At 49.4% G+C, this 282,849-nt stretch overlaps 8 protein-coding genes and 2 long non-coding RNA genes across 21 annotated transcripts; 3 read left to right on the forward strand and 7 right to left on the reverse strand.

The window, feature by feature from the left end:
• Positions 1 to 7,850: 7,850 nt before the first annotated feature.
• FBXL18 (F-box and leucine rich repeat protein 18) lies at positions 7,851 to 27,354 on the reverse strand. Of its 2 annotated transcripts, none has more exons than XM_061345853.1 (5): positions 27,090 to 27,354; positions 25,759 to 25,959; positions 22,974 to 24,514; positions 20,050 to 20,268; positions 7,851 to 8,180 (listed from the first exon to the last, which is right to left on the reverse strand). In XM_061345853.1, exons 1-5 carry the CDS (start codon positions 27,225 to 27,227, stop codon positions 8,024 to 8,026), a joined length of 2,256 nt encoding a protein of 751 aa, XP_061201837.1. In that variant the 5' UTR covers positions 27,228 to 27,354; the 3' UTR covers positions 7,851 to 8,023. The 2 variants fall into 2 exon arrangements, with proteins under 2 accessions (XP_061201837.1, XP_061201847.1); XM_061345863.1 differs by lacking the exon at positions 27,090 to 27,354 and adding an exon at positions 26,764 to 27,066.
• A 4,503-nt stretch (positions 27,355 to 31,857) lies between these two features.
• On the reverse strand, positions 31,858 to 36,451 carry ACTB (actin beta). The gene is made up of 6 exons (XM_061345871.1): positions 36,289 to 36,451; positions 34,977 to 35,105; positions 34,407 to 34,646; positions 33,474 to 33,912; positions 32,987 to 33,168; positions 31,858 to 32,623 (listed from the first exon to the last, which is right to left on the reverse strand). The coding sequence occupies exons 2-6, from the start codon at positions 35,097 to 35,099 to the stop codon at positions 32,480 to 32,482; spliced, it is 1,128 nt and encodes a 375-aa protein (XP_061201855.1). The 5' UTR covers positions 35,100 to 35,105; positions 36,289 to 36,451; the 3' UTR covers positions 31,858 to 32,479.
• Positions 36,452 to 60,714: 24,263 nt separating this feature from the next.
• FSCN1 (fascin actin-bundling protein 1) lies at positions 60,715 to 68,212 on the forward strand. The gene is made up of 5 exons (XM_061345882.1): positions 60,715 to 61,586; positions 66,675 to 66,831; positions 67,244 to 67,365; positions 67,612 to 67,779; positions 67,874 to 68,212. Exons 1-5 carry the CDS (start codon positions 60,764 to 60,766, stop codon positions 68,074 to 68,076), a joined length of 1,473 nt encoding a protein of 490 aa, XP_061201866.1. The 5' UTR covers positions 60,715 to 60,763; the 3' UTR covers positions 68,077 to 68,212.
• Positions 68,213 to 74,249: 6,037 nt separating this feature from the next.
• On the reverse strand, positions 74,250 to 150,972 carry RNF216 (ring finger protein 216). 3 transcript variants are annotated; one of them, XM_061346163.1, is made up of 17 exons: positions 150,895 to 150,972; positions 136,576 to 136,701; positions 134,905 to 135,035; positions 133,001 to 133,837; positions 131,195 to 131,271; positions 127,692 to 127,794; positions 126,712 to 126,876; positions 125,272 to 125,386; positions 124,881 to 125,020; positions 123,931 to 123,981; positions 122,817 to 122,954; positions 121,244 to 121,392; positions 120,722 to 120,800; positions 86,290 to 86,387; positions 83,705 to 83,927; positions 75,517 to 75,586; positions 74,250 to 74,992 (listed from the first exon to the last, which is right to left on the reverse strand). In XM_061346163.1, the coding sequence occupies exons 2-17, from the start codon at positions 136,640 to 136,642 to the stop codon at positions 74,673 to 74,675; spliced, it is 2,763 nt and encodes a 920-aa protein (XP_061202147.1). In that variant the 5' UTR covers positions 136,643 to 136,701; positions 150,895 to 150,972; the 3' UTR covers positions 74,250 to 74,672. The 3 variants fall into 3 exon arrangements, with proteins under 3 accessions (XP_061202147.1, XP_061202130.1, XP_061202138.1); XM_061346146.1 differs by having other exon boundaries at positions 150,888 to 150,968; XM_061346154.1 differs by lacking the exon at positions 150,895 to 150,972 and adding an exon at positions 145,255 to 145,275.
• Positions 150,973 to 153,991: 3,019 nt separating this feature from the next.
• On the reverse strand, positions 153,992 to 199,648 carry SMURF1 (SMAD specific E3 ubiquitin protein ligase 1). 5 transcript variants are annotated; one of them, XM_061346183.1, is made up of 18 exons: positions 199,468 to 199,648; positions 173,189 to 173,227; positions 172,444 to 172,552; positions 171,724 to 171,857; positions 171,537 to 171,602; positions 170,611 to 170,686; positions 170,026 to 170,279; positions 168,633 to 168,717; positions 166,226 to 166,372; positions 164,581 to 164,785; positions 163,797 to 163,900; positions 162,042 to 162,156; positions 161,179 to 161,357; positions 160,274 to 160,411; positions 159,944 to 160,064; positions 158,430 to 158,631; positions 157,537 to 157,612; positions 153,992 to 156,603 (listed from the first exon to the last, which is right to left on the reverse strand). In XM_061346183.1, the coding sequence occupies exons 1-18, from the start codon at positions 199,520 to 199,522 to the stop codon at positions 156,504 to 156,506; spliced, it is 2,205 nt and encodes a 734-aa protein (XP_061202167.1). In that variant the 5' UTR covers positions 199,523 to 199,648; the 3' UTR covers positions 153,992 to 156,503. The 5 variants fall into 5 exon arrangements, with proteins under 5 accessions (XP_061202167.1, XP_061202161.1, XP_061202183.1 ...); XM_061346177.1 differs by having other exon boundaries at positions 157,537 to 157,621; positions 199,468 to 199,647; XM_061346199.1 differs by having other exon boundaries at positions 170,026 to 170,264; positions 199,468 to 199,646.
• Positions 199,649 to 203,620: 3,972 nt separating this feature from the next.
• Positions 203,621 to 209,654, reverse strand: KPNA7 (karyopherin subunit alpha 7). Its single transcript, XM_061345895.1, has 9 exons — positions 209,582 to 209,654; positions 208,849 to 208,992; positions 208,265 to 208,350; positions 206,926 to 207,194; positions 206,395 to 206,477; positions 205,507 to 205,770; positions 204,960 to 205,193; positions 204,467 to 204,649; positions 203,621 to 203,821 (listed from the first exon to the last, which is right to left on the reverse strand). Exons 1-9 carry the CDS (start codon positions 209,645 to 209,647, stop codon positions 203,636 to 203,638), a joined length of 1,515 nt encoding a protein of 504 aa, XP_061201879.1. The 5' UTR covers positions 209,648 to 209,654; the 3' UTR covers positions 203,621 to 203,635.
• Positions 209,655 to 216,358: 6,704 nt separating this feature from the next.
• Positions 216,359 to 218,155, reverse strand: LOC133208055 (uncharacterized). Its single transcript, XR_009724224.1, has 3 exons — positions 218,046 to 218,155; positions 217,032 to 217,932; positions 216,359 to 216,601 (listed from the first exon to the last, which is right to left on the reverse strand). It is a non-coding gene; the product is annotated as an uncharacterized LOC133208055 (long non-coding RNA).
• Positions 218,156 to 229,475: 11,320 nt separating this feature from the next.
• Positions 229,476 to 250,490, reverse strand: LOC133208194 (uncharacterized). 5 transcript variants are annotated; one of them, XR_009724290.1, is made up of 4 exons: positions 250,339 to 250,490; positions 231,765 to 231,867; positions 230,719 to 231,230; positions 229,476 to 229,823 (listed from the first exon to the last, which is right to left on the reverse strand). It is a non-coding gene; the product is annotated as an uncharacterized LOC133208194 (long non-coding RNA). The 5 variants fall into 5 exon arrangements; XR_009724292.1 differs by lacking the exon at positions 250,339 to 250,490 and having other exon boundaries at positions 230,719 to 230,854; positions 231,156 to 231,230; positions 231,765 to 232,512; XR_009724287.1 differs by lacking the exon at positions 250,339 to 250,490 and having other exon boundaries at positions 231,765 to 232,512.
• Positions 250,491 to 253,847: 3,357 nt separating this feature from the next.
• ARPC1A (actin related protein 2/3 complex subunit 1A) lies at positions 253,848 to 270,463 on the forward strand. Its single transcript, XM_061346266.1, has 10 exons — positions 253,848 to 254,011; positions 257,006 to 257,087; positions 257,643 to 257,747; positions 260,281 to 260,503; positions 261,923 to 262,030; positions 265,905 to 266,117; positions 267,961 to 268,036; positions 268,260 to 268,453; positions 269,133 to 269,223; positions 270,066 to 270,463. Exons 2-10 carry the CDS (start codon positions 257,024 to 257,026, stop codon positions 270,102 to 270,104), a joined length of 1,113 nt encoding a protein of 370 aa, XP_061202250.1. The 5' UTR covers positions 253,848 to 254,011; positions 257,006 to 257,023; the 3' UTR covers positions 270,105 to 270,463.
• Positions 270,464 to 276,418: 5,955 nt separating this feature from the next.
• ARPC1B (actin related protein 2/3 complex subunit 1B) lies at positions 276,419 to 282,283 on the forward strand. Its single transcript, XM_061345695.1, has 9 exons — positions 276,419 to 276,577; positions 277,149 to 277,253; positions 278,216 to 278,438; positions 279,898 to 280,005; positions 280,194 to 280,400; positions 280,513 to 280,588; positions 280,656 to 280,852; positions 281,551 to 281,641; positions 282,067 to 282,283. The coding sequence occupies exons 1-9, from the start codon at positions 276,514 to 276,516 to the stop codon at positions 282,103 to 282,105; spliced, it is 1,110 nt and encodes a 369-aa protein (XP_061201679.1). The 5' UTR covers positions 276,419 to 276,513; the 3' UTR covers positions 282,106 to 282,283.
• The last annotated feature ends 566 nt before the right edge of the window (positions 282,284 to 282,849 follow it).

A 282,849-nucleotide genomic window follows, 5' to 3' on the forward strand; every position in this document is an offset into this window, starting at 1 on the left:
TTGCCAACAAAAATGAAACGAAATAAAGAAGAAAGACACAACCCGAGCCTGCTACAATGAGTAATTATCCCGCTCCTGCCTCGTCCCCTGTAAACAAATGTATTTGTAACCAATTTGCAAGCACTTTGCATAAGGGGCCCAGAACACTCATGCCTGTTTGATGCATTTTGACATTAATTTGATAATAGCAGCTTAACAAGGAATCCAGGCTCCCTGGCTATAAATATGCTGCTTTTCCACTTCCTTTTATCTGCGCAGTGCAATAATGTTTTTCCCCCTGCTGCAATAACCACCATCCAAAGCCTTTCATGAATGCCCTTTATGTCCTTTAGCATTTCAAGGCTTTCTTTCTCTGGTGGTTTTCCCCCCCCTCTCTCCTCCTGGAGAAGGTAAAAAAGGGTTTATTGGTTGTATTGTTCATTGCTGTTCATCAGGGGAAGGAGAAGAGAGGACAGCGATGGTGCTCTGATAATGCAGCTTCCAAGAGACTTGTTGGGACAGAAATACTTCTCCATCCGTTTGCAATTCATCTACAAGAGGAAGCTCATCCTCTCCCTCCTCTTCCTCACTTGCTATGGCTCTCCCTCGCCACGCAAGCCTTCATTGGCACACCAGAAAGCAAACTCAAGCATGGTGAAATGGGAATGGGACACTGGAGTCCACTCCGATGCCAACCAGGAAGCCACCATGCATCCCAAGGTGGCTTTGGACCACTCCAAATCTGTGCTTGATGGGACAGCGCACACCACCATGAGGAGCATCACACATCCCACAGGGACAGCACAGAAAGGGCTGCATCCTGAGGAATGAACCAGGGTTATGGCTTGGTCATGCCCTGACAACACCGTTTCTCCTCATTCTGGTCCCTCTCAAGACTTTCCACCTAACCCCATGGTTCGAACCTCGCTGGTTATCGCTCATGCACACATCCTGCACCCCTGCCTTGCCTGTCAGCCCCAGGGAGAAGCTGCCTCTGGGGCCTGGGAGGCACCAAGCACACAGTGAGCACCTTGGGAATTGTTGCCTCCATCCTGCAGCCAGAAGTGAAGCCCCTGAGAGATGGAGCAGTTTGGCCTCTCTCCTCCATGCTCCCTTCTCCTCCACCTTGGAGCCAGCGAGGCACCATTGGTCCAGGGGGTGAGAAGTTGCACTCAGAGCACAGAACCAGGGGGCTTCTCCTGCCACCCCAGGCCTTTAGACCTCCCAGACAAGGTCCCAACACACACAGGAACAAGCCCTTTCACCCCTCCGTTCCCATTCCCACCCCTGGAATCCGAGTTGTGTCCCTCTTTGTCAACAGATAAGAGGGCACAAGATCAGTGCTGAACGGGAAGAGGGTTTGTTCCACACGGGCCCCCCAGCACATCACATCACATCAGCCACAGCCCTTCCAGCCATTCCCCCTTCAGTGCTCCCCTGGGATCATTCATACCAGAACCCCATGGCCAGCCCCAGCGATAGCTGGAGGCTTAGCAGAATCCGACAGCGCATTCCTTCCTCAGCCCCCTCCCTCCTTATCTTTCCCCAAACCCACATTTAGATAAAAGTTATTGGAACAATAAAACCCATAAGTTAAACACGGGTGCAGGAGGGATGGAGGGAGGGTCTCTGCTCCGTGCCCTGGGGAGCAGCCTCAGCTGAGCCCATGCTCCCCTCTGGACCAAAACCTGGTGCAGGACCTTGGAGCATTGTATGGAGAGACCACAGCACACATGCTCTCCTGCAGCCCCACACGAGTCCTGCATGGCCTTACCCACCTTTTGAGGGATCTCCTGCTGCTTCACCTACCTGGGATGGGCTGATTTAAGTACATGGGCTGCATTGTTTTCCACCAAGCTGTTCCTCTTGCATGCCTGGTTTGTGGATTTCTTCAATCAGAAGTAGGTGCTGCAGGTACCTGAAGTCGTTTCTCCGTGCAGCACTATCCTGCACCCTACAAACACCAACACAGGGGACAGTAGGATCCATGTTTTCCTCAGCATTCCCATGCAGGGAAGCCCAACGGCTGGTGCTGCCTCAAGTGCAGAGCTGTGGTCCAGCACATCCATCCCGCTTCCGTGGATGCTCCTCAAGATCTGGTGGCAATAGCATCCTGCTGCCCTCCATCCCTTCAATATGTGGTGCTTTCAAGCACTACCACAAGCACCCAGGATCCAGGGACCACGCTCCTGCTGTGGCTGGAGCACATCACCATCACTTTCCCCTTCCCGCAGCCTCATCCATCCCAACTCAACGGCATCCATGCTTCGGTTCACTTACCCAGGGCTAAGAGCTGTTCTGTCCCACAGCAACACAGCTCAGCAGTTGAGTACATGGAGATCCATGGAGGAAAAGCTCCCTTAACGTGCTGCTGAGCCCACAACCATGGGGGTTCACAGAGCAGCACCCGCAGACCTCAGCATTGGCATCCTTTGCCCCAGCACTCCCAGTCTGGACTGGGGCTTACCCTTCACTGCAGCAACCCACTTGGGCTTCAAGTGTGACACCAAAGCAGACGTGTGAGGCTTTGGGCTGTGCTTTGAAAGGGAAATGAGAGGCAGGAGGCAATGAGGAGACCTGGTTCCAGCTGGGTTTCACTCTTTATTTGAAGTTTCACATGCCACCAGCGTACATGAAAGTTGCACATTCAGTACTCGACTCACTACAAGAACTAAGGGCCAGATGAGAAAACCAAGTGTCAAATGAGGGCACGGATGGAGGAGCCTGAACCCAGGAGCTTGTTGGTACTCATGACCAGGCTGTGCCAATGGCACCTGAGGCATTGGAGAACCTGCTTTTGATGGGCATCTCCCTTTGCCATGTCCAGGGTGCTGGCTGTGACCTGGCTCTTCTCTCCCAAAGCAGCACTGTTCCCTTGCAATGAGCAGTTCTGGTACCATCACCCCCAGAACAGAGGGTGTTTGGAGACCCAAACTGGATGCTTTCCTGCCTTCCCCTTTCCATCAATGCCAGTAGGTTTTACAAGGAGAAACGATTCCCACCCGCTGTTGATAGGGAAAGACAGGAACAGGGACTCTTACACTGACATCTTCTGTTCAAACAAAGTTTCTGATAGAAGCCCATTTTCCCCCAGCAGCCTTGGGCAGGGAGTTGCAGCTTCTACTTCAAAGGGCCAACTTCAAAACCAAACGCAGTGTCCTAATGGTTTTGTGCTACATTACTTAATTGTCACACAGCTAATTAGCAATGCCTGATTCCCCATTCTCTGTACGTAAGATGAAGAGCACAAAAGAAGGGGGCTACTTGAAAGAATAAATAAACCAAGGCACCAGGCCGCCAGGCTCCAACAACATTAACATAAAACGTTACACTTTACCATGTAAAACACTGAAATACCCCCCCCATCATGATTAAACCTGTATTGATCTGCCTCCCTTCAGATCTCAGGGCTTTGGATCTCTGTGAGGATGGGGGTTAGGGGGCTTAGCGTGTGCCTGCGTGTCTCGCACCACCCCATGCAGCAGAGATCTTTAAGATTCTAATGATTTCCCTATCACCAAGTCACACAGGGATCAATAGATGGCACAAACCCACCCCTTTCCTCCAGTGTTGGGGTTTGGGGGGGGGATGAAAGAGCCAAGAGAAAGGGAAAGGCGAAAGGAGAGCGTCAGAGGTCAGTGCCACAAAACAATACATATTGATGTCTCCATTCATTTCAACCAGCGGAAAGGTCAATGCCTCCCCTGCTTCATGTTTTATGGCTGAAATCCTGCTGCTAACAGCAACAATGTTAGTAGGCAGCCTTCATCCATCCTGTTTTATTCTTACCATTATTTCTAACCAGGTTAGCCATTTTGGAAATTGGGAAGCAGCAGTGAGGAGGAAAAGAAGGGATGCTGCCCTGGAAATTAATGGAAGAGATGGTTTCCATTAGGTTTTGAGCCTGCCTGTCCCCCCACAACCTGTGCTCCAGCTTGCCCCTCAGTGCCCCCTAAAAAATGAGAAGGGCCTGAGGCAACATCCCTTCACTATTAATCATTATTCCCTGTACAACATCCCAATTGGTTTCTATGGAAATGATTCTCCTGCTGGAGTACCCCGGCTGCCTGTGCATCTGATCGGAGAGGCAGGAGAGCCGCAATGAAGATGTGCCTCCGCAGTACCCGACGTGGCTCCCTGCTCCGGGCTCTGCTGCCATCAGCCAAGGGGGATTGCATCTCCTTTAAGCAGACAAAACAACTCCTCTGCACTGGTTAATTCCCAAAAGGAAAAGCCCCACGTTCCTGTGGCCACAGGGAATACCCCATCCTGAAAAAGGGATGCTGAAATACAGCACCCAGCACCAATGCACAGTCCCATTCCCGTACATCATCCCAGGCCTGTCGTGCCTCTGAAGATCAGCAAGAGGAAGTGACAGATCCTGCTCTGCTCCCCTGGGAGCAGGCCTGGGCAGAGGAGGAAGGAGGTAGTCATGGGGATTGAAGAGAGCAGGGTCACTGCTCTGCCACCCATCAGCCTGCATCAGCAGCCTCAGCCCTGCAAGAGGAGAAACTGAGGCCCAGGTCTCATGGTGTGTGCCTGGCTTCCAGCTTGAGGTCCATGACACTGTTCTGCCCTGTCTCCTTCACTCCCACCTCTCCTCTGCCTCCTTGACTGCAGTCCAAGCTCTCCTGAAGGGAGAGGCCGTTGCCACACAGCCCTGTTCCAAACCGAGCAATGGGTACACTGCCATTCCTTAAAGGATCCATGAAATCAGCTTTGGAGAACAGTGAGGAGCAATCCTTTAACCTACAGACCTAAGGAACACACGGACACCTCAGCCCCACCAAACCCACCGCCACCCTTCAGGTCTGGCTCCCCCCATCCTGCAGGAACCCAATGCCACTTTGCTGAAGGAGACTTTGGATGTAAGCAGAGCAGCAAACAACAAGTGATTTTCCACACTAATGCCACTTGACCCAGAATATCCCCCTCCCAATGAAGCGTGGGTACCTCGCTTGTGGGCAAAGCAGAGATTTCTTCTGCATTCCCCAAAGATCAGAGGGCTGACTGGGGAGCACAGTGAGGAATATGAGTGGGAATCCTGCAGAGGCGCTCCCTGGGAGAAGGGCACCTTCTGTAATTGAATTCATTTATTTCAGAGTATGGCCAGTGGCATCAGCAGGCTCGGAGGTCACCTCATTAGATGCCTACAGAGAGCAGGGAGGGAGATTTCTAGAGAGATGGGGACAGAGACCAGAGAAAAGGAGGGGGAATTTGATGTTACTAAGAGCTAGGAACAAACCACCCTCCTCTCCTCTGATGCTGCACACCGGAGCCTCAGCGCTGAGTGGGCTCCGATCCCCATATATCGCTCTGCTCAGAACATATGGTGTGATGTTTAATAGCCCGGCTCTGCCAATTGGGGACTATTAGGGTGGGTTCTTTTCCCAGTGTAAATGTTGCAGAATATAAATTGTAATTAACACCGATGCCAAAATAGCACTTAGAGAAAATAAGCACATTATTAACATCTGGTGAATCCTGCCTCGAGTGCAGAAGCAGCGGAAATCCTCACTCACCAGAAGAGGATTTGGAGGAGAGGTATCGAGCACTGGCCCGGAATTGGGGAGTCGGGGCTGGAAAGGAGTTTTTAGCTCTTTAGCATTATATGTGGAGCTGTCTTTACTACCTGTGGGTGACCTTTCCTAGCCTGGATTATAACTGGTAGCATTTGCATGGGGACTTCTGACCTGCTTGTATGAATACAGATGTCTAAGCATCCCACTGCAGGCAACAGAATGATGGTGTTATAAAACATGCCTGATTGCAAGGCACGAGGCAGATGGGTACCGCTTTGCCAAGCAAAAGACAGAGCATGTTTCATCAGGTTGCTCTAACCCCCAGGACCAAAGGGTTAACACCACCATGGAGCAGCAAGTGTTTTCTGCATTCCACTGTCCCCCAACCCAGGTTTCCCAATGGGATAGGAACAGGCAAGCCCCTGGTTCTGCCAAACTCTTGCTGATGCCACAGTATGTTGATGGGAAATCCCTGCTGAGGGTGGGAATGGCTCCTGTAGCATGTACCAGACCTTGAGATTCCTCAAAACAGGTCCCATTAGGCTTCAGAGCTCCATACCCTCAGCCTTCCCGCTACTCTCCCCCAAGGCTAGAGGCACAGGGAGAGGAAAGCAGCTCTGCTAATGCTTCCAACAAGGAGAAAGCAGCTTTGCAAACACTCACTGCCTATCCCTCGCTATTTATTCTAGGAAAGAAACAGAAGCCAGGCAGAGCTGAAGAGGACTCAACTGGACACAGCAGCGCCTCCTGTTCCTGCCAAAAAGCACATCTGAGTTGCTGAAGAGAGGGAGGAGGAGACACAAAAGCAGTTGGAGAGGGAGAGAGGGATTCGAACGGGCAAGGAATATGACAAGAGGTAGGAAGAACGACCTCGTTGGGAGAGAAAACAGTGGGAGGATGCCAAGAGCAGGGCACCAGCTCCTCGCCCTCACCAGCAGCCATTCCCAGGAGCACAGAGCCAGCTTCATCACCTTGCTACCAGCTGCAAACCAGAGACCGCTGTGGCACCCTGTGCTGAGTGGGGAAGGGAGAGCAGCCACACGCAGGGGTTAGTTTTAGCCTTGTGCTAGTAGAAGGCTAACTAACATTAACCTGCTTGTTAACAGCCTAACCTAGCCAAGCACAAGGGTTACCGCAGCCTGGCTCAGGATTGACACCCACAAGACACATCACCAGGCAGGTTCACACCTGAGTGATGGGAAAGCAAGGAGAGAAAGTCCTCCAAAGCTGCGAGGGGCATTTTGCTCTCGTATCAATCCCAACAGGTCAGGCTTCTTATGAACCACTGATGGAAGAACATGGATTGGGAGATGGCATCTTTGTGTAGAAAATGCCAACAAGGAGATGGGGACACCATCATCTTTGGATGGTGCATCTGGGCTTCCCCAGAAAAGCAGCGCTCATCAGCACATTAGGGGATGTTTAGGTGGAGAAGCTGCTGTAGGTGTTTTGCAGAAGACAGACCCAGTGCACTACCATAAAATACTCCAGCAGAAGGGAAATCCAAGTGCCACCCAGAAAAGTAGCTCCAGGAATTCCTAACTTGCCTTTTGGTACAGCTGTCTGATGCTTTCAAAAGTGCTCAGTAAATAAGGCAATATGAAAGTGATCCAGACCACTACTGGTGCCTGAGGAAGTTCTGTGGAGCAGAGAAGCTGACTGGAATCACGCTGTGAAAACACTTCCTAACGTCTCTAAAATTAGCATGAGCTCAAGGCATGGGATCTAAGGAGAGGACTGAAACACTACATTCCATCTACACTGCAAGACAGACCATGTTTAAAACCAGATCCAAGCCGCAACTTACTGTAGGCACCATCTACCCCTAGGACATGGGTTTCCAAAAGAGCTGAGAGCTGCTTCCACCAGATGGATGGAAACAGCACCAGCAAGAACACACCATGGTCGAGGAACTAAAGACCTTTAATTTGCTATTCAAAACAAAAAGAGAGTCCTTGTGGCACTTCTCCATCAGAAATAACCCTCTTTCAATAGCTGTGATTGCATGTGTGTGACCACAAATGTGTACTTGTAACACAGAAAAGATGTGATGCACTTCAATTGAGCAACACGGGTTTGGGCCTTTTAGCTGGCTTAGGCTTTCTACTTTGCCAAAAAGAGACTGAAGCAAAGAATGATTTCCACCAACACCACACAGCACGCTGCTGAAGTACACAGGGGCCCTTTGGGAAATACACCAGGCAACACAGAAAGAGCATCATGAAGTCAGTTTCTCTTACCTTTAACTTCAATACAATAACAAAACAATTCCTATTAACCGCAAGGAAATACTCATCAGATTCCAGGAGCCTCGGAGAGGGGATTTTCAGATGCAAGCAATATCCAATAGATGGTTTCCCCACTGCAAAGGACCGGGTTTTGTTTCAGTTTGCGATTGCACCTATTTCAAGTGATTGTACAGCATCCAGGGAGGTGGCCAGGAGCTGAAAGATGGGCAACCCAGGCCAACAAGAAGCGATTTCACCGTGTGCACGCTGACTGTCCTTGCCATGCTGTGAGAGTCACCACCACAAGTTGGGAGGTTCCTCGGCCACTCTGCTTTTAAACAAGGTAATTTCATCCAAGTGCCGCATGGGGACATCTCTGATGACCTCTGTCAAGTCCTCGTGAAGCAGAGGGAAAATGACGACGTTTAACGCAGGGCGATCCGCCTGGAAACTAAATCAGACACAGGTTATTAGCTGAGGAAAAAGAGGAATTCTCCAGTGCAAGAGAAGGGGATTGCATGGATGTAGATCATGTAGATCATGGATGTAGATCCCCATGGCGAGGGGAAGGAAGGGTTGTTCAGAGGAGGCAGCTGGAAGTCAAGGCCTGCTCTCAATGTGTCAGCAAGGGCTTGCACCCCTTCTCTGTAGAGCTAACACAAACCCTAACATGGGGAAGGAGGAAGACGTTTTGGGCAAGGTGCTCACACATAACAATTTCAACCACCTACAGACCAGAGGCAAGCTGCAGAGCCATTAAGATCAGGCCAGAGCAGTGCCAGGCATTCCCTGGGGGCTGAGCCTGGGATTATCACTCCAGGCTGGGTTGCTCTGCATGCAGAGTTTATACTCTGCAATTAGAGCATGGGCAGGTTTAGAAAGCTCAGATCTGCAGATAAGCACTGAAGTGTGTGCTCACACACACACACATACATGCACTGCAGCCTCCTTTCTGATCCAAGTTGCAGGAAACCTGTTTTGGCCTCCCAGGAATTTGCCCTAACAGAAACACAGGTCACGTAGCCCTGTTTGCCACTTCAATTTTGGGTTCCACTTTCTTAATCCACAGCCTCAGTCCTTCTGGTTCCCTCTTAGAGAGATCTGCGTTCTCCTCCTGCCCTCCCAGCTCTTCTTGCCACCACCAACTGGGTCTGCCTTTCAGCAAGCAAGAAGCCCAATACAACATGAGAGAGGGTTATAACTACAGAGCAGGGTTATAACTAGAGAGCAGGGTTATAACTACAGAGCAGGGTTGTAACTACAGAGCAAAAGAAGAGAACAGCAAAACTTAAAGCCACTTATACAACGTAATAAGAAGCATACAAAAAAGAAAGCCCATCAGCAAGTCCTCTCCATGATAGCAACCTGGTGAGTAAGAGAACATGGAAGGGAAACAGTATTACTCAGCGTAGCACAACAATGGGTTAGTCTTTTAAAGCTGGGGGGTAAAGGGAAGTTATGCTAGGGTTTAAGAGCTACACCCTTAAGATTAAAAAGCCTCGTGACTCTCAGCCCCATGCCACCAAGATGCTTCCTCCAAAGCGTGTGACAAGGGCTAGGTCATTCTCACTGTAAAGGAGGCAGAGTCAGACTGGCAGCATCAGTCCCTTGAGGCTGTACCAAGTTGTGTCGGGTCAAAAGAGAAGTTCACTGCTCACACCAACTTCTTTTAGACAGATGTGTGCTGGGAAGATTCCCAGCTCATCTCCAGCTCTGAAACAGCCAGACTGCTGTCAAACAGAGAGGGGAACAGCTGGAGATGTTCTTTCTCTTGGAAAGACACATGGAAATCCCAGGTAGCAACACAGCCGGCTGAAGAAAAGGCCCTTTGCAGGAGTCAGAAAGGATATTCCCATCCACAAATGATTTGGAGTAGAGCTGCCAAAAACGAAGCAGAGAAACTCCCATTCCAAGGCTGCTCGCTCAGTCCTGGTGGGTTAAATTAATTTGCCTGAACCTAAGTAGCTGCAGGGATAAGGATTCCCAGCAGCAAAACTACCCGGGGCAATGTTACAGGGTTCTGCATCACAGACCTGCCCTTCATGCCTCAGGGCTGGCAGAAGAGGACACCTCTCCTTGAGGGGATGTGGGGGCTTGTGTAAGAGCTGCAGTTTCTTCCTTCCACAGCACTGCCTCCAAGGAATCAACCAGCAAACAAGCACTGATCTGCGAGGCAGTTGGTAAAGTCTGCAGTGAAATTACATAAAACACAGCAAAATGCCTCTTTGATAGTGCCTCCTCTGCCTCAGCTCTTCATGGTTCTTATCCAACACCACAGTCCTGCAGAGAAAATCATGTTAATAGACCGAGTGTACTGAAGTTCAGCTCGGAAGAAACAGCGCAGAGAAACCTCTGCTCCTTTCTTTGGCTATCGACTCTCCCAAATTGGATCTGCATGCTGCCTTCTCACCATAGACAAAACTGCAGTTTATGAGCAGCCTTTATACACAGCCATAAAAACGAGCACCTAGACAAGTTTACATGGACAATCTGCCACCAAGACGACTGAATCCCCCCCCACCAGTGCAGTAAATCCACCTTCCAAAGAGGCTGGATCGATGGGAGAGGGTTGAATTTGAGCTTAAAAAGGGAAAAAGAAAAGAAAGCTTTGTAATTTTCTCTCCCCCCCCCAACAGGAAACTGTATGTTACTGCAAACCTTGTAAATTCCATACCCAGCAAGTTGACGCCGGCGAATTCTTTCCATGTACAACTTGCGTGATTTAAGGGGAAAAGAGAAAGGAATCAAATGCACATGGGTTCCCTATTATTCGAGGCTAAATGTGCGTGCAAAGCCTCTCCTTTAACCGCCTGTTAAAAAACACCCTGGTTTTAACAAGCAGCTGTCATAATGTTAAACTGGGATTAGCAGTTCCCAAAGGCAGCTTCCCTCGGCGATCTCTGCTCCTTTAGTCCTCCCCTGGAAGGCAATTCCTTTCTTGGTACACCTGTCCAGGTGGGCTAGATTAAGTGAGAAGCACTTAGAGCACTAGTTCCAAAGGCCTCAGGCATGGGGAGGAGATAACAAGAAGGGGAAGAGATTGAGTTAATGAGTTGCAGAATAGCTCCTGTAATCTTCTTTCCTCATTCCACACCTGGATGGACTTCAAACTCCATCTACCTCTGCAAGAGCATGGCTTGTAAAATGAAAACCCGAAGGACAGAGAAGGATGTTGACCTGGGGAGACAAAAGAGCTGCAGTTTCAGACATGAAGGCCTGGGTTGTTTTTTTCCCCTCCAAGGGAGAAATGCCAAGGACATGCTTGCTTGCTCTCTCCTACAAAACCTCCAGACTAAACTCATCATGATTAATTAGATGAAAGCAAGTTTTCTAGGCAACTGACTAGCAGCCCCTTCAAAACAGAGCCTTTAATCAGAAACAACCACTGGGATAACAAAGAAAAGACACCCCCAACACACATATTTTCCAGTGGAGCTTCTAGGCCAGCAGACTCAACACCAAACCAACAGCCACCCAGTGGGAACTTTTACAAGGATGTGTCTGAAGTGTCTTCATTTGGATGTGGGCAGCTGGTTGGAATCAGCCATAGGGCCGGGAAACCAGCAGCGAAGCGCAGCCTGGGTCACATATTCCTCTTGGCATCAGCAGAGGTCTCGCCTCAGCCTCCAGTTAGATCATGAGCAGGTTGCATGGGGCTGAAAGGGCTGTAATTTGTCTCCAAAATGATCCCAGAGCAGGTGTGGACCGGACACAATAAGGTTATTTTCAAGTGAACAGCTTGGTAAATAGCCTAACGCTGGGTTCTCAATTACTTCCAAGCAGTGTGGCAGGATCCGATATGTAGGTCAGGGACAAAGTCAAAAAGGAGGAGGAAAAAGTCTAAAGCAAAGGCTGCACTTTGATCAGATTTCCTCGATTTTAGCAAGACAAAGGAGTCACTCCCTGGAATGTGGTTATCTCCTGGCAAACACTCTCAGCACGGTGTCAGGCATACCTCTCTAGCGAGGCCAGTGTCCCCAGGACTCCATCTACTGATGGAGCTAAAGGGTATCCCAAAGCCATAGGACAATCTCACCTCGAAGGATGGATTCTGCCCCCCCCTGCAACTCTGCACCCCAAAAGACAACAGCTCTGCTGTGTTAGGTGCTGCTCAAACTTACCTTCTCTTGCTTGTAAGGAAAGGATAAGGCAATAGTTGGGACTGGAGAATGTTATTTCCCCTTGAGGTTTTCCAGAGAAACCTAAGAAAAGCTGCAGACATTGCAGCATATCCCGCTTCACAAAAGCTGGCAAGCAGGAGTAAGGACACACAAGGTGGTATAATTAAGCACTGGCAACAAAAGCAGCACACACCAGCTAAAACAAGGAACTACAGTGTTATCAGGAGTGGATCAAGGCCAGATTCTTCAGCTCCACAATGAGATGAGCTTATAGAAGAGGCTCTAGAGAAGGAAAATAAGGAAGGAAACCAGGGGAGGCTTGATCTGGGGGGGAAGAGAGCACAGTGGGGCAGAGCAGATGTGGGCTCTGTTTGCATGACTCTCCCAAAAGCAAACCAATCTCTGCTGCAGTCACACACTTTCTCCTCTCTCCATTTAACTCCCCAACAGGCTGGTGATCCACTCCTGGAGAGGCACAAGGTCTGGAGGGAATTGAGACCAGCTCACTTTTCCCCTCTTCCACCTCCATGCCCAAACCCCCTGCTAATCCTCTGCCAGCCCAGTGTACCTCTGTTCCCACTGAAAGACTTCCATCTGAAAGCTCAAATCTGCCTTGAAAGCTGGAGCCAGCACACCTGAGGCAGGCCGGAAACTCCCATCCCTGCAGCATGGCACGGTGGAAGGGAGGAAATGCCAGGGCAAGCTGGAGCAGCAGACAAGTGGCATGACCCAACAGATAGACATCTTTGCAGGGAAGGATACACACACACTTACAATTTGTTCCACTGGCCATGCCCTGACCTCATTGCAGGGAACTGCAAAAGCTCTCCTTGCTTAGTGACTGCCAATAGCATAAAATGAAGCTTCTCCAAAGCATCTTCCAAAGGAACTGCAGGTAGAATTCCCCTAGGCCCCTTCCTTCGTGAGCAGCAAGGACCATTGCCCCCCACTCATCCCCCAGAAGGGGCCCAAAGCCTCCATGCACTGACTCTAAAGCAGACCCATTCTTTAGTGCCATTCACACTCCCAGCCCTCCTGGAGGACCAGCACATCATTTTCAGACCTTAGGAATGGACTTCAGCAGTTCCTGAGGAAAACTGTTGTGATTCCTCATGTTGCTCTTAGCTCTACACGATATTCCCTCCATCAAGTGCTTTCTTTTAAGGGTGTCTTCCACCCCCTCATGTCTATGTGGACAAACTGGCCTTCTCCCAAAGCTTGTGATCTCCTTTCACTCCAAATCCCATCACTACAGCCTCCAACCTGAGATGAAGGGGTGTAGATGGGTCTCTGGAAGTCATTCACACGCAGCACTGCCAACTCTCCCATTATCTTCCATGCAGCATCCTCTGCCACTGCATCAAGTCGTGGGGTAAGAGCAACATAAATCAGACTCATCCCAAGTAGAGGCAAATTCCACCTCTCTGCTGTGGTTTCTCTCTGTAAGGCGTGAGTGACACCATCCTGTGAACTGAGGTTTACATCAAACACGCTCACAGACTGAGGTTCCTGCAGCAGTTTGCCATCAGTCAAACGGGACTGGACAATTAGAAAGGGAGGGCATAAGAACCCAAAGAGCGATGCCAGAGCGCCCAGGACATGTCCTAGGGGAGTGCTCTGCCAGAGCAAGCTGGAAGTTATTTCCTAATCTCTTCCACAAATTAAAAAGCTACTGCACTAACGGCTCAATTAGATTTATTTTACTATGGAAATGCTTTAAAGCTGCAGTTAATGCTTCCGTTCAGCCTTTTACACCCTCATGAAGAGAAAGCACGACAGTACTATTCCAATATTATTTCTCAGCCAAGATAGAGAGAGAGAGAGAGAGAGGACAATCCTTGAAACCTATTTCATGCACAAACCAATCCATCCACTAAGGAAAGGTTCAGGACTGAATTCCCTTCAAAACACATGAGCCAGCAGTTAGAAGAAGCCATTTGGGTCAACCACAGGAATGCATTTAAGAAGGGGGTATGTTAGGACCCCCAAAAGAAGACATACGAATGTGACAAGTTTGGGATGGCCCCACTGTAAAGTCTTTAAACCCACTGACGTGTAAAGTATTTGAACCCACCCCTAAACAACACCCCTGATAGAAGGAAAGGTGTCGGGGCCACACCTCGAGCAGTCAGCCCTTGCCAAGGAATTCTTGGGTAACACAAGCTGACAAGGATGCAGTTTGTTATTCAGTCTGTGACAGAGTGATTCAGGGGTTTCCAAGAGCAGGAAATGAAACAGACAATGAAAGCTGGAACAGGATGCTAATGATTCACTACACCAGCCTAGTGATACATTAAGTCTTCTGCAATCAGATGCAGGGCCTGAGCCCACAACATGCTTAGGCTGGCGAGAGTGGGATTGGCAGCTACCACGCTGGCTCTGGGCTCCAGGAAAGCCAGCGGTATCCAGGGACTTGTTCAAGGTCAGGAGGAAAAGGTGGTGGTGAAGGGATGCAAAACCAGCTCGAAAGTCACCAAGAAGCCCTAGGTGCTAATAGCAGCTTTCTGCAGCGTCAATGCAATTGCAGCAGGCAGGTGGGCAGTGCAGGAAGGACGCTGGAGGACTCTGCTGAATTCAGAGATGATCTTGCACTCACTTACTGCCCTAATATCCCCTTCTCACCCAATCTAACAGTGAAAACAATTACCCAAAGGGGCTTTTCTGAGGCAGGAACACTGCAGGGGTACCTAAGGCAATAGCAATAAGGGAGGGGAGAACGCTTAGCTCTGAGGTGAGCAATTCATCTGTGATAGTTCAGTCCCGTGCTAAATGCCAGGAGAGGGACGGGCTCACTCAGCACTTTCCAAATACCTTCTCCCCCATGCTCCCACCTGGAAGCCCTATTTCTGCAACTGAATCCCAGGAGGGAGCTTTATCCCTCCAGCGAGCATCACAGCTCTCACAGCTACATAGGGCCACTGGAATCAGCAGTTTAAGAAAAGGTAAGATCCAGCCAAGAGTTTCATGTTCAAAAAGGATAATAGCAAGCAGGGGAAAATTTAGGCAATGCTACAGGAACTTGAATAGTAAAATCTAATTTAGACTGAGACAGCTATTCCTGGAAAGTGGCAGGAGTCCTGTTGTGGAAGGCACTTCAAACTAAGCGGTGTTCATGCTTGCCACAAGCAGAAGGAAAGTTAAGGTAGTGTTTCTCTTGGTCTTGGATCCTCAGAATGGGCAGATTGTCCTAAACCAGTAAAATTCCCTGTGCCTTCTAGCACTGGTTCACCCTCAGTCATCGAATCACAGAACTGTTTAGGTTGGAAAAGATCTTTAAGATCATCGAGTCCAATCATGAACCCAGCACTGCCGAGTCCACCACTAAAGCATGTCCCCAAGCACCACATCCACATGTCTGTTACATACCTGCAGGGATGGTGCCTCTACCCACCGCCCTGGGCACCCCGTTCCAATGCTTGACAACCCTTTCAGTGAAGAAATAGTTCCTAATCTCCAATCTAACCCTCTCCTGGTGCATCTTGAGGCCATTTCCTCTTATCCAACCACGAAGAAACCAACACCCACCTTGCTACAGCCTCCTTTCAGGTAGCTGTAGAGAGCCATAAGCTCTCCCTTGAGCCTCCTTTTCTCCAGGCTAAACCACTTCAGCTGTACCCCATCACATTTGTGCTCCAAGCCCTTCACCAGCTCCCTTGCCCTTTTCTGTCCCCTGCTCCAGTGTCCAGACCTCAGTGTCTCCCTTGTAGTGAGTGGCCCAGAACTGAACAAGGGTTCAAGGTGCAGCCTCACCAGTTGCACACTGGCCTTACAAAGCCATTTGCTGAAGGCAGGTATCCAGAGTGGCTCAGAGGGGCAGGGCAGAGAGCTTGAGCCCGGGCTGCCAACTCCCCACTCCAACCCCACAGCACTCAGGGGGTGCTGCACCAGGACCCAGCCAACCTCAGCCCTTCTCCCAACAGCTCTGAGACCCCAGGAGATGCTAACAGTGCCTTTGGGAGATGTGAGCAGCTGAGCCCAGCTAACCACCATTCCCCAAAGCACACCACCATTGCTGGCTTCCTGACCACACTCTCTACTGTGGGTTACCTTGGATTGCATCTCTATAAATGACAACTCACCTCTATGCCTTGACACCTTCCCCCTATGAATGAAGAATCCCTAATGATGCTCTCAGGGATTTTTTAGGGGTTGGTTGGTTGGGGGCTTTTGGATTGTTGCTTTCTTGATCTTTTGCTAGGTGTTTTTCTCAAGGTCTTTTCACAGGCTTCTATTGTGTGGTGCTGTAGAGTCCTTGAAATCATTATAGGGATAGGAGCTACCTAAACGCTTAAGCTAAAACTGATCAAATTCTCAAGGAATACACTGGAAAATAAAATCCATCACTGAGGCCAAGGGGATATTTGCCAAAGCATTTCCCATCCCCTTTTCCAGCCTGTTTTCTGCTGGCAAAGCAACTCCTACACGTTTGTGAAGTGCCTGCTGACCGTGCCATGTAGCTGTGCAAGCCTCCAGTTATCCAGATTCCTTGCCCGCAAGATTTCCAGGGCAGAGAAATCCAGGCGTGTAAACACGAATGGTTAGCATGCAACACATGAGTAAGCAGTGGGACACCTTCCATAGGTCACAGCTCCATCTATTGACTCCTTCACTAAATAACAGCGTGGAAGCCCTCAGGGAAAGCTGCTGCAAGCAAGTTCCATCCCCTCGGACCGGGCTTTGGCCACAGGGCAGTTTGCAAGCATTCGGAATCCCAGCACAGCACCGCAGCCCTAAAGGGAGAAGCCAAATGTCCCTTTTCTGCAAAGAAGCCTCTCTGTCCAGCAACAGGTCTTGAAACGACAACAGTGGGTGCTCAAGTTGCGGTGTTTTAGTGTTTCTGGTTAAAAGCACTGCAGTGGTTTTAAGGGCAGAGTTATTTAAACAAAGACAACACATGCTTGGAGTTAAGCACTTTGGCACAGTTAAGGCCCAAGCATAAAAGGGAAAACATTGTGTTTGTTAGATCTGCTGCTATCTGGAGTGTGGCAGCAGCTGAGCACCATGTGATAGGGAAAAAAGATGTCATTCAGCAGAGAAACCGAGAGCAGACCGCTGTCACATGCGAAGCTGAGGAAGATCAGGGAGATGGATATAGATTGCTCAAGCCACATCTCCCACTCTAACCACTAGGCCCTTCTTATGTGCACAGGGTTTCTCCCTGAACCCATAAAGGAGATCACCCCTCCCATTCACACAGAAGAAACAAGAATGAAGAAAAACACTGCAATGATTTATCTGCCCAGAGGGAAACAGCCTTCTCTAAAGCTCAGAGGAGACCTTGCCCTTGCAAGCCTCTTGCTTGTTGATGAGGGCTCCAGATGAGTGCTGTTCTGCTTACTGGTTTCATTGCAAAAGAGGCAGAACTGAATCAGAGGTTTTTAATGACTTAAATATGCAAACTAATTTGTCCCAAAAATCAGCAAACTTCAAGCAGAAAACTGCCCACAAGAAAGCTCGACACCACAGGGCCTGGTTTAGAGCTGTCACAAGACTAACAGACATGAGAACTCTCTTCTCCAGCCAGTAGAACACTAATACATAATACTAACCTTATTTTACAGTCAAAGGGAAGAGCTTAAGATCAGGCTTGAAGCCACTGGTGTGATGTAGATTTAATACCCAAGCTCCCATCACCACACCCTGTAACCACACCAGCTTCCAGTACAACTCCACAGCTGGAACCAGTCTGTTCTCCCCAGATCAGTCCCAGATCTGCGATCCAAACCCTCCTGTGCATCCACGTCTGAACAAGGATTGCTCTGCCCTAGATGGCATTTTCAAGCCCCCCTCAGCAAACTACTGGTGCATTCCCAGCCTTAGACCCTTCCAATTTGCATTTCTTCTCTTTTTAGATGCATTTGGAGAATGGGAGCCACTTTGACCCCATCTCCCTGTTCAAAACCAGCAATCACTTGGCTGCTCTGAGCCTAAACAGGACCATCTCCATCAAGAGATGTCCATCTCCATCTAAATAAGGAACTCTAACCCTTAATGAGGCCTACGGAATAGGGATTAATTCCCTTATCTCAAGAAGAGGAGCAAACAAAGACAGGCTCGGAGCCTTCCTTGCTTTCCCTCCTCTCACCTCCTCCTTCCCACCCACTCTCCATGCCTTCCCCGCACACGCAGCATCTGCACACATTCCAAACAGGCAAACAACAGCAAAAAGGATAAATCACCTTATTTTATTCTGGGACAAGGATATATAACTTACTGCCCAATAGACTCTTCCAATTTGAAACCTGGATTAAGGAGACACTAGTGGCATATTCTTAGAGGAAGCCAAGCTGTGTGAATTGGAGCCTTATCCACAGGTTTAAGCTATGAACTAGCTCACACATGGATTTTACTGCACATCTCTTTGCCTTTGGAGTAGCAGACAAATGCAGTCTGGAGAGAGTCAATTCCCGACCCCATGTGAAGGATGAGAATGGGATCACTGGGAAAGCCACGTGGCTAAAGACTCGGATGGCTCGTGGAAGACTCCAGGCTTTGCTTACACATCATTTTCTGTATTTCGTTCCTTCCATTTTATTGCTAGAGACAGTTGCATGAGAAGGGGATCTTTGTTGCTTAGGAGAGCATCTGCTCCCACCGCTTATCCTCCTCCTGAAGTCATAATCTTACGTGACATCAAAATCGTTTCCAGAGCCACCAATTACAATGTCACAGAGGATTATGACTTCAGGTGTGCAATCTGCACGGGGAGCAGATGCTCTCTTCAGGGGAAAAAAGACCAAAAAACCCCCTCAAAACCTCCTGTTTTCATGCAAATGTCTCTATTAATAAAACACAAAAGAAGAAAAATAATATGACAGAACTGTTGCTAAATATAAAAATAGCTTCTAACGTCTCCACAAGGCATCAGCTGCTCTTTGGAATGCTCCCAGGGCTTAAATTATGAAGAGGTACAGAATGTAGTGACAATCTGTCCACCACAGAGAAAAAGAGGGAGAAAAACCCTGCAGAACAGTGTATTTCTGCTCAGGAAGTGGACATTAAGACTTGTGGCACCTCAAATGGGGGCACAAACTAAATGCTGGGGCCTGTGGATCTGTGCTTCCTGCCAAGGATCCCCAAAGCACGACTGAAATGAACCAAGGAGCGTTTTTACAGTGAAAAAAACCCAACCCTTGTCCTAGCACAGGGAATTTACTGGGATGTTTCCAACAATTCCCATTGCAGAAGGACACGGAGGCTTTTAGGGGCAGTAACAAACGATCGTGTGTGCGGTTTGCTAGGTAGCTAATATAGTCACAGGCTCTTCTGGATTTGATCCGTGGAAACAAGCCAAATGTAATAAGTCACTTGGAAGCGGGAGGAAGGCTGGGGGGGAGGAGGAGGAGGAGCAGCCTTTAGGATGCAGTCATAATGCTGTGTGATTTGAAATGGGTATGAGAGCTTAACAGGGCCCAGCAGCAGTAGGTGACAAAGAAAACAGAGGGAAGGCGGGGAAGGAAAAAAAAGCCTTCCAGGAGGAGGAAGAAAAGAACTCATCCTAATGGGAAGTGCGTTGCACGGGCAATATTTTGTAAGATGACTGCCACTATGAGGAGCTTTCGCAATGCCAAGCGTAATTAAAAGCTCTCTTTTCAAATGCAGCTCACAGCTCACACACAAACGCTTCCCCACCACGTGAGCCTCAGAACACTGCAAGGGGCCACGCAAAAATGCTTTTAAGAACTGCCAAAGGTGCAAAGGGAGTTTGTACCACTTCTTCCCCCCCCCTTTCCCCAAGAAAAACCCTTCACAACAACCCTTTAAAGGCTTTGAATTGCGCTGCCAGGGGACTGTCAGTAAGCGACATTTACAAGTGATTAGAGGCCAGAGAATTATCTTAGTCACTTGTGGGAAAGGAGGAAAGCTTCAAGGTCAGAGCTCTTCAGTACTTAAAACGTGGGCAGATGTTTTGTTTACCCAAAAAAGTGTCATTTGATTTATAAAGGTTCACATCCGGAACCTCAACTGCAAAGAAGAAGGGTGGGAATGGAATCAAAAATTCATATAATACCTTCAAATCCTTCACTGATTCACTCTTATTAAAGTAAGAGGCAAGTTCGTGTGCCAAGTGGTTACACAGTACCTATTAGCTTCTTGGAACAAGCGCTCCAAGCCATATAAACCTTGGCAAGCAAAGGAAATGGGAGATAAATCTTCCCCAGCTCCAGAAATCCCACCCCAACCTCTTTCCGTACTTACCTCCGGACAATGGATTGCTGGAGACTTCTGCAAACGGTAAGAGATTCTCCCATAAACATGTGGCACATGATGACCTCAAGGCAGTTGGCCATGAATGACATCACTGCGTCAGACTGCAGAGTCCCACTCCGGGAGACGATGCAAAGCCGCTGGAGAGAGGAGCAGTGACTCAGTGCCTGGAAGAACTGGGCACCCGCACAGAAGTAAGGCTGTTCCAGCCTGCAGGAATAAACAACAACAAGTCAATGGGGAATTCAAGCTTAGGGCTGCTTGTAGACAAGAGGGGAGACAGCACGGTCATGGGGGGGCTGGCAAATGTAGGGCGATCTGCGTCCCTCGGAGCCTGTTTCACTTACACACACAATAACCTAGCAGTGCTTGCGCCAGTGCTATGGCATAACAAACCTGACACTGCAAGCTCAGACCTCCTGCTTGCTGGTTAGTCTTGAATGGTGCATGCTAAAGGACAAGGACACAAATAGGTAGAAAGGTCCTAAACTGCAGAATTCCAAGAGTAAACCCTGGTTCTGCAAGTTTTCCACAAAGCATGTTGGGTAAGATGCTAGGTCTGAGCAGCAGATCCATTCTGGTCATAAGATGAGCCTGGCTTTTGCTACCTGACATCCACCAAGCAGTCGATGTGGATTTAAGGACTTGATGCTCCAGTGCACCAACACTGATCAAACTGGTCATATCTTCAGTTTACTGCCTAGAGACAAACAGGCATGGAAAATGCACACACTGTCACGCAGAATGTGGGCCTCTGAGCCAATGAGTAACCACAACCAGCGCTCCATGGTCAGAGGATGGCAAAGGATCAAAGCTACTGCTCTTCTACAGTAAGAATAACCATCATCAAGTCAACCTTTATGTCAAACACTTGGCCCAGAGAAGAGAGACAGGCTCCTCTATCATGGCCATCACAATCCAATGTCACAGCCCAGAGGACAACAAAAGGACACAGTGAAACCACAGCTGACCAACAAGGGGTCTATGCTTTAACTAGCAGCATAACTGGATGATGCCCTTACAGAAACCAGTCTGCAGAGCTGATGACACCAGAAGAGTACATTTGCCTAGTGCAGACTTACTACAGGCCCTCAGAGCACTTGGGAATCCCAGTCACTGGGTCAGCAAGGCCAAGAGCTCCGAGAAGGTTAATCCATTAGGTGATAACAAGATGCTGGTCCCAACCTGAACTGGATCATTTCTGCATAGGCTGTTGTAGTATGCAGGGGTATCTCAGCAACTTAATCCTGTTAGTTGATATATTCTGGTTTAGAGTCTCAACCTGTGAGTTAGCATTACCTGATGAGATCCTAACAGATTGTGAACATTTTGGGGAATAACTTAAAATCACTTCAGCCACTTCAAGGTTTCAACAGCGTTATTTGTTCCATCATAAGGTTAGGACAAAGAGCACAGAATCTCTTGTAACCTCCCTGCAGGTTAATCTCTGGGATGTGCCAGCCATGCTTGCAATACTGCCTTTCACTCGCTAGATGACAATGTTGCTTTGGAATAGCCCCTTAAATGAGTTTCTCAGCCTGGAAAATGGGGAGGGCAAAAAGAGTAGAAGCAGCAGAGAATTAAGTCAAATGAAAAGGAAGGACGACATTATCAGGAGGAAGTGCTAAACATTAAAATCCTCTTAAACCTATATAAAACCTCAGACTTTACTCGGGAAAGAACAATGACAGCTTACATGGAAACGCCTGGATGTTACAAGGAAACACCCTTGCTGGTCTTTTATTCAGGGCTCTGTGCTGCCTCCCATCTTTGTCGCTCTTGGCCTCCATTTCAAAGTCTCTGGGAACTGCAGGGTTTAGACTGGATGAAGCAACACTGCACACCCAAACCTCCTTCCCCAGATCTTAGTTCTTCCATGGCCATTTAGTGTCCTGATGGTTAAAGAGACGTTCACCTGACCCAAACCATTAAGCAACTGAATTTCCATCTCTTGAATGAGAGATCAGCACATTCCCTGCTTGTTATAAATGGAAAGTGGTGGAAAATGAAACACCTCCTGAGGTGTTTTAGCCACCCTGGCTCCCTTCACTACTGCAATGGATCAGGGACACATATATAAACACCAGTTTCAGATGATGAGCAATGATTTTAGTCACCCTGGCTCTGTAATCACAGGAGTGACTTTGCTGTTCCTACTGTTATTTTAGACCCATTTGTGAACAGAGGATGACAACAGGACTGACAGGTCTAGCAGTTTCACCAATAGGAGCTTGTTTAGGGGAAAAAAGAAGGAAAAACCATCTTCCTAATGCAGCAACATTTGTGTTCATACAGACTGGTGCAAGGAAGCCATCGCAGTTCACACATGTGTTGGCTGAGAAGCTCCTTTCTGCACCCTTTAGGAGCAGATCCTTGGTAAGATCCTTTAAATCCTACCAGGAGAGGAACACCAAGAGGATAAACTCTAGATCTGGAATGTTTTCAACACATTAATGAGTAATAAAAAAACAAAGAGGAAAGATTTTAACACAAACCAAGGGAAAAAAAGTCTCTTGTTGGGAAACCTAAGGAGAAGTCTACATTATCTAGACACTGTAGGAGACTTGATGCACGTTTACACAAGTCAGCAAAGGCGTGTGGTATTTAACCTAGTCCTGACAGGCTGCTAGCACCCAAATATGCAGCATCCACTCTTCCTTATCTAAAAGGAAGGCAGTTGCAGCATAGAGACTTTTTTTGCTCATAAAACTCAGGTTAAAGGGCATATCCTCAATCCTCAAGGACAGCATGTGATGCTTTCATGTCCTCCACAAGTCAGGAAGGAAAACACCAAGTTTTCAAGCCATTGCAGCTACTTCTGACCAGAACAGGGACACTCACAGTTCTAACAAAGCAGGCACTACATTTCTGGAGATCCACAACCAAAATGGACAGGTTCAACAGCAGCCCCTCACCTGAGATCTCTCAAACACTTGCAGTGTTTCAGCATGTCCATGAGAGCAGACATATAGACCACTTTCCCCATCATGCCCAGGTTGGCCAAGGAAAGAGTCCGCAAATGCTGGCACTGCAATCCAATGTGAATAAGCCCAGAGCCAGTGAGGATATTTGGCAGTTGTGCTAAGGTGAGGCTCTGCAAGTAAGTCAATTGGCTAATGGCAGCCACCTCTGAATCCCCGACACTTTGTGCCCGGACACAAGGAGGCAAGGAGTTCCTAATTGCCGGTTCATTGCGGGGCATGGCAGAGGAAAAACTGGACCCAATGATTTCCAAGGTCTCCAAGTACCGGAGGCTTCCCATCAGAGCCCAGAATACTGAGGACTCAATCTTCTGATGTGCCTGGTCCGCTAAGTTCCGTGGGTATGTCTGTATCCCAATCCGAACTTTCCTTCCAAACGTTTGGGGCACCAAATTAGACACTGTGGGGGGCTTTTCCACATTTGCAGCAACATCTGTGATGGAGCAAACCGGCAGTGCTAATGACAGCAGGTGCTTTAGCCTGGACAGAAGCTGGCACAAGTGATTGCCTATGCTTTCTGAGCTGTGATGGTGAGCTGCTGACAGGTTGAGGTGTCTCAGGTTGCAGCAAGACACCACCAGGCTTTCCAGAATGCTGCTGTCAATGTCATCTTCTGCTTTTCGGAACAAGGACTCTGGAGCCAGACAGTGAACGCAGCCACTGAGATTCAAACTGGTCAAGCTTTTAAGATCCTTCCCACCATTAATAACTCTCTGGATGAGGTGGCCACCCGATAAGGTGCATCTGCTAAAGCTGAAGTAGAAAGGGTTGTTGAACTTCAAGTGTTGCAGGAGCCCAGAGCCATTAATCCAGGCCTTGGGCAATTGTAAAGCATCCAGACGTACATTTCGAGCCATAGAGTCCAGGAGGTTTTTAGTGGCTCCCGTCTCTGCAAAGCTACCGGGAGCAGAAATAAGGAAGGCGTGAAGGTTCTCAGGTGTCCGATCACTCAGCACCGCCAAGTACAGCCTCACCACCTCCTGGTTAACGTAGCCAGGAGCCAGCCTGGCGTAGAAGACCCGCAGGTTCTGGTAATGGGGCACATTGCTCTCACCCACCATCAGCTGGCCAGAGAGCATAAAGCCTTCCCGCGAGCGATCCAGGATCTCAAAGTAAAGCAGCAGTTTCTCGAGGCTAGTGCAGCACGGGACAACACCATACGACGGCGTGTAAAGCGTTTGCTTCAGTTCCGAGACACGGCTCAGGGTGGCCTTACACTCACTGCTTAGCTGGCTGGCATCGAAACCCGGGTTGACATCTATGGCCAGGGAGTGCAGGTGCTGGAGCGTGGAGAGCATCTTGGAGAGGCGGAGGGAGGTGATGTGGCACCCAGATAAGTTCAGTTTTACCAGGTTCTTGCATCGTGTTACGTGGTCAATAGTGGAGCTTGGCAGCCAGTAGCACCCAGCCATGTTCAGCTGGTAAATCTCCTTTCCGATATCCCTCATCAGTTGCTTCACTTTGTCTTTGTTTACCTGTGCTCAAACAAAACCATAGTCAATGAGATATAGAATCATAGAATCACAGAATGGTTTGGGCTGGAAAGGACCTTAAGGTCATCCAGTTCCAACCCCCCCCCTAAACCATGGCACCCAAGGCTTTGTTCAACCTGGCCTTGAACACCACCAGGGATGGAGCATTCACAGCTTCGCTGGGCAACCCATTCCAGTGCCTCACCACCATCACTGTAAAGAACTTCTTCCTTATATCCAATCTAAACTTCCCCTCTAAGTTTGAACCCGTTACCCCTTGTTCTGTCACTACAGTCCCTAATGAAGAGTCCATCCCCAGCATCCCTATAGCCCCCTTCAGATACTGGAAGGCTGCTCTGAGGTCTCCACGCAGCCTTCTCTTCTCCAGGCTGAACAGCCCCAACTTTCTCAGCCTGTCTCCATGCAGGAGGTGCTCCAGCCCCTGAGCATCCTCGTGGCCTCCTCTGGACTTGTTCCAACAGTCCCATGTCCTTTTTATGTTGAGGACACCAGAACTGCACACAATGCTCCAGGTGAGGTCTCACGAGAGCAGAATAAAGGGGCAGGATCACCTCCTTTGACCTGCTGGTCACGCTCCTTTTGATGCAGCCCAGGATACGGTTGCTTTCTGGGCTGCAGCCGCACACTGAAGCCGGCTCATGTTCATTTTCTCATCGACCAACACCCCCAAGTCCTTCTCCACAAGGCTGCTCTGAATCTGTTCTCTATATACATGGCAATGGTGTGCACTGACTCAGTTTCCCATGTGAAGATAGGGATAAGAGCACTTAGCACTTAAGATTATGTGGCTCATCCAAGTTTTGGGACTCTAGCAGAGTCTAAGAATCATTATATTGCTGGTAGCTGGCTCAGCCTGCCATGCTTTGGGCTCTTGAGATTACACTGCCTTCAGCTTCTTAGTCTGTGCAGTTCTGCATTACTGTGAGGCCAAATTTGTTCAGCAGCTGATAGAGGACTGAAAAACCATCTCCCTTTTCTAACAGCAGCGCTATTTCAGCAGAACTAGCCATCTATGGCAACTCAAACTGAAAGAAGGTTTCCATTCTCCTTCATACAGCTTCCTCTTTCAGAAATGACTAAGAGAGGCTTCCCCCCGCCTGCACTTGGTGATACAGTCCTTATAAAATGTATCGCCCTTCATTCCCAAGCCCTGTTCCTGGTATAGTACCTATGCCATTTCTGGTTTATCTTCATAGCTAAGAGAAGCAGCAAGCTGCTCTCCCCACCTTATAGTCTTTCTGAAGTAAAACCGTATGGGTTAGGCTCTTGTCAAGGCAAAGCGTTGCGAGTTTCCTGCAGGTTCTCCTGACGTTCAGGACCAGGTCAGTGCAAGGGACGTAGCTGAGGATGTGCAAAAGGATCTCATCCGAGAACTCCATCAAGTTGACACCGTTACTCTCCTCCTCGCTCTCCCCACTTGCAACCTCCTGTGAGGGCAAGAGAAAAGGAAGGAAAAGAGAAAAATAAAAGCTATTAGCTCAGAAACCTCAGCAAAGCTTGTGAGAAAACACCACCTCCCCCCCCATCACATAAGGATATATTAAGTAAGACAAAACAGAAAGGCCAGAATCTTCAAGTCCTTCCATCTGCATGGAGAAGCCAAGAGCTTTCCCTTAGAAGACGTTATGGAAGTGGTGCAAAGCTTCACGTAAAGCCATGGTACCTTCACTCGCTCTTTCGCTGCTTTAAAATGAGGAGAAAACACATTCACATTCATTCCACTTTTGCCACTTCCTTTGCAACTGGAAAAGCGACTGTCCCCGATTCCTTTCTAAATATAACACAGCAGTCCCTTCCTACATCATTCCTCCAAGTACCATCCATTCCAATAACCTTAAGAGCCATAAAACCATATATACACATATATATATGCATACAAAACTGCAATCCAGCATCAGATCACTCATCGCTCCTCTGATTACACCTTAGCCATACAAAACCACACATCTGGGCTCCGAAGGGGACACGAGAGCCCCTCTGCTCCCCCATACACCCCATGCCCCTTTCCCTCAACACCGGGGTGCCCAAGAGGCATCCCAACAGCAGCACCCCAAACCCATCACCACTTGATGAGGTGATGGGGTGCTCGCTGCCTTGTGCAGGGGCTGGCCAACCCCACCGTGATGACAGCGGTTCTGGGGCATCTGGGACTTAACTAAAGCATTAAATGGAATTAAAGCACAAAGCAGCATTAAGGCTTCCCTTAACGGGAAAGGGGGATCTGGGCCCACCTCACAGCCCCTCTAAAAAGCCCTCAGAGGCACCCAGCGGAGGGGGATAACGGGAACCCATCCCCAGCCCCGTTAGCAACCGGCTTCCTGGGGCCTCCCCACGCCGCCGGGGCCGGGCCCAGCGGGGAGACAGGAGCCGGCGGCACCTCCGGGCCCCACCGCCGCCATCTCAGCCGCTCCTCGGCTCCAGCCTCGCCGCCATCCCTGAGGCAGCAGCGGCTCCCTCAGCCCCAGCCCAAGGGAGGTCGAGCCCCGGTTAACGGCCCCTCGGGAGGTGAAAGGGGAAGCGGAAGGCAAGGAGCGCTGCCCCCCCACCCCAGGCTCACCTCTTCGGAGCGGAACATGGCGGCGGCCGCACGGTCCCGCCGCCGCCGCTGCCTCCCCGCGGCACCGCTCAAAGCGGCCGCGTCCCGGCCTGGCTCCCCGCCGGCCCGGCCGCCGCACGGCTCTTCCGGCGCTGTCATGACCCGACTTCCGGGGCGCGCCTCACCCGCGCCGCCATCTTGAGTGTGGAGGAGGAAGGAGGGAGGTGCCAGCCGCTGTTGGGCGCCATTTTGAGAGCGGCGGCGGCGCCATGATGGGAGCGGCGGGGCTGTGTTGGGGTTCGGTTGTGCTGTCCCCTCAGCTCCGGTGTTCCTGAGGGCGCTGTGTGGATGCGAAACCCCGGCTGCAGCCGGCTGGCTCCTTCCCCTCCGCCCCGAGGCCACCGGTGCTCATCGAGGACAGCAGGGGCCCTGAGTCGGCTCCCACAGTGTAAATGCCCGCTGTGGGGAGCCGCGGGCACTGCAGAGGCGATCGCACCCCGGTTTTCCATGGAGATTAACAGTATTTGGGAGAATAATCCTCTCCTGGATCATGCTGTGGTGGGAAGGAGCCGGGGCATGGCTGTCCGGACACCCATGGGCACTGCATGGATTGATGCTAACAAAGGAGCTGCAGGTACCACCTTTTCCTCACGGGAAAAGCCTAAATATAAACGTGGCTTCAGATTCACTGGTCATGTCAAGTCAGGGTTCTAACCCGGTTAAATGTTGTACCTTGGGCACCCCTGATGCACAAACGGCCATGCAGAAGTCACCCGGGGCTGCTGTGAGCACACCCGGCAATGACCAAAGGGCAGCAGCTGGCTCAGCACTGCTGCTGTTTGCTCCCCATCCCGTGTCTCCAGTACAGACAGGACCGGAGCACTGGAATTCCCAGTTACGTGCAGGCTTCAGGAATCCTGTTCATAAAAGATGTGCTTTAAAGATGACCCGCTGTGGGAGATGAACGCGGTGCTGCTTTTCTGCACGAGTGATGGTTGCCATTTAAGGCTGAGAATTAGAGGAAGGAGATAGATTGGGGGGTTCCACTTAGAAATAGCAGGTTTTGATTGCCTGTTTTGCCTATGGGAAGGCTCTGGCGTTGAAGAGGAAACCTCTCTTAGCCTTTAGATGAAGGAGAGCCTCAGTAAGACAATCTGTACCTGCTTTGTTTGTCATGTGTTCCACTCCATAATGACAAGAGCAGCTTGTCTGACGTCTAGGAAAACACCAAGCTACCATATTCGCAGTCGTCAGAGGGACCAGGGTGGAGGAGATCTGCATTTCCAGTACAGATGGTACCTAAAATCATCAGCAAGGCCCATAAGCAGAGTAAAAGCCCTGCCCAGAAAGCCAGATCTGGCTGTTTTAGGACCAGCCATGGGGCATCCATGGACCAGCAGCGCTTGGCAACCCTGAATAGGACCTGGGAGCAGAGATAGGTGTAAGAAGCTCCTGAGGAGAGCCCAGGCTCGCAGCAGTTTGTAAGAGGAGCAGCACTTGGGCTCATGACCCGCCAGTGTGGTGGTGTTGATAAGACAGGGAGGTTGAACACAAGGCAGGCAGGACATCAGATGGGCGGTAAAGGAGGAATTAAATCAACACCAAACTGTGGCGCTTCTCTTGATGGTCGCTGGGAGGTGGATGAATGGTGAGAGGAGAAAGCCTCCCTGTCATACCATGCTCCAGGAACACTTCTCAGTGTGGGTACCCAGGAAGGTGCGTTCAGTTTGCCCAAAGAAGACAGGTACACTCCATGCTGTCCCATTTCAGGAGGGCAAACAAAGAAAGTAATGCTACTATCAAGGTGTTTTGCTCTAAGATGAAATCTCCTCTGTTCAAGGCCAAAATGAACTGAGGGGGTTTGTATTTTTCACCCTGGAATGTCTTGGGTAATTTCTCTCCTCTGATTCTTCTTAAGCCTGACGCATCCTGGACATCTCATCTTGTCAGCATGACTAAAGCCCAGCTGGACCACAGCAGCCAGAGCCCTTGGTATGCTTGGGTGAACTGCTAGCTCCACTGCTCTAAGTGATTTTCAATACTTGATATGGTTTAATACCCTAAGGCCTGCTAAAGCAGATTAGAGATGGGTATAACACAAGTCAGAGGAGGCTCCAGGACAGCAATCCTTCTGCAAGGACTAACTTCAAAGACCAGCACTCCTTCTGCACCAAGCACACCTGATAGCCACGGTCTCAGCCCTGAACTGGTACCTAGGAAAGCCCGTTTGTGCCCTCCAAGGGGAATTCTGCAAGGAGACCAATTTTGTTTGAATGCTCTGGGATCTCCTGGGGCTTTTCCATGCTGGCCCCTCTCCTGCAGCAGCACACAGGTAATGGGAGAACAGGACCCCCCCCCCTCAGCTGGGCACCCTTTCTGCTGAGGCCCTCCCTGACATGTCCAAGAGACAATGAGGCCCTTTAGGGCTAAATCCCAAGAGCCACAAGCGTCTCCTTTGCCAAGGACATTACTAATTCCTGGCGGTGGCTTGATTCCATAAGCGGCTCAGCAAGGTGACTTTCCAGGTCACCAGCTAATTACAGGTGAAGTGCCAGGGACCGTCTCCAGCAGAAGCGAAAGTTGGGAGCTCTGGGGGGAAGAAAGGGCATAAAACATGTTTACTCAGCTCCTTTGGGCTGAGCCAGCTCCCTCCAAGCAGCTACAGGGCAGTGAGAAAGGCCTGCGGTGGCTTTGGAGCACCTACAGCCCAGTCCCGCCGTCTGCAGCCTGAGAAATCCCAGTCCATCACCACTGCTGCCCCAGACAGCCTGGCCCATGGGTGGCTGGTTTAAGCCTCCCAGTCTCCCCACAACCCCCGGCTATTTGTGTGCTGGAGAGGAGGAGGAGGAAGTAGCCAGGGGACTGATTATTCCCTACTCGTCTTCCTTTGAGTCTTGCCTACGGTTGGTGTCTTCAAGAGCCAGGACACAGCTAAAGCATTTCCCCACCTCTGTGACACAGCAAGGGACAAACCAAGCCCTCCAAAGCACAGAGAAACTGGGGTCACAAACATCCCCTCTCTCCCAGTGCCTGGTGATCCTGAAAGGAAACCACCCCAGGCTCCCCCCTGCTCGCTGGAGTTGGGAGCAGTGAGTAATGCTCGCAGGCTCCCCTGCCCGGCACCGCATTCTTTTCTCCAGCATGTAATGGCCCAGAGGAGGAATAAACCGAGCCTTGCTGGAGCAGCCTGCAGAGTAGCTGTGCACACCACGGCCTTGTGCTGGAGAAGCATCAGGAAGGGCTGGGAAAGGCTCAGCCTCCTTTTACTGGGGTCTGGTTGCCTGGAACAGCAACTGGAATGGGAATAGAGGAGAAACAACGTCCCACAAAGTGTTAACTCCCAGAGAGCCTCATCCGCTGCTGCACTCCGGAGCTTGAAAATCACCCCAAATCCCCTGTGCCCAGTGCTCTGCACCAGCGCATCACCCATCCTCTCCCCACACTTCTGCCCCTCTGAGCTGCTCTGTGGTTTCTCCTCACCACTACCATCACCTCTTCTGTTGTGTGTCCCAAAAGGGTTTTCCAAGTGGAGCAGTGACCATCTCAGGGAGGGCTGAAGGAAGGTGCCCCATTTCCCTACTGCCGTCATCTCTTCTTGCCTCCTGGCCTTTTCCCTGCCCCGCTCTCCATCCTCAAGAGCTGCCATTGCCTCCTCCTCACTCCATCTCCCCAGGACCTCAGGTTATAAACCCAGTTTGGGCCTTGCTTCAACCCGTTTCATCTTCCTTCTTGCAAACTGGTGCTTCCAGTAACTCATCCACCCAGCCCAGTGTCTGCTCCTCCAGCCCTGCCAGGCTCCTGCTGCACCCAGGGGGGAGGCTGGGGAGATGAAGGGCAGAAACCAGCAGGTCCACCCTGAATACAGCACGATGCTGGAGCAGGATCAGGCCAGGCAGAGGATTAAAGGGCCAATGGAGCCTTTCATGTGCTGGGAGCATGACACAATCCCAGCCATTAGCTCTTCAAAGACAGGCAGGTTGGAGGAGCCTTGGGAAGCCAGCGTGCCTGCGAGCGAGGCTCCAAGGTCTGGTCTGCCTGAGCTGGCAGTGCACGGTGTCATCTGCCTCTGGTCTCGCTGGTCTGTGACCTGGTTCTCTTTGGTCCTGTGTCTCCTTCCTTCCACAGCACCAGCTCCAGCTCCCAGGACACACAGGAATTGCTGGTGTTCCTCTGGGCTTCTGAACCTTCCACAAAGCTTCACCGCCCGTGGTGGTTGGATCCAGTTCTGGAGCTGCAGGTGGCACTTGCCCTGCAAGAGCTTCCTCTCCCCACACCCTATTCCCAGCCTCACCCTGTGGCCCTGACTCTCATTTTCCACTTGACTGAAGACTTTCTCTTGCTCTCACCTGAAAGCTGCTCCACCCAGCAAGGCAGTGTAGGAAGGTGCCTCCCAGCCCAAACCCCAGCCTCCCTCCAGGAGCAGAGCAGGACACACACAGCACCAGCTGCATGAAGAGGGGAATACTGCCCACTAAGAGCTATAGCCACCCCCCCATCGGCTTTCACCAGGCCAAACCACCCTGCTGTAAGCACAGAGGGCATCAGCTGGACCCCCACTAAACCCACCTCCTCCAGCAGCTCCCTACCTCCCAGCAAGCATTCCAGAGCACTTTGGCAGGCTCAGCTCTCCCCACCTCTATCACCACAACCCATGTGGCTTGTGCACCAGCCATCCCCCAGGCTCCCACCCCATCAGATAGCCACCCCCTGGAGCCTGGCAAAGCGAGATCAGCACACGCAGTAACCGTCACGCAGCAGCATGCAATGAAGAACCAACAACCAACACGGGTCGAGCCTCTATGGTGTGCACTTTTATTTGAACTGGTCTTAAGTCAGTGTACAGGTAGCCCCTCCCTCCCCCGCGTACTGGCACCGCTTCTCCTAGACCCTGCGGGGGACTGTAAAGCCTTCATTCACATCTATCACTGGGGAACACAGCCTGCTTTGCTTGACAAATCGAAGAGAGAAAAAAAAGGATCAAGTGTGTTTTGTTTTTAAGGCGGAAAGATACAAAAAGACACTTGTTGGGTTACATAATTTACAGACAAGCAATTATAACCTAACACCAGTAACTGGCATCGGCTCCCTCCGAGCTGGGCTGCTGCCTTCACAGAGGCGAGTTAACTTCCTGTAACAATGCATTTAGAACAATATTTGGAATGACTATTAAAAAAAGAAACAAATGTACAATCAAAGTCCTCGGATGCATTGTAGAACTTTGGGGGCGTTCGCTCCAACGTGTTGTTTTGTTTTTAAAGACTGCTGCTGACACCTTCCACCGTTCCAGTTTTTTAATCCTGAGTCAAGCGCCAAAAAAAAAACAAATAAAGCCATGCCAATCTCGTCTGGTTTTATGCGCATTTATGGGTTTCATTTCATCACAAGGGTGTGGGTGTTGGTAACAGTCCGGTTTAGAAGCATTTGCGGTGGACAATGGAGGGTCCGGATTCATCGTACTCCTGCTTGCTGATCCACATCTGCTGGAAGGTGGACAGGGAGGCCAGGATGGAGCCTCCGATCCAGACAGAGTACTTGCGCTCAGGTGGGGCAATGATCTGGAGGAAGAGGAGGGATCGGTCAGACACACAGGGTCAGGCTGCACCCACTGCCCACACGTTGCCAGGTGAGACAGAGGTGCCCAATTCCCACATCCAGCCCTGGCCAAGATCCCATGAAGCACCAACAGGCTTAAACACAACCTCACACACCCTCCCCTCCTTCTTCGCAGGCTGTATTTACATTAATCCCATTACTCATGTGGTTGGGTGCATGCCACCTTGTCCAGGGCAAGGCCACTAAGGGTGCACCAGACACAGAAGCACACTTTCTGCTCCAGCAGCAGTTCAGCTTTCCTCCCTCTACCCACACTCTGCATTTCAGCATCAAGGTTCAGAGCCGTTCCCCTCACTCCATCCTACCTTGATTTTCATTGTGCTGGGTGCCAGGGCTGTGATCTCCTTCTGCATCCTGTCAGCAATGCCAGGGTACATTGTGGTACCACCAGACAGCACTGTGTTGGCATACAGATCCTTACGGATATCCACATCACACTTCATGATAGAGTTGAAGGTAGTTTCATGGATACCACAGGACTCCATACCTGCGAGGAAAACAAGTGGCCTCCAGTCAGCAACAGCTCAGACACAGCCAAGTACTACACTAAGGGTAACCAAGAGCCCCTCTGATGGGAAGGCACTAGAGCCATGCTCTTGACAGGCCCAACCTCCTGTTCTGCTGTCCCACATACCTCAGCCAAACAGCTTCTGACTGTGTAGAAAGCTGGTGAGCCAGCACAGACCTTAATATGGACCAGCAGCAAAAAGGGCAGCACTGCCATAGACTCTGGGTCACCCTTTACAGAGGGAACATTAAAGGGCACAGGTATTGTAGGAGAGCTTGACTTACCCAAGAAAGATGGCTGGAAGAGGGCCTCAGGGCACCTGAACCTCTCATTGCCAATGGTGATAACCTGGCCATCAGGGAGTTCGTAGCTCTTCTCCAGAGAAGAGCTAGAGGCAGCTGTGGCCATCTCCTGCTCGAAATCCAGAGCAACGTAGCACAGCTTCTCCTTGATGTCACGCACGATTTCTCTCTCAGCTGTGGTGGTGAAGCTGTAGCCTCTCTCTGTCAGGATCTTCATGAGGTAGTCCGTCAGGTCACGGCCAGCCAGATCCAGACGGAGGATAGCATGGGGGAGGGCATAGCCTTCGTAGATGGGCACAGTGTGGGTAACACCATCACCAGAGTCCATCACAATACCAGTGGTACGACCAGAGGCATACAGGGACAACACAGCCTGGATGGCTACATACATGGCTGGGGTGTTGAAGGTCTCAAACATGATCTAGGAAGAGGAAAGAAGAGATTGAACCAACAGCAAGAATAAAACCATGGGTTTCCTGCTACAGGTCTACGCCAAGTCCATGCAAGTGGCTTTTAAATCTGTCCCTGAGTCTTCACTCCCACTTGAAGTCCATGCTCATCTTGCCTGCTCTCCACCCACGCCACCACCCAGACCCATCCACATGTCACAGCAAAGAACAGAATGAATGCCAAGTAACTACAGTACAGTCACTCAAGGTTGGTAAATAGATTAGTGTCTAGTCAGAAACAGCAGTTAGACAAGTTGCTAGTTCAGTCTCAGAGAAAGCCAGCTTAGAAGAGCAAACAAAACCTGTCAAGGTCCAGCAAAGAGGAGACTCAGGTCAGGAAAGGAAAACCCTGTAAAGATGGCAAAAAGGGAGAAGAGTGGTGAAGGAGGACAGAGAACAACATGTAAGAGGAGAGCTGGCCTGCAGCAACACCTGCTGTAGCTCCAAGCTCCAGAGCTGTACACACCTGTGTCATCTTCTCTCTGTTGGCTTTGGGGTTCAGGGGAGCCTCTGTGAGCAGCACAGGGTGCTCTTCAGGGGCTACTCTCAGCTCGTTGTAGAAAGTGTGGTGCCAGATCTTTTCCATATCGTCCCAGTTGGTGACAATGCCGTGTTCAATGGGGTACTTCAGGGTCAGGATACCTCTTTTGCTCTGGGCTTCGTCACCAACATAGCTGTCTTTCTGACCCATACCAACCATCACACCCTGCAGAAGGATAAGTGGTGAGAAAACTGAAGTTAGGTAAGCCCCACTGGGGGATAACTTCTTAAAGTTCAGTCCCCAATTACCATCCCTCTTCTGCCCTACTCCAGCAATAATGAAGGTATTCAGCCAACATACAGCTCTATAGGAAGCTGTATTCCCCACAAGCTCTGCTGCAGCACAGAAACCGCTTGTGTTACAAAGCCAAATAAAAAGGCTTCTTGAAACTCAATCATAGAATAGTTAGGGTTGGAAAGGACCTTAAGATCATTGAAACCACCCCTATCAAACCTTCATCGCTTTTATCTACTAACATGCACCCAAGCCACCTACCTGATGTCTGGGGCGACCCACGATGGATGGGAAAACAGCACGGGGAGCATCGTCCCCGGCGAAACCGGCCTTGCACATACCGGAACCATTGTCAACAACGAGTGCGGCAATATCATCATCCATGGCTGGCTGCGGGAGGAGAGGAGAGGAGAACGGTAGGTGAGCATCGCGGCTCACACAGCACCGGGGGGAGGCAGCGGCAGGCGATGCCGCCAAGGCCTTCCCCACCCATTTCCTTCCTGGCGGCGCGGCACCGCTTCACCCTCCGCCCGCTAGAGGGGGCGCGGCCTCCCCGGCTGCGGCGCTGCGCGGGAGCGGGACAAAGGAAGTCCCCGCGCCCGCTCGCGTTATTACCATAAAAGGCAATGGATGCAGCGCGCCGCGCCGCGCCCGCCACCAGCGCTCGGGGGAGGGGGGGGGGAACGGACGGACGCCGGCGGCTGCCGCTGCCCCGCCCCAGCGCCCCGCCCCGGCCAGCGGCGCCTCCGCACGCACAGCCCCGGGGCACAGCGGCTCTGCGCGGCCACCCCGCACCGGCGGCACGGGGTGCTGGGGGGGGGGGTTACACAACCCGTTTAATCCGCCGGTAACGACAGCGGGGTGAGGAGCGGGCACCGCATGTGCCAGCCCCGCACGGGGCAGCCTGGGAAGTGTAGTCACCGCACAAGGGCACAGCCGCGGCACACGGCGCCCGTTTCCTTCCCTCACACACCCCTCCCGTCCCGCAACCCCTCCGCACGCAGCTTTTGTTCCGCTCCACCGCCTCGCCCTCCGCAGGGGGAGCCGCCCCCCACCCCCGCAACAAACCCCACCGCGGCCGTCTCCATGTGCCCGGGAGGGAGAACCGCGCCCCTTCCCAGCAGGGGGGCCGCCGCCCCCCGGCCCAGCCGCGCTTTAACCCCCCCCTTACTGCCGGCTGGGGGAAGGGGTTAGCGCAGAGCAGACAAAGCCCCGCGCCCCGTTCTCCCCCCCTCCACCGCCGCTCCCCGCACACAATAGCCGCGCTGCCCGCTCCTGCGCTTGGCCGCCATCAATCCTCTTAGGAGGCGGATTAACACCATGGGCAGCAGGGGGGCACCCCCCGCCCCTCAAGCATCGCCCCGCAGCCATTATCGAACGGTAAAATCCTTTCATATCCCTCAAAACGCAGCACCGCACAGCAGGCCGGGCTCCCCCACCACCCCTTTCAGCAAACAAAGGGCGCCCTCAGAGCGGGCACAGCACCTTCCAACCGAGCCTTAATTGCAATTAACACCAATAATAGCACCGTTGAACGGCGCAGCACAGAGAGAACCCCCCCGGTCCCGCTCACCTTCGGGGTGTTGCGCGGTCGGGGCGAGGCGGCGGCAGTAGCGGGAGGAGCGGGCGGCTCACTCGGAGGGCACACAGAGCTCGCAGCGGCTCCCGCCCGCCGCCCAGACCCGGCCTTTTATAGGGCCGCCGCCGCCGCCGCCTCGCCATAAAAGGAAACTTTCGGAGCGCGCCGCTCTGATTGGGTTTCGGCCGCCCCGCCCCGCCTCGTGCCGCCCCGCCTCTCCCCGCCCTGCATCGAGAATAATGGCGGGGGGGGGGGTGTTTAATAGGGGGGTACGTCTGTAAAGCTATCGGGGTGTGTGTGCGGGGGGCACCCCGCTTTCGATCCGCTTTACCAACGGCACTGGTACCTCCATCGTGGCCACCCTTCAAACCCGCGGGTTGCGGCGGTGCGATCGCCACCGTGTAGTTGTGCCCGTGTTTCCCCCCCCCCTTTACCAGGAGTGGAATGGCCGCAGCCCTCACACACACAAAGCCGGGCTGTATGGGTGGCAGGGCACGGGGGTACCCGGCTATGGGTGCCTGGGTATAGGGAGGGCCCGTCGGCTGCAAGCCCCGGTGTGCCCCATGGCCGCGGGGTGCTGTCAGCGGTGACCCGGCTCCTGCCGCCCCACTGCGGGGCCTTTGCCCCTTAGACTGGGCGAAGGAAGCGCTCCACGGCCCTCGCTTGTGCATTGAGGCGAGCGGGATGCCGCTCCCCATGCAGGAGCTCGGATAGGGGTAATATTGATTGCTGCCCGCTTGCGATCCCAGCCTTGGAGACGTGGCTGCTCCTGCCCTAAGCTGCCTGCCTGCAGTTCCCTCTTTGGCTGTGACCGTCAGGCTGGGGTTGGGGATAAAGGCGAAGGCAGGGGCCGTGGAGCAGCAGCGAGGAGAGGGCTTTGCGTCCCCGGAGCGCCGTGCGAACACGGGCTGATTAATCAAGTTAATTAAGCAGCCCTGTAAGTAAAGTACAGCAGCCCCCCGCAATCTGTTGCCGGTTGGAAGCACGCAGGCTTTGGTGGGCAGACCTCGAAGGTTGAATCTCAGCTGTTTAAAACCAGCAATAAAAGGGGAAAATGGTTAAAAATGCCTGGGTTTTATGGGGTACGCCTCACCCAGCATCACCGTGGGGGCCCTGCCCTGCCGTCGGGGTCTTGCATCTCGCACTGGCAAGCTCTTTGTCACCAGGGAGCTGGGCATGTGAGGATGAGGATGGGGTCTGGCCGAGGGGGGACTCAGGTGTTATATTCCAGTGCCCAGCACTGCTCCCTGCTGTGGGACACACAAAAGGAGGAGAGCAGCGGGAGGAACCTGCAGGCGCCTGTTGGGATGGAGGGTTGCGATTACCTACAGGGGATGGAAGGAAACGGACACTGGGCATGGATGGGAATAGCGGCTGAGCGGCGCTTTTCCATGGGACAGCATCACCTCGTGTGGGAGCTGGTGGAGGTCAAAAGCCCAAAGCCCAGCACTATGCTGCTCCAGAGGGGATGGCATGGGATGGGCATGGTGATGGACCTGCCCTGCCAAGCCACACCATGGCCATTCCCTATTCCCTTCGTGCTGGAGATGGAGCAGAGATACCCCAGCACACAGGGCGGCAGGACACCCAGCCTGGATGAACCGGGAGGTCTGCGGGGTCATTCTGCAGCAAAGCTGCCTTTGCACGGTCATTTCCCTGCCTCCTCGGGTGGATCCTGCAGGATCTCTGTATCTCAGCTTCCCTTGCAATAAAATGGGAGTCATTGCCGTTAATTACCTACCTCACAGGGAATTAATTAATGTTTGCGCTCCACTTTGAAAAGGCTGATTATTAATTAGAAGATTATACGTCAAATAAGGGGAGCCACAAGGCATGGGTACAGCTGATGGCCCTTCCCAGTGTCAAATGTGGTCCACCGACGTGCTGATAAGGGATCTGCAGCAAACAGCAGTGGGAAAAGCCCTACAATAGCACTGGGGTGATGGGTTTGGGATGGGGGACGTCAGCAGGCGGTCAGGAGCAGGTTGGGAGGCCACCGCGGGGTGTGCATCAGAGGGATGGGATGCTCTGCTCCGCTGCAAGCCGGTTGGGGAGCCACAGATGGAGACAGCCCATTAGGCAGGAAGGGGAATGACTGGGCAATTAGCTCCTCTTGATTATTGGGCTGAATCAGAAAGCAATCAACCCCCCAGCATCCGGCCCTGTGTCTCCTGGCTTTTGGGGGCTGTGAGATGTGGCCTCGGTAGGGATGGCAGGATGTGGGCCGCAGCACAAGCCCAGGCACCACCGCTTCCTCCCAGCCTGGAGCTGCTTTCATAGCAAAGCCACTGTGTTCACTGCCCCACTGTGTGACCAACCAAGCCGGATCCGCTGGCCATGGCTCAGGGCTCTGCTCCTGGGATGTTGCAAGAGCCAAGAGAAAGGGGAACCGAGCCCACGTGTGCCCTTGGACGGGCATCACAGCCTCCCCAATCACCCTGTTTTGCTGCGCTTCTCCCTGCTTGTCCTTGGCGCCCGGCTCCCGACTAAACTATCTGTGGGAGGATGCTCCTGCCCTTCGCTGCCTCATAGGGTTAGCTTTGCCTTGCTGCACTTGGGGGACAATATGTGAGCTCTCCTTTCCACCCGCTTCTTCCACCCCCCTTAGAACAGAAGCCCTTTGCCCGCATAGGGATGGCGTCTGCACGCTGTGGGGAGAGGAGGCAAATAAGCCTCATGGCTTTTGGGGGTTGAGTTTCTGCACATCCCCTCCATCGCTGCTCCAGCCGTGCTCTCAGGCCTCTCTGTCGTGACAGTGAGAAAAGAGGTGGAAACTCCTGAAACACATTGCTTTAAATCACCACCCTGCACAAGTGCAGAGGTTTCTCAGAGCTCCCTTCCTGCTCCCCAAGGGGGAAGAGGGAAAGGCGCCGGCCACATCCCCTATTTCGCAGGCCTGGGGACCATCCCAGCACCTTCCTCTTTTCGGTTCACTCCTTGCAGCATCCGCTGCAATGGGAATGTGCAGGAGGTAGAATCCAAGCAGGAGATCCAAGCCCATCGGCCCCTTTGGAGATGTGTGGGGGCCTCATGCAGTCCCCACCTCTCCCTTTACAGGGACACGTTCAGCATTAAAACCTGCAGCAAAGCAGCCCCTGACATTTTCCTCTCTCATTGTGTTGCATCCCTGGTGCTAGCTCATCTCCAGCGAGCTGCAGGCTCTCCTCTCCCCCTTTAAGCATCACTCCCCACTCTCATACATCCCTCCCTGAGGTTCCCGCTCCTTCGTATTGATCCTCAGCTCTCTGATTTATCAGTGCCTTTTGCAGAGAGATGAAAGTCTTTCCCTCTGCAGGCCCCCACGTGTAAGGGACCGTTCTCCCCTGATGTGCTGCATCCGCATGGATGGGCTGACAGTGCATCAAGCATCTCTCCCACCTACAACAAAGGTAAATCATTCTATTGTAGCGTGCTGGAAAACTGTACAAAGTCACCACTTTGCACCTTTGGGGCATCAATAGACAACCTGGGCCAGGTTGGGCTGAGGCTGTTGGAAAGGGCCCAGCCCTGCCCAGGTAGCAGAGGTGGTAGAAGGGGACACATGCCTGGTTTACAACCTGCTGCCCCTTAAAACAGGACTTTGCTGGAGGGGGTGAAGCCCAGAGGAGTGATTTTTGTTCACCCATTCCCCCATCAGTGCCTGTCCTCGCTGCCCAGCTCCATCCCTCTGTGCTCCCATGCCTTCCATAGCCCCTTCTTTGCATACCCCTGAGCTCATCCCTCTGCCAACGCTTCCAGATCAGGATGCTGGCCCCAGGGTCCCCCAGCCCTTGCAGGCAGTAGGAGACCAAGCCTTCATTCCCAACCGTGCAGGTGGCCAGATAAGGAGCTGCTATCCAGTGCGTGTGCTAAGAGCATCCTCTATCCCAGCCCCAGCAGCCATCCCACCTTCCCTGGGCTGAGCTGGCTGCTCAGGAGCAGAGCAAAGCCTTCCCTTCCCCCTCGGTTCAACGTGCTGCTGGTGCTGGCTTGGTTGACCTTGATCACAAGAGCCGGTGAGGCCCAAGCCTTGCCTTGTTTTGTGCCCAAGGTCATTCTCCATCACAGCGCGATTACAGCCAGACCCCGGGGGGGGGGATGCTGCTGGGCTCCCTGGGGCCACCCTGTGCTGCTATAAGCTAAACCCCTATTGAAGATACAAACCTCTGCCCCTATTGAAGAGCTTCCCTGCAGATCCCTGCCCCTCCAGCCAGGCCTGGTGTCAGCTTCAGGGGATATTTCCTCCAGCCAAAAACAGAAGGGGAACAGAAAAAGCTGATTCTCCCTGGGCTTTCTCTGCAAGCCTCAGCCCTCTGGCCCTGCTCACCCCCTGAATCACCCCTCCACTGGGATGCAGGAAGGATGCTCCACAGGGTTTGGTTACCTGTGCTGACAAAAGGCTCCAGCACAGTGTTCCGTGGTGCTGTGCCGAGCTGGATGGGGTATTTCCAACTGCTCCTTAATGACTTGGACAATTGATTTTGCTCAGTCGCTGGCAATAAAGGCAGGAGGCAGCTGGATGGAGTTTTCTGCTCATACCGTGCCTAGGAAATGAAACAGATCCTGGGCTGCCCAAGCATGCTGGGAAGTTTGCTTTGATCTCTGCTGGGATAATGGCATTTTCCATCTGGGGGCTCAAGCCTTTGGGAGGGAAACTTCTCCCACCTCAGAGATGGAGGGAAGAGCACTGCCTTTGTTTTCATTGGGGAATGGAGGAGCAGAGAGCAGGATGCCCGCTGGTCAGGTTGGGTCTCCCACCCCTGCCAGGTAATATAAAGCACTTCTGACACTGCAAAACTGCTCTGGGTTTGGGGCTGTAATTCCCATTTTACGGTTAAATGGAAGAGAGGGGGCTGAGACTGCATCCCGGAGCACCCCTCCATCAGCCCCAGACCTGCACCCAGCTCCTCTGCCTGCAGGCACAGGGATGCTCAGGGTGGGTGAGGCAGGGCTTGCCCATTCCTAGAAGGAGGGATGCGGATGGCTCTGGACTCCATCCCAGCCCCATACCTGCCAGGGCTGGCCCTGGGCTCTGTTTGCACAGCCAGGGCTGAGCCCTGACGCAAGCGGCTCACCCCAAGCAGGGAGTTGGCAATGGAAGAGTGGGACCTGCTCTAGTCAATGCTCCATCCACTCCCCGTGCTCCTGTGGGTTAAATAAACCCTCAGGGGTGATTCAGCGTGCACCCATACAGAGCACTCAGCCCGTCTGCAAGAGTCACTGCCAATGAAACCCTGCTCCCATCCATCTCTTCCCTACCTTGGCTGGGAGTGGGTGCAGCAGAGGAGGACCAGGAGGCTGTCACCCACCACCAGGCACAGTGGGCTTGTTTCTGGTCCCCATGATGGGGATAACGGTGGGGTGATGCCGCTCGTGATGCGCAGTTAGCAGGGGCAGGAGATGGGGTGATGCTGATCCCAACCAGTCCCTCTGGTCCCACTCTCACCGAGATCCACAGCAAACCTGGGGGCAAACGGGCGAGTTTACACCAATATCACTCCTCTGATACCATCCAGAGGCCACTCCACACATGGGGGATAAAAGGAAACCGCCACCACCAAGCCTGCGTGCAGATGCACTGATCCCCATTGGATTGTATTACCCTCTCAGCCCATTGCCCCTAAAGTTTCCATCCCTCGCTCCAGACACTATTTCCACGTGTGCTTTGTTTGGCTCATTTCACACATTCCTGACAGCGGGAGATAAGATCTCAGGAGAAAGGCAAACAACAGCAGTGGGTGCAATGTGCTGACTATCCCTGCCTGGCACACTAAGGCACCGTGCCCCCTCCTTGCCAGCTCTGACCTGGGACTATCGAGGACACCCCGATGTTCATCTTCATCCCACCACAGGCTGCTTTGTGGGATGGAGATCTGCAAGGAGAAAGCCTGATGGGACTCGGGTGGTATTGAGTCATCAGGTCCCAAGGAGGACAGCAGAGCTCTGGTGTCCAGGGTCCCTTTGCCACCCTTGGGTGCCCACTCTGCTGTCCCAGGTGGGTGACATGGCCTGGGCAGACACAGGGCCCTGCTGGGGTGCTGGAGGTGTTATCAGCTCTGAGAGTATGGGAAAAATGCACTTGAAACCCATTAAAACCTTGAGGACTTGCAGGTGACACCACAGCAACGGCACTGCCTTAGGAACTCCCTGGCTGCCCTCGCATCCCCCAAGGGACCCTGTGCTGGCACATGCAGGGCGATGCAGGAACACATCTCTCCCTCCTCCGGCCCTTAATGGCAAATGGGGTTGAGAGTTAAACCTTCCTGCTCTCTTTCCTTCCCCAGGCTGGGGCTGGAGCCATGCGGGGTTGCAGAGGTGGCTTCCAGACCTCCTCTGGTGCCGGAGCACCACGGGCAGCAGAAGAAACCAAGCAGATACAGGGCAATGATGGGGCTCAGAGAGAAAAGGGGCTGAGACATTAAGGTTTTCTACACCTTCTAAGCCCTTGGAACAGGTCAACCAGCAAGCAGAACCCCCTTGGCCCCATGGCTGTGAGATGGCTGCACAGCACCTTTCACTCTGGGAGCCCTTGTTCTTGTGCAAGAGCTCAACAGGGGGCACAAGCAAGAGGAAGAACCCAGCAACCAGCTGGGAACAAGGAAGCCCTGAGCATGGGGCAGCTCCAGCCCCACACAACCTGGCTCTGGTACTGGCAGCAGCCTGGCAGTACCCCAGCATCACCCCAGCATCACTCAGCTGGGTCCCTTGCTCAGGGCTGGCTTGATGGGCAGGGGGCTTGTGGTCCCATGGGCCCCTGTCTGTCCAACATAGAGCACATCACATCCAAACCCAAATCCCTTCCCTCAGCTGTCAGTGAAAGGAGGGATGTTGGGATGGCACAGGACCCCCACTCCTCACTCTGGGCACATCTTTTAACCAATGCAGAGTGGGGGGGGCACCAACCCACCCAGCAGCTCCCAGTACAGCACCAGCCTGGGGAAGTGAACCTTAAATGGCAAAACCTGGCCCTGTCTCTGCGGAACCAGCCGGAGAAAGGCAGCGGAAACAGGAAACCAGAGAGCAGCTGAACCCAGCACCCTGCATCACTTCACAGACCTGAACGCACCAGGAAACTCCCCAGCAATGGTACTGTCCCTCCTCTGCCTCGTCTGAGTGGTGGGGTGCCCTCTCGTGAGGTGGGTACCACGGATCATCCGGCATCCCGCATCATCCAGCACCCCTAGATCATCCTGTACCTCCAGGTTGTCCTGCATCCTAGGTCATCCTGTACCTCCAGATCGTCCCGCATCCTAGGTCATCCTGTACCTCCAGATCGTCCTGCATCCTAGGTCATCCTGTACCTCCAGATTGTCCTGCATCCTAGGTCATCCTGTACCCCCAGATTGTCCTGCATCCTAGGTCATCCTGTACCCCCAGATTGTCCTGCATCCTAGGTCATCCTGTACCCCCAGATCATCCTGCATCCTAGGTCATCCTGTACCCCCAGATCATCCTGCATCCTAGGTCATCCTGTACCCCCAGATCGTCCTGTATCTTAGGTCATCCTGTACCTCCAGATCATCCTGCATCCTGGATCTTCCTGCACACCTAGCCCCAGGACAGGATCAGGGAGAGGAAAGGTCTCTGTATTTCCCCTCCCTTGTGCACCAGCTCAAGCAATAAGGATGGACAAACCCCCCTGGCTCCCCACTGTTAGTTTTGCAGATGCCAGGGCAGGAGTTGCTGAAGTGCTGCAGGCCTGTGCTTGCTTCCAAGATAACTCCATGCTCAGCAGTGAAAATGCTTCCGATCCAAAACCTTCATGTATTGGGATGGGAAGGAGCTTGGATCTTCACCCATTTCCTTGGGTTTTTGAGGAGCCCCCTTGAATCCAGTTTGCCATTAAGGGGAGCCACCAACCTACCACCAAACCGAGCCTCTCTGCAAGATGTTCCCCATTGGGTTATGTGCAAAGGAGGTCCCACAGGGCAGGACAAGCCCACCAGCATCATGGGTTTCCTCCCATAAATCACTACTTCCCCCCAGTGAACCCTGTGCTGGTTGGGAGCTCCCTCTCTTTGCTTTGGCTGGTTTATTGCCCATCCCAATAAATAAGCACATTGCTTACACTTGGGTCTAATCACATCCTGCTAGCGAGCGGGCAGCAGGTCCTTCACCCAGCTGCTCCCCATGGATTCGTGTCTGTGGGATGGGAAAGAGCCTGGAAATCTGTGCGATCCCAATGCCAGGATTCGCTGTGCTCCATTTCCCAGCTCCATAAGCTTGCTCCCAGCAGTGTGACATCCCATCAAAGCATCCATCCTTGGGGAAACCGGCTTTGCAGACATGCTTTGGGCCTTGCCCTCTTCCTCCCCACCTGTAAGCAGAGGACTGAGCGGTGGGAGCTGGGATACTGACACCATTGGGATGCGCGCAGCAGCTCCCTTTGCTGCGAGGGAAAAGCTGCAAAGGGAAAGGCAGAGGGGGAAGCCTGCACACATCAAAAAGGAATCACGTTGGCAAAGTCACGACTATTTAAAACCAGGCAGACAGCTGCCTCCCTCCAGCTTACAGGGGAGATGGGCTCCTCCTGTGCCAGGACCGGTTCCCGAGCTCGCCAGCCCGGTGGGGATGGAGCTGCTCCCACAACCATGGACTGGGAACTGGAGGAGAAGTATGGAAACCAGCTGGAAACTGGCTCTGGGTGGATTTAATCCCGTCTGATTTCCTCTTCTGTGAGCTTCAACCAAGCCTTTTCAAAGCGTTTCCACTCCTAAATGAAAGCGACGTTTCCAGCATGGGATGCTCTCTTCATCAAACAGGGAAGCACCGGTCCCTTCATCTTCCTCTGCTACAGAAGTCCTGAGGCTTCATTAAATAGGACACAACCATCCCTGTTGGACACACACCTTAATCCTGTCATTCCAACCCTGGTTTTGAGCAGCAGAAAGAATGGGGCAGAGCAGTCACCGCAGCCACCCAGGGTGGTTGACTTGCACCATTAAAGGCAATGCCACCACCAGCAGTTGCCTGTTGTCCTGCATCACTGGGTCACCTCCGAGCTGCTTCCCGTTGCTCAATCCTGCAGGATAAGCGCATAAAACCAGGCTCTTGAGGATGGAGACCCCACAGGTCCCACATGGGAAGGGTTTCCTCACCCCTACCCCATGTCTCTGCTGTTGGAAGTTCAGATGAGGATTTCTCTATCAGTCACTGTGGCCACGGTGGTCCCTTCCTCCCCACCTTGCCCAGTAGTACCACCTCTAACTTGTATTCTCCAGGCAGATAAGGGGAAGGGAGGGATCCCTGCAGCCCATTCACTGCAGATGCTCAGCACATTAAGGCAAATGAGGCTTTTTCCAGCCCATCACTGCTGGTTCTGGAGCTCAGGTCCCTCAGCCCACTTCCACCCTGCTTTACCTCCAGTATGTCACACACTGGAGGGGTCGAGCATCACAAAACAAAGGTGAAGAACTTCCTTAAACCCCTTAACCATATCCCTTCTGAGCCTCAGAGCTTGAGAAGAGCATGAGCTCCTGGTCCTGAGAGAACCTCACTCTCCCTCCTATGCAGGCAGCAGAACCAAGCCATAAAACAAGGACCTGAGCCCCTTCCCCATGGTTTTACCTCTCCCCAGCAGCAATCACTGCTCAGGGAGGTTGGATGCTGGTTTTTTCCCTATGGGTTATCCTGACCCGGGGTTGAGCTGGCTGTTCCCTCCAGCCAAACCCCATTGCAGCAGCAGCCAGGCTGGGTGCCCACAGGTACCAGGCTCCATCACCCCATTCCCACAGTCCCAGCTCCTCGGAGGCGGAGCGGAGCCTAATGACAAGCAAGGGATGGTGCCACACCTGCAGAAAGCCATTTTTGGAAGGACACCTGGGGAAGAAGCGATTCCCATGGTGCTGCTCTGTAATTAGCATTAATGACTGGGGCTTGGGAAACCTCTTCCCCAGTTACTCCAGGCAGCACCTGACGGAAACTGTGGGAATCCCATCCAGCTGAGTCAGCCACTGAGGTGATGGGGCCCTGGGGTCCCTCCCTCTGCCCCCTTCCCCACCAGCCCATAGGGATGGGTGTTGGCTGGGGGGTTAATACACCTAAGGATAACCAAGCCTCATCCATCTCCCCCTTCCCAATGAGGTGCCAAGGTCCTTTTGGGGGGGACATCCCAGGGCTGGAGGGGGCTCCCATCTGCTGCCCCTTCAAGCATCCTTGCTCGCATGGCAAAGCAAGAGCGCATTTCCTTGGGTATTTACCCCAGCTCGTTGCCATCAGCAGCACCCCGAGGTGTTATTATAGACCAAGGGAAAATCCACCCCAAAAGCCTAACCCCAAGCAGCCGCCCCGTCACCACCAAATGGCAGGGTACCACTGCCTGAGTCACTTCAGCCTTTTCTGTATATCTGTATGTATAAATATACTCATTAGTTGAATGAATCAGGACATTTCATCATCCAGAGCCGATTCGGAGTCATCTCGCCCTGCCCCAGTGACTCCTCGGTGGACCGGGGACACATCCAGCCTCCTTCCTGTAAGGGGAAAGCTGCTGCATCCTCACCCCCAAACCAGCACTGTTGGCTTCAGAATGAAGGGATAAAACCAGAAGGAAAAGCACCCTCCACACACACAGGGGCTGTTTTCTCCTTGGCTGTTTGCAGTGGAACCCTCCAGCATCTTACATGGGTGCTGGGGTGACCCCAACCACCACCACCCAGTGGCACAGAGCATCCCAATGGGGGTCCCAAGGGCAATGCCCGGATATCCCATAACATTCCACACACTGCGACTCCCAGGGGTGGTCACAGCCCTCTGCCTATGCTCCACATGGGATCCCTGTCCCTCCCCAGGGACTCCAGCATCCCCTCTCACCCTCCCACTTGACCTAACCTCCTGTCCATAAATGGAGAGGTTTGAGACGGTCCCGGGGTGGAGGAGGAGGAGAAAAACAGGAGAATAATGTCAAGAATGCAGGACACAACGTGAGGAACCCGGTCCCGGCCCCACTGCGGGCTGGGGGCTATGGGAGCAGCCGCCGGGGGAGCCTGGCCGAGCCCCCATCCTCACCCCATATAAACCACCCCGGAACTGGAAGGAAAGGTGCTGCTTTTGCTTCTCTTTCTGTGCATTTCTCACCACCGGGGACTTTCCGATGTGGGGCTGCCCCGTTTCCACTTTACCCCCCACTCCCCTCCGGGGTATCCCATTGCAGCGATGTGTCCCCCTGCAACGCCATCACCTTCATCCCTGCCACACTGGGATGGATGCGGGTGGCACCAAGGGCTGAGCCTCCGCTCGGGGCCAACGTCCAGCTCCTAGGATAGAAAGCGACAACACTCTGGTGCCCATTGAGGGGAGCCCATCCCTGCCTCCCCCGTCCAACACGCACAGCCCCGGCTCCCCATCACCCTGTCCCCAAGCCGGCAGTGCCCATCCCTAAGGTCAGGGTGCGTCCCTTCGGGTTCTCCCGGCTCATTGCTCCAGCGGCTCGCTGGAATCCTCCATAAAAGGAAAACCAGGCGCAGGTAGCGCTGCCAAACTGAGTCATTCCCAGCCCGGCTCTCGGCTCCGTCAGCAGCGATTTCCTCCCTGCGCTCCCCTTCGCACGCTGGGAGCGGTGGGGGGGGACAGGGAGGAGCGGCACCGCCTCGGTTAACGCCGTGCGGAACGCACCGCAAGCGCCGCTGCTGGGCTTGGGGTGATTGATGCCGCCGTGGGTCTGCACTGGAGCCAGGGGGGGAATGCACCCCCTGGGGCTCGGCACTCGGGGCAGTGGTACCCGGTTGGGCAGGCACCGACATCGCTCCTGCTGTACAGAACCTGGGATGGAGGCATCTGGGAGCACCGGGGGTTTGGTGGGGGAAGCTTGTTTGGTGCCCCTGAACAAGCATCACAGAGTCCGTTATTAATAAAGGACCTCCAGAGCATTAGGGACTGGACCCTGATCCCTCAGACTGGTCCAGCCTTCCCCAGCCGTGCTCATAGTAGGGCATGGGGCATCTCTGGGTCCTCCTTATGCCACCTGCATGGAGGAAGCAGGGCTGATGGCTCATCCCCACCCCAGGTGGTTTAATAAGCCCTGAAGAAACGACCGGAGCTCAGCACCGCTCATCCCTAACGGGGATTGCCCGCATGAGGCATTCACCAGGATTACGGTCACTGGAGCCAGTGCCCCGGGGCCAAGGGAGGAAACAGCGTTTTCCCCTCTCAACCCAACCGGGAGACATCCTGGGTGTTGGTCCCGGTGGCTGCATCACCCACACATCCCTTGTCCCATGGGGACACGGTAGTGCCCTGTGCCTCACAGCCTTCCCCAACCAAGGGGCTGGGAAGGGATCCGGTGGTGCCATCCCTGCCTGCACAACAGGGCAAGCACCCCAAAACACACATAGGGACACTAAAGGGGCAACAGCCAACCCTGCTGGATTTCAGCTGGGCCCTCACTCCAGAGCAATCCCAAATCTTGGCTAAATAAACCCACCCTGGATGGGCAGCCCCAGCCAGCAGCAACCCCAGTAACACACTGAGCATCCATCCTGCTCCCTGAATGCCCCTTTTTGCAGCTGATTCTCCACGTGGGGCAGAGGAACCACGGAGCTTCACTCAGGAGCATCACCCTGACCTGACCAGTGGGGTTCACATGAGGTAAATGATTCACCCCAGCCATAAAGGAGCAGGGAAATGCTCTGGTGATGCCTGGCAGTATTGAAAGTGCATGCAGGGCCACAGGGTGCAGTGTGCTGAGGTGAAGGGAGCCCCACAGGATGGCCAGGGCTGCTTTGGGGGAGTCTGTGCTTTGCTGGTGCAATTCTCCTGCATGCTGTGGGGAAGAGCAGCTGGGGCTGCTCCATCCCCATGTCCCACCAGTGGGAATGATGCTGAGAGCGTTGTGTTGGGTCGGGGGACCCGCAGCCTCACTGGGTACCACAGTGTGGATCAGGCTGCGCTGGAACAAGCAGCTACACCATCACTCCGTGAAATCACAGCACAAGACAAACCAGACCAGGTCGGATCCCGCTGTCAGCAACACGGAGGGGCTCAGCCAGCACTGAGCACCCCGTTCCTTTTGCTGTGATGCTCGCTCCCACCCTGCCCTCAGATCCCTCAGCACCAGCCCCCAAACCTCTGTTCGTGTTTGATGCGCAAGTGATGCACAAGACACGAGGCCTGCTCCCGGAGCCACGCCGCATCCCACAGCGCACCAAGCACCCTCCTGCGCTCGCTCCCTCCGCTGCTTTGCCCGTCTCCATGCTGTCCCCCCCCCGTACCCGGGGCCAACGGGGGCTGCAGAGCGCGGCCGGGCTGCTGGGTGGCACTGTTGGGATGCGCAGCGCTGCAGCGGCGCGCCCGGGACACCGCATGCGGGGCGTGGGGTGCAGGCTGCAGCTCGGTGCATGATCCCCGCACATGTGTGCCCATGGGCACCCTGCGCATGGCACTGCACGGGGAACAGTGCATGCTGTGCATGGGACTGCACGGGGAACAGTGCATGCTGTACATGGGACTGCACGGGGAACAGTGCATGCTGCCATGGGACTGCACGGGGAACAGTGCATGCTGTACATGGGACTGCACGGGGAACAGTGCATGCTGTACATGGGACTGCACGGGGAACAGTGCATGCTGTACATGGGACTGCACGGGGAACAGTGCATGCTGTGCATGGGACTGCACGGGGAACAGTGCATGCTGTGCATGGGACTGCACGGGGAACAGTGCGTGCTGCACATGGGACTGCACGGGGAACAGTGCATGCTGTACATGGGACTGCACGGGGAACAGTGCATGCTGTGCATGGGACTGCACGGGGAACACACGGGGAACAGTGCATGCTGTCATGGGACTGCACGGGGAACAGTGCATGCTGGCATGGGACTGCACGGGGAACAGTGCATGCTGACATGGGACTGCACGGGGAACAGTGCATGCTGCATGGGACTGCACGGAACACACCAACCCACACCCAACCCAACACCCAACCACAACACCCCAACCCGGGAACAGTGCACCAACCCAACAACCAACCACGGGGAACAGTGCATGCTGTACATGGGACTGCACGGGGAACAGTGCATGCTGTACATGGGACTGCACGGGGAACAGTGCATGCTGTGCATGGGACTGCACGGGGAACAGTGCATGCTGCGCATGGGACTGCACGGGGAACAGTGCATGCTGTCCATGGCACTGCACGGGGAACAGTGCATGCTGTACATGGGACTGCACGGGGAACAGTGCATGCTGTGCATGGGACTGCACGGGGAACAGTGCATGCTGCGCATGGGACTGCACGGGGAACAGTGCATGCTGTCATGGACTGCACGGGGAACAGTGCATGCTGTCATGGGACGCACGGGGAACAGTGCATGCTGCATGGACTGCACGGGGAACAGTGCATGCTGACATGGGACTGCACGGGGAACAGTGCATGCTGTACATGGACTGCACGGGGAACAGTGCATGCTGTCATGGGACTCACGGGAACAGTGCATGCTGTGCATGGACTGCACGGGGAACAGTGCATGCTGCATGGGACTGCACGGGGAACAGTGCATGCTGTACATGGGACTGCACGGGGAACAGTGCATGCTGTACATGGCACTGCACGGGGAACAGTGCATGCTGTACATGGGACTGCACGGGGAACAGTGCATGCTGTACATGGGACTGCAAGGGGAACAGTGCATGCTGCACATGGCACTGCACCGGGAACAGTGCATGCTGCACATGGCACTGCACAACACACACACACCACCAACACACCACACACCACAACACACCACAACCACAGGGAACAGTGCATGCTGTGCATGGGACTGCACGGGGAACAGTGCATGCTGTACATGGGACTGCACGGGGAACAGTGCATGCTGTACATGGCACTGCACGGGGAACAGTGCATGCTGACAACCAAACACACACCACAACACACACAACCACGGGAACAGTGCATGCTGTACATGGGACTGCACGGGGAACAGTGCATGCTGTACATGGACTGCACGGAACAGTGCATGCTGCATGAACACACCAGGACTGCACGGGGAACAGTGCATGCTGTACATGGACTGCACGGGGAACAGTGCATGCTGCACATGGGACTGCACGGGGAACAGTGCATGCTGACATGGGACTGCACGGGGAACAGTGCATGCTGCATGGGACTGCACGGGGAACAGTGCATGCTGCATGGACTGCACGGGGAACAGTGCATGCTGTCATGGGACTGCACGGGGAACAGTGCATGCTGTGCATGGCACTGCACGGGGAACAGTGCATGCTGTCATGGGACTGCACGGGGAACAGTGCATGCTGTCATGGACTGCACGGGGAACAGTGCATGCTGACATGGGACCACAACACACCAACCAAACACACCAACCACAACACCCAACCACGGGAACAGTGCATGCTGTACATGGGACTGCACGGGGAACAGTGCATGCTGACATGGACTGCACGGGGAACAGTGCATGCTGCATGGACTGCACCGGGAACAGTGCATGCTGCACATGGACTGCACGGGGAACAGTGCATGCTGTACATGGGACTGCACGGGGAACAGTGCATGCTGCACATGGGACTGCACGGGGAACAGTGCATGCTGCACATGGGACTGCACGGGGAACAGTGCATGCTGTACATGGGACTGCACGGGGAACAGTGCATGCTGTACATGGGACTGCACGGGGAACAGTGCATGCTGTGCATGGCACTGCACGGGGAACAGTGCATGCTGTGCATGGGACTGCACGGGGAACAGTGCATGCTGTGCATGGCACTGCACGGGGAACAGTGCATGCTGTACATGGGACTGCACGGGGAACAGTGCATGCTGCGCATGGGACTGCACGGGGAACAGTGCATGCTGCGCATGGGACTGCACGGGGAACAGTGCATGCTGTACATGGGACTGCACGGGGAACAGTGCATGCTGTGCATGGGACTGCACGGGGAACAGTGCATGCTGTGCATGGGACTGCACGGGGAACAGTGCTGCTGCACATGGGACTGCAAGGGGAACAGTGCATGCTGTACATGGGACTGCACGGGGAACAGTGCATGCTGTGCATGGGACTGCACGGGGAACAGTGCATGCTGTGCATGGGACTGCACGGGGAACAGTGCATGCTGTGCATGGGACTGCACGGGGAACAGTGCGTGCTGCACATGGGACTGCACGGGGAACAGTGCATGCTGTACATGGCACTGCACGGGGAACAGTGCATGCTGCGCATGGGACTGCACGGGGGGGGGGGTCACAGGTACCAAGGCATATGCTGCGTGTGGGAATCCTGTGTACCGGCATGCGTGTTGCGCATGGGGCTGCATGCACCAACAGGCACATTGCACAAGGACTGAACGTGGCTAAGAGCACGTGAAGGCACAGGTGTGTGCGCACACTGCACACAGGGTTACATACACCAACATGCATGCTTCACGTGGGATTGCATGTACATGCCACATGGGATTACGTACACCGACATGCATGTTTCACGTGGGATTGCATGTACAAACTATATGGGATTGTGTGTACAATCCATATGGGATTGCATACACCAACATGCATGTTTCACATGGGATTGCATGTACATGCCACATGGGATTGCATACACTGACACACATGTTTCATGTGGGATTGCAAGTACAAGCCACATGGGATTACATACACCGACATGCATGTTTCACATAGGATTGCATGTACAAACCACATGGGATTGCATGTACAAGCTATATGGGGTTGCATACACCGACATGCATGTTTCACATGGGATTGCATGTACAAGCCACATGGGATTACATACACCAACATGCATGTTTCACATAGGATTGCATGTACAAGCCACATGGGATTACATACACCAACATGCATTTTTCATGTAGGATGGCATGTACATGCCACATGGGTTTACATACACTGACATGCATGTTTCACGTAGGATTGCATGTACAAGCCACATGGGATTACATACACCGACATGCATGTTTCACATAGGATTGCATGTACAAGCCATATGGGATTACATACACCAACATGCATTTTTCACATAGGATTGCATATACAAACCACATGGGATTACATACACTGACATGCATGTTTCACATAGGATTGCATATACAAGCCACATGGGATTACATACACCAACATGCATGTTTCACCTAGGATTGCATGTACAAGCCACATGAGATTACATACACCAACAAGCATGTTTCACATAGGATTGCATATACAAACCACATGGGATTACATACACCGACATGCATGTTTCACATAGGATTGCATATACAAGCCACATGGGATTACATACACCAACGTGCATGTGTCACTTAGGATTGCATATACAAACCACATGGGATTACATACACCGACATGCATGTTTCACATAGGATTGCATGTACAAGCCATATGGGATTACATACACCAACATGCATGTTGCACAAGAAACCGCATACTGCACATGGGATTGAACATGGCAAAATGCACGCAGCACATGCACCAAGGCACAAACTGCACATGGGATCACATGTACCAACACGCACATTGCACGTGGGATTGCATATGATCCCATATGGGAATCACACACACCAACATGCATATTGCCCACTGCACATAGGATTGCACATACCAACATGCACATTACACACATGGGGTAACGTGCTCACTCTGCACATAGGATCACATGTACCAAGGTGCACACTGCACATAGGATCACATGTACCAAGGTGCACTCTGCACATAGGATCACATGCAGGAGGAGCTGCACACAAGTTTCATGCTGTAGATGTGCCTTAGTACCAACCCAGGACCCCATCCTGCTCCAGTTCCCCACACACACCATTTGGTCCCTGTTTCCCACCAAAGGCCTTTGCTTTGTCCTGCACATCCACCCTCTCCCTTCAGGGCAGCTCTGCACAGTGCAAGAAACCCCATCTCCAGCCCAGCTTTGGGGCGCAGTCCATGCCCATGGACCCACTCTGCTCCCCATGGACCCCAGTGCCACAAACACCGGGGTTCATTCCCCTCCTCTCCTCCATCCCAGCCGGGAAGCTCCCATTGGGCTGATCCCTCTCTGGGGAGGGGGTCACCATCCCCTTCACTAAGGGGTTCTCCCCCCTTTATCCCCTATACGGGTGAGCATCCCCCCCTTCACCCCGCAGCCGAGGGGCCCCCGCTCTGCAGCCGGATGCCGAGACCCGGGGCCCCTGCGCTGAGGTTTTGGGTTTCAGTGCTCCCCCCCCATCCGCATCCCGCTCGGCATTCCCGCATTCCCACATTCCTGCCTTCCCAACGGCCTCCCGAGGGCGGACACAGCCCCTGCGCTGGGATGCAGGGATGGGAGAGCTGAGTTTCCAACCCCTCCAGCTCCCATTGCCAGCCGTTTCACAACAGGAACCCCCCCAGGTTTCCAAGCCTGCAGTCGGATCCTGCAAACGGGCTCCACAGTTGGGGTGCCCTCCCCTCCCTTTTCATTGCGTGCCCCACAGGAAGGGGGAGAGCCTCTGCTTTCAATCCAGATGTGGTTTCCCACGTGGCACGCACAGCTGGGCTCCCCCTGCCTCGGTTTCCCCATGGGCATCACCGGGGCCCTGTGTGGATGCAGGGAATGGGGCACGGATGCAGCTAAGGGGAGAAATGAGGGGCTGCGAGGACTCATGGCTGTCCAAGAGGGACACATCCTGGCCTGGGACAATCCCCCCTTTCCCTTCTGCAGCCCTCCCATACAAAACCATAGCCCCAGACAAGTGCAGGGAGGTTTCTGCTCACCCCAACGGGTGCTGCTGTAGGATGCTCACAAACACATGAGAGGGCACAATGGGGAAAGGGGATATCGACCCCATTCACCCCTTCCCACCAGCTCCCCCATTGCTCTACAGGAGCCCCATTCCTTCCTGCATCCAAGACCAGGGGGCACGGTGCCCCAAGGAGGCAGAGATGGCCCAGCCTAGCCCAGCATCCCGGGAAGCAGGGGAGGGCCGGGTGGGAGGTGCAGGGCTAATCCCCCAAGGCCCCATTCCTAATCCTGGCTAATGGGCTGTTTTCACCGTGGACAATGGAGTTACCCATCTGGAAGGGCCCGGGAAGGCACAGCTGGTGTGGGCCATGCCTGAGTAGGGAGGTCCCTTCCTCCAGCCTCAAAGCACTGCTTCCAGCCCATTCCCTAGGCCAAAACCCCAGTTCCCCCCCACCCCAGTGCTCCCCACTATGGGTGCATGTGCTGCTGCTGCTGCCCTGCATCCCACCCCAGGATGCCCCTATCCCCCCACTAACAACTCCCTCACCTCCTCTCCAAGCCACAGCCTGCTAAAGCCCCCTCCCTTCCCCTTTCAACCCTTTATAGGGTCCCCTGGGGCTTCCCAGCTGGCTGCTGTTACTGCTCCTATTGCTGCTGAAGAGATGGGCCCCTTGCTCTGGGGGTGTCAGGGTGGAACCTGTTGGGATTTGGGTTTGGAGTTCTCTCCAGGCTGATCCTCAGCCCTCACCCTATGGGAGGGGTTTGCACACAAACGTGGGTACCAATGGGTGCAGCCCCGAGGGGATGCTGCAACAGCATCCTGCAAGGTGCCCATGCATCCGTTCCATGCCTTGTGTCTGATGGGAGTGGTGTTGCACCGGCGATGGAACCACCATCCCGGCCCCTTTTTGGCACGCTGTGGGTTTGGGGTTCAAGCAGTGCCATTCCTCACCCACCAACCCCTTCAGCAGCCCCATTGAAGCCGTGGGCAGAGGCAGCTCTGGGGCTGTGTATGGGGCACAGTGCACCCGCTGCAGTGGGAAGCACGGATGCGGGCACGGCCAAGCGAGGAGATGGGAGCAGAAGGGAGCTGCTGTCGCAAGCTGAGTCACCTGCTCCTCCTGGTGCTGGGTTATTTTGGAGCGCTGTGTGGGCAGATGCTGATCACTCACTTTCTGCTTCCCTGCGGATGCCTGGCTCCGGGATGCGGCGGGGATAGGAACAGGGATGTGCGCTGGGGCTGGGTCCTGCCCGGGGGGCTCTCATTGCACCTCTGGGCACTGTTGGTTCCATTGGCATCACCCTCCTGCTGCCACAGACTGACCCAGGCCTGGATCAAACCCCTCTCATCTGGGCGCTTCCATGGGGCTATGGATGCCTCATGGCCCAGCAGAGCCCCCAGGGACCAGGCAGGGCGCTGGGTCCGGGATGCAGAGCATCATCCCCACCACTGAGGTTCATCCCCACCACTAAAGGCCTTTTAAGCTTTCCCTACACAACCCATTCTCCTGCCGGATGAAGCAGGCTCCAGCCTCCTTCCCACCTCCGCAGTGTCCTCAGGGGGGAAGGTTTTCACTTTAGCCTCTGATGATGTAAAAACCACACCAGAAACAAACTGGAGCAGGAAGAGAGGGACAAAGCCTCAACATGGACCCAGACCCGGCCGTGTGTGTGCTTTCCTGTCCCCTTTCTTCCTTCATTTGTTTGAGCCTTGCCTGTGCCCAACACCTGAACTCCTTGCAAGGGGGTGTTCCAGCATCCCTATCCCTTATTGCTCTTGGGATGTAATCAAATCAGGCTAATGGGATAAACCCAGCTAATAAAGCACGGAGCAAGCACCACAACCTGCACCATCACCTCTCCTGATGGCCACAGGATACGGGGACACATCTGAGCCCCAGGGATGCTCCACCGCTATCCCTTGCTTCCATACCCTTGGTGCTAAACAAGCCCTCTCGAGGCAGCATCCCATGGGAAGGCTGCCCTGGGTTGTGATCCGCTGCTCCGAGCCCCTCTCTTGGGGCCGCCCTTTGTTCTCCCCTGTGCTGTGCTGCTGCTTCTCTGTTAAATGCAGCCTAATGCAATTTTAATGAGGCCGGGCGCCTGCCAACTGTCGGGATTGCTGCTGGAGAGCAATGCTCAGGGCCTGCTGGCATATGGCAGCAAGGCCGGGGTGTCCCCATGGCCCCCCATGGCAAGGGATGCATCCAGGCAGGATGCTGGGCCTGCGCTTGGGGTCCAGTGGTCCCCATCGCTGGGTGGTTTTGGTACCAAGCTCACCCCATCCTGCACAAGGGCTCCTGGTGTCACCAGACCCTGTCCTGCTTGGGGATGGAGGTGGCTGGAGCCACCCAGCAATGCAGTCCCCAATCTCTGCCGTGCCCTTCCATGGGGTGAAGGGAGTACCTATGAGTGCAAGGCAGCTGAAGGCAGAGGATACCCACCAGCTCCAAGGGGTGGCACCAGCTCCAAGTGCCTGTGTGTGAGGAGAAGGACGGGGACAGCCCAAAGCATCCCCTGGCTGCTGCACCTCATCTGGCCCCTCTGCCTCCACCTCCCCCTGCACCCAGGGATGTCCCCATTGGAGGACACAGGGATGGAACAACCCATTGCACCCCTGTATCTCTTCCCCATGCGCTGCTTCTGCCCCCTCCAAGCCCCCTGTGCCTGCACCAGCCCCGCTGCCAGCTCCGTGTCCAAACCCCATTTCATGAACTAAAAGCCCTGGGATCACTCTCAAATGAAGCCGAGCAGCATCCAAGGGCATCCAGGCGAGCATGACAATCCAAGGGCATTCCCAAGGCATGCACAACCAGGGACACCCCATGACCAAGGCTCCTCTCGTTTGGAGCCGGGGTTCATTTGAAGCCCCAGTGCATGACCCAGGCATCCCCTGCAGAGGGGGACGCATCCATGCTCCGGAGATCCCTTGTCATGGATGCTGTGCGCTGGGATTGGGTCTCCATGGGGAGCGGCGGTGGGAGGGGTGACCTCAAACGCATTCAATCCCAGCCGTTCAATGCAGAGAGGGAAACCCAGCGCCCTCCTCCCTGCTCCAGCGCTCCCGCACGCACGGATGCACTCGGGAGGCATCAATCTGGCCGCTGCATCCTTATCCCGTGGGGGGGGCACCGGTTACCCTTTGCCACCACAGTGATGTGAGGGGATGGCTTAGACAGGGTTTAGGGCCCTCCCGTGCCTGGCTGCATGGGGTGCAGGCAGGATGCCCACTCACACGAGGCAGGCAGTGCCAGCCTGGGGATGTGAGCGCAGCGCTGCGGGGCGATGGGGACAGGACGGGATGGGTTATTCTATCCCTGGATAATTGCTGGGTTATCTCTCTCCCACAGAAAAGCCGTTTCTTTCCCAGCCTCGCCACCATCTGCCTGCTGCAGCAGATCCCAGCAGCTGCTTGGCCTCGTGGCCCCGTCCAAGAGGAGCAGAAGGGGGTTTGTGAGGCCAACACGGATCTGCTGGACCTGGGGGGCTCATTTCCAGCCCAGCTCGGAGGCTGCGGGGTTGGGTTTGGTTGCTATTGGTGTGTCTGTGTTCGCAAGCCCGAGCACAGAGCAGGGATGGATGAGGCATCCAGGCAGACAAACCCCATCCGGAGCAGGCAGCTTTGCCCCAGGGTGGCTGTGCTGCACCAGGGGCTCCAACCAGTATGGCCAGTGCAGAACCAGTGGAGCATGAGGGCATCGGGAGGTGGGAGCAGCCTTTGTGCCAGCCGGCCCTGGGTGTGCGCTGTGGCACCCTCCAACCCACCCCGTGCTCCGGCTCTTCCCTTGTCCCACTTTGGTTGGGGCAGGTTCAGGTCCCTGATCCAGCTGGAAACCAGAGAATCATAGAATGGTTTGGGTTGGAAAGGACCTTAAGATCATCCAGTTCCAACCCCCTGCCATGGGCAGGGACACCTCACACTAAACCATGGTACCCAAGGGTCTCTCCAACCTGGCCTTGAACACTGCCAGGGATGGAGCATTCACAACCTCCCTGGGCAACCCATTCCAGTGCCTCACCACCCTCACAGTAAAGAACTTCCTCCTTATATCCAATCTAAACTTCCCCTCTTTAAGTTTTAACCCATCACCCCGTGTTCTGTCACTACAGTCCCTAATGAAGAGTCCATCCCCAGCATCCCTATAGGCCCACTTCAGACACTGGAAGGCTGCTCTGAGGTCTCCACGCAGCCTTCTCTTCTCCAGGCTGAACAGCCCCAACTTTCTCAGCCTGTCTCCATACAGGAGGTGCTCCAGCCCCTGATCATCCTCGTGGCCTCCTCTGGACTTGTTCCAACAGTTCCATGTCCTTTTTATGTTGAGGCCCATCCCCTGTGCCACCCCCTCATCCCTTTTCCTCCTGTTTCTCTGTTTCTTGCCCCTTTCTCCTGCTGCAAGAGCTTCACATCTGCTCCTGTTCCTCTGTGTTCCCATGTTAGGGACAGGAGAAGCAGCCCTGTCCCTAAGGAGCAGCACAGGCGGCTCTCCCCAGGCTGGTCCCCTCCCACCTCGGGGCCAGCCCCCCCATAGGTGCCATGGACTCACACGTACACAGCAGCGCTGCCCACCTACACCCTTGCACAGCAGTGCCCTGCTTTGCCTATGGCTTTGCCGCAGGATGCCCCAGGGCACGGATGCTCCAGCCTGGCTGGTGCCTGGCACAGGGCGCTGGGATGGCTCAGGGGTGATGGGGGCATCTCTCATCCTTATTCCCTCCTGCCCTAGAGCCCTCCTGCAGGCACGGAGGGGTGCAGGGGGTCTGACAGTGTGGGATGGGGATCTGAGATGCAGAGGGAGCTCTTGCAGTTCAAGGGGATGGGATTATAATGGGGAAGGGGGGGTCCTGCAATTCAAGGGGGGTCCTGCTGTGCCTGGAGGGGTCTTGTCATGCACTGGGGGGTTGTAATGTTGGGGGGGCCCTGCGGTTCAAGGGGGCTTTTGTAACACAGGGAAGGGTCTGGTGTAATGAGGACCTGCAGTAGGGGATGGTCCTGCAATTCAAGGGGGCTTTTGTAATGCGGGGAGGGGTCTTCCCATGCAGTGGGGTGCCCCAATGAGGTGTCCCAATGGGGTGTCCCATGAGGTGTCCCAATGGGGTGTCCCAATGGGGTGTCCCAATGGGGTGTCCCAATGGAGTGTCCCAATTGGGTGCCCCAATGGGGTGCCCCAATGAGGTGCCCCAATGAGGTGCCCCAATGGGGTGACCCAATGGGGTGTCCCAATAAGGTGTCACAATGGGGTGCCCCAATGGGGTGTCCCATTGGAGTGTCCCATTGGAGTGTCCCAATTGGGTGCCCCAATGGAGTGCCCCAATGAGGTGCCCCAATGAGGTGCCCCAATGGGGTGACCCAGTGGGGTGTCCCAATAAGGTGTCCCAGTGGGGTGCCCCAATGGGGTGTCCCATTGGAGTGTCCCAGTGGAGTGTCCCAATTGGGTGCCCCAATGGGGTGCCCCAATGAGGTGCCCCAATGGGGTGTCCCATGAGGTGCCCCAATGAGGTGCCTCAATGAGATGCCCCAATGGGATGCCCCAATAAGGTGCCCTAATGAGATGCCCCAATGAGGTGCCCCAATGGGGTGCCCCAACGAGATGCCCCAATGTGTTGTGCGTGTCCTGCAGCTGGAGGGGCTCCGGCTGCACGGGAAGGGTCTGGATGCTGCGGACTGGGGTCGCTGCGGGTGTGTGGGGGGGGGGGGGCGGCCCCGCCGTGCTGCGGGGGGTAGGAGGGAGGCGGTACCGAGGCGGCCGCGCTATAAAGGCGGCGTCGGGGCGGGCGCGGCGGCAGCGGCAGCGGTCGGTGGCGGCGGTCGGGGCAGGATGACGGCGAACGGGACGGCGGAGCCGGTGCAGATCCAGTTCGGGCTCATCAACTGCAGCAACAAGTACCTGACGGCGGAGGCGTTCGGCTTCAAGGTGAACGCCTCGGCCGCCAGCATGAAGAAGAAGCAGGTCTGGACGCTGGAGCAGGACGGGGAGGACTCGAGCGCCGTGCTGCTCAAGAGCCACCTCGGCCGGTACCTGGCGGCCGATAAGGACGGGCGGGTGAGCTGCGACAGCGAGGAGCCGGGCCCCGACTGTCGCTTCTTGGTGGTGGCTCACGGCGACGGGCGCTGGTCGCTGCAGTCCGAGCCCCACCGCCGCTTCTTCGGCGGCACCGAGGACCGGCTCTCCTGCTTCGCCCCCGCCGTCTCGGCTACCGAGAAGTGGAGCGTCCACTTGGCCATGCACCCCCAGGCCAACCTCTACAGCCTGGCCCGCAAGCGCTACGCTCACCTCGGGCCCCGCCGCGACGAGCTGGCCGTGGACCGCGATGTGCCGTGGGGAGTGGATGCCCTCATCACGCTGCTCTTCGTGGAGCAGCGCTACAGCCTGCAGAGCTGCGACCACCGCCTCCTGCGCTCCGACGGCCGCCTCGTCCCCGCCGCCGAGCCCGGCACCGCCTTCACCCTCGAGTTCCGCTGCGGCAAGGTGGCCTTTCGCGACGGGGAGGGCCGCTACCTGGCCCCCTCGGGACCCAGCGGCACCCTCAAGGCCGGCAAAAGCGCTAAGGTGGGCAAGGACGAGCTCTTCGCCCTCGAGCAGAGCTGCCCGCAAGTCGTGCTCCGAGCCGGCAACGACAGGAACGTCTCCACCCGGCAAGGTAGGAGGGGACGGGGGATGCTCACACACACACACAGGAACCTCGGCCGCCCCCCTGCATCCCTCGGGCATCGCCTCCTCCGCAGCCCCTGCGCTGAGCCGGGATCAGCGCCTCGCTGTGACCCCCATGGAGCCCCCCATCTCGGCAGCATCCCCTGCCTCCAACCCCGCGGAGTGCCCCCCCCCGCCATCGCCCCTTTAGGGCCAACCCTCTTTGATTGAACCCCTTCTTACAGACGTCCCTGCACCCGTCCTCTGAAGTCGTTGTCTTGCCCAGCACCCCTCCAGCATCGCCTGCCTGGGCCCCCCCTCCCTCCAGCACCCCCATCCCTGCAGCATCCCCTCTGCCCTGTGGGTTGGAATGGTGAGGGGCCTGGTTGGGGTGTAGAGATGGATGTGGGGGGGGGGGCTATAGGGCAGTGGATGGGGTCTTCCCTTGCCGCGAAGGAGGCAGAGCAGCCATCCCTAACTGCGGAGCCCATTGTTCACCCAACAAAGCCTCCTCCAAACTCCCCCTTTTCCCCTCCTTCCCCCAGCGTCGCTGACCTTTGTGCCCCGTAGATCAGGGCCTGGGGAGGCTGCGGTGCCCCCCATGGGGCTGTGTTCCCCGGTGGGAGGGGGCTGGATGCCCCCGGCCACATCCTGCATCCACCCGCACAAAGGCAGCCGATCCCCATCCCCTCCGCTCGCTGCCCCCCATGAGCATCCTCCCCCCTCCAGCCCCATGGGTGCTTGTGCAGGACCGGGGGGGTGGTGGTAGTGGGGGGGGTAGGGGTTGTTCCCCGCTCTGCGATGCTGGAGGTGCCCTGGGGCCCATCACCGGCGCGCCGGGTCAGGTCGGTGCACGCCGGGCTCGGGATGGGTGCGAGCACGTCCCGGAGCCTGGAGGGGGGGAAGGAGGAGCGGGGAATCTCCTTTGTGTCTATGGAGCACCCCAAGGTCGCTGCTTGACCCCCGCCTGTGCCCGGGCAGCGCCTCACAGGGACCCCAATGGGGGTTCTCGTTCCCTGGAGCCCCTTAGGGAGGGGAAGGAGCCCGCAGGGGTGAACCCTGGGGACCGATGGTGCAGGGGGATGGGGAAGGAGGAGGAGGAGGAGGATGGAGGAAGGGAAGGAGGAGGATGGCGATGGCGGGAGGCTGCCGCAGCGCCGTGGGGGGAAGGGCTGCTGCAGCCCTTTGTCACCGGAGATGGGGAAAGCAGATGTGGGGGGAGATGTGCGCGATGGGGCGGCGGTGGGGGGGGGGACGGGACGGACCCCATGGGTGGGAGCTGCTGCTGGCGGAGCCGCCGGCTTTGTGTGATGGGGAGGGATGGGGGGGATGGGATGGGAAGGAAAGGGGGGGGATCCAAATCTCCCCAGCAACAGGGGGCTCTGGGCTGTGCCCGGCCCCTTTCCAAGCCAAATAGCGCTGGGGCTGCACATCCTCCGCTTCGAGTCCGAGCTGGCTGCAGAAGCCGCTTCCACACGGTTCATCCCGGCCGGCAGCAGCGGGAGGCTGGGAGCCGCTGCCTTCCCTTCTCCCGCCGGGAATGAGCCTTGTCCCAAGGTTACGGAGCAGGCGGTGGAACAACAGCGGCCGGAGGAGGCGGCTGCAGGCAGCCCTTGCCGCCGCCGCGCTGATAAGCGCTGCTGGCAGCTGCGCCGATGGCCGCAGGGATGCGGGATGCGGGATGCGGGATGCGGGATGCAGGCAGGGAGCGGCTGCGGCTCGGCGCAGGCTTATGGGAAAAGGCAGCTTGTGGAGCCAGGGAGGGAGCAGGGATGCGCCTGTGTCCCCCATGGGGATGAGGCTGCTGTGGCTCCCCCCTGGCTGGGAGCTGGAGCTGGTCCAGCCTTGGGCCAGCGCTGTCCCATCGGTGCCGAGTCAGCTCCTGGCTTGGAGCCTGCTCCCTGTCCCTGGGATGCCGGCGTCAGCATCCCCTGCCCACGGGGCACCGGGGACCAGGACAGGGCCAATCCCAGGGTGTGGGGCACGGGGTGGGCGCCAGCCCCTTCCAGCGCAGCCTCCGCCCGGCTCAATGGCTCCTTTCTAGCCCCGGCTGCGGCAACAAAGGGCCCTTTGTGGGCACGAGGGTCCCGAGCCTGCCTCCCACCCCGGGAGGGAGAGGATGGGAGAGAGGCATCTCGGGAAGGGGGGCCTGGGAAAGGGGGAGCACGCCTGGGCAAGGCAGGCTGGCGATGGGAGCTCAGCTCCCAAGCCAAGAGCCCTCACGGCACGGTGATGCCCTCATGGCGGTGATGCCAATTGCTTGGGGGGTACCACGAAGCCAGATGGAATCCATCAGGAATTAGGGGTGGGTTTTGCAGGGAATCCGTGCGCCATCCCCTTTGTGACCCCTTTGCAATGGAGCTGCTTTTAGGTAAAGCCAGGCTTGGATTCAGAGCTGGATGCAGCAAAAGCCCATCCAGAGGGCAGGGAAGGGATGAGTGGGAGCACGTGCGAGGCAGCAGTGTGGGGTTGTGGGTGCCAGCACCCTGCAGGGAGGCCAGACCCAGCCTGTGCAGGCAGAGCTGGGTGCAGCATCCCCAGGGCCCACATCCTGCCCATGAGGGTGGTGGGGTGCTGCTGGTGCAGCGGGCTTGGGGTTTTGGGGGCATAACCATGGGGTTTTTGAAAGGGAGCCTCTTGGCCTATGGGGAGTTGGAATATGGGAAAGGTGCCCGCTCCCAGCCATGGAAAACCAGCTCCTGCTGTGTGGAATTGCCCTCCCCTGGGTCTGCTCCAGCTGGTTGTCCCATGGTTGCCCATGGTCCTCCAGGCTCTTGGCTTCCTCTCAGTGGAGCATCCCGCTGGGTCTCACCAGCATCCCGGGATTGCTCTAAGACACCTTAATGGAGAGGGTAAGACTTCTACAGGCCATAAATGCCCCCGCGCTGGGCCTGTGGCTCCTCATGGCATGGAGGTGGCACAACCGCTGCAGACAGCTCCTTTGCATGGACAAGCTTTGGGAAGTGCATGCTCCATAGCCCTCCATGTGCATCCCCCGTGCTGGCCTGGAGGGCAGGGAGGGCTGGGGGCAACCCAAGCAGTTGGCAGTGGCTGGAAAGCTCGGCTGAGGTTGGGAATCGCTTCCCTGCTCCAGCACGGGCTCCCCTCCCCATCCTCCATCCCCAGCTCCATAAGGACCTTGAGCCCAGGGGCTTTGTCTGGGGAAGCCAAGGGGACACAAGCACCTCTCCGCATCCTCCCCGAGGCCCCCATAGCAACCCAATGCTGGAGATGGGGTGCTCCCATTCCCATTCCACATCGGGAATTCCAGGGGGCTGGAGAGGGCACAGACATCCCTTCCCAAGCTGTAATTAGCAGCTTCATCAAGGTCAGGCTCCAGACTGTGCCTTCATCACCAGCAGTAATTAAAGTGATTGCAGCTGGGGGAGAGGACACGGCTCCATCCACAGCCCTGGGCTGCACAATGTGGGGGGGCACAGCCAATGTCCTGCACCATGGGGACCCCTCTCCTGCACCCACCATGCTCCCAGGGCAGTTTCTCCCACCCCACCGGCTCTATCCCCCCCTGCTCCAGCTCAGTTACAGCCCTTTGAAGCTGCTCCTGCCCTATAATTGCATTCCTTTCTGCTGACTCGGTGTAACCCAACCCAGGTTTGGGGGGGGGGGACCCTAAACCAGGCCCTGTGAGGCAAAGCCAAACCTCAGCCCCATGGTGAGAGCGTGGGCAACGGCCCAGCAATGGGGTTCATTGGAGGTTCATTGTGCTCCATGGTGGGGTCTTTGGGGTGAAGGGATGCTCCCAGCGCTCACCTCCAGCCAATCCCATCCTGCCCTCCTAGCACAAAGCATCACCCCCAGGCTCTCCCCATATCCCACCCCATGCCTCAGGGATACCTGCCCCAGGTACCCAGGGAGCAAAGCAGCACCACATCCATCGGGAGCTATAGAAGATGCTGGAAGATGCCTGTTGGAGAGGGGATGCTGTGCAGCAGCCAAAGGACAGTTTTGAGCGTGGGAGATAAGATTACAGCCAACAAAGCCAAGCCTTCAAAGCCCTGATCCCTTTGGGAAAGGTGGGAGACTGATAATGCAAAGCAGAGGCTGCTCCCTGAGGGATGCTTGTTTGGGAGATGCAGATGGGGCCATGGGAAGCTGCCAGGGATCTGAGTCTGCAGGACGTGGGGGAAGACATCTCCATTGCTAAGTGTCTGGAGGGAGATGGTCCCTCCCCTGATGGATGGGTGCAGCTGGGGGCTTCCCAGTGCAGAAGGGCCATGAAGGCTCCAGTCCCAAAGGCATCCCAGTGACCAGGATGTGCAATCTCAGCAGATGAGGGGGTTGAATGCATTGAGGAGGTTCCTGGTTATAGGAAAAGGCAGATTGGGGCAGAAAGCTGGTTCTGGGGCCCATCTCCACTCATCCCAGCTATAGGAAGACAAGGAGAACCAGGGCTGAGGACCATGCCCCCAGTTCCCTTCCAAAGCATCTTTGCTTTGCCTCCAGGCTTGTGATTCCCATCCCCAAAGCATTTCTAGGCAGAAATCCACCAAGCTGGAGCGCCCCAGAGAGGATTTGGCCCTGCAGGCCCTGACTAAGCAGGTTTGCTTGGGCTCAGTGCCTGCGGGTGGATGTGCCGGTGGCTCCAGGATGCGCCGCATCCACCTCTAGGGCAGATGCTGCCTCTGGTTCCGATGGGATGTTGGAAGTCAAGGAAAGGCTTGGCTGCTATGACAACGCACGGATGAAAACCAGTGCCACGGTCCTTAAACATGGCACGAATGGGGATTCATAGGTGGTGAGGTGGCCTCTGGTAATGGATTGGATAACCTGGCTGAACTATGGCTCTTTCCCGGGTGAATTATCTCCGTTGGGTTTAGCGTGGTGCTTCATCGTGATGGAGAGCCCCGTGGTTGCATCAGCTCAGCCCCAGTTTATGGCCTTAACACTTGAGTAACCAAATGAAACCTGGATTTGAAGCCCCAGTGCCAGGGGAGGATGCACGTGGGAGGATTTGGGAGTCACCAAACCCCCCACACACAAGGAGTAGGAGCCTGTTGTCAATTGGGGTTCATGGGATGCGGAGGTGGATGCGGTCCCCCCCCAGGACCCCCAACCTCCATCCGCCTCTGCCCCACAGGGATGGACCTCTCGGCCAACCAGGACGAGGAGGGTGACCAGGAGACCTACCAGCTGGAGATCAACAAGGACACCAAGAAATGCGCCTTCAGGACCTACACTGGGAAGTACTGGACCCTCACCTCCAACGGGGGCATCCAGTCCACCGCATCCACAAAGTGAGTCCCCCGTCCCGGGCGTCAGGGATCCCTTTGCATCTCCCAAGGGAATCCAAAGGGGATTTTCCAGCCTCGGTGCTCATCCCAAAACACTTCCCGGCAAAAGCAGTGAATTCCCTGCAGAGCTGGGGCTGGATTGGGGCTTTGCCACCCAAGAAGTCCCTCAGGCCACGTAATCCATCCCGGCCAGCTGGGGCTGTTGAAATGCTTTTCCCTGCAGCTCAACCCTCTACTGACCGAGGCTGAAACCCCAAAGTGCCTTTGGCTGCCTGCCTGCCATCGGGATGGCCACCATGACGTGGCAAAACTGAACTGAATCAGGGTCTCCCAATGCATCCGTGGCCCTTCCCAGGGTGGCATCGGCAGGGTCCCCATCCCTCGCATCCCGCTGACCACCCTCTGTACCCTGCAGGAACGCGAGCTGCTATTTCGACATCGAGTGGTGCGACAAGCGCATCACCCTCAAAGCTGCCAATGGGAAGTACGTGACAGCAAAGAAGAACGGGCAGCTGGCGGCCTCCATGGAGACAGCAGGTAAGGGACACCCTTGGGGGACCCCCATCCCGTATTGGGGTGGCGGAGGATGAATGAGGTCCCCCCCCTGAGCCAGCCTCCTCTTCCAAGTGATGCTGAGGGATGCAGGCAATGTCTTCACGTGCTGTGGGGTGGGTGGGAAATGGATGTGGGGCGCAGCTCCCCCTCCTCCCTGCTGCCAGCCATGGAATCCAGGCTCTGCACCCCTATGGGATGCTCTCACAGCCCCTTTCCCCCCTGACACAGGCGACACGGAGCATTTCGTGATGAAGCTGATCAACCGGCCCATCATCGTCCTCCGCGGCGAGCACGGCTTCATCGGCTGCCGCAAGGTCACCGGTACCCTGGACTCCAACCGCTCCTCCTACGACGTCTTCCAGCTCGAGTTCAACGATGGAGCCTACAACATCAAGGGTGAGTCCTTAGGGATGGGGATCCGGGTGGGAAGTGATGGCTGTTAGCACCCCGGTGGTGGTTCACGGGGCCACCTTGTCCCCTCTGCCTGCAGATGCCACTGGGAAGTACTGGATGGTGGGGAGCGAGTCGTCCGTCACCAGCAGCAGCGACAGCCCCGTGGACTTCTATTTTGAGTTCTGCGACTATAACAAAGTGGCCATCAAAATCAATGGCAAATACCTGAAGGGGGACCATGCCGGGGTCCTCAAGGCATCCGCCGACACCATCGACGCCTCCACCCTCTGGGAATATTAATGCACTTTAGCATCCCTCCCATTGCCAACTTTGGTTATTCCCCCTCCTCCGTCCTTGGTTTCCTTTTGGGTTTCGTTTTCCTCCTCTCTGTACAAGGATTTTCCGGCTGGCTTGTCCTCCCTTCCCACTTGGGGGGGGGGGCATGTGGGGCTCTGTGAATTGAGAACTGGAAAAGTGCTGGGGCAGCCTATAGCTTTGTATTGACCCCTTCCCTCCAGGTTTGCTGGGCTTGGAAAACAGCCATCCCCCTGCTCCCGGCCCCAAACACCACCTTAGGTAGTTTATTTTCCTCTCCTCAGTTGGAAAAAAGGGAATAAGATCACCTCTGTGCTTGCTTCTGCCATATCAGCACTGGCACGGCCTCAGTCTGTGCTGCCAATGTGTCCCCTGGAGCACTCACCCCATCCCACCCCATCCCAACCAGGGGCAGAGCCATGGGGCTGGGCTCAGCCAGCTTCCCCCCAGCAGCTTCTCTTTGCTCCTGGCTTTCGGGGTAGGGTTCATCCCCAGCTGAGCCATAAGAGGTGACCTTACATATCACAGCATCCCCAGGGCTGGCGCAGGGTGGCGTGTATCCCTGTGGAAGGGCCAGCAAGCCGATCCCCTTCTTCCCCATACACCTGGAAATGAGTTTTGAGGGTGATCCCGTCTGGAAAACCTCAGCTTTTCATCTCGTGGAGCCCCACACTCCTTGTGTCCCGCTGCCCCTCCTTGTGCTTCTGCCTCTGGAGGAGCATCATAGACCCCAGTGGTGGGTCCAGCCCGGCTGGTCCTGCTGCTGTGCTGGGGAGGGGATGCTGTAAGGGGGATGCAGAGCAAGCCTGTGCTGGGTAGGGAGCTTCATCCAGCCCATGGTGGGCTTTGGTCCCTGGCTGATGGAACCTCCCTTGGGTGATGGCTGGAAGCATAAACTGCAGCTTTTGGTTTACAGACTAGAGAAGTTCCTTAGCAAACTTTGCACAGTGATATTTGCTCAGTACCTTGTTTCCTTCCTCTCTCTCTCGTCATATACTGGAACAGTGAAGGGAATCACTGCACACCTGATGCCGAATTGGGAAGCGCCCGCTCCTGTGGGCTCCCCCAAGGTCCTGGGCTCTTGTGCCATCACAACTCAACTGGAAAAGAAAAGAGAAAGACCAAAACAGTATTTTTGTTAGTCTCTATTTATATATGCTCTCCATGGCACTGTGTTACCAGCTGTTCTCTGTACTAGGTCTGCATTAGAGTATAACGCTGTTTGTAACGGGTGATGCTGACGTGTCCGTTAGGGTGTTGAAAGGCACTTTATCCTTTGGGGCCTTCCCGGGGCCGGTATTTGCTCCCTGCAAACACACCAAGGAGCCTTTTTTCGTCCCCCCCTCCCCACACCAAGGGTGCTCGTGGCATCGCTGCCGTGCCAAAATCACCATCACCGGTCCCCATCGCCGGAGGCAAGGCAGGGGCTCCTCAGCCTTAAAGCCATGGGGAGGGTGGAAACCCCTCCCTAGGAGCTTGGTGCTATCCTCTCAGCTGGCAGAGCGAGGGGCCTGTCCCCTGCCATGGGGACAACCCCAGGCCGGGGTCCCTCTCCGGTGCAGGGGATCCCATTGGGATACTACCTCGGCTCTGCGCCCACCCGGGCACCGCTCTGCCCCTCGAAGGACCGAGTGTCTTGATGAAGCCCTATGACTTGGCACACACTTTCTGCTGGCCTTCACCCCCCCCTCTTTGCCCTATGTCACCTCCTCCCTGTCCCCTTGTTGCAGTTCGAACCGTGTAAATCCTGCTCTGGCTTCTTCTGTGTGACACTAGGTCAAGCATCTCTCCTGTCTCCTCGTAGCGGGTGTCGTGACTCTCTGACAAGCATCTCACTCTGAAAAGTTAAGGTTTGGGTTTTATCTTGGGGTTGTTTTGGTTTTTTTTTTTAATTATTATTTTTTTGTAAGTGCCATTTGTATAACTTAAAAAAAAATAATAAATAAATGAGCTTCAAATGGAGAAAGATGAGTAAAAATAAAACCTGCATTCGGATACAAACAGAGCTGCCTGGTGTGTCTGGTGGCTGTGCCTGCAGCTGCAATGGCCTTTGCATGGCATGGGCATGAGCGTGGAGTATCTGGGGGACAGATTGCCTTGCTGTGATTGAGCTGGCTCTAGAGGGAAGGGAATGGGGGCCAAAGGGCTCATCCCCACCAAGCAGCTCAAAGGGGATTCTTACCTGGCCAGGAAATGCACCACAACTAAGGGCTGACCATGGGCTATGTGATGGGTAAGCCAAGGGGGGGATGGCTTTAAGGTGAAAGGGAGAAGATTTACATTAGACATTAGGAGGTGCTGGCACAGGGTACCCAGAGAAGCTGTGGCTGCCCCATCCCTGGCAGTGCTCAAGGCCAGGTTGGACACAGGGCTTGGAGCAAGCTGCTCCAGTGGAAGGGGTCCCTGCTTGGAGCTGGAGGAGCTTTAAGGTCCCTTCAACCCAAACCATTCTGTGACAGCCAAAGCTGGCTGAGGCTGGGTCGCATCCCAAGATGCTCAGAGCAACCCCAAGCCATCAAGCCCCTGTGTGCCTTAGTGACCTCTGCCTGGCTTGGGGACAGACACCAGCGAACCAGCTGCCCCTGCAGCCAGCAGTGATGCTGAGACCCTTCAGCATGGCAGTGCTGGGAAGGAGCTGCTTTTTCTCCCTCTGGTTCAGGTATTTCCCCCCCACCATATGATGGCCCTAAGGGGGAGGCACCTGCTGGGAGGGAAGAGCAGTGGGATGCTGGTTTTGGATGCATGGCATGGTGGAGGAAGCGGTAAGACCTCTCCTCCTTTGCTTGGAGGGATGGAGAAGGGGGAGATAGAAAAAGATCTAAGAGATCTCAGGCTGGAAGGAGGTGGGAAGCCCATCCACTGCAGCCCAGGCTGAAACACAGCATCCAAATGGAGCTGGGATGGCCAGGATGCACCCCCAGCCCTCTTGGGACAGTCAAAACCAGCCCTAAAACTCAACCAGCCCTCTCAGGTTTGATGCTGGGGCCAAGCTCAGTTTTGGCTGTGAAGATGGGGTGCAGCACATGCTTATGGAGGGGCTGGGGATCAGCTCCATCACCTGTGCCATGAGCAGACAGCTCCTTTGCTGCCCTTCATCTCCTGCAGCAGGCTCAGGACCACTGATGGGCTCCTGTTTGGTTTGCACCCATCTAAAGCTGGTTTGGGAAAAGCAAGATTTGGGGAAGGAGGGGGTGCCCAGCTCCCCCCTAAACACACATCCCAATGGGCCCAGCGGGAAGGGCATTGCCTGCAGGGACCTTCAACTTCAGGCAGGGGTTCAAGCACCAGAGCAGGGGTGGAGCAGAGGAAGGATGTTCATTCCTTACCCTAAACAGGGTGGAATGAGAGCAGGAAACACGGAGCAGCTCCCATCACCACCTTCACCCCCAGGGACATCCACATGGGCACGAATGAACCTGGCTGGGACACCCATGGGCTGTGACACCCAGCCTGGGCAGGAGGCCCCTCAGCCTTCCCTTCTCCCTGCTCAACCAACACATTCCCCTTTGCTTCCAAGCATGGGGGGGAAAAGCCCCCCTGTTTCCTCCCCCCCACCCCAACACACACATCCTGGTTTCCATTTAAAGGAGTGCCTGGAAACCATTTTCTATCCCATGCACTTTTTCCTCGGGAGCATGTGGAATATATTAAGCTTTTCCTGGAGGGTCCAATGGGTTTTGCCTTGTGACTTAAGAGAGGTTTCAAGCACAACAGCCCTGCCTGCTCCGCTGCCTGCCATTAGCCCCAGCATCAAGCTGGCACAGTCGGGATGATGGTGATGATGATGATGATGATGATGAGGATGCTGGAATAAAAAGCACAGAGGGTAAAAGTCAGAGTGCACAAATTTATTTACAAAATAATTCAAATTACAATATAAGACAGGAACTTTTTACACACTGGATATTAGAATGGTTCTAACTACCAGAAGGTAAAGAAAAATACCCCTTGTTTGGGTTGGTTTCTTTAATAAAACACCTATTTCTTTTCAGCTATTGTTATACAAAGTGGCAGAACATGCACATCTTTACAGGGCTTCTTTCTGTCAACAGAACGTTTTGCTAAGTGCAAATACTAAAGTTTCTCTTCTCCCACCTTTAAGGCAAGTGAAACGGAACACTGCAGTTATAACCAGAAGTACCTGTTATGGGCACAGCGACCTCCCTGCCACCCTGGGGAGGATGGATGGCTTCAAGGACTGCAGGGCAGGAGGGAAATGGGGTGGAGGAGATGGAGACCAGATCAGGAGGGATGTGGGGGGGGTGCAGTAAGGTTTGGGGTTATTTCCCTTCCTGTTTGTATATAAACCAACACAAGCCCTATGAGAAAGCTCTGCAGCAGACACCAAACACTGAGTCATCTCTCAGACACAGACCAGCTCAAGGCTTCCTCCCTTTACATCCATCAACTCCAGGTCCATGATGCTTGTGCCACAGCAGCAGAGGACCCTCACGTCCCATCCACAAGGATGGACCACAGACACTTCCCACCTCTGCCCGATGCTTCTCCATCCCTGGGCCAAGGCTTTACTCCTGATGCCCACACATCCGCAGATACACCCCAAAGGATCCCCCCACTTTGCACGGGTGGGTATTACCGGACAACCCCAACCACCCTGCTGCAGGAGGGAACATGCTTTGGGAAGCCTGAAAGGCTCATGCAAGACTTGAGCACACAGAATCCCAGCTATGAGACAAGTCAGGATTTCCTTCCTGGAAGGGGAAAGCACCCATTCTTCTCCTGTCCTGGGTCCATCTTCTCACCACTTCTTAATGCTGTGAACACAGCCCTGCTGCCCCAAATCCAATGGGATGCTGCTCCTGGCTACCACAGGAATCACTCGGTGCAAAGCTGGCCAAACCCCAGCTGAGCAGTAAGATGAGAATGATAAGAAGAGCTGATAGCAGCAAGGGAACACCACCTGGTTCTTAATGCTAGAGAGACCATGGCACAAGAGCTGGAACAGAGCACCCCACAGGGTATGTCCAACCCATGGGCAATGCCCAAGAGGGGAAAAATTGCTGACTCAGCTCCAAAAGGCATGGGAATTCCCTTTGGGAGAGCCTGCTGGGGACAACTGTCTCCAGATGCTGTCCCAGGCGCTGCCTTAAGGCAGGAGCATCCCACTGACAGCCCTGAGCCCACCACTTGCTGCACTCCCCAAGGGGATGCTGTGCATGAAGCAGTTACATGGAGCTGCAAGCAAGGGGTGGGCAGAAGCTGCGGGATGGAGGAAGGGAGTTTTACCTAGGAAACCCAAATGAAACTGGAAGACAGATGCTCAAATACAGCAGGGAATAACGGGAAGGGCACCCAGAGGGTTCCCAGCAGGATGAAGCCCAGAGCAAACCACCCAGGCAATGGCAGCACCAATGGGATGCTGAAAGCTAGCCCAGCATTTCCAACCCTTTTCTGTCCTAGAGGGGACCCCTACCAGACAGAGCACCCAAAGAGAGGTGAGGAAAGGGCTTTGTGCCAAAGCTCCTCCTGCAGCCCAGCACCTACACCCCTTGCTCCTCATAGGGAAGCTTTGCTGCTCCTAACCCCAGCAATACTCACTGCTGTTCCCAAACTGATCAGGCTGAAGCACACCCTGCCAGGAGATCCCATGTGCCATGGAAGCAGCCAGCTTCCTGCAACACAGAGCTGCAGTGCATGCACCACTGCAAGGGTAATTCCCAGTTTTCCTGCATCTAACAGGGTCTTAACCCAAGCAGTTTTTGCTACGATGGGCACAGCTTGGCGCTGGGTGCTTTGAGAGCTGTTTGGGAACCATGGCCAGAAGCAGGGGGAGGTTTGGGCTCTCAGATGGGAACAGCAAAGCAAAGGCCACGTTTTGGAAGCTGAGCCACGCTCCCATGGGGATAAAAGTCCTTTCAAGGGAGCAAGTTCAGTTCAGCCAAAGATCAGGGCGCCTGAGTCTTGTGCTGCTTGCTAAAGCCCCAAGACAGAACATGGCTCTGGGCTTCCCAGTGAGACCTCAGCAGTGAGAGGGCTCCTGCATCCCATTACCCTGCTTAGAGAGTGAGAGTGCTAAAAACACTTCACTGACTTGGTATGGAGAAGTGTGTTTCTGTTGGGAGGTGCTGGCGGGTTACAGGGATGCTGGAGAACATGGGAACATCAGCCTTGTGCAGGCAGAAGGGCAGCCAGCTCCTGTAGGTCTTACTCAGATGCAGTCTCCCTCTTTACCCCCAGCCTCACTTTGCGCAGCAGCTGCTCCAGCCAGCAGGAAAGAAGGATATTTGGGAAGTCCCCAAGGAATGGCTGCATCCCTGCGCTCCACAAAGTGTCACTTCCCCTCCCAACAGCTGCCTGAAGAGGCTTTGTCAAATCACAATCACCCGGATGCCCAGCACAGGGAGAGATCCCTTGGGAAATGCAGCACCAAGGCCTGTTGCAGCACAGGTTGGAACTGCAAAGGTTCAGAGAAGCTCTAGAGAGGGATACAGTGCAAAGACAGGCGACTCAGGGGTCCCCTGGCAGCTGGATAATCCAAGAGGAGCTGGAGAAGGAAGGGGGGTGATGTTATAGGGCGGCTTTGCCCTGCAGTGACTATGTCAAGTGCTGTTTGAAGCAGGTCAGAACTGCTGGCGAGGCTGAGGGCCAAAGTGCATAGGCAAGTTGTGCTCCCGCCGAGCATTGATCTGGGGGAAGTCAAAGTTCACCCTCATGTTGGGTAATGGGGGCACGTAGGGAGCAGGGACAGGGCGGATGTGGAGCGGGATGTTATTGTACAGGGGGCGGACGGGAGGGAGCTGGAAAGGAGGGTGCATGAAGGGGTAGGGGCACATCCGGGGCTGATGGAGGTTCTGAGGAACGGGTCTGGGGATGACTTCAATCCTCTGGATTTTCTCCACGGGCTTTTCTACAGGAGGGCCGATCCGCTTGAAGCTCTTCTCTGCAGAGGGGAGAGAGACAAGAACCAGTCACACCACAAACAAGTCTTGCATTTGCAGTCAGCATCCTCCATCCCTGCACGCTCCTTAAGCACGCTCTACAGCATCACTGCTTGCCCCTTCCATGCTGCAGGCACAGCTTTCCAGTTTGGCTCCTTTCACCACACCACTAAGGTTGTGCTGCCCTTCAGCTACTTGCCCAAGTGGAGGGGAGACAAGGCTGTGCATCCATCACACCCAGCACCAAGGGAGCTGGACACAAGCCTTGTGCCTCCCCACTGGCACAGCAAAAGCCTGTAGGCAGCAGTGCTTTAAAGCCAGACAGGTTGCCAGGGTGATGGCTTGCACCCCTCTCTGGAGCAGTGTTTTGGGTGATGCTTGGCACAGCACAGAATGCATGGAGGAGCCTGCAGACAGCCAGGCTGTGGGGAGAACCCAGTGAAGGTCCAGACTTGTCAGGAGCTAGGATCTAGGCTCCCCCATTGCCCTCAGCTTGATGTCAAAGCACGGGTACAGACTGACTTACCTCCATTTTTCTTCCTCTGCTCCTCTTCGGCCTCTTTCTGAATCTCCTGGATTATCTTCTCATCGTCTTCCTAGGAATACAAGAGTCCGTGGGTTAATTCCTGCTGCAGGAACCTCTGTCCTCTCAACACTGCTTTTCTTTTCAGCACGTTTGCAGGAGGAAATAAAAGGTGAATTCAGCTGAATTGTCCCCATTTGGGGTTGACTTAGATTTAATCCAAAGCAAGGCTGTGAAGGGGGACTGCAGCAGAGCTAAGCCTCCTCTACAGAGTAGCACTAAGAGGCTTAAGATCAGTTTTCCTGGGAGATGGGTGCTAAAATCCATCTCCTGCATGGAACCAGAGGAGTGCAACCCAGCTCCTCCCATGTGAAGCATTGCTGAAGAGCTGTTAATCTTTTAAATGGCAATAGGCTATTAAATATTTACATTACCCTGGCACTTCCAGAGCTTTTGGCCCAACAGCTGGAATTAACACAACTTAAATCCTGGCTCTGGTAGCTAAACTACTGTGCCGAGGCCATTTAGATCTTATCTGTAACTCTGAGGAGGGCATAAATCCCAGTATGTTTCTTTAATGTCTATCTAGAGGTTATAAGAAGTATATTCAGACCCGCTGCTCACCAAGAACACAAGGACAAGCCAGAAGTGGAAAGCGTCATTCTGCTTCTTGTCACCTTTGGTTGTCCCAACCCAAAGGAGCAGCACAGAGATCAAATAATGCAGAGGAGCTTCAGGTAGCTAAGAAGGATGGCATTTATGCCACCATTGACTAGGTCAAGGGATGCACAGAGTCCTGGAAGAAGGCTGTGCAACTCCTGAGCTATTAACTCTCTGCTCCCAAGAAGAGGGGTGAAAAATGAGTTTCTTCACTGCACCACAGCATGCAACAGCTATCAAGGGTAACAAAGATCACACCCAACAACTCAAGAGACAACTCCCTTTCAGTGCCAGGCAGCAGATGCTTCTGCTGGCCATATGTGCAGCGATGGCAACAGAGGTCCCCCTGGTCTCTGCAGGGTTGCATCTGCTGCTGCTTCGTGTCCATTGGGATGAAACATTACCTGGCACTTTCAGGAAACAAATGGGAATAGCTAAGCTGCCTGGACAGTGTTTGTGCTCTTAATGTTAGTTATTAGGGAAGAAGGCCAAGAACAGGAGCTGCTGCTGACACACAGCACCCGCATCAGGCACTCAGATGCTCTGGTGCTAAGGAGCACTTAGCGCTTGCAAGCCATCAGTGGAGCAGGAGGGAAACCCAAACCCCAAGCACCCCACCACACACAAGACTCTGCCTCAGTCTATCCATCCTCATTTCAGCTCTGCCAAACCCCATACATTTCATCCTGAACACTCCTAATGTGGAAAATAGCCTCTATTTTAAAGAGTGCTGGAACTCAACTCGAAATCCGCTTCATGTGTGCAGCTACAATGAAGCTATTTTAAGTCTAGCCAGCTTCCCAGTTCCAATCTCACGGTCCTGCACGTGTCTAGCATGGGAAGCTTGCTAAGATGTGCCCTTCTCCAGCCTCCAGATAAGGTTTCCCTGGGAGACTGAAGTTATCTTAATCTGCAGAAAACCATCCAACTCCATACTTGCCTCCCTCTTATTCTTCTGTGAGTCAACAGTTAAAATGAAGACGTTCCAGGACATGCTTTTTTCTTTCCCAAGCAGGCTGCTTCCATGGACTGTTAATTACAGCCTATCTATCTCCATAAAAACTGCTGAAGAATGGCTCTTCTGAGCCTATACAGAACTTCTAATTACATCCCAAGCTTCAGACTGCGATGTTCCCTGGCTGGAAAAGAATGTGGGCATGCTCTGCAATAAGCACCAAACATCCTCTGCTCCTTTGCTGCCTGTTGTTCTCAGAACGTATTTTGCAATGCTGTTGACAATGGAGAGAGCCATGTCTCCCATTTCATTGCCACTTACTGGAAAAGACTTACCTGAATGGTTTTTGTTAGTTATAGGACAAGAAACATATGTTAAGCTCAACTGAACAAGACCACCGATCTCCATCCCTCACACAAAGGCATAAACCTCACCTTAAAGCTTAGAAACATGCAGAAGTCCCTCCTAACTTAAAAAGAAAAGCTTTTACTTCAAGCCTGTGATTCACCCTCTGAAATGGTGCTTTCCAGGGACACCCCATCCTGACACCACTCCCTGTGATGCTGCAGCTCCTGCAAACGCCGCTGTTGGTACCGGTGGGTCCCTGTTGACATCAGGGGAACAGGACACATCAAACACAACAAGATCCTCCTGCAGCGAGGGCTACTCAACCCTCCCTGTTTAAACTGCAGCTGACCTCCACACTAATGAGGATCCACAAAGCCATGTGCCCCCAGGGCTGGAGAGCCAGCTGCACGCACACCAAGGTGATGCAGGCTTCAATTACTGCAGCTCCCAGGGCAACAGGGAACTGCAGACCAGCAAAGCCCATCTGCCAGAGCTCCACAATGACGTCTACCTTGCAAGGACAACATAAACCACATCACTTCAAACACAGAGGCCAGAGATCCATATCCCTTCTTGGTCTTCAAGAGGGGGTACATCTTACAGCACACCCCCTAGATGCAAAAAAACGTGCCAAAACCAGACCCAAATCAGGATGACAAGCTGCTGACCACTTCCGTGACTGTAAATCCCAGCAGAGATAGAACAAACTAAATGGAATCATAGCATGGTTTGGGTTAGAAAGGACCTTAAAGCTCATCCAGCTCCAACCCCTGCCACAGGCAGGGTCGCCTTCCACTAGAGCAGCTTGCTCCAACCTGGCCTTGAGCACTGCCAGGGATGGGGCAGCCACAGCTTCTCTGGGCACCCTGTGCCAGCGCCTCAGCACCCTCACAGGGCAGAACTTCCTTATATCCAACCTATTTCTCCCCTGTTTTGATTGAACCCATTACCCCTTGTTCTATCATCACAGCCCCTGAATGAAGAGCTCCTCTCCAAGGACACCTTTGTTGCTTCTCTGCTGATAAAAGCATATTCTCACACTGGAAGGTGAAGGTATTTCCATTCAATCCCACACACTGAACCTTGGCTTTGAATTTTTCTTTGCCTCATGATTCCTGAAGCACCAGTATCCATTAATAGGGAAAGAGGAAAAACACCCTGCACAACATGCACCTTCCTACCCAAGCAGCTGACATTACACTTGGCAAGTCCTGGATACAGAGCTCAGTTCAATACGGGCAATATTGAGGAAAGATCCACATCCCGAACGGACCAACATTAAAAGCAATGTGCACAGCAAGACAGTTTTAGGGTATTTGTGAAGGAAAACCGGTGCCACAAGTTCTGCTTATTCCATCAAAGAGAATCTATGAGAAGCAAAAGCAGGGGTTTGATTGCACAGTAACCGGAGGGAGGTGACAGATTCATCTAGGGGTAAAGCATCCACACCAAAAAGTAAGCTTTCATTAGCACACTTAGGGATAGCTTTTGTGGTGAAAACCCCGTTTCATGTCACATGGGGTGGAGGCTGCAGCACAAGCTCAAAAAGCCTCTTGTGTCCATTTGCCTGAGTGGCTTCAAGTCCCTTAATAAAGGATTAGATTATGATTCTAATAGCCTGTTCACTGGCTGCATGGATTGAAGGGACTGATCTTGTCACGGTAACAGTCATCTTCCTGTCAGCTGCCCTGCCTACAGCAACAAAGGAAGATAAAAGACTAAAAGCAACCCCCAAGCCCTGCTGGGTCTCAGCCTGCATGGATTTGGAGCAAGGATGTTGCTTGCCTCTCCTCCTGAGAGAAAACACACAGGGCAATGCTATAACGTGGCCCTTCCCCATCCTCTGTTGCATCACGGGAGAAGGGAGGTGGCCAAGAGGAAAATGCAAAGGATCTGAGATGTATTCACCCTTCTTATCTGCAAACACCGCAGAAAGCAACCGTGGTTATGAAGAGCAGCTGCATTTTAAAGTGGCAAAACAGGACCCTGCTTTGCTCCAAAGCTGATGGTGGAATGCTCTTTGCAGGAACCAGCCCCAATCCTGCAGCCAAAACCACCAGTGTTCATCCCTGAGAGCCTGCCCTTACGATCCCAAAGCCGCAAAAGGGTCTCGGCCCGGAGAAGGCTTTTCCTTTCATCCCTCTCCCATTGAATCCAGGGAATGCAGTGAGCACGGAGCCAATCACAGCAGAAAGGGTGGCTCGGGTCTGTGGCTGGATTAACTAAAGAGCTGGGCTGGGTTGCTAAGCGAGGCACCTTTTCATGGCCTGTTTCAACAATGCCGCATCCAGCATCCACGCAGGGCCCTGCACGCACAGAGAAAAGAGCTGCTGGAGAAACAAACAGCCCACCAGAACAGGGAAATACAGCAGCAAAGGAGATAAAAGCTCTGCAGATCACACAGACACAACCTCCCCCAAACAAACCCTCCTCTGCCCTGAACAAAAGTGCCATCCGGGGAGCTTCTGAAAGCTCTCCTTATCTGTAATTATGAAGAGCCAGAGGAAAGCTGCTGCCCGCCTCCTGAACCAGGGAAAACAAGAGACCTGGGAGCTATTCCTGGGCTGCACAACCCCTCCCCTGTCTGCAGAGAGTGCCCCCACCACCATGTCTCCCCCTTTGTGGCTCTTTGCAGCTTGCTTTTTCCACGGATGTGTGGCTGCAGCCGTTCCTAATAAACGTGAACCGATTTCTTTCACGACGCAGGCTTCCAAAGGACTAAAGGGGTTTTACTGCAAATCATTCCCAGATCAGCTGCGGAGATCCTGAGCAAGAACAGGCATCGGCTGTCTCCGGCATGTTCCTCCATGCAGCAGGAAGCAGGGGATAAAAGCAGGCTGTGTTGTAACTGGAACAGGGCATCCGCAGTGCTGCAGGAAAAGGGGGGCCAGGATGGGGATGAAGCACACGCTGGCGTTTAAGACATGCAGAGTTATTTTAGCAACAGGCATTCCCTATTGATGGCTTTCTGTGAACAGCCTGAATTAACTGTAGGCTTATGATTAAGGCATTTTATAGGATGTTAAAAAAGAAGGGTTTAGGGGTGTTTTTTCCCCCCCTCCAAATCCTAAAGGCAGCGGTGTGTCCTTCATGCATTACCTTAATGCATTTGAAGTTTTACACAGTCTTCGCTCACCATCTTCTTTTTATAATGCTAGAAGGAGGAGTAATTGCAAACACCTTAGAATGATTAGTCTCCTGCTTTGAACTTTAACGATGGGCCTTTGGGAGCGTTTGAAGAGTTTACTGAAAACATCTTAAAGTTCAAAGCCAAAAGCAAGCTGCTATGTAATACACTGATAGCCCAAAGAGGAGTATGAAATGAACACACATGAGAGCAGCACCTGGTTTACCAAACCAGGCAGAACGCATTAGTCAAACGGCACCACAGGATTTGTACCTACCCGTGAAAACACACAAAGCTTTGCTATGGGGATTTTGAGAGGAGGGAAATCACAGCCCCGAGTCCCAGAGCCAATTCCCACTGCTCCATCCCGAGCTGTGTCTCTGGCAATATTGCATCAGCCCCTGCAGCAGCCAGCAACGTCTCAGAGTGAGCATGGGCTTTGCAAGAGAGGAACATGAGTTCTGGCCAAGTGAGAAGAGCTCCTGGCCCGTGTTCATATCCTACAGGGGTGCAGGGCATGGAGGAGCTCCAGAAGAAATGCAGTGATTAAGTGATTACTGCCTGCAACCCTGGAAGCTGCTGACCGCAGCCCGATTGCAGCTTGTCTCTGAGCAGGCAAATGTTGCACCACTGCTTTTAAATCAGACTCCAGCCTCATGGCAATGCAGGCACAAGGTTTTAACCAACCTTTTCTGATGGGAAATGCTGTCGGCTTTATTCTCTCCAGATCATTTGAGACAAAGACTTACAGATGCTGCAGTTCCTAGAGGGCTGTCTTTAATCTGGTTTTAGCCCGAGTTAATGAATAGGTTCACCTATACTTTCGCAAGAGTCATTTCAGCCTCAGAAAACGTTAAGCACTTGGAAAAGAACAAAGGTTCCCTACTTAAAAATGAATTTTGCTTTAAGTAATGGGGAGTGAGACCCAAACCAGATCCTTCACAAAGGTATGAAATCATCCAGGTGTGACAGAAGGCTCTTACACCAATGAAACGTGAACAGACAAGACCGTGTTACCGTGACCATGGCACCGGTCTGCTGTGAAGATGGTTCTAAGTTAAGGCTGTGCATAAGTCTATCAGAAATCAGAACAAAAACATCCTGTCACCCTCTGGAAGCCAGGCTTTGGTGCCCCACCTGTGTCCTCCCCATGCTGCAGCAGAACCTAGTCCCGGGACAGGAGTGGCTGCTCCTTAGTGACGGGCTGCAGCTTCACAGGCCATGAGACAACCCATCTTCTCTGTACTCACATGTGCGGCTGCAAACATGTGCAAGCTCACGGCAGATACTCTCCTCCTATATATACAGCATCAGCTGTCTACTGATTTCAACAGAATAGAAGAAATTGAGCCAAAAGAGGAAACAGAGGAGTTGAGAAAGGTGCAAGAAGATGCCAATGCAGCAGCCAGCAAAACATCGTCATCGTCCCTGACATAGGACAACCCATTCTCTCTATGGCCTCTTCCATATCCCCATGTCAAGATTCAAATTCATCCCCCCTCTTCACACCTACCACATTAATCCCAGTTCCCGTGTCCCATCTGAGCGCGCAGATCACCCAGGTGGGATTGGGTTAGTGTCAGTAAGCCCCTCACAAAGGGGGATAAACGCACACAGGTCTCCATCACTTGAACCTCAAAAGCCAATGCTTGAGTTTCACATTATACTTTGCAGCGAGGAGAATCACCCAACTTCACCTCCCCAACCTCCAGCACTCAATCAGCCAAAAGGAAAAGCAGTAACAATGACATAACAGCTCTTTGCTTACAGTGGGAAAGTTTCTTTGCCACAACATTGGTTCATTAGAGAGCTGGCAAGGGCCTGGTGACAGCGTCCTCTTTGTGCTGCCTATTTATTTATTTATTTTGAAGTACAGTAGGGGTCTTTGGAGAGGCCTCATGTTTTCTCTGGCTCTGAACAAGTGCCAGCACCCAGCACAATCAGCAGCCTGATGGGAACAAAGGATGCCAGCGTTGCCGAGCCCTGAATCACATCCCGGTGGAAAACGAGGAGGAGTGGGACAGGAATGTGAGGAGTGCATATCCAGGTGCCAGGAACGCTACAGGGCTGTCTAAGAAAGAGATGTCTGTGTTTGGTTTAACACCTCGCACTGATAGGATAAAGCAGGCGAGCAAAGGATTGGGAAGTTGGTTGTGACACTGCTGGGAAATCCCCAAGAGCCTGCGGATAGAAGGGAGAGATTTAGCGTGGCTTTTCCTTGCCTTTGTGCAAGCACGGGATTGTGCACATTCCCTGCAGAAAGAGGGGCTGGGAGCAGTCTGGCAGCTGCAGCAGCCCGAGACAAAGAAGTGTTGGGAACAACAAAGCTCAGATGAGCCCTGGGAAGGCAGATCCACAATTCACACCGCTCTACCGCTTTGTTGACACCAGGAAATTCAACTCCTGCCCCTACCTACACTCCTGGGCTTCTGCTATTGAAGACCTCTATTTACAGAGACACTGCACTAAGTTTTCCCATGCTCGTCACAGCCACAAGCTGTATTAAGTTACTGCAGCTTCCCTCAGAGCTCAGTCTGTGCTTCAGCTCTCTCTCTGCAGCTGTTGACAGCAGCCATGAGAACAGACCCAGCTCTAACTCCTCATTGTTGGCTTCCAGGCAGTTTTCTCTATGGGTCCATCTCTGCACAGGGATTTGCAGAGCCAGCAGCTGGATGATCTGGGCAGCAAAAAGACACAACCCCCTCCTTGCCTCCAGATGCAAAGCCGTACCAAACAGCATCTCAGCTGCAAAATGAGTTCAAATGATCCCGATGCCGGCTACTGTGCCTGGTGCCAGCACACAGCTCTTTCCACAAGCCCCTGAACAACGCTCAAAGCACTTCCAGCCAAACCCCTTGTCTAACAGGAGCTGTTTTTCCATAAAGCAGCAACACTCCCTTCCAAGTTGCGGTCAGATGTGCCTCTGTGCTGATGTAGGCTTCTCCAGTGTGTTTTTTAGCTGCCTTGGGAGAGGAAAAACGTTGGGCTGTCTAAAGCCAACCCTCTTCCTCTGGTGGAAAGCATGGACTTCAACACGCTGGCATGGAGCAGGAACTGGGATCGGGGTGAAAAAGCATTCACAAAAGTCCTCTGTTACTTACTGTGGGATCTGTCCAGAGCGAGCACTTGTCACAGTCATGGCAGGGAACGCCAGGAGAGCGGAGGTGTTGGCAGAAGTGGTCGTACCCGTTAATGGCAACCCGGCAGAGGTAGCACATCTGAGCACCGCAGCGGCAGGACATGCGGTTGCAACCCTCCGATTTAATGAGGCTGGTGCCACACTTGTGGCACTTTCGAATCCGGGCTGCTGTCATTTTCTCTTCTCTGCAATGCAAGAAGAGGGAGAAGAATGAGAGAAAGGGCGCTTGAAGCCATCAGCCTGTGTTAGAGCTGCTGTTATGCCATCCCAGCCATGCTTTAACCCCCATCTCCAACCCCCTCCTCTTGCCTCCTACGCCATCCCCATGGCCCACCCGCTGTTCCAGGGAGGTCTGGGCTCAGCTCCACTTGGAGCCGACCCATGACAACTCAAGAACAAATGAAGTGAAAGAACGTCCATCACTGGCTGCATGCTGCAGACCTGATCCTGGTTTCCATGTGAGCCAAAACACCGCAGCGCCGGGCTCTGGCTTGGGAGGAATTTAAGCTGTAAGTCAAAGGGCACATGGATGCTTGACTTGGCTGTGGAGAAATCGAGCCTGGGAGATAAAGCTCAGGAAAAGCAAACCCTTGGCTGTCATCTACGAGCTCGCTTTATGTTTGCCTGTTGCTCTGGCTACAAAGCTGCCACGACCATGGTTTTTCTTCCCCAAGCCTGGCTGCTACGCTCCAGATTTATTTGGTTTCTGTTAAATTCCAATCACTAACTGGAAAACAATCCCATCTTTCCCCACAGAGACTGGGCTTTCCCCCTTCCTCTTACAATTCCCTACGTGTGTATTCCAGAGGTTATTGCTTTAGGTTCAAGAGATGGGTTTTAACAGAGCACAAACAGGAATCCAGGACAAAGCACAGCCCTTGTCCCCAGGAGACGTCCTGGCAGCAGCACACGCTCCAGTGCAAGGGCTCAGCTTGTGGCAGTGCTATTTTGGCACAGAACTGGAGGAAGGCCTCAGTCCTTTAATTAAAAGACTTAAGACTATAAGCTGACATCCTAAGGGCCAATTTTCTGACCGCCGGAGATCACGTTACAGTTTAATTCACAACCTACAAGTGAAATCTGATGACAGAAGAGTAAAAGGGCTGTGTTTTCATTGAGGGAAGCACAGCTCTCTGACAGTGGGGAATGATCTTCCTTAGCCAGGCATCTCCACCCAACTCCTTTAGAGGACCTGCAAACTCCACATGTGTCTGGGGGATGACAGGGAGGTATTTTAGAGGAGGATCACAGCAGCAAACCAGGCACGGCCCCACAACCAGCTCCATCAGCACAGCCGGGGGAACATGGTGAAGTGGGAACATTAGCCTTGCAGCTACCCAAAGCTCCCATGCAGCTACACCTGGCATGACCTGCACCCAGGGATTTGGAGATGAGCTAAGAATAGAGATGGGGAGGGGGAGAACCCCCACTTGAGACTGATTTTGAGCTGCAGCTGCTCTTCCCTCCGCTCCTCAACAGGATGCTGCTGCTGCAGATACGCTTTGGGAAGCTTTGAGCAAGGCAGGAAGTTTGGCCTGAGCTCCAGCGGCGCTTCCCTTTCCTTACACAGCGCTTCAAAAGGAAGCTTTTATTGTATCAGGCAGTGAGACTCATCCCTCCCCAGCAACGTTCTGCTAAAGGTTTTCCAACTGGTGCTTCTCCTTATTAGGGACACGACAACTCGCTCCTCCTCACTCCTCTTTCCTACAGGGAAAGGAGTGGCAGGGAAAAGGAGTAGCATCAAATGTGTAAAGGTTTTGTTCTGAATTAGGGATTGCGGGATGAGCAAGCAAGAGTCATTCAGCCTCCCAGTGGTGAGGCTTTCCAACCCCTACTCATGCCAGACAGACTCTAAATCAGAAAGGATTAGGCAATGTGGGCAAGTCCCGTTTGACTGCTCCGTCCCTTATTCCCTAAAGGCAGAGGATTTTGTCGTTTCCTGTAGCAATGAGAGTGATCAAACTTCAAGAGACTCTAGGGAGGCACTCGGGATTGACACCTGAAAACATGGTTCCATTCTGTAACAATCCCTACCAACCAGCCCGAAACAGAGACAAGCTTCTGTAAGAAAACACATCTCCTCCCACAAAGGCAGAAAGCAGGAGCTGAGCAATCCACACATCATCTCCTCTCAGGAATCTCAAAGGGCAATCACAACTTACTGTGACTCAATATACTTCTCTGTCTCGGTGCAACATCTCCCTTCTCCCCCTGAAGCAACACTAATGGGGTTTTCTCACCTCTGAGGACTAAGAGACACTGGGCTAAGCCAGAGGAGCAGGCTGGTCTGGTGACAGCTCTCCCACGTTCTCTCATTACCTGCTGGATCCGCTGCCAAGTATATTCCACAGAAAGAAATCCTATCCTGGGAGCCTTCTGACTGCTTGGCTTTGACATCCCTAGGACCTCCCTGGTGGAAGGATACCCAGCAGGACTTGAGGGCCTCTGCCAGCTACAAGAACAGAGGGGCTCCTCACCCCCTCCGCACCAGAGTGTATTGGGGGTTCATCCACCCCCTGTTTTTGCTTGGTTGTGGAGTTTACTTACACAGATGTCCTGTATTTGATTTCATCCTTCTCAGCCAGCTGCTCGCAGGTGAGGTTCATGTGCTCCTTCCACAGCACTTGGCAATTCCGACATGTTTCCTGATGAGGATAACAAGCATTAAAGGAAGAGAAGACCCAGCACACCATTAACAGCATTAGGAACTGGGAAAACTCCACTCTCTTCTTCCACCAAGCTACAGGATATCAGGGGAGGATGGGGCTGACAGTTTGCTATAGAGGTCTATTCTCCACCAGGGACCAGAATAAGTCCATCAAATAATGGGAGCCAAGGGTTTTTCCTAGGCACAAACACACAGGTACAAAATAAGTCCATTCAGTTCACCTAAAACTCATGGAATTGCTACCAATTTCACCAGCTACTTCCAAAAGGAGACTGCAAAGATAAAAACGTGGTGCTAAAGGACATCAGATTCATTGTTTCCTGACCAAAATCCTTCACCTTCATTTAAAGGGCTTTAGTTGAGCAGGCGATGGAAACCCTTGCAGCTGCATCAAAACCTCTGCTTCACCATGCACACAAACAAAGTAGCCATATCATGCTTTGTAACCCCCCCCCCCCCCCCAAATAAAGCACTTTACAGAAGTAAATAGCTTTAAAAGGCAGGATGTGACAAATATCTATAAACAGAGGTGGAATATGAACCAATATTTACAAGTTTAACCCGAATTGCTGAACTAAGCTTACAGCAAGGGACTGAATTCCCCTGTTCTTGTAAACTCTTTCGCAACAAGGCTCTAATCCAGGACTGGTAAAGCTGTGTGGAGCAGGAGGGCTGGGGAGGCACTATTGGCAAGGGGACTTGGCCTAACACTGGGGAGAAGTTGGCTTGTTCAGTTGGTTGGCCAAAGAAAACATCATTTTGTTTTGGGTCAAACAAGAGATTTATTTTTCCCCTTTTAATTTGAGGAAGATTAAAAAACATCCAGATCAAACTTGGAAGAAAGTACACGCTTCACAATCCAACTGTTTCATCTCCAGCATGGCTGGGGCTCAGGCTTCCCAATCCAACTTGCTCTCCCCCTTGGCAGGAAAACCCAGCTGGTGGTGGAGCATCCTCTTCCCTTCCACACCAAAGAAGGTCCCAAAAGAGCTCTGCTCACACTATTACTGAAAGCTAATGTCTGCAGGAACAGATCTTACTTGATTGCATGACCTTCATTTTATTTTAATGAAGAAATTGGGCATTTGTATGAGGCAGAAGTAACTGCTTAAAGACACACGTAGGCAGCCACACTCTTTTGATCACAAATTGGACAAACAGGATGAAGACCAAAGCTTCCAAGGAAGCCACCCCTAGGAGATGGTGCACAATACTGCCTTGTTTGTAGTTGTGCTCGCTGGGAGATGGGTAAGAGCTCGTGCTTTCATTTGCAGAATTAAAGGCTCCTCATCCTGGCTGGTAAACTGCACATGGCTGCAGACTGCACGGTAAAGGCTACAGTAAGATGAGAGCCAAGTGTGTGACCGTGTCCTGAAAGCTCAGCAGAGGATTTTGGGATCACTCACTTTGCAAACACACCCTTTGGCAGGCCAGCACTGGCTTTAAGGGGCAGTAAACACCACAGTCCTATTGATCCTCATAAATCATACATCATACCCTGTGTTTTCCTGCTAAAGCTGTTAGAACAGGCACCATTTTGTGTGTGCTGTTGGCAGGTCACATCTGGCTGTTATCAGACCTGGAGCTGCTCACGTACCTCAATGAGGACCCACCTTCCCCTTTCACTCTCAACACATGGCCACACGCCATTCAAGATCAGAAGTGCTGTAAGGCTTTGGGTAAGTTGTAAGTCCATCAAGGGTTAAACCCAGTCCTTGGAGCCCTGCTACACAGACCCACGTTCACATGCCAGCAGCAAAGACTGAACAGCTTTTTGCCAGAAGGGTTGGCACACATTCCAGCCAGGAGCCTACTATTCCCAATTACTGAACTCCAGGAGCCACCTTTGCTGCTGAACTAGAAACGATGCCCTTTGGAAGCAGATGGTGCCACTTAAGACTTTCTTACCAAGCCATTCCCTTTTGCTACTGCCACCACCCTTGCTTTGCCCACTGCAGCATTAAGCACAATGCTCTCCCTTGAGCTAAGGCTGCTGTCAGTCGCCAAACAGTTGTCTCTTGCACTCAGGAAAAGGGATTTCAGTGCAGGCAAGGAGAAAGGGAAGAGGCACAGCAATGCAGATTCCCAGACGCGATGGGATGGTGTGGGATAGCAGGTATCCGGTTCTCCTCCTTACTGTGACTCCTGCACAGCAAGTGCCACAGCAGCTGTGCACATTCCTGGGATCCTTTCCAAGATATGTTGGCCACGAGGAGCTGCAAAGCCCACAGGCAGCTCTGCCTGTTCCAATGCACCCCATGGAGATGTCCCCGTGGCTTCCCGACTCCGAGCATCACTTGGTGCTGCCTCTGACCGAGCCACATCCTCTCCAGAGCAGAGGACCGGACAATACATGTGCCATGAGCAGAACAAAATGCCACTTCTCCCCTTGTTCTACCCCAGACAATGGCACATTGTTGGCACTTACAGGAAGCTGTGCTGGACCCCTTCACACAAAAGCAGGGAGGAAGCCCACGGATCAAAGGCTGCAGCGCTAGAACCAAGGTCACGGCTCTCCTCCACGAACAGCAGAGTGACTTTAGTTTTCACTCCCAGTCGAACCCACCCCACTTTGCCTGATGGGGGTTTTGCACATCTCACATGTGACCACTGTGATCTCTGCAATTTCCAAAGGGCTTCTTTTGTTTCAGAAACAGCTTTTCATTTGATAAAGAAACACACTCTGCCATTACCATATTCATTAACCTAACACACAGCAAGGACAGCGACTGCTTGCAAGCAGCTTGGATTATTTGCATTGTAAGAGCAGCACTTGGCATTAGGACTGGCTACTCCAGTATAAGGCAGTGCCTTAAACCAACACAAAGAGGGAATGAGCCCTGAAATCATCCACTCCAAGTGCAGCAGCCACAAAACAAGCCAACACACCAACACAAACCCCCTGCCCAACTTCAGCACCTTGTCCATTCACAGACCCTTGGGGAAAGCATGGTTTAGTTTTAACAGCTTTCCAGGTAAATCCACCATGTCTGGATGGTGGGAATTGCATGTGTTTCTCCTGCCTTTCCCCAGCCTCAGAGGCAGGTACAGCTGATGCAGCTCATGCTTTTGGGGCAAGGGCTCCAAACCAGGCACGGATGCAGGAGATGAAGCATCTGCTGCCTGTTACATCTGCCCAAGCTTGGCAGGCAGCCTGGGACAGTCCATCAATGGGCCGTGCTGGGACAGCAGAGAGGAGGATGTGATGGAGAGGGTGTTTAATCGCACACTGTAATCTCCTCACTGTACATCTGTTCGAGGTAGTGGCTCCGTTTCCTCTCGCTGGCCGCCAGGAAGCAGCCGGGATTAACACAAACATGTTTGGGTTCAGGAGGATCCTTTGTTTCCAGGGTCAGCAGTGCGGATACGCGGCTTTCTGTGCTCAGGGCCAGCCTGGCTAAGGGTGGCCAGTTTGCTTTTAGCAAGGACAGCACAATCCTTAAACATCCTTGTTCATTGTCCCAGCACCTCAGGAAGGTAGAAGGGAGGGTTTTATGTGAACCTACCACCTTCTTCGGCGCTTCCACTGTATCTGCAATGGATGCTACAGGTTTTAGAACACAGCTTGAACATCTTTCACTCTGCTATCTGATAAACAGCTCTCCAAGGTCCCCAAGGAGGGGAAACCAAATCAAACCCAAAACATAAGTTAACAACTGCTCCCTGCCAGTCTTCATGTCCTTTTGGCTGTTGTATGCACTGCCAGCAATGTACATCATAGAATCTCAGACTAGTTTGGGTTGGAAGTGACCTTAAGCTCGTCCAGTTCCGATCCCCTGCCACAGGCAGGGACACCTTCCACTAGAGCAGCTTGCTCCAAGCCCCTGTGTCCAACCTGGCCTTGAGCACTGCCAGGAATGGGGCAGCCACAGCTTCTCTGGGCACCCTGTGCCAGCGCATCAGCACCCTCATAGTGAAGAATTTCCTAATATCTAATCTAAATCAACCCTTTGTCAGTTTAAAGCCATCACCCCTTGTCCTTTCACTAGGTGCCACGTACAAAGCTCCTCTCCTGCTTCCTTGTAGGTCAGTTTTCCTGCTTTCAACCCAAAGAAACGCCACATGGACAAACCCACCAGACGATGCACACGGATCACAGCCTGCCTGCCCACCCCTTCTGCAGGAGCTCACACTCAGCCCTTTACTGACTGAGCAAAACGCAAAGGGAGGCAAAGGGAGCCGGTGGTGATGGTGATGGTGGTGGGGAAGCTCAACTTCAACAACAACAGGCAGCGGCTCAGGCTGTCGTCACCGCCCTCCAGCTCTCAGTGGTGGCTCTGAGCAGAGCCCAGCGCCTGCCTTAGCTCTCCATATGCTGCCTAATGAAATCCATGTGCCGTGCAACTCCCTGCATCCCCCAGGAAGGGGGATGCGCGCTCCAGCGGTCTGCGCCGATTGCACGCCCGGGGTTTGCTGCTGTGCTCCCTGCTAGGAGCGAGGGGAAGGTAAAACACACTGCACAGCCCTCCGATGCTGGATGGGGATGGAGCCCCAGTGATTGATTCTCTGCTTCTTCCCGCTTTTAGGCACACAATAGCGCAAGCTAACCTCAAAGAGGCCAAGTTTTACCCCAAAGCAGATGTGAGTGCAACGGTCTTAGAATAGCACCTCAGGGCCAGTCCGTACTGCACTGGTTTAATTAAAGGGCTGCAATTCCCAAGCAGATGAGTTAATGGGAAGACAAAGAACCACACAGCCTTCCTCCCCACAGAGCCTCCACTGTCCCTAAAGCTGCACTGACCTTCACTAAAAATGGATGCAGAAGTAGCTGAATGAATACAACCTTTAAGTACGAATAAGCTCTCATGGGCAAACCCCCTTCAGGGCTGCTTTTGGGATTTCCTATACATTATGCTGGGATAAAGAGGCTATAATCCAGCCCAAGGCGATTCATTTTGATGAGAGATCCCTCTTTGGAGATGTACAAACATCCATGCAGGGAAAAGGGACCCCAGTACACCTTCCAGCAGGAACTGCTGCAGCAGCTCTCTGATCCCAGAGCCACCAGCACTGCTCCATGCAACGGGTAAGACAGGCAGCAGATAGCAACTCCAAGCACATGGAAACCAATACAGCATGGAACACCAAACACTGTGCCTTGGATGGGTGCTGGGAGGACAGCCCTTGGAGCCACGGGGGTTTGATGCTCCCCTTGGAGCTGTGCTGGGTCCCCGGATGGGATGCTCCTGGGCAGGGCTGCCGCTCAGCGGCTGCTGGCCACAGCGCAGCTCCTGGCCCTGGGACAGAAAGGAGGAGACCATGATTTATTCTGGGAGGGGAGAGGCTGCAGGAAGACATAAAGCAAAGGGAGAGGCCTTGGATGAGGCTGTAAGAACGTGCCAGGGCGTAAACGTAGAGAACTGTGAGTGATGGAGAGTGAGAAGCTGGATGAGAAAAACACGCGTTTGTATCCAACAGCTGAGGGGAGGGTAAAGCTTTTATAGCCATATATTAAACCCCCGAAAACATGACTTCAACCAATGCTTCCTGTTTCACATGCTCTTATTAAATCAAGCACGTTGTACTCCCTTCCCCACTTTAAGATGCTCTTTTGCTTCCAGGAACACGCTGGCAGGCCGGCTCCACAGAGGTCTGGGTCATCTGCATTAGCATCTTAGAACCAGAAACACGTGGTAACTTGCACCCCATGCTTGCCTAGGTCAGTAGCACTATCCATAACCTGGCAGTTCCTGAAACACATCAACCCAAAGCAAGCTTTTCCCCTCCTCCCCAGAGCTTGACTTTAAAAGGTCAGATCAGCTGCTGGTTGGGCACAGTGGTTAGAGACCCATAGAGCAACAATATCTGCAGCTTCACACAAGCGCTGCTCAGCATCAGTATCACCCTAGGGCTGCTCAGAGGTGGAAACCACATCAGGCACATGAAACTGCTCACTGAGCTCATGCTCGTGTACTGCAGTGTCATTGGAGTAAGAGAACCAGTGCGAAGGAGCATGATTTCATTTGAACTTGCACAGAACTTTAAAGTTTGGGGTTCTTTCCCCCCATTATCTGGGATGTTTTCCAAGTACTTTTGTTTCAAAGCTACTTCCTCTCAAGCTCCAGAGGGGTGAGGAACGTACCACAAGCTGCAGGTTGGCTGCATAAAGAAGCAACTGGAGTATTTCCATCACACATTCACCACACCAGGACCCCTTCCTTAAGCTGAGGAACAAGTGTTTCTCATAAGAATAGGCATTTATCAGAAGCCAGTCCCCTGCCTCGAGGGGACTGATACCACACACAGCATCTCTCCAGCAAGTCTGGGTATGGCCAGGGTGAACTGCCTTTGTGACCTACGCAGAGGTGATCACCCCCCATCCTGCAGTGCAAGTAAAGGAAACCACATCTTGGTCCCTTTATAAAGGCAGGTTACATCCAGACACACTGAAGATGCCTAAATCTATACACCTGAGATCATATTGCTCCTTTCCAGGGCTGGAACTTAAAAGGAGCTCAGTCCATGCTACTGAAAACCTATCTGTAGTTGTTAACCACAGTTTTCAGCTCTATTGGACTGACTGCAGACAGCAGCTCCGTGCCTTCACAGCCAATGTAAATAACTGAATACCAACAGATGAGTTCAAAGCACTCAGCAGCTGACCCTCCTGCCTCTCCCCCCAGTGCAGATTGCCTTACCCCATTCAGCAGAGGAGATCCAAGGTTATCCATTTAATCCTACAATCTCACACAAAAAGGGGTGCTGGAACTCTAAGTGATGAAATCTAGCAGGGCTAAATAACAGGAGTAGTAATAGTGGAACCAGAAGGAGCAAAGAAGAAGAGATGCAGGTTTCAAGACAAGAAGCCTGATTCTTAAAGGATAACTCAGGAAGGTCAAAGGGTTGCACCCGACTACATCAGTGTTAAGGCATTAACAAAAGCAAGGTATCTCCTTTGCAGAGATACGTGCTAACAAGGCATTGTAAGACTGAGAGGAGGAACAATCACTGAAGTTCATTGTGAAACTTCCCTCTCAGCCCACCACATGACGAATAAATCACCCCAACCCAGCCACAAAGCCCTACCCAGGGTGGCAGGAACTGGAGGAAGCCTCCTTCAGTGCCATCACTCCTATGATACTCGTGGTTCTCTCTCCCCCTGCTGTCTCCCCGATCTTACTGTATGACAAAAGGATGGCATGAGGAACTCTTACAGACATCCTCTCCTCTGCCAAGAGCTGCGTGGAGACCCACATTTATATAACGTACCTACAACCGCTTTCAAGGAGCCTCTGCAATATGGCAATTTGGACGGTAATTTAGCAGCATTAACACACTTCATTTCCAATTTTAGAGCCTTTGAAACCCTACTCGCTACCTACAGCAGAAATTAGCACTGCAGGTCATTATAACACCAGCAAGGGATGAGAAATGCGAGCTGAGCACAGCAGCTATGCTGGTGAATAGCTGTGTTCTAGGTACAGATACACCCTCAGAAACTGGGAGAGTACAGCCTGCTTTGCCAGGGAAATTAAACCCAAAGGAGGAGACCCCCCTGAAGCAGGGTGCTCCTAGCTTTAAACTGGCCATAGGAAAAGGAAAGATGTTGGATAAAGAAAGGATAAAGAAAAATGAAAGCAAAGTGATACGTGGCCTTCCTGAAATCTCAGCAGTGCATCTGATTTAATGGTTTAATGCCTGCGTGGTACAGTTACCTCTTACCTGCTGCTCCCCATAAGATCTCTGTGCAGCCCCTGAACTGAGCTGCCTGGTTTAAAAGCCAGAGTCCAGCCCTGTGACAAGAGTATTAATAGCTATAGTATCTCCTGCAGCTAAATTGAGAGCAGTGCAGCTCTCTGCTCAACTCACCAATGTGACAGTCAGCTGCAGCTCATTTGCTGCACTAAAATAAGCCAGTGGTAAAACCAGTGCTGATGGCCAGGACCAGCAGCCTGCTGAAACTTCCCAGCAAGGAAGAGCAATGAGAGAGATGCTAAAACCCCTAAAGCACTGAGAAGTGCAGCATGATGGGATGTCACACCTGAAGTTTCAGTGCAAACGTGCACTGGATGCACCAATGAAGCTATTCAGGTACCTGTTCAAAACGCTAACAAACAACAACAGCAATAGATACAAAGCAAATGAGCATGCACCAAACTAAAGCAAAGCACTAGAAATAATAAGGGCATGTAGTGATGAGACAAGGGGGAATGGCTTTAAACTGAAAGAGCAGAGATTTAGGTTGGATATAAGGCAGAAGTTCTTCCCTATGAGGGTGCTGAGGCGCTGGCACAGGGTGCCCTGAGGAGCTGTGGCTGCCCCATCCCTGGCAGTGCTCAAGGCCAGGTTGGAGCAAGCTGCTCTAGGGGAAGGTGTCTCTGCCCATGGCAGGGGTTGGAGCTGGATGAGCTTTAAGGTCCCTTCCAACCCAAACCATTCTGTGATTCCATGATCCTATGATAAAGACATTTCAGCAACTCACCGATTCCTCTTCCACACCCCCAGATGATGTTTCCATCTCCTTCTGTATTTAAATCACCCACCAGCAAAGGCCTGGGGTTCTGTTTGGTGCAGAGGTGGCAGTGAAGCTTCAGAACTGCAATGTGGAGGTATTTTTTCCAGGCCCTGCTAAAGCTGTTTGGCTCCACAGCTTTGGTACACGCAACATGCCTGTCCAGGGCTGCAGAGAGCAGGGGGACACTAGGAAGGAGATGCAGCAAGACAAGCCACGTCTGAAACCATCAGGCACGGGCTGCAGTGAGCCAAAGGGTTTCTCACCCAAAGCACACCTTGCAGTGGGGGAAAGCACCAGCTTCAGCCCTTGCCATCCTTGAAGGGCATCACTACCATGTGAATGAACAGGGGTATTCTGCAGCAGGACCACACCAGCCATGAGGCTTTGCAATAACAGAGGAATACCCAGCACAAACCTTCCAGCCTGGACAAGGAGCATGGCTGAGGGGATACAGCAATCCAAAGCCATGGTGCAAAGTGCTTCCTTACCCCCAGACCAGCCTGATCTTGATCTTAACTTCTGAGGGACAGGGGGCAGGTTAATAACAGTGCAATATCCTGCCAAACAAGGGTAACTCAGGACATGTTTGTCTTTTAATTAGAAGAGTTGTTTAATCTGTAACTTGATTTTCCTCCAAGTCATTTAATCCCTTTCCATTCACCTTTCCTTTAGTTACAGACAAATGTGGAGCTTGGAAACGCTTTGAAATAAGAGGAAAGCTCTCTCAGATCTGCAGACATTGAAGCTAAACGGAGTTAGCACATCCATGGGGGGCCTCTCTACCTGCACCAGCTCCGAAACAACAGCTGATAATCCAGCAACAGGCTCACTTCTGCACAATCACGTGGGGCCGGGCAAGAGGCAGGGAAAATGAGACTGAAAACTCCTTGGATCCTGAAACTTTGGTGAGGTCCCAACGTGATGCAACAGAAGTGAGACGGGAAGAGAGCGCTGCAACCCTCAGTGTTGTGAAATGCCAAGGCAAGCAGTTCCCTTTCTGGCACACTTACAAACTGATCAGAAAGACTGGTTTCCTTTCTTCTCCCCTTGCTTCAATAGAGCCACCTCATCCCCAGGGATCCATTTGAGACCCAGCAAGTCATTCCCAAGTAGCTCCAGTCCATTTCGGCCACAATCCAACCACAACAGCAAACCAAACTGGGATATTTCACATTATATCACTGATGATAGGTCAGTTTTATCTTCTGGCTGGTCCAGAGGATGGAAAGCCATCATACCAACCCAGGCCATCAAGGAACACTGCTTCTGGTGCAAGACAAGGGTCCACTGGTCACCTTCACCACACACAGACCATCTCCCTCCTTCTACATCCATACAGGAAAAGGATGAAGAGAACTGCAAGTATGGAGTGCTTTGGTGTGGTTGAACTTAGGTTAGGATCAAGAGTGGTGCTTTGGGGGTTACCTTACCAAAAGGGTGGATTAAGTTACCCTGTCCATATTATTCCTCTTACAGGATTAAGTACAATACCCTCAGAACCACAGACATGCAGACTAGGGGATACTCAAAGATTAAACCAACAGTTTTGGCAGCACATGGTATTTTAGAAACAGGCCTGGCTTTGGCCATTTCCCCAGTGCAGCTTACAGGTCCTATGCTCATTTTCACAGATTCTCTATTGGAAAGACAAGGAGAGGAAGGAAAGAACTCAAAAGTGTGCTCCAAACACATTATCATCATTAAAACAGAGCTGAAGAATATGCGGATGCTACTGAAAACCACTTCCAAAGCGCTTCCCCAACACGTGAGGAAACAGTTAGCTGCTACTGACCAGTTGGTAACCCTGGGGAAGAGGCCTTCTGTGCCAGCAAACACCACTGCAGTCAACCACCAAGGGATGGAGCCTTCAGAACACCTCAACCACCAAAGGATGGAGTCTTTAGAACACCTTTCCCTAAAAGAGAAGCCTCAACCATACACCCACAACTGGGAAATGGTGACCTAGTGAGGGGTGGCTGGAATGAAACACAAGATAGGTAACACTGATATGGTTTCAGTGAGCCCCCATCCACTCTTGCTTCAAATGCCAGATTCAGTTGTTCAAAAGTGCAAGTAGGGTAATGACAACCAGTTGGACCAGGGTAGGAACAGCCTTTCAGCTTATGGCCTTTTCCAGCCCATAAATGAACCATTTTGTTTCAGTCAGCAGCTCTGGAAGGGAAGGATGCTCATGGACAGTCCCGAGGACATCATGACAGACTCTCCTAACCAGTTACTCTCTTTTTCCTCCTCATTTCAGAGCTCAAGTGCTGAATAAGAACTAAAGTGTCAGCCAACAGGTTCTGCAAGGAAGAAACATGAGCTCTACCACTTAAAAATGAGCAGTTTAACCGATTGCCAAGTAAGCCATTTGCATTAATGTCGTGAAACAGGATATAGAAGCACTTTGTAGCAAGAAACTGTAGATTCACTTTATTGGAAAAAGACTTTTAAGGTTCAAATTCATTGAACCATTTGCATCCACGGATGATTTGTAACAGACATTATTGGCTGACAAAACTGCTTTTGGCCCACCAACACCATCAGCAATTACCACCCAGAGGGACATTACCTGCTCTCAGCTAATGAGTGAGGCCAGTGCCAAGTGCTAGGCACCAAGGCTACATTAACTGCTGTAGGAAATGGCTTTTTAGGGTCCAGAAGAAAACCATTTTGAGATGTCCATAGGAGGCCAAGACGTTTCACTTGGTTTAAAGAACTGAAGGTGATTGTCAAAAAGAAGTGGGTATTGTCCTATGCTTATTATGTAGATTCAATCAGAATTATCTAGACCCAATCAGACTATCTGAAAACCATCTTGTGTTTGGACTAGATAAACTCCCCATGAAATTAAGGAAAGGCAGCAATCAGGAACTGTGACTCAAGCAACAAACCTAAGGCACCCCTCAAGCAAACAAACCCAGCACCTCTGGGTAGATGTTGAAACCTGGCTTATTTTAGCCTAGAATTTGCTATGTCGCAAATCACATCCTCACCCAGTGGGAGCTGGTAAAACCAGCGCCTTCCCCCTGCCCCACTTCTCACTTCCACTTCTGAGCCGGGATTTGATTGCAAAGGGAAACCAGCACTATTGGCCATAAAAGGAAAAGACCCATCTGTCACATTTGTGCCGACCGGAGTCACCAAGGAGGAACTTCAGCAACTTCCTTAAAACTCCGGAAGCACCAGAGGCTGCTGCTGCGGTCCCCCCCATAAGGATTAAAGGGTTTTTCTCCCTCTTCCATCAGGGATGCACATGGGATGTGACACCAAACAGTGGAAGAGTGCAGATGTGTTGTTTTTAAAGGAAGACAAAAGGGAAGGGAGCAAAAAGAGATGGCAGCAAACAAGCAGAGTTGGGAAGTGTTCATGGGCTCCCAAGGAAGCATCAGCAAGGGCTCTGCAGATGCCCTGCTTTACCAGGTGACCCAAAATGCTCCTTTCCACACCACCTGCTTATGCATCTGCTGAAAAAAAGATGCCTAACAAGCCAGGAATTTCATTTAAATCAGGAATGCACTCGGCCTTTTAGTTATGGCATGCTTATGTTTGCTTACCAAACCCCTACGTTTCTTCCATCAGATATTATTCTGCATTCCTGAGCTTCAACACAGATATGCTCAATCCATAAATAAGAGCAGCGAGGAGTGCTTTCATTCAGGAACAGTAACTTTGCTTCTATGTCCCTTCCCCTTAAACGAGAAAGTATTCTGTTACCTTTACACCTTTAAACACTTAATGTATTTAAACCCACTTCCACCAAGATGAAGGCCAAATGACCCTGCACTGATGCTGCACTGGCTGCCATCAGCCCTTTACTCCTTGCACTCACCAACAAAAGCTGACAGGACAGTTTCAGCTTTGTTTCGCTTTCAGAATCACACAGAACAATGCAGCAGCATGGGGTGGAACCCACAGAACTGACTGTGCCTCCAGGGGTAAAAATGAACCCAGTTTGTCTTAAGGGAAATGATGTCTGCACAGTGGCACTGGCGGAGAAAAAGCATCATGCTTCTAGTGCATGTTAAGACCCCAAGACATCATCTATTGCAGTTTTAGGGGGGGAGGCTGCTATTACTAAGGGAACCACACAATTGAAGCTTTAAAGGCATTTTAGAGAGCATCAAAGAATCACCTCTTTGTATTCACTACATCTCCAAGTTTCTTCCTTGCTGTGGTTGCCACATGCATGATGGGTGCATGCCCCCAAGCATCAGCCTCTCAACTAGGACAGTTCCAGACAACACTGAAGGATCTGTGTCCTTCCCCTTTATACCAAAGGGGGTATTGCTCTGCTCCACATCAGACCTTAGGTCAAGCTGCTTCACTCCAGGCATCTCCCAAATGGCTCCAATTGCTCTCCAGCAAAAGCTCTACCAGTAGAGCTGCCAAGACCACTTCCAGGTTTTACCTTGAGTTTTGTTCAGCCTTTTTCAGGTGCATAAGCTTCACCTTTGGTAATACACACACTACCACTGAGTACCTTTGTGAAATGGTTTGGTGTGATAGGTTAGATGCTGCCTGGCAGCCAGAGTGAGCAGCTATTGAGACCTGCAGCCCTCTCCCCCTTTAACATATGAACACCATGAACTGGCTTCCCCGGAGTGCAGAGAGGATACACTACAACAGAAACCCCACAACACCAGCCCCTTCTGCCTTTGGGTACCAATCTGGAACTTCTTTCTTGGAAGAGCATCTTTCCAGACCAAGGCTGGAAAACACCCTGTCTTACAGGAAAGTGTCATTACAGGACAAGCAAAGTTACCCTCCCCAAGACACAACAAACCACCCAAATTAAACACAGATCAGGCAGACATCACACAGCTTCAGGCTGCAAGGTTTCCTTGAGTGTACTGTTTGAACCATGTTGTTCTTAAATCAGTTCTTCACTAACCACTAAGTGTGTGCCTGGTTTTGGGTCCCATTGCTAAACCTGATGCTGATATCCCTTTTGCAGGGAAGCCAAAGGGCTGTGAGCTGCCCCAACAACTTCCAATGCCAATCTTTATGTGAAGCAAGACCCTCAGCACATATCATACTCAGAGAAAAGCAGGTATAACACCTCATTTTACTGTTTTCTGATGCAAAACCTCACGGTTCTTTTTGACAGGAGGCTGCTAAAAATAACCCATCCTTAAAAAGTCCTGTTATTTTTATACAGTCACAAGAATCACCGGATTGCATCTAATGATGCCATCCTTCCTTGGAATGTCTATTTGCGCTCAACAAGACACAACAGGCTGCGACACCAGTGCAATCATCACACATCTTGAATGACAAGCAACTGGATAAGTTTAGTTTCTCCTTGGGAGAATGACAGGAAGAAAAGTCCATTTTGCTGTGGTCTGTGGGGTCTATGTTAAAGAGGGATGAAAGCACAGCTTGGTGCCAGGCCAAAGGAGAAGCAGATCTTACAGTGGCCATGCTTGAAAACAAAACTGGACTTCAGTGTGGATTCACACCAGGATTGGAATGTTCTACCTAAGCAAGGTCATCAAGGAGACCCCTAAAAAGCCCCTAGAGCAGGATGAGGTCTACTGGACTTCACTCTCCTCTACATACATCCTTACTGCTTCTGGCTTCCTGGGGACATTTACTTCCCCGCAGACAGTGGTAACACAGAGGAATCTGCCCTAGGCACAACAACAGTATAAATAGCCATCTGCACCATGCCTGGCTGTTCCAGACTGGCAGCTGTATCCTCCCTGGTTGTGCTATCAGTCAGTGCACGGTCCCTGCTCGCCCAGCATCTCCCACAGCGCGAGTCAGCACTCAGCTATTACTGGAACTCATTACTGCAAGTGCAAGTATTTGCATGGAAAACTTGCTGGACACTTACTCACAGGATGCCTGGCTCCTGCATGATGATCTTAATGCTCCCTCAGCACCCCAAGGGGAAGAGCATCTCCTGAATCAGCACCTACAGCCCCATGTCTTTCGAGCAAGCTGCATCTTCCTGAAGCTAGAATCCACCCCATATTTCAACTGCTATTGTTTTACACTGCCTTTTTTTCCCCCTCTCCCTTGGAAAACATGATGCTTTTATCTGAAGAGTCATCCATCGCAATTTGTATTGTCATGGCAACACAACTCCCTCCCCTGCCCCAAACCTCATCGCTGAGTCTCGCTGTGTTCATCACCAGACAGGCACGCAGCACACTGCATACAGATGATCAGCAAGCTCTCAAAGTGGTCTTAGGCCTTCTCTCTGTACAAACACAGCTCCTGCTATGAGGGTAGAGTTGCAACAGGAGAAGGGAAGGAGTCTGACAACATCAGGTATCTCTATTCAAACAAGAAGTAAGCTTTATTAGTACAAGGGATGCTTGTAGTAAATACAGCTACACTGGTTAAAATGAAGAGGCCAGGTTCATAACCAGTCTGAGCAACACAAGAGAGAAAAGAACTATTGAGAGCAGCTGTAAGAGGGCTTTGCTAAGGCAGCTTAGACATACTGGTAAAGAAAAGGAGGAAGATCAGCCCACAAAGGAGCACAACTCAAGAACAGGGCTCTGGAGCCCTCTTATGGCAGCTTGCTCTCAGCTTCCTCGGAGCCAAATCCCACATACATACACCTCGTAGCATCTCTGTGTATCAAAGCTGCAATACCACTGAGATAGGGTGGAAAAGAGCATCACCTGGTTGGGACTGAAGTGCTGAGGTGCTGGCACAGGGTAGCCAGAGAAGCTGTGGCTGCCCCATCCCTGGCAGTGCTCAAGGCCAGGTTGGACACAGGGGTTTGGATCAAGCTGCTCCAGTGGAAGGTGTCTCTGTCCATGGCAGGGGTTGGAGCTGGATGAGCTTTAAGGTCCCTTCAACCCAAACCAGTCTGGGATTCTAAGAAATGTTAAAATCCCATGTTTTCAGCTACTTGACTGCTCCTGCTGAGTGCAAAGAGTGGGCAACCCCCATGCTTAAAGGGGGGGACAGAAGACAGTGAGGCCAACCTCACCTGAAGCTAACGTGCTGCTTTAGCAGCAGAAATGCACGAGGGGTGCTAAAGAAGTCACTAAATCACTGCTCCAGTGCTAACAGCCACTCCACAGGGATGTCAGGCTGCCTGGTGCCATGCACGAAGGCCAGACTGGTTTCATACCAACCCTTTCTCGACCCTACCAGGCTGGTGAGGTCCGACAGACCCCAGGGCTCAGCATCACAGCTCAGGATCTGCCCAGCAGACGGTGGGGAGGCAGCTCAGTAACAGCAAGGGACGAGCACAGCTGCTGGGCTCCGAAGGGGTTACAGAGATTTAGCAGCAGGGAAATATTTATGGAGGAAAGATGCTGAGCTGTGCATGTTTCCCAGGCTGGAGATGGTTTTAATTTACCTCTTGCAACGGCTGTGATTATCTGCTGCTGGTTTTGCTTGCAAGCAGCTATTTCAGGCTCACTTGCTCCCTCTGGTGTCCCAGCTCTGCACCTGATAAGGAATAAAACCTCCCAAACCCACCCGAACTACAAGGAATCTGGTTTTTCGCTCTAGGAAAGAGGGAGCAATACTTACAAGCACTGGCGATTACCACGGCCTTGCCAGGCACAAAGCACTCTTTGACTGTAGCACACTAACAGCATTACAGATGTCTCCTAGGGTTCAGAGCTGCAGCCAGGAACAGTGTCCTCCTTTTCCTGCTCTCCACCTTGGGAACTGGTCTCTGCCTGACTTTGGCTGAACTGCAGCACCCACCAAGCTCCTCACCTACTCATGCTCCTCCAGTGCATGCTCCTGGTCAGTGCTGGCATCCTCCTGTTAAAGTCTTACCTTAGACCTCTTCATGAGCACAGAAAACTATGGAAGCATCCTCACCATCAGCTAGAGTGGAGCCTGGTCTGTATCTCATTAGCCCTCTTGTCACTCCCCAGACTCCAGAAGCCTGCATAGTCCCACAGAGAAAATGGAACCAGCTTTCACCGTAATCAAAACTATCACCTCCAACCCAATGCTGCTTCCTCAGACAGTCACTAGATGCCACCTTGCTGTAGAGCTGTTTCCTCCAGCCTCAAGCTGCTCCTCCTCTGCTTTGCCTTTGTTTCTTCTCCTTTCTCCCAGTACCGAGTTGCTGTGTGATGCTGCTACAGCACCCAGGGCAACTGGGACACTGGTCCTTACCCCCCCTTTTCCCTTTGTGAGCTGCAGCTGCTTCCCTCCCCATCCTCATCTGGGGGATGCTACACACAAGGCTGCCCAGTCCCTGTGTCACAGAATGGTGTGGGTTGGAAGTGACCTTAAAGACCATTAACTTCCAACCCCCCTAGCCCACGTGAGCAAGGTTTCAAAGCTCTCCTCTGAAACCCTGCTTTATGTTCTCAGATTAATACATACCTTAAAGGGAACCATAAATATCTGTCTGGATTTTCTGTTAATCTTGCTCTGACACAGCTATTACTGCAGCTTGATAAGCAATGGGGTGGGTGCTGGAGTGTTTCAGGAGATGACAGTAACTGTCTCACTGTATTTTACTGAAGTGGATGCCTTGGTGACCTGTGCTGATTCACTTGGAAAGTTACTATGAGAGAATAAAGAGTCTTAAAATATGAAGAGGGAGGTGGAGTGCTGCAATTAGTTTATTTCCAGAGCAGCCTTTTCTAAGTATATGCATAAACATCTGTATTCAATGCTAAGTGGAGAGTCACTAACAGGAAGAACCCAGAGGACCTTCCCCCATGGCAACATCTACATGCATTGGTTCAGTAGTAGCAGCATAACCTCTCTCTCAGTACACACATATAGAAACTACCACTTTTAGCCTGGAACAGCCACCATTTAACAAGCCACCGTGCCAAAGTGAAGGCTGTTTTGCAGAGTCCAGGCCAAAAGTGGAGTCTGAGATGCAGGGATTACCTACAGCCCTTTCCATACTCTTACTCCTCAATATCAATACGGGGCTAGTTTTCTCCACCAGCATAACCAGTACAACCCAGTGTGGCATCACTAGAAGTCCATCTTGACCTAATGTTGTTTCCAGCACAGGAAGACAGAAGCCAAGTAGGAAGTACCTTATGGACAGGGCAGGAATGCTGCTCCTGCACGCTGCTCTCCGTGGGCCAGGGACTTTCCACACCACCAGTAATACTTTATCTAATAGCTCTCTATAAATTCCCCCTCTTTGAGTTTGTACTGTGGCCTTTGAATCCCACACGGTCCAAGGCTGTCTCTCTCTGTACTGGTAATTAACACACCACACGATCCCTGGGAGAGCATTACCTATTGAATCCAGGCTACTCCTGCTCACAGTGCTTTGGCTCCTTGGCTGTTGGCCAGCCCTGTCTGTTCACACCTAGTCTCGCTTAGTCTGGACAACCTAGCTGAATCATAGCTCGAAATGGTGGGGCCACAGATTGTACTGATGGTAAAGCAATAGACTTCATCCCAGAATGAAGCCAAAAGCAACCATTAAAGTAGGGAGTCCTAAGAAAAAGTGTCTATTCCTTATAGGAAAATTTCCGTTTACAGCTAGGTTTAAAATCTCCCCCTTCCTCCTTTTCCATCCAACCTGATCCAAAGGCTCCAAGCTGACTCAAAGCACTGGTTTTCCACCAGCTTTGCCTTTTAGACTTTAAATGCAATCTTCTTATTACCCATTAACATTTAGGATGTTACATACAACTCTAAGGTGTGCACTTACAGACTCACCAAGTGACCCCATCACATTTTGCCTTAAGAGTCAGCATTAACATCTTACCCTAAGGCAGATCTTTGCACTGCAGAGAAGACTCCTTAACTCTTTCTAAGGGTCTTCTCCCTTCCTGCCATTCTTGACTAAGAACCAGAACAAAACACTTGGTGTCACTAACACCCCAATAGACAGAAAATAGGCTCTTTAGCTGGCTCTACATGCCCCAGCACACAAGTCCAAAGACTACAGCAGCTTTCCTGGTAATTGCACTGCTTGCTTTCCCTTCTCCATGGCAATGGGAGGTACTTCAGAGGAACCATCCAGTCCAAAGTGTCACGATAGCATCTGTCATCAAGCCCACAGGACGCAGTAGGAAGGCCCACTGGTACAGCAAATAGAGAGCACAGCGAGCAGAAAGCAACCTAGAGTAACACACACAAACACATCACAGGGGTTTTGCATGTTCCTGACAAGCAGCTGTAACAAATCCACGTGGGAGACAAGCCAGAGGGCCTCGGTCTGCTTCAGTGCAGCTGTGCAGTTGCACAACTCAATACATTACAGTCCACCCAGTGTATTGAGTAAATCCCTTTCAGTTTTACACAGCCAAATGAGCCTTTCCCCCACACCCTCCAACTCCCCAGTGCCTTTGGGCTTCTCAGGGTTGGGGCTGTTCATCCAGTCTTGCGGGCAATGAGAAAACAGGGCATAGAGGAGCAGCAGGGGAGTGTGTATGTGCAGGTACACACACACTATCAGACACATTCTGGGCACTGGAGATGACAAACACCCACTTCTGTTCAATAAACCCTGAAGAACAACCCTCTATTGCAAAGTAACAACAAGTGATCGATGTCTCAGCCATGGCAACTCGCCACATAAAGGGATGCAAGCGAAGGATAACGTGTCTCATTCAGCAGCTACTTTATTCCCATTTAACTTTCAGAGCTCACAGGAGGGAACAGAGAAGCCAACAGCTACAGCTAACGCACAACAGCTTTTGCCTGCTTGGGTCATCCATTCCTCACCCTGCCTCTGCTCACAGGTGGACTTTAAGGCTGCCCTTGCAGAGGCAGAGATTTAAGCCAAGTGTTATTTGAGAGCACACAGAGTTTTACACTTGCCAGTCATTTTCCTCTGGTTCGGTTGGGACAGAGACAAGTGATTATATACTACCCATTTAAATTCATCTATTTATGGAGGTAAAGCAACTGCAAGTGTCACAGCAACACATTTCAGACAAGAAACCGAAGCCACACTTGATGAGTACTCAGGACTTGTACCTGGTTCACAGGGAATCACCTGCATTCCTCCCCGTGGTCATCACTTGCCCTCACTGGCAACCTTTGAGTTCATCACAGTGCTTGCATCAGGAAAAGGAAAGTAGATCTAATTATAACTGAGGCACTGGCTTTTGAAAGAGCAGTGCTTGTGGTTTTAGAGCAGGGGTCAGCTTTGACTGGGTAAAGGGTGCTCTGCTTTTAGGGGAGCAGCTCGAACCAGCTGTGTTAGGTCTCCTGTGCAGAACACGGTTTAGTCTGGCAGATGGAGATGCTGCAGTAAAACTCATTAATCTGCTATCACTTTCACTCACCCACAGGAATCCCAGTGGCCTGAAGTCATGGTTTTCTGACACAGAGCTAGAAATGTATAGCTTGTACAACAGCTGCAACCAGAGTAAAGGTCCAGGAAGCACAACATGCTTTGTTTCATGACAGGGGTAGGTCAGAATTTGTCAAAACAGGGATCTCAGTAAAAGGAATTGGTGTCTCAAAGTATCTGTGTGCTGGTTCATGGCACAAAACTGGAAGAGTTACCCAATGACTCCTGCAAAGCGCCTGTTCTTCACCCTGCACACCTGAAAAGCACCTCAAAGGGTTAAAGCCACAGGATAAAACCTGCTTTTTGGAGTGTTTGGTTATTTAAAGGTACCCCAGCTTTCACCTGCAGACAGAAGAGCTACAAACCCAACTCTTATGCATGTAACCTCATCTGGTTACCCTCTGCTAGCACGGGAAGGGCAAGGACCGAGGCTGAAAACAACAGCTAGAAAGCTGAGTAGTTGGCAAGCTGTTGTTCAGAGCTGGTTGGTGATGTGCCTATCTCCATATCTAGAAAGCTTCAATGCCTGCATTCTGGGAGGCCAAAAGAAACTAAATATAGTAAGAGGCTACCAGCAAACACACAAACTGGCAGGGCTTCCAGCTACCTGAGAGCTCCATCCCTCTCCTCGCAGGCCACTCCGATAGCTGCAATCCTTTCCCTTGTTTGGGGAGAACATGCCCTGGGAGCCACTTTCAGGTTTTACTTACATGGATAACTGCACACACAAACTTCAGGATGGAAGTGATGCAAGAACACCATCGATACTCCTCTCCTGCTGCACTCTGGGGATCATCTGGCTCTTTCAGATGGTTGCTTTCATTAAGCCTGCCATCCACTTGCACTAGGAGGTAGCATCCTTGCTTTGTGTACCAGAAGCCAAGGCCTCTTAGCAGAGAGCAGAGGCACCATCCAAGAGCATCTGTTTTGCTTTAACCTCTGCCTCTTAAGGAGGACCCAGAAAGGGGAAAAAAATACCCAAACCCCTTCTAGCTGCAGACTGGCTTTGTTGGGGGATAAGGCTGGGTTTTGTGGTGAGGCTTTTCAAGACACAAAAAGCCTTGGGGAGAGATGCTCACCTCTTGGCTTCTGAAAGGCATCTCTGCCACTAACAGCCCACGGATATTGTGTTTTAAGCAGAAAGCAGACCCCAATTCCAACCAGGCTCGGAGATGTAGCTTAAAGGCACACACACTCCCAACACAAAAAATGAGGTCAAAGCAGCTTCTTTTGAGAAAAGAAATAGAGCAATAAAGCATTCTTTCAGATTAGCCTCACAGGGGATAAATCACTGAGCAAACACAACCATGTTATCTTGTTGGCAAATGGTACGTTACAGGGTGCAGCTTTAGGGGGAATATGATGGCTGGTCTGGAGAGCAAATGGACTTTTCATTGTCTACAAAAATGCTGCTCTTTACTTTGTATAAGATCTGCTTGTTTTTAAAGCCCCCATATGATCCCTGAGCAGTGCCAAGCCTGCTTTGCCTCCTGGATGCCTCAGGACTTCCTAGCAACCTCGTGTGGCAACACGATCCATCTCCTTTCCCGAGAAGGCCATCCTGTTTAAAACAAGATCCTAAGTGCCCTCCTGCCGTTCCCCAAACAGGGATGCAGGAACCACGGGACCCACAAACAGCGGGCGGAAGGCAGCAAAGCAGACGGGGCTTTCCCAGCACGTAAAGCTTTTCCCAAACCCTCCATTTTCAGCCTCAATTTGTCCCTTCTAAAGCCCAACACTAAGAGCACCCAGCGAGGAAAGGAGGCACTGAAGAGCTAATAGGTGGTTACAGAAACATCGCAGCGGGATGATGCCTGCTCGCTGTTTTGGCACTGATTTATGACAAGTGGACTTGTGTTTCCATTAGCTGCGGCTCTCCCGCTTGACCCCTCGGCTCCGAGGAGCAGAGGCTCGACATTCAGCTCCCATCAGCTTTCAGCACCACTGACCTCATCCCCAAAACTCGCAGCCGTGTTTCACATCAGCCAGGGCAGACACATTCCATTAATGCTCCCCCTGGCTCGGGGAAGCATCTGCTCTGTTTACACTGGTAGCAGCATGAAGACCACTTAAAGCATCACCGCTGCTCCCCGTGCCCACAGGCCAGGCCCTGGACCTCCTGGCCCCCAGGCATGACAACCCAGGCATTAGTTACTCGATGGGGCAGAGGTTGCTTCAATCAAGGTAAAAGGGGACTGTGTAGCAGTAGTAAAGGGGACTGTGTAGCAGTAGTAAAGAAGGTGGCTTCCTTCAGGCCAGAAATCAAGTTTGGCAGGGGTATTTGTGCTGACTCCAGCTGAAGATCATAGAATCACTGTGTTTTCATAGAACCCCAGACTGGTTTGGGTTGGAAGGGACCTTAAAGCTCATCCAGCTCCAACCCCTGCCATGGGCAGGGACACATTCCAATAGAGCAGCTTGCTCCAACCTGGCCTTGAACACTGGCAGGGATGGGGCAGCCACAGCTTCTCTGGGCACCCTGTGCCAGCACCTCAGCACCCTCACAGGGAAGAGCTTCTTCCTTATATCCAACATAAATCTCCCCTCTGACAGTTTAAAGCCATTCCCCTTTGTTCTATCACCACATGCCCTTGAAAAAGCCCCTCTCCAGATTTCTTGTAGGCACCCTTTAGGTACTGGAAGACTTATAAGGTCTCCTGTGAGCCTTCTCTTCTCCAGATTGTTCACCCAAAACCATCACTCCAGCCACTGTCATACACACCACAGCTTACTAGCAGCCACCAGCTTCTCACATGAAAAGCCTGACAGCTCCCAAATACCTCCTCACGTAGGGGATATGCCTATCTATCAGTATAAAATACTGTCTGGTTATGGGACGTCTCTATCCAAGGGGATGCTACTACTTATTTTCCCAATGATTTCTGATAGCTAAGACCTCCAAAAGTCAAGCCCCTAAACCACTTGTTGCTCCTGTTGTTTCAATGTTAATTGTGCATGAAATTAACCCCCCAATGTCTTTGGTTGCTCCTGGAAGCTTTCTTTTCTATTATGCATCCAGTCAAGGCTATAGTGGCTAACAAGGCCATCAGGACACAAAAAACATACCTTGGAATACTCCATGCATCTGGCACAAAGAGAGATGGAGCACACCACATACAGTGGCACCCAGTGAGGGTTGTATGCTTTCCCTGTAACGAAGTCAGGGCCACCACTGGCTGTTTCCATCACTGGTCATTTCGCTGGTACTTAAATCTGCTGCATTTTAGATCCTTGTCCTTCTGCAGAGTCTGCACTATGAGGCTGTACAACCATTAACGTAAGAGGACCACCAAATGACCTTGTCGCTCACAGAAGTCTTAGGCACTAAATGCACTATTCAAATGCCCTGTAAACAAGCAAGAAATCCACCCCCAAAAGCACCCAACACCCTTTCTATTGCATACTAATGAAAGCTGGTTTGATTTGGGCTGTAGCATGCAATTCAGCTACCTGCCACAACATTCAGGAGCACTGGGGTTTAGTTATTGGGGTGGGAGAAGAATAAACCTCGTATTTGCTCTCCATCTTCTACACTACATTAGGGATGAGTGATGTGATGTGCACAAACACTCCCTGTTTCTCACCTTGTTCCCAGTGTCCAAGGCATTGGCAAATCCAGTTCTACCACAAAGCTAAACCCAACTTAAGGAAGCATTTGCATCGAATCCTCTTTCGATCAGAGATGAAAAAATCAATAGAAGAGGAAGAAGCTGGCACTGAAGGAGACGATTCAAATTGTGCCTTTCCAGTTCCTTGATTCACATGTTAAGGGACAACCACAGCTGGGAAATGAAATCTCTGGAGCAATTTAAGAAAATTCAATTCAGGGAATGAGGCTTTTCTGCACTCAAAGCTTCATTAACCCTGGTGCCTTTTAATTAAATACGTGCACATGGAATTTTGGACAGGGAAAGCATTGGCCTTGCTGATGATGCTCGAGTTTAAGGGCAAATCAGTAGTTGCCTTTGAGAAAGAAAAAGAATACTAGGGTCATAAACTTAGACCTCTCCAGCTCCACAATGGCTTTATTAAATAGGAATTACTGCCCATCATCAGCTCCCACTTCATGGTGATGTCTGCTCTTCCCCAGACACTCTAAGCTGCATTAGTAAAGCTCTGCTTTGGGCTCACTTGGAGGTAACAGGCAGCTCCACCAATGCCACGGATAAAACATGAGCCGGGATTTAAGAGCCCGACACTTCTTATGATCAGTTAGACAAATGAAGCTGGCTAGCTCCAGCAGGATAGGGCTTTAGAGCCCACGGAGCAGAGAGCACAGCAGCCAGCCAGCTCTTACCGAAGGGCTCCAGCAGGCACCAAAGGCAGTGTGCGACTAGGACGGTTTAAGGGATAATCCTTGAAAGGGGATATTGTCAAATCCTCCCAGCCTCAATCTCCAGCTCGCTTTGTGTGTGAGTTACCATCTGACTTGGGAGGCAGTCACGCTGCTCCTGTGCTGGCTCCAGCCTTGGTCTGGAATCAACGTAGCACATCACTGGTTCATCCGGATGCGCGGCTGCTCAGCAGGGACTGAGCACAAACTGCTCTGATGCTTCCCCATCTTCATCCCAATCTCAGCTGATGCACACACAGGTGGTCATGGGTACCAGGAGCAGCAACAGAGAGAGGGAAGGAGAACACAGTGCCCATCTCCAAGAGACTTCAAAGGAATCTGCCACCTTAAGCCAGCCAGAGACAGGCTCTTGTTCCCTCAACAAACACATGTACACCTCTGGGAGAGACAAGACTTCAGTTTGTCCTTTAAAGCATCTTTCAGGCAGACAGGCTTGTCTTTTGCCACCACACACGGGCCCAGTTTGTATTCTTTAGTGCTGACCTATGCATTTTAGCTGTTTTAGCTATTTTAAAGACAACAGCATGCATTTGAGGATATAACTTTCTCTAACTGTCACTTCCCATAGGAGCTGCTACATTTTACAGTAAATGACACTTCCCTTTTCACACTTGCCCCCTCTCAAGAAGCAAGCTAACATGACAGCACAACTGTTCACACAAGGCCTCCGAGGGATGCCAAATCCCCGAGCGGATGCTGTGTCCAACTGAGTGAAGAGGCACAGCTCCATTAACCAGAAACAGGCAATTCCTTATGCTTACAGCAGCCCAGGATTCACAGGTTAATTGCTGCACCCCCAAAATAACATCCTTGTTCTGATTCCGCAGCAGTCATACTTGCTTACATGGAGTGTGGAGAGCTGTTTGCTGCTATAGGATGCCCTTGGTACCACCAAGGACAATGTGAGCGCATCGAGTGCGATGGGTTCTCACTGAGTGCACAAGTAAATGCAGCCACTTCTGCTTCCTCAGCCTTTTGACACCAACAGGGGAAGGGGGTTCCTACTCCAGCACCAGCAATGAAGAGCCCATGAATTCTGTGATGCTCAAAGCTCTACCAGGCAGAACACAACCCATCACTCCATTCCTCTGCTCCTGGAAATTACAGGTCCGTTATTAACCTCTCTGTATGCGAGATGATCATCCCATCTGCAAGCAGCAAAGCAGTGCATGGTGGATGGGCTCAGGTATGCTAATGGGTGAAGGAGGCCATTTCCAATGCAAACCTGCTCACAGAGAGTTCTGCTCCCCAGTTCTGATGCTATCATTTTATGACAACATTTCCTGACCCAGTTTCTACCTTGCTCCTCGCTCCTCTGCTACCAGTAGTAATCGGGAATGTCAGTGTTCTGGCTGAACTGCTACAGTCCCATTAATAATGCAAGAGTCGTAACAGAAAGAGCAGGGAAAAAAGAGGCTTGAAGGTTAAAAGCAGAAAGAGAATGCTTTTGGGGGGGCACAGGAAGGGGAGGGAGGAGGAGGAGGAGAAGAAATGCTGGCCTACTGAGATTAGAAACCATAGGCTTCAAAAACATACCGTTCCTTTCAGGTGGAAGCAGTGGATGAGTGAGTCAGGGCTAATTAGAAGATAACATGCAAATAGGAATGACACACAGAGATGGTTTTGACTAAATTGGAAGAAAACTTGTGTTTCACCTTCCCTTTCCCCCCCCCATCCTGCTGCCTCACCACTTCATGTGCCCGTTTCTCTGTTACTCATGTTTCAGAGGTCAATGCTAACCTGGCATTCCACACATGACACATACTGAAGTTTCCCCTCTCCAGAGACCAGCCCATACCTGCCCATCTATAGCCAAACCTTTAATACCAGTAATCAGGCTGCTCGGGGTGCACCTTAACCTGAGGCTCTGCTCAAGCTGTTTATGACATGTATTCTGAACCTAAAGCAGTGCTGGATTTCAGTAGGTAACCCAGCATCTCCAAGGCCAGGGAGTCTTGTCCAGAGACAGCAGCTCCTGTGACACCCCATAAGGCACACAAGCCTCCTGATCACACAGAATAAAGCTTCATCCTCAACTGCATCACCTGGAAATGGTTTTTCCCCTTCCTTCTGCTAAGTCCAGCAGAGAAATAACGCAATAGAGACCTACAGGTCTGGTGTTGATTCCTCAGCTGTTCCTGCTGCTGAATGAAAACACACATTGACAGTGGAAGGGTTAAACTGCTTCCTGCACTCCAGGAAGGTGATTTGTTTGGGACTGACTGTGGTTCAGCATGGAAAAGCAGACCTCTTCCAGGGATTCAAGGATTCAAGGGATTCAACCTGTTCAAGGCCAGGTTGGAGCAAGCTGCTCTAGTGGAAGGTGTCCCTGCCTGTGGCAGGGGTTGGAACTGGGGGAGCTTTAAGGTCCCTTCCAGCCCAAACCATTCCATGACTTTGAAGACACAGGAGCTAACTTTTCAATGTCTTTCAGCAGAGCATGACATTGATGGCATTTACAGTTTCCTACATGCTACCAGGTTAATGATGATGTATGAACTGAAACCCAACACATTCTCTTTCCATTAGCTGAAATCACACACGTATCTACCTCCTGCAATACGTACACCAACAGATCCCCTTATCAATGTTACTCTTTAACAGCAGCACAGCTCACTCTGCCCCTGAAGAGAACTACTCCAAAGTCCTCCAGCACAAAGGGCTCGCTCAGGTGACCACCCAGAGGGATAAAAAGCCAAGTTCATTGGGATGAGCTCATGAGAGAGTGGCAAAGGAGGAAATCAGAATGGGAAGATGAGCTTCAGAACTGCACTGCTTTTCAAAGAGACCTTTCAAGTCTCACTTCCTCTGCAGGGAGGAAGTGAGAGGAGCTGGGGGCTCTCTGCTACACACAGCTTCCCCTCCAGGACAATGATATAAAGGGGATGGGTGCTTTAAAAGAGGAAAAGAAAAGGAGAGCAGCCCTGAGCACACTGTGACCAAATTAGGAAACAAACTCTACTGACAGCCTCCAAAATGGACATCATCTGCAGCAGCCTCCTGTTAGCTCAGGAAGTCTGATGACTGTGTCATCTGCTCCGCTCTGTTTATGTGCAAACAGAAAGGAGAAGCAAAACACCTCCTCGCATTGCACATGCCAGGTTAGGCCAGCTCAGGGCTCTGGCACAGAGAGCAGAGTCATCAGCTGCCCTGACACAATACAGCTCAAATCCTCTGCTGCTGACTCAGACCCCTGCAAAGACAAGGGCCCTGGAAGCACTAAGGTACAGCAAGAAGAGGTGCATGCAGAGCCAGGGGGGTTGAATTGCGTTTCTCAAGTGGTGAGCCTGTGGCAGATGAAGCTGAGGTTAGAGAGCAGTGATTACTACGCCAGGAATGTGAGGGGGAGGAAAGAGAGGGAAGAGGGAGCTTCTTAGTAAGGGCAGAACAATGTTTTTAATTTAGCTTGGGAACGGCCTTGTTTCCATCCTCTCCAAGCTCCATTCCCACTGCAGCAGCAGTGATAACCCCGCTCCGGTGCTCTGCAAACACAACTAGCACTGGGCAGGGGTTTAACCTTAAGCTCAGAGGGTTCCTGTACCAAGCTCCCATAACAGCTCAGTGGCATCACATCCTATTGTGAGGACAGACAAGTGACCCAGGGTAAGTTACCTCCCTGCTTAAAACCAATCACACAATCTGAGCACTCTGGTCCATAGAGAGATTTAGGATTTCTCCCTGATGTTGGCGTCGTCACGTTATATTACTTCCTCTTGTTTCCTGCATGAAATGGAAGAACAACCCTCCTCCTCCCTTGCTCTTTCAAAGGCATCTAGGAGGAAAAGGCAAAGCTTAAAGCTCACCTCATCCTGCATCAAGTCCCAGCTTCTGCTCTAGGGTCCTTCCAACCACAGCAACGTGGCTATGGGACCACTTTGCCACGTTCAGGGCATCTGAAGACCTTTCAACCCTGGCATCACAAGGCCAGGCTGCTCTTATCCAACCCCTTGTGATGCCCATGAGTTTATCCCTAAAGACACTGTCCTGGTACTGACCACTACAGGTTTGCAGCTGCTCCCAGTGGCTCCTTTGCCTAAATGGTTGCAGGCTGTGCCCACGGAGAGAGGTTGAGGCAAGACTGCTGAGGGTGAAGCTTCCATCCCCATGTGAAGATGTATTCAGCTTGTCACCTCTGAACCCCTCCTTTGCAAAGGACAAAGCTACAGAGGGAAGACAGAGCTGCTGCCTCTTATGGACCTGACACAGAGGTATTCAGTGGTCAGGGAACAGCGAGAGAATTGCTTTTTTCCCCTCAATGAATATTGCTATATAAGGCAGAAAGAAAGCACAGGAGTAAGCTTTGTTGCTTGCAACTGCACTGACTTACGTGGTCTATTTTTAAAGGGACTAGGTTGAGCTCTTGTTTTCAGCAGCTTTTTTTACCCTCTAAAAGACAGACACCCCATTTAAGCTGACCTCTTTCCTCAGGTCCATTTCCAGGCTGGGCTTTGCCCTCTCCTCCTCTGTCAGACCCATTTATCAAGCGAAGCATTTCCACATACCACTGCATAAATAGACTTGACCTTGTAAAAGCAGCAGCACCACCTGAGCTCCCACTGATGGAGCCTCTCCACTCCACCATAGCAATTAAATCCAGCCCACTCCTGCCTTCTTTTCCAGGCGAGGTATTCTTAAGGCTCCTACTGCCCCTTCTTATGTGTCCTGAGGAAGGGTGGCAGGGACACAGATAAGGCAAGGAGTGATTTGGGGCTGATCATTGTGCCTCCTTTCTGCAAAGGGGCATTTAGGAGCGAGCTGCTGTTGGCACCACTCAATTCTTATACTGCTCCTAGCCCAGACCAAGCATACACTTAAAAGCAGGATACGGGACAACTTGTTTCCCTCACAACCAGGGATCAAGGGTATGATTATGCACCATCCAGCCTCTAAGGAAGCAAGGAGAACCCCTGACACGTGGCTTTCCCTTGCTCCCCTAGCAGCTCCCCCCATCAAGATAAAGCTGATGAGGAGATCTCCGGACTCTCAGCACTCCCCTTCCAACTTTGACCCTACACCCCTCGATGGGATGCACCACGTGGCTTAGCACGCCCGTATCCTTCCTGCATGGGACTGGACTTTTAAGGCTTTGCCGCACCAGAACTCTCCTGTTATCTCTCTCCCTTTAGGCCTTAGCAATAAAAACCTATCAGGGGGGCGTTATCTGCTGCCTACAATCACCTCAACCCCACCTTCGGCCTCGGTCCCTCCCTGCTGCCGATCCCCTTTGAGGCGCGATGCGCTCGCCCTGCCTGCGGCGCAGAGCAACGGCTGCAGACAAGGAGATGCAATGGCCTTTTAAGGAAGAAAAATGAACACGGGGCTGCCCAGCCTGGGAGCCGGGATGACAGACGGAAACTTGCCATTTGTTGTGGGTTTGGCAGCAGCAGAGCGGAGCGGAGCGCGCTCCCATGCGCGCCGCTGCGTTCAACAGGCACTGAGAGCGCTGGAGCAGCAGGGTTTAGGGATGCAGGGCTGAGGGGGAAGTGGGAGAGCCATGGAATGATGGGTTAGACCACTCCGCTGGCGTGGATATGCGGGAGACAAGCCTCCGGGTGAAAGCATACACAGGCACAAGTGCTCCATGCCCAATAAGACGCACTGATTCCACGCAACATTCCCCTTTCTTCCTCATCCCGGTAAATTCGGCTAAACTGCATCCACACAGCCACAATTCCAATGGGAATTTAAACACCAGAGTTGGGCCTTGAGGTTGCTGCCATCAGAAGGAAATGACAGGGGTCTGCCTGGGTGCCATGGTTTAGTGTGAAGTGTCCCTGCCCATGGCAGGGGGGTTGGAACTGGATGATCTTAAGGTCCTTTCCATCCCTAACTATTCTATGATTCTATAAGCAAGTGCCACCTTTGGCTCTGCTCGCCACTAAAGCTGCAGGGTTAAGCTCTAAATAACAATTAAATGCAAATAAATAGCTCCAGGAAAAGCATAGAGAGAAGAGCAACAGGAATAGCTGAAAAGAGAATGAGATGGGGCCATGGGACCTTCAAAATGTTTGCTCTGCTGTCAGGAAGCTGAATGAGACAGCAGACTCCAACAGCTGGGAAAACATGTTGCAAAACAAGGAGAATTAAGTAATTCTCCACACACTCATCCTACTCTCAGGCATTTTGGACAAGCTCAATCTCTCCAATGAGAGCTTGGAGACCATTTGTTTCCATATAACTATACCTATAGAATAACTATTTCTATATATGTTTCTATCATTAGTTTCTATATAGGAACCATTTGTTTCTATCATGTTGCACACTCGCCCTGCCACTGACAAATCTTGGTATCATTTAAGCCTAAAACCACGGCACACCTGGAGTTGGGCAGGGGAGCCGCAGGCCAGCCTCTAGCACACAACTAGCGGTCCCTATGGCACGTGCTGGGTGACATCCTCGGAAGGCTGTGTCATCCTGAACACATCCCCTGCTGCTGGGTACTTGGTTCCACAAACATCTCCCCTTGCACCCTATAAACCACTTGTAATAGGACTATGGGGCTGCCTCATTACCTGCCTCTGAAGCACGAGCAGCTGCGTGCTCCATTATCACACCAGGTACAGAGAGATCACAGGCACTGCAGTTCCCCCCATAGCTCCTTTTCCAACTTCAAGCCTTGTAATCATGCCATTTACTTGAGCAAGGCCACTGACATCAAAGCTGCTGCAAACTGTACAACACGACTTATGCTTATTACCATGGGTTGTGGATGCAGCGTTAGCACCCTGCTAAGAGAAGCCGTGTTCAGACACAGCTTGCTAGGCAGAGCTCTGTACAAGCTTAAACCTGTCAGGTTTCCAACAGCAAATGAAGGTTAAAAGCAGCTGGGTGCATCTGGGCTTAGCCAGCACCTTGAAATCAATCCCGAGATACTCTAGAAGCTTAAAAAGAAGTCCCTTAAAACACCAACTCTCAGTTCTGCAAATTAAAAGCACACCCAAGGATGGCTGTGGCCAGAAACCTGACCTGAAAAGTAATAAATACACAGAAATGGAGACCTCATCCATCTGCCACGGGCACATCAATGCTCATCTTAACAGTGGGACACTTCACATGCCCAGCAGGCAAACCCAGTCCCTACACACAACCTCAGGGATGCTCTCAGTGTGAGGGCAACGTGACTTAGCACCACACATCCGTACGCCATCACCTCATCGCATCCAGCCAGCATAGAGGATGGTACAATGAAAACTCCATGCTACACAAGGGAGTTTTAAGGAAAAGTCTTGGAAAAGCAAGTCCCTGCAATGTGGCCTGGCTCGGGAATGAGTGTGGCACCGGAGGGACAGCTCTGCTCCTTGCATGCATCATTTCCATGGCAACGGCAGCTTTCACCTCCCCATCTCTTCCCTGGCTGGAAGCCCTGCAGTGCTTTGTGCTGAGACTGCAAAGAGGGGAAACCATCTCCCTTCACCAGCAATGCTGGGGATAGCAGCAAGCAGCCCAGGAACAAAAGCCTTGTCTTCATCAACACTATGGGGTCTTGGGAGGAGGGATGTTGAGCTGAAAGGATGGGCTTCCTTTTCGGATGGGAAACAATGCTCCCTCCAATGTGCAAAAGTGCAGGCTCGCCTCCCAGAGCTGCACAACGTGTGCCTTCCCTAGTTTGAACACAAGTGCCAGCTTTGGTTTGCTCTCTCAGAGCACCAGAAGGAGGAACAACCACCATGAGAGGTGAGAAATTCAAGTGCTGCTTCCACACAGGGATGCTTGTGCATAGGAAGATGGAGGTTGACCAACCAGGCTGGCAAACCCTGCCTGTCACCAGGAGGCCTGGCTCCATGCGTGGTCAAGAACCTGTTTGAGAGCAAAACCTCAAAACTGAGGTCTGAGCCAATGTTGCCTCTGCCCCAGCCTGCAAACACAGAGAGCACATCCATAGGGCAGCTTGGGCAGTGTTTTTCCTTGGCTAATTTAAGCTTTTTCTCCACCCTGCTGTTTGTGATATTATGATTCAAGCCCTGGCCACCTAACTGGGAGCCAAACTGCACAGCACACAGCTGGAGCCCTGGCAGATGGTGCAGGCTCATCTGCATGCTCTCTGTGCAGCCCTTCACTCACAGAAGGCAAACAGCAGCTCTGCTCATTGCTCTGGCTACAGTTAGCTGCATTTTGGTCCCTCCATGGTGCAGATGACTGGAGCTGCAGGTGAGATCATAAGCAGTGACACAGGTATACCTAGAACTCCTCTTCTTCTTGAGCCCAACATTCATCTATACAGCCAAAATGAAGGCTTCCAGCTGGTTCCCATCACTTATTTCACAATACATCCATAGCTGGCCCAAACATGAATCAACTTCTCTGCAAGATTTAGAGGAAAGCCTGAGAGCATCAACATGAATTCTCAAAGCAAGACAAAAGATGCAGGTGATGGAGCACAGAAAGAGCACAGGTCCATCATCTGGTCCTCCTCTTCCCACTCTTGAAGAGCCTTGAGGCTTCAGGAGAGGCACATTTTGACCTTTCCCTTTCTACATTTCCCCTTACTTTAGGTTCAGCGGTGCAAGTGCAGTCCTTCCAACCACAGGGACTCCTTCCAGGTTCAGTCATCACCACCACTGAACCCATCAGAGGCACTGCTAGCAAAGCTGATGCATCCTCTCCAACCTCTGTAGTGTTCCCTAGATTAGCCCTTTCCTCCCTAAGGGCCAGAGTTTCCTGCAAGCAAGAGCATTCTTCATTCTGGGCAGAGGAAAGATAGCTGGAACACAAAGAACCGCCGCAGCTGATGCTGCGAGACACCACATCCTGCCATCGGAATTCCTCACCCTCCACTTCAAATCCTAAAGTCATTCAAGATTTCTAAGAAGAGCACTAAGCTACTCAGCAGATTTTCAGCTAATGAATCAACACAAGCTGTCCAGGAAACCAGAAATCCAGCCCGCTGGAATGCTGAGCCTCCAGGGAGGGGGGGACAGGCAGCACACTAGGAAGGAAATGAAACAGCAAACCAGAAGGAAAGGAACATTTCAGTCCTGACCCTTCTCATCAGTTACACGTTTTAAGGGGAAAAAAGCAACTTTTGCACACGGAAGTGTTCATGTTCTTCAAGCCTGAGTTTTGCTCTGCGGCGCTGACATGTGCACATCTTGAAACCAACTCCTCGCTTGCAAGGAGAGCGAGGAAAAAGAATGACTTAAACATGAATCAACATTGCCACCTAGTGACTGGCAAAGCTCCTCGCTCCTGACACTTGGGATCCATCAGAACCACGTTTCCTTCCCAAATGCTAGAGGTAGACGTTAGCAAAACATATTCGGAGATCAGGGAGCTCAAATGGAATTGTGGATCTGTCGTAAGCAGCTTTCTCCCTCCACTAAGTTCGGTTTTTCCCTACTAAATGCAACTTCACCTTCTCCAGACAACAGAATTGGACTTCCTATTAATTCCTCGCTCCAGGCAAGCAGTCAATACAAGAACAGGAAGCTATGGCAGCTACCAGCACAAGGTTAATGCACTGGAGAGGAACTGCAGTGATTAGCAGCAGTCTCTGCTGGGGGACAGGCAGTTCCCTCGGTATCACATGAGAATTCATTGTTGTGGCTAAAGTTGTGCAAGAGGCCTTGCAGCCTCAGCACTAAACACTGACAGGGTGCAGCCTTGGCTCACTGGCAACAGATGTAAGCAGGGTTCTGTGTACATTCAGAATACTGGGAAACAGATTTCCTTGCTTCTCGTTTCCCCCCAGAGCAGATGGTGCAGAAGCAGCAAGTTTCCCCTGCTCCATCCCCCCGTTGGGGCTGACAAGTCTCCCGTTATGGCCATTAGGTTTGCAGGGAAGCACAGAGATCCCCTGCCCTTTGACTGGCTCCTGTTTCGGTGAGCTCTTCCAACAAGTTCTTTGTCACTTCCAACTGAATCTGTATTCGGGTGACAGCATAGAGGAAAAATGCAGATGCACACTCTCTCAAGGGCAGCACATAAGGTTGTTTCAGCTCATTCTCCAGAAGTTCCATTACATGAAGGACTACAGTTTGGTTTTATGCCTTTTAAGCACCCACCTCCCTGTTCACCTAAAACATTTCTGTACATGCAAGACAGCAATTTATGGCATCCATAAGCTTTTTTAGCCAACATCTTCCTAACAAAGGAATACTGGTGTCTTTATCAACAGTGCCCTGAAATCCATCTGTCCGGCCACACACTTGTATAGGACAGCAGTAGAATCCAGCATTTTGACTGCTGCCCCATGCAGCCACATCCTGCTCCTAGGAAGCACTGGCTGTCCTCCCAGCTCTCCTGCCCAACGCTCCAGGAGAGACCAAATGGCAAATATCCCCCAGTTACCTTTCTGCAGCGGGGATTGGGGCAGCTGAACCGCTTCACATCATGGTCCAGTAGAGCTGGGAAGTTGCAGAACGGACACCTAGAGCCCAAAAGATGCCATCAGTGCACAGTGCCAAAGGTATCTTTGCTGCAAGGGGATTCAGATAGTTCTGTGGTAGTTAATAAGGCTGCCAACCAAATGCCTGTCACCAGGATGTGCTGACTACTGCCTTTCTTGCTCATATTTCTTCAGTCACTCATAGTCAAAACATTTTATGCTCAGCACTGCTTTTGACCATGTAATTTAGAGGATCAGCACAAAACTGGCAAGCAAGTCTTAAGGGAGATGAGTCTATTGAATTTTAATCTGCTCCTAGTCAAAGGCAGACCAACCTGAATACAGAGAGATTTGGACAGACAGAAGCCTGAATGTGTAATACAGCTCTGAAAGCTCCCCATCTCACAGTGAGCATACATTTAGGGTTTCAGGGGACAGTTCTGTACATCAGTAAGTGCAGTCTGCATCCTCTGCTGGACACTTACCTGACAAGCTCATCTGCACAAGCAGCAGCCACCTCCTCCTTAGCTTTCCGCTCATAGTATTTGTTGAGGATGTTCTCTGGAAGCACCTTCTCCAGCTCGCTGGTGGGGAATGAACACGTGCAGCTGCCTTCCATGCAGCTGAGCTCTGACTAGGGTTGGAAGGAGAGAGCTCAGGTTCAGGGTGATGCTAGCAAAAAGCAATACTCGGTACCCAGAACATTTTCAAACACACCAGTGCAGAGCCTTGCTTCGAGAGAATAGAGCTTAAGTTAGCACATGACTGCCAGAGAATGGGTTTGCTTATGGAAAGAGCAAGACTAGTTAACAAATCAGGCCTCAAACAAACACTGGGCATGAAGATGGTGTTGATGGCTGGGATCACAGTTCACTTGAAGCCCACTGTGACCACATAGCAGCCTGTTATTACTGTATGGCCTCTGCTGACAACTAGCACTCTGCTCACAAACAGTATGTTGCATTCTTTAGGGTCATATCAAATAGAGCTGCTAGTTTATATGTTTATATAGATCCCAGACTACAAATGCATTCCACAGTTTCATCCTCATATCTCAAGGCAAAGGAGCACACACATCTCTGAGCATGTTAATGGCTTGTTTATAGCTCAGCTGAGTACCAGGGTAAATGCTTTCTAAACCGGAGCTTAAGAAAGTTCATAGCATCATAGAGGAACCAACTCCCAAATTAAGTTGGGAACCCAGTGATGTTACGTAGGACAAACACTCTTAGGTAGGAGGAGACTGGCCAAGTCAGACAAGAGCGTTCTCTGTGCAAAGAGAGTGGCTTATTAAGAAAACAAAACCCAGACAAATGCAAGTTATTGTTGTCACTATGAATACTGTGGAAAGTTCTCCTAACAATCCCAGTTGCTCAGCAGTGAGCATTGAAGAGGGAGGTTGGCAAAACTGAAATCCTATTCAAAGATCCCACTCAGATGGAGAGAAGGACTTGGTGGATTTGGATTTCAGGACACAATTCTATTTGAGTATTTCCTTGGAACTGTTGGAACAAGTCCAGAGGAGGCCACGAGGATGATGAGGGGCTGGAGCACCTCCTGTATGGAGACAGGCTGAGAAAGTTGGGGCTGTTCAGCCTGGAGAAGAGAAGGCTGCGTGGAGACCTCAGAGCAGCCTTCCAGTATCTGAAGGGGGCCTATAGGGATGCTGGGGAGGGACTCTTCATTAGGGACTGTAGTGACAGGACAAGGGGTAATGGGTTAAAACTTAAACAGGGGAAGTTTAGATTGGATATAAGGAAGAAGTTCTTTCCTGTGAGGGTGGTGAGGCACTGGAATGGGTTCCCCAGGGAGGTTGTGAATGCTCCATCCCTGGCAGTGTTCAGGGGCAGGTTGGACAGAGCCTTGGGTGCCATGGTTTAGTGTGAGGTGTCCCTGCCCATGGCAGGGGGTTGGAACTGGATGATCTTAAGGTCCTTTCCAACCCAAACCATTCTATGATTCTACATCCAATTTAAGCAACAACATTACACAAACAGCACTGTGATCTCCCAGCAGCATTTTACCCATCTTCCCCTCATCCAGGTGGGAAATTCTTACCTTCCCAGAGCCAAAGACTGCCTCCTGAGCATATTTAATTAGGCACTCCTTGCAGAACAAGTGACCATCTGCACACTGAGTCAGCTTCTCAAATGCAAAGTCCTCATAACAACAGCGGCACTCTATCATCTGCCCATCCTGCAGCCATAAAGAGGTATTGGCATCATCATCAGAACATCAATAGCTAGAGCAATATACAGACACATGCAACTGCAAGCTAGAAGCACTGCCAGCATTCATTCTAAAAAGAGCCACAGATGTGCACCATTCCATTAGTTACCCTGTTTGGTTGTCAAAACTCACTAAGCACAACCAGAAACACAGTTTTAAGTAACTTAATAGCTACATGTCCTGCTTGAGAGGTTCTTAAAAGCCACAGAAAACATACTATTTAATAGCTCTTAGCTTACAGGCAGAGAAGCACTTTGGGTTCAGGAAGGTGCAATTGCAGGGAAGCAGCATTCCCACTATTCTTATGGGGAAAAGCAAGCTTTGGATCTAATGCCTTCTCAAAGAACATTTACCCATGTGCTTGGAGAGACCTTGTCTTGGCCTCTTCACCACGGGGGTGAAGAAGCTTGTCTCTTAAGTAGTAAGTATGCCCACATCTTTAAAGGTCCAATATCCCCAAAGTTTGAAGAGAAATGGGCACTGAGAAGGACAAGGTAATCTACTCAACTTTTCTCTCTTTACTTAAAGGGAAAGACCCAATTTTCAGGTTTTTAGAGTCCTTCCTGCAAATGAGGAAAGCCTGTTGGAGTCAGAGCTCCAACAACAGCATTTCTGTTTTAAACAGCCATAATGCTGGTAGCAAGGGCAAGCCTGCTGCTATTCTATTGCAGTGTTTGCTCTGGCCAGCCAAGATACAAGCAGCAGCTAACTGAATTACTAGAGATCATTACATGCATCAATACTGCCTTGCTGGACTCAGCTCTTGTCTACCTTTGCTAAACGCCAGCCAACACACACACTGCAGGTTCTGCCAGCTCAGCAAACGCAGCACAGTGCAAATGCAGCTCCAGGAAAGCTCCATTCCAGAAGCCAAAAGAGTCTGTGAAGAATTTAGTGTAAAACAGCATCTATGCTGATCTCAGATCACACTACAGATACTGACCTTCTGATACTGCTCCTCATTCATCTGCAGAGCAAGGAGGAAGTCTGCATGCTGTAAGAGAGACATGTGCACCTGTATTTATGGCATAGATAAAGCAATTTTACAGCTTCTACGCTCTTTTACATTACCTCAGGATTTAGAAACCACCATAAAAAGCTCCCTGTCTGCTTACACCACCACTCAGCCCATCCTTCCAATCCATTAAGCTATTTATGATTCAGCTAAAACAGATGGGAGAAGCGAAGGATCAGGAACAAAGACCTGAATTCTGTGTTATGGAAAGCTGCTGGTTCAGGTTTCCATGGGCAGAGATGACCTCACCCAATGGACCCCTCCAAAGAAAGCCCCAGGGAACATTAGCTTTGTGATTAAAAGGAGACACTATCCATCTGCCTAAAAGACAAGGATCTTTAAGAAAGGACTGTAGGCACAGAGCTGTGAATCCAGTCTCTCCTCTGACTAGAGAAAACAGTGGGTGTTGCAGTGTTCTCCCTTGAAACACACGGCCCTCAGCACAGAACAAGATGATCTGGAGACACAGGACTGCCAACCTGTGGAAGGCAGGGCGAGTGGACAGACTGCCTTGGGCCTGGTCATTATTCACCATCAACACTGAGCTGCGATTACAAGGCCTCAAGCACCAGAGAAGCCTGCTACCAACTAGAGGAGGAGTTAGTTAGCAGAGCTTTTCCTGCTTCATACCAATAAAACTCCAGAGCAGCGTTTGCAAAAGCAGCAGATGCATAGTTGGGAAAATAAGAAAATCTGTGCTTGTTCTTTTTCCTTCAAAAATCAGTAATTTGGGAAGAGTCATACACGTAACAGGTAGCAAAAGGGCAAAGGTAGTGTCTGAATTGCTCCAAGAGGCAGATTTCCATGTTTAGGGCCAAGACTTTTATAACAGTTGAAGTTGTTTGCACCATGAGATCAAAACAGCTCCTATCACTCACCTCTGCCATCTCTTTCACTTTCTGCTCATAGAATTCCTGCTCCCGTAGCACCAGTGGCAGAAGGGAGCGCTTGTCATAGGACCTCCAGTGCCGCCTCTTGTTCTCCAGGAAGAACATGCGCTTCTTAATTTTCACATCCCCTAAAGCAGAGTTAAAGGCACAGTGAAATGGGATGGGGCAGCCAGAACGATGCTTAAATCCTTCTTTCCCCATGCATCACACTCAGCATCTCAAGCAGCACTGAGATACCTCCAAAACTGATGGCAGGCATTGACAGAAGCATCTCTGTCTTGGGACCGCATCCCTTTTCAAGAACAGCACTTTCCGCTGCAAGGCAGTTCTGCTTACAACAAAGATGTGGAGAGCACAACACATACAACTTGCTATTTACCTTGCTCAAATTTGAAGTCTATATATGAATACTGATTCATCTCTTTCTTCCTTTTCCGTTTCCCACTGGTTTCAGTAGACAGCTCCTGCCATTTTTTGATAGCATCTGAAAAGGCCTAGAAAACAAGAGACAGACTTCAATCCTGTGCTCCTGGAGGAAAGCAAAACCAGACTTCACATCAAATCAAAGCACAGTACAAACATGTGCATGATGCTGATCCAAAACTGGAAAGCAAAACACCCCATACAGAGGCAAATATAGCTCTTTACTTTGCTCACCTTACTGCATTATGTACTCATAAAGCAATCATTCCATAAATGCAAACCAGATGAATGATACTTCACACCACCTATTGTGTAAAGCTATTTCAACTCCATCTGGTGTCCCCTTTGATGCAATAGAGCTGGTTTGGCTTTTTTTGTTGTTGTTGGGTTTTGCTTTTCAGTTAAAAAAGGAAGCTCAAATACTCAATTGAGCAAGTGAAGGAACAAGGGATTTTTGTTTAAGACCTGGAATAGCAGAGAAAGAAGCTCAAGCAAGAGGAGGATATCAGAGCAGATCCAAGTCAAATGCTTGAAGCCACATTTACATTCAGTTTGCTGATACATAAACCAAGTGTCTCTGCAGCTTCCTTACAGTGATGATCTTTTACAGGCAACAGACCTCAGAGCAGCCTTCCAGTATCTGAAGGGGGCCTATAAGGATGCTTGGGAGGGACTGTTCATTAGGGACTGTACAGGACAAGGGGTAATGGGTTCAAACTTAAACAGGGGAAGTTTAGATTGGGTATAAGGAGGAAGTTCTTTACTGTGAGGGTGGTGAGGCACTGGAATGGGTTGCCCAGGGAGGCTGTGAATGCTCCATCCCTGGCAGTGTTTAAGGCCAGGTTGGACAGAGCCTTGGGTGCCATGGTTTAGTGTGAGGTGTCCCTGCCCATGGCAGGGGGGTTGGAACTGGATGATCTTAAGGTGCTTTCCAACCCTAACCATTCTCTGATTCTCTGATTCTAATACAGGACTCATTCCACAAGTCATCATCAAAAGAACCAGGACAGAGAAACTGGGGCTTCTTTTCAATTCCATGCAGTCAGTTAACTAATAGCAGCAGTTAAACGTTAAATGTTTGAAGATTCAACTGAAAGTCTAGGTTTTACTGACGATTATATGACACTTCAGCAGCAATGTATGGGAACACTTCTCAGTTTAATGCATCACCTACTGTCAACTAGCCAGTTCTATCAGAGAGAAGTAAAACCTTCCTGCAGCATTCTGTCTGACCAATATATTTTGCAGGTCTCCTCTAAATGGATTAATACGTCTTAAAAGGAAAGGAAGAGCATTAAAAAACCCATAACCATGTGCTAGCAGCTGATACAGTGAGGCAAAAGACACAGAGATGAGGGATAACCCGAGGAAAGGAAAGAGACTTGAACTGGAGAACCTTTCGTGTGATTGCATAGTGTCCCTTCAGTTCACGTAGTGCCCACTTAATGTCTTGGCTGCTGAGCATTTTGAAGTCTGCCATAAGGAGGTCAGCTGCCTGAATAAAGCACCGCTGATCCAGTGGGGCGAGCTTGAAGAAGTCAAAGTAGTCCACTTTAGGCACCTAGGGAGACAATGCAAAACATAAGAAGGCTGCTGTAAATATACACAAGGCCACCACAAACCACTCTTTCAGCTTCTGCAAGACCAGCCCAAGTTCAGGTTAACATGGCACCCAGTTCTGAGCATCTATCTAAGCATCAGCTCAGATGGTGTGTGAAAGCCTACTGGTCTATGCACTTGTGTGGGTAACCTGCCCCGAGCTGCAGCTCTGCTCCAAGTAGGACCCACACCACATAGTTTAAAGCCATTGTGCATGGCTGCATGAGACAGCTCAGAGAGGATGCATTTAGGTTACTATAAAGCCATTTTTATTGGCTGGAGGTTGAGAGATGCTTCCAAGAGTAGAAAGAGTTGAATACCCATTCAATGTTTCTCTCTTAGGCCACACACAGAGCTATTTTAATACACTCAAAGGAGCTCAGAGAGAATGTGTTGTCAGATGGACTGTATAACAACTGAGTAAACAGCAAAACCAAGAAGCAGGCTGAAGGGCAAGGGAATTCTTGTATCAGTTACTACAATGAACACTTCAGATGGGGTGGCTGACAGGCAGGCAGGGCAGAGGGTCTTGCTGGTGGCCAAAGAGCAGCCACGGTGCAGCTACACAACAGCAAACCAGGAGAGTCTTAGAAGCCATCTTGCAAGCAACTATCACTACTTAACACTGTCTTAAATGCATCCAAAGGCTCCTTATGTAAGTAAAGCTCAACCAGACACCCTACAAGTATGTACTACTAAAACCAGACATCCCAAGCTCCGCTCAGGTTGAATGGACTGGACGAGAGGCATGCTGCAGATGAGGATGCTCTCACTTGCCTTTGTCTCATCTTGGCTGGGAAGCAGGCTGCTGCTGGGATTTAAAACCACTCTGCCTTCCTTCTTTGGGTAATCTGGATTCTCCAGAAGGAAGTTACAAAGCCTGAAAAGAGAAATACAGGGTTACTTGAGGGCCTGGGAGCTCAGGGTCATTCCTCACTTGTCTAATTTCAGTATCTTATTATGAGGCTGGGGAGGCAAGTCAGCCTGCCCTGTAAAACCCAAGGGAGGTCCTAGGCTGGAGCACACTGCAAGCAAATGCCTTAGATTTAGGTAAAGAATGTTTGGCTCTATGACTGCAGAGGGAAAGCAGAGATTTGCCTTTCAGCAATTCAATTCATATACATGAAGCCTGTATGGGTGAGCTGCTAACCAACCTACATCTCTTTCCATGGCAGAGGTGAACAATCAGGCTTCCTTCCTCACTCCCACCCATGTGAAGTGGTACCTGGACTAAGAGTTAAGGTGAACTAACTTTCTGCTACTCTGGAATTCACATTACAAAGACCATACAAGAAAGAAGACTCCCAGCATCAGCAGCATTAACTGAAACCTGTGGCTAACACAAATGCATCTATGGCAAAAGCAGCATGCAAACCCTCACAAAACCCAGGAAAGGTTCGTGTCTTCCTCAAGGAAAGGTTACAGATTCAAACTGGAATTAGAGCTTCCAGTCTTGATCTATTTCCAAACAGAGCAGAGACAAACATGTTTAAACTGTGTGACCATACTATATGTACTCTGAATACAGGTTTCACTGTAATAAAAGCTTGAAATCACACCAGATTCTCCAGCTTCTACTAGAAACTGGTCTAATGAGAACAGCATTCAGAAAGCAATCACTAAAACTTGCTAAAGCAATTGCACACCAGCCTCTGAATGCAGCGGACCTGAGCTCCTATCACAAACAATCCTAACTGGCAGGTAAATGGAGTTTCTGGCTTAGGAAAGACCCTAACAAGCAGAATATCCCATTGCTGGAGAGCCACAAATACTTTAGAAGCCCTTTTGAAAGGGAAGCTTGCTGGAGGCCGTCTGAAGCAGGCTTTCACTGCTTATTCTCCACCATCACTACCCGGTGATGTGCTGGCTGGGTCAAGTAACAGAATCAGTTCCTCAGTTTCCCCAGCTGTAGGATAATATGCTTTATAAAGGGCTTGGACAAGCATTAGCATTTGTAAAACTTGCTGAATGAGAAGGTGCAAGGCTGCAGCAAAGACATAATTGCAGCTAATTCACATTCCTGATGTCAGAAATCAGTCCCTCATTAAGAAACCAGACTGGTTTGAAGCATTAACCCACTATCAAGGCATGATTACTTTAGCCCTGCTTTCACATTCAAAGCAGAGGCACTTCTTTCTGGTTAATCAGGTATTGACAGATTGAGCCAGAAGCTTTTGACTGAGCGTGAATGCTTCTGCACACAAAAGCTGAATGGATGATACCCTGCTAAGAGCAGCTCCCCCATCTTATCTTCCACATCAGCTGAAAGTTCTTTATGATGATCAGCTTGGAAAACAACAAAATACCTTGGCACTGAGCATTTAACAGACCCCAGCTCTCCCCCTTGGCATCCTTTTGGTTGAAGAGAATTGTTTTAATCCAACAACACAGAAACTTCAAGGAGCTCAAACATGAGGGTGTCAGCTGAGGCTCTGTCAGGATGCATCTGAACTGTTCTGCATGTTGCCATCTCGATGCTTGGGATTTCCAGAGATGTGAACCTTCGGTGCCTGACAATTAGGGAAGTGGGTCCCAGCACACAACGCATGCACACTTGCAGCACTGTTCATTAGTATCTGCACCACAGGACACAGAGCCACTTAAAAGCCTCATCCCTGCCCAAACCCAGCCACCCTTAGTTATTGTATTTCAAGCCTGATTCGGCTTGACACACCACGGACATCAAAGGGACCCTGCCAGCGAGGCTGACCAGGGCTTTGACCCATTTGTTCTCACACAAAAGATGCAGGGGCAACTCAAAAAGCTGGTTTGGTTAAAGGGATAAAAATATGGAGAAGAAATCTTTATCATCCAGTGAGTGGGTAACGCGCCGCTGAGCAGACACTGTAGATGGCCTACAGGGAAGCCTGTAAGCACCTTTTCATCTCACTGGGTCTGTGGCACACAATGGGAGACATTTCAGGGCAGAAGGGAAGGAACACATTAAGACTGACAGAAGCTGATACTGTGACTTAATTCCATCAGGCTTCATTAAATCCCACAGGACACAATAATAAGTTGACAAGTGAGAGGATCCTGCAGCCAGATGTGTAACTTCAGCAGCCCCATTGCTCCAAGGAATGGCTCTACTGGTTTTCTACACACAACCATCTACAATGAGGTGCACAGGTATGTGGTATGGGCACCCAAAAGTTTCTCTCTTACTGACCACACCACCACTGCAGGGAAAGCACTTTAGAAAGACAAGAAAGAAGTTAGCTTCTTCCTAGCCAAGAAGCCCTACTTTGGACACACAGCAGCACAAAGGCAGCAGAATAGGCAATCTATGCCCGATGGACTGGATCATTCCAATTTCCTTGCCAGTTTACTTATTTATGGTCCAATAACTAATTCCAAGCCTCACGCACTTAAATGCTGCTTAATTAGTGCCCTAGTTAATGGGAAAGGGGCCTTGGAGTAATACAAGAGAGGGAATGCTCTGGCAACCAACACCTATTCTTCATTCTTGTATCACGCAATAACTAGTTTCAGCATGTTTGAGATAGCAGTGACAGCTGTAGAGACAAAAAACACAGAGAGAGGGACCACCAAGCATCAGACACAAGTGAGTTACTTCAAACCCCTCTCCCCTCTGTGCTGCTGGTGCCAAGACAAGTAGGAAAGGAGGTCTTCACCCTCTTTTTCCATTCCTTTTAGTGCCCTTCTTGGCTCCTGTTTCTGCTCAGCTTGATCAAAATCAGTCCCTTAACAGGTATCTAGAGCCAATCCTACCAGCCCTTAAACGTGTTTGTTCTATTCTAGCTGCAAAAAGTGATGTGAGAGAACTCGAGCAGTATCACTGCTACTGGCTTAAACACAGGGGATAAAAGCCACCATGATGGCAATAAATAAGGGAGACCAAACCAGTGTCATCTTTACCTGGAAAAAGCCAAAAAAACAGTGAAATTAAGAAGCAGGAAACTCTTCTCCAACCCGAGTCAGCAAACCACCTTCTTATGTTTTACAGAAGTCATCTCAATACCTTAATCCTGATGCTCACCCTTTTTAAGAAGCCTAGTAACAGTTAAGAAGTGATATGTAATCTTTAAATAAGTAAATGATCTTAAAAGCAGAGAAGCTACAGCACAAATGTAAGAATTAAAGAGACTTTAAGAAAAGCCCTATTACAAGGAAAAATCCCAACAAATTCCCTGCTCTTTGGCACTATCAACACAGTGCTGCCTCCCAGCCTGGGTATGCTTTAGAACAGTGTGGGGAAATGGAAACGTGACTATAGCCAGCCTGTTGTACAATACACTGGCTCTTAGCTCTGTACTTACACATTTAAGTCACAGCAGTTCCTGATGATGATGAGCTCTTCAATGTAGTCCTCCTTCACATCTGGGAATCTTGCTTCCTACAGTAGGAAAAGCTATAGGTTATGGAGGTATTAGAAGAGCTGTGTAGCACAACCTAGTGAATAGCACCAAAAAGACACAGATTTATGTGTCTGTATGTATCACACTCAGGAGACAAGGGCCAAAACTGGTTTCAAGAGACCACTTCTATCCATCCAGCACGGATACTGCAAGGTGCTGCCATCCCTTTGCTCCACAGGATGATTCCTAACACCATTTCTCACAAGAAGGATATGGGTAGTGAGATTAGGCATGAGTAGCTGACCTAACAAGTGATTCAGGCTCAATGGAAAGAGGCAAAGCATGTAGGTATGATCTACAACACAAGAAAAGCTAATATTTACCTTCAGACAGAAGATTAAGGAGTTCCAGACTGTGTGCTGAAATACAGCATTCCAAAGGCAAAGGAAAAACCCCAGCAATACATACAACCCACCCAAAAGCACCCAGACACATTAGCAACAAGCTCAGACCAGACAACAAACCTTTCCTGGCATTACTGTGCAAGCTTTCCCAGCATTAGCCACATAGCAAAGAGCACCCATTGCTACTCTCCTGATGGGTTTCTGTACAGGTATTGCAACTATTGCACCAGATGGATTCCGCCTTGCAAGACTGGACTGGTCAGGGCTGTCAAACAACTCTGACAATGCACAAGTATCTACTTCCCCATCTCAAATCAACTCACTCATCCACGAGGTCTGGCTTGGAAAGAACTGAATTAGCTGGACTGGTACTTGAACCCCAGTTGTCCCAAATAGAATGAGATACAGGATGTGGAGGGAAGACTTGGAGGGGATGGGAGTGGTGGTGCACACAGATGCAGGGAAATACACTCTATTGCAAAGTAAGTATTCATAAGGCATCAAGAGAGATCCTTCCTCCCTAGCAATCAAGGGGAGGAGTGTGCATTGGAGGGGAAAACACAGAAATGTGAAGCTTCCCCACACTTTTGTTTTGTTTTTAAATACACAGAAGCTGCTGAATGTCCCAAAGGTGAAGGAAAACCCTTCCTGGTGGTTCCATTCTGGTGGTTAGTGCCCCTCGAGCTCAGCTGCACAGGCAGAGTCAGAAAGGACTGGATGGAGTTAACTTCTAAGAGTCTTCATGCTGCTTATCCAGTAATCCTTCACTGCTACCGCCTGGAAATCCACACTGCAAGGGCAACCATCACCCCCTGAGCACCAGGGTGGCTTTAACGCAGCCATGGACCACAGTGCTTTAGCCACGGCTCTCAGCCATGTGTCTCTAAGCCTTCTCTACCTCACCCTTTATCCCTCTGCCAGTGTTCAATGTCTCTTTTGCCCCTTTAGCTCCACATCCATTCCTAAGCAGCTCTAGAAGGTTAGGAATCAGACAAGAATAAACTAGCAGAACCAAGAGGGCAGTAGCCTTTAAGACTCCTGTTATTTCACCCCACTGCACCCTTGAGACCCTACCATCAACTCTGCTAAACATCTCTGGCCAAGAACCCATCCCCAAGCAAGCAGTGCCCTCAAGATTCACACCCTCTCAGCACTTCAGTTAGTCTTTCAAAGCAGAGTTTCCCAAGGCAGCTCCTTGCCTGCTCCTCACCTGCTGCATAGCTGACTCTCAGCCAAAACGAAGAGGATTTGCAGCTGAAGTCAACAGGGCTGTGCTTTGAGCATGTGAAACGCTACACACCTTGAAAAACCTGTCTGGGAATACCATGCACACAGAAGGCAAACAAGCCCTGGGAATACTTACTGTCTCTCTGATGAGCTGTGCGGTGAGGTCCTGGTCCTGCCCAGCAGCTCCTTGCTCTGGAACGTTACTAGAGCCAAGTTCCTGGCAGCCCTGTGCAGGGAATGCTGGACCTGGCTGTTCATTGTCTACTGCTGCCTGTGGACCCGTTTCTTCTGGTGGATGTGCTGGCTGGGGTGAAGCAGGACCTGGAATCCCATCCTGCTGTGGTTCAGGTCGTGGGAAGACCGGCCCAGGAGCCTTCTCTCCATATGCCCTTAAAGATCCTGGGTCTGCTTCAGGCTGCCCTTGCTGAGGAGCACAACTATTTACTACAGCATGTGGCTCTCCTTCAGATGGCTGGACATGTGGATGATCCTCATGGATCTCCTGCTCTGCAGGACCCGCATCAGCTGGTTCTCTGAGGTTTTGCTCGGGCTCCAAGTCCTTTCCCTGGGTTTCCACCTTTTCTTCCTGTTGTGGTGGAAAGTCTGTATCCTCCAGAATAATGATTTCTTTGTTAACAACAGGCTGTGGGCTTGTAGTTATTGCTGGAAGCAAACTTGGACCAGGCTCCTGGTTACTTGTAAGTTCAAACCCAGGGCCATTAAGCTCTGATGATCTGGGCTGTTGCAATTCAAAGTTCATATTCTCACCCTTGCTCGGTCCAGCACTGCTCTCCTCCACATGGTTATCCTGGTCTCCCTGGCTGGACAGAACTGGGATCACATCTTCAGGATATGTGCTCCTCAAGGGCTCAACAGCACTTTTAGATCCTCTTTCTCCCACAGCATTTGCACACTGCCATTGAGCAGCAGGTCTGATGACATTGGGGCGTGGAAGCTGCTGATGCTTTGGGGTCTAAAGTGAAGATAGACAAGAGTAAGTAAGCAGGAGTTCTTTTCTGCATGGCAGAACCCTTGCTCCAGGTGATCTTTTGAATCTCATCAGATTTCTGATGGGAAACACATGAAGTCTGTTTAGCAAAGCCCTTAATAAGCCACAAAACTGCAACCTATGTACCCTTGTTGCACTGAATTCCAGCCTCAGTCTGTCCCCAGGTGCTAAGAGAACACTGGGCAGAACTGGGCATGCACAGGACTTTCAGAGTGGAATAATCTCCTAAACTCCCATCAGAACAGTCTGGGAAGGAGGAACTAACTGCTGGCATGTTTGCATTCTTACTGATTTATCTCAACAGCCAGAAACCAAAGCTCAAAGCATTAACCTCTGGCCTTGTTCTTGCCTCTGGCAGACAGGCTGCTGTATGACAACAGCCTGAATATTCCCTGCTACTGTTTCCAACTAAGAAAGAGAAAGGTCAATATTGGAACCCATTTTCTCAATGCCTTGGTTAATCCAACATAGAAGTGGAATATATTCTTCATATAGCTTAGATACAAAGTTAGACACTGAATCTATGTAAGCTAAAGCCTTTGGTCCTCCTCTCTGCGACTGCCTGTGCCAGTGGAAAGGTTACAGGTGATACAGGTGGGCTGGCTTTGTAAGTATGCAAAAATATAAGTGCCTGCAATAGCCCAACAAGAATCTGGATAGGATAAAGGGATCTAAAGCACACAAGGTCAAACAAGGCACGGTTTGAAAACCTGCCTCTGAAGGAACATCCCATCCTTTTATGAAGCACTCCATCTCTCTGGATCTCAATAGACAGCTTTACAGAAGCTACAGTCTTTGTTAATTAGAACTTTAAATACAATAGAGTTTAATAGTCTAGATCTCCCCTCCTGTGCCCAAAAAACGATTAAACAGAGCCAGCAAAATGCCATCATTTCAGCATCCATTTCAGCCATCCAAAGTAAATTACCATAACTGGACCAGACTCTCAAAAGAACACATCAGATATTCACAGGAGAGCTGGCTGTAAAGGCCATGAATAAAGCAGGGCGAGGACAAGAATGACAAATTACCTCCTCCAAGATGACTACATCATCATCATCTTCCTCACGCTGCTGCTCTGCTGGTGCTTCCAGCGGGAAAGGTAATTCTTCATCCGAGGAATCCAATGTCAGGACACCTTCGTACCTGCAGTCTATCCAATCTGTGGGACACATGAAGTCAGCTATTTGCTCAAGGTAAATAACTGAAACCCCAGGGCACAGGCACTGATACATCTCAAAAAGCAATCTGCACATTTGCATTGTGGTGATAGGGAAGAAGTGCTCAAAGGCCACCGATTCCTCTCCAAATGCAATTGTGGCACAGTCACAGCCTCTCCTGCCTCCCTCAGCCCCCTCTGAGCACAAGCCCTGCACAAACTACAGCTCACCACAACAGCACATGCATGAAACACTCACTGACACTTAACACAGAGGTACTTCTATTCCAAACTTCAGGACAAGTCAAGCTGCTGCAAAATGTATCCTGAACACGCTATGCACAGACTGCTTCCCAGTTTTTGCATAGAATTCCTGAACTTTCAGTTATTCAGGGATCATATGTTTTCTTTTATTAATGTACAGTGCATTCTAGAGGACAGAGAAGCTCCTCTATGTAACTCTGCTTCTGAAAGGGTGTGATTTTGCAGGAGTACCTTATGCAAGGCTGAGATAGAGCTCCCGGCTGTGGATGCTGAAGGTACCCTGCTATTAAATGACAACCCTGTCCCTCAAGGCTTGTCAAGAATGGAATACAGATACCACTGAACAGAGCTGCTGGAATCATAGAATTGGTTTGGGTTGGAAAGGACCTTAAGATCATCCAGTTCCATCCCCCTGCCTTGGGCAGGGACACCTTCCACTAGAGCAGGTTGCTCCAGGCCCCATCCAGCCTGGCCTTGAACACTGTCAGGGATGGGGCAGCCACAGCTTCTCTGAGCACCCTGTGCCAGAGCCTCAGCACCCTCATAGGGAAGAGCTTCTTCCTTAGATCCAACCTAAATCTCCCCTGTTTAAGCTTGAACCCATCACCCCTTGTCCTGTCCCTACTGTCCCTGATGAAGAGTCCCTCTCTGGCATCCTTGTAGGCCCCCTTCAGATACTGGAAGGCTGCTATGAGGTCTCCACACAGCTTCTCTCTGCAGGAGAGACACTCAAGGCAGAAACAGAGGGTTTCTGTACTGCAGAGACAGCATACAACCACGCTTTCCCTATGATTTGACACATCATTTTGGCTTCTGCTTTAGCATACGTATTCATGAGCATCCATTTATCACCTTTCAGGCATACACAGAAAGCATCATTTTGCATTCCACTCTTGGAGGAACGGGTGCCAACGCACATAGCCCGACAGGGATAGGAATGCAGAGCCAGCCTCTCTCCTCTGAGGTCCTCAGAAGGGTGGAACACCAGAAGCCCCTCATCTCTACACGGTGTTCCCAAGAAGTTCACCATCTGCCTTGAGGCAGTACAACATGAGAAAGGCAAGAGCCAAATATTTTGCATGTCTGCATGAAAGGAAAGACTTTTCAGTGGGTGGCTGTGAAGGAAGTGTAACAGAGCAGCGACTGACACGGCAAAACAGACCACCAGCAGCTTCCCCTTAAACAGCACTCTTCCCAGTTTAGCATCGAGGAACCCTGCTGCTTGTAAGCAGAGCTTTCACAAAGAACACTTCAGGAAGACACATAGAGCAGCACTCACCTTTCCCTCTGTGACTCTGGAAGCTGTTCAAGTTAATGGCTTCTTCATTTCCATCTCCCTCTGCCATTTTAAGGAGCTGAACTCAGAAGTGTCAGTGTTCAGGCGCAGTCAGGCTCACACGAGGAACTATAAGACAAAGTAAAGCCAGAAGAGCATAAGGCAAGCTCAGCAGCATCCTAATCTGGCTTTCCCAAGACTATAAAATGCCAAAACTTTGGGGGTTCTCCTGCCTCCCCATGCACAGCCTCTCCATAAAGGTATTTTGCTGTGCCACCTCTAAAAGCAGACACGCTTCTGTTATTTCTTGTCCTCACAGTTAAGACAGCCAACTGAGGAGCACAACCAGGCCCAAGAAGACACAAAGATGCTTGAAGCTATGCAGTCACATAAAGAGGTGGATGGGGAGATGCAATTCTGTCCAGCCAGGACTCCAACCCTCCCCAGATGCGCACCTCCTGTTTCTGAGAAGTCAAAACCCCGATGCATCAACTCACATAGCAGTACTTCTGTCACCATCTAACAATGAGGTGCAAAAGCCACTTGCCTGAGCTGCCACAGGGCAACACCACATAAGCCTGCATCTCAAACGTACCTGTTGATGTCATTACAACCATCCCCATAGAGTCCTACCAATGCACAAGTGTTGCAGAAACACCAGCACTGAGGTGAACAGCCATTATTATGGGTCAGATCTGACAGCTCTGCTGCTGAGGAGTAGGACCATGAAGTGCTGACCATTGCTGAAATGGAGACACCAGCATCACTCGTTTGCGTGCTGCCAGGCTGAGGCACAACTTCAGAGGGACCAGAGATGCTTTGAGCTCACCACCACGATGCCCATGTTGTTGGTGCATCGGAAGGGAGCTGCAGCTCTGTCAGGGCAGTGTAGAAGTGTGTGATTTGTTCACAGTGCAGGCACAAAACACATCTGTAGAGCACACTTCCTTACCACAAACAGCAGCTCTGCTTCAGAGCCAGGCTGAGAGAGCTGGGCTTGTTCAGCCTGGAGAAGAGAAGGCTCCTTAAGGGCTGAAGGAATGCTGAAGGGGCCTATAACAGATCTGGAAACAGGCTTTTTACAAGGGCCTGTAGTGACATGATAAGAGGGAATGGCTTTAAACTGACAGAGGGGAGATTTAAGCTGACAGATGGAGGCAGCTTTGTCTCCATTTCAGGGCAGGACACTTGCTCAGCACACATATAAAAGGTGCCAGCAGCACGGTGCAGTGCTGAACCAGCCTTCTTCAGGGGAAACTTCCACCATAAAGGTTTTCAAGGCTACAAACAGTCCCATTCACCTGATGAATGGTCCAGATTTGAGCAGGACATTGGGCTAAAGGAACTGCAAAGGCCTATTTAACCAGCATTACTACAAATATGTAACTACTCCTATACATTTGAGCCCTGTAACCTCAGTAGCACACCCTATTTTCAGTAAGCACAAGAGAATCATGGGCATATTGACGCTTCAAAACATGCTCCAAAAGCAAGCTTTTGGGAGTGTTTCCACTGGGCTCTTCAGCTTCTGCTTTACAAGCAAGGAGAAATCAATCTTTGTTTGCTAGAAGGGCATGGAAGCACCATTCTCATCAGTGCAGACAAGAGCTGGAACTGCAGTTCAGCAGCTGGGTCACTGTCAGCATGTATAAAAACCCTGTGAACTCATTCTTAAAAGGAGTTTGGCTGCCACCTAGTCCTGCATAGCATCTTTCCACCCTGAGCCCTCTCAGTGCTTCAGAAAACAAGATCAGTGTGCTTCTTGCCATCTAAATGATGGAGAAATGAAAGCACAGAAAGGACCAGCATGGCCAAGGCCACTGAGCAGGCTGGCAGCAAGGCCAGGAGAGGCATGCAGGCCTCTTATACCCACACCAACCACTTCTGCTTCCCTGCAGGCTGGTCCTACAAAAGCCCCTGCATTGCTATCATCCACCTCTCCCAGGCTCCTTCAGGCAGGCTCCTGCTCAACCAAGGAGCCTCTTGGCAGGCAAAAAGAGAAGGATCATTCCAAAACGGGCTGTGAAGGAACAAGGATGTTCATGGAAGCCACAAATCATCTCTTGCAGCATCAAGTGGTACACACAGCGGCTAGACAGATGTCTGCTTGGATCTGCTCTGTGCAAAGCTAAGTGGCTTGGATACTTCTCCCCTTACAGTGGCATGTGGGGTGTTAGCAGCAGGGGATGTGTGTATGTGTGAGTGAGCCGACACCACAAATGCTCAGCACAGTCACCAGGAAGTCTTCTTCTAAATAGTGCTTTCTCCAACTAAAAGCCAGAGCTGTTCACATCCAAGAACAAGGGACAAGCCACAAAACTGAGGTTAAAGCCATATTCTCCATAGACAATGCTGGGTCCTGTAGACAGGAACTCGAGCACTTCAACCTTGTGCATCAAGAAAAGGCACAGGAAATGAAATCTGGGCTAACAGAGCATCTGTGCCCTGTACAAGATGCACACACACACACACACAATCAGAAGACCTATGGTGGTTTAAAAGCAGGAATAAATAGCATTAACTGTAATACACCATCAAGGCAACAACAAAAAAGCCAAGCCTGGAAAGAACTGGCAATATAGCACTTCCCTATTTCAAACCAGACTGCAGAAGAACCCAAGCAGCTCAATAAAGCACTGCTTTGAGGGGAAAAGCCAAGCTTCCAAAGAGAGCTAGCAATTCATTTTGTCAATAATTCAGTACAGAGCTCCAGTTTAAACAGCTATCTGTGAGCATGGGCCAGTTCCATGCAGTGGCATGAATAAGAAGTTTGTTCATGTTTCTAGCACTAGGCTGCCAAGAATGTGAAGTAACAAGATCAAAGCCAGGTCTTTGCCTACATAAACAACAGAGCAAGAAAGCAAGACAGATGGGAAGAAGCTATTCCACACTACCTCAGTGATTTCAGTGCCTATTTATAGGTGAAGAATAAAGCTATGTATAAGTAACCAAGCTCTAACACGCCCCTCAGCTTTTTGTGCGATACAGCCAAGGACAGGATACTAGAACTGCTTTAAAAGACCTAGCTGCAGGCAGACACTTTGCTTTGTTGGTGGTGCTCTTCCCTTTTCCCTAAAGGCTCCCACCTGCATTACAGCACAAACTGGAATTGGGACTCGAATCCCTATACAGTACCCAGGTGACACAAAGCTCTGGTCACAGTTTCAAAGGCACTCACTGACAGCACAATGAAGGCCCCCAGAGCTCCCCTCTGTGTTCTGCATTACTCCATGTATTCATGATGCTGCACAACCAAGTTGTTTCAGTGCCCCCCCATTAAGGTTTTTCCTACAGCAACTTGAAAGAAGAAGAATCCATTAATGGAACAGCTAACGGGAAGATCAGAGGCCATCAGGGACTTGTGTGTAACTGTTCCCTGCACCACATCTCAGACCTACAACTGAACCCACACATTCTTCCCAACCAAGCTTCTCACACATGCCAAAATGCAAGTCACAAAACCACTGGTCCCAACCACTACTAAAAGCTGATGGATCTGCTGTTAAGAGGTGGAGCAGGTCTCAGGTGCACACAGAATGGTTTGGGTTGGAAAGGACCTTAAAATCATCCTGTTCCATGCCCCTGCCATGGACAGGGATGCCTCACAAGGGTTTCCAAACCCCATTCAAAATCCCTGCAAAGCCCACATTGCGTATTTTTAGCCTAGCCTAAAAATAGCAAGCATCAGTACTGTGAATATATTTAAACTCCTGGTACAGGCAGGCGTTTCTGGACTGCAGTAATTGGAGCAGAACTCAAATCTGCTCCCTCCACTTCACATTCGTGCTGCGATGAGCATCTTCTGATGGAGCTGGAATTGGAAGTGACAGTTGAGGGGAGACCCCCCTCCTAGACACACTGTAGTGTATTTTTCCCCCCTACTTATAGTATTTGAAACCTTGAACTCCCACATCCCCAAAATGGGATTAGATTCAAAGTGCTCTTTTCTAGCTCTAGCTCAAGGCAACAGGAGTAGACAGAAAGCACTGCAGGGGAGGTAGGAACCGAAATCCCAACCGAATGGGGGGAGGAAAAGGAAAGAGCGACTTAAAAGAGATGTCAGCAACATGAAATCGTTGTGTGTTTTAGCCTCTCCCCATACAGCAACACCACTGTTGCTCACCTGCGTTGACAGAAGAGCACCAACTCCTACGTTCTGCCTGCGGGCAGCAAACGTGTCTGCTGGTAGCCTGCGAGCAAGGTGAATGCCTGGCTTGTTTCAAGCTGCTAAAACAAAGAGAAGGCGCTTAAATAATGCATGCCTTGTGACAAGCAGCAAAGTGAAAAGCTCAGAATTCAGCCCTTAAAACAAGAAAAGCTCCACAGAAGGGGAATAAACCAGCCTGACTTACTGTCAGCATCGCACTGAAGCCTTTCAAAGGGTTCACGATGCGCTAGGGGCTGCTCCTTCTAACAGCCACTTAGAAAAAGCAGGGAGAGTTTAACATGTCAAGCAACAGCATCCCAACTGGAAATGAGAACTCCCCTGATCATAAGCCTGACAAGAACCACTGGGCTTAAATAAGTTCTATTTGCTATGCATAAGGCAGTGATCACCGCTGCATCACACCTTGCAAAGGAATAACGGCAGTGGTTAGGATGTGGACCTGCAGCAGGGCTTCTGCCGAGCAGGTTGGCACAGAGGCCAGGCCCCTGCTCAGGCAAAAGTGGGGAATGCCACCAGAAGAAAAGCACTGCCCTCATCCCAAAGCTTGCTCCTGGCCTCATCCCAAAGCCTTGCTCCTGGCCTCCTAAAGGTAGGGGAGTGTGGGTATCAGCTCGCAGGCAAGGCCTCCTGGCTTCCTCCTGTGTGCTTACCAGGAAAACAGCACAACCAGCTACACCTATTGCCCAAAAGCTCCTCTTAGGAGCACAGAACAGGCACAAGGCTCACAACAACTGCATCCATGTAGCTCTGCCAGCAATCTGTGGACACGTAGCATGGGCTGAAGGGGCACAATGTTCATTTATCAAACAGGGCTTGGAGCAATCTGCTCTAGTGGAAGGTGTCCCTGCCTATGGCAGGGGGTTGGAACTGTGTGAGCTTTAAGGTCCCTTTGACCCAAACCATTCAAGAGAGTCAATACCAGAATTTACCTGTATGTTTTAAAACACCCCCTGTTTCACAATGAATTAGCACTTGGCTTGTTTTACCATATGACTTTAGACAGACACATACACCCTCTAAGGAGACAGGATTCCTGAGATCTGAGAAAAACCAAGGAAAAGATGCTGAAGTGAACAATCTTTTCCTCCATGAAGAGCCAGGGAGCACAGTTCTGTTGCAGAAAGGCGAAGAATTGATTTTGCCACACCAAAACACCACAAACCATACATTATTTTGTGGCAAGTAAATCCAAGCTGGACGTCACCTCCTCATACATATGAGATGTGCTCAGAAGGTATCCCAGAGTAGCCACTGTTTCTGCAGCCACACCAGCATCACACCTGGCTCCAGAAGCAGTGCTCCAGGTTAGAACACTACTAAGATGGAGAAGAGGGACAGGGAATCTCCAAGCTTCTCTGGTAGCCATCACATCTCATTCCCTATTCCTCACCCTCTCCTACTCAAGGAGCAGCACCTCTACTCTGTGTAGTAGCCTCAGTCAAGATCTCTGCTGTGCATTTTTCCAGTCAATCCTCAGTCAACAGCATTCCAAGAATGCATCAGAGAGTATTTTGGAAAGAAAATATATGGATTAACAGGGTATGAGCTGCATCTGTGTGTTACTGCTTCAGCCTCATGAATATTGTTTAGCCAGGAGCCATAAAAAGAGCAGGGTTTTAGGGATTACTTGGGTTTCTAACAATACCTTTCCCATTCTGCAAGTCAACTTTGGACTTCCAGGGAACATCTCAATAGTGTGTACACCACAGGACTTCTCATCCACTTCACCTGCAGTTCACCACCCCATAAGGTCATGGTATCTCTCAATCATGATCCTTTTCAATACCTAATCTCTATTTTTATTGCATCTAACGAGTACGAGAGAAACCTCTCCTGTTTTATCCTATTTACCTCCAACAATACCAGTTTTTCCCAGCAAAACCCATCCCTCCTCTGCAAGCTCTTCTCTAAAATATAAAGACCGTGTTGAAACAGATGTATTTGGTGTCCAAAAACGGGCAACTACTAATTCAACTCAACACAAAGCTCCTGATGCCTTCAAGCTATTCCCTGATGACTGGCATCAAGGTCAAGTGCTGGATGTTCCTGTTGAATAACAGGGCTCTGTAGCCTCACGTCTCTGACTAGCACCATGCTGCTCATTCTGATGGATGCAAAAAGCTCTGCACAAGAGGTGGGGAGCTCTGGATCAGGGATTTGCCTCCCCTATCAGACTGAGTCCCAAATGAAGCGTTGCAGTCACAAGGTCTGGTTAGAAAGCGAGTTAACGCCATTGCCTCGAGCAGCTCATTTTAAGAGCAAAGGGAAAATGGAAGGCTTTGAGGGAAGAAGAGGTGACTGCAGGAAGCTCCTGTGAAGGGGACTACTCTCCCTGCCCCAGGCTATCGCGGCATGTGCAAAAGCATCCCGTATAATCCCCACAATCCCAAACCTCCCTCTCCACCACAAACACAGGTGCCAGCTTTCATGTTCAAGCCACAGTTCAGACACAAGCAGCTCAGCCCTTCAGTGCAGCAGCACAAGCAGACAGAACCAACCCCTCTGGGCTCAGGCTACCTCCCAAAGCATCATTTTATGGAGCTGTTTCGTTCCGATTTTGCGGTGTAAGGGTGGGGACAAACAGAAGAGCACGTGAAACCACGGGATTTGCAGCTTTGCTGCTTCCATAAAGAGTTCTGCTTCCAGTTCTCTTGCCCTGAGCTCATGTGGATCCTAAGAGAAGGAGGCAGAGGCTCCTTTCTGTGAGCAGCACCTTCATTAAACCCATAATGTGTGGGTTTAACACTGCCACAACTACCAGCTCTACAGAACATGAACTGCAACTGCCTCCTCTTGCCCATCAACCCAGCGGCCACATAGAAAAGAACAAGGGAAATACCCTGCCTGCCCCAGGACATACAGGAGAGTGCTTCTCTGCTGTTTGTACTTCACAGAGCTAACCAGAGAAAGGACACAGCCTTTCCTCTCCAAATCCTTAGTGTTTTCATCCCTTTCTGAAGGGATCTTGAATGTCACCTTTAAAAGATACAACAAAGCAAACCAAGCACAAGCTTTTCATAGGGAAGAAGCTGGATGCACATCTTCAGGAGCCTTCAGGTTACCAACTCCAGTTTTACACTGGAGAGGAAACAGAGAAATAAAGGAGTTTCAGGTTGCTGGTTGGGGTAACCCTGGGACAGGCCACAGCACTGACCTTCACACAGAGAGCAACCAGCAGCCCGCTCTGCTTGCAACCCTGTTTGCTGGGGGCACTGGGAGCAAGAGGAGACAGGATACACACAGCATGCAAACTGATGTTAAAAGCAGCTGTAAGGGACTAGCTAGAACAAAGCCAAGAGGATTAGAAAGCACAAAGAGTCAGTTTTCGTTGCAGTAACAGCCAGAGGACTTTAAAGTCATAGAATCATAGAGTGGTTTGGGTTGGAAAGGACCTTAAGATCATCCAGTTCCAACCCCCTGCCATGGGCAGAGACACCTCACACTAAACCATGGCACCCAAGGCTCTGTTCAACCTGGCCTTGAACACCGCCAGGGATGGAGCATTCACAACTTCCCTGGGAACCCATTCCAGTGCCTCACCACCCTCACAGTAAAGAACTTCTTCCTTATATCCAATCTAAACTTCCCCTGTTTAAGTTTGAACCCGTTACCCCTTGTCCTATCACTACAGTCCCTAATGAAGAGTCCCTCCCCAGCATCCTTATGAGCCTCCTTCACAAAGTCACAAAGGATTGATAGGCCACAATGGCATCCTAGATGTTGAGCAGCTTGCTCCAAGCCCCTGTGTCCAACCCGGCCTTGAACACTGCCAGGGATGGGGCAGCCACAGCTTCTCTGGGCACCCTGTGCCAGCGCCTCAGCACCCTCACAGGGAAGAGCTTCCGCCTCATGTCTAATCTAAAGCTCCTCACTTCCAGCTTAAAGCCATTGCCACTTCTCCTGTCAATACATGCCCTTGTTAAACAGCATTGTAAACCAGAAAGACCTCAAAGCTCAGCAACCCCAATCTTTCTTACTAAGAGGGGTACCTACATCATGCTTTTACATACTGCAGAAACCCCATCAGCTCGCAACAGCAGAAGGACCCCAGTAGGAGCCAACGTGGAAAGGAAGGGAGTATTTCTTACTCTGTTTTGTTTTAGACTTGCCTTAACCTATCACAAGAAACTCTGCTGCAGGCTGCAAAAGGCACCTCACCTCCTTTCACAAGGCTGCTGACAAGATAAAGGCCAACACTTGACCTTGAGGTGGCACAGAAGGGAAAGACACCCGACTTCCTGCAGCAGTGCACCCCCTCCAAAAGGAAGGTTTCTGTGCTCATCTGCCCAGTACTTTTAGAACTATCAACTTCAAAGCTTGCCACCAACCATTCCAGTGTCAAACACCCCAGAATGAGGAGCTTCCAAACAGGATGAAGCTTCCCAGGTCACATATTCTGGCTACACCAGCCATGCCTTATTTATGAGCCATGTTAAGCATCTGCACTGCCATAGTTCCAAAGGTCAGCGGCCAGAAGCTGTGGCTTCATGTTAAGAAGGGTTTCACTGCAATACCTGCTTAAGATGGTCAGGTTCCAACACTACAGATTGTACTGCTCGTGCTGAGCTCCACCAGCATTTGAAACACCTTTGAGAAGAAATGGCCTGGAAAACCATTGCTGAGGATTCAGATCAGATCCTCACGCATCCACCAGGGCAGAAACAGGAGAACCAAGATGCTAAAATAAACTGCAACAAGGGGAAGACCTTAAACTGCAGCCTAACAGTTGACACTATGCAACCACAGCTGATACCTAACTAGCAACCAGACTCTACACACTCCTAAATCCAAGATCCAGCCCTGCCTTTCAAAGGTGCTTTTGCACATTCAATTGAAGGGCTTAATTGTGTACAAGAGCCAGAGGGAGCCAACAGGCCAAGTTCAGTGAAACAGGTCGTAAACTGCCTTATTTACTGAGGAGAACACCAAGAGAAAGCTTTCAAGGCACACACAGTCCCCGGGCAGCAAGTCCACACTGCACAGATTCCTAATGGAAAGAGACAAAAAAGCTGCCTATTGCACCCAAGAACTGCTGCAGGGGGATGGCCACCAACCCACAGTAACTGCGCCCTTCCTGCTCAAATGACCACTTGGGATAAGATTTTCCAGCCATCACTGTTGTAAAGCTGGGTTGAGTTTCATCTGCAGCCTTGTGGCCAACCAATTCCAGCCCAGCAAGCAAGAACCAAGGGCAGCCATCCAGGCTCCTGACAGTTGTCCAGCCTGACCTCATCCACATCACATGGCAGTGGGCACTGCAGGGTTGAGGCAGAATACGTTAGAATAGCAGAAAAGCCAAGGGGTTGTATTGGAGGGAGGTGTAGCACTGCATCAGGATTAAACCCACTGAAATCAGCTCATGGCTGGATTTAGAGATGCTCCATGTGAAGCTTTAGTCTCTTCTGAGACGATGACAGCTCCCAGATGAATGTATTATCAGCTGGCCAGCTAAAAAGCAAGGAAAGCAGCACTGCACATTAATTCTCCAGGTCCACAGCCATACAGATTTAGGCACACAACAATTTTAGCCTATGGCAAACCACCATTTCACATATGTAAGACTACAAAAGCCACTAGAGGCCACTCCTAAGAGGTTACACAGGCTGAAGCCAAACCATTTGCTAAGGACATGCCGGTTTCCAGGATGCAAATCTGCGTGCTACCCCTTAGTCATCACAGTCAAGTGTCCAACACTGTTTAAGCCTTCACAGAAGAGCATATAAATTCTTTTCCTGGGTGTTGCAACAGTACATCAAACATTATTTCACCATCTGGGATGGAGAGACAGTAAAAGCAGCCACAAACTGCTAAACAAACACATAAACACTAAGCTGAGGAGCACTCCTCAGACACTGTGTTCGAGGTGCATTCCAGCCAGTGCAAGCTGGTCTCTGCTAGTCGTGGCTGATCCAAGGGCACCTCCCAATTTATACACAATGAAGCCTTCTCCACTACAATAGGATTGTGGGTTAACAATATATATAGAGAGAGGACATGAACTATTTATGCTGGCCAAGTTACTGCTGATGGCTCTTGCTCATCTGCAGCTGGAAATGCGAGCAGCAGGGGAGGGATGAGACGCCCTACACCGCTGCTTTCCTGGGAGGGAGAGAGCTGCTCTTCCTGCCTCTCCCCATGCTGCTGCTGCTGTCACCTCCCTCAAACTGAATTACAGAGCACTACAGCGAGAGCAGGGAGAGAAGGAAAGTCACCATCACCGCCTGTGGCACTCTACCCCACTGCAACAGCGTTTTGTACTTGCCACGGGTATGGAGTAAGCACTCCTTCTGCTGCTTCTGGCCTCCAGGTACCTTTCAAGCAAGAGGCAGCAGGGAGAGGTTCCTCTGTCTTCCTCCATCAAGTGTACAAATGCAGCACGTCTCTGGGATGGTATTTGGGGAGTATAAGTGTATATGTGCTCTCCCAGCTCTGCTTCTGCAAAGGCTGCAAAATGCCAACCCCTGTGGCTCCTATCTCCAAACCAGAAAGAGCAGTAAATGCCCACAGCTTGATGAGATAACATCAGTATTGACAAAGCAGCACAGAGGCCTTGTGTGAGAAGTTCTTTAGACAAAATACATTACCATGAAGCTCTTTTCCATCCATATACTCCCTAAACAAAGATTCCAGCCAGGACAAATCATACTACAGAATAATATCACATGCTGCCTCTGCAAATCTTGTCCAAATGTTGATCTGAATAAGGCAAACAGTAGCTTGGCCTCCTTATAGAGATAAGCAACTGAGTGTCAGCAACACAGTGCCTGGCCTCAGAAGCCAACTGAGAACATTCCAGGTCACCCTGACACCTACATCTGCTCCCAGATTGAGTTCAGCTCCTCGACTTGTAATGAGTGATGATAGCAGTGACCAGAAGTCTCTCTGTGAACAGATGAGCACCACTGGTGACACCAAAGGAGTTGGGCTCCCCCCAGAGCCAGCAGGGAAGCCAGGTTTCACTTCAGTTCCCCAGGTCAGAAACACTACAAGAGGGCAGCAGGACTCACAGCTGCCCTGTGTTGAAACCTTTCCCCAAAGCCAAGTGCTTTATCCACTGACAGCTCCCCTCCCAGACACAGGGAGGGAACAACAGCAGTGCTGGTGGGTAGAAGTAAGGTGCCATAGAATGGTTTGGGTTGGAAAGGACCTTAAGATCATCCCGTTCCAATCCCCTGCCATGGGCAGAGACACCTTCCACTGCAGCAGGTTGCTCAAGGCCCTGTTCTTCAGCAGGAATATTGTATATAGCCCTCAGGAATTCAGCTTTCTCAAGGATCTGTAGGATTTTAAGACTAGCTCTTAAGCTAGTTTAAAACAGCTCTTAAGCACTGACCCAGTGGAAAAGCAGCACTCCTGAGATACTCCAAAATAAACCTGAAATTCAATGAGAGAAATATGAATGCAGCTGAGGACAAGATTATCCCAGCTCGAAAAACACTCCTTATTATCTTGCATCGCAATGCTTTGGCAAAGATAACTTATCCAAGCCACCAGGTCACTGCTAAGTGGCTTTTTTCCTGTTCTCCCTGCCTTCCCCACCCCTCATTTCCCAAACTTCCCAGTAACCTGCTTAAAACAAACTCCTCAGCAGGCCAATGGGGATCAGCACATGATTCAGCTCCATTTCAAACACAGGAACTACCACAACACCCACAAATGACCTTATCTCCTGGAAGATAACTGGAGTCAGCTGCATGTTTCACACCTTCCACTGCTTATGGAATGAAGAAAAGGCACTTTCCCCACGGGGATAGATGCTACCAGGAGTAATTTAAGTCACATGTAGCAGCTTGGAAAGCCCACCCATTTCCCCACAGCAATACAAACCACTTTAATGCACACAGAGACCATTAATGCCTCTCCTTTAAGTAGTTAAGATGATGTTTGAATGCACTGATTTAAACAGAGGCTTAAAATATCTCCACAGACCAAATCCATGTGCAGAAAACCCCCCTCCAAGCTTCTCAAGAGAGGAATTAGCAGCACAGCTCTGACTGTCCCAAGAAGAATGCAGCCAGTGGCGAGCCCCAACGCAGCAAACCACTCACAATGGCTTTAAAAAGAAACGAAGACAAATAAAGACACCCATTCCAAACTTCATGAATGGGAGCTTCTTCCAGCAGGCACTCAAAGACACCCAAAGGGCTCCTCTGCTTGTCTCACACTTGGGTTTGTGCTACTCCAGGTTGTGGATCAGCTCCTGGCCCTTGGGATATGCTTCCTGCCTGTCTCCGGCTGCACTGGAGTTCTGTGCTCGCTCCACCTATTTTTGCCACAGGACTTTTTAGGGCTGTGCATCCAATTTCAAAGCCCAGGCCCCGGTGCCAGTGCTCTCCGCCGGCAGTAACGCCCACTGCATTCTCCAGCAGACAAAGCATTGCTCTGCCCAGGAATTTGGACTTCGGAGGCAGCTCCCCAAGCACAAGCTCAGGAACAGGCTGCCAGCACCCTGCTGGAACCCAAATGTACCTTATCAATATGAAACCTGCTTCAAGAACTCTTCCAGGTGCTGTTAGCTATACCCTGGCTTAAGGAGGGATGCCTGCAGCCAGGCCAACAGGAAAGCATCCTAGGAAGGAAAGGAAAAGAGATGGAAGAAGGCCCATTACCAACATGCAGCGCTACCAAACACACTGAACATCTCTACATCTCCCCTTCAGGAAGCTGGTCTGAGGTCTTTCCCAAGTCTTAGTATTCCAGGCACAAACTCCTGTTAAGATGGTTGTGAATAACATCTCACACCACACAGACACCCAGCACATGAAAGCTATTAAGATGTTTACAGCATGGAAAAGCCTCATGGAAAGCAGTGGAATTTTTGCACAGCATTCAGCCTGGAAATGGAAAGCTCAGATTAAAGCTGTAAATCCCACAGTTCCATAAGGAAAAGCTGGCCCTGCACTTCTGCTAGTCCTAAAGAAGATGGATACCACCACAGGGTTTGCACTGCACGCTCCTATAGCTGCAGTACAGGGATGTGCCAGAATTTGCTCAGGATTTGGGTCAGCAGAAGGATGGCTCCCAAGCATCCCTTCTCAGCTTCCAAAGAGGATGCTGGAGGGAAATAAAGAGCCCTTGCACCATCCTCTCTGGAAGAGGGAGGAGGCCACTTTATAACTGAGCATGCAAAGTCCAGTCCATCCACCTGATAGGGGAACTCCTGCCTTCTCCTGCAGGAAAGCTCCAGAGTACATCCATGAGACAGCAGGGACTGGAAGGAAGAGGAACAACCCAGCGCAGCGACAAAACAAACAGGGATCTACTCATAGATCTTCACATTAAGGCTCCTCCGTGCCTTTCAGGCACCAAAGAAATCAGCTATGGCTTTTAGGATTGTTGCCCACAATAAAGCAAGAGGAGTGTGCTGCTCCATAGGGCTGGAATAGAAACGCAACAGAAGATGCTGGGAAAACCACACACACAGAGCTGAGTTATAGCCCCTCAGCGCTGCGCCTAGGAAATGGAAACAGAAAGAGCAGCAGCATCAGCAACCACAGGGGTCTCAGAACAGTGCCCAAACCACAACGCTTCACCTCCGAAACTGCCCTGTGCTTAACCAGCAGCCAGGACACTGAACAGGACCATCAACAACTGAACTTGTTCATACAAGCCCTATGTTTCTGGCATAAGCATCTTTTAGTAAGACTTCAACTTAAAAGTATCAGAAGGCATCTAAAGACAACACCTCAGGTCACAAAGTGAAGGCGAGATACAAAGAGCATACCGCGTATCTTTCAAACAGGCATTCAATCATTCCCAAACACTGGAGATACTTGCTTAAGGGAAACATATCCTGAATGCAAACCTCCGGGGCCAGATCTGTGGCCACAAGCAGCAGCTGTGTGCCCAGCAAACACAGCCCCAGTGCAGTGGATGCAGGGGGGTGACAGTGGCTCTTTAAGCCGACCTTCAACGAAGCACTCTGCAGCCATGCAGGAGCACTGCCCCCGGAGCGCCCTGGAGCTCTTCAGCCTCAGAACACCCCAGTGAAACCCCGACCTTCCTCCAGCCGTGGAGGAGCACCCATCAGTCACCTCTATTATAAAAGCCCTATGGACATGAGCGCTGCCAGCGCCTGCTCTCTGCCATCAAGCACTCGAATCGATAGGGGTAAGAGAAGAAGGAAGGGGAGGAGGAGGAGGAGTACCTCTTACACAGCCCCTGTGCTCCGTGTCCAGCCGTGTTTTGGGTTCCCTTCCCACAGCAGACGTCCGTAACGTCCCAGCGGCACCAAGTGTTTCCACACGACAAGGTCGGAAGAGCAGCAGCACCACAGTTTACATCCGCCTTTCCCCACCAGCTCCGGAGCCGACGGTGGCTTTCAACCCACGGTACCTGCAACGAGCCGGTCAGGAGACCCAATGGAAACAGAACCCAACCCCCCCCGCCATTGCCTTATTACTATTATATGGGGAGCGGACAGCGGGACCCCGGGGCCTCCCCGGAGCCACTCACTGACCCCGGGGCCTGAGGGGGGCCGGGGAGCGGCCCTGAGGTGAATGGGGAGGGGGGGAGCGGCCCCCGGCGCTGAGGTGAAGCGGAGCGGGAGGACCAGGACCCCGGACCCCCCCCAAGGACCCCGCGCTGACGGGAGGCGAGGCCCGTGGGATCCCGGCCGCACTCACCGCGCCCGCCGCCCCGCTTCATTGAACCGCCGCGGCCCGGCTCCTTCCGCCCGCACCATAGAGAGGGGCTGCGGGGAGCGGAGGGATAGGGAGAGAGACGGGCAACCCACCCCTGCCGAGAGGAGCCGGTCTGTGGCGAAACTTACCATAGAGGCGGCGGCGGCGGGCGGTCCTCCAGGCGGCACCGCCCTCTAGCGGGCGGCGAGGGAGGGGCGGGGCATAAGGGGAAGGGGCGGAGAGAGGAGCGCACGTGCTTCCGGGTGTGTTTGGGGGGCAGGATCCCCGTGGGGTGCTCTGTGGGGGGGTGTAGGGCCCCTATGGGGGTGCTCATCGGGGGGGAAGTTCCCCTATGGGGTGGAGGACCCCTGTGGGGGTGCTTACTGGGGGGAAGGTCTCCTATCGGGGTGCTCTGCTGGGGAGTGGGAGCACTGGAATACAGGAACCCTATCGGGATGGTCTGCTGATGCAGGGTGCAGGTCCCCTATGGGGGGACCTCCTACGCTGTGGGAGGAGTTATAGGACCACTATGGGATGCCTTGCCATAGAAGGGGAAGTCCCTATGGAGTGCAGGTGCTTTGTCATAGGGGTGGGTGACAGGACCCAGGCTGGTTCCAAGGACTCTTCTCGCCTTCTTGGGACCCTTGAGCTGCCACCTAAAAAGCACCCTCAACCCCCCCACATCTGGGCCAGAGCAGGTTTGGGGATAGGACATCACCGGGTTCCTGATTGCATTCAATTCCTCTTTGGAGACCTGGTTATGGGGAGCTGGACCCCGCAAAGAGGATGAAGGCAGTGCCACATCCCATCCCCATGAAGCTTCCCAGCCAGTGGGAAAGGCTGGGGGCAGAGGGGCAAATCCCACTTCCATGGAGACTGGTTTCTCAATGCATGTGGGGAAGGCCAATGGCTTTTCCAGGCAGCGCTCAGCAGAGCAGAGGGGCTGTGGATGCCCCATCCCTGCTGCCAGCTGAGGGGTGGGCAATCAAACTCCATGTCATTTGTGCACACCCCGATACCATCCCCAGACCTGTCCCCATCCTTCTCCACTTGTAAGACATGGGTTGTTCTGGGGTTGTTTTAATCAGTGGTCAGGAAAGCAGAGATTCCTCAGCATTAACGAATCTTTCTCCAGCTCCCATTAAGGGGGTTGTGGGAATTGTAATTCCTTCCCTGAAAACTGAGGTTATGGAAAAATAACAGGATAAATAGTAAGGTGAGAAGGGAAAATGAGTAAGGGTGGTAATGAGTCAGTTAAAGAATGAAACAAACTGTTCTGCATGGAAAGGAGGGTTTCTATGTGGCCCCTATAAACCTGTGATATCACTTGCATTCAATACCTTGTCTGCGAGTCAGTGACCATGATCCCACTGCCAAGATGCTGGAAACAGACTGGATCCTGATGGGAGACCAGTGCTGATGCCAGGATGGCTCCATCACATGGAATTCCAGCTCTGTCAACCAAACTGCACCTATTTGGCAATGCTCTATCATCAAGAACAGCAATACTGATGGTGTTGCTATGCTAAGTACAGCTCTATCACACTCTCCAATTTTCCTGTGACTTCCATATATACGGAACAACAGAATGGGTGGCTACCAAGAGTTTAAAGTCGTGAGTTTATTGCATATGTAACAAAAATGAACATGACCTCCTGGGTCCAGCCTACTATACAATCACCGTTGATTCCAGCTGGTTCCATAACCACATTAAATAGAACTAGGATTTCTTTAAATACTTTGATTTAGACATACAATGAAACATTAGTGTACAACTTTCACAAAATAAATCTGCCGTAAAAACAGTGGGAAGAAGAACAAGGATAGCAGCAATACTTAAACCATGACATTACAAAATAATAAATTAAAAAAAAAAAGAAAGAAAAGAAGAAAAAAAAACCCCATATTATAAAGTGGTTGAGGAACAACAAAAGTAAGGAATTAAAAACCAGATCCATACAGTGTCTCTGGGAACTTGCTGTGTTGCCACACTTGATCCCCTGTACCTGGGCTCCGGCTCCAGAGGGCCCCAAGGGCTGGATCTCTGCTGTACAAAGTGGGTTTTACAACCACCTTGACTTACACTGAGGAGTAAACGCTGAGTTCACCATCTGGAGCTTCCAGCAGCCTTTCTGAAGCAGGGTCTCTTCTAACGGAATGCCCGCGTTAACACCAACGTCCATGAACCAGTCTCGTTTCTGCCGCGATGTAAAACACGAGCAAAGTGGTGGTTTCCTACATCCCTGAGCATAGAGTATATAGGCTGATGAGCGGTATCAGGGCGAGCACTGAAGGTCTGTGGTGCCAATGGACCAGCTTTTAGGTTCGCCTTTAGGACAGGAACAAAAAGACACGCTGTACCTTGTTATCTCCTTCGGGTCAGATCCAAGGGTATCCGTGTACGAGGCGGAACAATGACATAACGAACACCAGACTCCATGTTATTCTTTGGGCAAGTTTGAGAAGTCACAACCAGTTCAAGTGCTGGCAGACCAAGTGGGAATGAACACACAACTTCTGAGAGCGGAGGTTATCCCAACAGAGAGTCAATGGCTCAAGCTGTGCAAACCCTTGTTTGCATTTCCTCCTTCCCTGGCCTGGAAACCAGCCATAGAAGAAGAAGAAGCCATCGCTTAAACCCCATTCTGCTTCATTTCCCTCTACCCACCCGACCAGCTTTAAGGCCTGCCTCAAATGCACGTACAGAACAACACAAAAGATGTCTTCATCATCACTGAAGTGGCACGAGATTGCAAAGACAACACGATGGGAGAGGTGGTGAAGCTCTATAAAAGAGAACTGAAATCATTAAACAGACGGTGCCCTATTCCTGTTACTGTCAGCATGGAGGAGGTACCTTCACAAGGGCTTTTAACTACAGCGAACCCCAGACTTGCCAAAACACCAATCCTTGCCTATTCTTTTGTGCATTCCATAAAACACTGACCTAGCAAAGACATTAGGGACTATCATATGTCAACTGTGGCATTGACATAAAGCTACTTGACCTATAGATCTCCAAACCAAGGGTCTTTACTTTCACCTCGCTTGGTCTTCACTGAGCCAGTTGCGCTGCACATAGAGCTTGCATGATAGGATTTTGGATCGTGGTGGGCTTTAATATCTGCTTTTCTCCTTGTTTAATATTCTTTTAGTGAAAAATCCACATGAGGCTGCATGCAAAGCTTTTGGGCAATAATCCATTTTGCATGTGTCTTATCTGACTGGTTTATTGCACATTCACATGTACTGAAAGGGATAAATACACTCTATGCATGGGTACTCTGCTACTCAACCAAGACCAGACAGATGCTTATTTCCTCTCTCTCCTCCAAAAGATCCATGTAGTCCCAACAACCAGAACTGCAGAAAGTGGTCCCCAAGTGCCAAAAGCTTCCTGCAGGACATGGCTCTGACTACACCTCTCTTTACAGTCCTGCTGGATGAGCATCTTCAGCCACCCCGTGCGAGCCTCACAATACGGTACAATTGTACACCTCCGATGCGCTCCTCACTCCCAACACCAAACCACAAGAACGATGGTGAACGGGAAAGAAAGAAAACCACAAAGAAACAAAACAGAGAAAGATGCCAGGGTTTTGACAAGAGTCTACTTTCTGTCCTATCACAGTTTAAAGCTATTATCAAATTCCATTAAAAAAAGACAAAATAGAAGTATTCCAAGTAGACGTCTTCTAAGAACGATCTCTTACCCACAGCTGAAGTTCAATGCACTATTCCATAAACATAACATCTGTTACAGGTTTCAGTAATGAATCTCTCTAAAAACCAGGCTTGCCAAAGAGAAAAAAATCCTATACAAGCAAGCCTGCTTTACTTAAGTTTAGACATGTTGGACAGGTCACTGGGTCTTTCTGAAGCCGTGTTAAAACACTGTCTCATCTCGGTGTGCAAACTGGAAAAGGTGTTAGTGATTCAGGTATTTGATTTGCTTCTGTTGCCCCTGGGAGGTTGTTTTAGCAAAGTGTTAGAGAATAAACCTTTTAGTATTAGTTTCTGATATTTGAAGGGGGGAAAAACATAGCCTTTCTATGGCTCTCTGGAGATATTTTTTCATCCCTACAGAACTGAAGTCATAAATTCTTCCCATAGCTTTCCATAACGTTTCAAATGTACTCACTGTATAGTTACCCTTTAGCTCAACCTCCAAATCAGCCTTTGCCAAGGCTAAAACCTTTGGAACAGAAGTCTGCTCTGTTAACTCAGCTCTTGGTGAGTCTCAGGAGCTGAAGTCACACAAACACACGCTGGGTAAAAAACAGCGGCACAGACATCACAGCTCTGGGATGGAACAGGTTTTTATCCTCTGCCTTCTCTTCACAAGGCTTCTCTGCGAGGTACTTACATCAGAATGAACTATGGAAAGCAATTCTGCAGGAGGAAATCACTGTTTGTGTGCAAAACAATCAGATTTCAGCCAGGACAACCAAAAAGAAATCATACAATGCCAGTTAAGCTGTCCCAGATTCCTTCACTTTTCCCTAGGTGAGCCACAGCTTCCACTGGGAGCTTCCTGCTAAGGCAGAACTTGGATTTCTTTACCTTTCAGTTAAGTATTGACGTGGAGGTATCTTCTGCTAGAAGGTGACTTTTTCAACCGGTGTTCAACATGTGCAATGCAAATCCTAGTGCCAATCGGACACTCTGCACCCATCAGACTCTTACAAGGGCTCCAGCTTGATTTAGGACAAACTAACCAGGTACATCTACCAGCTGCAAGTCCTCAGCCAATTAAGCTCACTCCTAATTACACTTTGATTCTATGATTAAAAAAATCCCCCACATGTCACTGACCCTATCACAATATGTGTTACAAATCTAGCAGAATATCCTGTGTAACCCAAGCCAAGCGCTGGACTTGGCTGCATTTCGTTGTATGGGAGATGGAGGAAGAGGGAAGGGGTTATTGTAAGGAAGGGGAGGAAATAAAGTTGGAAACCACCAACAAAAGCCCCTACCCCCACCCTCATCCACCAGCGGCGGAAGGGAAACGGCCCCATCTCTAAGTTGTCTTTAAGTTCCGATGCTTCAGACAGCTTAGCAGGAAGTTCACAGCAAGCTTCTTCTAGCTTTTGATTTGGTGGTCCATGAGCTAGCATCTGTTTCCTTTGGTTGCTTTTTCACTCCACAGCAAACCCACATGTCTCTTCCACAGCTGTCAACAGCTTCTCATAAAGCTTCTCGTATGACTCGTAAGGCGGAATGTCAATCCGGTTAAAGCTAGAGGTAAAATAACAACACATTGAAGCATTTTAGACTGGAGATGAGGAAGAATTCCTTCACCAAAAGGGTGCTCAGGGAATGGTGGAATCATCATCCCTGGAAGTGTTCACAAATGGTGTAGATGAGGCCCTTAGGGACATGGTTTAGTGGTGGACTTGGCAGGGCTGGGGTAAAGCTTGGACTCAATGATCTTAAAGGTCTTTTCTAACCCAATTCATTCTATGATGCTATATGAATCTGAACTATTTATTGGGGAAAGAAACCCTTTGAATAGCTACATATAGTTAGAATTTGGCCTCTTCAGTGGCTGAAGGAGACAAGATAACAAACAACTGTATTCGTGCAGCAGGAATGCATGACTTCAGGGGGTATCTGCAGGTGGCAGATGTAGGAGTCTTGCAACTAAAGCAAGAGCTCAGCCAGGCTGCTCCCTGCTCTGCCTGCAGACAAGCTGTGCTGCTGCTGAAATGATTTCCTGTCTCTGATAGAGTGAGACGTCCGTAAGAGAGCCCAGGTCTGTGCCTAGTCTGTGCCAACAGCACACTTTCCCTACATTTGACATCTGAAATCTATTCTTTGGCATCCTGCGTGAGGGCTCACGGCCGGGAGTCATTTCTCAGTGGATGCTTTTGCTGGATCTCACATATAAACAAGCTTACACATGGAAATAAACTTACAAACATCTCACTATCCAGAATAATCAACTCTGGGATAAATGAAAACCACAGATAGCACAGAAGATAAAGCAAGCTGTGAGAAGTGGATTATCTTGCTGGCTGCAGAGTATAGATATTTCCAAGCTAGCAGAGCACATTTGGAGTCACCTATGCATATCACACAGTTTATCCATACTCAGGACAAGCAGAGATGCTCCTTTAAACCAAGACAAAGGGAAAGCAAGCAGAGACATGCGGAATGTGTTCATCTTACCAAGTGTGGGCTTTTGGCAGGTTGTCTGTGTTTGCATCTATTAAATGGATGGTAAATAGTCTGGGTCCTGCAGCGCCTGTAGAACCTTACAGACAGACATTCTAGTTAATGCACTTCAACAAAGCATCATTCCTGCACACAGATTTTGCTACTTATGTAAAGGCAAGAGAGAAGATTACAGTTCCAGCTGCAAACATAGTCATGGCACAGGCTGAATCTGTAGATCAGTCTGCAGCTGATGAAGGGATGGCAGAAGCAATAGGGCTGTTCACGACAATCTGCAAACCAGTGTTTTGGAAAGCTGCTAAATTCTATGTTAACAAAGTTGCACCTTCAAAAATGAACAGAATTGGGTACAGGAAGGTTTTAGCTGTAAACCAGAAGCAGGTATTTTAATTTGGGACATCAGTTTACTGTCAGCCAACAGATGGAACGCTATCAGGAGAATCACAGCAGCCAAAGACGCTGCCACCTTTTCTGAGGATAAAACCTGTAACTTTAAGGCATTTGTTTTAAAGTCTAATGGTTTGCTGCCAAATAATGAAGGGAACATGATTCTCATGTGAAAAAGCCATCTGATCAGCTCTATAACCCCATGTGTGCTTCCATGCAGTGATGTTAACATCAGTCCAGAGTTGCGGGAGACTGACAAACTAATATTGACACCAGTCAAAGGCACTACACGATGACAGATTTACCAGCTTCTCTCACTATCAGCAATGACTGAAGTGTTCACCATCAGCAGAGCTGCTGACAAATGTAAAACTGCTCTTGGGATGTAAAGTGCTTGAGTTATCCAGCCAGACGCTGATACTTTACAAGGGGCAGGAAATACCCCATGATTTTTATCTCTTTCCCCCACCATAGATTAACTCAGCCTTCACATCAGTCACCTTGTAAAGCCTTGAAACCTTGAAGTGGGACACGCGTCGAACCCGTCACAAACTGCAGCAGCCTTGCCCTTCTTTCTTCATCAAACGTTTCCACTGCTTGCCAGAACCACTTCACAATATTGCTATCTGCCATGCAGTGCTTTAGACGGGTGTTTGACTTCCAGTCATTCAGGTCTATCTTATCCAGGCCTCCTATGATGAGCTGGTAAAGGATTACAGAACGCTTTAACATGCAGAGTCATTTCAGGTTTGCAGCTGTAAGAATACACAAACCCTTTCATGAAGCCTCACGTTCTTTATGTGCTTGAACCACCTTGCTGGTGCAAGGTAATGTTCCAAAGCAGTTCAGAACAGGCAGTACATCTCTCCAGTTTAACAGCAATGAAGCTGAGGCCAAATAGACTTGAACTAGAATCTGCACAGGAAACTATAGAGTCAGAAGCCCATTCAAGACCTGCTTTGTTGAATCAATGCTACCTGAAAAGTAAAGCTTATCTTTAAGAGGGTACAGCACAGACTAGAAGACATGCCATCTACTGCACAACACAGCATCACTGTACTGATGCAGGTTTGTCTTAGAAGTGCCAATACACCTACAGACCAGACACATCACTTCAATCTCTTTTCCAGGTGACTTGCAAAAGGCAGTCACTGATGGCAATGACAAATCAATTGCATACGAACAACTTCATCCCACCAAATGTGTGTCATACTCTACATTTCCCATAATAGTCCATGTTGAGGGTCACATCTCTGAGAGCTACCATTTAGCAGCTCCCTTTTTGTGCCACCAAGGCAGCACTCTCACTCGTTTACATTATCAGGGCAGTTGTGACTGTTCTGATGCAGCCAGCATTGAAACAGGTAATGGATTTTTAATCTGCCTTTTCAAGCAGCTAGCAAATGGAATGCAGTAACTTCATGGGATCCATCAGAATGCACAAACAACTAGCACAAAGCTAGTGCTTCCAATACCACAAATTGTCAATATGCCACAGGTTGCCTTATAAAAAGGCAAAACGAGGTGAAAAATTGCTGTAATGGGGCTGATTTTCAGAGGGAGCAATCTGCACCTCAGGATACAATGAGAAGACAAATTCATTTCTGTTTGCTCTACACTGCTATTTTAGTCTATAGAAACCATGCCTTGGGTGCATATAGAAACAGCCACGATTGAGAAGTAACTGAAGGAAGCAAGCTCTGGGGTACATAACACGTTAGGTCTTGTCAGCAATGCCTCAGACTCGCAGTACTGCTCAGAACACCTGCTTTGAGCATTAATCCTGCATTAGAGAACCCGATGTATCTGTGTTTCCCCTTTTAAGCAGCCCTCTCAGTAATGTTAACCCAAAGAATGTCTGGAATAAACCAAAAAGGGTTTGGTTAAATGAACACAAAGCTTTCTGGTACATACATTGAACTAAGTTTTGTGAGGTTTTTGTTTGTTCTTAAAGCAGTGCTTGAGTGTGGCTCAAACAAATCACAGAACTCTTCCATGTGGATAAAACACATACCTCCAGCTCCTTCTGGTCGAAAGGCTTAAGGAGATGTTGAGGAATAAGTTCATTAAAACCTTTCTGCAGAGCCAGGAACTGTGCCTCTATTCCTCTCATAAATCTCCAGTTTACATACAACCTGGGGGAGGAGGGAAAGAAGAAGTCAGGGACAGTGAGCTAGGTAGGACTGGGCTTTTTATAGCAGAGCTGGAAGATGCTCATTGTACAGAGGAACTTGGTTTAATACACACATTTAGTATTATGAGAGTGTTTACCAGCTTCTTTTCCATCAACAGTTCCTATCTTCTTGACATTATGTTTACAGGGTATATTTTTGTTCTGCAATACCTGACATATTCTTTCTTGTTCTCTTCTGTCACTGGAATATTCCTGCCATTCGGTTTGAGCTCATGCTGTAAAATCCGCCCAAAAGCGTTGTGTTCCACACAAAATGTATGGTCCAGAACTGGGGTGATATCGTTCTCTCTGACAACAGAAAGACAGGGGGTAAACCTAGTAGTTTGGATAGTCTCATAACTCTCAGTGGTGATGCTGACGTTACTGAACACTTAAGCAGTCTTCAGGGTAAACCTAGTAACTAACCATCTGCATTTCACACCACTAGTATTGCCACAATGACCACTTTCTGTATAGCTTAAGAGATGTTGAAGAGCCTGATTAAATACTGCTCAGATACTGCTACAGTATTGTACTAACTAATAGTACATTAGATGTACTAACTAGAATTAGTACATTAATTCTAGTAGCACTCAGGATAATGAATAAAATCCTACATACACAAACATGCAGACATAAAGATACATAGAGAGCAGTAACTCTGATGTGCTTCATGTATCAGTGTGAAGCATGGAAGAGATCACACGCAGTGAACCTCAACATCCTCAGTAACTTTAAATACAGAATTCAAACCAGCATTTAGAAAAAGATGTTGAGATAATGCAAAGCAAGTGTGAACACTGGATTTGTTCTGAAGCCCAAATTACTTCCATTTCTTTCCATTTTAATCAAAGTTGGTGTTCTCTGGAACAAGGCTGTACTCCCCCTCAGATCTCTGTCCTGTGTTTGGATTTCGATACTCTGATACTTTAATGCAATGCTTAATGGTTTAGGATCTACTTTGCTGCAAGGAGAGCTAACACAGAGTTAGGTGTGAACACAGAGAACCCTTTCCTCAAGTACCTTGAGCCTTTTAACATAGGAACAGCAAGGCAATTGTTAAACACAGTACTTACAAGATCCAGACTAAACTTTTGTGTAGCTCTGGGTCGACAGATTCCAGATCGGAGAGCTGAATGGGCTTCCCCAGGAGCTGTTTGTAGAAGGGAACCGTGAACCCCCCGTTGATATAGTGTCCATGGAACACAGCCAAACCCATTATCCGACCAACAAAATGGAAATAAGACAAATGGTCCTGCAGGGAGAGAGGGAAGAAAATCAGGCAGCAGGAAGACACTGACATCTTGTGGTTACATCTGCACCATCAGCTGTGTGCTCAGTGCCAGTTATCTGCAACCCTCTGGGCAAGAGGAGCCACCAGTTTTCCTCCCGACATAACCAAGAACAGATGCACTTAATGATTAAATGCCTCAAACAAGTCTCTGTGCATTACCTGACTAATAAATGGGATATGAGGCCTCTAAACCTCTCAAATGGCAAAACTCAGAAGAAAATCCCTATGAAACCTCCAGAATGCAAGAAGATGGGACAATTCCAAACAAATGACTTTATTCTGTTAACCATCAAATGCTTTTTCTCTTGAGGAATCAGGCCAGGTGCTTATTTCCCTCATGTCTTTCACATTGCTTATAAAATGGCTTTCAGAAACCGAAGCATAAGTGCTCTGGTTGAGATTCTTCCAATCTATCTCCCTCATCTTACAGAACAAACGTCAGGAAATGAGACTCAAAGAAATAAGATTCTTGTCAAAGGATACCTCCTGTTTCTGAACAAAACCCCTCTGCTTCATAGTATGTCAATATGAGAGTCATTAACACAGTCTTACTCTCTTTACCCTTCACTTTACACTGCTGTCATGGAAGAACAGCTATAACAAAACCCCACAAAGTAGACATGTCACTTAGAAGTTAATACTTACAGGATTGATAGAGGAGTCTGGATTGATTTGCAGCATGTAAATATTATCTGTGGAGTACTGGAAAAGTCCGTAATAGGGATTCAGCATTTCATGGCATAGTAAATACAACCATTCTCTGCCCAAAGAGAAGAGGAACAAAAAAGAAATGGTATTTAGAAGGGTGCAGCTTCCACTGGCGTTTCAGACCACACAATTACTGTGAATCATCAGTGCTGAATGCTTATTTCAAAATCACACCACCTTGTACTGCTCTCCACCTGCAGACCAAAAAGGTTGCTTAAAAACCCATCAAGTGTCTTCCTCCACTCACAGGCAGACTTGTTTTCGTTTAGAAGTACTGAAGGAATTAACATCAATTAGAGAACCTATAGCAAGCTGTTAACACCATCAACAAGCATGAACAAGACCCACTTCTAAAAGCATCTTGACTTTAGTTCAGGTACTTGGTGACTGAGGGATCTGCCCCTCTGCAACCTGCACAGCATCAGGAAATGTGAAGCAAAATTCATTGTTTAAATCAGCTCAACCATTGGAGGTCTTTAGAAAAGCCATTTTAATGCAAATGGTTGATGACTAGAGAATCTCTGCTGTCAGCAGAACGGCCAGATGGGGCACAGACCACACCAATTAGAAGAGAAGGAGTTAGGTAAATCTTCTCACCTTAGTAACATAGCAGGGCCTGAATGGAACTAAAGCTAATTCTGACCTCTCCACATCAAAACCCCCTTTATTATTACATTTGGAGACCCATCCCAGGTCCAAAATACCTTTAGAGAACTATCAACTTTAATGCTTAGAAGTGGAGCCATACTGATCTGACTTGCATCTGTTGCAGCAAATGGGCAATGATCAGGGCAGCATGAAGACAACAGTGCTGACACTCAATGTTGCCCCAGGTAAGGCAGCCCAGACTATTCCAACTCCTTCCCTTTGTCCCTGGATGGATTACTGAAAGCCACCCAAATGGATTTGAGCTATTTCCAAGTGAAGTGAAACAATGCATCTAAACACCAGCATGCAAAGATGAGCACTTTGGTGATGCTACAACCAGCTCCAGAGCTCATCTGAAGCAACCCAAAGGAAATGACTATTTTTAAGAGGGAAGCAAGTCCTCTCTAAAGTTTTAGCCGTTGTTTAGGATTAGTTCATCTCCACTCCTGCTCCAACAGATCAGAATGTGACTGAGACATAACAAAAGGAAACCCCTATAGTTTTGCCATCCATTTGCTGGAAATCAGAGAGATGTATTTAGTAAAGCCTTTCCTGTGATTTGTATGTGACTTTGGAGTCTGTATGCTTCTTGAAAGACCTCACAATTTTAGCTGATCACACTTTCATTTATGAAACTGAAGCCTGTTGCTGGGATCAGCCCTTTCTCCATAAGATGAATACCCTGTCCTAAACAAGCCTTTTGCATTCACTGGGTAATGGTGATGAAAACCGAGTACCTATAGAGAAGAGGGGAACAAACACCTCAATCTCACTTTAATTCCAGAGACATTCCCAATTACAAAGTCATTTTTGTAACAGTCGTTGACACCAGCAGTGCTGTGGGACAACTGTTGAATCACATGCTTCCACTTTCCCATCTACCATGATATGAAGACTGAAGCTACAATCACTACCTATAAACTAGATCACAAATAACTTACATAGACCATTAAGAGAGAATTTGAAAGGGAAAGATATCAGCCACAGGTCTCTTTAAGGACAATCCTACCGTTCAAAAGCATCAGACAACCCCCTGTCTCTCACCTTGCTACTCCTCCATAATCCAGGCCTTCCTCTCCTCGGAATTTCACCATAAGCCTCTTTTTCAAGTCCTTTGGCCTCATCTTCATTATCTGACGGTAGGATTCCTGTACATGGAACAAATGGCAGTGACAACTCTGCAACCGTTGGTAGTGATATAGAATCATAGAATGGTTTGGGTTGGAAAGGACCTTAAGATCATCCAGTTCCAACCCCCTGCCATGGGCAGGGACACCTCACACTAAACCATGGCACCCAAGGCTCTGTCCAACCTGGCCTTGAACACTGCCAGGGATGGAGGATTCAGAGCTTCCCTGGGCAACCCATTCCAGTGCCTCACCACCCTTATGGTAAAGAACTTCTTCCTTATATCCAATCTAAACTTGCCCTGTTTAAGTTTGAACCCATTACCCCTTCTCCTATCACTACAGTCCCTAATGAAGAGTCCCTCCCCAGCATCCCTATAGCCCCCTTCAGATACTGGCAGGCTGCTCTGAGGTCTCCACGCAGCCTTCTCTTCTCCAGGCTGAACAGCCCCAACTTTCTCAGCCTGTCTCCATACAGGAGGTGCTCCAGTCCCCTGAGCATCCTCGTGGCCTCCTCTGGACTTGTTCCAACAGTTCCATGTCCTTTTTATGTTGAGGACACCAGAACTGCACACAGTGCTCCAGGTGAAGTCTCACAAGAGGTCTCTCTTGTGAAGCACACTTACCGTAATCAAAGACCAGTTTTACTTCACTCTTATGTGCCAAAAGCTGCTATTAGGAGTAAAAAGTCAATGAAATACCTCAAATATCTCCTCTCTGGATACTTCGATGCGACAGTGACCAGCCTGTGGCTGCTGAAGAGAGAGCTCATGTCTAAGAACTTTCAACTTCTGTACCAAGTCTCTTTCATATCTCTGTGCAGGCAACTCCTCTCCGTCTTCTAGTGATCCCTCATTTGGAGCTGTCAGAGGCTGCTGGCTGGGCTCTTTTAGCTGGCATTGATGGCTTTGAAAGAAAAAGGATTATTCTAGAAGCACAACAGAACAATTACATTGTTTTACACTATCATGTAAAACAACGATGGAAGAACTGATTAAGCTTCTCTAAAAGGAAGCTGGAGCGAAATGTGTATTCAGCTGGGTAACTCTATGGCATCATTGCCCTGCATTCAGGGATGTAAGGAATACATCAGTTCAGTTGTTATATGGCAGTACATTGTGGAAGGCTGTGGAGCATGGTCACTGCATGCTGACTGAGCAGTGATTAAGAAGTTTGGGTGGTATTTCTCCTGTATGGAGACAACTTTCAAGGGTGTAACATGAAAAGAGCCCTCTAATGGAACAAACAACAGCTTTATAGATGGAATTATCAAACAACCCCAATGGGTTTTAATCCAGCTCCATGCAAAATAAAGCTGAGGATGCTTGATACAGTAGAAGTATTGTACCTGTGGTTATTAAAAGAGAAAGACTGCCCCAAATAGCTGCAGCTTCATACATTCAACTATACTTATCCCTCAGTGCTTTATTTGGGTGCAGAGCAATTACAGATACAGGTGTTCCCCAGCTCGCTTTAAACACAGACACCTCAGATCCAGCAAAGAGTCTGATCTTGGGCACCACAAACACTGCCAGGCTGCTTCCAGGGTCAGCTCTGTAACAGTTCAGCTGCCTTTGCGTGATGCAGACACTGAGCTTCTTAAATCCTGCTAAACCCAAACTGGCTGTGAACAGCACCAGGCAAGCAGACTTCAGCTGGCTTTATAGTCCTGCTGTCTGGAGCTCAAGAGAGCATGAAGCCAGTTGAGATCTAGTGTAGCTAGCACAGAACTAGAACCGCTAATCCAGACAGGCTGTGGGGCAGAACCCCCATCCCACACCTCAGCATTTCCAGAGCTGCGTATTCACTCCAGCACAGCTTGGGGTAATTTTGTCAAAGGAGCTTAAAGAGATCAGTGTTGTGCTGAAATAAGGAAACCCTCCCTTAAAGCTGAGGGCTGCAAAGCACAATAAATACATTTTTGGAGAGTCTCATAGACTCATGGAATGGTTTGGGTTGGAAAGGACCTTAAGATCATCCAGTTCCAACCCCCTGCCATGGGCAGGGACACCTCACACTAGGCTATGTCGCCCAAGGCTCTATCCAACCTGGCCTTGAACACCGCCAGGGATGAAGCACTTACCACTTCTTAGGGCAACCTGTTCCAGAGCCTCACCACCCTCACAATAAAGAACTTCTTCCTTATATCTAACCTGAAAGCTCAGATAAAGCCAGCATTGAGAAGCAATGCTCAGACCCTGACTAGAGCACTGGCTGCATCTGTTCCCCAGTATCGTTATCATGCAGTTTTTCACCCCCTCATGATTACCAGATTGCAGTTAAAATCGGACAAAAGGTTTAAGGATCCCAACGTGACGTGAACTGTTTATCAGGCAAGGTTCTTACTTCATGATGTGATGTAGTCGTGGATCTGTGAACTGTGTGGTTCTGTTGTTATGATCTACAAAATATATTCTTCCTGAAACCGTACTTCTGACTTCCCAACCTGGAGGCAAAGGTCCCAGTTCATCACAATTCACACTGTTAAGGTCTCTGAGGAGAAAAGCAAACAAAATGTTATAGCACTTCTGAAGTTAAGATGAAAGCAATTTACATTCAGGGGAAAGGAGGGGGAATGAATTTGATGCTCAGTGATTCAAGGCCCTGAAAGTCTTTGGAAGGACAGGATAGCCATTTTAATGCTGCCTTTTTACAAGCCTCAATCTAAGCAGTGCAAGTCCCTCTGTATGCATGGCACACGGATAAAAGGGCACATCAGCAAAACACCTTCCGTCTCTGAAAGGCTTTGAAAGTCAGAAAGCCATACAGCTTAAAAGCAACTTCAATGTGCAACCTCATCACTTAGGGGATGACAGGGCTTCTGAGGGCTGTAAAAGGAGGAAGAGAGATTTTTCCATAGCAGAGTTTTCACAGGAAAGTTTCCATTAACACTAACGTGATCCACGGGCAGAAAACCAGCTCTTAACCAAAGGCCTCTACACCAAGCACTGCCTCCAGACACCCACTTAAGAGGCTAAGGCAGCCAAATACCAAGATCACCTAAAACCAGAAACCAAAACCTACCTCTTTAATTAGACAAGGTTAGATCCTCACTATTTGACTGGTAAATCATTGAGAGTAAGGCTTTACCAACACATTCAGCCCTTTCATCCTAGCTAAATTACGGGTATCATTCTAAGTGCTGCTAAAGGCAGTCACTCACTTCCAGGCAGTGTTTGAATTCAATACATAGGATGTATTTACACCAAGAAAATGGAAAACACTTAGAGCCTCAGCCACCTAACAGAGGAAAACACTAAGAGGGGCAAGAAAAGGAAGGAAGGAAACCTGAAGTTTATTTTTAGACAGAAAGGCTATTGTTAAGTCAAGTATTCTCTAGACAGCTGGCATGGATTCATCTATTATCCAGGGCTGAAGACATCAATTGATGTGCTTCCTTCCCTAAATCCAACTACGCAACATCAGTATAAATGAGTAAACTGAGAGGTTTTAGAAAGGTAGGAACACTTTGTACACCAAAGGCTTCATTAGTGTCCCAGTGACTATATGGCAGCAGGGGATAGAGAGGCAGACAGACAAGCCTTTGTTAGGCTCCTTAAAGAAGATTATGGTTGTAACCATTTGTTTCAGTCAGCTGTGCATCTGAACATGCTGTAGAGATCTGATTACACCAAGTTTTAACCTACATCTGTGTTAAATGCCAAGGTTTTTGCACTGCAAGCTGGTGGTATGAAAGCCACCTTTAACTAGAAGAGGTGTGACTGTGACTCACAAGGTACTGTTGTGGACACTTTACATTGCTGGTCCTGAAAACCTGGCTCTAAGGCTTGAGAGAAGCAGCAATACCTATCAGCCTTGCCCAGAGAAGAGACAAGGCTTTGGGCACACAAGCCTGACATGAGTGACGTGAACGAATGAGCACTGTCATTTCTGCTTCCAATGATACCAGCTAATCTAACATCAAGCTATTTTCTCTCTCAACTTCATTTTTCATATCCTCTCATATACTATGGTTTTATCAACACTTTTGCCTCACTACTTTATATCATTTTTCCAATATCCTGCATCACATTCATGTATTATCCAAGCAATGCAGCAGCTCAAGAGCCACAACTGTGTTTCACTCTTGGATCTGGCTTGCAGGTGGTCCAGTGAAACAGCCCAAATTCAGAGCAGCTGAGAGCCAGGCCTTAGTCACAAAGACCTGGATTAGCTGCAGGTTAAGGTTTAAAGAGGCTTTACTAAATTAATCACGTGGAGTATTTACATTTTCTAGCTGCATATCATTGGTCTAAGGCATAAAAACCCTCAGCACCACTTCTGATTTAAAGATGGCATGTAATCTCTGCTTCAGTTAAAGATAAATGAGCACTATGAGAGCAAAAGTTACACGCTCAATACTCAAGAAACAACAGCTTGAAGAAAATGGTCACTTTCTTCTTTATTTGCAGTCTAAACTGTTTTCATTTAAAAAATGTAAGATTCAAAAGTCTGTAGCATCACCAAAATACAAAGTCAGATGAAGGTAGCAGGAAGACTTTGTCAAATGGGAATCCTAAAAGGCTACATATTTTTTGCCCTTTTGCTTTACACAATTCACAAGTAGATAATTTGTGTTTTCAAACCCTTCCCTTGGTGAAAAGGTAACTAGAAAGACCTCAAATTATTCCTCTGCTCATAGGTCTCCCTTTGAGTTCAGACAGGCCATTTTACAGGTTTTTGCTCTTAAAGGTTCAGCTTACTGCCACACACACACACCAAACCTCCTGACTTTGTAACTACAGATACATACCTTGGTATCCTCGGGTCATGCCATGTGCTAACTCCAGTCTGTGTGTGCAAAAAATAAACCTGGCCCTGTACCGTTGTTCTTTGTTCTATAGGAAAGGAGGAAAGATTATTTTAACTTAAACAGCTGGAGAAAACACCCAAAATAGAATTATAGAATAGTTAGGGTTGGAAAGGACCTTAAGATCATCCAGTTCCAACCCCCTGCCATGGGCAGGGACATCTCACACTAAACCATGGCACCCAAGGCTCTGTTCAGCCTGGCCTTGAACACTGCCAGGGATGGAGCATTCACAACTTCCCTGGGCAACCCATTCCAGTGCCTCACCACCTTCACAGTAAAGAGCTTCCTCCTTATATCCAATCTAAACTTCCCCTGTTTAAGTTTGAACCCATCACCCCTTGTCCTGTCACTACAGCCCCTAATGAAGAGTCCCTCCCCAGCATCCCTATAGGCCCCCTTCAGACACTGGAAGGCTGCTCTGAGGTCTCCACGCAGCCTTCTCTTCTCCAGGCTGAACAGCCCCAACTTTCTCAGCCTGTCTCCATACAGGAGGTGCTCCAGCCCCTGATCATCCTCGTGGCCTCCTCTGGACTTTTTCCAACAGATCCATGTCCTTTTTATGCTGAGGACACCAGAACTGCACACACTGCTCCAAGTAAACAAACAGTCTGTTGAAAGCCATTAGATATTCTCTTTCTGTCAGACCCAGAAGCAAGTATGTGAGCCATCCACCTGATCTCTTGCAGCATGGACTGGTTTGTCCTTCCCAAATATACTTTAATTACACATTTCAGCATCTTTTTTGAAGCTCTCAAATCCATGTGCCTTAGCTTCTATTTTTATTTTTAGGTTTTAAGACAACCCAAGCCCCCAAACTAGATTTCTTTACTCATAGATTTGCTGTGCTCTTTACTGAGATTTAAATTCTCTTTAATCTTATCCTCCCTAATCTTCTGTACTACTGCCTTCTTTGTTGCTTTTCTATTTTCCTGATCTTTTCTCAAATGTGGGCTCAAACCTACACAACATGCCAAGGGGGAAGGAAAAAATAGCATTCCTGCTCTAGTTTAAAGAGCTCTTCCCATTCGTTCTCCCTAGATACAAAGCCAAGATTAGCAGTGAATTCTCTGTAACAGCATCATACCACAACCTCATGTTTAATTTACCATCAACCCCTCAGTGTATCCTGGCGTAGCCAACTGCTAATTAGCCAATCTCAAACTCCCATCTGCTCTGCTCAGTTCCTCATCCAAACTGCAGGCCATGAGATGCACGTGGATGCTGCATGTTCTAACAGGTAAACCACATCTAGACAGGAAATGGGTGTTTTTTCTGTCTCTAAAGGTTCTTATAAGCTGACAACTTCAATGTTATGGTGCTGGAGAGCTCTCACCGTAGCCTTCGGGTAGGTCAGGCGACTGGTGCCCATGTGGTCTGTTCTGAGGTGTCTGTGCATGACCTCTGACTTCAGGAGTGCGAAGCCGCTGTGCCTGAAGCCTCTGATCTTGACTGGGGGACTCTGTGAAGCGACAGTTGCCTCCTCCAGCAGCCCCAGTAGTGTCTGTATATGGTGCTGGTTCCTCCATGAAACAGCTCAGCGGCCTTCCCGGTCCGGAATCTTCATAAACCGTTCTGAAAATGGGGAAACTTCAAGAGTTTCCATCACAAGAGAAGTGAATGCAGAAATAACTGTTTCTCTTTCACTCCCTCTCTATTACTGCAACTTTTAACCCACGACACGCCACTTTCTTCATGTTTTTATACCCCATATTTCTCATGCAAGTGCAAGAATCGCTGTTAACTAAAGTAGCAAGTCCTACCCAGTTTAGCTTATTCTCTTCAAGTCAGTATCCACCTTATTACCTGATACACATCCCCAGCCAATATATTACTTATACTGATATTTTCATGTTCTAGTATTAATTCTTCTTTCCACATAGACACCATTTTTCTAATGAAGTGTAACAAAAATCCTTACCCTTCATTCTCCAAAAGCCCTCTACAGTCTACTACAGAACCTCCCGTGCCTATTCTGTCCCGCGTCTGTAAACTGACTGCAATAGAAAGCAAACAAACACAAGTTAATCATGAAAGAACAACTATTCCTTTCAAAGAACATAAAGACAAACAACCCATATTTATACGGGGTAAAATAGAAAGGAAAGCTGAGAGCACACCCTTTACCAAAACTGCTTCTATAACCCGAAGGCATTCCTGACGTCTTAAAAAGGAAGAAGAGAAACCAGAGGCATCAACCCCTCAAAACTGAAGCTGAGTCTGTGCTGTAAATACCAAACACGTCTACTTCTACATCTGTGTTTCATGAGGCTCCAGAAAGGTAAGCTGGCAAGAAATTACTCACCACTAGATGTCATCATTACAGTGAGAATTTAGGGGTTGCCAACTACACTGAAATGAAAAGCTTGGGTTTGGTGGTTTTTGCCATCAAAACGTGGTTAAGATGGGGTGAATGAGCTGTAAAACTAGCAGTGCCTTGTTGAAACTTGGCAATGGGGTTACAGGACTCAAGGGTATTAAACCAGCAATTTGCAATATCGCTTTTAACTCCTCCAGATCCTCTTTTCCACATAAGATTCTCTTTGCCTGTTACCTTGGTCCAAAGGCAACGAGTTTCTTGGTAACATTTACCCTTCCCGATCTGCATTAGAAACCTTACTAGATGCATTCCCTCTTTAATACTGTTTCAACTGAGAGAAAACAAACTCCTACATAGGAGCACAATGAAAATTTTCAGGTTATGGAGTTGAATCCCACTGAAGTCAGAAGAAACAATACAGAAAAGGCACAGAGCAATAATATACAGGTCTCCTTTTTTAATAGAACACTTGTCTGTACAGTATATTTACCCAAGAAGATGAAAAGTTGAGCTGAGAGGATTCTTACCCACTATTTGGCCTCGTACAGCATCAGTATCTGTGGGATTTAGTTTGCATAGATCCAAACGCTGGTCTGCAAATGAGAATTGGAAAGATCAACAAAACACCAGGGAGGGACGGGTGGGAATACTATTCATTACTCAGATACAAGGCACGGAAGGTTCCTGACTGCACCAGGTAGGAATTGTTCTTACATCCAGTATCTTTTAGCCTGCTGATGGCATTGGAGAGGAGTCGGACGCACCCCAGGAAGCCAGCTCCCTGTTTCTTGTGGATTTTTTTGTGGTTCCATACACTGATGGTTATGGAATCTGTCTTCCCAACATACCTAGAAAAATACGTATTAGAAGAGTACCTTTCCCCCAAGCAATTTATGCTTTATTTGGTACAAATTCTGATACATTTCAATACATTGGTCATGCTGCTTTATGATAAATACAGAAGTGCTTGAGTCTGAAATGGTGTTATTAATGAATTACTGCACTAGGATTTCACCCAGCATGTTAAATTGATATTGCTGCAGCACGAAGTTAACTACAGCCAGCCTCATTAAAAGCTATGCAACAAGCTGATTAATGTACCAAACTTTAGAATCCCTGTTTCTAATAATTGAAAGAATATAAATCACTACAACAAGGGCAATCTTTTGTACAAGCTGGACTGCACTGCTCCGGTAGAGCTTACTCTATGCAGCTGTGCTGCGTACCCAATGCACAAGGATTTCTTCATTCAAACACCTATAAGCAAAGCAGCCCTCCTTTAGTAACAGGTAACTCCTTGTTGCAAGAAATCAGTCCTCAGCAACTGTGACTCCATTGCTAATGCAAGATGAAGCTGCAGTGCCAACCCCTGCATTCCAATGACTAGATAATCCTCTGGAATACTGTTTATTTATGATCTTAGAAATAACTCACAGATCGTAATGCTGGTTCCATTTGGGGTCCAATGTGTTCTTCACAGTGTCAGTTGAATGGCACTGACCTGACCCATCAACAACGACTTTCGCAAACGGGTCAGGAAGTCCTGTGGAAGGGAAAAGGTACTATTAAACACAGTGCTTTTTGGGTTGTTCCTTCCAAGATAATGCTAGCATGAGCTTCTGCTTCCCCTCCCCAAGAAAGGAAAGCTGCCATTATCCTAGAACCATTGTATTAAATCCAAAATAGAGAATTGAGTTCCTAGTTAGGGAACATATTTGTGTCATACAGACTGGAACCTGCTGTAAATTGTGAATGCTTTAGGAAACAAGAGGTTAAAGGTGCTTAATTTAACAGTGCTTAAGTGAGCCATGCACACTGAGAAGCAGTCGGTTTTGTTCAGTCCTTAGCATAGTACTGAGACTGCAGCACCAGGATCTTTTACTCACTTTACAAATAGAGTATGTCTGAGATGGAGGCTCTTGGTACCCCCAGCATGGAGCTGTAAGCAGCACCCTGCTTGTGGTCTCATCAGCCAGACTTCCATCTGTGAGCCCTTGGTCTTTCTAACCCTAGAGTTACAACTCAGAGTAACACATACTCACGTAGTAATGCGATGTCACCACAAGAACGGAACCACAGAACAAATGGCATACATAGATGAGCCATGACACTGATGCACAATATACAAATAAATCTGATTAACCAAGAGCAGAAAGTCATACAATTGGGGCATACTTACTGAAGAAATCTTTCTTTGCAAGGTTCTTGGCACATAACACTGCAAAACAAGAGAACAGATAAAGAAACCTTAAACCCATGAAAAACCCCTTTCAGGCAATCACAGCAGCTGCAATACTACCTGATCATAATCCATAATAAATGCCCACATTTTAAAAGTGAGCATTGTTTTCTTTATCTGTGACTGGAATATGGATTTCCATAAAGAGGAAAAATGCCTTTGCTGCTTTTGTCCTATTGTTACAATACACAAAAGATTTAATGAACGTCCCTTTGCATTAAACCCTCATGGTTTTCTATACCGCACGGTCCACAAATGCTAAAGCAGGCTGGTGGTGGTGGTGTTGCTGTCACAGGGTGAGCAGTTTGCAAACACGAGAAGGTTTTGTGGTGTGACAGGACCTCAGGTGAAAAAGTACACTGAAAACCAAGTAATTGCATCAAGATTTTCCTTTGAAAGGGTCACAAATGAAACAGTATTCCCCCTTCTCCAATTCTACTCAATAGCACAGTAGTTTAAACAAACATCAGATGAGGAAACTCGCATCAATCTCCTTTCTATTCAATCTATTACCAGCTATAAGTCTAGTTTTTGCTTTCCAATAAGGACTGCTCAGTACAATCTGAGTTGCTCAGTATGCATTCAACTCTTCTAACAGGCCAGGGAAATGAACTACAGAGCCAAAGATGAGAGCTCTAACTTACCTAAACCCAGGAGCCAAGAGAGGAAGACGACTATAAAAGACCTAACTGTTTTTGAGGTAGTCTCTTTCCCATCCAGTTCTGATCCTTCAGCATGAGAATGAATGCTCGGAAGATGCTCTAATGGCCATTCCCTCTGGTATGGTCCATTTCTCCTTCTCTCATCTCTATCTCACCTCACTCCTGACTTAGACTCAAGTCTCACCTTAACTCTACACTGGGGAAAGTGAAGATGCAGTAGGAAACACGTGGGAACAAATCCCCTTTTAAAGTTCTTTCTTTTACACATCAAGAATTCCACCTCTGAACTCCAGAGCAACATTCCCCCCGCCCCTCACAGAAGCAGCAGAACAAAACCTGCCTCCCCTCACACGCCAAGCAAACAGACCAAAGAAGTCCACTGTGTAACCCATGGACATAAACACACAAACCCTTTGTATTGGTAATAATGAAGGCAGCCACACCAGGAAACTACATTTAGAATGGCTTAAAAATCACTTATTTCTTACAGTGGCAGAAGTGCACAACCACAGACAGCTTCTCTCTTAACAACTGACCGAGAAGGAGAAGTCTACAGGACTCAATGTGAAACAAAGCAGGATTGCAGAACCACCATCCGCCACTCAATGGAAGCACAACACAGAAACCTTTAACTTCCTGTTGCTTCAGAGGGAAAAAGTACCAGGAAAACAGGGAATAAAGATAGGTGAAACCCAAAACTCACGTGTTCTAGTACCAGCCAAAGGGAATGCTGAAGTTCTTGTGGGCGGTGGAGCTTTCCTTCTTAGTTTTTAAACCAAACAACTCATTTTACTTCCTTATGCCCAATTTTGAGCATACATTATTGAGCTGGAAAAGTATTCCCTCTGTAACCACCTGCATATAGTCTGACTATATAATTACCACCTTTATTCTAGATTTCAGGTGTGCTTTCTTTTTCAGCGGCCTCAAGTTTCTAAAGCTATTATTGCAGACTTCATTTAACTCTCTTCCCTCTGCCACAGGCTTTCAGATGAGCACGGCTGCCAATTTGCCAGTTGCAGCCTGTGAAACCCCCAATTTTAGGTTGCAAAGAGAAATCATTACTCTTTCTTGTAAGGAAAATATTGGCGCAAGAGCTAATAGCTGAAATGAACCTTTATGGAGCAATCTCCTGGATCAGGCTGCCCAAGATGGGCCATTGGCTCTGTTCCACTGTTAGCATATTAAATCCAATAGAGCAAAACAAGTATTTTTAAGGGCTCCATCACTTAAAAGCCACAGATTTCTGAATTCCAGTAAAGACAGAGGTGACAAAGGTCAGCAATGGGAGCCTTGGATATGAAGCAATGCCAGCGGCGGAGCAGACAGCCCCTGCTTGCTCTGTAAAGCTGAGTTGATGCCAGATTTACTCCATAAAACACATTCTCTCCAATAGGACTCCAGCAAGACTGCAAGCAGGATGTGAGCGCTGCTCCTTCCAGCCTGAAACCTGTGAACTCAGGTAGAAGGAGCTACAAAGGCTTTAAAGGTTATTAATTCTACCCCTGGCACAGAGGCGGTGGGGAATTGAACTGTAGGCAAACAGAGACACGCTTTACACGAGCTTTGACCAAACCCCATCTCTGCCTCCTTCCCAAAGTGCTTTTTCTTTTCGTTTTCCTTTCTTTTCAACAAGAAAGCAGGAGCAATCTCCCTGCATTCGTTGCAACGTTACCAAAGGTACTAATTCTCCTGACTTGGGCATTTACATTCTGCCTTCTCAAAGTCAACCGACTTGTTTGAGCTTGACACAGTATTTGTTTATACTCCCGCTCTGGATTGCTGCACAGCACTGAAGAACTTTTTCTTCTTCACACAACAGGTCCCAAACAGCACCGAAACAATGCCTTTACATCTAGATTGTAATATTTATAAAGGGATGGGAATGTTTTTTTAAGTACCTGCCATTACTGAGGGAATTTCAAAGGCCAAATTAGCCAGCTGGGTAAAGTGCTAGTGTGAAAGCATTTTTGGCAGGAGGAAGAGAAAGGACGAGCCTTCTACAAAGTCAGGATTCACCCTGGGGATGTCTTCAATGCAGATGGAACTTGAGTGAGCGGAGTGGTTCCTCTGCCAGCCCCCGGTTGTCCACCCTGCTTCCAAAGCAGGAATGAATCATCTGCTGTGGTTCAGGAGGTGCCGCAGGAACAAGCTACAGACGGGTGTAGTAAGGAAAGCACGGAGTGGCACCAAGGTCTGAACAACCCACTTGAGAGTTGCATCAGAAAGGTGCTGCTTCACCACCTACCTCTGCAGCAAGACCAGCAGTTTTGGAAGGGAGGCAGAGCAAGACAGGTCGGAGAGGGAACCATTTAACATCCCCAAGTACACAGACCCAGCCTACAGAATCAAAGCCATCATGCGCATGTTCCTCCTCCTTGTCAGTGCTCAAAGTGAGTCTGCAGGAGACCTCACACTGCTGTCTGCATCAACATGGGGTTTATTCACACACAACATACCCCATCTCACAGGGTTAAGACGCTACAACGGGTTTCTGCTGCAGTGTAAAAACTAGGTGGTTGTGTTTTGAGACCTAGGGAAGAAAGGAAAACCAAAAGGTAAGTGATGGCAATATTGCATAGGTCCCAGCCAGTCCCAATGCAAAGCAGCAGGCAAATCTGCACCTGGGACTGCACTCATCCACACTTTGCAAGTTAAAGGTAAGAGCCTCCTTGCTCAGATTAAGACCTTTTACACGTGGAGAGGATCAGAGCTAACAACAGCCTTCAATTTAGTACTCAAGTTAATTGTGAGGACAAGACAAACCAGCACGACGTCCATATGTTCCTTAGGAAAGGGGTGGGAAGGTCACAGTGAACGCTGCTAGCAAATCCACCCTTCAGCCATCTCTGGCCTTGCCTTTGCTACTCCAGGTTAATCATTTGTGCTTGTGCAAACAGGCAGCTAGATTCCAGGATACGTTCGTTCTGCTTTCTGACACAAGACAAACACAGGCCAGCAGGCTGGGGATGGAGAAAGGGCTTTCCTTAACATTTACTTCTGTGTCGACCATCTTTAATCACAGAGATATGTAGCACAATCATTAAAAGCATCACAGATTGGTGGGTTTTAAGATGTAAGCAAGGAGCAAAGAACAATGAGGCTTTGGAGGGGAGAGGGATAAAGATCTTGACAGAGAATGAAGCGAAAGCCACAGCATATCACTGCAAATACAAAAGGCTGCAAAGCAGCTCATGTTTGAATAGGCTGCCCCATCCCTGGCAGTGTTCAAGGCCAGGTTGGACACAGAGGCTTGGAGCAAGCTGCTCCAGTGGAAGGTGGCCCTGCCCATGGCACGGGGTTGGAACTGGATGAGCTTTAAGGTCCCTTCCAAACCTGTTCATGGACAGCAGGACAGCCCCAGCTTCGAGGCTGGTTTCCACAGCACCAAACTGTGCCATTCCGAACAAGTTTTGAGAGGCTGCACGGCAAAAATAATGTGCTTGGAGTGTAAAAAAGCCTCCAAAAACAAGGGGGAAAAAAGCAAACATCAGCTTTTTACCACACGCTGCTCTAACGCCGTGGCCGCAGTTGCCGGAGCTGTGATGTGAAATCACGTCGCATCCAAATGGCTCAGCCTATTTCGTGGCAAATACCCCGAATCCCACAAAGCCCCCCTTCTGAACTGCTTTACATAGGGCTCTGCTCACTGCTCTCTCCTCTGCACACAACTTTAATGAGGCTTCACTGCAGATAAACGTCTGGGTTTATTTCTCTACCAGACAACCCACGAAGGGTTTAAGCGTTGTGCTTTTTTAAGGGTGACAATCCTTGGTATGGTACAAGAGAAAGGGTTTAATGGGAAAGGAAAGACGGCTGAAGGCACGAAGCGTGTAAAAATGCCGTTGCTTTACAGCTAGCCACATCACTGCACTAAAACACCCCCCTTTATTCACAAACTGGAATCTCAATTGTCACCACAAAGGCCAAGGTTTCTATTCTAGTCCTATTTTTTGTTTGCTTTAGGAATGCTTCTGGTCGTTCTCTTCGCCTGCTTGAGACTGAAATGCATAAATCCACTGAGTGCTTTAACTTCTCAGTCACTGTGAATCACTGCAGTGCCTAGCATGCAGAAAAAGCTACACAAAACTCAAGCCTTCCCTTATTTGAAGCCAAATAAGCCAATAAGCTGCACAGAACTAATCTGATACACAGTGTACGTTGAGTGGCCTTCACCAGCATCATGGTGCCATTGACATCTGCAATCTGACACATCAGCCAACCAACAAACACCACCACCCCCCCCCGGAGACCCTTCAGCCTTCAAGGACCAGCCTACGTCATGCCCTACCCTGACACTGTGAGACTCTGCCTGAACTCATGCTAAAGCAGACCTTGACTGCGAGATTAAAGCAGTGCTTCATTAAAAACAACCCCTCGATTCTCAAAGAGCTGCTAGATTTGATACACGAAGCCTTTTTGTGGCTCTTTTGTGTAGGCTGCAGTGAAAAATCAAAGCCTCTTTTCAAGGCTTGCTTTCCTCGTGGGCTGGAACTTGGCTTCGTGCAGCCAGTTGCAAACACTAGACAACTTTGAAGAGATCTTCAAAAAACCACACGCCCAGAAGAGCCCATTTTTATTAGCCCATTAACATGTCATTAAAGTATCTGCTTAGCCAGGAAGCAAGATTCCATCCTACCTAAGCAGAAACCCGTCACGAACGAGTCAGTCCTCGTAGCGCAAACAATACCAAGTTGACAAAACAGAAGAGTTTCAACTCCAGGAGTCCTAAGAATTACTCAAATTGACCAACAATAAGTCTTCATATACACAGCAGCAAGGGCTGATTTAGCCCTCAGTAACATAAATCACTAAAGAACCAGCATAGGCCCATTGGAAGAGCAAGACTCATTAACTTCCCAGTTAACTGAGACCTGTAAAGCAAGTTTAAGAATGAACAGACTGAGATGTAAAACTTGGGAGAAACACTCACTTATGGAATCAGCTGAAGAACTTTGCAGGGATACAAAAAGGGAGATCAATAGCAAGCTGAATCAGGGCTGCTGTACAGAAGCAGAGAAAGGCACACAAAGCAGAGAGGTGGAAAGCAGCATATCCAATTATCCCTCACACTAACTCCTCTTTCTCTCCTTCCCCCTCTGCTCACCCATAACAAATGCCTGAGATAAAGGCTACCTCCCAGATTAAATCTTTCATTAAATCCCAGCTATTACATCAGTTTTCTTACGACTTTGCTATGCCTTCCTCTAAGCCAGGCCAAGAACCTCCTCATACTCCCTACACAGTCTCCTGTTTCCTAGATAGACATAAGCCCCAAGCACCTCCAACTGCTTGAGTCTTACAGACATGAAGTCCTGGCACACAGTCTCCCAACATGTTCAAAGCACAACCACTTTCTTTGAGATCTGGAACTGGAGAGGTGAATCTGTTCTTACTGTTGCCACTTTACAGCCATTCCCAAAGAACACCCTATTGATGACAGTCTTCCCAGAGAAAACACTAACAGAACATCAGGTCATTTCTATCCACTGTTTGGGGTTGAAAACTCAGTCCTCCATCCCGACCAGCACCACGACCAAGTGGAATATTGATTTTGTAGAGAGGGTTTTCCCATATTCAGTCAAGTTTTCCCTTTATTTGGGTCCACAAACAGGCTCCAAAAAGCTCTCTGTAAACAAAGGATACTCTCAGGCTTCAGCTATAGTGTCAGCCCCTGCGTACAGCAGCAACAGAACTATCTGGAGAGAACTCAAATCTTCCATTAAAACCACACAGCATAATATCCTGTTCTCAGGGCAAGCACAAACTCTTAGTTAACAGCTAAACAAAGCAACTGCAGTGACAGAATTCCTACTGGAAATAAAAGCCACAAAGTGGGATGCTACATTCCCTCCACACATCACTTGTGCAAGTTGTAGTTACTGGGATCGACCCAGTTGTGGATATCTCGCCTTACATCTCTTGTATCTCCAATTGCTCCATGTGCAATGAACACTGTGGATGCAATGAACAGGATGGGTTTATCTGTACAGCTTACACATACTTGTGCTCACGTTTTGAAACAGAGCCCTGCTCCATCACCCCCATAGCAAAGTTCAAAACGCACCAGGAAACTGTGGCTCGGTTTCCTTCAATTACATTAAAAGTAAGGAATAAATCCATGCTGAAGGCTTAATACTTCACTTTTACAGTTACCCAAGCACTGAGAAAGCATCTGGAAAAAAATTCCTAAAGCATGAAAACCATGTTCCTCCACCCACATGCACTCATAACTCAGATTCCAAACTCCCTTTTACCAAGACTGCCAAAAATACTCTGTGCTTTTAACATTTGGGAGGTTTCAAAGCACCTTTTTCAAATCTCTCCAGATGTTCATACCTAACGGGATCACGTACTCAACCTAACGCTGCTTACGACAGGGCCTGCGCGGAGCTGGGGCATCAGACTTAGTCCTGCTCCCTGGATACAAAAGGTCCTGTCTCAAAACGCTGCGTAGATCTTCAGCTGTATAGATTTGTGTCTCTGAGAAATACCACATGAACAACAGGGAATTATTCATCGCATATAGAACACTCAAGACATTACTTAGACAGAAATAACGCACTAAAGAGTGGACACCCCTGTAACAGAGAATGAGAGCCCCCCTGTGCAGCACAGCCAAGTGCTCAGTCAGCGTTTCCTTTAGGTGTGTTTAATTTACCATGCCTCTGATCTCCACTTTCAGAAGTTCAGTGCAGAAAGCCTTAAACACCTTATTTTCATTACTGAAAAGCACCTCAGAAGGACTCTCCCGTGCAGCTGATCATTTGCTTACTAACTCAGTGCATAAAAGGCTTTCCCGATAAATCTCCTGCTCCCTATAAAACATGGAAATATAGATTCCCTTTCTTCCCAGATATCCTCTATGGGGCCAACCGTACCACTGCTACAACTGCATGGTTTATAACCAGGTTGTGAGGCTCAAGTTACAAGTACCTTTCTCTATTAACAGCAGTTTTATTCCCCCCCCCCCCCAAAACACCATTCAATTAATGGACTTAGAGCTTTTACAAGCCATTCATTTCCTAAGGCCGGGAGGAAAACCAGCACAACTGCTCTCTGCTGCTTTATAAAGGAGGGAAAAGCACGGAACAAGAAACCAAAACCAGAAGCAACACATTTGCAGATGCTTACCCATAGACCTAGAATTAGGGGAACGCTCAAGCAATCAGAGCAATTAAAACAGATGTGGCCATGAGCTTCTGTCCACGGAGCAAAATGGTTTGGAAACGATAGGAACAACACACAACTTTTGTTCTTTTTAACCCAATATTATTGCTGGTTCTCTTCATATATATATATTGTGTGGCCTCATAGTAACTGCCTGTTCTGCACAAAGCAGAAAGAAGTCTGGCCTTCCACTGGGAAACACGTAAAAACCTTGGTGCTGAGAGCAGAAAGCAGAAACCTTGGTACTGAAAACCTTGGCAAAGCATGACCAGATGAGCCAAGCAACGCTTCAATAGAAGCACTGAATTACTGTCAAACAGTAAAAGGTCTAAAACTTCCCAGCTAAACCAAAGCAGATTCTGCAGTTTAAAACCTAAACCATATGTTTTGTCTCTGCACAGAGGGGTTGGTATTTACATCCCTACACATCCAGGTAGTGGCAATAATTCAACAAAGCAATTTGAATGTTAAACGCTGTTGTAAAGGAGGGAAAACGAACGGCGATTTAACACGTGCCCAATCTCTATTTAAGAACTGAGATTTGTTTTTTTTCCAGACAGAACCAGTATTTGGCTTTTTTGATATCTTATTGCAATTAAATGAGGTATAAAATCAACTTTATAGCAACACAAGTTTCCAACGGGGGTATTTTAATGAAGAGGGCAAAATTCATGTCTGGTTTGCATCAAGTGATTGCTTCAAAGCAAGAACATTGTTATGTAAAAAATGAATGGCGTTAAGTTATGTGTAAGTTGTAAACTATGTAAACTATTAGTTCATCCCATGAGGGCTTAAATGTATCAGCAGAAGAGTTTTAGTTAAGCAACTCCCATGGAATCTTGCCTTAAAGCTAAATACGCAGGTTTGGCTCTGGTCAAAGTAGGGCTGCTGAACTCAGTGCAAGAAGCAAGAAGAGGAAGCTGGCCAGAGAACAGGTGACCTGGGATGCTGCTGACGGTGAAGGTAACTGGCAGCAAAATGAAATTCCATTAAATCATCTCAAAAAACATTGGAAATACAAAAGAACAGATTTTGCCTGAGCGATTTTACAAGTCACAATCAAAAGCACGGAACACTGGTGACCTTCATGGTCACAACAGTCAAGAATACACATTTCTTTGCTCATTCTGAAACACTTGAGTGAGGAACCTCCAATGGAGAAATTCCACAGAGAAATTTAACCTATGGAATATTAGGTATATAAAAACAGTGCACTGGGCTTAAGATGTTTTTAGGCTCATTTTGCATTTCTTTAAGAACTGAGCAAGCCCAAAACAAGCAGTTGCTAGAAATCTACTGCAAAGAGCAACACTTACCAAGCGCCTCTTGTAGCACTACAACCAACTCCAGTTCCTGCTACCAGAACAGATTCCAACAGGTACTGGATGACTCTTCAAGAGGCACAAAGTCAACACCCCAGATTTTTCTGCAGGCAAATGAAAAGCATTCTTCCTTTCAAGCAAGGCAGTGGTACCGTATCAATGCTTTAAAACCACAGGTTACCAAATGACTTAGAAACTTCCCCTCGTTTCTAGAGCATCTAAGCTGCTTTCCAGGCTTGTGTTTTAACTGAGGTATGCCGAGTGCGTTTTGGCATGTTTGGATAGAAACATAAAAAGCCTCAAGCCTTGCCATATAAAGCTTTTCAAAGCCTTGGGCCTCTTTGCCAAAGGAACCTTTTTCATGCTCTTAGAGCTTCTGCCTCCCTTATTCGCCAACGCGGTGTTTGGTTTGCGGTGAGCATGATAACAAACACATGGGATGGCCTGGTACTTTCTGAACAGGCTGAGAGAGAGCTCAGATTTAAAAGTCAGGGCAGTGAAAGTCAATATGCAGTGAAGAGTTAACTGTGTACAAAAGCCCAGAGCAATGAGTTCATTTTGTTCTAGGCTACTTAGTGAATGGACAGCCAAAAACTGAACCAGCTGGAATTCATTCAGAAGTCATTCTTTCTCTTCCCATAGCTCCCTAGGCTGTCGTTATCAACCTGAGGATAACAAACATATGGATCATCAAGATCACGTTGGTGCTGGAAAGAAGTGGCACAGCCTAATAGCCCATAATAAATGAGGGTTTAATCCTACCTTGGATCTTAGTACTGAGATATAAATGCTTTTAGTGCCTTGTGGGAAAACCTGTAGGGTTTGTCCATGTTAGAGGGAACGAAAACATTCAACTGACTTCTTTTCTTGATGATTCCCAGCTCTTGTGCGTGTTTAGTGACCAGTTTTAACCTCCATTCTTCAGCTGGGTTTCAGCTTGTGTCAGTACAGAACAAACTGAAATGGGAAGACTTAAAATAGTCAAGTAAAGGTATTGCTACAGAAAAAAACCCACCACGGAGCTGTTAAAAATACCACCTGGACACCTTGCTGCAGTAAATCTGTACTAAAAGGGAGGTGAGCAGTTTTATTACTGACACTGTATGTCAAGAACAGAGAAGGGCTCCACATTAAGCAGCATCCAGCAGCTTTCCAAGTCCACTCAGCCAGGCTGAGCAGAACTTAGTTGTTACCATGGGACACATGGAGGAGGATCAGGGAATGGTTTGGGTTGAAGGGACCTTAAAGTCCCTCCAGCTCCAAGCAGGGACACCTTCCACTAGAGCAGCTTGCTCCAAGCCCCTGTGTCCAACCTGGCCTTGAACACTGCCAGGGATGGGGCAGCCACAGCTTCTCTGGGTACCCTGTGCCAGCGCCTGAGCATCCTCACAGGGAAGAGCTTCTGCCTCACGTCTAATCTAAATCTCCCCTTGCAGCAGCCACTGTCAGGCTGGTGCTCTGCAGGAGCACTAACCACAAGCCTGGTACAGCAACTGTGTGTACTGACAGTGGGCAAAATACAGCCAGACATCTGGTTTTGTCTTTGTTACCGTTTCCTATTCACACGTTCCAGATGATTCAAGAGGCACAGGAAAAAAAGAAGTGGAAAAGTGACACCTTGACTGTCCAGGTTAAATGCAAAAGATCACTCCAAAAAGGGAAAAATTGCTTCAGGAATTTCCAACAGAAAAGCTAAAATAAAGGTGCAGTTTACATTCAGGAAGGGGAAAGAGCTGTGTTCTCCCAGATTAAATCCTCGGCATCACTTCTGATTCTGAAGAGAGCACCTCGGTTTAGGATATTGCTTTTAATTCCTGGAAATTCTCAGCTTTCAGGTCTTCAGTAGTTTGCTTCCTGATTCTTCAGCCTGTTCTAATCCCTGTTAACACCCACCCAAGACGTTACAAATCGCTCTGCTTTCTTTATGCTGGGGTTTCTCTTCATTTGCTCAGTTCAGCTTAAACCCTCCTTGTTTACAAAGGAAAAGCAGAGGAAGCACCAAACACACGCCTGTATTTGTGCAGGGCACCGATGCTGGATACCTGCCAGTCAATCAGCTCCTCTCAGGTTATCCTCTCTGCCCAACTCACATTGGGTGCGTGGGGAGCGGGAGGTGACAGCGGTGACACCCAGCTAATGGGGAAGGAGGGGGCTGAGTGTGTCTGTGCAGGAATAAGGAAGCTGTGAATGAGGGGAAAGGAGAATGGGACAGGAATGAGGCTTATTCCAAAAAAAGACTGCAATTACAGAGACATTAATAGCTTTGGGGAGCTGAGTTTTTAGCATTCATTCACCTACTTCTGCCTTTCTAGTAAGAAATCACTGTTTTCTTCTATGGGGCATTTGTCCATCTGTTGCAGGAAAAACATCCCCATGGAACAAACTCTCCCAGGATTTAGTAGGAAAGCTTTTAGTTAGAGAAAAGATGTGATTTAAAAACCAGCCCTATGAGAGAATAATACATAAAAAGACTTCTTTTGATGCTGCCATTGTTCAGTGCTAAGTCTTGCCTACGAGAAGCACATACACACACTCTCCAATCCACCTAATCACGTATTAATCACACAAGCGGCAAATCCCTAAAAGCGCATCCCCGCGGATGCCGGCTGAGGCAAGTTCCATCGGTTCTCATCTGGTTCCCAAGCAGGGAGCTGCACGTGATGGCTGCTCTGCCCCAGGAAATGTGGGTCAACGCGCGCACATCCTGCTCCGGGATGTGCCTGCTCTCGAGGGACCAGCAGCAGGGTGATTCAGGAGCAGCGGCCCGGCTGCGGGCACGAGCTGCACATCTATCAGTGACACTATGGCTGCTCCTCGCTGGTATGTTCGCACTACACCACAGAGCAAACGCTCCGTGTCTCGTGGCCGTGCTGCCTCCCAGCCGTTGCCATCACTTTGACAGTAGCCATGAAAACGGAACGTCTTCCTTCAGAAATAATTAATCCCTTGTTGTGTTTGAGTACAAACATCACATCTAACAGGCACGTGTGTGCTCCTCTCAGCTGTGAGATGGACAATCAAAACCTGCCTCTGCTTCAGAGCTGAAGTAGCTCTGAAGATAAGGGCAATACCGAGTGGTCCTCCTCCTCCAGGTGTGCTCTAGGTGGATGTGGTTAACCAATAACCTCATGTTCACGCTCTCTTCTTCCTAATGTTATGTCCAATTAGTAGCACAGTTCAGCAGATCCATGCTGTAGCAGTGTCTTTGCTCTTACACAAGCAAAAGCATCCTCTTCACAGTAGGTATTTGAAACAAAATGGCTCATTCTTGTGTGACCTATGAGAGGCACAAACCCCAGAGCTGAATAGCACCAAACAAGATTTCATGACAAGAAGGCTTTTATTCAGACTAAAGCTGTATCAGCCTATGTGTTACTCCCTTGTTCTAATTATATAGGACAGCATCTATTTAAACTGCCAAGGGAATGACTTCAAATTTGATCAATAGTCTCTGTTTATTCAGCCCAGCGCTACTGACAGTCACCAGGGCTGAAGAACAAAACAAACAGAGTGGGCAGAGCCAATCTATGGGTGAGCAAGAACAACTAATCCATGATGGCAAGCACCCTTCGATTTGGTCAGGATGTGGGGAGAGAGGTCTGTTGCCTATGGGCATAGACACAGCCCCTTTCCTTCATGTCCCTAAAACATTTATCCACGTTATTCTGCCAACACCAACTCACGAGCTCAGTGAGCTCAAGCAGAACACACGTCACAGATACAGAGTGACCCCAGCCCTTATCCTGGCCCATCTAGCTATGTTAAATATGTCCATTTGCTTATCGGTTAAGCATGGTAGGTCATGACAACAAGAGGACGTCACTAAGCCCTTGGACCATAAGCAGTGACTTCCCTACCCACTACAGACGGAAATCTCCTTTGGAGCAGCTTCAAGAAAGGCTGGAACCACCTTCTTGCAAGCAGGATGTGAAACATCCTTGACTGAATCTCCAGCCAAAAGATGCTAGGGATGTTTTAGTTACAGACCGGCTGCAGAGAGCAGGGTTACAACAGCGTTTAGAATGCAAACAGGCGACGTACAGCATGCATGTAAGCATTCCAGCAGGGAATTGTGTCATTAAAAACATAAATGCTTTCATTGCAAAGTCAGTTTCTCGGCAGTGGCTTAACAGCAGCCTACGTGGACTTCCCCCACCAGGGAACTGCTTTGAGAGCAACTTGCAAGCTACTCAATAAAGGAAACCCCCTTTCTAATCCCATGTGAATCCACTCATAAAGGCTGGGATCTTGATGAAAACGTTGTAGTGCTTTATTCCGACCAGGATGCTTGGCCATAGCTTCCTCAGCATTACACATTCAGCACTTTGCCTGCAACAGCAACGGGTTGTGATTTTCCTTGTACAAAATGTCTGTGTCCATTATAATCCCATTACTGCCCCGAGATACCTTGATCAAAGGTATTAGATACACAAAGAGGAGCTTGAATGAAAAGATATCGTGCCTCTTCCTCTATGCCCTTAACACGTGTGTTTTGTATTCAGAGATAGGACTTTATGCAGGTGACACCACTCAGCTGCAACCAAAAACACAGGAGGAAAGTTCTCCTAAGCTAAAAGGCGTTCATCAAACATATTAACACATCCCAAATTCAATCTCTAACAAAACAACCCATGAGGACAGCTTCAGTCAAAGCCTCAGACTGCTTGCTTTCCATTCGATAACTGATTCAATAGATCCAATGCATTACATTTCACACGGATGGTTAACGGTGCTAACACCCCAGGTAAAACGAACCGCTGCATGAGGAGAACTCTCACTAGGGCTAAATTCACTGGGTATGTTACTTGTTCTCACAGTAAGTCGGTTAAAGAAAGGCCTAACAATTTCACTGAGCAGGGTTACAAAAAACAGCTCTTCACAGTTTATGACACAGAAGCTGCCAGAAATAGGTTTCTGCACCTTTCCAACACAGGGAATGCACTTCAAAACAGGCTATCGCTTGCTTTGGGGGAATCAGAAGAGAAGAAACTGTTTGATGGTTCTGGTTTTAACAAGGTGATTCCTATTTATCAAATAGAGGAGATATTAAAAGCAAGCCTTTTATTTGCATTCCTATCACTAACAGGACCCAAGGAATCTGATGCAGTCCAAGCACTGAATGACAAACTACTAGACAGGAGCAAAATGGAGCGGGATGGAATAAACAATTTTCATGAGAGAGAAAACCCTTTAAGGACCATTTTGCTCCTCACTAAAATAAGCTGTGTGGCACTAATTGGAAGTGATAGTGCAGTTCTTGTAATTAAAAAACGCCAGTAGGAGGTTGATGCATCGGTGATGCTGGAAGCAACGCGCTCGCAGGACGCAGATGAATCCTTGTGTTTTTCATCTGGGTTAAAAAGCAACACCAAACCCCTAAGTTAAAGCAAACATATAGGGAGTGTTATTACAGGTATATGATAAAGTCAACTGGATGTTTCTCGGAGAATGATGTGAAGTTCTAAGGGAAAAAACACCCCAAACAAGAAACCTAACAAGCAAAAAAGAATGCCCAAATCCCCAAACCAAACCCCATTCTCAATCTGGTTACGGAAGCAGGAGTTCAATTCAGGAAGCTTGGTTTACTTGTAGGTGTGTGATGATTTAATAGATACCTGTTCCTCAGCTTCCTACCTCAGAGCTCCCTTCCCACTCTCCTTCCACATCTGTCCACACAACTGGGACCAGGACCTGGACCTTGCCCTCTTCAGTGGACCAAGGGAAAGAGCATTTGTTCTACCAAGCTGCTCATCTCCATCAGCCTGGGAGACCTGGTACACTTATAATCTCTGTCCTTATCAAATCTGACAGAAATCAGATGAAGAGCCAAAGATGAGCTCAAGGAGAATGACAGGTATGATCCCTTTTGCAGCCTGGTAATTTTGGAGTCTGGAAAGAAGATTAACCTTGTCCCGTAAGTTTATCCATCATCCTGATGGCCAGCTAAGGCAGCATCACCTCCCAAACCTGCAGACAGCTTCCATGTGGCAGGTTTCACTGCTGATTTGTGAAACTACCAAAAGCCTAGAAACTGAGTAATAGCAGCTTCCAATCCAGGAGAAATCCCTACAGAAATACTTGTTGGATCCTCTTCCCCTTGGTCTTGCAACATCTTCATTCCACCACCCCAGAAGAGGCTGGCGGCACGAGTCTTTGGTTGGTGCTATCATAAAGAGCTCTACATTGGCATCTGGAAGCATGATCACCCTTAAAACTGGCAGCTGCTCTGCCTGATACAACCTCCCTGGTGAAGAAACATCACAGGAACAAGCAGGACCTTTTGTCTTTACTTGGTATAATATCAAAGAGAAGGCAGTTTATCCAAAGGCTTCTCGTATATTTACTCACCACTTCTACAATGACTATTTCAATCACGTTTACACTACCAGCATCATCTCGAACATCACAGATTAATGTGTTGTGTTTCAAAGTCTCTTTTCTCTCTGTGCACTTGTATTTACATCCTAAGGCAATGATAAAAACCCCTGATACTACTTCCCAGCTGGGCTTTCTTCTCTCTTTTTATTCTCCCTTCTATCAAAAATCATTCTCATCTATGTCCTAGCTCAATCTGGAAGCTGCACATGCAGACTTGATGAGCATAATGCGAAGGAAATGCCTTGAATTGCAGACTACTTACAACACATTTTCCCAAGCAACTTTTTATAAACCCCACTTGATGGCTGCTTTGCTAATTTCCATTGAAGTTTATCCAAACATCATTTGTAGACCAGTCCAATTACTCCTGTGATTGAAGAAAACAAAACCTAGAAATCACTGCGACTGCAGGCCCAAGCCAAGCTGTTGGATTATCCTGAAGTATTCCCGATTTATCCTGCTTCCAGACAGACCTTTAATTCTGAGAAGGTATTTCATTTTCAGCTGAAGAACACAACACAGAGGAGTGCCCATGTGCATGCTGCTTTTGCTTGCCTAAGTCTCCTTTCAGACCATGTAAAAGCACTCCTAATAAGAGCTGGTGACAGCACAATCATTGGAACTGATGACATTACCCTAAGCACATGTAAGGGCCGCACGCTGGTGTCAGTCTGACCCACTGACTCTCATACCTGTGCTCCTTTATTGTGCTCGAGCAGACACATCTAATTAACGTCTTGAAAGAAGTCTGTTAATATTCAATTCCCTGCAAATCCTGGGAAGAAGGAATAAAAGATGTAGGTGCTCCTATTGTGGCCCATTAGCTGCACATGCAGCATATACCGTGTTTCAGTTAATTGCTGGGCTGGACAGAGCTTTGGGTGACAGGGTCTATCTAGCATGAGGAGTCCCTGCCCATGGCAGGAGGGTTGGAACTGGATGATCTTAAGGCCCTTTCCCACCCAAACCATTCTGTGATGTTAATTATTGCAGAAGTCAGGCTTATAGAGAGCCAGACATTTATTCCTACAGCCTGTGCTTTTGCAGTAGCCAGTTTGATGTTGGAGTATTTAATGAATTACAGCATCTCTGGGGAAAGGTGCGGGGGCAGAGATTTAAACCCGAGTGTGGTTACATCACATCATACAGCTTGGCTACTTTATACAGCTACCAAGCTGAACTAAGCCATTAAAGCCTCATGTTTGGGCCCCTTCTCTGACTCCAGTACACTCACATGCTGATGGACCACGCCATGCTTCCAACCTTGTGCACCTACCAGCTCCCTGATTTTAACCTTATCTCACCTTATTCCAGCACCCGCCTGTGAAAGGGGGAACCCTCAACAGAAGTATTTTCACTCTGGACAGAAGTAATTTCAGGAGTGGGTTAAATGCATCAGCAAATCACAGCATAAAAGCTCCTGACGTCAGAAATAGCTGGGAGATAAGTTAGATATGCCGAAGGGCTCTGCAAATTCCCAAAGTCCCAACACTCCATGCATTTGTTATTCTTGTTCTCCAATCCAATTCCGTTCCCTCTGACCCGTGGTTTAGTAGGGTATTTACAGACACTGAAATGTGAACACACCCAGCGTAGTGCTCAGCATGGCAGTTACCTGTCTGCAGATGATTTTAAGGCAGAGAAACAAGAGATACTACTTGGAATCTCTACTGTATATAACAGTGAAATAAATATGATTTCAATACCCAGAATTCACCCAAATTTTCTGACATCAGACCTTTAGCTTACATTCACTCAGTTCCAAACCCAAATGTAGTGGATTCTCTTCCCATTAACACTAAAGAAGCCTTTTTCAGCAAGGAGGTATCACTAATACGACTTACACTCGTAGAACAGGGCAACTCTGCATTTTCATTCCAAGTTTAAACTGAAGTTCCCACATGCTTATAAAATGTCTACAAGTGTGGAAAAGAAAACCAAAGCGCATCAGCTTCGAGGATAGCTAGAACTCAATGGTATTTACCAGTGATAAAGAACAAGGCTTCCCCTGTAAGTCTCTCCATTACCACAAGCCTGAATCAAACTGCAGTTTCTTGCTGTGCTAAATTCTGCACTAGTGTGGTTAAAAAGTGATGTTAAAGCAACAACACAACCCATACCCAGTTAATTTCCACATGCAGTCTGGAGAGCTTCCTTTTTCTTTCGTTCTTGAGGAAAACAGAGCATTTCAAAAGATGCTTCCTTTTCAATGAACTATTTGGGTCATATACCCTACGGCCTAGAAGATGCAAAACCACTGACCACAGGGACTGGGTTTTCTGCTGTACTGGCTTTGGGGGATGCAATCCAGACTGTGTTTGGGATGTGAGGAAGTGAAGTCAGGACCGTGGAAAAAGAAGAGCTCAGACTCACAGCAGCAGTGGCCTGGAATTGAAGATAATTAAAAAGGCAACTCTCTTCGATGGGTTTTTAACCTTTACTTTAAGGAGAAAAAAAGACAAGGGAGAGCTTTTAATACAGTGTCCTGGAAACTAGAGACACAATTAGAGGAATAGATTGTAACACACGCGAATTTAATTTGCCATTTTGTGAAGTAAACAAGAGATGGAAGCTTCCAATTGATAAGAACATTTGCATTTTGGTTTAGTGTAACCATTAGAGGGAGGAAATGGGCAGATTTCTGCAGAGGACAAAAATGCAAACATCTGAAAAGGTCAACGAAAACGTTGTTCTTCCTAATTCACTCATCCAAAAATGCCATTTTGCTCCAAATAATAAACTGTGTCTACAAAGAACGCATCAACTTCAGGGAAGAAAGGCTGCATCCAAGCGAAATACTTCTTTACCTACTACATTTTACCTGTAAAAGCATAAACTACTGCTGGAGAAAGATAATGTAAGGTTTATCTATGAAAGAAAAAGACACACGTTTTATTTGCTTCATAATCAGTTGGGAAAGAACCATCTCCCATTGAAAAAACCCAACCATGGCTGAAACTGCCCATTAGTGAGGACATTCAGGGACACATAATACTCCTGGAGTATTCTAGTGGTCAATAATACTTGAGGTTAATAGTGTGGTTTAACACGGCCCTTTATTCCTAAATGGGCTGTTGTACATTCTTACAAGGGAATCGGGAAGTAAAGTGTAAAATACAAAAGCTATTCCAAACACCTAATTCCATTGGATTTTCCATTGTTTCTTATGTTTCTAACAGCACCATTTCAGATTATGAGCTTAACCCATCTGAATTGCTTCCCCACGCAAGAGCCAGTGTAAAGGGCTGGTGCCCACCAGGATGGGATGCTGCCAATGCCAAGTTCTTCCAGCTGTGACAGAGGTGAGCACAGCTGGAATAGGGAGCAGCCTGCAGTCCCACGCAGTCACTGGAGAGGGGGGATTGTGCATTATCTCTGCATTACTCCTAAACAATAATCGATTGTTTTCCCCACATACAGAGGAACAAACCTTCCATTTAAATACTTGCTGTTAAATTGTATTAGTATGCATAATAGTGGCCATATCCTCAACAAAAAAAACACCTCAAAACAAGGCAAGAGGGTTTTGCATGGGCGAAGGGAAGGGGAGTAAACAAGTAAACCACGCTCTGCCAGCTTTATCTATCTACGCTGTGAACTGGGTAGCCTTGGGGATTTCTGCCCGCTGTGCTTAGTGTCCTTGACAACAAGCCAGTTTGAATTTTGGCCTTTAACTTGACAAAAATGACTTACTGAAGAGGAAGGCATCACGCTATTACAGCCCTGTGGAGAGATTCTCTCTAAACCAGCATGCGTGCGTATTCTGCCAATTCACCCGGAGCATCGTCAAACGTATCCTCCGCCTCCTGTACCCTCAAATATCCCCAGTGTGGCTGCCAGTTTGTAAGGGAAGAGTTGTAAGAAATACAACATTTCTGTTGCGTCCTCCTGTTGAGTTTTAAGACTTTCACAAAGAAAGGCTGAGATGGAAGACGGGGGAAAAAAGATCCCCAGGGATCCCCTTGCAGGAATAACTGAATTTCCCTTCAAAGAGGTGTGAAACAAAAGTTTAAAAGCATGTAACCAGCATCTGTACCTGTTAACGGAGCTACTGGCTCTCCTTTGGCAAATATATGTGCAGGTTTCTTCTTCTACTATATTAATACTTAAATCAATCTATTGTAAATGGATATATACTGGTAAACAAGCTCTAGCACAGATTGCTGCGTTGGTTTAAGAAATCACTGCTCTCGCCTGTTTGTCCTCTCCCAAAATCAACTTCCAACAGAAAGCAACACAACAGATAACATAAGAGATAACAGCTTGAGTTACTGCAGCAGTATCTGCAGGAACTCAGTTGTAAGCACCTGAAACATCACAGTCATGTGCAGTGCAGCTTCCTCATCACCAGCCATAACACAAGCACTGTCAACTACCTGTATGCTTAACTTCATGCTTTCCAGTATGCATGCTAAAGAAGGTGAGATGATATCAAGGTAAATAAAGCTGGAGGTTGATTAAAGGTAGTGGTGTCCTCACTGTCAAAAGAGGAGTCATACATGTGAGGACTGTATGTGAGACCTCAACACAGCCATACCCTAAAACCCAAGCAGATCACAACAGGAGGAACAACGTAATGGTTGTCAACAAGTACCTCCAGACTCAAGATCTCACTGACCACAACGTAACAAAAAAGATTCAATTGCTAATTTAGGGGAAAAAATGGCTGGTGGAACTGCCTCTTTCAGCCCCTGTTTTTCACTGTTCTCTCCACTCAGGTCTTAAAGGAGTTTCTCTGCTGTGTACACACCTAAACTTCACAAGTACTACACTGACCGATCAAACTGCGTCTGTTCCAAACCACTGCCCTATCACACTACCTCAACCAACGTGGCCCAAACCAGCCGGGCAGCCAAGCAAGTATTTAATGCTGGAACCATAAATAGCAGCAAGTAATCCAACCAGATTAATCCCACTTTAAGTGTGTCAACCGGGCTTGCTTGGAGCTGGGCAGCAATCCAGGTAAACCTCCAACACACACAGGCATGGGTGGTATTTCCATGCAGCAATTCTTCATGTATCGACCCACCAAGCACACCTGCAGCCAGCTACAGACACAACCAAGGGGTCTCCCATTCATCTTTACTTCCAGTTGCAGCTTTAAAAGCTTCCCAGTTGCTGTCAGGAAGAGGTCAGCTACCTGGCACACTGAACATCATGTGTAAAATCCACTTCCTTGCTGAGGAACTGGAAACACAAAGTATGATGCTACAAAATGTGATAAAGCCATTGAAGGAAACAAAGAGAAAACTGGTCTTGGATGGGTGGGTTGTATGGAATGAAAAAAGAAATCATTAACTAACTGCACAACCACATCCCAAATAGCATTTCTTTCTATGAAGACATTCAATTTAAGAAAAGAAAGTTTCAAGTTGGGAATAAAGCAGTTATTGTTTCTCCTTTCCCTGCCTGAGGGGGATATTCAAACTCCTTTTGGAGATTTAATTTACTTCCACCAGGACAATGGTGCTGGCACCGTCCTGACTTACTGGGAGAAACAAAAAAGGAGCCTCACTACCCATAGCCTGCCCAGAGGAAAAGGCTGCTCTTTGGATTCCCACTCCGGCAGCCCGAAGATGCCAGCTGGCCGGCTGCAAAGGCTGCGCTCGAACTTCCCCCGCAGGAAAGCAGGATGATTTGGTTTGTTCAAGTCCTTATAGTTATATGCCCCAAGCCTCTTCACCATCCCTATTCCAAGGGGCTTGAGCAGCCCCAGACATACCTTCACCAAACACTACTACTTCATAACACAAATGGGGAAGAGAAGCGGGGAGAGATTAAGCGCCTCGGCTCAGCGTCGCACAGGGAATCTGTAGTGAAGTTCCAGCCTGGCACTCCAAACACCAAGCAGCCCGCTCCCAGAAGACATGGAGTAGAGAAAAACCCTTACAAGAAGACCATAACAAGACACAGATTTCGCCATGCTCCCAGATTACCACGCAAAGTATATTTGGAGCAACTTACTGCCGCATCCCACCGTGTTCCCCATTGCGTGAAACCGGCTCAGTATTGAGTTCCAAATGCCAAGGTTGGGCTGAGCAGCCGCTGTCTGTCCTGCACCAGTGCTCTTAGGCTGTAACCCACAGCCCTTCTAATGTACAACCATAAAGCAGCAGACAGCCTATGAAGGATTTACAATGCCTGATATTGAGATCTCTACACAGATCTTCATTGTTTCTCAACACTGGACATAAAACTGCCCAGGTCACCAGTATTAGTGTTGCTATTGATCACTCGGTTAACTCTGCTGCAATGATTAATGCATTAGTCAGGAAAGGCAAGCAAAATGTACTGATGTGACACATTTTAACCTGTGCTTTTGTAACAATCCTAGGTGAACTCTGCTTTTAAGGTAAGGTAATATTCTGTTTTCGAGTTGAAGTAACTGTATTCTTTGGTGTGTTCCTTAAATTACAAATGCACATCTGCAAAAAGGCCCAAAGCCACCCATTTGCCAGCTACCAACTGGTCAGTTTTGTGGATGGGACTTCCCTAACCTGGGCCGAACACACTGAACTGAAAGTGCTGTTCTGGATACTCACCTGCATCACCTCTTTCCCTTGCTTTGCCACTGCTGAGCACCTTCCCTACAGGAATCAAATCTGTTACCTACAGATCCCGTCTGGTTCTTTCCCTCAGCGAACAGAAACTGCCTGCTTCCTTCTCATCCTCCCCCCCGATGCTTCCTACACTGTGCTTTCCTCACACATGGAAGGGCTCTTGTCCTTACCCTCCATCCACAATCCCAACAACAGCCAGGTCTGCTGAGGAGGAATGCCTTTTACACTCTTGAGTACTCTGAACCGCAGCTTAGTGAGGTGCTTGGAGCCACTTGTATTCTCCTGTTGCACCAACTCTGGCTTTTCCGTTAAAGAAACTGGTTTTTCCATCTGACCTCATACACGAGGTCCTCCCTGCCTCCACCTATGGACTGATCCATAAAGGTTAAAGCAATGCCTTTTCCTTCCCAATCTCTTAGTTCCACAATGGCACTAGAAGCCACCCATCTTTTACCACCTGAGCACAGACCCTGCTGAAACAGCCAATGATGAAGCCACAACACAACTTGTAGCTTTTTGGGTAGAAAAGTTCCATCTTTAGTCCACTCCTTCACGGTCTCTTCCCAATTCCACCTGCAACCTTGGCCTGCAAGCTACATGGAACGGGAACATCTCTACTCCCCAGCACAATGAGACTGCGGGTTTCACAAGCGCTCCAGGGTGATATAACAGCATGAGCGAGACGCGTGTAAGCCTTGGAGATGATGAACCCTTTGGAACTTCCCCAGGGAGCAGCGACTGCAGCAGCAAACAAAGGTTGCAGAGAAGCGCATCAGTGCAAAGGGACACGTGCTCCACAAAGGTCCCCTGGCCTGTGGATCATGTTCCTCCCTCATGCAGGGGATCCTGAGCACATACGTTCACAATATCACTGCAGTGTTTCCATCTCTGTTTGGGTAATTCCACCACTGCTGCGCTACCCTGAGGGCAGCACAAAGAAACCACAGACTTAATGATAAGTTTTACCTTACTTTGCTTAGAACTGCTCCAAGCAGCAAGAGACATGGCCAGGGATCTCTCTAGCTCCTGCATCACCAGCAGTGGTGAAAGCTTCAATGAGAATAAGAGGAACAGGAGAAATGGAGATAGGATGAGAGAGATCAGCACGGTTGAGAGCCACAGGACACAGAGTCATTCCAACCCTGGCAGTGTTCAAGGCCAAGCTGGACAGAGCCTTGGGTGCCATGGTTTAGTGTGAGGTGTCCCTGCCCATGGCAGAGGGTTGGAACTGGATGATTTAAGGTCCTTTCCAACCCAAACCACTCTATGATTCTATGATTTTAAGCTGCCATCCAACTTCCTTCCTGAGGTTGGGGGTTTTCTAGTGTTTCGAAAGAAGATGCATCATTTGCCATTTTGTTTCATTACCGTTTCTATCAGGATAGGACTGACATCGCTCTGTATAAGCTGGAAGAGAATATCCCACAATCATCAGAGGATCCAAAGCTTTTAGATATACCCACAAAAATAACCCCAACATGCTGCTAATAAAAATACATGAGGAAAATACAATGATGCCTTTACAAAAAAAGGCAAGACGGATTCTAGCACTGTTCCCTTCCCATTTGCAAAGTAAATGGGATCTTCAGCCTAAAGAGGTACCTACACCGCTATTTTCAGCAGGGTAAAACAGAAATGGTTTCTAACCACAGGACACACAATGCAGGTAGTAAATCATAACAAAAGAGCTCCTTCTGGCTTGATTTAAACCTGCCCCAACCTCCCAACAGCAAACCAGAGGAGAAAGCAAAAGGCACGCTTAGCTAGAGCTCTTTGAAACAGGTAAGTCAGCACACTGGTCTCCAGCGAAGCCAAGAACGCGGCGTTGCCTAACGATTCGGAAGCGAAACCTCTCCCAAAGCAATTTCTTTTTTGATTAAATACAGCAATTTCTGTCACACCACCCATTCCCGCTCGTAAAGAAATGTGTCGGAGCAAGCAGATTGCTTCAACGCAGCTCCAAAACGTGGAGGAAGGAGAAAATTCATCCGCAAAGTTGCTCAATAAAGTGAAACTTCAGCCTCTTCCAGACAACATCGTTGGGTGCACGCTAAAAGCAACAAAGCATTTGGATGCAGCACTCAGCCTCTCCGATGTAACCCAACAGCTTCTCTCTGCTATTTAAATGCTGTCCTCCAGCTCCAAACTGAGACCACGGCCTCAGTTCCTTCCCTCACACTCTTATTGACTGACTTGCATAGGAATAAGCCCCATGAATGACCAAGCTGACATTTTGGACCCAGCACCACAAAACCCGTTTCACATCAAGCATCATCCATACAACCTAACACTATTTTCAGCCTTCTCACAGCCAAAAGGATTTTCAGCTTTACATGATCCTCCCCAACCCTGGTCTTCCAAAGCACAGAATCAAATGAAGGATTAAAAGCAAACCAGGACTTTTGGGGAGGATGCTGCTTCTGACTGATTGCATTCCATGCCAGAAGCAAGTTAACCTGTAACTGAAGTTTAACTAATGCTGTTTTCGCATTATTTGGCACTGTTTTATGCAGAAACAGCTTTATGTGATCAATGGCAGTGACCTGGGGGAGCAGCATGGCTCCTTCAGCCCAAGCCATCTCCACCATCCACTTGTTGCCTCTGACAGACCAGATTGCACCTTGTTCATTAACAATTCATACTGGGTCTCTTCCCATTAAAACATCGACCGGAGCAGCTCCTAGGAGGCTGAATCCACATCTTTCAGGGTGCAACACAAACGGGTTTATCCATAGGCGCACTCTCACTGAGGCCTCGTCGCGCACACTACGGTTGGTGTCACCTCTCGCTTGGGGAAGGGACTTTGGAAGCTGAAGGCAGGATTTGCCTTCAACTTGGGAGGAAGGAGGAAGAAGAGCTAAAAAAGCACCAAAAGAGAAGCTGAAAGCAAGTAAACGCACGTTGTCTCATTAGCAACCGAGTTCTCCTCCTCTGCACATGGGAAGCGGGGGGGAGTTTATTAACTACAGCGAAGCAAGGGGAATGATGAAAGGCTTTGGTGAAAGCCAAGCTGGGAGAGAGGCAGCCCTGGGGATCCTCGTGGGGAAAGGGGAGAAACCAGGAAAGGGCAAGGGAGGTCTGGGTTGCTGGAATAGCGGGGGGACATAAGGGACCTACAGGGAAGGTGCAGAACAGACCCCAGGAAGGAGCAAGGTGCTGAATAGGGGAGACACAATGTTCAATGACATGGGAGGTGCAGAGGAGACCCCAGGAAGGGGCAGGGTGATCTGCCTTGCTGCAACAGAGGGAACACAAGGTTTCTCACATGGAAGGAGCAGAGGAAACCCCAGGAAGGAGTAATGTGCTGGAATGGGGGGAGGCACAAGGAATCCCCTCAAAAGGAAGGCGCAGAAAAGACTCCAGGAAGGAGCAAAGCGCTTTGGCTTGCTGGAGTAAGGGGGACACAAGGTTTCCCCATGGGGATGGTGCAGAAGAGACCCCAGGAAGGAGCAAAGTGCCCTGCATTGCTGCAACAGAGGGGACACAATGAACTCCCCTACGTGGAAGGTACAGAGGAGACCCCAGGAAGGAGTAATGTGTTCTGCCTTGCTAGAAGGGGGGGGACACAAGGAATCCCCATAGGGATGGTGCAAAAAAGACCCCAAGAAGGGGCAGGTTGTTCTGCTTTGCTGGAACAGAGGGGACACAAGGTTTCCCTATAGGGATGATGCAGAAGAGAATCCAGGAAGGAGCAAAGTGCTTTGGCTTGCTGGAATAGGGGGGGACACACGGTTCTCCCGCATGGAAGGTGCAGAGGAGACACCAGGAGGGAGCAGGGTGCTCTGGCTTGCTAGAACAGAGTGGGGGACAAAAGGAATCCCCATTCGGAAGGTGTAGAGGAGATCCCAGGAAGGAACAAGGCGTTTTTCCTTGATGGGATAGGGGAGGGACACAATGAACCCCTCCTACACTGAAGGTGCAGAGGAGACCCCATAAAGAACAGGGTGCTGTGGCCTGGGGGAACGAGAGGGTAAGACAAGCTGGTTGACACCTCCCCTCACGCCGCTGCCCCACTCTGCTTGGGCCCGGTCTCCCCTCCCTTCACGCCGACAGGCCGGCCGGCCTGTCGGCGTGAAGGGAGGGGAGACCGGGCCCCACATACACACACACCATCGCCGCCCCGTTACCTGTGAGGCGGATCTTGATGCTGGAACCGTTCCGGCGGGTCCCGGGATTCGACATCGCGCTGGGAAGAGGAAGAAGAAGGAGAAGGAGGAGGAAGAAGAGAAGGAAGCGGTCTCAACCGGTAGCCCCTCGTCCCCCCGCCATGCGGGCCCAGCCGCTCCCCTCAGACACCGCCACCACCGCCGCCGCCGCCGCCGCCACCGCCCGGCCCGGGGAGCGCGCTGGGCACGCCCCCGCCCCACGCACGGCGGACGGCTGTGACGTCAACGCGCGGCGCGGAGAAGACGAAGGGAGGCGCCATGTTGTGAAGGGCAAGGGGGACGCCATCTTGAGAAGGTCGGGAGGGGTAGGAACTGTGGGTAGGCGTGAGAGGGGATGGCGCCCTCTAGTGGCGGGGAGGTGGAAGGGGAGGTGGGATGGGGTGATGCGGGGGGTGTATTGGGGTGACATAACTATGGTATGGAGGGTGTATAGGGGTGACATTGGGGTGACATGGAAGGTAGCATGGAGGGTATATGGGGGTGCATGGGGTGACATGAAAGGTGTCATTGGGGTGACACAGTTATGGCATGGAGGGTATATGGGGGTGCATGGGGGTGACACGACTGTGGGATGGAGGGTGTCATGGACCATATATAGGTGTGCAAGGAATGTGGCATAGGGGTTCCGTGGGGTGACATGGTATGGAGGGTATATGGGGGTGACATGGATGTGGGATGGAGGGTGACATGGAGCATATGTAGGGGTGCAAGAAAGGTGGCATAGGGATGCCTGGGGGGTGACATAGTTATGGCATGGAGGGTATATGGGAGTGCATGGGGGTGAGATGGCTGTGGGATGGAGGGTAGCATGAAGCATATACAGGGGTGCAAGGAATGTGGCATAGGGGCTCCTCGGGGTAACATGGAAGGTGGCATCAGGGTGACATAGTTATGGCATGGAGGATATATGGGGGAGACATGGATGGTGGCATTGGGGTGACATGGCTGTGAGATGGAGGATGGCATGGAGCATATATAGGGGTGCCTGGGGGTGACATGGAAGGTGACATAGGAGATGCACGGAGGGTAAAGGGAGATGACCTGCTAAGTGGCATTCAGGATGGCATGGAGGGTGCACAGGGGTGCCTGGGGGTGACAGGCAAGGTAGGAAATGCACATTAAGCATAAAAGTGCTTTCAAACAGACCCTGCCTCACCTGCATGAATTAACCGGGACCTGATTTGGGGCACACAGGCCACCACAGGCACCGGCAGCACCTTTCCCAGCTCTCCAGTGCTGTGGGGACCGAGCAGCCACTGTTGTGCTCCTCTGGGGCCAGGACATGGGATGCTTTCATTAGGAAAGCTCCTTCCCTTGTGCATCTCCAGAGGGAGGTTTTGCTGCTCTGGGGAAGCAGCATCTCCCCTCGCTGGTCCCCATGGATGCCCCAGCCCAGCCCGTTGGGAGATGCAGGTGGCTGCAATCCCCATCCACCTCCTCCGCTGCCTTGCCCTGCAGCACAAGACATCAGCCATGCACCAAAGCTCTTATGAAAAGGGGATGTTTCTGTCTCCAGTGCATTCAGGGCTACAGGGATGCTATTTTATTGCAGCTTGAGGACATGATGATGGGAGCAGCTTTGGTCCCAAGGCTCCGCACAACATCCTCTATTACAGGCTTATGCCAGCACATGCAAGAAAGCAGGACAAGCATCAAATGCTTCTGCCCTTCCTCTTTTTAGCTTGGTTTTAGTTAGCAGAGCATCATCAAACAGCAACTCAGGGTCAGCTCTATCCATTGGAAAAGCCCTATGGGATGCTCCATGCTGGACCATGGTCCAAAGGCAGGGCAGATACACAGAGCCCAGCTCCGGTCCACATCTCCATTTACACTGAGGAAGCACCTGCCTCAGATTCCTTTTACTTAGTGAAATCTGACCATTCCCAGATGCTGCATCAGCCAAGGGAAGATGCTCAGAGCCCTCTGTGTCAACCCAGGGGCACACACAAAGCATTTCCACAGGCACTGGGTTCAGGTGCATATTCAGGCATCTCTTTATCACAGCTTTAAGTGCATCATTTTGGATCCAAGAAGGGGAAAAAGAAGCAGGAAGCATTTTGTGATTCATCAGTTCCAGCATTTCAGATTAGCTAAGTGATACCCAGCTCTGGCACACACAGGCAGGGCTGTGCATGCCTTGCAGGGCATGGAACACAACTGGGCTTTAACCAGCTCCCTTTTCCCTAGGGGGCATGGAAGAGACACAGGGCACCAGAGCTTGCTGCAAGCTGGCCCCAAGAACCACACCAACTCCATCCTCACCTCCTGCTCAGCCTGCAGCTAGAGACCAAAGGGAGGTCTCCTCTCAGCAAGGATCAGCAACCTGCAATGCGAGTCCTCAACATTAAAGGGCAGCTCCAGGCAGAGCCAGATCATTGGGCTCCAGGCTAGTGGATAGCATCTGGGAAGCTGAAGTGGGAGGAGAACTGCTGCTGCTGCAAGAGCCACCCCTGCCCAAGCACTTCTACAGCATCCAGCCCCCAATACTTCATGGAGGCTGGAGCAGCACACAGAGGTGACCATAACCCACCTGGCCCCTGGCTGGTTTCCTTCTCTGCTATAAGCATCCCATCTCCCATTGAGGTGGTTTCACCTGCAGAAGGGTGAACACTGCTTGAACAGCTTTTCAGAGCAGCTTAAGCCATGCCAAGTCAAGCCCAGAAGATCCCAGCTGGATGTGCTGGTATCCCCTCTGCTCTTCAAGTAGCTTAATGCAGAAAGCTTTTGGCTGCACCTACCCCCAAAGAAAACATGCCCAGGATCTCCAATAGATTAAAACACTATGGAAAGAGTCTACACAGTTTGCAACAGCAACTTGAGAACAAAGCCAAAACCAACTCAAAGGCAAGAAGTACAAAGCCAGAAGTGCAATTTATTGATGAGTCTCACAGCAGAAAGACTCAGCATCTTTGCTCCTCTCAGGTACGATGCCCAACACCTCCACCCACGAGCTCAGAGCCATGTAGTGCTTCATCTTCAGAAGGTGAACTTCTGCTTCTCTGCTGAGGGATCATACAGTCCACCTTGGACTATGAGAGTCCAGACTCAACACAGGTCTAAGTCTACCTAGGAGGAAGTTGATTGCCATCAGTTAAAGGCTCTGCATCTTAAACCTAAGCTTTTTACACCAGAGCTTGCCTGAACCTTCATACATCAGTTTCCTTGCTTTAAGAAATATCCTGCTCTAACAAGCTGTTGAGATCAGCTTGACTCTAGCAGGACCCTTGGAGACCAGACCCGGTCCTCCTGTTTGTTACAGCACACTGGAGCTGCAGTGTCCCTGCATCTCACACAGAACACAGCCAAGTCCACAGGCTCAGACATCAAAGGCAGAAGGGAAGAGTGGCTGGAGTGGCAGAACTCACTCTAATTAAATAGCCTGCTTGGAACAGCAAGAGGCCAGGACTGCTTTGGAGATGTTGCCATCCAGCCCCTCAGGGAGGTGCTGTGTGTAGGGGAGCTTCCTCCACACCCTCGCACAGGGACATCCCATAAACCCTGTTCTGGGCAAGGGACCAGAACAGACACTGGATGACCTTAAGGACCTGTCCAACCTTAACTATTCTATGACTCTACTTGCTCCCTGCTGCTGCAGTTCATACCCAGCCTAAGCCTTAGCTCCAAGATCCACCAGAGTACTAAGCCTCTTCCCTCATGTTTCCCCCATCTGCAAGAGGAAGGCTAGGAGCACACACAGCATCTGTGGCAGTCATGGGACTCCTGCAACTGCTCCATGGTGTCCTATTCTCTTTTTTCCATAAGTCTGTCTGCATGAGAAGGGTCAAGTAATCCAAATGCAACCTGAGCATGGTTATCAGCCGAGCAGGAGGCTTCCATTCGTAGCGACAAGCTAGCTCAGCTCTGAAGGAGGAAACTTCTCCCCATTTGGTATTCACATCAGCAACTGCAACAGCTCCAGCTGATGCCAGTTTGAATTCCAGCAGCAAGATACTATCAAGGCACCCCTATCTGCTGTGCAACTCATCAGCTGACAACTCTGAGCTTTTAGAGACCTTTGAAAGCAATTGGAACAAGCTGCAAGGACTACTCCAGTCACACAGAGGTCCCTTCCAAGAACTCATTTCAGCATCCTTAAAGCCTGTGCTTCATTTCAGTGCACAACAGCTTCCTATTTCCAGGTGAGAGACAGCAAGAGCTCACATACCTCTCCAGAGAAGTATTTCTCTAGGATGTTCAGTGCAACTTGGCAGACAGTTTTGTTGTCATGGATCTGCAAGGCTTCCAACTTCTCTAGACCATCGAGCTTCTCCACCAGCAGGCACAACCTCTCTGTCTGTCCCAGCTTCTCAGCTGCCTGCAACATCAGATAAGACAAGCAAGGAAATACACCCTTAGTAACAGGTTTGAGATAGTCTTTACTGTAAGAGAAGTCGAAGGAAAACAGTCCCTGCCTGATCCCAAGGATGTGACTACTGCATCTGTGGAACACCAGTTCCTGCTGGGATTACTGCATGGTGGTTAGCCAGACCCTACCCAGTCCCTCAATCCACACATGGAGAAGAAGCAGACATTACCTGCCACCCACTACTTCATTTGCAGAAGTCACTGCCCTGGTTTAAATGTGCTACAAGAAACAGGCTTTCAATTACACAGACATCAGGTGGCAGGGAGCAGAGATGAAATACCCCACGACCACTTGATTCCTCTGCAGTTGCATATCTGCAGGGCCTTCACCTCCATCCAGCTGGGGATTAACACAAAATCCCTCCTCCTTTCCAGAAGGAGAAACTGAAGTCATAGAGGTGAAGAGGAACACTTTGGGAACTGCACCTTCTCAAGGTCTTTAGACAACCCAAGAGTATCCAAGAACACATTGGACAACTTGAAGTCTACCTTATTCATGGAAGAGCAGCAGCTGCTGTTTAACCACACAACATGAGCTTTCAGCTCACACCTCACTGCTCTTCTGGAGGAGGAATGCAAGAGATGGGAATCTTACCAGGAAGAGATTTGAAATGATATCCAGGATAATCAGGATGGTTTTGCTGTCCTTGGCCAAGAGCAGGTTGAGCAGAGGTTTGAGGACCCCAGACTGGACAAGCTCCACTATCTGCTCCACAGTTCCTCCTGTTGTGAAGTTGGCCACTGCCCACACAGCTTCCTTCTGAGCACTGAAGTTCCCCTGGAAGAGCAGCACAGTGAGGACACCCCTGAGCTTTAGCATCACCCTAAGGTCAGTGCAAGGTGAGGAAAACCATTTCCCTTCCATTCAGCTTGGATCGATCCACCTTCCCCAGCTCCTTGAGCAGTGGGTGAACACTTGGCAGAGCTGCCAAAGAGCAGCTCTGATCTATACTTTCATGCATGTGGATAAGTCCAAATGTCCAAGCATCTCCACAGCTTTGAAAGACGTGCTTGGGTATATGAACAAGTGCTTCACAAGTGATTCATCACAAACCCCAGCTACATCCAACACTGCACCCATCCCTTACCTTATCGAGCAGCTCCACCAGAGGAGGCAACAACCCATAGGCCATGAGTTGTTGGATCTGCCAGCAAGGCCCTGCTGCGATGTTACTGAGCATCCACGCTGCTTCCTTCTGTATGGTTGGCTTTGCATGTTGCAGGAGATGGGGCAGCACAGCCAAGACACCAGCATCGATAGCTGCCTGGGTCTGCTCGTTAGTTCCTGTGACCACATTCCCAATGGTACGGAGAGCTGGAGTCTAGACAGAGATTAAGGGAGATAAGGAGAATCCTTACCTCAAGGGATACATGCCAGAAAGTCCAGAGAGATTCCTCACTAAGTGCTTGATCCTTCAAATAAGGAGAGCATTGTCCTCCTGGTTTTGCTGTAAGCAGCCTTACAGTTCCTATCCAGAAAGCTGGCACAGGGCAGTGGCTTGACAAACAAGCCATCAATGCAGTGTGATGACAGCACACCACACCTGCCACATATAAGCAAGAGACATGCCTTCCCTCTCCTTACATGTTCTACATTAAGGGACCAGAGGCTGGAGATTGCCGACTGTTTCCTACCAAAATGATCAGCTCTGGGCTGGCCATGAGTTCCACCAGCCTTGGGAGAATCCCTGTATCCACCACCATTTGGATGCGCTCACTGGGGCCGTCAGTCAGAAAGGAAGTGGCCCAGCAGGAGTCAGAGACGATTTCACTGTCCTCATGTTCCAGGAGGCAGAGGAGGGCTGGCAGCATCTTCTGCACTGCATCCAGGGGGGGAGGGGGGTTCCTGTGCCTACAGAAGTTTGAGAGTGTCCACGTGATGTTCCTCAGGAACCAAACCTGAAACACAGAGGTGCAAGATCCTGGTTGCAGGAACAAGTGAGGAAGAGGTAGCACTATGCTGCTGGTCCCTGCACCTCAGAGGTGTTATCCAGGAGCCAGAAGCAGCTGCCTTAAAGGCTGAGGCTCATTTGAAGAAGGGATATAAAACAGGTAAGTGACTAAGACACTGGATTCACCTTCTCCTTCCCCAGTATTAAGTCCCAATAACTTCAGCTCTGGCTCTGTGACAAGCTACTATAACAAAGGTGCCAAACAACTTATTTGCTGGGTCCTTGCACAAATTACAGGACATTCTTCAGACACAATCAGGAATTTACTGTTTAATATTAGCACCAGTATTAGCAACTCATTGCTCTAGAGAGGGACACCTCAAGAATTTGATGAAGTTCATCCCAGTAAGGATGCTCCAGGAGAGCAGTGGGGCTATGTTCAAAGCATTGAAGCTATAACAGTGTGTGTCTATAGCTTGTATATAGCTGAGAAGCGGGGTCATTAACAACAGCTGAGGACAGGGTGCCATCCCATCATACAAACAGCTTGTTGTTTAGAAGGCATCACCACCATTCACCCATTCCCTAAGTGATTAAGAGCTGTTAGGTCAAGAAAATGCAGGTTATTTACTGGAGTTGCAGGAGACACCAGAGCCAGCAAGGGAGGAAGTGCGTTGCAGTTGATAACAGCATCTCTGTACAGAGGACCATCACCTGTGCAGATGAAAAAGTGTTGTTTACTGCATCTGCCCGTGTCAAAAGCCAGCTAACAAACAGCAATGCAGGCACAGGCCAGGGTTGGGTGACCAGGCTCACTCACTAGCCACACACCACCAAGTCTTTTCAGGTAGACTGGAGTGCCCTCATGGCTGGTTTGTGGCAGGCTAACCATTCTGTTCTCCCTACTGACAACATGAGTGGCTTAGACCAGCCCAGCAGAATGGAGTCTTGCACTTGCCCTTGGCCAAAATCTTCTTGCAGACTAACACAGGGTCTCAAAGGCTACCAGGGACTGCAAGGTTTAATAGGGGCAGCAGCTTGGAGACAAAGCTGCAGGGAGACAAGGCTACCTTGAGGAGCACCAATGCTTTCAGGCCCCCAGCACTGCCTGGGCAGTAACTCTCTGCATGCCCATAACCCAGGCCTGGAGACCTCTCCTTACCTGCAATGTTGCCCAGAGCCCACACAGACTGCTCACTGATGTGCATGTGTGGGGAGGACAGGAGGGAGATGAAGGCTGGGAGGGCACCTCCCTCCACCACTGCCCTGGTGTGTTCTGAGGTACCAGCAGCAATGTTAGTCAGTGCCCAGGCAGCTTCAAACTGCAGAGGAGTATTGTCAGCATAGGTGAGGAATTCAACCAGCCTGGGGATGATCCCCAGCTTGATGATATCACTGACAGGGGGGTCCTTCCTCCTGGACAGCAGTCTCCTGCAGGAAAAGGACACTGCACTGAGAATCCCTGTGTGGTTCCAGGATAGACCAATACCAAGGTTGTGGCTTGCAAGGGAAGCATCACCTGTAAGAGATGCTAGTTCAGCACCCCATGTCAGCAAACCCTCCAGCAGAGGAGTTGCCATAGAGAGGCTTCTGCAGAAGACACATCTAAGACAATGCTGAAGCAACAGCAGGGTTATTAGAGGAAAGGAGACGTGAAGCATTGCACTCAGAGTGCAATACTTCAAACGTACTTTTGGAACCATGACAACATTATTCCATGCTTCCCGCTGTGCAGGAGTTTAAGACAGGGAAAAAGCAGCACCTGCTATTTGTTCTCTTAGAGCCTGCCTTTGCTGCTCCCTGGCTCAGGAGCCCTGCACAGGCCAGAGCTCACGTTTAAAATGAGGTTTCCCAAGTGACCTAGCTGTCACTTGCCCCTTTCAGGCTGGACAAGGCAGACTCTTCCCCAGTTAACAGCTTGGAAGCAAAGCTTTTTATTTGCTCACCATGAGCAGAACATCCCCACAGCCACTGGGAATAGCACTGGTCCCCTGGGAACAGCACATGGACTCATAGCTGATGTGGCAGCTCAAGCCAGCACCAGCAGTGATGCAGCCTCTCCTGGACCTTCCAGAGACATCCCTGCTGCCAGCTGGGCGATAATGGCACCCTGTGATCCTTCCTACCCTCCTGGGTAGGGACAGCCCTGCTCAGCATGGACCCTTCCAGAGCCAGGCTCCCTGGTCCTTGTTCTGCCCAAGCATTTGGCACTTGATTCCTTGTGGGATCCCATGTGATCCTGCACAGGCACAGGATCCACAACCAGCCCCTTGCTTGGGTCCAACCACACAGGTCCTCATCACAAGAGCTGCCCAGGGGTGTGATGGAGCCAGGCAAGACACAAAGCAGGCACCAGGTGAGGTTCCTCAGGGCAGCTGGGGTTAGCAGGCACCTTCCCCTTTGTCATCTCTTCAAGCAGGAAGAAACACCTTCTGCCAATGGAACCCGCTGCAGCCCCATCAGCCACCTCTCTCCCAGCACAGAGCAGCCCAGCAGCATACCTGGTGGCCTGCGTGGCCTGCAGCTGCAGCTCACTGTCACTCCCATTCACACCTTGAAGGATTTCCTCCAAGGAGAGCAGAACAATCTGTGGCACAGGGATGATTCAGAGTCAGAAAGCAAGCCAGGGCTCCCCCACTTTAATCTCCAGAGGCAATCAGCTGTCTAGACCCGAGTCAGTCACCACTTCATATCTAAGTAATGTCTACTCTTTATGCAATGCAGTTTTGAGATGAGGCAGAGGAAGAGAATCCACAAAAGCCTTCAAGGCAACTAATGCTTATAATCAAGCACAGGGAAAGACTCTCTGACACACCGTAACGGGTCTATGGGCTCAGTAATTACCCCTCACTGCACAGGGAGCCAGACAGGAGCTCCAAGCAGCACCAGCCTGTTCTACCTGCCATCAAGGGAAGCCACACAGGACATCATCTCCATGCAAAATAACATGGTTAGGCAGTGTAAAACACTCCCAGCACAGCACGGAGATCAGGAATGGCACTGGCTATTTAACCCAGGTCACCTGGTCTAAGTCACACAAGCTGCAGCAGTGATCCTGCCTGGATGCAGAGCACCCAGCACTCACCTCATGTCTTTCACCTTCTCTTGTAGGGAGATTCCTCTCCATCTCTATTTCATTTTGTTCAATGTTCCTGCGCTTCAAGATCTGCTCATCCTTCTTGGCCTTCCGCAGCTCAGTGATCACCTCCACTCTCTGCCTCCGCAGGGCCTAGAGGGAAGGAGATGGGCATCAGCCCACTGGTACCTGCATCACTCAAGGAGCTTATCTCTGCTCAGTTCTGTAACCCCCTTCCTCAAGCTTCCTACACAAGAAGTGCAGAGAACCAGCATCTGCTCTTGGGCAGCTCCCTGCTATGGCCTGGAGTGGGTTATAGAAGAGATGGGACAGAGTGAAACCTCTCCCTTAGTGCCTCCCAAGGACAAGAGCTGCTGGATGAAAGTAGATTTGTTGAACCTGAAAGGCAAACCCTCATCTCCTCTAATGGCTTAAAGCAAGCTGACAGATCCTGTGGTCTGACATCCCATACTAGATAACAGGGATAACTGCTGCAGAGAGCTCAGCAGGCTGGAGCTGAACCAGCTCCAGTCACCCACCCAAAGCTCATGTTCCCCACACTCCTTGCAGCCCAGCCAGCGCCACACCACATCCCAAAGCTGGCAGAGCATCCCCAATGCAGAGCCACCACATGCAGGTAGGTTTGAGGACAACTGCCCCTCAGAAGCCTTTCCATCACCTCCTGGCTATAGGCAAACCCCCAGTGGGCTCTGCTGTTGCCTGAAAGGAGGTGGGTACTTACAGTGGGGTCCTTGCCTTTGTTCTTGAACTTCCTCAACCTGTCATTGTGCTTGATCAAAAGCGACATCTTGGCAGGTTGGAGCAGCCAGTCAAAAGCCTTCTTGTGCTGCTGGGGTTCAGGACAGAGCAGGGTCAGGTCACAACTGCACAGCAGCCTCCACCTCCATCCACAGCAGGGTCTGGGACTCCCATCTCCCACCAACAGCCTGCAGCACACATCCCCTCCCACCAGCAATGGAGATGCTGGGGCTCTCCTGCACTAAGCTGAGCTCAGGATCCTCACATACTGCAGCTGAGCTGAACTAAATGCAAGCACAAGCAAGCACTTAATACCAGGCTATAAAAATTACAGAGCTGCTGTAGTCCATGGGGAAACCTCCTCTCCCCATCGCTTCCCATGGTTACAGTAACACCACCTCCCTCCTGTCCTGACCCCAGGGCTGTCAGACACACATCTCAAGCCTGGCAAAGGCCTTTTGCCTCCAAGGACATCTTAAGGTCTGATTTAAGGACAAGCAGCCATATCCAAGCCTCCTCTCTCACCCCAGAGCCCCCACTAGGGAAGACACAAGGTCACATGCAGTGGCATGAAGTGGGCAAGTTCAAGCAAGCAGAGCTCTCCTGGAAACCCAGCTTCTGGTAAGGTGAAAAACATTAAATAGGAGCAAGTAAAGATAATTCCTAAGCCTCTCCCAGTAAGAATCACAGAGCTACTCACAGATAAAGCCCAGAGCAGGCATTCAGACAGCTTTCATCAGCAAAAGCAAGCCTTGCACCCTTCAGAAGGGGAGGTGTTTACAGAGCAGCCACCACCAAGGGCTCCCTAAAGCCAGGCTGTGCATAAACTCAAGGACTGATCACACACAGCTGCTGCCTCTACACCTTCCCTGCACCTCTGGCTCAGAGCAGCCTCCAAGAGCTCCCCTTAGTCCATCTTGTTAAGGTTTTGGTGGGTTTTTTTTTGTCCTCTTTCCCTATTTCCTGCACCAGCAGCAAGGCTGGATCCCAGCAGCATCAGCTCTTTACCCCAGCACCCCCAGGCACCAAGCTGCAGCCATCCCCCAGCTCACAGAGGGGATGGGATGAGCCATCTTTGGCTCAAGCTGATGACACCCCACAGCATTAAGCCCTCAGGTTCTGCTTCACCCTCCGTTCCTCTATTTCCCCTCCAATAAAGAACAGCAACATCCCAAACAGCCTCTTCTTTTTGGGGAGCATCCTCCACTTTATCTCAGGAGAGATACACCATGCTGACACCACCCAAACAAGAGGCCTGGCATCAAACAGCCAGGAAATCCCACCAGCAGCCCAGCACCCATCATAGGATGGAAAGGAACAGCCAGTCCCAAAGGGGAGCAAAACCACTTACCCCAACACCCTCCTATCCCATCATACCCTCAGCTGCCTCTTTTATTGCCCCTAAGGAGCCACATGCCCTCCCTTCCCAGGACACTCCCGTTATCTCCAGCTGCTCCCTTACCAGGCCCAACTGGATGCACCTGCAGGAGGATGGGTGGTACTGAGCCACGCTGCTCACCTTCCTATACCTCTGTGGCCAGACCCTTTGTGGAGATGCACCCATTCAATGTCCCGGGATGCTGAGGACAAGGACCCCCAATGGCAGGGGGTTGGAAATAGGTGATCTCTATAAAGTCCCTTCCAACCAAAACCATCCCATGATTCTATGATTTAACAGCAATCACAAACCAGTCCTGGGGCTGCTTGCAGAGCCTGTCCTCCTGCCCAAGCCACTGCTCCATCCCACAGGGACAACAGCATCCCTGCCCTCAGAACAACCCCTCACAGTGGGGCTTGGCTACAGCACTGCAGGCAGTTTTGGGCACTCGGAAGTGCTGAAGGCAGCTGGGTTGTGCAAACCCTTCCAAGCCACCCCCCTTGTTAGCAAAGCCCTGTAAACCCCACTCCGTGTGTGCAGAGCATGGAAATATCTATGGAAATCCACTGTGCAATAGCAGGGCTGCTTTAAGTCCTGGATTCCAATCCCAGGCTCGTACCAGTTCACCCTTTAAGGCAAATGGAATGAGTCGTGTGAAGCTTCATGCAGAAGCTGATGGTGAGAAGTCTGAGAGAAGACCTTTGGCTGAATCTGTTCTTTGTGGGCATTACAAGGGCAGTTGTGCTACTCCCAGATGCTGCATCTTCAAGCTTCAAGTGCCATTGGTTGCACGATCTTCTTTCTTGGCTGCTTTAAGACAGGAAAATGGCATTCCAATTGCTTTTTAATTCAACTTAATCTGGTGCAAAAGTTACTGTGCCCCGTCTGAGTTTGGTTCTGCTAATTCCTCATCACCCAACACCAAGTGAAAGCAGGCCTGTCTCAAGCTGAAATAGATGAACCCTTGCAACCTTTCATAGTGATTTAACTACAGTGGCTTAAAATCACACCCTAAGACAAGTGGGGGCAGCCCCTGGCATTTGCTTCCCTCCTTGCCCAAGGAGCTGCAGGGTACAAATGTGCAACAGGGCTGTGAGAGGTTTATTGTTATCCTGGGCTGCTCTTTCTCTCTCTGCCCTTTCCATTCCCTCCCTACCTGCCAAGCACAATCTCCATCGTGTTCACTCCTCTGTCACTGCCAGGGAGAGCTAAAGAGGCGTCAGTTGATGAGCAACCCCCATCCTTGGCCTTTGCTTCAGTCCCTGATGGCATGAGAGGTGGCACCACGAGTGCTCAGCCCCAGGAGCAGGCAGAGGATGAGATGTGCTCATTTCAACCCGTGCTCAGGACATGGGCAGATCAATATTTGCCGAATGGGAAAGAGAAGAACCTGGAGGGAAGAAGAACCAGCATAATAAAAGGGTATCACAGTTAATGGAGAGGAAAGGAGATAAAACCCCTAAATCTACATGACAGTGTCCCCTGAGCTCAGCCTTGTGTGCTGAAGCTGAAAATCCACATGGTGACAGGTATGAAAAGCCATGGTTCCAGCTCAGAGGTTTTCTCTGTGGCTGCTCTCTCCCACCCTGGCACCCTTTGTCCCAACACACTCCCACTGGGGCACTGCAGCTTTGGTGCATGGTAGCAGATTTGAAAGCACCAGTTCTAAGCCCTGAGATAAAAGCATTGATTTTTTCCTCCTCTGTTTTTTTCATGTCTCTTTAATAGGTTTACCCTTGCTGCACAATGGTCAGGGGAGATGCCCATGTGTGGCATCACTGTGATGGGGTTAGATGAGGCAAGGACAGCCCAGGCTCCATCAGTAGCTGGTTGCAGCAATCCCTGTGTGAAAGGAGAACCTCAGCTGGCAAAGGCAGGGATTCCTCCCAGCAGCCCCCTGCCTGTCTGCTCTCAGTGTATTTGCTCCATCAGTTCTAATGCAGTCCATTAAATTAACATCAACACATTAATTTCACTTATTAGTTATACTTACACCAAGGAAATATCCATGTGGGTTTCTGAATTAGCTGCTGAGCTAATGAGGGGCAATTCCCAAGTGTGGCAGGGATGGAGCCTGGAAATTCCTCCTTTTCCAGTTGGGATGCAGTGGTTCCTGGTGGGGAGGCAGACATCAGGCAGCCGGTGACCTCCCCACTGCCAGCCATTAGACTCATTTCAGTGCTATTGTTCATGCAGCAGGCACGGGTGTGAGCTGAGATCAGAGCTGCATTGTACCAGGCACTGAACAAGCACATAATAAGTGACAGCCCCCGTCTGTCACAGTCTATCTAATCAGGACATGCAGAAGGTGGGAGAAAGGATTTGTTGGTAGCCCTGTCTTAGTGCTGAGCCAGAAGCAAAGCTCAGCATCGCAGCTGGATTTTCTAAGGCTCAAGGTGCAGCTTGTTGTTTCTCCTAATTTAGTGTTGCAGCCTCAAAAACAGTGCTCCTGCTTTTCTCTCCCTCCTCTGCTTTGCTTTTCTCCTGCTCCCCTGCTTTTCTTCCCCATTTCCTCTGTAGCCAGGGAGCCATGGGGCTGCATCAGTCCAGACAGCTCATTTGAAGGGAAAGCAACCCATGGAAATAAAGAAGTGTGGTTTTCCATCAATCCTGTTGAAACAGCCATGGGATTGCTATTGCTGGTAGACAAGGAGGAGAGGTGTCCATGAGGGAGGGAAGCAGCATCACATCATGCACTGCCCAGCATCACATTGTGCATTGCCAGCACTTAAGGCAGATCAGGGCAAACTGGTCCTCAGTCCAGTGCCTCATCCCTGTGGTCAGTACAGGAGTGATCCAGGGCTCTATGGTGGGGTAGCACCAAGAGGAGGAAAGCCTGTTTTAAAGGCAGCTTAATTTGCTCCCGAAAACCTGGGAATGTGGCTTGTTGAAGTGGGTTGGATAAATACAACTCTACTGTGCTGTGGGACATCTCCAATCCCAAGATCCTTGTGCAAGTTTGCTGCTGGAGTTATTTGGTTGAGCAAATAGACTGTTCATGCCTAATACTTCCATGAGGTTACATGGACCAGAAAGCTTGTCCTTCTGTGTGGCGCTTCCCAACGCAAAGTGTTCGTCAGTGCTTTCTTCCAGCCAATCACTCACAAATGTAGATGCTGAAAAGGAAAAGAAGAAAAAGTCATGTTGATATTGTATAGAAGAGATCTCTATTTATTAATAAGGAGCCTGGAAATTCCCTGGGAATTAAGGAGAAAGGAAAGAAATTCCATTCTCCTTAATTCCCAGGGAATTCCCTTGCAGGAAGACAGCTTGTAAAGCAGGGAACACCACAAAGTGTAACTCCAAGCGACTATCCCATCAGCTGGACTGGAATCAGTGGGAGCTCCCATGGAGCTCAGGGAGCCTTGGGAAGGAGAAGAGCATCCGGGCTGGAGCAGGAGTTCTGGGGAGCGTTTTCCCACTTGGCAAATGCAGCTGTTGACGCTCCTCGGGCAGTGTAAGAGGATGCCCCAGAAAGCCAGGGTTTGTAACTCCACACTGAACGTTAAGGAGCTAATTTTAACTTCTAAGCCATGGAGGGATTAGAGGAACAGTTTCTGGAATTACTTACAAATAACAGCAGACTTAATCACAGCTCTTTATTAAAGCCATTTCCTCTGTCAGTGAAGGGACTCCCATTGATGCAGCTGCAGCAACTCTCACCACCAGGGCCAAAAATCTTAACTTTTCATTCTTTTTCCTAATGCAAAAGTATTATTTTAGTCTCTGAATCTGTGACTCGAGGAACTGGGACACAGAAATCTACACTGAATTTGGGGATGAGACACATCAGAGTGAGGGAGAAACCTTGGAATTACTGAAAAAGCCACATGATTCTGTATGAATCATGTGTGATCTTGCTCCATGGCACGCAGTGGGAGGAAGGTGCTCTCTAAAGGAGTGGAGTAGCTTGTAAAGCATCTAAGGAAGAGAAACTCTATGAAAACACCAGGAAAGCCACATAAATCACGGGGTCTGGAGCCTCTTGATGCCACTCTGGCATCAGGGAGTCCATGGACAGCTTAATCGGCTGCGGAGATGAGATGTCCTGTCCTCCTGCTGCAATTTCCATGGTGGGGAGGGCATCTGGATGCTCACCTCACTCCAGAGCATCCGATTACCATAGCTGAGGACAGCATCCAACAGAAATGGGCTTCTTCTTGCTCAGAATATGTATTCAGGGGGCTTTGTTTGGAAGCCATGCTTAGGAAATGCTAACAAGAGGATTCAACGTGCACATTCCACCTGATCTTAGGAGCTGAAGATAACTCTGCTGTACTGGAAGGGACAGATCCAAGGAAGGTGCTGGGATGGGGCTGGGATTCAAGGCCTTTTCATGGGTTTGGGCTGGCCCAGTCCCATTGCCAAGGCCTGGGAGATGATCCCTGTAAAGATGAGGTTGTGGCTCCCGATGGTCTCTGGCTAAGCATAAGGATTTGGTTGGAGAAGCAAGGCAGGATGGACAGGAGGGGACGGACAGGTACCATTACCTGTTACTCCTCATTCCCTTCCAGGTCTGGGCAGAGACCTGTTTATGGACTGTTAACACCCGTCTGCTGTTGGCAGGCACAGCCAAACCCTGGTGGGACACTTGGCTTCATCCTCTGCCCATCTGGTCCACCTAGCGCAGAGACAGCACAGCTCCGTGTCGCTCCATGAGCTCAAGTGGCCAAAGTCTGTGCCATGGCTTAAAAGTTCCCAACCTTGCCAACAGTCTGACACCACATACCAGAGGTTTCAAGGGATCCTTTTCCTCTCTTTTTCCTTTAAAAAACGCCCCTTCAGAAGTTTTGGGGCTGTTTGCTTTGCCTCCACCATTCCTTGCATTAAAAGAGTGCTACGACTGAAAAGCAGAGCACTGAGAAGTTAAGGCACCAGAAACACAGATCTGAACTTGCCTTTCATGCACGTACACTTCCCCATGGAGTTTTTGATCATACAACTGCACAGACTGTCTCCTGCAGGACCTGTGACTCACAGGGCACCCACTGGGATCTGACAGTACTTGACATTGTCCCTGTCAGACCCTCAGAGCCTCACAAGCCCTTGTTTGGTTAAGAGACTGGTTGTGTCTCTGCACAGCCAAACCTCTCTGATGCATTGATCCTCCCCAAACAAGCACAGACAACAGCTGAGAATGAGGATGCAGCTTTCAGCACAGAACCACCATTATTCTTGAAATGACTAATAAATGCAAACCCATCTTGCAGGCCTTTAAATAACCCTGCGATCCTGCAGCAGGGTTTTCTGCTCTGGATACGAGTCCTCCCCTAACCATTAAAGATCAGTTTGCTGCTGCTGCTACTGAAATGCAACCCTGAAAGGCAGCATCTGAACCGAGTTCCTTGTCACTACAGCACAAAGGTTGTGCTGCCCTCCTCCACTTACAACCTCCTCTGTGACTGGGAATGCCACTGTGGACACACTGTGTTTAGCCTGGGGTCCCTGGCAGCACACTAAGAGGGAGAGACCAAAGCCTTTCTTCCATGTTGTCTGTGTTATATGGGCTGGTTTACCCCTTATCTGAATACCACTCTCCAATGTGAAACATACTTTTGCTCCCCATCCCTTCAGGTGACAAGGGTGGACTCTGGACTCAGTCTCACTTGAAGGTGATGAAGAAATCTGTGTCAGGGCAAGAAACTGTCAGGCAAACATCCTGCTTAGCAGACAACTCCCTCCCCATGACCCTCTGTGTGCAGAGCTTGCTGTGCAGTGCTCCCAGGACACATCACTGCACAATGGCTCCTTCGTTTTCTAAGAGAACCTTCAAAAACCTCCTTAATAATGGTTGCAATGGGATGTGGTTGGATGAACCTGGGACAACCCAGGCTGTCACAGCAGCATTTACAGAGCAGAGATGTGCTGGAGAACAGCGTGGCCAGGCGTGATACAGAACAGGGCTATGGGAACTGCCAAGGACAGTTCATTAAACTCAGCAACAGGCATCCTACTTATCAGGAAGCAATTTGGCTCAGTCCTACCCATTGCTGATGTGTCCAGGGGCTGAGCGAGCTTGCAGCTATTTAAGGTTTGCCATTTTGACCTGCCTCACTTCATAGAGGGATCCGGTTGCTCCCTTTGCAGCTCGCTCCTCCTATGCAGTCAACACAGCCATTTGAGCACGTTACACACGAGTGAACAGGTCAGAAGCCAGTATTTATCTGATGCCTTTCACATCTATTTGTGTGAGAACTGGTGGCAACCTTCACTCACAGATCCAAGGGTTGAAATTATTACCTACAAATGCCCAGAAAACATGACTTGCTCCGGATACATTCCTCAGAAGTTAATCACAATTCCCAATATTCACTCAGCCTCAGGCTGGCCAGGGTTTCTGTGGTATTATTCTGCTCCTGACGGGACCTGCTGAGTTCTTAGAATCAGCTTTTCAATGCGAACAGTCAGGTACAAATTCAAGAGGTGGGTGTAACGTGAACGCTCTCATTTTCACCTCAAAGTGGCTGTTTTATCTGCATCTTCCTGCTCTATTCCGAGTGTATTCACCCGAAACACCCACAATGGCAATACTGCAGGGTAACCACATCCCAGACTCCAGCTGAGGCAAATAGAGCAGGGAAATACTTGAAGCTGATACAGAAGCAGTTGTCTTTCAGGGCAGTTGAGCAACTGAAACAAGCACGACTGTAACACAACCACAGCCTTTATGTCTCTGTTTGCAGTTAAGACACAGAATTTATCCATCAGAAACACAGGGCTTAGGAATTACTTTCAAATACAACCTTCATTCCATCACCAACGGGGCTGCTCCTGCCAAGGATTCAGCCTGTGGTTTGTCTGCCAAAGATCAGCTCCTCTCCCTGATGAAATCCATCACTCCACCTTGGCAAGAGGGGCAGAGCCAAAGATGTGCCTCTGAATGAAGGCTTCATTCAATGGTCTTTCTATTTCAGCCTCTTGTCCCTATACTCCAGCAGCTGAGTTCATAAAACACCCTATAATGAAAGACAAGGAGAAATCCCCATGAAACAGAGCATTACCCAATTATCTCCTGAGGGATCAAAGCTTTCCCAAGCAGGCTCCCAGTGCTAGAGTCCTCTGAACTTACGCATAAGGAATGTGGTGTCTCTTAAAACATTAAGTGCTGGCTCAGGCCCTCTGGACAGCCAGGAAGGAGCCTGGCCAGCCCTTATAAACATGCATCTTCCAGGATCATGGGTTTAGCCTGGTAAGTACTTGCTGTGTGGGACACTGGGAAGAGGTGTGGATAGGTGATCATGAAGGATCAGGTGGCAGAACTTGCAAGCAGAAGTAGAAAGAGACAAGGACAGTGCCTGGAGGTGTACCTAAAGCCTGCCTGGCTTTATACTCACTGTGTTTTATAACAGGCAGACTTGAACCCAAGGGTATTTTAGCCATAAGTTTATTAGATTCCATGTGATTTTGGAGGGAATGAAATTCAGGAATTGTTGGCACGGCCTCGCCACTTCCTTGACCTATGGCTTTTGGGACTACATTTATGCCTAAGCTTTTGTGTATTGTCTCTGGGTACCAAAACAACACAGTCAAGGGCTGCCTTTGGAGAAGCACCAGCCACTCCTATTGACTTCACACTGAAAGGCCAGAATAAAACAGACCTTCTGGAGGTGTTTTGTCTTCCAAAGACTGGACTGACAATGGGTGGACAACTCTGAAGACTGAAGTTGTTGTGCCTCAGTTTCCCCTTGTAGAAGGATGGTGATGCATAAAGGATTTGAGGTTCCAGAAAGGTCTGAGACCTGCCCCCAAGAAACCCTGTTTGATGAACGATCTGCATTGATCTTCTGTAGGTGCTTGGTTTACCATTTCAGTGATGTGCTCCAGGGACCATGCTAGTCCATGTATTTCAGGGATTTGTCAGATAAAGCATAGACCTGAGCCACGTCTTAAATATACATTGCAACTCCAGACATGCAAAACCAGCAACTCTACAGATTTACCTGTATAGATCGAGAGGGGAAACAACTGTTAAGCTGTTATAGTTCCATATCTCTGCCTGATCTTAGTGGGAATGTACAGAGGAAGGTTTCTGGTTGAAGTTCATGCCAGAGCAGCAGTCTGCAATTGACAGCGTCACACCAGGACCTTCTGAAGCCCTAAAACCCCTTTCCAAAGGTGCAGCACTGCTGCCTCAGAGTCCTTGCACCCGTCACTTTGAGACCATCAAGGTTTGCAGGAGGATGGTGTGAAAATGACACCAGAAGGATGAGGCCAACACTGTCCCTAACCAGTGCCAAGCTATTCTGACTTCAGCCCAAGCAGCAGCCTCCAGACCCTGCTGGGAAGAAGTCCCCAGCACCCCCAAGGGCTTCTCCCACTTATCCCAGCCTAACTCCAGTGCAGACAGCTATGACTCACAAGGTTGGCCCAAAGCATTGCTTGGGGCTGTCATCATGGGGCTGTAGATCTGGAACCAAGAGCAGCCCTTGACCTGGGCAGTGTGTCCACACTGCAAAAGAAACCACAGCAGAGCCCCTGTTCCCTTTAATCTGCGCAACCCACAGTGATGAAATCAGCTCTGCCTCTGCAGGGAGCAACGGGTTGAGCAGGTATTGTAGGTCCCCAGGAGGCAGGTCTTTAGGTGGCTGGACACTGACAAAGCCAACTCACCATCAGCAGTCTGAGTGTTGCCTTGACAACAGGAAAGCTAGTTCAGATGTGTGGGTGAGGGAAGGAAGAGGCTGCCTGGCGTGTGGGACATTGGCTGCTCCCAACATGGAACAAGCCTCCAAAAATACAAAGCCCTGGGATATGAGTCATGTCCTTCAACTCCCCTGCTCCCTCCTGCGGTATGTGGCATGGTCTGAGCTTGTGACAAGGGTGAAAACCACCCAGGGGCACATGAAGCTGATGTGCCATGGACTTTCCTGGATGATCCTGGTGGGTTCTGATGGATGAGGACAGGAGCTGATGATCCATGTCCTCCCTTTCAGGTTCCTCCGAGCCCCTTTTACATCCATGCCTCCATCGGTGCTATTCTGCACAATGCTATAGCCTTTCACACTAAGAGGGTTTATGCCCATACTGCATAGGAGGCCTCTGCACAGGGGTTGCCTGAGAAGCTCTGTAGTTGCTCTGACTTAGTACTCTGGCAACCACAGAAAACAACCAACACCCTCAGTGCTTCCAAAATCCCATTGGAATTCCCATCCAAGCACTGCTCTCACCAGAATTGGGCCTTAGGGCAGTGTTCAGGAACAAAAGGTGGAAGAAAGCCTCCCCCCGCAACCCCCATGCCTCTTCTCAGCCATAGGCACTTGACAATGGAGAAAATTGGAATGAAAATGGAAATATTGTTCCTATTTCTCCCCAGTTAATCTCTTGCTTTCTGGCTCCTCTGAGGAACTACCACCCAGGTTTGGGATGCTGACTTGCCTCTTCCTCCTGCTGCAGGTTCCTATTGAACTGGAAGGTACCATTGGTGTGAACAGGACAGCAGCACAGGAAATTCCAGGCTTCCTCAATCTGCTTTCTCAGCAATGTGGGAAGCACCGATCCCCTTCTTTCCTTCTTTCTGCCTAAAAGAGAAGCCAAAATGTCTCACAGTTACAGGGAAGTGTGTGGATCCTGCAGTTCCTGGCACTCCCTGAGAAGGAGAAAACTGAGGCCATGAACAAGCCCCATGGCATCAAGACATTGTGCTGGGTGAAGGATGACAAAAGGGGGTTTCCTTGCTGGGGAGACCCAGTCTGGAAAGGATAACAAAGTCATGGTGAGGATGGTAAGCAACCAGCTAAGCTCTACTTTATGGGTTCAGCAGGACCCCAACAGGTCAACAGGTTGCCCCCAGAGGAAGTGCAATCACATGACTTTACTGAATGAGGCCAGTGTCCTGGACAGCCTGTGTCAGCACTACAACCACATGAGGATCTATGGTTTGAAAGGGCAGAGGGGAATGGCAAAGCTGCATGGGGTGAAGGCAGGACAGGAACAGCTCCTGACTCAGTGGGCCAGCCTGTGCTGCTCTAAATTGTGTGTGACTTAAATCTTCCAATTCCAGCTTATATCAAAGACACTTTTCCCTGCCTATCACTCACAAGCAAAAGGCAAAGCACCAGGACATTTGAGTTCTATGTCTTCATATTAATTCCCTGCATTTCCTTCTTCCCATTCACAAACCAGAAGGTGATATTGATCTGTGGCTGCAGGGAATCTGCCCTCACACAGAGCTCTGGGGCCTTGCAGGTGGTCTGGAAACTGCAATCAATAGCAGTGGGAGGAATAATCACAGTGTTTGCTTGGAGATTGTGGAAAGAAGAGAGCTGAGGAGCAGCCTCAGGGATCCTCAACCAGGGGGGATTTCCCAGCACTCCATTTCCTGCCACCTGCAACACCGAAACGTAGTAAAAAGTGGTTTATATGAGTAAAACATTGTGAAAAGCATCAATAATCAGGGAGGGAGACCTGGTCCTTCTTCTCATGACAGCAGTGAAGTATCTTGCTTGGTATCAAACAGAAAGAAGCCCTCCACGCTAACAGCTTCTTCTAACTGAGGGATTGCAGCTTCTAAGGCTGCAGTTGTTTCTCTTCTCTTCCTCCTTCTCCTCTCCCTCCTTCTTCTCTCCCTCCTCTTCCTTCTCCTTCTCCCCCTTTTCCTCCATCTTTCCCTTTTCCTTCTCTCCCTCCTTTTCCTTCTCTTTCTCCTTCTCTCCCTCCTTTTCCTTCTCCTTTTCCCCCTTTTCCTCCATCTTTCTCTTTGCTTGCTCTTTCTTCTTCTCCTTCTCCCCCTTTTCCTCCATCTTTCTCTTTTCCTGTTCTTTCTCCTTTTCCTTATTCTTTTTCTCTTTCTTTTTCCTCTCCCCTCTGAGTCTATGGGGGTCAGTAGAACAATTCAGAACTCAAAGACATAAATAGCAGCCACATTTGGCCTCGCAGCAAAAATCCTGTTATTCCAGCCTTGTGGGATTCCTTCGGTAGCTTCCTATTTCTCCTTCCAGCTTCCTCACTGCCAGAGCTCTGGAGTGTCATGTCCCAGCTTGTTTCCTCCTCCACAACTTCTCCCCCCGAGGCTCTCCCTTACTCTCCTGGTTTCTAGCCTGTCTTATGCTGCCCTCTATCCTTGGAATAACCTTCCTCTTCCAACAAGCAATAAACCTCACTCCTCTTTCCTAGCAGAAATGCCTGCAGATCCTAGCATTTTCCTGTGGGTCTCCCAATCCCAGCACATCCCAAAACCTCTTTTCTGGAAGACTGAAGTACTAAGCACTGAAAACTACATTCCACTTTGCACTTGGGGTTCCTTCTTGGAACAGCCAGGCTTCCACCTGCCCCACAGCCATAAGGCTGGACCTCTGCGGAGGAATCACTGTTCCCAGATGTAACAAGCTTTGTGTGGAGCTGCCTGTCAGGAAAGGTATGTATTGGGATGCTTTGGATGCTGAGGAATAGCTGTGCTTAAAGCCCAAGCGTTCAGTGTGGAGCATCCCGCTGCTGCTGACTTTTTATCTCCTTGAGCATCACATCATCCAGGTGAATCCTGTTCTGGAGAACTTGGATAATGCTAAAATTATGAGGAAGAACGATTCCTCCTGTTTGTAAGTACCAGCCCTTTACTGATGGGTCACACAAAGATGTTCTCCCAGAAGAATTAAACCCACAAATGATTTAAAACCGCTTCCTGAAGCCCTGGAGTGAGCTGATCTTCACCAGCATTTCACCCAAAGCATCACTGGTTCCCATCATCTTGAACTTTGATTTGATTTGGACTTTGTATTTTCAGCTGTCGAAAGAAAAGAGCAGTTTCAATCAATCCCAAATTAGCGCACTCTCAGCTGTTGACTTCTGCAGATTCCAAATGCTTTCAGCTTGGGCAGATCAATTCTGATATGGAAAGTGTCAGTGACAATTTGGGGTTTCCAACTGCACTCTCATCCCTCTGTCTCTGGGTGCTACATACTCCTGCCATATGCTGCAGAGAAAGGAGGATTTCTTTAAGCTGCAATACAGAAACCAAGCAGAAAGAGGGGTTTTTATGGAGCTGATCTTTGAAAATATTACATTTCCTCTCCCTGACTTGCAGATTTGCCCCTCCAGGCAACGCTGGCAGTCCCTGATGGATGCTCACAACCTCTCAGCTACTTTCTGGTTTCCTACAGATGCTACAATCTTGATTAACAGATTCATCTTTCATTTGCTCATCTGGGGCAAATTCATCTGAATTCCCTTTGGGAGCTGGGGCTGACACTGAGGCTTGTAAGGAAACACATCATTCCTTATATTCATTTTGCTTTGGATGTTTCCTCGTGTTGAAGAGACCCTGTTCTGATCACATCAGACACGTGCAAACCTGAACTGAATTCTCTCAGCTTGAGAGCTCTGCACTGCTGTAAATGAAACCAAACCTTCCCCTACTTCCACAGTGATACCCTGGATGATGACGAATGTATTTCTTCTCTCTTTAGTTGCCTATGAGACACTGAACACAAAATTGCCACAGTGCCTCCCCTCAGAGCTGCACACTTTTCATTCTACAATTACATTGCAACCATGACTTACATTCATCAATCCAACCCTGTGCTTGTCTTGCAACCAAGACCCTAAAAATAGCTATCCAGGGAAGGTGCATTGTCCTTTGTCTGCACATGTGCATCCAGCACTAAATTGGGAAGCACAATCCCTGCTCTCAAGGTAAAAGGACCCCAGCATGTTTCCTGCCTAATGCCCTTTAGCATGCAGAAAAAGGAGAGAGGAAACATATGGAGCAGTTATTCTTTAACGTGGGATTGTCTGCATCCCTCCTACTTTCAACTCATCCCAGCTTTGCATCACACCCAGAGACCATATGTTGGATTTGCCTCTCTGGACAGTTCAAGGCCAAGGCAAGTTTGGGCTGTTTAGTGGCAGGTTCCAGCTTCTTCAGCCTGGCCTCGAGAACAAGGGCATGGTCAGACCCTCACTGTGCACCAGCAGCATTGGTGCAAGGTCCTTCTGCACCCTCCCTGGAGCTCTGATCATGATGGAGTCACTTGGACTACCTAAAACCAGCCATAAAGTTGGTTTGTGTCAACCCAAATTTGTCTGAAGAACTCCTATGATACTATCACCAGCAGAGCCAGGTGGGCAGAGGACCTGAGCTGAGAGGCAAGGATGAGAAATGCCCAGGCAGGACTGGTAGCAAGGTACAGCTGAATGCATTGATACAGAGAAGGCAGAGGGAGGATGGATTTGTGGAGACCAGAGGCCACACATTAGTGCCTGACAGAAGGTATGGACAGAGCGATTACAGGGTACATCTTTTACAGAAAGAAAGGGGTATGTTTCACAGGTCAGTCTTACAAACCATGCATGGATGGATTCATCTGGAGGCCAGTTCCTGAAGCCAGCAATGACATACCTGGACAAGCAATGGCATCTTTGGCCTCCATTTCACTGGATGCCAAAACAGCTGTGCCAAAACTGGTGCCAGTGGGGATGTTGTGAAGTTGTGATGCTCTGTGAGCATCACTGAAGGATACTCAGGTTCTTGCTGCGCTCACAGGAATTCCAAAGGACACTGGTGAAATGCTAGTTTCACTGGTATCAAAAGCAAAATGCCCACTGGCATGGATAGGACCATGATTTTTCATTCTCTGGCTGCTCCCTGCACCTGGATGTGATTCCCTCTGTGTTCCACGTCTGGAAAATTGATGTGTCATTTCCCAGGAAGTAACTAAGAGACACCATCATATCTTCCGTCCCATTCTCTCCAAGAAGAAGCCTGAACTTGCTGCTATGACACTTTGTGTGTGCTGTTCAATACCCACATCCCTGCTCAATCCTCTGCTTTGAGAATAAGAAACCTACTCACCAGAGCTGTGCTTGGTTGGAGATGGAAACAGGCTCTCTGTAGTGGGGGGTTGTTACTAATTACCCAGGAAGAAGAGGATTGCAAGTGACTTTTCCTTAGGCAGAGCAGAGTGGGAAAGGAGAGCTGTCCTCCCTCATCTTGATCAATGCCTGCTGAGGTCCTGCCTGATCTGGCAGGGCTGCCACGAAGGTAAAAGTGATCATTTTCAAACTGAAACATTGAGCTGCTTCATGTCAATTGCTTACCTCTCCCCAGGACAGGAAAGAGACAGCCAGGACACATGCTTCAATGCTACTGAAAAGGTTGGGGTGCTCTATCCCACTTACTTGATGTAGCTGCTGTGTCAAAATCTCCTAGGAAGCCTAAGCAACTCATCCCACAAAAGGCTTTTATCTGAAGTGATACATTCAAAACGTGCTCAGGAATTGAAACCTAGAAGAACCCTCAGTTCTTCTCCAGCCCAAAAGCTTGGTTATGTCTTGGTTGTACTGATGGCAAGTAGTACGGTCCCCTCTGGGTCTGCCTCTTGCTGCAGCCACTGCTTCTTGTGCTCAATTCTAATCCTTACCACTGTGTGCTTCAAGGTGTGATCACAGCAGATAATGCTGGAGGTGATCCAGGACAGGTTGGATGGGGCTTGGAGCAACCTGGTCTAGTGGAAGGTGTCCCTGCTCACGACAGGGGGCTGGAATTGGATGAGCTTTAAGGACCCTTCCAGCCCAAACCATTCCATGGTTCTAAGAAGGGGAAGAGATACTTCTCACTAAGCCAAGCTGCAGAAACATCAGTGAAATGGAAAACACAGCAAAAGGGACGATCCCCTCCTGGCCTGAGTTTCCCTTAGGAATAAAACTCAGCTTCTTCAACTTGAGGATAAATAAGCTACTGAAAGAGCAGTCTGGGATGGCCTAAAGATCAGTTCAATTGTCTGTGAGCTGAAGCCTGAATGTAAAAAGATCTGGTCCAGAGCAAATGAGCCCAACGCAGGAGTTTCTGGTTAACATTCAATGGCCTGGGGCTCGCAGGACTTCAAAGGAGTTAGTTACAGGGTTTGTTTGAAGCCTGAAAACGTGACAGATCTGAAAGCTCTGCCAGAGCCCATGGGTTAAATCCTGCTCATCTCACATACATATGTAATCTCAAGGAGAAGCTTTTGTAAGAGGAAGACTTGACCCTTTGTCTGGTTCTGACACATACTTTTCCCTTTTAAAAACCATTTTGAAGAGTATCTATAACTGAAAAGCGCTTATTGGGAATATCTGCTGGCTCCTGAGGCTATTATTATAAGCAGGACTTGAGCTACAGAAAGATCAAACAGTCTCCAGCTGCTGAACTCAGGGTGCCCTTTCCAGCAGCTGCTGGTGTTTTACAGCTTCCAGGATTTGTTCATTGCAAACAAGCCTTTGTACAAAGCAGAGATGATTTTCATAGCCACCGAGACCGGGAGTTCCAAGTCATGGCTCACACGGCACACACTGCAAGATTCCCTGGCACACTCAGTCACGAGCGCTCCCTTCTCTGGGCATGCTGTGAGAGCAAAGCATGATGTTCCTGCTTCCTCCTTATCTCTCCTAGCTGAGATGGGGATAACTGCTCTATGGGGATGCTCCTGCTGTTTTTAAGACGCATGGTGAAGAGTGGAATGAGCTGACATCCTGGATGATGTGTTGCGTTTTACTCACAGTATCAAAACCCTTAGAACTGCTGTCAGCTGCACGTGGCTCTTGCCATGGATCAGTAACTGAAAGTAAAGCAGAGTCCTGGGTTACAACAACATTAAGCTGCTCTCTCCTGTGCTGGTCTGAAGGGACCTGGCTGGTTAAGTACCAGTGGGCTGGAAGATGGTTTTAGATGTTCAGCACTATGGACTGGTTTATGGTGCAGATTAAGAACTCCCTTGTGTGGGTCTGTGTCCCTTCTGCCACACGGGCTTTGATGTCCTGGGATCCAGGCCAGAAGAGAAGGTCCATGTTTACAACCTTAAAGGGGTATCATGCACTTGAGCACTATGAAGCTCAAGCGGAAGCCAAGAGAGGAGCAGGGAGAGATGGACAACATGGAGGGAGGTTCAGATCTCAGCTTGGTGACAGCAAACCAGCATGTTAAGAGCTTGGCCAGTTCCTTAAGATGGAAAAGCTGCTAAACCCAGACTCTTGTTTCCAGGGAATATAAAATGACCTTAAAAACCACACTGATTTGAACTGAACAGATGTGCTATTGAGAGTCAGAGCTGGCATTCCCAGCTGCCACAGGGCAGCAAGCCTAGCCAGATGGTTGAGCTGTCAGCTAAGGACTTGATCCTTTGTTGAGCAGCTCTGCTTTGCAGGTGGTTTTGGAACCATGGTGGAGCAAACAGGTGCATACCTTGCAGAGCATATGGTAACCCAGACACAGAGCAGCTCCTGCAACACCTTGTCTGAGGTGGGTATCACTGCCTCTGCTCCATTCAGTGCATTCTGCTGAATGGTGTGTGTGGATGAAAGGGCAGACCTGAGACATGCTTCCTTTCTGTGCTTCCCAGTGAGCTCCCAGCAGGGCTGGAGAGCTTCCCTGCCCCTGAAGGCAGTGCCTGTAACCATTTACCTGAGTATGCAATGAGGAGATAGGACAAGGATTACTCAGATTAACATGTTAATGTTCCCTATGACAGTGGCTGCCAAAATTACTCAGCTCATGGGTCTGAAGCTGAGAGCTCCAGAGGGAGCAACACCAGGCCCTGGGGTGAAAGCAGGGAACAGACTGGAGCAGAAAGGTGCTCTCTTAGCACTGCTGTGCCAGAACCAGGGATTGGGTCAGGATGTGCATGGTCTTGATGGCTGCTGAAGGCTGTCACTGTAACAACCACCCAACTCCCTCAACCCCAAGGGAGGCAAAGGGGAAGGAGCTCACTTTGTGCACTGCAGTGTGTTAGAGTGGAACAATGAGTGCAGACCAGTGTGGGTTCTGCCAAACCCTGTCTCTCACCCTGAGTAACCTCATGTAGTGAGCTCAGACATGAAGCCAAGACGCAGAGGCCAAGCCCTCTCCATGAATGAATCATATCCATAGGTTTTAACGTAGAGCAACACTGGGAAATGTACTTTGCTGGTGCAAATGAATGTGTCTGTGCTCCCTTAAATCCAGAGACTGGCTCTGCTGCACAGAAATGGGCATCCAGTAATGATTAGTTGAAAACACTGATTGTGCAGTGTTTTCTGCCCAGTGACACAACAGCACAAAGAACACCAAGGCTGTTTTGTGACTCTTCAACATGTTGCCACTTGCCTTGATTACAAATATATAATCCTTATGGATAATCTTGAAAGAAAACCCCCAAACTCAAGCCAAAGCTTGTTGCTAGTATCACAAAGCTCCCCAAAAGCCACACCGGCCAAAGGATTCACTTCATTTCTGCTTCTGTTGCTCATGTATGGCTGGAGAGACAGTGTCCTGCATCTTGTCCAGCCTTTCCTGGTGTATGAGCCTTGCCTCTCTGCTGTGTTGTCAAGCAGCCATGCTAATGCTTAGCAGCAGGAGCAGTATTTAAGCATATTATCAAACTCCACCAGTTATTCATATACTCCACTGCACAGACATCCTGACAGAACATGAGCAAAGCATGAATCACAGCCCCTTTGCTCCATCTTTTTTACAGTCAGCAACTATTTCCTTTCTTTGCTACCAAGCAGGATTTTGACAGTGACATTTGTGCCCAAATAGGTCCTGATTGTGCTTGCTTGTACCAGTCTATAAGCCCCATTGTCCTCTCTGTCAGTGTATGAGCCTAAGAGGTAAAAATAGCAACACCCTTTGCTTTGCCAGTGCTGCAGAATCATTTATTGAGGGCAAATGGGCTTTCCATGGTACAGGCCCCCCACAACTCCCATGACTTTAGGGAGTGCTTTAATGCTATTCCCATGCCAGCACTAACTCGCTTCCTTTCCCTGTAGCCACAGAGGACTTCTCCCCCTCTCTACACAGGTTAACAATCAGAAATCAGCTTTCTGGGTTATTCTCTCACTGTATTTGAACTGGTCATGCCTTTACTTCCATGCTTCTTTCCAGTAGTCCAGGGTGGCTGCAGAAGAATGAGGATCCCCTGAATGAAGCAGTGGGCTTGCTTCAGAGATGCAGCATGGCCCTGCTCTAAGTCAAATTTAAAGAGGAGGATGCTGCAGAGGGAACACCAAGCAGTACAGTCAATACTGTCAGCAAGCAGCATTGGTTCTGGTGCTCAGTGCTTCCCCATCACTCTTGTGGAAAGGATTAAGCCTGTCATTGTAACACTCCTCATCCAGGTAACAGCCTGTGTCTGCCTCTTGTGTGCTGAAAGACAGTCTAGCTCTGTCCCTGAAATCCTGCCCCTCCAGCACTGCCAGGCAGAGGGTACACACTGTGTTTGTTCCCTTTGCTTGGGGAAGGCACTGCTAAGCCCTGCCGCAGAACCATGCACAGATGGAAGTGTGAGTGCAGCCCCAGCTCAACAACAGGCTACATAATCCCCTCCTGGCACTCACAGGCCGCCTGCTGCCCAGATAAATATCAGGTTTCTATCAACCAGCAAAACTTGCTGCCCACTGGGATGGTCACCAGCCCAACCCAGGACCCTGCAGCTGAAAGGTGAATGGCAAACAGCTTCGGAAACTGCTTCTCTTCTCTTCCAAGAGGTTTCTGGTTCGAGGATTGCTTTAGAGTATTGCATAACGAAAGAACAACCTATACACCAAAGCAGAATGCAGGTAAAATGATGCATATTTTATTCAGTCAACAGTTTATACAGACAGCACTGAATTGCTGACTTAAGTCAGTTAAGACAGATTTATGTTGGAGGCTACAGTATAACACACTTCAGTGTGAGTCCTCTGCAAGAGCATCTCTCACATATTCTGTGCAATACTATTGATTTTAGCTGGTGGCAGCAAGAGGCAGGGAAGAGGGTCCCCTTTATGACTGCTTCCAGCTTCTATAGGATAAGCAATCATCCATGCCTTTGTATTCCAGCAGCAGCTCTGTCTTCCCAGTTTATCTTCAACCCTGCCCACAGATGGCCAATGCTGTCACCCTCATCTTACCAATGCAGAACTAGAAGAGAGAAAGGTGGCATTCAGTTACAGAAACTTTAGCATCCAGTGTCATTGGTGTAATTTAAAATGCCCAGGGGTACCTAGGACATGTACATGGGGCAAAAAGATACAACACAGGGCTTAAGAGAGACCTGTGCTCTGTTGGAGCAGTGCCTGGTGATACATCACTATGTTTAGGCAACTGGAACCCCTCTAAGAGACTTGCAGAGTCCCACAGGAAGGATATGGCAGAGCAAACAATAATGTCACTGTCTCCTGAAATGCAGGCCAGCACCTGGAGGATGCAGTGTGCCCGAGACAACACTGACATTAGCTTCATAAGTGCTAGAAACAGGACAAGAAAGGTCTAAAGAAGCCTCTTAGTACTTATCTAGGTGTTCCTGCTCCGGCAGGGGGATTGGACTAGATGATCTTTTGAGGTCCCTTCCAATCTCTAACATACTGTGATACTGTGAAAGTCACAAATGAAGAGGGGAAATACACTCCAGTGAAAAGCCTGTCTTAGTGTATCTATCATGTCCAGAGCTGCATGCAGCTGGTATGGTTACGGACGAGACCAATCCAGTCTTTTCAGACATCCTTGTTTGCTTTATTATGCACCCTGCTGCCATTTCACACACTCTTGATCACTGACAGCCCTGCTGGAGTTCCCACATAAGCCCAAGTGAGGTTACTGGGTGCCGCCTGTCTTCTGTAATGGGCCTCTGTCTACAGGGGCTGGTCCACCCAGCCAATAAAAGCCACTTGGTGTTCTTAGTTCATGGAGCTCTTCCTTTAGGCTTGCTGGAGCAGGACTTCCACTCTTAACTCTTCGTGTGATGGTGATCCCCACAGGAACAGTTATATAAAACTATACTTAAAACTATAAACCAGAATCACAAAATAACTTTTACCTAAAATTGGTGCAGCTTCACACCATGTCCAAGGTTGCCTCCATGCAGGTAACCTTGTTCCCTAGGATTACGTATGGCCGGGCTTGCTTCCTACCTTGTTTTATGTGGGGTTTTTGGTTTGTTTGCTTGTTTCCAGCTGTGAAACACAAATGACTTTATAAACCAGAAGATTTTCTCTCTCCAGCCTTCATAACTTCTGTTAGTTCTCTCACTCCATTCCTTTGTCTCATTCCAGGAGTTGCTGAACTGACTGATGGCTGCTTTGCACAGCACATCCCCACATTTCATCTACTGCATTGCTCCAAAGGAAGTCAATCAGTCTGATAAAGCAATCCTCAGGCAAAGCCACCCAGTGCCTTCAGCACAAGCTGTGACTGGCTCAACTGCAGCTCTTTACTCAGGAATGAAAGAAGGTGGGTCATCACTTCACAGACTACCTTGTACCTCTCCAATGGAATGTCTCTGTGATGCTTCCACGCGCCAGGACTAGAGCCAGGAAGTCCAATAATCCTCTGATTTCACGAGAGAAGCACAAAGAATTAGGAAATACACAATGTGGAACTAGACAAATTGGCACCATCATTTATTAGGCTGCATTGCCTCCTGCAACCCTTTGTTTTGCAGGCTCAACCGCAGAAATAGTGAGCTGCAGAGGGGAAAAGCAACAGAAGCTTTCACCTATGATATATAATCAAGTGGAAGGGCAAGTCATGGAAAGCAGTGAACAGCAAACAGATCTGCTATGAACAGGCAGTTACTCATGTGGTTTGAATTCCAACACCATTACTGAGCACACATCTGCTGCTTTCAGATGACACAGGAGTGCACCCTATGTTCTGATCCTGAGGAAGAGGGAAGGGCATGAAACCTGCTTTGAACACTTCTTCATCCCCTGCCATGAGCTTTCACTTTGCACAGGCAGGTAGCAATGTCCACAAGCTTCATTAGCACCAGGATCTCTGTGCCATGCTTGTAGGGCTAAGAAGCTAAAGCAGAGCTGATCTTAAGTGATCAGCCTGCTAACTGTACCTCTTGTATCATTATACCTGTCTTGCTCATTTTAGATACCAAAGCCTGACTCCCAGCTTAATCCCTCTAGGGTTTGTGGACAATAAGAAGGCATCAATGCTGCTGCTTGGCTCCACTGACCTGGGGGGAAAGGAGCAAAGGAATCGGCTATACCAAGGTGCTGTTTACTCCTACCAAACTGTGCTAAATAAATGGATGGCAGTTATGACTCAGCATGCCTTTGGTGGAGATATAGCTGCAGAGTTAGAGTTTCTACAGCAACCCACTTCCTCATGCATATCATGTTCTCTCTGACACATGCTCCCCAAACTGACTTTTAATCAGACAGTACAGTTAATAGAATGCAAATGAAGTACACCTTCAGCTACGTGATAAATCTCACTTGCTCTTTACTATTCCTGAGTCAAGCAAAAATCCCACTAACTGAGCATTTATCCAGTTGAAGAGTGGAAAGGAAAATGGAGAGAGACTGTTGTAGCTAATATTAGCAGCATATATCATTAGTTTTGCACATACGTTTTTGTCATAACATAATGAAAGTAGTTACTGGAACAGCCACGCGTGAAGAGAGCGTTCTGTTCTTTGCATGAACCTCAAATCTGCATTGCCCAACTTTTATCATCATTACACAGTGTTCATCCCTCCTCCAGCTTATTCTATCCTTAAATCTCAATTTAGAGATGGAGGTTGAAGTGGGCCAGACACTGCCCTGCTCTTACTCTTCAAGCCAAGAGCCATGAGATTACTACCAGTGTTTTTTCATAGTTACTGGAAAAGTACTTTCATTTCCTCTCACAGGAAAGCACGGAATGGATATAGGTTTCATCAAGGAAAAGACCTCCACCCCTGCACTACTCTATACCACTTAAGTAGCTCTTATGATGATCCCAGTATTACTTTTTATAGCTAGACTCCTTGGGCACAGAAAAGGCTAAAGAATTCTGGGCAAATTCATGCTAAAGGTGAATGGAATCTAATTCCTAAATATTAGTTTTCCATTCCCATAACCTCCCCAAACCTGATCCTTTGTGTAAATGTAAACAGAGAATCAGACAACAGCAAAACAATCAGAGACCGAAGAAGGAAAATATCCCCATTTCTGAGTGCTAATACATGGCATATCCAGAGTTTCACAGTCCCAAAGGTGACCTGGAACTCCAGGTTCTAGCAGCTCCTGTCTTCCAACACACTCTTCTGTGCTGGGATCCTGGCCACCTCTGGCAAAGATCATGATCATGCTGCAGTGTTGTGCTCCTGGCTTCCTGGTGAGGATTGAGTACAAAATGATGCCGGGAATAAAGCATCCTGGGGGAAAATAACTCTAGAAACTATTCCATGAATCCATTAGAAACCAACCACCAATGGAATTCATTTACTACCAAGAACCATGAAATGAAACAGGGACTTCCAAGTTCTACATCCCAGTACATAGCAAAGCAATGAAGTTTCCTGCTTTCTCCACATGGCTCCATGCAGTGGAACAATACTACATCCAGACAGCCAGGCTGCTGCCTTACCTCCTGTGCACCCATCCCAGAGACCAATAGCTGGAGGATGTCTGTGACTTGGGAGTGAGCATTATTCCTGTCGGGAAGCCTTAACCCACATGGTGATGCTGTGAGTCTCTTGGAACTCAACCACAGTACATATGTTTATGAGTCACAGGATTTTGGTTTCAATCTGACACTATTTCTGTCACTGCTCCTAGTATCTGTGGCTGCAGGACAGAGGAAAGAGGGGAGGCAAAACACACCCTTTAACTAGCTTCCAGCTTCTTTGTGTATTTCCAGCATTATTTGTTTCTTCTAGTGCATGAAAGCCTCAATTTCCACATCCACAGTAGCCTTTTTAAAGCTAATTCACTCCTGTTGTCCTTTTTCCTATGTCAGCAAACCTGTATGAGCCTCTTTGCACCCTAGAAGGTTGTGGAGCATTGAAGCCTACCCCATTTGACTGAGACTCCACACCAACACCAGCGTTCTGCTGTGTACGACTGAGCAGGAACACTTTGAGCCCCCCCACATACATCACCTGGAAAGGGAGCTGTTTCTAAGCCTCACATGTTCTGTTTGCTCCAGGATACACCTGATGGCAATGCAGAAGGATAGCCACAGGTTTCTGCAGCTGCTTTTCTGGGGAGGATGGAAACTGTTCATTAGGATGAGGAAAATCCTCTGAGCTTGGCCTGTTCTGCAGAATTAAACAGCAGCAATTATAGGCACTGAGAACCTAAGGATGCCTGGGCTGGAAAGATAAGGGCTGGGAGAAAAAATAACTGTGTTCAGGCTGTGTTCACTTCAGTAAAGCCACTGAGAAAGCCAGTGATTTTCTTGTTAATTATTAACAGGGCAAGGGGCCTGAATGATTTCTTTCCAAATCAATGCCAGAAAAGTTAGTGAATGGAGAAAGCGCTGAAATCTGAGTCTAAGCCACCTCCAGGGAGTAGAAAGAGAGTGTCTTGGAAATTCAAGACCTGGACTTCCCACCAAACAAGTACAGAGAGAAGCAATGAGGTTATGAGCATGGGAATACAAGATTTCACTGTTCATTAACACTGAAAAGCTGCAACAAAACTGCTTGGCTCACTTCCCTTAAGGAAGACCATGCTGTTGTCATGAAGGGGCAGCTCCAGCTCAACCTCTTCACTTGGTCCCAGCATGGGACCAAGTAATTCAGGTGGTTTTCTAAGACAGGACCAACATACATAAAGTGAAACAAAACTCTGTTAGAGCCAATTCTTCACATATAGGTGGAACAAAATCCTCCTTTTTACCTTAGGACGCTCCTTCCCAACTCCAATGCAAAGTAAACGAACTTCCATAGCCTTAGAAGGAAAGAGCTTTCCAAGGGTTCTGGTCCCATTTGGACTGGTATGAATCATTCAGCATTCCTATCAGTTCACAATCTGGAACACAGTCCCAATTTCTGTGCTAGCACACAGACCTGCTACTGTGCACCGTAACAACCTTTGCTAGCAGTTGTATTACTCTACAGATCTGAAACCCTCTGCACTAAACAGGCATTTCAGGAAACATCAGGCCTCTCACTGGCATGCAAGAAATACTGGGATCTGATAATAAAATGATCACCTCAGGGCTTCCAGCGACCATTACAACAGAAAAGACTTCTTTTGGGAACCTCACTGCTTTAACTCCTTACTTCCAGGTGAAGCCATTGCTGAATGTGGCCCAACGGGATGAGGAAATGCAACTGAAAGGTAGTGAGAAACATCATGTCAAAGACTCAGGAGCTCACAGAACAGAGAGAGAAGCAGACAGCCAGGAGAAAGATGATCTCCTCATGCAACTGGCTGGGTGTTACCAATAGGACATGCTTAAAGGCTTAGTATTCATTTAGGCAGGGCATCAGCTTTCTCAGTGACTCAGAAAATGCTCCTTTTCAGAAGGAATGAAGAGCATATGGGGATGATACACAAGATTCACAGACAGCAGTAAAGCCTTTAGAAAACAGGGAAGCCTGAAAAGCCTCATGGCTAAAGCAAAGGAGTCAAATGTTACAAGCCCTGAGTCCTACTTCTGGTCAACCCCTGATGCTCAGTGTGACCTTAAAAGATCTTCTTAAACTGCAAGCATTTCTGTATGGTAACCAGATTTTTTCATGCTTAAGAATGTGAGTCCTGGAGATTCAGATCAGCTGTAACAACAGGTATGCTAAAGGAATCCTAATAAATTCCATAGAAGAGGCAAAACCTTGCATTTCTTGCACATGGAAGTTTCCTGCCTTAAGAGGCAGGAGTTGTAGCAGCCTTTCAGAGGATGAACACTGGATTCCCAACCCTTCATTAGGAACAGGAGCACTTGTGGGATGCTGAGGAGTGCCTGGCCCTAATGACAAAATCAGAGATGTCCCTACTGAGCCAGCCCCTGGAGATGCTGACAGCAGTGCCAGGAAACGGATGCTGGAGGAGTAGCTCAGCAATTAGAAACATGAAACATGACTTGGAAGGGCTGGACACTACCTTGGCTAAAACTAAGAAGGAAAAGCAGGTATGCAGCATGACAAGAGAGGCTTTTTCCTGCCTTATCCTTCAGGTAAATGAACCCTGACAATCACTACAGCTCCTTCAGTCAGAGCACCTTTTGAGATGGTCAGATTCACTCCACTGATCTTCCCCCCCAGTTTCTTACATTGTCGCCAGCATCTCATATACCCTGGGATGGATTTAATTCTCCACCCGTCTACTCCATAGTAACAGTCATTTCACAGCAATGCCTAGGGATCCCTCTACATAAAGACACCTGCATTTTCTCTATGTTCTGTATTACAACCACTTTTGCACGGCAATGCTATAAAATGTCCCACACCATAGCCATGTAACTCCTTTCCAGCCCTGGGGAATACTTCTCTCTCTCCTACACCTGAACTATTCTTTATTTAATGTCATTGGAGAAGTTTTAAATCTGTACGGCAGCAGCCATGTGGCTGTCTGCTGCCTCTTCTGCAATCAGTGTTAACAGCCACAGGATGTTAAACTCACAGATGTCTCAGAATTTATTAACTGAATCTCTGATTCCTTCTAAAGAAATACAAGTTTCCAGTGACATTTTGTCCTGATGCTGCCAAGGGCTTGTGTGATCCACAAAACCTGGGTGATATTCCCTTTCCTGTCTGCAGGCATTAGACCACAGAGTTCAAACTCTTGACTTCAGATCTCTCTGCTCAGAATGACTCAGGCACTGAATTCCAAAAGGAGAATTGGGCTTTGGAGGAAGTTCATCAGGCAGAAATAACTGCTCCATTTTTCTTTACTCCTTCTCATTCTTATTCTCCCAGCCTAGGGAAAGGGGAATAAAACCATGGTCTGATTGCTTAAATACAGTGAGACTGCTGCACAAACAGGAAAGGGCTGTGCTTTTTCTAGGTATTAACTCATGACAGCACAGTGAAGCGTTGCCAATGTGTGCTGCTGCCCAAAAGAGCTAATGTGGATTGCTGAGGGTGAGCAGGATTCTTCTGTGCTGGACCAAGTTCCTGTGGGGCTATTGAAATGCACACACAAAGGAAGCAGGAAGCACCTCAGATGAATCTGGCCTTTGGGGTTTCAGTCTGTTGCCAGGGCAGGGCCATCAGTTTCCCACTCAACTCTGTGCACTTCTCTTGGCCTCTCTCTTCCTAAAACACTGCAAGGTGAGGAGAATAAGACCAGCAAACCTACCACTCTGATGCATATGGTCTGTATTCTAGATGGCCCCCCTTCAGTCCATTTTTGACACCTTGGGCCCTCCTGATAAACACCACTTGTATGTTTGTTACAATGCTCTTTTCCACACTGACTCCACTTCTTTCAACTAGCTGGAGGACAACTAGGAACAAGAAAAGAAGATCCATGGCAAGGTGAAAAAGGCTCATCATAAAGCAGAGGGGGACCCCAAAATGACAAGTCCTGACCCCAATGAGATGAAATGAGCCAGACTTAGAAGATGTTATAAGGAAGCGTCAGTTGTAGCAGAACTTCTCAGGGTACAGGGTCCTTCTGGGTGTAGTTGTGCTACATCACAGCTCTGATAGCATTAGCTATACTTGGAAAGCCACTTGATCATAAAATCACTTAGAAAATCCACAGTTAGACCCGTATCTCTTCAGTGTTAACCTAATGACAAGCAGAAGAGTTCAGTACTTCAGACAAGCAGTCACTAATACAGGCTTTTGTTGCCTTCAAATTGTTATCTGTAATTCATCTTCCACACTCACCCACATATAAAAATGTGTATAATCACCAGGAAGTTATGAGGCTTAAATGATTCATGTTTTATGTAAGGCTTTATGATCCTCAGATAAAGACTGGTTACAAATGCAAAATATTATCACAAATTAAAACTTTATTTCAGTGCCACTATTGACTGCTTTAGTGATGGGTCTGCCAGCGCTTCCCTGACAAACCTCCCCTTAGAAATTCACTTCCCAGAATACAAATACCCAGCTCTACATTATCCAAAACACTAATTTACCCAGCTAAAAAGCCAAGTAGCTAAAGCAATGTGTACAATCGTTAATAAATACTGGCAAGCTTTGCCAATTCCAATTCTAACACGGTGCTCCACAGGGAGAACAAGATACTTGTGCTGCAGAGCAAAGCCACTGAGAAGCTGAAGTGACAGAGGAAAAACTGAGTGCGGGTGTTAGTCGTTTGGAGCTACAAACAAAGACAACCTCCTTCCTTATGCCTTTGCCTAAAGACTAGTTAATGATGGGTGAGGAAGAACTACAACACAGATCTGTGTTCCACGTAGACGAGGCCCATAGTGGTGGTCTTGGCAGTGCTGGGGTAAAGGTGGGACTTGATGATCTTAAAGGTCTTTTCCAACCTTGCTGATTCTATGATTCCATATAAGGGGGCTTAAGTGCCCTGCCAGTCCCACTAAAGAGCCAGGACACTAGATCTCTACCTGCTTTTGACAAAGATTTACCTGTTCACTATAGAGCAGAAACACTTATTTGGCTGAACTCACCTGCTGTAATATCCCACCTTTTCCTACCTCCCAGCAGCCTGCTTGCACAGCTTTGTCTGTTTGAGAAGGCTGAGCTGGCATAAAAGATTAATACAGACCTTTTGAACCTACCCTGTTAACATGGAGTCTGGAGCCTATCTCTTTTTAAACCCTTAAATAACAGCACCAGCTCAGATCTAGTATTTATTCTTCCTCAGGTAGGTTTTGCTTTTTTTCCTACAGCAGATTATAACTACCTCTCTATCAGCTGTGAAAAACCTCAGCTTGGAAACATTTGCCTTTCTGGCTTCCAGGGAATCAATTGTTCATCCAGCTCCGAGATCCAGATTGCTTTGTGTATTATCCACTCAAACTCCACTTGCTTTGAAGTCTGAGGAACTGCATGCTCATTGCAGAGCTCCTGCCACGCTGCTATGGCCAGAAGAAAGGTGATCTGCTGCAGGGACCCCTCTTCTGCTTGCAAAGACAGCTCACAGACCTTTTCATCCACAGTAATGCCAAAGGCTCTCCCTCTGACTATGGAAGGGCAGGTAGATAAACCCAGAAATCAGGTTCACAGGATGCACAGTGTTGCCATGCTGAATACAAAGATTTCTTTCATCTGAGGTTTTCGGTGCCCAAATATTGAACTAAAAATGCAGCATTTCAACAAAAACATGAGCCACAAACGCAAACTGCAGCTATTTCTACGAACAAGCCTCTGTTTCCCTCAAGTAACCAAATCAGCTTGATGATATTCCTGAAGGTCGAATTCCAACCCAATAGAGGAAAGAAACCATGCTGCAGATAACATCAGCTGTCTACTGAGACACCTGGCCAGGTCTTTCCTGCTTTGTTGGCTCAGTATTCCCAGCTGTAGATCTGTCCCAGGAAAGAAAAGCTGGTAAACCTGATTAAAATATACAATATAGTGAATAAATTAAGATTCTTGTTTGTATGTCTGCAAGTTTCCCTCACCTCTCTTGCTACAGACACTGCTGTGCCTGTGTTCTGTGAGCTCTCCAGGCCTGTAGGATGAGGAGCTGTGAGCAGACCTGGAAGCTGAGCATGCTGTAAGAACACAGGGAACAGTAGGGAGGAAAAACCTCATCAGGGGAGTGATTACGCCTCTGAAAAGCCCTGACAACATTAAACTACTAATTAAACCCCCAAATTCCTCATGAAATAAGATGGACAACAGCCAGAGCTCTACTTCTAGCCTCTGCAAACTCACTGTTACAAACTGTACATGTTGCTCCTTCCATCACAGCCTCTGGAGAAGCCAGTGACTGAGGAGCAGCCCTTCACAGAGCAAGAGAGGAGGAGGTCAGGGAAGATGAGCATTTCTCTGTCCTGTGCTCAGCTATCCAACCATTCCACCCATATTTGACAGTTCTGTAGGGGTGGAGGGATCTGCTCTAATAAATCTTATGTAAATTGCCAAGATATGGTTGTTAAATACATATCATCTGATTCATTAGCTGTAGAAAAGCCTGATGACAGTCGAGTCCCCAAAAGGTTGTATTTTAATAGAATACTCTTTAACACGTTCTAATGACTAATACAAATTGAGAGCATCAATAATAAGGCACATTTCCACTTCAATTCACTTCAGCTAATTTATTCTCAACCCTGTCAGGAGATAGGTCAGTGTTGTAGACACCTTGCATAGGTGGAAACAGACGTAAAGGAACTTGTCCAGTGACACAAAAAGCAGCAGTGTCAGTTAAAGAAGAGCACAGAATGTGGCAGTTCCTGATCCCTATCTGATTAAGCCTCATACTTGCTCCAAAATTTGTTTCAAACATGGTTATGCTTCTAAATATACATTGGGTCATTGGCATGGAACGAGAATTTCTTCTCCTCTTTCCCACTAGGTGAAGAAACAAGGAAGAAGGTCTGGAAGATGGTGGTGGTGCAACAGCTGCTCAGGTCAGTGGATGGTGCTCAGAGATGGCCAGTTCAGAAGTGCACAGTAAAAAGAGAAGACAGAACTGTTGGGTGTCCTTTCTATTGTTTTGCAAGGAAAATACATGGCCTGCAGGCCAAAGAATTACTCTAAGCATTAGCAAGGAGGCCTAGAGATGGTTAATCCTTCTGGAAGGTACCAGCCACAAACCTTCTCGTGGCTTAATACCAAAGATGGGATTTCTCCCAAATAAAAAGTCTATTAAAGCTAAATAAGAGGCTTCCAGAAGCCTTTCTTATAAAGCATCCCCAAGGGTCTTATTGAGACACGAGGGCTGCCAGCCTCCAGCTGACAACAGGTACTTGGCCCTTCCTCAGATCTAACAGCTGCAAGCAGGAAGCTGGGCTGCAGAGGCTACTCCTGGACCTGGAGGAGGCAGCCCTGCTGAGCAAGGTCAGGGCTCTCCCCTGCACTGGAAGCACACAGTTGCCATGGCAGAGCTCATGGAGAGTGAAAGCAAAGCTAGAGACAGACAAACAGGTCACAAAAGCGGAGATGGATGCCCTCAGTGCAAACACAGTCTGTGCAGAAAGCCAAGGTGAGAGGCCATCAGGGAATTCCAATTCCAAACAAACCAATGCAGCCATCAGTGCCCTAGGGGCAAAGCAGTATCAGACAGCAGCTGTCTGCAGGTGGTGCTGATGGAGCGGGTATCCCCCTTGCTAAAGATCAGGACACTGCACTCCCCCTGGCTGTAACAGCCATCCCATAGTAATTACAATCAACTGGAATGCTTAGGCCTCTGCTTAGAGGCTGCAAGAGGAGGAGGATCTTCTGGCCCTTCAAACCTTGCTCAGCATTTTATGACTGACTTCTCTTTGACTGAACTCAGATGGTGATGTTCACTATCTGGAGGATAACCTGCCTGAAGCCAATGCCCAGCTGGCTGAGGTGGAGAAGAGCCAAGCTGAAATTAATACCATCAGGCTCCAAGGTACATTCCTTGACAGCTTTGTGCAATGTTACCTTCTCTTCCCCTACATTTCATCCACCTCTGGCCTCCTCTGTGTCCTTTAGGAAATCTGCCCAGTCCTTCACTTCTATGTTCTCTTCAGTCAGATTGAATTAGTTCTGCTCCTACTTCTTTAGGCAGTTTTCCCACAGCCAGAACCAGCCAGCTGAGTTTGGGCGCACAAGGAAGCTCAGAGCAGGCTTAACCAGATTGTCCACATCAAGATTTCTCTCGCCTTGCAAGCAGATGACTTCAACAGGCAGCTGGATGAAGAGCCAAAGGTTCTGGGGAACACAACTGCCTACAGAGGCTGCTGCTGTCATGGGATGTGCAGTGCCAGCTCTTCTGCATGCCATCCAATTCAGAGCAACACATCTCGTGTTGGCTCTCACAAAGGAACACTTCCTTATCCAAATTAATCTCTGGGCCTGTTACCAGCTGATCCTGGAGGTGGGATGATGAGCCTTATGTGGATATGAAGATACAGTGTCTCTGAGGTCAGCAGCAAAGAGCAGAACACACACCTGATTCTCAGTCCACTGCCCATCCACCAAGTCATACAGCAGTTTACCTGCACAGATCACACAAGTTTGGCTCAAAATAACCAGTGTTTCTCTGTCTTGGAAATTTCTGCTTATATCTAAAGAGTATTTCTAGTGCTGCACCTGTATACCAGCAGTCTGGCAAGAATCCTTCCTGTGCCTCAGAACAATCACCAAATGGGTTTACTGTCAGAATGGTTTTGAAACACTGTCTGAGAGAAAACAGTGATGGTGACAAGCCAAGTTCTGTTTTCACTTGTACAAGCTAAATTCAATTCACTGCAGCACAACAAAAAACAGGTACAGAGAACATAAACTTGGCTCCTGACCAGGAAGGGAGTTTGGGCCAGAGATGTTTCTAGTCAAAGAGGGGCATTCCACTTGTGGGGAGTGAGGTCTGTGTATTCCTACTTTCAACAGGACAGATGCACAGGAATGGCTGTGCTGTCTCTAGTCCTGCATTGCTGCTGTAGTGAAGTCTGGCCAACCCCAAGTACGATTTGGATCCAATGATAGAGTATTTGGAGGAAGAGGAAGAAAGCAAAACTGAACTATAGTGCCTGGTCTCTAAACTCAGTGCTGAAATCACGGTCTGGAGGACTAAATGCAGGCCTGATGCCATTTAAAAGATCCAAAAAGCTCAAAGAAACCAAGCTTTCAGGGGGTCTGGGATGGGATCTATGACAGTCTTGTTATTTAGTTTGGCTGCAGCTTATAGATGCGCCCTGTTTAGGAGTCAATTTGGTAAGACAGAAAGAAAGCAAAGGGCTCCAGCCAAGAGACAGAAAATAACACCTGCAATAATAAATAGAGACTGTTGAGCCCTAACACTTGTACACTGACACCAGAAAACCACCACTGATCCTTTCTGATAAAGGCTTGAATTTGCCAGCCTTTCTTTCCTTCCAACAAGGACTTCACTCTTCCAGCAGCCTACAAAAGCCACTTGGCATTTCCTAAGAATAAAGCAAGCCAAACCAGGTTAAAACCTTCAGAATCTGGTCCTTGAGACCTGGTATTATAAGCAAGAAGTTGAGCCAAACTTCATAGCAGTCTTAACAGAGCTAACAAAGGTGCTTTCACATAATAGCAACAAATGTTGAGGCACCTGGAGAGTTTCACTGTGTGTCGGAACAAGTTCAGACAAATGCAATAAGCTACAGCATATCTGCAGGACTTGGTACTGAGACCCAGGGATACTCCTAAGAGAAGGAGGCTCAGACAGTATCCTACCTGAATGGAAGGTAGGGAAGCATCTGTCACCAGTAATAAAAGACTCAAGCTGCAGCCCAGTATGCCATATTTACCAGTGGAGGGAAGAACCAGCCACATCCTAGCAAGGGTTTTATAGTCCCTTTTCTGAGACTGCTGCCAGGTTTTAACCTTTTCACTGGTGAAAAGAGTGATGGTGCTCTAGGAGACGAGGGTTCCTGACTCCTAACACTCCTCATTCCATGAACTGTTCACCAGGATACTTCTGCCCTCCTTCCCTCAGGACAAAGTTGGCTGTGAGGCTCCAAGCAGCAGGGAAAACAGCTGAATCAGTCCAAGGCTGGGTTGCCAACATGGAAAAAACAAAGCAGAGGCTTCAAAATTAAGGACCTCACTGTTGACCTTGAGAAGGCAAGAAATCCAGCTATTCCAGAGTGCATTCAGCACAAGCCTGCCCTTCAAGATCTAAGACCTGGTACTGGAAGCCCTGGGAGTCTAATAACTCAGGTTGACTTTGGACTGGTTCCTTACTTCCTAACATTTTAAGACCTCTCTATTAAACCCCAAGTAATCTGCATGGCCATAAGAAGCATGGCTGAGATTTGTAACATCAAGAGAAAAAGCCCAGCTGAGAGGCACAGCTAATTCCTAGGAGCACACAGCATGCTTCTCATAAGCTCATTAGCTGACTTCCAGAAACAAGAGTAGAGCTAAAGCAAAAGTCTGCCTTTACTGCAAGGCAAAGGATTCATCATCTTTTTAAGGATAATGATATCCTGCTTTGAACTCTGCAGCACCAGTGGGTTGGCCACTGGTTATTAACTGCCACAGTCCAGCACAGCTAAACAACATCTAGTTTAAACACCAACAACGCTCCTTCATTAAGTTAGTATCTCTATTCATGCTAGTGTCAGTGTAAGAGCATGAATAGTAGTGCACCTGTGGGACATCTGAATCAAAATGTCACTTAAAATAGGACAAAAGTTGCTCCAAATCCCCTGAAAGCCCTTGGGCATCTGCCAGGGACTGCAGTCGGCTTCAGAGCAGGTCTCAAGGGCTGATAATCCCACATACAGCATCATGTTACTGGGCTCAAAAAGAGCTGTTTCACCATCGCTTACTTTAATGAAGCAGTTCTTTATTCTACAGTTCCTGTGGTGTACTTGTCACCATGGCACCTGAATGCATGTGCAGATCATAAGGATATGTAGAATACTTGTGATTAAAAGCACCTAGGAAAGAAAAATGTCCCTTTCTTCTTTCCCTTTATGACAGGCAGTTAAACACAGTCTAAAATAGTCTTGAATAACATCTTGTTTGGAACCAAATTGTCTTTGAAATAGAAAGAGTCACAGTAATCAAGCCAGGCGATTCCTAACAGCACATCTGCACAGGGAGTATCTGAAGTGGAAAACATTTGCTCCCCAGCAGCATCATTATAACCACAGGAGCAAGGAGGACTCTCACACTGCTGGGAACTGGGTGATCTTGTTAAATCCCTAATGGTGAGGAAAGAAAGTGCCATCAACATTTTAATCATGCATTCAGAGTGACCAAGAGAAACTCTGCCAGTCATGAGAGTGGCTGCCAGCTTAACTGTGACTGGCTGGCAGGACACACGGAGAAGTGAAGCGTGAAGAAAACTTGTATCCAGTGAATGCTTGGCTTTATCTTTCCAGGCCAATGCTGCATGTGCCTTCCTGGACAAGAAGCAGCAGAGAGCCTTTGGTAAGATGCTAGCAGAATGGCAACAAAAAAGCAAAGAGCTATAGGAAGAAAGGGACAGTTCCTAGAAGGAATGTACACAAGTGAAATCTGGAGTTTAGGATTGCCTATGAAGAATCCTTGGAGCACAGGGAACCTATGAAGAACAACAAAGCCCTTCAGGGTAAGTCCTGGTTTGCTGTCTGCAAATTACAAGCCACTTAATTCCTACTGAATGATCTCTTGTGGTGTCTTCCAGCACCAATCTCACTTGTATTCCCAGCAGTGCTTTCATTCTCTGGGGACATATATTTGATGCATTTACAGTCTCAGGATAGATTCCACTCTTGGGACAGAGTTTGCATTAACAAACATGCCACCTCTTATCAGATCATCCAAGATTGTAACCAGCCCCAGTGTAGTGCTGCCAGGGAACCAACTCTAGGAGTAACATTCAGGATCCAGGTCCCTTCTGAACCCACAAAACACAATGGCATCTTGCTCGTACTGACTGTTATACCAGGAGGTCACCACTCCAGACTGGGTCATGATCTCCACTAAAGCACCACGTAAGGAAATTCTGGACCTGTTACAGCACTAGACTTAAATCAGATGCAGGCTACAGTCCCAGTTCTGGTGACCAGCATTCCCTCTGATTCTGAGCAATTCCCTTAGGGGATTAGTAGCAACGGCCAGATTTACCGTGGGAAGACATTCCCTTTAACCTCAGAGGGGAGGATGAGGCATCTCCTGGAATCAGTCAGAGCATCAATTAAACTGCTCCTCAGAGTCTCCCTCTTTGCATCACTTCTCCCCCACTGCTGGCATTGGGAGACCAACTCCTTTGGCTCCTTTTATTTTATTTATATGTTTTTAAAAAACACTTCCATAAATTAAAAAAATTGATCTGTTACAGGAGGCTGGAAAATAATACTGCAAATGTTTAGAAGATGCTACAAGCCTGTGCCCTTGTGGCCAACAGCAATGGACTCTCTGGCACAGCCCCAGTGTTTTCTGGGCTTTCTCCCCCAACCCTTCACTCTGCCCTACATCAGGTGGCAGAGAGCCCCATGCTGCTGGAGAGAGATGATGTGGTGCCCTGTTCTCACTTTGTTAGAGCAACCAACTGAAAGGGGGAAGAGAGGAAGGCTGGATAAAGGGTGGAAAAGAATTCTCTTGATTTAACAGGCTTCATTCTTCCACCTCCATGAACACATGCAGCCAGCAGGGCTCATTCACAAATCCAGGATAATACTTAGCAAAGAAAGAAAAGGGCAGCAGATGAAAAGTGACTGGAAGCATGTCATGCCATTTCCAGTCAAAGAATCTGTCTGGGGCACTTGGTAAAGTTCATAGTCCTGAAATAAACTTATCACATGAAATATCCATTTGCGTCCCTAAAGGAAATTAAGGCTCTAATCAATCAGCTGGAAGAGGGAGGAAAGAGCATTCAGGAGCTGCAAAAGACACTGGAGACGGACAAGGATGAACTGCAGGTGCCACTGGAGGGAAATTCCCTGGAGGTACCAATGCTACAGATGTGAGCGCTGAATGCCAGCATGGTGCCTGCTGCCCACATTCCATCAGATGGATTTGGGGTGAATAACCCCACAAAAGGCATTTGTTCACTGTTCTGTTGCACCCTTCCTTGCGAGCCAAAGTAAACTGATTTCCATTCAGCTTAAAGCAGCTCAGGTTAAAGCTGAGGACACGAGAAGGAAGGATTTGAAACCACCATGTATAGCAATGGTATGACATTAAGCCACAGGCCAAGACTGCAGCACAGAGGAAAGTTTTATAATCATTAAGGGGAATGACCCCTTGGACCAGATTGTCTGGAGGTGGTAGAGTCTCCACTATTGGAAGTTAAGCACAGTTTGGTAACACGTTATCTAATGGGACTGGTTTAGCAGGAGGTCAGCCAGATTTTAGTTAAGATGACTTCCTGAAATCTCTCCTGGCCTTACCTTTTAAACGAAGGCCACATAAATGGCTTGGTGCAAAATCCTACCTCAGTTTTAAACAAGCTTGAAAACTTCCTGTAGTTTTATTACTTGGTGGGCAATAATTTGATACAAAGGCTGGATCAGCCTCAACAGAACAGAATGCTGGACCATATGCTTCACTGGACGCTGCAGAAATAATCACCAGCATGCAGCTGAGTCTCTGCAGGAGAGTCTGGAGATAGAAGTGAAGTCCTGAAGCTCTGTAACTCAAGAAGATGGACACTGACCTGACCAGCAGTGAAATGCAAGTGAATTGTGCCAACAGGAACAACAGACAACTTGTCAGGACACTGCATAAACTGCAACAGCATGTTCAAGGTAAACTAGAGAGGGTGGAAGCAGGTCCCTGGGTGGAAAAGCATACCATGTCTATTTGATAGCACCAGCAACAAAACAGCAGATTAGGTACTTGTGTAGAGAGACATCTTGAACAAATGGAGAATTTCTATTCAAAAGCCCTGGTTCTCCCCCTCATACCAACTTCAATCTGCATTAGTTCCAACAAAGCTCATACAAAATAAGCATTACTATCAGCTCTTGTCAAACCAGAAACCCAAGGAACTATTCACATGTAATTACAACAAAGCTCTGCTTTTAAGTTGTAACTGCTGTTTTAACAGGATAGCCTAGAAATGGACTAGAAACTAACAGAAATATAAAACTAAGGAGCTTCCTTCGGCTCTTCAGTTCTAAAATAAAGCTAAGTACATCAGTAAAAGGCTAGTCTCTTTGTTGGAATAAAGTGATACAACTACTGCCAAGAATCCAATTTTAGTAACTTAAATAATAGCAAAGATTCTTTCTAACTATACACACGTGTATATATATATATGCATACACACACTCAAACATAACTTGTCCTCAGTTACGTCAGTCTCAGTCAGAAGTAATCCTCTTGAAGTCAGGGTGGCTACAATGATAGGACACAGGCACACATACAACTGGGATCCTGTGCTGTGGGGTTTAGTTGTGTGGTTTGCTTTTTGGTTTTAATCTGGCATCACCTTATAGAATAGCTTTGCAGAAACCTCTCTTATTTTTCAGCTTCCTCTCCCTTCCTTATCTGCATTCATCTTTCATCTGCTTTTTCAGGTCCAAATGGATGAGGATTCTCGGCAGCATGAGGAGCTGCAGGAGCACCATGTGCCACCTCCACCTGCACCCTCCCAAACCCCAAAAGCAGGCATTGATCAGGGAGAAAACAATGTCCATGCAGAGAGAGAGCAGAACTATTGAAGCAACACCTATCTCTGAGTTATGTCCATGTGCTTCAATGTTAAACCTTAACTCTGGGTGACAAGTGCAGGTTTAGGCCAACAACGGCTAAATACAACAGTCATCTGTAAGACAGGTCGGGTGACTACAGAACACAGAGTTCAATCTTTACAGATACTACACTGGCAGCAGGACTTTTTTAAATAACCACCTTGGCCCAGCTTTGCTCCTGGCAAGGTCTGTGAAAAGACTTTGAGCAAATTCAGTGAAAGAGCTAAGACAGAGCTGAGCACTTTTGAGAAACCCACCTCAGAAGAGGCAGTGCAAAATTCTGCCCCCATTGAAACTACCATTTTACTGGTTGTTTCCATGGCGCTCAGATCCCTTCCATAAACTGTAGCCCACAGTGAGCTCCATCTTAGGGAAGTTTTAAGCCTCCTTGTGTTACAGATTGCAGTATGAAATACCATACCTGCCATTTCATTTTGTGCATAAAGAAGCTACTTTCACATTCACCATTACAGTCTGCAGTTCTTTTCCGTAAAGACCACACATGCTGACATTTCCAAGGAGAAGAGTGTAACTTCTGGAAAGGACTGATAATACAAGCAGCATTTCTCAGCTGCAATTATGGGACATCAGTTACAAGAACTGAGCTGTAAATGTGACTTTTATTCAAATAGGTTTAAAATCACACAACCAATACATTCACTTCCAATTGACTGATGGTAAAGGGATGCATTTTCAGCAGGTGAACTGCCATCTCCATACCAAATTTGGGGTTTAAAACTTATTTGTTATACAAAACCTATATAGCAGAGAACTTGTGCGGTATTCCGGAACACAACGCACATTTACATGATGATGTTTTGCTGAAAAGCAGTTCGTGTAGCTCAAATGCAGTTTTTCCCCTATTAAAGCTTCTGTAGTTCTGTTTCCTTAGAGTATGTTTTTTGCATTATTAGTTTTACAGCAGCAACAACAACATTCTCCAATGATTCATATCAGCAAACAGTAAGCACTAAATGAGCTGTAAGGGTCATATTTTCCCATGAGATAAAAAGAACCATACATACCATGAACAGTGGAGCAGAGACCATGTTTGTTGAGATGCAATCAAATGCAGTTCCAGTTGGGTCTAAAGCCAGCTGCTGCTATAGCAGCATGACTTTGGAATAATATTGGTATATAAACTCCATACAAACAGAAACTCAGGGAATCAGACTCAAGGCCTTCATAAATAACAGGGTCTATTTTTGCCTCTGAGGCGTATCATCATTTTAGCTCTCATTTAGTGTGCAAGTAAATACACGGGTCCTAATGTTCCCCATCGCAGATCGAGATGGGCTGAATCCCACTTGGTTTAATAGTGTGCAATTTTAGACAGAAAAAACAAACTCTGCAGAAAACTAATGCAAAAATCATCTCTTCTGAGAGCCAAACAGGAGAGCTGAGCAGATAAAATATTCTGGGTATCTAAGGCTTCTTTCTGCCCTCTAGAATCAGTCTGCCTACTGTTAAATGGAAGCTGGAGGCTGACCTTCACCACGCTACTAATGAGCATAGGGAATTCATCAATGAGTATGGAGAGGTTGATAAGAGAGCAAAGCAGGCTGTAGCTGATGCAAGTCACCTCCCCACCTTTCTGCCCTTTATGTTGTGGATGGAAACCTTAAGGTATATATTCCATTATTTCTCTCCAGTGCTGATTTCAAAGCACAACTTTTTAGCACTTGCATTGCTTTTTATGATCCTGAAAAGCAGAATGCATGTTAGCTCACTGACTGCAGCCTGGCAAAATTAATCCACAAAGAAGAAATCCGCTTCCTCTCTGCCTCCCTGGTAATCTACATCACAGATGGCACCCTGAGGAATTCCTCCATTTCCTCTTGATTTGTCCTTTCTTTCACTTATTACACAACTCCACTCATCACACCGATCAGGCCTCCAACAAAGAGTAGGCTGGCTTCCCTCTCTAGCTAGTCAATGGCATTCATAATTGGCACAGAGGGGAGAAAAGTTGCCAGGACTGAGCAGATTGCTCCTTTGGCACTGTGCTGACAACTGGCACTTCAGAAATATCACAGCTAGCTGTGGATTTAATGCAGAGCACTTCCCCCCAGACTAAGGCTGAGCCTTCTGCCACCTTCGGGCTTTCAGCTACTGCATGTTCAGACAATATCTTCACCTTCCCTCTCCAGCACATGCTCAGCCACCCTCTTTCCACTGAAGGGTAGAAATCAGAACTAAAGCTAATGAATTAATAATAGGTGGGGTTAACACCTTTGACTAGTCCAGTGGTACTACACAAGCATACCACCACCTGGTTTACGGTCTGATCCCGATGCGTTCAAGTCAGCTAGTATTACTCCCACTGATTTCAGTGCATTGTGGATCCAGTCTTTAGAAAAGCAGTTTATGAGACACAGAAAAATTAAAGCTATGGCAAAATTTCTCAGAAGGCAACATACAGATATGGGGTCTGTGTATCCTAGCTGTCAAGGATCTGTATAAATAGCTGTGCTGTCAATCTGTTTCATACCTTCCTCACAGGCATCCTGTGTGGCTGAAGATCTGTCAGGAGCAGGATTATTATGTGCACCTGGAAAAGATTAAGAGCTATTAAAATGCAATAAAAGACCCAGAAGTCAAGATGGAAGAGGCTGAACAGTTAGCCCTGAAAAGAGAAAAACCCACCATCATAAAAACTCCAGGGTAAGAAAAACATGTACAAAGATCATGAAATGAAACATCATTCCAACAGTGTAGCTGTGAAACATTTCCCTGCACATGAGCTTCCGCATTCAGCGTAAATACCTGGAAACGAACATTTTCATTCACCAACCAACATGTCCCAGAGGGAATGCACCAATTTAAGGAAATCCAGACAAGGCAGAAAAGATGTATGTAGGACACTCCCTACCCACTGGAACATGAGATAACTTCAGCACTTTGCACCCCATGCACAACTCATTAATCAGAATCTTTACAGTGCTTGAGTAGAGCAATAAGAAGCAGGTGGTAGCAGCAGCTGATCTACACCCATGAAGGGGAATTCACAAGGTGTAGTGTTATCAGCAGCATGACTTGTCATTTAGTATTCAACTGCAACAAAACTCCAGAGCACGAGTTGCTTCAAATTCCTGGGGTAGATAGTGGAAGGTGTGCCTGCCTGTGGCAGTGGGGATGGAATCAGATGAGCTTTAAGTCCCTTTCAACCCAAACCAATGTGGGATTCTATGATCATTGATGAAAACTGCAGTTACCTGTTTGTATATAGAAAAGCCTGCCTGCAAAACCCCTCCTTTTTGACTAGCTGCTATCCATCTCTATGCATTTACTGCATGAAGATATATCCCACCTCTATTTTGGTTTTATATATCATAAGATCTGACTGCACCCAAACTACTTTCACTCACGTCAATTCAGTCATGCTTTGGAAGCCTTAATCTCAAAAACACTGGCATCCTTTTGGATTAGCACAGCATAATTGTATCAGCAATACACCAGGAACAACAGTGGAAAATTCTCCAGCAAGCTTCACTGGAGACAGGACCTGAGCTTGTAATGCTTCAAAGCTCTGCAGTGTTCCTCATTTAGATACTTTCATTCCATCTGGTGGAAATCATTTTGTAAACATAAAACCATACTTAAACATCATTGCATTCCCATTACGTAACTTTACTTGGCCCAGTTGTGTATCTTTAATCTCTGCAGCTGATCTAGTTTTATCATTCAGCCAATAAGGGCTGCAGTGATTACATATCTCTCCATTCCAGCCATGGTAACACCGATTTAGGAGCCCACCAACTCCAGCCTTCTTCCCAAATGCAAAATCTTACATTGCACTTTGCCATTCCAGCAAATATTTGTCTGATCCATTCTTAACCCCCTCTAAGAGCAGCCCTACACCCTGTCAAGTCAGTCCGACACAGGGCTTAATGACTTCAAAGGAATTGCTGAGATGTTTTTTCACTGTAACCTAGATCTGCCTTGCTGTTATCTTAGCTTCTGACTTCTCGCCCTACCCGCAGTGGACATAAGAGTACAAATTGTTCCTTCCCTCATAGCAGCAGCCTTTTATCTATTTGAAAGCTACCCACCTCTTTCCTCACTTTTCTGTCCTCGTGTCAAAGACTCTGATCATTATTGACACCTTTTTCTCCAAACTATCCCTGTTTCTCCTATGCAGAGATCAGGATTCCACATACTCTTGCAGCACAGCTCAGCAGAGCAGAACTCCTGCGTTTGCTTTACCAGCATTTTCTCACCCCTAGGGACCCACATGGCCTTTCCTTCTTGTTCCACAGCAAGATGTTACAGACTCCCAATCCACTTGGGACCCACGGCAGCTCCTTCATCCTTTCCTGCAGCACAGCCAGCTGCCCAATTCTTCCTGGTCTTGCAATTCCAAAGCTGAGTCCACAGCAGTGCACCTGCTCCTGAACCACATTCATTTTTTTCCCAGAGAGCTCCCATTTTGAATCCTACTTCTATGCCTGTGTTTATCCTGCCTTCAAACTCAACCTCATCTCCTAATGCAGTAATTACATTCTCCATTTCAACATGGATGAGTAATGGACCCAGGGTAATTCCCTGTACAAGCACCGATTATACAAACCAAGTACATTTTCCCCTCAACCAGTTTTGCAACTCCCTCAGAGCAGTATCATCTAGACTTGGTTCCCAGTTTATTATTAGAATATCCTGCAAGCCAGTGTCAGAAGCTCTACTAAAAATCAAGATATATGACACAGAGCGCTTCTCTCTTATCTGTAAGCCTTGTTATGCTGCAAGAAAAGGAAATGAGATTGGCTCAATTCATTCACCACAAAGCCATACTGGCTCGCATCCACCTTCTTGCTCCCTCCTCGATGCTTATAAATTGCGTATTTTCTCTCAGATTCAAAATTAAACTCCCCACTCTACTGCTCCTCAGTGTATCTGGGAGCCACCAATCTCCCCCCATCCACTCAGACTTGCCTTTTGTTGTACTTGAGCCCACAGACCCTCACAGGTAATGGAGTCTTTACATTTTACAGGAGACCCTGAACAGCAAGCAGCTCCTCAAAGGGATTAAGTGTAGGGCAAAGAACTGCAAATACCTTTCTAGATTCCATCCAGATAGGAGGGAATGTCCTACAGCATCTGAATGAGTTAGGATTATTATCCCCTGCTACAGAGAGCACCTTGCTTCCAGCCTCCAAAAGGGAGGAGGAACACAAACTCACTGTTGTAGCTCTCCAACTCTCTGTAAGCCAACCTACACTGGACAAGCCCAAGTTAACGCTCTTTCGGCTCCTCACAACCTCCTCTCCAACCCCACTTCAGCAGACCTCACACAAACCAGCCCCTCCAACAGCATGTTAGGCCCCTCCAGCAGCGCTTCAGGCCTCTGCAAGCCCAAAGAGGCCACAAACACTGGGCTCCAGCCCCTGCTGACAGCGGCCACCTTCAGCTCACAAGGCTACAGAGAACCATGGGGTGAATCAGGTTGGAAAAGACCTTTTAAGATAATCAAGTCCAACCATTACCTCAGGATTTACCACCACTGAACCACGGCACTGAGGGCCTCATTTACATTATGTGTGAACGCTTCCAGGAACAGTGTTTCCATCACTGAGCTGAGCAGTCTGTTTCAATATTAAACCCCCTCTCCATGAAGAAATTGCTCCCAATATCCATCTCTGGCACAGCTTGAGGCTGTTCCCTTGTCTTATTGCTTGTTACTTGGGAGAAGTGACGGACCCCACCTCACTGCAACCTCCTGTCAGACACCTGTAAAGCAATAAGGTCGCCTCTGAGACTTCAGACTAAACCCCCCAGGTCCCTCAGCCGTTCTCATCACACTTATGCTCCAGGCCCCATTCCAGCCCCTCAGAAGCACACTGATAACACAAACTCCCTCCTCTCCCCTCGGACACTCGCACCTTCTCCCCGCTGAGGAACCTCGCACCTCACAGCGCTCCCGCCTTTGTGTGAGGCGCGGGCACGCCGTGCGCGCACCTTTACCCCTCCCAGCCCCTCGCTCTGCGCATGCGCAGAGCCGCTCCCGGGCGGCGCTCATGCGCAGAGCGCGTTTCCTGGCTCCCTTGTCAGTGCCGGGTCCCCCCCCCTCGGCCTCCGCCGCCGGCCGCTCCCTCTCCCGCTGCCCGGAGCGGAGTCGCGTTGACTGCCCAGAGTCCGCGAGTCCCGCTCCGCTCCCGCCGCCTCAGGTGAGTCCCTGCGCCGGGGGGAGGCTGTCCCCGGCCCCGCTGGGCCCGCCTGCCCCCGCCCCGGCAGCGGCGGGGGGTGAGGGGAGCCTGCAGGCCCGCCGCTGCGGAGGGGATGGCGGCGGGGAGGGGGGCAGCCACCCCTTTTGAGGGTGAGGCGGTGGGGAACCCTCACCCCCTTCGTAAAGGACGGAGCCGCACCGGGGGATGAAGGGGCTGGGAAGGAGGGAGGGAGCGGCTCCTGCCTGTCCTCATGCCCCGCCGCGGCCTCCGCACCTGAGTTACCGGTGGCAGCCCGCAGTGCATCCCAAAGCGGCCGGCTTTGTAATGGTGTCCTGTGTCAGAGGTAGCCTCCTGGGAAAGCTGCCGGAGTGGCTTGAAGGGAATGACAGCAGCAGGAGGCAGGCCTGGGTTATAGGCACTTCCAGGTGTTTGAAGTGATGTAGGTGCTCTGAAAATAGGGAAGGATTATAAATGCTCCCTTTCTCTTTCACATACACACATGCTGTAGCCGCTTCTGGATACAGCATTCTTGCTAGGTGCTTGTCCAGCAATGGTCTTGCCCCGCGTATTTCTCACCCCATTGAGAGATAACAGCAGCTGAGTCCTGTACTTCCCAACCTTGACCATTTCATACTGGAAGAACTGCTGCACAAAGGTGCAAGTTTCCTTTTCTCCCCCTTGATTGAAACTCAAGGGCAGTTACTTTGCATTTGAGGGAAATAATAGGGCAGAGGTAGTTGTGTTAAGTACTTGGCTAACAAAGTTATCATAACAGTATCTTTCCTGTTTGACATTCTGAGGTTTCTGACAGGGAGGCGTTGAGGTTTTTCCTACGTAGGAATGACATTAAGAATCTCTAGTGACATGTGAGTTTGATTTTTATTGTATATCAGTAAGGAATAAATATGAAACTTCATTAAGATTTATCTTCCCAAAGCAAATAGCAACTCTCAGATGACGCAAATGAATCCCTTTCCAAAATAGAAAGCAGTCGCTTGCTACAAGTTACAGTTCTCAAGAAACCCAATCAATGGGAAGCAATGGATGATGGATCTAGAATGACTTTCATAACATGTAGGTTAGTAAAAATCTCTGGACTCAAAGTTAGGATGGGACCAGATCATTTATAACCAGTGCCAAGCCGTGGAGAAAATACCAGGGTTGTATTAGAAAGTGTTTCAAAATAGCTGCATTCCTTGGGGAGGGGAGATTGGATATTTTTACATTTTATTTAGGAAAAAGTAGGAAAGGCTGAGCATTCCTTGTCGGTAGAGCAGCTCCTCAACTTTTCCTGTATATGGAAATGTCCTGCTACTGAATGTTGGCATGGACGAAAGCAAGATTGTGGAAAAAGCAATTTGCAGTTGGGTTTTGCTTATGTTAACACATGGAATTCTCAGATGATGCCTGGCCAAGGGCAAAGGTAACTCAGACTGTGTCAACATTTTCACATTAATAAAAAGCAATGAATTATATTGCTTAGCACTGCATATATTTAATAGTTTCACTTGATGGGTAGAATATGATTATTCAAAGAACCACGAAAATCAGTTCATACAGTTAAAGGTTGTATGTGAAGTGCATTTGAAATGTAACCAGAAGTTGTATTTCCTTAAAATAGTAGTGTTTGAGTCCCTAAAAAATGAGAAAAGGAAAAGTCTCTCCAGTTACTTGAATTTCTGGGGTCCTGCATCATCTCTGCTCCAGGATTCAGCACTTGCAGGGTATGTGTTAAGCCAGTGCTGCGATAGTAATTGCTGAGCTCCATCAGAATGTGCTCTTCTTTCATTCACTCCCGAGTTTCTGTTGGACTGCCATTCATTTCCTGTTTGCTTCCAAATTCCTACCTTGTCCTCAAGTCTCCACCCTCTGCTAACATGGCCATACTTGGGTATGTTGTAATTTCAGGCTAGAATGGGTGTGGGTGCCTTGGGGTGACATCACAGAGCGATTTCTTTTCTGATGGATATAGAGGGGTAAAAAGCCTTTGATCCATCAGCCAAGGATAAATTACTGTGAAAATTAGTGGAATACATGGAAGGAATTGACAAATCCAAGTTGTGTCTGTTCAACTGTGCAGGTCTCACCTATCACAGGTGACCTTGAGTTTTCACAATGTTATCTTCCATCTGTTTATGCTGCCCTTGGTTAATACAGGCCATAAAACCCAGCATAGTATTTTAACCTTCTGCTTGTGGGTAGGTGCAGCTCCAATTGCAGGTGGCTCTTGCAGCAGCCTTAAAGAAGAAGCGAAGTATCTAGGTTTTGGTTTCTAAACAAATTAAAATACATGATTCAGCTTGTTCTTTTAGTGTTTGACTCTCATGGGGGCGACTGCTGAGCTATAAAGCAGTTCAGTGCCAGAATTAATTTGAAGAAATTAGTAATTAGTTACTAATTGTAATAATTTTTCCCTAGGACACGTAGAAATGGCTATATCAAATAGTACATCAGCAGGTTACTGTTACATCTCAATGTTCTGGGCACACATATTTAACCTTCTGAAAAAGAAGAAAAACATGTTACTGTAGTGCTGCCTGGGAGCCTTGGTACATGTCATGGTTTGGAATCAATTCACTCAGCTATGTCCCTGGATTATTATTATTATTTAAATATTCTATTTCCATGGTAAAATTCCTAGGGTTGTTAGACTTCCCAAGACCTTGCTGTCTCATTTGGGAGGATACAGCAAGTGGATACAGCAGCAAATGGATCCAGCTTTTACAGCAATTGTAATTAGCTATAATAACCAAGACAGTTAAAATTCATCAGCCCACTGAAGGTATTGGGGTGAATGGCAAAGGCAGCTCTTCAGTGGCCTTAACATGTCTACTGAGTAAGTTGTGATCTTCTGTAAGTGAATTGTAATACTGGGCTGAAACAACCTTGGTGAATGTTGAAGGCTGATTTTGGTTTAATAATGATCTAATTTGGAAGTGTTTTGTTTTGTTTCCCATTTTGCACCTTTCAGCTTTTTCACTTTTTACAACATAGGAATCTCTTTAACTCGGAATGTCTCTACATCAGTTTTTACTGGAGCCAATCACCTGCCATGCGTGGAACAGAGACCGAACTCGTAAGTAACACATTAGCCTTAACTGTATTTTTCCACTGTTGTTTTTTCTTTGCTGTCAGTTTGTGATCTCATAAGGTTCTGGATCACATTTAGGGAAGGTATGGCTGCATACATAGTGCTACATGGTAAATATCCCACTTGGGATCCAAAAAGCACTCATCTTCTAAATCTGACCTTTACTAAATGCTTGACTGGAACTCTGGCATATGAGCAAATCTAGTCCTGCTGATGTTACAGAGAGATTTTCCTCTTGGTCTGCACCTCGTGAGACTGACCTGGCCCTTACCCTCTTAAACCCTCTATTTCCATACCCCAAACCAGCCCTTTCTTTTAGTAGCCTAGTTTTCCACTATACCTGGGTTTGTTATGTTCCAGATGTCTTATCTTTCTGTGCCTGTACTCATGACCATGTTATGACCACAGATGTCCATCCTAAATAAAACCCATGTAATGCTCTGCAATTTTAGAATGCGGTTTTTAGATTATCAAGGCTTGCCAAGTGTTTGGTGTTAAAAAGCTTTCTGTACTATTGGATTGTATTATTTTTTCTTCAAGAGATTGCCATTAGCCCTAATAATCATGAGGTCCACATCTACAAGAAGAGTGGGAGCCAGTGGGTAAAGGCTCATGAGCTAAAGGAACACAATGGACACATTACAGGTAAGAGGAGATTGTGCTGTGCCAGACATTAAATTTGCCTACCCCCTGTTTTCCCCAGTCAAAATCCTGGGAACACTTACAAATGGGAAGTCTGTAAGTGTTGAGTAAATTGATCTTTTTATATGTTGGCATTCCCGTTTCTGGAGAGCTTTGCAGCATTTTTTTCTGGACTGCATGCAATGAGTGTCAGGAAGAAAATCCCAATACATGCTGCTTCCTTTCAAGTGCTAGTATTAAAACTTCCATCAAGTGCACAACTATCTCTTTGTTTTGTGGTTTCCAACAGTAATAAATATCCTTCTTAGGGACTGTATAAAGACTTGAAGTGTTCAGTTGTAGACTCAGGACAGACCATCAGAGAGCATGATTTACTGCAGGCCTCGAGTGTCTGCAGTTCCACAATGAAAATGTAAGAAGAGCTGCCACGATGAGTCACAAGGTGTCAATTTTAAGATGTGATTGTCCTGTGGTAGCCTCTTATATTTCTGTTTTGTTTGGGGTTTTTTTATGGTGATATTTTTGTAAGGGCTTTATTCTCTAAGGAGAGGAAAGTAATTAATACAGGCACTTGATCAAAACAGCAATATCCTTTATTCTGTTCTCAACTCAGTAATGGGCAGAAATAGCTGCCTTGACCGGAGGGCTTTGCAGGAACTTTATGCAATTTACCTTATTCTTGCTGTCAAAGAGCACAAGTGTACGTGCTCTTTTGTGAAGAGCCACTTGGGCTCAATTTACAAGTGACATGCAGTTCCCCAGAGACAGCTCTCTGCATTTTCCTTGTACCTGTTAGTGTTAGAAGCCAAATATTCATGACTTGGGAAAAGAGCTCTCCCTGCTCTCCAGCTCAGCGTATACCTTTGGAATACCAAATGCTGTGGATGTAGTGAAGAGTAGACTTAAATTGTGGTTACACACAGGAGATAGACTCATCAATCCGCTTGTTGCCTCTGATGGCAGTGATTGAGCTGCTGTCATTCCAGCTTCTGATCACGAGGGATAAGGTCCCTTGTGTGTCTCAATTCAGAGATTCTGGTGAGCGGCTTCCAAAATGAGCATTATTCACTCTTTTTGTTGGCTTAGTTTTTCTCTGAGCTAAAAAGCTGAGCTTGGGTCCAGAAGAGCATCAGTGCTGGCACAAGGGAGGTGGTGGGCAAGGGAAGCAGAGAGAGGCAGGATGGTCCCCCTTTCAAAAGCAGTGCTAGATTGACTCATGGAACTATGGTTTTGGAATACAAACTGCTTCAAAATTGAACTTTTTAAGCATAAGCTTACTTTGAAGTAGGCGATATATGAATTATATACTAAAATCAATATGAATTCTTTCTGTATCTTGTGTCCTTTTCAGTTTGCTTGCTTAAGGAATGTTTTTAATACTGAATGGAGTTATGGAAAACCATTGGAGGATAATTTTGGGGCAGGAGAGTTTTGCACACAGCATCTCAAAGAAAAGATGAAAAATAACATTGCCATAAGACTTAATTTTTGAGAACATCCTTCACTGCATTGAAGGGGAAAGAAGCAATGTCAGGCTTACCAAGGGCTTTGGTTTATTCTTTGAGATTATTATTTTTGCTTGGTTTCTTTCTCATGGTACAGCTTAAATAGGCATGGGAAAACTAGGGATTATATCAGTACATAAAGATTGATAACTTCTAAATGCCCTTCCTAGCTAAACTTCCAGATCCTGACTGCAGTCTGGCACCAAGCAGACAACCGTGTTAGAGGTTTGTGCATCAGTTTAGAATCGCTGGGTTTCAGCTGTTGAAACGGGTCTCGTGCAGAAGTCAGTGGTTTGCCAGTCTCTGCCAGTGCAGAGCTCCACCTGTGGGCCAGCTGGCAGCAGGCAAATTCTCTATGGAATCGGGAAGTTTGGGATCTGTGATGCGGATGAAAGCTACAGGGAGAAGCAGATATCCTGAACAGTTCCTGGGAAATAAGTGAAGAAGGAGCACTGTGTGCAGGTCTGATGTCCTCAGCATAAGAAGGAGATGTTGGAGCAAGTCCAGAGGAGGGCCATGAGGATGACCAGGAGCTAGAACACCTCCTGTATGAAGACAGGCTGAGAAAGTTGGGGCTGTTCAGCCTGGAGAAGCTGCATGGAGACCTCACCGCAGTCTTCTGGTGTCTGAAAGGAGCCAACCAGGATGCCAGAGAGGGACTCTTTGTCAGGGACTGTAGTAATAGGACAAGGGGTAATGGGGTCAAATTAAACAGGGGAAGTTCAGGTTAGATATAAGGAAGAAGTTCTTTACTGTAAGAGTGGTGAGGCACTGGAATGGGTTGCCCAGGGAAGTTGTGAATGCTCCATCCCTGGTGGTGCTCAAGACCAGGTTGGACAGAGCCTTGGGTGCCATGGTTTAGTGCGAGGAGTCCCTGCCCATGACAGGGGATTTGAACTGGATGATCTTAAGGTCCTTTCCACCCCATGCCATTCTATAATTCTAAGGGAAATACTAACATAATAGTAATAACTGTGGTAAAGCAAAGAGTACAAAGAGACAAGTTTATTAATGTGACCTCTCCATTGCAGGGATCGACTGGGCTCCCAAAAGCGATCGCATTGTAACTTGCGGTGCCGACCGGAATGCCTATGTGTGGAGTCAGAAGGATGGTGTGTGGAAACCAACCCTTGTGATCCTGAGAATTAATCGTGCAGCTACCTTTGTGAAGTGGTCTCCCTTGGAGAACAAATTTGCTGTGGGAAGTGGAGCTCGACTTATATCTGTGTGCTACTTTGAATCTGAAAATGACTGGTGAGCTGTTTGAGTTGATTTCCGTTTCTGCCGTTAAGATCATCACGGGAAAGCTAAAGCTTGAAGCTTAATGGTGGTAACTGGGTTCCTATCTTACTAATCCCTAAAATCTCCAGGAAATGTCAGGGATAGGCCTCAGCAGTTCTTTTATTTGTACATCTTAGACAAAAGGTTCCCTCTTTTCTACTCTGGTGTAGGACCTGAAGGCCTTGGACTTGGCATATTTTCAGGTTATACATGTTGGTGTGGATGTGTTCCAGCTTGTCACCTACCTGTTCTGTATTCTGTCATACATTTGCATCCCACTTTACAGATTTCAGACAGGACTATCACAGCCATTTCCACCATTAACACTTCTTTCTCTTTGGCATATAAACTTAGTGCTTCTGATCTTTAATGGATCTGCATCTGCACGTGTTAGAGCTGCATTTACCAGATTGCCTGTAGGTGAAATCAGTATGTTGAGGATCTGTTACCTTGGGTTGCATAAACATGCATTAAACCACAGGTGTCTGTGCCCATGGTGTGCAATCTTCCATGTGGAGATGGGAAATGACAATACCATCTGCAAAATGCATTTTAAAGCTTTTATTCTTTCCAGCAGACTCAGTTATTGGCATTTTCTCCGCCTCACTTGTCTGCAGAAGAATCAAAACCTATCTGTTGAAGGCAAACCACTTAGTGTGATCCTTAAAACTGCTTTTGCCTGATGGAAGTAAATTGAAAGAAAAAGCACCATCATCCCAAAGGCCATCAAGTGAATAACAGATTTCATTACTATTTTGTAAATGGTTCAAACAGACTAAATCTGCTGAGACACATTTAGGCTGATATTGATGCATTCAACATCAGGACCACTTTTCACTATACCTCAGATAATTGGGATGTATGGACGAGTCACATCATTGCCAGTTCACCCATTACTTGTTGCATTTTATACTTATTGTATTATTAAACAGTAGAGAAGTCAATAGGCAAGAGAGGTGGCTGTGAAACTCATTGGAAGGAGCTGGAGAGGACCTGTGCTTAGTGAGCCAAGAAAATAGTGCTGCTTAGCTCAGTGTGACAGGCAAAGCTGAGCTCTTATCATAGGATGTAAAGGACCAGGCAAATACTGCACAGAATTGACATTAAGGAGTCCTGTCTGATGTATTAGAAAAATTAGTTAGAAGGGGAATAGGATTCAAGTGAAGAGGGAGTTTGTAGTGTTTAAAATCGGAATTAAGATAACCATATAACATTCACAGCCTACAAGGGAATATGAAAGTTTTGGGCATTGAGTGTTTTGCAAAACTGGTATGTGCAGTCATTGGCAAAGGGTGATCTTTTTGAGGAGTACTTCATGGAATTGGGGAAGTTTGGTAGAATATTTCCATACTTATTGTATATCTCTCTCTTTTTTTTCTCTCCTTAATTTAGGTGGGTGAGCAAACACATTAAAAAGCCCATTCGTTCCACTGTCCTGAGCCTGGACTGGCACCCCAACAATGTTCTGCTGGCTGCAGGGTCCTGTGACTTCAAGTGCAGGTGAGAGAAAAAGAAAGCATCTGTAAATCCCTTTGAATTACTGTTAGTCAGTACCATAAGCATGCTGATGATGCATTTGCTGTCAGAATAGAAGGTGGCTTGTTGCATATTGGTGTTGTTACCACAATAAAACATCCAACTTGAGAAACTTTGGCTTTGGTACTACCACATGCAGACTTTGAACTGCTAACATGTATCTGGTGAAGGACTTGCCCCAGTTTCATGAACTGGTGGATTTCTTTATTAGCAGTACTACTGTGCATGCATTGAGTGCTGAGGTCTAGTTGTTAGGCTTAAATTAGGCTAGGAGGTGCTACCTTGTAGAACACCAACATTTCTAGTTAGTTTAAAAAGCATATCCTAACAGTGCAGTTCCAAAACTCATGGCACTTCCAAAGGCAGGATCTCATCTTTTTCTTCCCTGAGTCACTTGTTCTCTCCTCTTTGTGCTACCCTTAACATTCTTGCACCCCTGTAGTGAGCAAGGAGTTGCTGACCCTGAACAAAGTGGTCAGGGAATTGGTCCACCTGAAACTCAGCACAGCAAGACACATTTTTGATGAGCATTAGAAAAACCAAGGCTGGTAAAACCAGATGGGGATGTGAGATGGATGGTGTGGCTGTGAAGTTACACAGTGAGGGATAGGTCCTGCATGTTGCCCTGTGCTGAGTGGCTGGGGTCACTGCAGTGAAGTCTGCATGGGAGCTGTCTGCAGAGTGCTTGACTTGGATTCAGCTTTTAATTAATCACTGGTACCTTGAATACTAATGAAAGCTTCTTTTCTTAAGTTCTTTATGTAATAGGGCAGTTTTTAAGCTTCAAAGTGTGTACTAAAAATGACTAAGAAGGAGTAGGAGGGGGAGGTGGGACTATTACGCTCCTTATTTCAGAATGAAACCCAGGCATCTAAATTCTATCTTTTGATACCTTTTTATGTAAGGAGAGGTGTTAAATGGAAGCTGGGAAGAAGAGGAGAGTTGTCTCCCTTTCCTGCCGTAGCTCCAGATTTAATGAGATAAACTATACATGTTCACTTCCTTTCACAAAAAAAAATGTGGGATGTGAAATGTATTCATTCATCTTCCAGAGCAACTGCTTTTCACATATGGGAACTTGTCCATGTTCATAAAGCATTTTAGGACTTCAGCATTAGGTCAGCTGATATATATATATATATATATCTTTCTATTTATCTGTTACTTTGGACTTGAGCTCTTTTGTCTTCAAGGCTTTGCTGTGTACATTGCATCCCTGATTATCTCCTCTTCCCTGTTGTGGTTGAGGAGTTTGATTTGCATCATGTTCTGTTCTGGGTTTAGGGACGAGGGTGTGTGTATTTTGAGGGGCTTTGTTGTGTAAGGAAGTCAAGGTGTTGTTCAATCTATTTCCTAGGAGCATTCGCTAGAAAGCTGACTTAGTCTTTTGTTTCCCACCAGAAAACTCACTGTCCTGCATCCTACTTCTCTGAAAATGGGGTATATTTTGAATGCCTTCCCCAGCTCTTGATATCAAACATTTGGGAAACTTTCTGCTTTTCCTTAACGTTGTAGTTTAGGGTGACTCATTCCATCATTTTGCTGCTTTTATCATGGAAATCTCCATATAGAAATATTAAAGAACAGTAGTAGGGATTGGCACTAGGTTTATGTTTCTCTTCCTTCCCCAAACCCATGGAAGAATGTTCTCCGTGGTGAGACAAGGCGGGGGGGCACAAAATTACAAGATGGGATATAGAAATCTTTAGAAGTAGCTTTAAGTAATGTTAAGTTTGATGGCTTTGTAACAGTAGCAATGGAAAATTACTGAGGTGCAGGATACATAGAGAAAAAAAGAGTATAGAGAACATACTGAGAATTCTCACAAGATAAATTGTTACAGTTGGCATAGCTTTAAGAAAAACAGCCTAGAAGAACAGGACACAGGGATAAGGAGTATCTGGGAACTGCAGGTGTCCAGGATGGGCTACAGGTAAACTAACTGATAAGCAGGAGGATGGGAGGATTATTACGTCTTTGGTGCTAACGAACCAATTAAACTGGTATGAGCATCTACTGCACGTGCTTCAAAGGCTGCCAGAAGTGATGAAGATCGTTGGAAGAAGTAAAGGACCCTCAGAGACCACCACCACAATTCTGTACGCATGGGGGGAACTCTCTGGAAAATGATGGAATCCATATGTAGCCTCATGAATATGTATGTATGCCCAGGGACTATATAAGGGTGGCTTGTATAGCAATACGGGGACACACGTTAGGAGGAGTTACCCCCGTGTCTCCCGGCGCCACAATAAAGAATACCTGCTTGTCAGCTTGAAAACGTTGTTGGCAAGTTTGTTCCTGGAGTTTTCTCCGAATCACTGGTGAATGGTTAATACAGATCTCTAGAATTCCAGTTCTAGGGAATGTTCAGTGACATAATGAAGATATCTGGGCATGAAGTGTGCATCTGTTCTGATAAGTGGCTCTGAGGAGAATTACGAAATGGATCTGCCAGAGCCACTGCCAACTAATAAGCAGCAAAGTGGGAGACATTTGGGTAAAGAATGGAGCACAGAGTGGCTCCAGGATGCTCAGTATTCAGTTTCCTTGGTACCTGGCCTGGATGAGCTCCTCTAACATTTGCCTTTAGAAATACAGATCTAGCTACCAGCACTACATAGGTGTGAATTTTATATTCTTGCTGGAACAAGCTGCTGTGGGAATGAAATTATTTCCCAATGTTCTTTAAAGGCTGGGGCCTTCAAGCTGATTTGATTTTGGGTTTAAAAGAAGGGGAGATTTCAGTAAGAGAAAATACTCATTTTTTAACAGTCATCTTCAAGGTCTTTCCCTACACAGGAATGATTTTTCTGCCTTGTGTTAAAGGCTGTGGCTTTAAACATCTTGTCCCATTTCCATACATTAAGAGCTATGTCCTTTTAGCCATCTCTATAAAATGAAGGATTATCATTAGATTATATTTAAACTGATAGAGCCCAATATAAATTCACACTTAATGCTCTGAAAATCTCTACCTAATATAGCTGCAGTTAAACCCTTCTTGTTCCAAATGATCAGCTTTATTTGAGTAAGCTATATAGAGACCTTTTGAAGTGCATACTCCACATGTGTAAAAGATCTCAAATAACAGGGAGGGGGGAGCAACATTTCCTTAAACTCACTATATATATATATGTGTGTGTGTGTGTGTATGTATATGTATTGTTTGACTGCAACCAGTATTTGATATGGGGTTGTCATTTATACTGACATATTTATCTGGTAGTAGTATGCTGTGGCTCACTTGTTCCTCCTGCTCAATGGACTCTTATCCTATGTTTGTGACGTCCCAGTGACTTCCATGGTAACAATCAAGAACACCATATTGTGGCATGTCTGAATCATGCAGAAGGAATTTGATGGAAGGGGGAGGCTTTTCTATTTAAACCTATCTCACAAATTGTAATGCTGGCATCGGAACATCGGTTTTCTTTCTTTGAAACCAGGCTACAAAGTGAATGTTCTGAAAAAGTGGGTAATTTTGTAGGTGTTTGTAGCAGCTTCTAATTATACAGTGCAATTTGTGGGTTTTCTCTTCCTGGAGAACTGACTCAGAATTATTAGGACCTCTAAAGGATGAAAGGGAAATCTCAGCACAGTGGAAAATGCATTGACAATGTATGTGCTTGTGCCACCTTCTGGAAAAGGAGGAGAAAGAGACAAGTACAGAAACCTATATGCATTCTACCCTTTGTACTATTGCTTTCTCTTTGTATACTGAAGAATTTAGAATTGGAATTAGAATGCATCTATTTGCTTCCAATACCAGATGTGCATGAAGCTCCCAGGAGGTCTTGTTCTTTCTTTGTTCACACTGAAATCTCTTCATTTGCAGGGTGTTTTCTGCTTATATTAAGGAAGTGGATGAAAAACCAGCCAGCACACCCTGGGGCTCCAAAATGCCTTTTGGGCAGCTGATGTCAGAATTTGGGGGTGCTGGAAGTGGTGGATGGGTGCACAGTGTCAGTTTTTCGGCCAGTGGTAACCGCTTAGCCTGGGTCAGTCATGACAGCACTGTGTCAGTTGCTGATGCCTCAAAGAATATGATGTAAGTATGTTCTTCCTCTCAGTTAGCAGCTCTTTGACATAGGAGGGTGTGGGATACTGTGCTTGCAACAGTGAGAGCTGTGACTGCTGTTCCCACTTGTGACAGTTTGAGGCCTATTGAAATAAGGCAGACTCTTGGAATTTTAGATGATATAATTGACATTTCTGATAAGAGCTCTTCAGTAAGGGTGCAGTCAGTTTACCCAGGGTGGGAGCATTTGAAAGAAAACATGTTCCACTTTAGAGATGGGGGAAAACCAGTACTTCCTTGTAAATGGATTCAGGAGAATCCAGAAACAAACTCGCTCTGTAACAAAGACCTTATTCCCAACCAGGATCTGGAAAATAAGTTGGTTGTTCCATGAAGTGTTAACTCCAGCCACTGTCCTTAAGACTCTGCTGCTGGAAGGTTTCAACTTACACCTTCCCATCCAACAATATGGTTTATTAACAATTCATAGGATCACAGAATGGTTTGAGTTGGAAGGGACCTTAAAGCTCATCCAATTCCAGCCCCTTGCCACAGGCAGGGACACCTTCCACTAGAACAGGTTGGTCCAAGCCTCTGTGTCCAACCTGGCCTTGAACACTGCCAGGGATGGGGCAGCCACAGCTTCTCTGGGCACCCTGTGCCAGCGCCTCAGCACCCTCTTAGTAAAGAATTTCCTCCTAATGTCTAATCTAATTCCTCCTGCTCCTCATCTGCATTAACTCTTCAATGTCTGTGGCTTTCTAACCAAGAAGGAAGAGGTTCCTCATACATTTTGGCAGCAGAGATCTCTAGTGGATCAACCTGGCATTGCTGTGCTTCGATTTGAATTATGGTTCTGACAGCTGCAGCTGCAGAAATACCTGGCTGGGGACATCATTTAAAGTGTTCTGGAGTTCTTCCCTCATTTGTTATAACATCTCTAAAGTTGACTAAATTTAATTATGGAGGCATTTTCCTCCTGAAAAGATGATGTGAAGCACTAAATCTTCATGGTTTTATACACAAATGACGTGAATGCCTTCATCAATTTGGACTTTTTTGGAGGTGCCCATTCTTTCTAAACACTGTTTACACACAACACTAAATAACTCCAGCCTTTACCTGGAATACTTCATGTTCGGTCCTTCCAGGACACTTCCATTAGATTAAAACATTCTATTACAAACTGCATCCTTCTGATGTCACTTTGGGACAGCTGAGCTACTCTGACTTCCTTTCCAGTAATCCTTGTGTAGGAATGGTCTCTAATTTGGTTGGAGCCAAAGACGAGAGGTTTCATAGAATCATAGAATGGTTTGGGTTGGAAAGGACCTTAAGATCATCCAGTTCCAAACCCCTGCCATGGGTAGGGACACCTCACACTAAACCATGGCACCCAAGGCTCTGTCCAACCTGGCCTTGAACACCACCAGGGATGGAGCATTCACAACTTCCTCGGGCAACCCATTCCAGTGCCTCAGCACCCTCACAGTAAAGAACTTCTTCCTTATATCCAATCTAAACTTCCCCTGTTTAAATTTGATCCCGTTACCCCTTGTCCTATCACTACAGTCCCTAATGAAGAGTCCCTCCCCAGCATCCCTATAGGCCCCCCTTCAGATACTGGAAGGCTGCTCTGAGGTCTCCACGCAGCCTTCTCTTCTCCAGGCTGAACAGCCCCAACTTTCTCAGCCTGTCTTCATATGGGAGGTGCTCCAGCCCCTGATCATTCTCGTGGCCTCCTCTGGACTTGCTCCAACAGTTCCATGTCCTTTTTATGTTGAGGACACCAGAACTACACACAGTGTTCCAGGTGAGGTCTCACAAGAGCAGAGTTTCAATGAAGTCCTTTAACAAATGTTCTTGTGTTCAGGGTTTCGCAGCTGAAAACAGAGTTCCTCCCACTCCTGAGTGTCTCGTTTGTCTCCGAGAACAGTGTGGTGGCAGCTGTAAGTGTCTTTTATCTTCTCCTTGTAGAGTTTTGTAGTGTTTTGGAGAGGAAGAAACACCCAAGTTACTACTAGAACTTAGTAAGAACTAACTTATAGTAGCATATATATAAGCAAACTCTTCCATAGTCTCAGTCTTAGCATTGCTGCAGTTAACAGCAGCAGCAGAATGCGATGGTGATTGTGTTTGTTTCCTGACATGCTTCATGCTGTTTCCTTGCAGGGCCATGACTGCTGCCCCATGCTCTTTAACTGTGACGACCGTGGCTTGCTGACCTTCGTTTCCAAACTAGACATTCCCAAACAGAGCATCCAGCGCAACATTTCCGCTATGGAACGCTTCCGAAACATGGATAAAAGAGCCACTACAGAAGATCGTAACACGACCCTGGAGACACTGCACCAAAACAGTATAACGTGAGTGTCTTGCCTGCTATTCCAAGGGGAAGGGATGCTTTCCTCATCACTTTGGTTTCCCAGGATGTGCTGCACACTGGTGAGAGCCCATCCAGGTTTAGCTGGTATCCCCTCTTAGCCTTTTCCTGACAGCTGTCCATTCCTGAGATTTATATGGAAGCTGGTGGAGTTAATCATTAACATGGCATGCATTCTGTTGCTGTTTGCTCATGGTTAATGTGCTCTGGAACTTCAGCAAAGCTTACCTTATCAAATATAGAATCATAGAATAGTTAGGGTTGGAAAGGACCTTAGGATCATCAAGTTGGTAGCGCTGTGCAAAATCCAGTCAGCAGAATCCACCTGGAGCAGGAATTCCCATACCAGCTCCCTATTGCAGAAGTTATTTCCAGGTGTATTTATGCATCAGAAGGATCAGTTCAGGTTCTTCACATACAGTATCCTTGCATTGAATAAACTACGTGAGCCTGGAGGATGCTGGCATTCCTGAAGCAATTTGTCTATCCAAGGCAAAATAAAAGAGCTCTCAGCATCCTATTGTACCAGAAACCTAACATAAGCTCTGTTACACTCATGTCTCCCTTGGAGAGAGTGGGAGTTGAATTCAACCCAGGTTTTCCAGCTTTTTGGCTCTCTGGAATGGGTGCCTGCGTTACCAGCTCTCACTCTCTGCTTTCAGCCAAGTGTCTATTTATGAGATAGACAAACGAGACTGTCGTAAGTTCTGCACCACGGGCATTGATGGAGCAATGACCATCTGGGATTTCAAGGTATGCTTTTACTACTGTGTGTATGTAGTGGGAGGGAATTTGGTGATCTCTAGCGTCAGCCTCTGAGCCTCAGCCCTAGTGCAGGTTTTATTAGCAGCAGGAAATCCAGACTGGAATGTTCAAGCCCGTTAGTGAGCTCCATAAGGATGAGAGATCCAAGATTTTCAGCATGAATGCAGATAGACTTTGTTTAGCAGATGGTGATAATCCAGACTTAATTTTTTCATGCGGTCTGTAGGAATCCCACTAATTCCTCCTCTATTTCAGCCACGTTCAGGCTGGAACCATCCTTGGTGTGACACTGCCTCTTCTTGCTCCCATCCCTGTGGGCTCTGTTCACTGTCCTTGTGCAGAACATGGTCCTTCCCTTTCATATTTAACTTACCAAAGCAGTAAGAAGATACTCAAAGAGTTCCAAACTACACTTGAGTCCTGCATTGAAAACCCTGATGGGATTTATGGATGCAGACGCTTGCTTTGCTGAGGACTGGCCAACAGAGGTCTCTGCTGGCCTCCCTGTGCTGCTGAGAGCCTGCTGTGCCTCTTAGGAAAGCTGTAGTTTGTCTATTCTGTAATGCAAAAGGTCTCTGGTGAGGACAGGAGCCACGAAACTGAAGTGATTTATAACCTGAATGCAGGTTCAGGGGAAGGGGATGGAATCATTGGTCTCTGTATGCATGAGTTTGAAAGGAATAGCTGTAGAGGCCTCTGACTCTTGACTCTGAGTCTAATCCAAAGTACCCAGGGCTTTTACTTGTTCCTCTTAGCATCAGTATCTCCACTGAATTATTGACCCCAGGAAACCATAGCAGACTGTGATTAAGATGTTTCTCTCTTTCAAGACCTTAGAGTCCTCTATCCAAGGGCTACGAATCATGTAAAGACGGATCGCCCTCATCTAGCAGGACAAACTGCTTGACAGAACGCAGCTCCCACATCTGCACAAACCCGAAAAGGGAGGAGGAAAGTGGAATAACTTGGAGACACGGAGAAAATACAGCTTGGCCCATTTTCTTTTGGATCTCAATTTGGTGAATTGTGTTGGTTTCAAAATCAGCCGTGATTGTTCTTATCTCTTTTGGTTTGGTTGTTCTTTCTGTTTTCGGTTGGTTGTTTCATTCCATTCTTTACCAAAGCTGCTCCTTCAGTAGTTTGTTGCAGGAAGTTGTGAATCACTAACTTAAAAGGGGAATTTTATGTAAATTGTCTGCTAGAAATAATAATAATAATAATAATAAAACCCAGAAAAACTGATTCTTTGGCTTGGATGCTCATTGGCAGAGGTTAAAAAAGGATATTAAGGGAATTAGCTCGGAAAGAGTGGGAAAACCCCTGCACTGATACTCAATGGCCTTAAAAGAGGAAAAGCTCATCTTTACTGAGAGTTTCTTAGTTGACAGATGAAGACCTGGAGTTGGGATGAGCTGGATGTGATCACTCCTCGGCTCTCCAGTCTGCGGATCAGCCTATGGATGGGGATCGAGGAGCCTCGGTCGGTGTGATACTGCTGCCAGTGCCCTGTTGTGGTCACGATTGACACTTGTTGTTCTTTAACCTTCAGCAGCCCCACAACAGAAGGATCCTCTGAGAGACCAGGCAAGGTGGACAGCTGCTCAGTTTCCTCTGTCTCCAAAGCAGCAATACCAGAAGCCCATCAGTACCCTTTTGGGTCTTTGAAGTACCCTCTCCTGAGGTAGTCTATGCCAAGGAGCCTCTGGACCAGTCACAATAGGATGCTTTTGCCACTTCCTCCCAGTCAGGCTGATTTCAGCCTCCAGTGCAGTCAACTCTTGGGATCCTCCTGTCACTCCAGAAATATAAATGGGTTCCACCCCTTGACAGGCATGGATGTGAAGAATTGTTCCCTTAAGGTGATGATTTTGGAGGATGAACGCCTTTGTCCTACTCCTCTTAATTCTGTCTGCATTGAATCTGGTAATAGAGCAAATTAACCTGAATGTCTTTCTTGCTGTCTATTCAGTGGGTCAGAGTCTTCCAAAAGGTGAATGACCAGAATGATTTGTAGTTACCTTTTAGGACCTGCACAAAGACTGTTCACAGTGCCTAGGAGACAGGCTGGAAGCTGTGTGTGGAAAGTGAGACAAATATCTGCTGAGCCCCTCTTAGGAGGACAATGTAAAAGCAAATCACTGTAAGTCCATGGAGCTACACAGGCCTGCATGTCCTGTTAGAGCCAAGTGCTCAGCCTGCAGCAGTCTGTGTTCATAAAGGCTGATGGGGACGTGGCAGTTGTTTAGAGAGAGGTGTCAGCATGGGCTGGCTTCTGTGCACCTCCCTTTTGGAAGCTCAGTTCTGAGCCTCAGGAGCTCACAGGTAACTTGGTTTGTTCCCATGGCCTGGTCACTTAACTGCATTGCTGCCTCGAGGCGCTGGAGGGGTTTCTCTGCCTCCCAAGCTCAACAAGGTTTAAGGCTTTGAGAATGCAGAAGTGTCTGACAGAAAACCCCAGTGACTGCATTCACCACTTCCTCTGGCCCCAGAGTTGCTTCATACGCTGCTCATCTCGGCTCGGGGTGAGCGACAAGGGAGGATGGGGAGAGAAGCTCACAAAGCTGCTGCTCTTCTGCTGCCATGTCCATCACAGAGCTGGGGTGTATTCAGGTGCAGTGTTGGCTGTGTGCAGAGGATAGCCTGGTTTGCCTGCTCCTTCTGCTGCTCTGGTGTCTCCCACCTCCCTCCCCTGGCTGCCAAGCGTGGTTTTGCATTTCCTCTCCCTTCTAAACATAAAACAGTGATTCTTTAACCTCGATTCATCTTGCAGCCTGGTGACCTGACGTGTACGGTGACTGCTGGTGGGGTTGGCTTTATCAGCTAAACACCCATCAGTGCTGATGCAATTGAGTGACTTCTGGATCAAAGGGACCCTGCCAGCCTTGGTGGCTAGACAGAAGATGGCTTTGTCCATCTGTGTATGTATTAGAGGTGCTTATATCTCACAGACAGGAGTGGTTGTGGTTCAGAAGTCACTTCTGGAAAGCATGGTGCTTTATTTCCAAGTAACATAAAGGGGGGGGGGAATCATTTGATGAGAGAGTGGAGAAAATGCATCTCTAAATGTTTATGCCTTGTTCTTGATTCTGTGTGGAAGAGCAGGAGAAGGTCAAATGAGCCCATTTGCTCCAAAGAGCCAACAAACTGTGCTGAAACTGCTTGTGGGAGAGAAACACACGTGCTACAAGCCTGAGCTTGAAACCAGGTTAAAATCACCCCAAATGCAGGGGCCTTGTGCACTGCCCTGCAGTGAAGAGCAGTGGCTCTGCCTCTCCAGGCCATTGCTCTGCTCTGGGGCAGGGGGGACGTTCTGCTGCCACCCCCTTGTCTCTAACAGCATCCTTTGTGTCCAGTGTGGGTGAGGCTTCACTGGTGTCCTCAGCTAACCGCAGCAGCGGGCTGCTGGGCACGTGCTTGTGTGTGCTGGGGTTACTGGTGCCTCTGAAAGCAATGCTCACAACACAGCTCGTGGTTGCAGTCTTGATTACAGGATAGCGGCTGGCTGCTTGTGCTCTGCGTTAACGCGCCAGCTGAGGAGCAAGGAATGGGGCTTGGAGCAAGCAGGGATGCTCACGGGAGCTGCTTGAGGAAATCCCAGCCTCCAAAGGAAAAGAAGCTGCTGCTTTTCATCCCTGCTGCTCCATCACGAAGGAAAACCCAGCAAGGAGATGGTTTGGAGTGCTCAGCGTCTGTGCAATGGGGTGATGCTGCGGGGGATCCAGGCATGGATGCAGGAGGAGCTTTATGGATAACAGAGGTAAAAGCAGGTGAAGGATTTAAGCCAAACCTTGAGTTGGATGGGAAAGGAGACCCAGCAGGGCTGAGCCTTCATCCCTCCCACAGGGCTGGGTTATTCCCCCATGGGCTCTCAGGGCCAGCTCCTGTATCACCAGTGCTGGCTCAGACTGGAGCCACAGCGGGAGCTATGGGGCAATGCGGTGGCTCAGCAGGGAGCACTGGGCTAAGCCTTTCCTTTCCCTTGTAGGAACATAGCCTGGTTCCTGCTGCAGAAGCCAAAGTGGGCACCGTTCATTCACATCCTACCCGGAAGGGAGCTGGTGTCAAGGGATGAGCAGATGGTCTGTGCTGCATCCTCACATCCCACATGGATGCTGTGGTCGGATACCTGGGAAGCCTGGAGCCTGCTGGTGACCTGAGGACCAAGGAGAGATGAGCTTCCCACTCAGTGCCATCCCCATTGCCCTCATCTACAGCTGACCCCTCACATGGGCATTGATTGAGAAACACCAGGGTATTTTATCCATGCCCTGCAGCTGGGAAGCCCCACCAGGGCTCTGCCCTCCTTGTATGAGCCCCCATTGCGCTGCTGTCCTGCTTCTGCAATGCTAACCCGGTCCGAGGAGGGCTGAGTGCATCCCTCCATGTGTGACTCTGGCCTGCAGCAGCGGGGTGAGAAGCTGAATCCCATCTCCCAGCACTGCGAGCAGGAGCTGCGCTCCTGGGAATTATCCTGCCTGGAAATCAGTTGCTCTGAATCAGGAAGGGAACAGAGGGGCGCACACATGGTGTGTGGGGTGAGCAGAGCCCTGACTGCCCCCAGATTGGATCCCAGTTGGGCTCGGTGGGATGCAGGAACCAGGAATTGCTGCTTGGGGCAGCCGGATCCAGGCACCGCAGGGTGCTTCCAAGCTGTGGCTTCCAGCGATGCCAAAGGATGTCTCAGCCCGGCTGTGCTCCATGCTGCTCCCATCTCCTCCATACCCTGAAACACATCAGGGACCCCCTGCTTGGGTGGGTGGGTGAGGGGGGGAGCAACGCTCTCTTTGCCATAGGGATACAAGAGGAATCCTTCCCCGGAGCATCCCATCCCATCCCATCCCATCCCATCCATCCACGTGCGGCCATGGGGAGAGGCCTGGCTGCGGCAGGCAGGGGCAGGGCGGCCGCCGAGCTTCGCGCTCCCCCAACGCCTACGTAAGGAAGTGGTTGCATCGCTCGGAGAGGAAAAGGGAAGTCGGGGCAGGCAACGGCTCGGGGCTGCCTTCGTGTCCGCTGCCCATGAACTAACCCTGCCCGCAAGGTAAGGAGCGGCTGCCGCTGTCACTGGGGGCTGGGGGTCACCCCTCGTGGTGCTCGAGGGGAGATGGGGACCCTCCGGTGGGGTCAGGGGGGTGCAGGCAGCGCTGGGATGCTCTGGAGTTTTGCTCTTGGTTGGTTGGGGCTTTTCCTGCCCCGGTTTGGAGCGAGTTTGGGCTCTGTGCTCTCACTTAACCCCCATTGGGGTCCCGCAGGGTTGGTGCTGAGCCAGAGCTCCCTGTGATCTGCCCTGACCTCCTTGGGTCTCAGCCGCCTCCTGCTCTGCCCGCTGTGAGGAAGAGGAGGGTCAGAGCTGCCCTTCATCCGCCCATGGGATGGTTGTGTCCCCCCCCCAGGGCCAGGCTGGCTCCTGGGGTACCCCCTCACCAGCACTGAGGGGTGTTGGGGTCCCCATCCCAGCTGTGCCAGGAGCAGGGGGGCTCCAGGGGGGTCTTGGGGGTGCAGGAGGACGGGGCCATTGCAGTGAATGGGGAGCAGCTTCATGGGGTCCTTACGGGACCCTCGCTGTGTCCCTGCCCTGCTGGGTGCGCACCAGACCCCACAGTGCAGCTCCTTGGTGCCCGGCTTCCTCCCGGGGCTGGGAGGAGCCCACGGGGCTGGCTCCAACCGAGGGCTCGGGGTTATCTCCTCCAAGGATGCTTCCGAGCTGCTCGGGGAGAGAACGGAGCCCCTCGGGTCCCCATCCTGCCCTGTGTGCCCCAGGAACCCCCCTTTCCCCACTGCTCCGTGTCCTGTGGGAGACGGCCACGGCCCCTCCGATGCTCTTCCCTGCTGGGGAAGGGGGGTGCTGAGCTCCCCATGGGGAACCGGCCATAGAGCGGCTGCTGGGGAGGTGAATGCAAACCACTGCGGGGAGAAGCTGGAGCTCAAAGGGCCCTTGGGGCTGGGGATGGGTTCTGCTCCTTGGCACAGTGGTGCCAATGTCCCTTTGGGAGCTGGCATTGAATGGGGCAGCAGCAAAACAGCCCAGGGAGGAAGCTCCCAGCATCCAAAAGGGAAGCATTGCCTTTGCCTTAGCACACATTGAAGGGGGAAAGTGCTGTGGATGGGGTCCTGCCTCCATCCCTCCTCCCCAGGAGCCGTTTCAGCCAGGTCCCGTTTCAGATGCTTTCCTGCTCCTGGTCCATTCCGATGCCAACAGCAGCATCCTGAGGGTTCAGTTCAGCACCTGTGGTGCTGCTCATGGTGGCAGCAGCTTTGTGCCCTCCTGCTACAAAGGGCACCAAAGGCATCTCCCTGCTCAGCCCCAAGCCCTGGTCTGGGTTGGGGGTTTCAGTGGCTCGGCCCTAGGGTGGTGAGGGCAGGGTTGTGCTGTGCGTCCATGCTGGGATTCCTCCATGTGCAGTGATGGAGCTGGGCTGGTTCCTGAAGGGGAGACCTTAGAGCAGCTCCAGTGCCTAAAAGGGGATACAGGAAACCTGGAGGGGGGCTTGGGACAAGGGCCTGTAGGGACAGGGCAAGGGGAATGGCTTGAACCTGCCCGAGGGGAGACTGAGCTGAGCTCTTAGGCAGAAGCTCTTCCCTGTGAGGGTGCTGAGGCGCTGGCACAGGGTGCCCAGAGAAGCTGTGGCTGCCCCATCCCTGGCAGTGCTCAAGGCCAGGTTGGACACAGGGCTTGGAGCAAGCTGCTCCAGTGGAAGGGGTCCCTGCTTGGAGCTGGAGGATCTTTAAGGTCCCTTCAACCCGATCCAGGCTGGGGCTCTGTGGAGCTCCAGGGGTTTTCTTTCCACCCAGATCCCTTAGGAGGGACTTCTCCCTCCCCCTGCGCTGCTCCAGCTGCCAAAGAAAACGGGGCAGCGCTCGGGGAGCTCCCAAAATAGCCCAGAGGTGAACTGTGAGTAATCCCCATCCCTGGCACACCCTGCCGAGGTGTTCCCCTGCATCCCTGCATCCGCATGGCCCAGGGGCTGCGCTGTGCTGCGGCTCTGAGCCCTCCCCGGCCCCACTGCACCGTGCTGTGACACTGATGGTGGGTGCTGCAGGGCAAGGGATTAGTCACTGCTTCAGTGGGGCTGAGCACACATGGGGTGGGATGGGATGGGGTGGGATGGGAAACCCCTTCCCCAGCAGAAGGGGGCTGCAGTGAGGGGCTGATCCCAGTGGGAGAGAATGGGGGATGCTCGCTAAGAGCATGGGTACCACTGGGGGGTTTGTCCCCATGGCCAGAGCATCACCTCCTGATGGCCGTGGGGGTCTCTCCCCATCCCCAGCCCATGAGCCATGGCCTACCACAGCTTCCTGCTGGAGCCCATCAGCTGCCATGCCTGGAACAAGGACCGGAGCCGTAAGTAGCATCATCAGGGCATTCCATCCCAAAATCCCCAGGGGTGGCCCAAAGCGGCGGCTGTCCCGGCTGAGCATCCCTGCAGTGGGTTGTGGCTGGGTTTGGGAAGCAGCTCCTGCCATGGATGGATGCGGGGATGGAATGGGATGGGAAACGTTCCCCTGCATCCCCCTGGTCCTGCTGCTGGAGCTGAGCCCGGCACGGGAGGTGCCAGCAGCGCTGGGAGGGACGGATGGAGCATGGAGAGGGGAGGGAAGCAAACGGGGCCGGGTGATTCAGAGCCGATGGCATTTCCCGGCTGCAAGCAGGGATGTGGGAGAGAACAAAAAGGGCTTTATCCACTGAGCCGGGCAGGAGGGGCTGGATCGGGGCTGAGCACCCACAGCCACCCCATCCCGTCCCATCTCACCCCAGGGGACCCTTCTCCCTTCCCTATAGGGTCAGATCCAGGGCAAGGCTTTGGGGGCCTGGAGCACAGGAAGGGGCAGGTTGATGCTGCCCGGCCCCACACTCCCTGTGTCAGAGCCCATGACCCAAGGGAGGGCTTTGCCCCACTGCTGTTGCCCCACAGAGATCGCGCTGTGCCCCAACAACCACGAGGTCCACATCTACCGCAAGGACGGGGCCAAGTGGAGCAAGGTCCATGAGCTGAAGGAGCACAACGGGCAGGTGACGGGTGAGTCCTGGGTGATGGAGGGGATGGGGACAGGGATGGACACGGCTCGGCTGCTGGATGGGGCTGTGGAGGGTGTGATGGAGAGGGAGCTGGTTGTGTCTGGTCCTCCAGCAGGAGAAGTGGGATGGGTGGAATTGGGGAGATGGGGGGGTGAAGTGGGATGGATGGATGGATGGATGGATGGATGGATAGATGGATGGATGGATGGAAGAGATATGGATAGATGTAAAAGATGGGGTGAGATGGTTTGGGATGGAATGGCGTAGCAGGGATGGGATGGGAAGTGTTGAGGTGAGATGCAATGAATGGGAGTGATGGGGTGGGATGGGGAGTGCTGATGGTGGGATGCAGTGATGGGGTGGGATGGGGAGTGCTGATGGTGGGATGCGGTGATGGGGTGGGATGGGGAGTGCTGATGGTGGGATGCAATGATAGGGTGGGATGGGGAGTGCTGATGGTGGGATGCAGTGATGGGGTGGGATGTGATGACGGGGTGGGATGGGGAGTGCTGATGGTGGGATGCAGTGATGGGATGGGGAGTGCTGATGGTGGGATGCGGTGATGGGGTGGGATGGGGAGTGCTGATGGTGGGATGCGGTGATGGGGTGGGATGGGGAGTGCTGATGGTGGGATGCGGTGATGGGGTGGGATGTGGTGATGGGGTGGGATGGGGAGTGCTGATGGTGGGATGCAGTGATGGGCTGGGATGGGGAGTGCTGATGGTGGGATGCAGTGGTGGGCTGGGATGGGGAGTGCTGATGATGGGATGCAGTGACAGGGTGGGATGGGTTGGATGGAATGCTTTGGGGTGGGAGGGATGCGAAGGTCTGAGGCGGATAATTTGGGGTTGATGTGGGAACAGTGCAAAGAGGGACTTTGGAGCAGAGCCTGCCCAGAGCAATGGCCTCCAGCCCCGAGTGTCCCCATCCTGGCTCCCCATCACCCCCTCCTCTGCCTGCCAGGCATCGACTGGGCCCCCGAGAGCAACCGGCTGGTGACGTGCGGGACCGACCGCAACGCCTACGTGTGGACCCTGAAGGGCAACGCGTGGAAGCCCACCCTGGTGATCCTGCGCATCAACCGCGCCGCGCGCTGCGTCAAGTGGTCCCCCAAGGAGAACAAGTTCGCGGTGGGCAGCGGCTCCCGGCTCATCTCCATCTGCTACTTCGAGCAGGAGAATGACTGGTGGGGATCTGCCCTGGGAAGTGGGTCTGACCTGGGAGGGAGGGAGGGAGAGATGGATGGAGGGAGGGAGTGAGGGAGAGATAGGAGAGATGGATGGATGGATAGGAGAGAGGGAGGGAGGGATGGAGGGATGGATGAATATATAGGAGAGAGGGAGGGAGGGGGGGAGGGATAGAGAGATAGGAGAGATGGAGAGATGGATGGAGGGATGGATGGAGGGATAGGAGAGAGGGAGGGAGGGAGGAATGGATGGATGGAGAGATAGAAGGAGAAATGGATGGAGAGATGGATGGATGGATTGAGAAATAGGAGACATGGATGGATGGGGGCATGGATGGATGGAGAGATGAATTGAGAAATAGAAGGAGACAGGGATGGGTGGAGAGATGGATGAAGAGATAGGAGAGAGGGAGGGATGGATGGATGGATGGAGAGATAGGAGAGATAGATGGATGGATGGATGTATTGAGAGATAGAACGAGACATGGATGGATGGAGGCATGGATGGATGGAGAGATGGATGGATTGAGAAATAGAAGGAGACATGGATGGATGGAGGCATGGATGGGTGGAGAGATGGATGGAGAAATGGGAGGGATTGATAGATGAAAAGATCAGAGAGAGGGATGGAGGGAGGGATGGAGAGATAGGAGAGAAGGAGGGACGGATGGATGGATGGGAGAGAGGGAGGGAGGGAGGGATGGATGGAGAGATAGAAGGAGAATGGATGGAGGGATGGATGGATAGGTTGAGAAATAGGAGACATGGATGGATGGAGGCATGGATGGAGAGATGGATGGAGAAATAGGAGGGATGGATGGATGAAGAGATAGGAGAGAGGGAGGGATGGATGGATGGATGGATGGATGGATGGATGGATGGATGGAGAAATAGGAGACATGGATGGATGGAGGCATGGATGGGTGGATGGAGAAATAGGAGACATGGATGCATGAAGAGATAGGAGAGAGAGGGATGGAGGAAGGGAGGGATGGAGAGATGGATGGAGAATGGATGAATAGATTGAGAAATAGGAGATATGTATGGATGGAGAGATGGATGAATGGAGGCATGGATGACAGATGGAGAGATAGGACAGAGGGATGGAGAGATAGAAGGAGAAATGGATGGAGAGATGGATTGAGAAATAGGAGACATGGATGGATGGAGGCAGGGATGGGTGGAGAGATGGATGGATGGAGAAATTCAAGGAGGGATGCAGAGAAGGATGGAGAGATGGATGGATGGATGGATTGGGAGTTATGAAACTGGAGGAGGAGGAGACAGATGGGGACATGGAGGAACACCCCATGCCCAAGCTGCTCCCGCAGGCTGGTGGCCCAGGGCACCTCCTGGTGCGCTTGGAGCCGTAATCACCCCCCTCCAGCCCCCCCCAAAGCCCACGGAGGGGGCTCCAGCCCTGCTGATTCTCCCCTATTGCTGCCCCCCCTCCCCACAGGTGGGTTTGCAAGCACATCAAGAAGCCCATCCGCTCCACGGTGCTCAGCCTCGACTGGCACCCCAACAACGTGCTCCTGGCCGCCGGCTCCTGCGACTTCAAGTGCCGGTGAGGAGCAGGGGATGCCCAAGGATGGGTTGGGGGTCCCACCTGAGCACAGCCCTATGGGGCTGGCTTCACCCTGCTGGGCACAAGGGAGGCATGGGGAGGGTGCCCTAGGGACCATCCCAGCACCTATGGGCTCTGCCCTGAGGCAAAGGGGGCAGCGATGGAGGCTCTTTCCCCCCCCTCCCCAGGATCTTCTCAGCCTACATCAAGGAGGTGGAGGAGCGGCCCAGCCCCACACCTTGGGGCTCCAAGATGCCCTTTGGGGAGCTGATGTTCGAGTCGAGCAGCAGCTGCGGGTGGGTGCACAGCATCTGCTTCTCGGCCAGCGGTACCCGTGTGGCCTGGGTGAGCCACGACAGCACCCTCTGCCTCGCCGATGCCAGCAAGAGGATGGCGTGAGTGGGGCTTAGGGAGAGCTCGGAGGGGATGGAGGCACCCGGGGTGGGCTGATGTGGATGCAGGATGCTCTCCTTGTGTTCCCAATGATGCTCACTCACTGCCTTGCAGCGTCACCTCCCTGGGCACCGAGACCCTGCCCCTCCTCGCCGTCACCTTCATCACTGAGAACAGCCTGGTGGCTGCGGTGAGTCCAGGCAGGGCCATGGGGCTGGGGGTGCTGGGTTAGGGTGGTGCTGAGCCTGGTTCTGCAGGGCCACGACTGCTGCCCGATGCTGTTCACCTATGAGGAGAGCCAGGGAGTGCTGACCTTCGGGGGGAAGCTGGATGTGCCCAAGCAGAGCTCCCAGCGCGGCCTCACCGCCCGTGAGCGCTTCCAGAACCTGGATAAGAAAGCGAGCTCGGACACGGCCAACGCCACGCTGGACACCCTGCACAAGAACAGCATCAGGTGGGTACATGGGGGGTGACTGGGTCACCTCGGGGGGGGTGCTGGCTTCCCCCAGCATCCCCTGGCTGTGGTGCTGTCTGGCCTGGGAGCTGGGATAGCCCTGGAGCATCCCTGGGTATCCTTGAGGATCCCTGGCTATCTTCAGAGCATCCCTGCGCATGGGGGGGAAAGATGGAGGGGTCCATCAGCAGGAGATAGGACAGCACTGGAGCATCCCTGGGTATCCTTGAGGATCCCTGCATGTGGGTGGGGGAGATGGAACAGCTCTGGAGCACCACCAGAGCATTCCCGGGTATCCTTGAGCATCCCTGCACATAGGTGGGAAAGATGGAGGGGTGCATCTGCAGGAGCTGAGGCAGCCCTGGACCATCCCTGGGTATCCTTGAGCATCACTTAGTATCTCTGAGCATCCATGTATGTGGCTGGGGAAGATGGAATGGTCCAGCCCTAGGAGCTCTGGAGCCCTCCTAGAGCATCCCTGGGTATCCTTCAGCATCCCTGCACATGGGTGGAGGAGATGGAGGGGTCCAGCCCAGTGGGCTATGACAGCTCTAGAGCATCCTTAGGATCTTCTCTGTGTATCCCTGGAGCATCTCAACACATAGATGGGGGAGATAAAGGGGTCCAGCCCCAATCCCACCCATGAGGGCTCGGCAGGACATGGGGCTGACCCCCACCCACCTCTCTGTGCCCCACAGCCAGATCTCGGTGCTGGCAGGCGGGAAGGCCAACTGCTCCCAGTTCTGCACCACAGGGATGGACGGCGGCATGAGCATCTGGGATGTCAAGGTGAGGCATCCCCATGGTGCCACAGCCCCTCCCCAGAACAGGAGCATCCAGTGTGGAACCCCCATTAACCACAGCTCTAAGTGCAGCCCTCACCCTGGCTCTGTGCAGTGGTGATGGGGCCCATTGTACCCATGGTGCCCATAGTCCTGGGTGGGATCTGCTTTAACCTAGTGCTGGATGGGAGCATCCCTGGGTGGTGGTTTCAGAGCTCACCATCAGGGGTAGGTTGATGCCAGCCTTGCACAGACACCCTGCACCAGCTCCTGGCTTCACCTTTGCCTGCATGACTTCAAAATGAGGCAAAACCAGATGAATTTGGGATCCCCAGAACCAGCATCCCCCCCCCGCTTTCAGCTCCCCAACCACCTCCAAGTCACCTTGGAAAGCACCGAGCTGATGGCAACCAACCTCCAATTCCATTTCAGAGCCTGGAGTCGGCACTGAAGGAGCTCAAGATCAAATGAAGGAGGCCTCCAGGAAGGGGGTCCCTGCTGCCAGCCTTGCCTTGCCCTGCTCTGCTGCTCTGCCCTGTGCTGCACGGTGCCACCAGCCAGCCCCGGTGGCTGCTCTGCAAGAAAACAAGTCCTGGTTTTGTTACCATCCTCCCCGATGCTGGTCATACATCGCTTAGAGAGCACAATAAAGGAATTCCCTATAGGATCATGGAATGCTTTGGGTTTGGAAGGGATCTGAAGGCTCCCCATGGGCAGGGACACCTTCCACTAGAGCAGCTTGCTCCAAGCCTCATCTCACTTGAACACTGCCAGGGATGGGGCAGCCCCAGCTCCTCTGGACACCCTGTGCCAGGGCCTCACCCATCAGCTGTGCAATTCCACACGTTGGGAGCCAGCTTGGAAACCTTGGGCTGCCAAAGCAATCCTGCCCCTTTCCAGCCAGGCACCTTTGGTCAGAGCACCTTCCTTACCTCTACCTTGGGGTAGGAGCAGTCCCACCTCACAGCCCAACACGGAGGACAGAGCTGCTGAGGAGCCTTGGGTTTAGCTGTAAGGAAGTGGATAAATCTGTGTTTTGGGGGTTAATTGCATGTGGTAATCAATGGGCAGGGTTCCACAGAGGGTATGTAATCACGCTGAAGGGGCTGGTGAGAGCTTTGGCAAAGGCAGAGGAACAACCAGTCCCTGTGCAGGTGTGTGGGGCAGGCAGGATGCCCAACCACTCCTCCTGCATCCCAGTGCCTTAAACCAAGT

This window comes from Neopsephotus bourkii, unplaced genomic scaffold (genome assembly GCF_033783945.1).
Source record: "Neopsephotus bourkii isolate Nb327-2 ecotype Australia unplaced genomic scaffold, CSIRO-AGI_Nbou_v1 NB_39, whole genome shotgun sequence".
NCBI classification, from domain to species: Eukaryota; Metazoa; Chordata; class Aves; order Psittaciformes; family Psittacidae; genus Neopsephotus; species Neopsephotus bourkii.

Bases quoted from the DNA above. Each gene is read 5' to 3' on its own strand.
- ARPC1B (XM_061345695.1), top strand. From the start codon at position 276,514: ATGGCCTACCACAGCTTCCTGCTGGAGCCCATCAGCTGCCATGCCTGG. The intron at 276,578-277,148 runs GTAAGTAGCATC...GTTGCCCCACAG, and splicing joins CTGGAACAAGGACCGGAGCC to AGATCGCGCTGTGCCCCAAC. The intron at 280,006-280,193 runs GTGAGGAGCAGG...CCCCCTCCCCAG, and splicing joins TCCTGCGACTTCAAGTGCCG to GATCTTCTCAGCCTACATCA.
- FSCN1 (XM_061345882.1), top strand. From the start codon at position 60,764: ATGACGGCGAACGGGACGGCGGAGCCGGTGCAGATCCAGTTCGGGCTC. The intron at 61,587-66,674 runs GTAGGAGGGGAC...TCTGCCCCACAG, and splicing joins GAACGTCTCCACCCGGCAAG to GGATGGACCTCTCGGCCAAC. The intron at 67,366-67,611 runs GTAAGGGACACC...CCCCTGACACAG, and splicing joins GGCCTCCATGGAGACAGCAG to GCGACACGGAGCATTTCGTG.
- KPNA7 (XM_061345895.1), bottom strand. From the start codon at position 209,647: ATGTCGCTTTTGATCAAGCACAATGACAGGTTGAGGAAGTTCAAGAAC. The intron at 208,993-209,581 runs GTAAGTACCCAC...CCTTCCCTCTAG, and splicing joins ACAAAGGCAAGGACCCCACT to GCCCTGCGGAGGCAGAGAGT. The intron at 205,771-206,394 runs GTAAATAACCTG...TCTGTGTTTCAG, and splicing joins TGGTGTCTCCTGCAACTCCA to GTTTGGTTCCTGAGGAACAT.
- FBXL18 (XM_061345853.1), bottom strand. From the start codon at position 27,227: ATGACAGCGCCGGAAGAGCCGTGCGGCGGCCGGGCCGGCGGGGAGCCA. The intron at 24,515-25,758 runs GTGGGGAGAGCA...GTTTGAGCACAG, and splicing joins TACTTCAGAAAGACTATAAG to GTAAACAAAGACAAAGTGAA. The intron at 20,269-22,973 runs GTGAGGGGCTGC...TTATTCCTGCAG, and splicing joins AAGTGTTTGAGAGATCTCAG to GCTGGAACAGCCTTACTTCT.
- ACTB (XM_061345871.1), bottom strand. From the start codon at position 35,099: ATGGATGATGATATTGCCGCACTCGTTGTTGACAATGGTTCCGGTATG. The intron at 34,647-34,976 runs GTAGGTGGCTTG...ATCCTTCTGCAG, and splicing joins TGGGTCGCCCCAGACATCAG to GGTGTGATGGTTGGTATGGG. The intron at 32,624-32,986 runs GTAGGATGGAGT...CTCTTCCTCCAG, and splicing joins CCAGCACAATGAAAATCAAG to ATCATTGCCCCACCTGAGCG.
- RNF216 (XM_061346163.1), bottom strand. From the start codon at position 136,642: ATGGCAGAGGGAGATGGAAATGAAGAAGCCATTAACTTGAACAGCTTC. The intron at 126,877-127,691 runs GCAAGTGAGAGC...TTGTCTCCCTAG, and splicing joins CCAGCCAAGATGAGACAAAG to GTGCCTAAAGTGGACTACTT. The intron at 75,587-83,704 runs GTAAGTAACAGA...TTGTATTCCTAG, and splicing joins CGCTCTGGACAGATCCCACA to GAAGACGATGAGAAGATAAT.
- ARPC1A (XM_061346266.1), top strand. From the start codon at position 257,024: ATGTCTCTACATCAGTTTTTACTGGAGCCAATCACCTGCCATGCGTGG. The intron at 257,748-260,280 runs GTAAGAGGAGAT...TCTCCATTGCAG, and splicing joins ACACAATGGACACATTACAG to GGATCGACTGGGCTCCCAAA. The intron at 268,454-269,132 runs GTGAGTGTCTTG...CTCTGCTTTCAG, and splicing joins CTGCACCAAAACAGTATAAC to CCAAGTGTCTATTTATGAGA.
- SMURF1 (XM_061346177.1), bottom strand. From the start codon at position 199,522: ATGTCGAATCCCGGGACCCGCCGGAACGGTTCCAGCATCAAGATCCGC. The intron at 170,687-171,536 runs GTAAGAATCCTC...TTTCTATTGCAG, and splicing joins TGTACGAGGCCAAATAGTGG to TCAGTTTACAGACGCGGGAC. The intron at 166,373-168,632 runs GTATGTATCTGT...TTTTCTCCTCAG, and splicing joins CATGACCCGAGGATACCAAG to AGACCTTAACAGTGTGAATT.